Source organism: Drosophila navojoa, chromosome 2 (assembly GCF_054131105.1).
Source record: "Drosophila navojoa isolate 15081-1374.11 chromosome 2, UAZ_NAV_1.0, whole genome shotgun sequence".
Lineage (NCBI taxonomy): Eukaryota > Metazoa > Arthropoda > Insecta > Diptera > Drosophilidae > Drosophila > Drosophila navojoa.
This window is the reverse complement of record NC_142890.1, coordinates 11739594-12025786: the sequence shown is the minus strand read 5'-3', so window position 1 is coordinate 12025786 and position 286193 is coordinate 11739594. Positions and strand designations below refer to the sequence as shown.

Sequence of the window (286193 nt, the reverse complement as noted above, 5' to 3'; positions counted from 1 at the left end):
GTTGTTGCTGTTATTTACTTAATGTTTGTCTAGCTGCGATAGCTGTCCAATTTCAGTGTCTGTTGCCGGGCTGCAAAAAAGTTTTCGGTTAGAGCCCAAATAAAAGCTGCAGGCACAGCAATTCGGCTTTCGCCTCCTTGGCCAAGAGCGTCGACAACTAGCTACCCAAAATAGAAAAGCCAGTCGAGTTGCCTATTTCCTAAATTTTTTTTTCATTTCTTTTCATTTTGTTTTTTTTTTTTTTGGCTGTTTCCGGACTTTAGTTTTGACTGTCGAGCGTAGAAAAATGCCAAAAGGTTATTTGAACAGAGAATATATTGCCAAAAAAGATGAAGGAGGAGCAAGGAGCTCATTTCGACTGATGAGAACAGATCAACAGATCTGATAAGAATGAGATGATCTAATAATGAAGTATTAAGAAATATTTATTAAAATGTTTATAAATTGAAATTTAAATATATTCATAGTCTATACTCTATACCCTATATACAGCTATTTGTAGAGTAACTTCCAGTCGACTATGGGGCTCAAGCTTTATATTTCATTTTTTATACAGACTTCATCTTGTTGTTGTGAGCTACGTTTCGTGTTATTTATGGCTAGGTTTGGTTTGTTGCTGCTGTTGTTGTTGCTGCTATAGCTGGGCTACATTTGTGCGACAACAACAATGGCAACAACAACAGCAACCCCTGACAACGAACTGCAAGCAAATTGAACAGCAAATCAATAGAGAAAAAAATTTCCTTTTTGCCTTTTCATTTTGGTCTTTTTTTTTTTTCGTAGTTTTTTTGCCGGAGCTCGAGTTCTACTTTCAATGTTGACTCCTTTACAGCTACCGTGAATGTTTAACTAGTTTTCAATTTTTAGCAGCCACGTGACTGTTTGCTCTTTTCACTTGTTTTCGAGCTTGTTGCTGTTGTTGTTGCTGTTGCTGTTGTTGCTGGACTTTTTGGCAAAAATTTTGCTTCAAAATTGAAGCCAATTGCCACAAGCATTTGGTGAAAAACTTTATTAATTTACTTTTGATATTTCTCTATTTATTTTATTTAATATATTTATATTTTTTCTCTCTCTTTGTTGATATTTTTCTATTAAATTTATATTTATATTTTTTTATAAATTATTTTTTTACTTTATGTCATTTGGGATCCAGAAACTTCTGGATGCGTAGATAAATATGAAAATGCCGTTGCTGACAATTAAGGCAAATATATATCATATTTTTTATTTTCTACTCAAATACTTGTGGCCATCAATCACATCAAAGACATTAATCAAATAATTGTGCAAAATTCAATGCAGTGGGAAATGTCAGTCAATCATATAAAAGTTCTGTCGTTGATACAAACTGAAATTGAAGCTGAATTAAATTCTAATTATATGGCAATGCATTGACTCCGTGCATAACGGAAGTGTTGAAAACACTGTTCATTACACAATTTTAATTGTTGGCCACAAACAAACAAAAAAAAAACAAAAACTTTGTTTGTTTTTGTTTTGTCTGCGCTTTTTGTTTTTGTTTCAGTTGGCAAAGGCAACGGGAATGAGTGCAAGCCATGCGCACATGTTCTCTGCTGTGGGGCGTAACCAGGTGGGCGTCAGAAATTTGGTTTGCTTGCAGCGTGTTATCTTTAATTAGAGAGTTGGCTATCGGTGCTTGGAGCAGTCGCTAATCAACCAACAAACAATGCTCAACTTTCAGCAGTTAGAAAAACTTACTAATTAACCAAACTAAACAGTTCGACAATTTCACAACTTGGGGCGATTCGAGCAGATGCAATGGCGAATCTGCTGCAATATTGAGTAGGGTGCGTGTATGTCTATTGATTGATACACACACACACACACACACACACAGGAATACATATATGTATGTACATACTCAAGTGCATTTGTATTGGCTCAGTTGAGCGCATAACTCAGCTAAGGAGTGCCAGAGGACTACACGCCTAATTACACTCAATGCGAGATTTTTTTCAGTTGATGTGAGCCGCATGAATAGAAGTGAAGTATGAATAGGAGTAGGCAGGAAAGGGGCGTTGCAAAACTGACACCTCAAACACACACACAGAGAGAGAGGGAGAGAGAAAGAGAGAGAGAGAGAGAGAGAGGGAGAGAGAGGGAGAGAGAGGGAGACATACACACACATGCATCCGTCACGGATACGCAAAATTCTAAAGCCCTCAAGCGGCACTCGATGTTCAACTGAACGCGCTAATGGACAATCAACAACGGGCAAAGGCAAATGGCAAATTACCAGCTAAATGCAACGACTGCTCCATGTAACCCGTTAGCCAAATGGCCGCAGACAACGCAGCGCATGCTAATGCCGACTGGGACAAACGAGTCCATGTAGAGAGAAAAGCAAACTCAAAACCGAATAGAAGGGTCAAAATGTTGCCAGACTAAAATCATTTGCTCTTAAATTTTAACCATTGCTCGAGCAACAAATTAAATTTGTAAGAATTAAGAATTTCTTTAAAATGAAATGATGCAAAAATAATATAGTATATAAATGTAATTTATATAAACTATGTCAAGCTGAAAAGTATTCATCAAGGTTGAGCATTCAAGCCGGAGATTGCAACAATTTCTGATTGCTCTAAAATATTAAAGACAAAGTCTGAGCGAAATAAAAAAATATATTAATTATGTATTACTATACTTTTCTATCTATAATATTCAATATTATTTGGGAATTTAAATATTCGAAAATATTTACAAACTCTATTCAAGTTATTCTAGCTATATAATTAGTAGTATACTTGTTTTAATAATTTCATCTATAATATTCTATATTTTTTACACATCACAAATTATAATCCAGCTCAAAGCTTCTACAGCTGCACAGCAATGCTAATATACCCGTTTAGCTGATTGCTCGTGGAATGTGGTGCATGTGACAAACGTTTGTAAATGCAAGGCGGCCGGCTTATGGCTGACAACAATGCCGCTTAAAAATACAATAAATGCAATCAAAATAACAATAAAACATGCTACATTTGCCGCAAATGGCAGTCGGCGATGCCCTGGCCATAACAACTAGGCGACGCGCTGTAGTTGACGTCGCTGTCAGCGTCGACGTCGGCGCTGAAGCTGGCAGAAAGAAGGCAAGCACTGAGCTAAGCTGAGCAGAGCTGTTTAAACAAAAACCGGCACAGAGCTACGTGAAAGCGTGTGAGTGTATTAAAGTGAGCGTGTGTGTGTGTGTGTGTATGTGTGAGTGCAAGTGCAGAAATTATGACAATATGCAAACGAGTTTTGCAAGCAGCAGAACAAGCAAAAGGCGATGAAGATACTGAAATCGCAGACAAAGGCGAACGAAGAGGCGGCCGACTGGTAGACGCATGCAGACAGCCAGCCACGGTAGGCGGGTCGGACGGTACCGCACAGGAAGTGATGGTCTAGGCAGATGCGGAGGCTGCCGCTGCCACTGCCGCTGCCGCTGCCGCAGAGGCGTCTCCCAGCTTAAGCCTGCTGACATGCAAAGAGCATCAACAAAGGCTTGAAAGGAAACGAGAAAAATGGCAAAGGTAAGCCCAAAGCCCAAAGCCGATGAGGCTGAGGCCAATGCCGCTGCAGATGCTGATGCCGATGCTGATGCCGATGCTGAGGCTGAGGCTGATGTGTGTGTGGCGGGTTAACAGGAATGTAAACAGAGTTATTGCCGCACAAAAGCCACTGGGATCGAGCGAGTCGGTAATAACTGGCAGCAGGGGGCGACAGCAGGGCCGAGCTAAATACCAAGCTGTGTGCATGCAACAAACGGCAATTAACAAAGGTCGATGCCAAAAGAGGGCAACGCATGCAACAATGTTGACACGCAGGATTATTGATGAGCATTCTGGGGTGAAGGACTGAAGGTGGAATAAACGCCCGGCCCGCCTGTCAACTGCTTCATTAACTCTTTTTCAATCAAAGCAAATATTTGAATAGGTATGCCTTTGTATATCATTAAATGCAGCGAGGTATGAGATCGAGGTGCCGAATAATTCCAAGTTCAATATTGAAATTCTTAATACAAATTATATGCTTTCCCGCGAACGCCTTGGCCGAATATTTGTTAATGTAGGCATGCACCAAGGCTAGACGTCAAATGGAAGCATTTAGAATTATTTAATTGGTGGAGGTAAAGTTGATTTCTATTTGAAATATTTGATATATATTAAGGGGAGAGCGAAGGATGGGCTAAATGAAATATGTAAGAATTACTAAAGAGTGAGGAAGAGTGAGAGCAGCAGCTGGGAATACAGTAGGAGGTGAGTAAAAGTGAGATTGGCTTGAAGATGTGTGTGAAAGTACAGAGAGGGAGAGGCAGAGAGAAAGAGGAAAGCAGAGTGAAATGAATGAAAGAAGAAGATAGGGACAGAGAGAAATAGAGCTTGGAGCATTGGAGTTATGAAATAGGGAGATTAAGAGAGAGAGAGAGAGAGAGAGAGAGAGAGTGTGAGAAAAGAAAACTGAAATGAATACAAACAAAGAGGAAGATTAAGATAGAGACAGGGAGCCAGAGTTTGGTGTTAGAGTTATGAAATAGGAAGATTAAGAGAGAGAGAGCGAGAGAGAGAGAGCTATAGAGAGATAAAAAGAAAGAGGGAAGAAGACTGAAATGAATATAATGAAAGAGGAAGATTAAGATAGGTACAAAATGAGATAGAGCTTGGCATTGGAGTTATGAAATAGGCAGATTAAAAGAGAGAGAGAGAGAGAGAGAGAGAGAGATACAGAGTGAAGTAAATGTAATAATAAGAGAGCAAGATCAAAGAGAAACAGAGTGAAATAAAAATAATGAAATAGTGAAATTACTAGCTAGAGGGAGAGAGCAAGATCAACTATTACATTGACGTATTGCCAAATTAATAATATTATACATATTCCCAACGAGTCTCGTTTGTTTTGATGTGTTTAATAAAGTTTTATAACTATATTCGGCTCCTCTCTCTCTCTCTGCAAAGCATCTTACATAGTCAGTTTATGTGTCGTGCCTCACTGCTCTGCTCTCTCGTACGGCTGCTAATCACCAACAGCCCACGCAGTCGGTAAACTGTAAATCAAACCTGGGCTGCATTAGCTCAGCCCATGCAACTTGTTGCCGCAGGCCCCGCTGGGCAGACACAAATTATCTGCATTTTGAGTGGGTTTGACGACTTCAAGCCGCAGTTAGAGCAGATGCAGATGCAGATACAAATGCAGATACAAATGCAGATGCTGCTCCAGCCCAATGCTGCTAAGCAGCTCATCCAAAACCGAAAGGTGTGAGTTTTATGTGGAAACCGTTTTGTTAACAGCTGCCTGCCACAAAAATGAAAGAAAAAAAAAACACGAAGACCCAACGCGTGAATAGCAGCAACAAAATTACAATAAATTATATAAAGTGTTAAATGTATCTGTCTCTGTCCCTCTCTCTGCTGAGATACAGCAACAATAGAGCTGCCGTTGCTAGATGTAAAGAACTGTAGCTCCGTACGCATTTTGTCTGACAAAATGTTAACGTTGTGTGGAAAAAGATTTCGTTTGTTCTGAGCAGCTGGTGCGACCCTTTTCTAGTCTAGTTACATATGTATCTGAAGCTTTGGCTGCGACCCTCAAGATTTATGGCGCTTAATCAAGCAGCGAACCCAAAACCTATACCGATGCCCCAACTCCTACTCCTGCTCCCACTGCTGCTCCTACTCCTACTCCTATTCCTAGCATAACCAATTTGTAGTGACAACTATAAGCTGCAGCCAGAGCGCCATAAAAAAAAAAACAGCACTTCACATACTTATACATAAGATATATGTATTTGTGTCTCTCTAGAGCCGGCACATACATACATATACGTATATACATACATATGTGCTGCGAGTTGAAGGTGTCAGAAAGTTGACGCCATTTGGGTTTGTTAAACATAATAAATGTGAATTCTCAGCAGTCGGTTTATATATATATATATATATTTTTTTTTTTGTGTATATTCTTAAAGGTTCATGCGGGTTGTTCTGCTTCTTGATAAGACGGCGACCCTGCCATAGAGTTATATTCATTATTGTTATTGTTGTTAATATTGCTGTTGTTGTAGTGTTGACTTTAATTGACAACTGTTTGGCATTGGTCCAAGCACTGCCACCCGAGCTTATATACTCAGCCCCGTGCACAGTGGGCCGGAGTTGATGTTGATTCTAGGGCTGGCTGCCTGTTTACTTACGTGCTGTTTATTGTTGTTTTAAAATGTTTATTTAAGCATTTCACTTGCGTTTAAGTGCGCACACAAAATGCATTTGTGATGCTTAATATGTTTAACTATGTAAATGCAGCCGGTCGTGTTTACGCGATCTGAGTGGGGGCGTAGCTCCGACACTTGAGAGATGCTAAAACGTTTTACACCCAAAAAGGCCAAAATATAAATAAATATGAAGAGCAACTACAACAACAGTAACAACAACAATAGCATCACATAAGCGCCACACATGAGTGCCTCCAAGAGGTGTTAAGTGAGAGAACAGGGCGCGCGAGCAAAGCGAGCAAAGCGAATGCAAATGTTTAATTTCCAGCACAGAGCACTTTGCATAATACAATTTTCAACGGGGCTCGCATCAGTGTGCAGCTGCTCCAGAATGCAGCGATGGCTTGCATACGAAATGTAAACTAACTGGAATCAAAAGCGCTGCATACTTATGAATGAGTGGAATGGTAAGGGGTAGGGGGACGCGCGATACAACATACGACAATGTATGCAGCAAGTGGAGCATAGAAAAGGCAAGAGATGCGAGCGAAGAGAAGAAGAAGAAGAAGAAGCAGCATCAGTCAGGCAGGCAGGCAGGAGGCAGCGCTGTCGCTTTAAGCTGATTAAATTTGTAAGTTGACAAACTGGTCAGCGCAAGACGCGTAGTCGGCTTGGCAAAGGGACGCTGCCAGAGGGGTGGGTACGGGTGCAACAGCAGCAGGAGCAGGAGGAGCAGGAGCAGTGACACCAAACGCTGCGCATGCGTTCCATTCCGTCTGTTGCGGCTGCTGCAGCTGCTGCAGCTGCTGCCGGCCCAAAATGCAATTCCAATGAAATTGACGTGACAACCACGACGAAGATGAGTGTGACAAAAGCCACAGACCAAGGCCCAGTCTGGCGTGAACAACTCGCCGAGCCACAACACAGACCAAATCGAGTCGAGTCGAGTCCAGAGACAACTCCGAGCGCTAGACTCAGACGACAATTTAGACGCAGCTATGAGCGATGAGCGATGAGCCCATGAAATGAGAAACCAAAGAATACAATGTTCTCTAGGTCGACCATTAAGTGCTCTTTCCATGTGCAAGTACTTGGAATTGGTACAATTTCAATATACATATGATGAGGTTTATAATTTATTGATTACAATTCCATAAAAGCAATATATATATATTGTATGTCAGCCTTTATATGTTATGTGCATATTTATTTTGCCAGTATATCAGCTATTATGATAAGTTATATATTCACACCTGCGATAAGAAATATAGTAATATTAAGATACATAATATAACATACTAAATTCAATATTTGAAACGAATATTAAGATTAATATAGTACATCTGATTATCCATTGATCCGAATATCCCATTTTAACGACGCTCAAGGCATCGTCCTCATATCCCGAAGACGCTAAAAGCATATAAGTTTGCCCATATAAGTTTGTCTGGGCACTGGAATTTTCGTCGAACTAGACATATGGATGCTATAAGCGAAGTCGTTATAACTGGATTCTACTGTGTATTGTTTCTAAAATAGGTGTCAATATTGAGCTACATAGACATTGACTTACGTCTCATTGACTTGTAAGCATTTACTCCCCAGTCACACTGCTGCATATATCAGAAGTAAAGAACAAAACCTCTTCACCCAATTCGAGCTATATTTCATCTGTACCCAAAGATATTCAGAGTTAAAAGTCAACGATTATATTCCTATTAAATACATTTCATATATATGTATATCGCGATTTCAGTTTCCATCAATTTGGGCTCTAAATTGCTACAAGAAGAAGACATATTTAGACAACTTTCAACTGCACTTTGAAATCAATGAGGCCTTTGAGTGAGTGCCATTGCATAGCGAAAGACCAACCAAACCAGCCAACGGAGGCAACGAACATGTCAAAAGGTGTTGCATGCTCCGCACTTGAAATACTTGTCACATGTTGTTGTTGTCGCTGTTGTTGTTGGTAATTTGAATGGCGAACGTCCAACAGTGTGTGAACGCATCGACTGAACTGAGGCTGCTGCACACGTTGCATGGAGCGAGTGCGAAAGAAGAAAGGCGGCAGGCCATGCTGGCACACTGGCAGCAAGAGCGACTGCTGCAGAGGCGACAACTACAACAACAACAACGACAACAACTACAACGACAACGACTACTACAACAAGCTGAACAGCTAGCGCGACATGAACGGCGACACATTCGCATTTTGATTAGATTTAAGCAACGCTTTGGCGCTCCAATTGTGTGCAGAGGCCGCAGACAGCGATTGCTGCGACGGAGGACGCGGTGAGTCGGGACGTCGTGGACGAGCAAAGTGGGCAAAGTGTTAACGGTGGCCGCCACAGTCACAGTCACAGTCACAGTCAAGTCGCGGTCGTCGCCATCGTCATCGATGTTGTCTAACGACGTCGCATGTCTGACAATGCGTTGCGGCAAATGCGAATGTAAATGAAATGGGCTGCCAGGGCGCGCCCACTAAATGGAAAAACCCACAAAGCAAAGCGCAACTTAATTGCACGCTCCGGGGTGTGACATAGACAGGGCACTGCCTCTCTCCCTCTCTCTCTCTCTCTCTGATGGAGTCTTGGGCACATGCGAGTGAGCGGAGCCTTCTTCCATTGACAAACGGGCGACAATTTTGATTGAGTTTTGGCACGCAGAAGGATAGCCCAGCCTGGCTGGCTCTGCCCAGGTACTCGAACTGATGAATCAGACGGCCGCAACAAAGGCAGGTAATTTCCACCAGACAGGTTTCCTCTGCTCCTTTTTTTCGTGAGTTGTATTTATTTACCTGTGGCCAACATGCCATAAAAGCTTTCCACCCGAGCAGAGCTCCATTTGATGTGGGCCTCGCCCTAACTGTCCCATGAATTTGTCCACCTTTTTTTTTTTTTGGCAATTTATAGCCGCACTTGGAGCTGTCAGTTGGGTGTTTATTGACACCAGGACAGACGAGATAAGCAATCATAACTAGTTCATCACAGCTTAAATTTTGGTTAGCTTATTAAGCCAACTAACCGTGAAATGCTCAGCCGGCCGATTGATTATACAAATTTGTGGTAGTGGAACATTTAAAAAGGGACAATGGAAATAATATATGCGCATATAAATCTATACACGATTGTAAATTCTCTGACGTACGCCTCTCGTATTACACATCGGGCATAATTTATCAGCATTAAAGCGAAAAACCAGTTCGGCTCAACTGTCGCCCTGCCCTTTGGCTGTTGCTGCTGCTTCTTCTTTTGAATTCATCTTCAATCCGTGGCTCGTTAACAGCCTCAATTATATTGGTGCAGTGCACGCAGGCAGCCACCAAACCACTCAACCACTGCACCACGCACAGTGGCAACTGAAATGGGAAACGCGCGCTAACTGCCCCGCTTTGCGGCTCGATACGCTGCTCAAATCATTTTCATTTCTTTTCATTTTATTATTGAATTTTCTGGGAAAAAGATGTAAAAACCGTAATTCAATTATGAGCAAGCGTTAACATGTTCCCCAAAATGTTGTTTTTTCTTCGTTTTTTCGTTTTTGTTTTTATCGTTCCGTGTATTAAGTGTTTGTTGTTCGACAATGATCGATTGTGATTTGTACGAATGAAGTTCGAGTAATATCTGGACCTGGGAACGGGCTCCAGAATGAATTGCACGAAACACATGAAACTGATATGGACACAGTTAATGATTGATTTTGATTTTGATATTGATATTAGCTTTCCCTCTGCGCCAAAGCAGAGGCGACTGGCCGAGGCAATAGCCAGAGAGTTCTCCGGTTAGGCCCATAAATAGAGGCAGATTGTGTTACCAGATTGTAAAACTGACCGGGCGAGAGCCAATCTCCAGACTGTGTGACATTGATGGGGGTTTTGATTTTCATTTTCATTTCTCATTGATTGAAACATAAAAAAAAAAACTCAAGCCAGACAGATAGATAGACAGTAGACAAATAGACAGACAGCGTTGACTGTCTCGAGCCATAGAAGTCTTCGATATGTTGTTGTTGTTATTTTTCGTGTTTCTGTTGTTTTTGACTGTGGCCTAATGAGCCGTGCTGGGCTCGCTCGCAGCGGGGCGTATGAGTGATATTTTTGCGCTTTTATGGATTGTGCACATAAAATTGATGACATTTTCGACTTTTATGCATATTTTCAGTCAATTTGCATAAATAGTCAAAAATTGAAAATAATCGCTGAGGCCGTCACTCGAAAAATTATGCAGCATAAAAGGCTAAAAACATTATTCGGCCATAAAAGCAACAGCCCCAGAGCGGGGAGTGGCCGCAAAAGCGCTGTGCATTATTATTATTATTATTATTATTATATTTTGGCTGGCATATTCCAAATTCAAATGATGCAATAAAATTCACGTTAGCCGCGGCATTTCCACGCGAACCGCCAATGAAATGGCGCTTAACGTTTTAAACAGTTTTTCTTTTCTTTTTTCAGCTGATTTTCTGGCGATTAAACGCACAGATTGGCCGAACCGAAGCCAACACGAAAAACCAGATGATAAATTGCAAGAATTTCTATTTAAATCGTAATTGCTAATCCTACCTGAAAGCATAATCCACCCACTTGGCAACGCGCGAACTGACGCGCCAGCAATACATCATCTTTATCTGCTCGACCTGGGAGCCGCCCAACAGACAATGGCATGCGCCTCCAAGCGGAAGCCGACGGGATGCACAGCCAGCAGCTGGAGCGGCAGCAGGAGCTGAAGCGGGAGCAGGGGCAGGAGCAGGGGATTTTGGCCGAGCCGAGCAAATGAAAACAAAACCAGACTATTTGTCAACGCGAATGAAGCCATTTATTATCCATCATAAAACTTGTATTTATCGCTAAATGTGGGCGCAAGAGCGGGGAGCAGGAGGCGGCAAGGCCCGTTGGCTGCTGGCTGCCACGCGTTGCACTAACGCTCGCAAATCCCATGAGCGGCAACGGCAACAACAGAATGACGACAAATCCTGGCAGACGACGACTAGTTTTGTGTGTGTCAGTCAAACAAACAATGCGAAGGCAAAAATAAACGTTGGCCCGGCCAGCGGGCAGGGGCGGCAACAGCGGCTGTCTGTGGCTGTGGCTATGCCTCTGGCAGCGGGCAGGGGTTGTGCACAGAGCACGCAGTGTCAAGGCAATAAATCATAAAGCAGCCGCCGCTGCTGCTGCCTTTGCTGCTGCTGCTGCTGCTGTCGGCAGAGCTATAGCTGGAGCAGGCATTGGACGCTGTGTACGTGAGCATGGCATGAAATTGGAGCATGTGCGTCGTTTGAACGCCAATGTCGCTGCGCACGCTGAATTGTCGCTGAAAATCACGTAAAAGTATAAAAATGAAATCTGTTTACAGGCAATGCACGCCCAATGCTCACATTCGTACCGCGCCACGCCTGGCCACGCCCCTATTCCTGTTTCAGTTGCTGTTGCTGTTGCTGTTGCTGTTGCTGTTTCAGTTTCTGTTTTTCAGCTTTCAAGCAATTGGAACTGTATCGCTGGTGCTGATGCTGACGCTGACGCTTGTCAAATGCCGCAGTGGCCGCCCAAAACGAGCCGGCGACTCGAATAAATTTCTGTTTGGCGCTGAAATATTTACGCAGCAGCCAACGCGTTCAATTTCCAGGAACAGGCAATGAGACGCAACCGCAAGCAACAGCAGCGGAGAAAAAGAGGCAGAAAGAAAGAGAAAAAAAACGGCTAAAGCCGAAGCCAAAGCCAAAGCCAGGCCAGGCCGAACCTCATGTGCGAACTGGAAACCAAAAACCGTAAAAGAAATCCGCGCATATGTGGCTAATAAACTAACCAAACATCCCAGACAGTTGTAGATCCGGTCACAGCTGCACACACACACAGACACATGCACAACCGCAAGATATATATGTATGTGTATATGTATATACTTAGCTAAACACTGAGCCGGGGAGCTCTCTCACTTGACTGATGGACGAACAGAGAGAATTGTGCTAATTGCCACGTTCATTTGAGATAAATTCACAATGCAGCAGCTAGACAAGCGAGCCAATTAAAGCAGCTCAATAGTCTAATTTGCATGCCCTGTAAATCAAAAATGCCCCAGACAGGCTCGCCTCAACTTGAGGCCTGCAGACGATGGTCCACAATTCACTTGTAATCCTCAAACAAACTTCTTAGGATAATTTATTTCCCCACTAATGGCAAAGCCCAATTGATTTTCAATTACAAATATGATTAATCTAGAGAGCAAACAAGGCTGTACTAACTAGTTAGTTGCCTGATTGAATTAAATATCAAATGCAATATAAATTTCGTTTGCTTTCAATTCACAAAATTGTCAAAATGTTGGCTTTAATGATTTCGAAGCCGAATCAAAACATGATTTAGCTCAAATCCAATTAGAGAACATCTGCGAGTAGAGCATCTCCCATTTGCAAATTATTGCTGTTTTGGCCATGCAACGTGCGTCCGTCCCTTTGCTTGTTGCACGTTATTGAAATTTTAATTGAGTTCGCACCTGACTGACGCAGTAGCTCATCAAAAATTGACCTCTGGAATCGAAAAAAAAAAAAACGCATTCGGCAATTGGAGAGCAAATATGCGGCACATGCGACATAAGACTTGAATAAAATTCATGCAATTTTTCGGTGGTAATTCATTTAGTTTATTGCTGTCAATAAATTAATTCCATTTTCTCATTTGGCTGCATTTTCCAGCGGGCTTGTTCGGCAATCTGGCTGCCGCGTGGACTGTGTTATTTTTAATGGCATTTCTTTCTATATTCTTTTTTTTTCTCTCTCTCTCTCTCATCATGGCGCGGCATTCCGATGAGAAGCTGAAGCCGCAAATGCGTAAAACAAAACACAGCGCCACGGGCTGGCCGGGGAAGGAGACGGCAACAACTATGGGGCAGCGGGGGCGGAAGGGGGCAGAGGTGAGGGCTGTCTGGCAGGAAGGCGAATAAATAAATTTGTCAACAAATGCGGCATCCAGTGTCGCGTCGTGTGTGGGTGAGCCCCGAAGCTCGCGTGGATGGGACGACGGCACAAATAATGACGACAGTTGCGCATTAATTTCGTTTCACTAATTAATAATTTGCTGCTGTTATAATTTCAGTTGTTGTTGCTGCTGTTATGGCTGCTGCTGTCTGCTGTGAATGGGAATGGTTTATTGTCCTATTAGTTCGGCATTTAAATGGTAATCAAGGCGTGTTCTGTTGTTGTCCAGGTAAGCTCGAAGTCACGCAAAGTCACAAATGAAAGTCCAAACAACAAAAAGCACAAAGCCCAATTCAAAGCAACCGAGCGGAGCAAACAACTGGCCAAGTCACATAAACAAAATGCTCAGCATGTAGCTGAAAACAGGCAACAGCAACAGCAGCAGCAGCAGGAGGAGCAGCAGCAGCAGCAGGAGTATTTCTGGCTCTGGCCAAATTGAAAACGAAGAGGAAATCAATTGATATGTAGCGACAATCGATATGCCGAGGTGTGGTCTGCTCTGCTCAGCGGCGGCATGGCATGGCATGGCCCGTTAGCATTCGAATTGGTATTGCCATTGCTCGGTTGCCCAGCGCCGTCTGTGTGTGCCAATGGCCGAAAAACAGAACCGTCTGTGGCCTCAAACACGACCATGGGTATGCTGGTTGGCTTAGGGTGTGCACTGGTGGGGAGGGGTTGGGAGTCATTGTGGTAGGTGAGAGTTTGTCGTTCTGCTTTGGCACGCCCAGAAACCGCACCGCACAGCAACAAGGAGCATAAGCTGCCACCCCAAGCGGGCGGCGGCAACATATGCAGAGAGACGCACTGTAGCAGCCGTGAGACATATGAGTATATCCACTTGGTGTTATCCTGACAACGTGATTGAAATTTATGACTGGCAAAAATATACGCAGAGCAACAGCAATAGCAACAGCAACAGCAGCTGTGAAATATGAAAGGGAAAAAAAACAGACAGAGATAGAGATGTCCCCACCTCTCTCTCTATCGCTCTGTGAGCGCCGCAGCACGTGAGCTGAATGTGTCCAAGAGGAGAACATCTCTGGCTGTTCTGTGAGTTCAGTGAGAAATTGCACTGAATAAAAAGCACTTGTACGCATTAAAACCTAATTGGAAATTTCCATAGTTCATATACTATATACTCTAACAGTCTCTCTATGACTGTCTGTCTGTCTCTGTGCCTGTGTGTGAGTGCCCGTACTGCTCTCTGTGGCATGTTCTACATATTTTGGCTTTGCAAAGTGTCACACGCAGCCAAAGATGTCCGTTGAGCATCAAGCGCTGTCTAGTGATTGCCGTTGTTGTTGTTGTTGCTGCTAAAGTGGATTTTGCGTTTGGCTATGATAAATTGAGGGACAGTTGAGGGCAGCAGGAGCAGCAGCAGCAGCAGCAGCAGCAGCATCATCACCACCAACATCACCAGCAGAAGCGTATGGTCAGCATTAGAGTATGTTGGGAGCCAAACAGCCATATGAAGCACTCATCTAGCTACGGCATCCAAAGGCAGCGAAGAGCTGCAGCAGATGGCTGTTGAGTGTGTGCGTGTGTGGGTGTGTGTGCTGCTGCAGCTCACGACGGATTGGAGAGCAGCTTAGTATTGAATGAGAAGTGGTCAAATGTCATTCACAGTTGGAATAGAATTGCACTTGACTTTTCAAAAATATCGATAACCATGAATAACGAGCCAATAAACTGTGTGCATAACGAAGCAAATTAGCTTAAAATTTAAATGGATATCAAATATTTATGGAATATATAATAATATTTTAAATGGATATCAAATATTTATGGAATATATAATAATATATAATCTAGCATTAGAAATATTTCAATTTGATATCACAGCTCATTCATATACATATATATTTGATCAATCTCCTGCTTACATCTGTAGCACTTAGCCAGTAAACACTGTAGGCTATCGCCTCTTGCACTGCTCAATCTGTAATTTGATCAAATTCATCCAGATAAGCACCGACAAGTTCTATGTAATCGAATTAACTCAAGCATATTTCAATGTACGCCACTGCAATATCCTTGACACGAAGGAGCTTCAGGACAACTGCGCTGCATAGACAGACTGGAGCTGAGGCGGCGAGTATGAAGACCTTTGCCGCAGTCACTTGCAGAGATAAGCAAAGGGAGCCTCCATAAGCGAACCGCCTTCCGCTTGGCTTTGATTTATTGTTCTGCTGCGAAAAGGCTGTGCCGTGCTGCTGGCCTGGCACCGTTCGCCTGGCACGCGCTTATCAAAGCCGTCGGGAGTGCCGGGAGAGCGTCGAAAATTTATTTATTTGCAGTGACTTTGAAAAGAAACTTCGACCGTTGCGCTGCCTGACAGAAACTTTCGACCTGCGTGCGCATCGATTAGAAAACTTTCTGTCGTATCTTGTCGCCGAAAAACCCAAAGAGGAGTGTATGGGGGTCCTGAGCTCGAATTGGCCAAGTTGTTAAATAATTGCGCTGGGCATTTAGTTACCAACGGGGCAAGAGAGCCGGCACACGCTGCGTATGCGTCATATGCTAGTCGAAAGGAAGAAAGAAATTGCAGCTAGGAAGGCCGCTGCGGTCCATACGTGGCCCGGATTAGCCGCAAACTTTGCCAACAGCTTAGCGGCACTCGAGTGGATGAGTTAATTGTGCGAATGTCGAGACAAATTGCGTTAATGCGCCAAGCGCACAAAGGACACCAGCGACGTCGAACAAAAGGACGCAAAGAGCAAGCAAAGTTGTACATGTCCCGGCTAAATCCCATAAGCAAAGGTCAGAGCTGGGGCTGGGAGTGGGTGGCGGTGGGTGGGTGGGGACCGATTGCGCCGGCGATGGCAATGTGTGCGAGTGTCGCTAAAGTTTTTAAAAAGTATTTTAAGCAAAATTTATGCAAACCACAAAGCAAGCTGGCAGCCAAACAGAGCCACGCAGCCACGCAGCCACGCAGGCAGCCAGGCACTCAAAGGACATGGCTAATCCCCGAGTAATCAAAGTTTGGCAATGCCAAGCGAAACGAGCAGCGAAGCAAGCTGCAAGCTGAAAGCCAAATATACGAACAAAAGGCGCTAGCCCAGCAGCTCAGACAAATTGCACATAGACACAACACACACACACAAACACATGGGGAGAGACAGACAGACATGTGTGTGTGTGTGTGCTGAGTGAAGCTGGGAATGGGGCATCTGTCTATGCCCTCTGATGGGAACGAATGCAAAAAGAAAACACTTTTCCAATTAATGAAATCTCTAAACTGCCATAAATTTACCCAGACGCAAATAATTAAATTGTGTTGGTTATCACGCCTGCTGCACGCACACACACAGACTTGTTGACTTGCGTGTGTGTGTGTGTGTGGGTGAGTGACATGTCGAATCAATTGTGCATTAGCCATGCCCAGGCCACAGACCACAAATAAAAGCGTCTGCCGGCCAACGCTTAAGCCATCAAATCGACAAGTGTTCACACAGCGAGAGTTGCTCAGAGAGTTGCGAGAGTTAAGGAGATTAGATGTAAGCATTCTGTATTCATTATAATAAAAATATTTATTATTTATTTAAATATACTTCATATAATAATTTTATTATGTATATTAGTTTTCAAAAATAATAATATGAAAAAATCCAATTGAAATATATTTAAATAAATTATAAATATTTATAAATATATTATAAAAATATAAGAAATTGAATTATTATATAAAATATATTTAAATAATTAATATTAAATATTTGCATTGATTTGGCATGAAGTTTGCGGAATATTTGAATCTCAAGAGAGACGAAACTATGAACTTTTGATAACCATAAATTATGTAAATATTATATATATATATAAAAAAATCCCATGATTAGTAAATAATAATTATATGAGTATAGAAATTCTTTCAAAGTATCACGAAAGTCCTAAAGAGATTGAAAGAAGAGTTAATATATACAAATTTTTTGTATATATTATTTTTAATTTTATAAAAATATACGAGTACTGGAAATTAAATACTCTTTGAATACTTTATAATATATACCAATATTTGTAAGAATCAGATATTCAAAAGAAATACTATTTCAATATATTACATTATTTTCTCCTCTTATCCCACAATATTTGTCGGTAATTTATTGAGCTGCCCTCGCATTTGAGTGCAGCGCTAGTAATGCAATTAGAACGGTTGAACTCACCTGGTTGGCACTGACACTCGCCATTGGCCGCTGGGCTGCCTCCGAGGTTCGCTGCTGCCGCTGCTGCAGCCGCTTCGGCCGCCTGTCGGCGCTGCTGACGTCGCGTCAGCTGCAGGTGGGAGACGTCGCGACGCAGACGATGTAGCTCGCGGCGCACATGTAACACGAGGTGCGAAGATGTGCCATTCTCGCTGTTGCTGTTGCTATCGCTGTTGCTGCTGCTGCTGCTGCTGATGGGGCTGGAGAGGATTTGGGGCTGGTCGGCGGGCCAGTGCAGCAATTGCTGCTGCTCCAGGCGCAGCTCCAGCTCGACAATGCGTGCGTCCAGCTCCTGCAGGCGCTGCAGTCGCTGCTCGACACGCGTCTGCCGCACATTCGCATAGAGCGCAAAGCTGAACGCACACAGGCACAGCACATAGCTGGCGATGTGCAGCAAGGACATGAGCTGGACTGTATATCGCGGCCGTTCCTTGCCGTTGGCTACTCGAACTGTTGCAGATCGCTGCTGACAGGTGGCCGCTGGTGTTGCAAGGCGACTAGTTGGGCTTGTTGCAGCAGCTGTTGTTGCTGCCACTGCTGCTGCTGCTGTTGCTGCTGCTGCTGCTGCTGGCGTAGCGCTGTCAACAGCTGCATGGCCCAGCAACATCCGCTGCTGCTCCATATCGAGTGCTGTTGCTGCTGCTGTTGTTGATGTGGCTGTTGTTGCGATTGCTGTTGCTCTCACTGTTGCTGTTGCTGTCGTGCCTGCTGCGTTTGTGTCGTTGTGCACTGTTGGCATTGTCCTTGTCACGGAACTGGGACTGGAATTGGAATTAGAACTGATTGGGTGGCCGCCGGGCGGCGCTTTATGTTTGCGCATGCTGCGATTGAAGACTGTCTGTTCTCTGTTTTAAGCTAATGCTAGAGACGTTGCTGCTGCTGACTGAAATTGTTGTTGCTGCTGCTGCTGCTGCTGGTTGGACTGTGCTTAAGTGTGTTGGCGGCACTTGAAGTGTCCTTGTCGCATCACAAAAACACATGTGCTGCACTATGCCAGCTGCTCCTTTCCTTTCGGCTGTCGAGTGTTTGGCTATGTCCTTGCCGATGCTCTATTCCGTTGCGCTATTTGGGCAGCACATAGTGCCTGTAATGCCTCGACTGTTGTTGTTGTTGTTGTTGTTGTTGGTATTGGTATTGACGCTGTTGTTGCCACGGCATGCGAGCCGCATACAAAAGCTACGCGGCCATCGACTGTGTGGCTGCGTGGGTGGTCTCTGTGCGTCTCCTGCTTTCTTCACTTTTGGGCCACCAAACAACAACAGCAATACGAGAAAATAAAATGTCCTAAGCTGCTGCTGCAAAAAAAAGAAGAAGAAGAAAGTAGCTGCGTACTTTTGGGCGCTGCTGCCACTTGTGCCACTTGTCAAACTCTCGCCGTGGCTGCTTTTGTTTTTGTGTTGTCAATCGTCACAGCAGCTGCTTCTCCTGCTAGCTACTGGCTGGGCTCCTTGACAACTTTTCTGACAGCGCTCAGCGAGTTTGTGCTCTTCACGTTTTTCACTTCTCCTTGGGCTACCGCGCAGTTTTCACTTGTCCCACGAGCGCTCTTCACATTGCAACTTATTTAGTTCTTCAGCTCTCTGGGCACTGCAACAAACTGGAGAGCAAAGTGAAAAAGTCAGAAAATAGTGGGAAAGAAGAAGAAGCAGGGAAAAAAAACGGAAATTTGTCAGTGAAAAATGCGGGGCTGAAAAAGTTTACAAAAAAGTTGCCAGCAAATCGGCGCAGGCGTTTGCCGCATTGGCCATGCTTGAATTATGGCAACTGGACCCAGTCGACACATTTTCAATAATCAACCAGGCAGCGTCGCCAGGACGACATCCTAGCTGTGACGCGTCCTGGCGTTAACTTCGTTTTAAGTTCAGCCAGCCGTGTTTAGCGGCGAACAACTTGAGCCAGCTCAACTTGTGCCCAAACTTTTGCACAGCAACTGAAAAAACAACAAATACAAAAAAAAAGAGAAATACAAAAAGTACCCACAACATTGAGTGGGTGAAGTGGATGGGGGCACTAAAAGTATTTGACCCACAGAGTTGGCGTGTCAAAAACATTTGTAGCCTACGACTGTACAAAGTCTCCGGCGGACTGGGCTTGTCCGAGACGCTTTTTTAGCGGAACGCCAGTTGTACTCCCACCGAACAGACAGCAGGCAACAAACGGCATACGGCAGACGACGGACAATATAAAAACCATAAAACAGAATTATTGTCATGTTGGGAAATTTGAGAGCAGCCAAACTTGAATATGCTACGAATAAATAAGTTTTCAAGAATGAATCATTTATTCAAGCATCCGAGTGATGGTGTGAAAGACAGTTTTCTGAGCTACATTTTCCACTAATGGAAACAGAAAGTCTTGTTGAATATATATTTTTTATTTTATTTTTATTTAAGTGTTCATAAAAAAGAAAAAAAAGCAAGTATTGCATAAATGCGAATTTATTTTATTTCATTTTTATTTAATTATTTTCTGTATGTATAAAAACTCTTTAACGATTTTCACAATGTATCGCAGTTTTAGCTAATGAGGGGCTGCCTTAGATAAAGCATTTCTTAATTAATTAAGAAAAAAAGTTCTATTAAATATATTTATTTACAGTCGATTGCGTCTGATAATGCTATCTTCTCTGGCTTTGTATATCTTTTTATATACAAAAGGAAAAAAGGTTGAGTACCCAAAAAAAAAAAAAGAAAAAGTGCTGTTCAAGTATTATGTGCGCATCATAATGGATTATACAATACGTGCTTTGAATGTGTGTGTGTGTGTGTGTGTGTGCGTGTATATTGCGCAATCATGTGGCAACCACAACAAGAGCCAGCAGTAAGACAGAGGCTGAATCGCTCATAAAACTCAAAAACAATCGTATGAAAAGCGCACCACAGTACGCACCACAGCAACCACAATACAAAAATTGAGCATAAAAGTCAAAAGGCCAATTTCGATGAGCAGTGAGCCACAACAACAACAATGCGAGCAATAAGCAGCTTATGAAGCAAGCAGCGGGTGCAAGTCAATGGAATGTTTGGTACACCCTAATAAAACTAATTGAAAGTCTTGTGCGCTGTGGGGCCAATAATAATGCCAATAACAACGGACAGCAGCTACAACAACAACGCCAAGCTTTTAATTTAACAAATAAGAGCGAGCCAATCCAACAAAACAGACGGACAAATAGACAGACAGACAGACAGACAATTGGCCAGTGAAAAGTCAGCGAATTGACCCGAATGGGCATTGCTTTAGCGCTGACTCTGCAATCCCACGGAGGGACGGACATAGCAACTACGTGCATATATGTATGTGTTTGTGTATGTCTTTGTGGCCGCTGTCAGTTGGAGGTTAATGCTTTCTGATGCTAACTCAATATAAATAAATTGATTTCAAATTTCAACAGTTTGGCGCGCAGCTTTTGTCAATTACATGGATCTGAAGCAGCCCGGAGGGGCTTTGCCCCAAAAAGTATGCTATGAATTTTTGTGCGCTTAAATTCAATTATGTGTGTCGGTCATGAGTGAGCAAGCAAGCGAACAAGCGTGTGTGTGTGTGGGTGTGTGTGTGTGTGTAAGCAAACGCTGCTTAGCAAGCGCACACACACTCTAAAATTTATATATATAGAGACATCTCTGTGTGTGTGTGTGTGTTCAAGGGTAATGTGTGTCCAGATGGCAATTGAAAAATTTGATTTCGAATTGAAATGCAAATCAAGCAAAATAGAAAGGCATTAGTTGGACGAGGGCCACTGGACAAGCCAATCCTAGCACAAGAGTCCGGCTCAGCTAACTGGGCGCACAATGCTCAATAAAATGTGGCACGTGTGTGTGTGGGAGTGTGCGTATGTGTGAGAGTGTATCCACAAGCTGAAACCTAAATATAGCTAAGGGGCGTCAAGGGCTGTAAAAAGCTCAATTGCAATGCATTCAAAGGATTATTGTCCTTATTTATTTTGCTAAATTTATTCGTTACGCACAAATGCGCAAAACAATACACAAACACGCACACACACACACACACACAGACACCTAGACATTGCCTAGGCAATTGGCAAACTGAAGAAAATGAAAACATGAAAGGGAACACAGCAAAATCAAAGCAAATAAACAATAAAAATAATCGGGCCGTTAGCAACACATGCGCATTCTTCATCATCATCATCAACAGCAACAGCAACAACAACAGCAGCTGATGGCTCATAGAACAAGGAGCAGCGCCCAGGAGCAGCAGTTGACGCCTCAACAACCACCGGTCACATCACACACACACACACACACACACATACGCACATATATTGCCAGCATTATTGCTGCCACTACACACGAACAACAACAACAACAACAATCATCAACAACAGCCAACATCTTTGGGGCTGCTAAGTCGCCCCAGCCCTGGGGCCTTAGGTGCTGTTCGGGGTAATAAATAGTCGTCGTGTCATATGAAAAATGCAAGCAGTGTTTAAGTTTTTCTTGGCAGCCAGTTCCGGAAACATTGCCGCAGCCACAGCCACCTCCCCACCCACACCCTTGTGGATGTGCCATTTCCCAGCTCTATATATATTTCCACTCCACTTTTTGCTGCTTCATCGGCGAAATTGAAAAACGTTGGCCAAGCCAAAGTCGAAGAAGAGAAATGTAAATGCTTGACAAGCCAAAGGAAATCCAAACGAAGGCTTTGCCCTCATATCATTCACAGACCAGGTTGCTGAGGATGTGACAAGCAAATGCTATATCATTCAATCTACCATCAATTTCAATACCTGTACAGTGAGCACTGGAAATGTAAGCCAAATCACAGTTACATAAATAACAAGACATGTAAACAATTCTAAGATTTCGAGCTCGATGCTTTCCACGCATTTCAGGACAATGTAATAAAAACCCTAGCAAGCGTCTTAAATTTCCAGAAAAACAAATTTTTTGCAACTTTATCATTTTATGCGTAAATGATGTGATTCTGTGTCGTTCGCCCAAGCTCGGCTTTGGTAGCAGCAGCATGTCTCCCACACACACACACACGCACACAGACTGTGGCTGCTGTTGTTGTTTATGTTCTGGCCATTTCCTTATAATTTTTACAGCTTGTTTTGCTGCGGCTGCCGAAGCTGCTGTGTGTGCGTGTGTGTGTGTGTTTGCGGGACTTTACCAGTTTTTTTTTTATGTCTTGACTACATACACTAGTACAAACTATTAGTGCTATTCATTGTTGTAATCGCCTGTTGGGTCTTTGTAGTTTTATGTGCGCTGTTTTACAACACTGTCGCACGCCCACTCTCGAAACAACGGCATCCGGCACAACTTGCCCCTGGGAGAAATTACTTAATTTCGGAATTTCAATTTAGCACTTAAGACTCCAAAACATGGCGTTGCCGTCAAGGATTGGAAGTGGGCGTGGCATTCACACAGTAGCCCACCTACGTACATGCAGCAACAATGAAGAGTGTATGTGTGTGCGTGCGTGTGTGCGTGTGTAAGTCTGTGTAAAAATCCAACTTACACATGTTGTGACTTTTAAAAATTTCCGGAATTTTTGGCACGCAATGTTTGCTTTTGTTTACTGGCTACCAACTCGATGCTTCGATGCTCCAATGCTTCGATGCCTGTCATGCAGCCAGACGCAGCGTCTACTCCTCGACTCTTACCTTCCTCTGGCTCTGCTCTCCCTCCCTCCCTCCCTCTCTTTCTTTGCTCACTTCTCTCTATATATATATCTCTCTCTAGTGCACATATTGTACACTTTACAGCCAGCAGAGCGGCAAACTATGGCTAAGGGGTGAGCAGCACATTTCATGTGTTGCATTTGTTGCTGGTGCAAGGAATTGCAACTGCGACAACAGCAACAACAACAACAACAACAAATCCTAATACAAGTCTCAGTGTCAATGTCCATGCACTGACTGAGCATATTGGCAAGTCTGCTATCCAAGACAGCTGAATAGTTGATATCGTAACTAAAAAATGCACTTAATATTATATGAAAGACTCGAAGAGAATGGATATCATGGATACAGATAGAAACAGATTTCTCTGCATTGCAATGCCTTGGCAAAAGTTTTCTTGCTGCCAACAGAGTATTGCCTCGTCAGTCAGCCCACAATGGCAATGAGTTTTTTAATTCGAAATGCATTTAAAAAGAGGCAAAGCAAGAGAAATAAATTGAATTATTTTTAAGTAGTATAAGCTCCAAATAGAAAAAATCTACGAAACTAGTTATGAGGATTGGGATTTCTAGTTCTGAAGAAATAAAAAATATTAAGCAAAAAGAAGGCAACGTAATAAAAATAAATTGAATTATTATTAAATAGTACTTTGACATGATAAGAACTAACTAACTAATTCTGAAAATGGAGATTTTAAGTTCCAAAGAAATTATAGTAAATTAATGAATTATTATTAAGTAGTATACGTGGGCATGATAAGAAATCTAGGAAGTCAGATCTGAGGATTGGGATAAAAAAGCAAAAAGAAGGCAACGTAAAAAAAAAAATAAATTGAATTATTATTAAATAGTACTTTGGCATGATAAGAGCTTTACGAAACTAGTTCTGAAAATAGAGATTTTAAGTACCAAGGAAATGATAATAAAATAATAAATTATTATTAAGATATATAAGCTCCAAGTAAAAACATCTACGTAACTAACTCTGAGAATTTCAATTGCGAACAAATATAAGTTATATTCAACAAAAATGAGAGACGTAAGATTGGATAATAAAATTAATATTAAATTATATGAAATAACCATCAGACTAGCAATAATCATAAAATGTATTATCAGTGTTAGCCCTCGGCTAGAGACATTATGCTTAAAAAGCTTTTAAGGTATTAGGCGGCGCATTATAAAATCGTATAAAAATTAACGAGTTAATTCGAAAACGAAGAATAATTAACTGTATATACAGACACCCACACACGTACACATACACATACGTACATACATACACACCTGTTTGCACCCACACATATGCAAAGTTTTCGACAAGCAGGTAAAACTGTAATAAAAGCCGACACGAGCGTGTCAGAGCGAGAGGCAGACAAAGATGCAGAGAAACTAAAGAGACAGGAAGAGAGAGAGAGAGAGAGAGGGAGGGTGTAAGGGAGAGAAGGCATCGAGCTACTGTGTAAGAGTAACTATATACGTTCACGATTATCCTTACTGTTTGCTTGGCTGCCCTATTTGCACCTGGCACACATGACACACGCTCGTGCCTGGTGCAGCATTTAGTCAAAGGCGGCCACGCCTCCCACCAGCCGTGCGGTTAGCGAGTTTGTTAAACAGTGTAAAGTTACACGCAACTAAGCACTTAACTGCACAAAAGCTCACCCAGCCACGCGGCTGGGCGGTGGTTGGCGGTGGGTGGGTGAGCGTGGGTAAGGGCAAGACATTGGCATCGAGCACATACAAGCTGCAACCGCAGGCATCGCCGTCGTCGTCATCGTCGGCGAGACATGCAACCTTGCACTTGAAGTGGTCAGCCGGACGAAGGACGAATGGACGACTGGACGAACCACTGAGCAAAAGTCTCGTTGCGTGCGTTTTTATGAATGAGTCCGGCAGGCGCAACAAATGTTAATCCGCGACCCCGCCAAAAGGTCGCCCACCAGCTGCTTGGCTGCCCGACTGCCTGGCTGCCTGGCTAGCCGGGCGAAGCCGCAGGGCCAACCACCACCGAGTGAACGGCAACTCCCAGCGCTGGGTGGCCCAGGCAGTAGCTCGTTTTGTGATTAGGCGTAAATTGAAGCGCAGGCACAGGGCGGACATTGGCCAACTCTCTGTTCGCTCAATCCACTGTAGCTCGAGGTCTACCCGGCGTGTGCCCCCAGACTGGGGCCAGGCTGCGAAAGGGCAAGCTGTGTAAACAGATACAGCAGGACACGGGGCACAGGCGAGCTGAACACTGGACAAGAATGTGTGCGGCTCTGTCATGTGGCTTGTTTTGGTTAAGGCCTGCAATAGATGGGCCCATCAATTTTTCCTCTTTTTGTGCCATTTTTGCAGGCGCCCAAAGCGTTTAAGCTGAAACTGAAAAGCATTCGGGCTGCTATTTAAGGTTGAGCAAAGATGAAAGCATATTGGAAATTGATAAATAAGTCGATTCATTTATGTACACAGAAGATCAGCCAAATAAGACATTAATCTCCCAACCACAGGCAACTAAAAGCAAACTAAGCTAAACAGAAACACTTACCCACCAATAAACAAACTAAAACAGAACTTGTATCATTTAGTGTTTGTACACCTAAATTAACTCTATTTGCTTCTCTTGGAGATCTTTCATTTGCTAAAACTAAAAGTTTTGTGAGCGGAATTCTTTAGCCTTAGACTTTGATTATCTGCAGTATATGAATGAACAGAGTTTGGTTTGATTTTTTTATAGATTTAATCATGATAATCATGATTTAGTGCTTTCCATATATATACTAATGATAGAATTATAGTTATTTACAGAACTATATATAGGTTTATGTGTTATTGATGAGCTGACAATGAATTTTAGTTAAGCTAATATTCATGTTTCAAAATATTCGTGTTCGAAATATTATTAAAATTCTCATTGTTTTTATCCTAGCTGTTTATTTTTGTATATCCATTGAGAATGAGAATTCTGTGTGTATTGATTTTGTGTATGTGACAGATCCCATAGAGCTTACATATTCTAGATCAGCACGATTAACTGATTTATTCTAGACTTATATATCCCTTAGAATGACTATAACGATTTTGTAAATCCCTAAAACTGGAGACTTTTCATATTGTAATGTATTTTTCTGCTAATATACATACATATACTGTAAATATTCCCATTTATTCATTTAGTTTTCCTACAAATGATGATTTGCCACCTCTGATAATCAATCATAATTTAAAGAAATCTCAGACCGGTTTACTCTGATGAATATCCCGACTTGAAATATTATAGATTTTGTATACAGACTTACATAAAAGTTGTATAACATACAATAGAATAATTGTAATTGTAGATCTGCACAGGATGCAGAGTATCTCCTAGTTGGGAGCACTCGACTACAACATGCTAACATTGGAGCATAATCAATCACCAGCGCCTACATATGCTAATTGCCTAGCTTCAAATGATGAATCATAAAAATTTGTAATTGATTATTTTGCATGCATGCCGAATTCATAGAAAATATCGTTTTTCATGCTGAAAATGGAAATACTTTCCCATACATTTCATCAAAATAAACAAAAACATTCCGAATAATTTGTAATTTGAGTAAGAATATAATGGAAATTACAATCTAAATTCTGCTTTTATTTTTAAAGAGAGCCTCTTTAAAGCGAACATTGTGCGCAGATCAGGGTCGAGCTGAAACCGCCGTTAAGCCCCAGCGATAAGTCAACTACAATGGGCATGCAGGTATTCTGGAATCGGGTCTATTGTAGGCTTCACTAATCAGGGATACGCATCAATGCATACCATACCACCTTAACCTGGACGACCTGAGCAGAATGCCGCAGCAATGCATGCTGCCTGACCACTGGCTGGCTGCATTCATCGTGCCACAATCGAGCGGTGGGTCGCCGGTGGGGCTTAAGGCCTCTTCTGTCTGGCTTTAAATGGCAAATTTAAATGCGCTTTATACGTTTTTCCCGGTACGCCGGCCTCTGGGTAATTTGTGTGCGCCTTGCAACCTGTCGCTACCACAACTCACGGCCTGCAATTTTTCAGCAGCTGACAAGATGTCGTCTCTGGCTATGCTGGGCTGGAAGCTGTGTTGCCTGCCTGCCTGCCTGCCAGCCCGTCTGCCCGCCCCTCCGTCTGCCTTGCCTGTGTGGTGCTGCATAATTGCATTGTGGTTTGGGTATTATATGTGCTTTTTCAGTGTTTTTTTTTTTGTATTTTCCTCTCTACCCAGACACGATGTCTGCCTGGCTGCTGACTCACTTAAGACAGCGTCGCACGCTAAGCCGTTGGCTTGGGCTGATTTGCGGCTTTTAAGCCTTAAATGCATTCAGCTCATTTCATTTACAAAAGCCAAGCAAACCAGCAGCAGCTTTTATAGCTATTTCTGTCTCTCTCTCGCTCTCTTGCTCTTTAAGCCACACGCTCTCTCTCTCTGTTTCTCTCTCATTCTCTGTCTCAGTTTCTCGTTTATTATATAATTAAGTTAAAGTGAGCGGCGGCTGGCAATTTGCATGCAGCTCCCATCTCCCATCGCTGAGTCTCCAGCTCCAACCCCCATTTTTCGATTTGACAGCTCTGCACGCTAATTTCTTAATTTTCACCTTCCGCTTTTGCGGTGGCAACTAACTAGCGACAGCATCAGACGCAGAACCACACAGCCGCAGCTCCACAGCCGCAGCTCCGACCCGTATCCGTATCCGCACCCAGTCTAAAGTCTATACATAGCCGTGTGAAGCGCTACCCCTTTTTGTTGCCTGCCTGCCTGCCTGTCCGTCTGTCTATCTGTCCAAAAATCATTTCCGTAATTCTATGTCTATTATTATTATTATGACTTTTATTGTTATGCTCAACTGTTGGCTACCGCTGCTGCTCCCGCTGCTGCTGCTGCTGCTGCTGCTGCTGTTATCAACACCCGCAACCATGGCGCGACGACCCCAAACAGAACTTCAGGCTGAGGCATTAACTGTCCAGCGCCAACCTCCCCTTTCGCTGATTGGTGTTGCTGGTTCATTCGCGCGTTAAATGTGCTTGATAGGTTAGGGGTTAGGGGTTCGGGGTAGGGGCTAGGGCGGTAAATGAGACCCCCTCGATTCGATTGAAACTAGGAATGGTTCATGCCTTCGCTCTGCTCTTTGGCTCGATGGCCGTTTCGTGTTCAATTTAGCGTCATAATTTCGTTGATGGCATGGACTGTGCTCGTCTTTCAACCCACACCCCAAACAGCCGCTTGCCTCTGGCCCCAACACCCGAACGTCGCACCGCTCCACTTGCCCCTTGCCAGTTGCCACTTCGCCCTGTCACAGTTGCTGTCAAGTGTTTTGTTAAGTTCATCAAAATTGTCGCCGGCTGCTGCTGCTGCTGTTGCTGTGGCTGCTGGTGGTGCTGCCGCCTCCATTTAACGCAATTTTTAGTTGCGGCAGTCGCGTCTACTTGACTGTCATTCATGCGCCCATTTCATTCATTCATTCATTCACTCAGCCATTCAAGCAGTTCACGCCATTTACAGTTACAATTAATGTTTGTTTGCATGTCGCCCGCATCGCCCCACACACACACACACACACACACACAACATCAAAGCAGTCCCAAGGCAATTCAGCTAAGCCTCCTGCCCCTCCTCATCATGCTCTCTCACAACACTCTTATCAAAGCATCTAAAAGCTTGCATATTTCATAAGAGCCAAGTTCATAAAAAAAGAACGTCGAAACTGCGAATCCGACCAGCCTGGCCAATTGCCCCCGGGGAGCATAAAGGGTCGTTGTGTGGCAAAAAGCGCAACCTTTGCACCGAGCGCCAGGCACCGTCAAGCAACAAGCAACATTCAACATAAATAAATATTTCTTTTTTACGCCTTGCACCTAGCCACCGCCTCTGGGACAATCACCTGAGCCACCTGGATGCCTGGGATGCCGCTGGTCAACTGGGGCCTGTCATAAAGTATGTTAAATATTTGTTGAGCAAGGTGCGTGCTGTAATTTCAGAACACCGTCTCGGAGTTCATTAGATTTGTCGAATCAACTTGGTCCCGCAGCGGCTAAGGGTTAACAACTCTAGAAGAAGTAGAAACAGTTGACAGCTGGTCACACTGGTCACACAATGGCCAGATAGCGGAATACTGTTACCACACAGGGTATGCTGAGACGATTGAAAAGGTGATGCTTGCTTATGAAAATACATGAATAGCAGTATTTTTTCTAGTATTATCTTAGCAGTGAATAGTTGAATATGATGGGACATATATGGGTATGCAAAACAATATACCCGATAAGTCTAATTTGAAATATGTTGTAGAATATCAAAAACCTCCTTTAGCCTGGATCAAGTTTCCAGCTTGATACCATATAAGCTGCGGCTATTCTTTCCTAAATATTGTTTTTAATCTATCAAACTTAATACTAGATGTTGTTATTTATAACAAGCAGAAAACGAATACGATTTTTTAGCTAATCCGTATAAAATTTCTTCATTCCATTTATTCAAAAATTCTATCAAAATTTGTCTCTCATATACTTTACATTGCATTTTCTAGAAATCAAGCTGATTAATTATATAACATCTTCTGAATAAATAACTTGGAATATTTTGAGATTCAATCAAATTTTAATAAACCATAAAACAAATATAAGCAAGTGTATTGCATCTTCGACAATGCTAAGCTAACGGTTCCTACTTTTTTTTTTAAAGATCTCTCTTTTTTTGTACTTTGGCGGGCATTCGCCTAAAAGCGTGCAGGCATTTTTTCATTGTTGTTTCTTTTCTTTTTGTATGAATTTTATTCTTCTGTCGAGCTGCTTTTGATTTGATTTCGTTTATGTTGTGAGTTTTTGCCTTTTGTCATTCGCTCAACCACCACCACCCTAATTTGTTGTTGTTGTACACGTTTTGCATACAAAACTCACATTCACACAAACACATTCATACGTGTACTTCACATGTATAGAGGGGTAAACCAGCTCATTATGTACAAACATGTTCACACACACACACACGTACACTCACACATATGCTCACAGCATGTAAGAATGTTGATTTTATTGTATGTGTGTGTGTGTGTGTATGAGTGTTGAGTGCAACTCTTTTACATACTTTGTGCTTGCACCTTGGCGTTTCACTTTACTTCTTCGGCTGCTGTTGTTGCTTATTTTGTTGTTGTTATTGTTGTTGCTGCTGCTGCTGCCGCTGCTGATGCGACGAACGATTTATGCACTTAACATAATTTAATTTCCAAAAAAGTGCCGCAACCAACAATAATTTAAAGCTAGCACTTGGCACACAGACACTTCTTGCTTGTTGTTGCGGTTGTTGTTACAGCTTTGTTTTGTTTGGTTTTGCTTTCCTTTCTTTTTCTCTCTCTTCTTTTTGTATTTTTTTTTTTTTTCTTTTTTCTTCAGCTGCTGTAGCTGTTGCTGTTGTTTTTGTTGGGAGGCCTTTAATCAAAAAGCAACAGAAACGCTAAAATGAATACAAGTACCGCGCGCGGAGTAAACGGCTGGCACTAGTAGCTCCCAAATGCTTGGACGAATAGAGTGCTGCAGGCGAATTATTCGCGAGCCACTCACACACTTGCACTTACTCGCACAAACACACTGAAATAACTCGACGTTCGCTATGTTTTCTGTTTAGTTTTGACAATCGCTTCGCTTCCGCACCGTTTCAACACGTCCGCTCGCAATGCAAGTCGTCGCGCAACTGAAAACTGGAAATGAAACCAAGTTGTTGCTATTGCTGCTGCCGCTGCTGCTGTTGCTATTGCTCTTGCTGCTGCGACCGCTGCCAGCGTCGCACAGTGGCTCTCTGCGCATGTTGTGGCTGCGATAACCACATAGGCAATAGGAATATTTTTTGAATGCCTGAAATAATGAATTATTATTTGTGAATCTTTAGAATAAGAATTCAATGCGAACACGTAGAAGGGGATATATTTATATTATATATAATATATTTATTATTAATATAAGAAGAATAAGAAAAATATCTTTATAGGTAGAAGTTATCTTAAAAATATGAATGAAACAATAAATCACTCTCACAATATGATGAGCATCCCTTGAAATATTTTTACTTAAGCGATTCTAAAATATTTAAGCTAATTTAAATCTACGTTCGCAATAATACGATTTTGCCTCAATGTGCGTTTGTCGATGATGCTGCTGTTGCTATCGTGTTTATGTTCTCTTCTTGCCATCGCTGATGCTGCTGATTTGTACTGTTGTTCTCTGCAATGCAATCGCATTGGCAATCGCCATCGACGGAAGGTTTGATTTTTGTCTGCGGTCGCATTAAACTAAAGCACTGTGAAATTGAGCGCATAATGGGAAAGCCATAATTAAATTCAATTGAAATGGAATTAATGCAGATGTGGAATAGTAGCAGATAAAAAAAATTGTTTGCTCGAACTAATGGAATTTCACATTAAGAATAGTAGCTGCATTATTTTAATTAATCTAATTATGTCAATTTAGCCCTTGTTTGCAAAGCTTTACTGCGCATAAAAAAACGTAATAATTAAATTAACCAAGCAAAGCTCCTGTTAACCAACAAAAAAACATTCCATGAACATAATCTAGTCCTATTAATTAGCCAAAATAGTTTTTCTATAGCCAGGCCTGCAACACTGTTTCATTTGCCACGCGTTCCGCACGGCGCGCAACACACACGCACGCACGCTCTCTTAGCCGGCGCCGACTCTCTTAGGCGAAGCGCTCTCTTCGAACACAACGCACTAACGGTACTTTTGGATGCCAGCACACTGACAATTGGGCACTGCGTGCGTACAGGCGGCCGCCACACTGACACAAGCCCACTGCAATGGAGCCCTCTGAGGCGAAACACTTTCGTGCTCTTTGGGTGCCATACTCATTTCCGGTTTCCGTTGCTTTGTGTGCGTGCAAAATTTGAATTGCGTTGCGAACTTTGGCGTCCTGCGTCTCTATATTCAACGTCATTTCTTCGATGTCTTTCTATTTTCTGTTTTTTTTTTTTTTCCTTTTGCCTTTTTGCGTATTGCCATTTATGGAAAACACATTAATAGCTAAGGCTGTGGAGCAGTACGACCGAGCAGGCGGATGTTTGTAATTTCCATGAGCAATGTCAAGAGCGCGCCCATTGACGACGACTGCGAGATGAAGGGCCCCCAAAAATTGTGGGCGTGACTCGTTGCCCAAATCTAATTGTCTGCTTGCTGCTGAAAAACTCATTTTATTAGCTGCCAATTGCCGGCAATGAAGAGAACTTCCCTTGAAGCAGGCTAATCAACAGTTAGACACCAAAGAGTTGGGGGGAGACGAGCCGCGTCGCGTCGGGTGGAGCGAGCTTTGAAGGTGATAAGAAGCGCATTGATAAGATAAGCACAGCTGGCAGCATTAGAATTGAGGCGAGAGCTTTGGCTGTTATCGAAATTAGTCACTAGTTGGATCGCGCACTCGACGGACATGGACGATACGGACTTTTCGCTCAATTTCGGCAGCAAGAACAAGCACAAGAAAGACAAAGCGGATGCTACGAAAATCGTTAGCACGCCCACTTCAGAGGCGGATCTGAATCGAATCATCATCTCCAGACCCACGACTGAGGACACCTACGAGAATTGTCCACGCGCCGGCATAGCCCTGATCCTCAATCATAAGGATGTCAAGGGACATAAGCAGCGCGTGGGCACCGAACGAGATCGCGACGCGATACAAAAATCTCTACTCGGTTATGGGTTCGATGTGCGCACCTACAACGATCTAACCTTCGCCGAAATCAACGACTTGCTCAAAGAAGGTGAGTAATGCCGATTCTATTTATATTAATAAGTATGCGTATATTAATATATCATAATGACTTTTATCGGAAATTCCATTCTGTTGCAGTGGCACGCGAGGATCACAGTCAAAATGACTGTTTCGCTCTGGTCGTCATGTCGCACGGCGATGAGGGCAAGGTCTATGCCAAGGTATGTCTTACATTAGTCTGCTGAGAGATCTCTATTGTCATCTGATTTGCTTATAGGACATGGCGTATCCCGTTGAACGTCTGTGGAACCCTTTTCTGGGCGACAGCTGCAAGACCCTGGTGAACAAGCCGAAGCTCTTCTTCATACAAGCCTGTCGCGGCAGCAATGTGGAACGGGCCGTGGAGTTCTCCGGCATCGTGGTCATGACCAGGGAGCTGGCTCCAGCTGCAGCGCCCGCAGCGCAGCCCATCACCTACGCAATACCCAGCACGGCGGATATGCTGGCCTTCTACTCAACCTTCGAGAGTGAGTGAACCGATTAATATAATTAACATTCAATATCTGATTACTGGATTTCCTTTTCCAGGTTTCTACTCCTTCCGCAATGTTGAGGTGGGTTCCTGGTTCATCCAGAGCCTCTGTCAGGTGCTGGACTCGGCTGCCAGCAATGAGGCCAGCCAGCCGGAGGGCGTGGATCTGCTGCGGCTGCTGACCGCAGTCAATCGCAAGGTGGCCTACGAATATCAATCGAACACGAAGAACGAGGCGCTCAACCAGATGAAGGAAATGCCCAACTTTATGTCCACTTTAACCAAAACTTTTAATTTGCGCGTCAAACCGAAGGCGTCTAGTGCAACCAATTGAAATAGATAACGGAAATATTCCAGCTTATGTTACGCATATTAAACTAAAAAATAAAATTATTTAAATAAATGAGTATCTGTATCTGTATCTGTATCTGTATCTGTATCTGTATCTGTATCTGTATCTGTGTCTGTATCTGTATCTGTATCTGTATCTGTATCTGTATCTGTATCTGTATCTGTATCTGTATCTGTATCTGTATCTGTATCTGTATCTGTATCTGTATCTGTATCTGTATCTGTATCTGTGTCTGTATCTGTATCTGTATCTGTATCTGTATCTGTATCTGTATCTGTATCTGTATCTGTATCTGTATCTGTATCTGTATCTGTATCTGTATCTGTATCTGTATCTGTATCTGTATCTGTATTTGTATCTGTATTTGTATCTGTATTTGTATCTGTATCTGTATCTGTATCTGTATCTGTATCTGTATCTGTATCTGTATCTGTATCTGTATCTGTATCTGTATCTGTATCTGTATCTGTATCTGTATCTGTATCTGTATCTGTATCTGTATCTGTATCTGTATCTGTATCTGTATCTGTATCTGTATCTGTATCTGTATCTGTATCTGTATCTGTATCTGTATCTGTATCTGTATCTGTATCTGTATCTGTATCTGTATCTGTATCTGTATCTGTATCTGTATCTGTATCTGTATCTGTATCTGTATCTGTATCTGTATCTGTATCTGTATCTGTATCTGTATCTGTATCTGTATCTGTATCTGTATCTGTAAATGATTTTATATTCACATATCGAAACTCATTTAATTACGTTCATTATAGAGCATATTTAGTATATGTAACAGTATCTGTCCACCTATCGATCGCTCTGTCTTCATTGTTATTTTCTTTGACTATACAGTTTTTGTTGTCGCACTTATCTGGAATTGCGCTAATGCCGCTGGGACGCGATAACGTGTTGCGCGAGCAACGTTTATAGCTGTGGCTAGATTGTTAACAGTTAGCTTGTATGGGGATGGGGCGGAAAGAGCATTTATATAACCTGGCCTTACGCTTGCAACTGCCACGCGCCCTTTTCAGTTGCATTCAACATGCCGCGTTTGCCGCACTTCGGTGCGCTGTGCCTCCTGCTGCTGCTGCGCCTGTGGCAGGCGCTGGGTTTGGCGCCGCTCAGCTTTAGCTGGGGGCGTGGCGCCCGCTATCGCCGCCTGGTGACGGCCAGCGCCTGGCTGCACTGGCTCGGCCTGTTGGCGCTGTCGCCGCTGCTGCTGCGCCAGAGCCTGGCCCTGTACGAGGCGACCAACGTGAAGCACTCGACCCTGTTCAAGCACATCGCGCTGGCCACGATGGCCGGCGATGTGACCATATCGCTGGCTCTGCTGGGCGCCCACGTCTGGCAGCGCCATCGCCTGGCCCGGCTGCTGAACGGGCTGGCGCGCCTGCAGCGCCGGCACACGCTCAGCTGGCCGGCCTCGCTGCTGATGTGGGCCAAGCTGCTGCTGTCGCTGTACGAGCTGCTCTGCAACGTGCCCTTCCTGCAGCAGAACGCCGCACGGCTGCCCTGGCTGCAGCTGCTGGCGTACGGCATCCAGCTCTACGTGCAGCACATGAGCAGCGTCTTCGGCAACGGCGTCTTCGGTGCGCTGCTCCTCCTGCTGGGCTGCATGCAGCAGCTGGACTGGCAATGGCAGCAGCCGGATGCCGCGTGTCAGCAGCACCGACTCCTGCGACGCGAGCGACGTCTGTTGCGGGTCTGCGACGACTTCGTCGGCGTCCTGCAGCTGGGCATCTTCTTGCTCGTCATTGGCAACTTCATCAACATTCTGGCCAACATGTACGCCTACATGTCGTACTTTGTGGAGCGGCACGGCATTCCTCTGACCATATCGAACTATTGTGCGATTGTCGCCATTCAGCTCTACGCCCTCATCCTGGCCACTCAAATGTGTCAGGTGCAGCACAGGAAACTGCGCAGTCGTAGCCTGGAGCAGTGCTATGTGCCAGAGCAGTTGACCGAGGAGCAGGTGCGTCTCAGCTCCATTTTTAGTGAATTCCCCAGCTCAGCTCCAACTCCTTGCTGATGCTTGCAGGCTGCGCTGCCGACGCCGCTGCTGATGTGGCCCCTGGACAATCTGAAGTTCTCCATTTTGGGCCTCTTCAATTTGGACAACGCCTTTTGGCTGTTTCTCGTCTCGTACGCCGTTAATTTCATTGTCATCATTTTGCAGTTCACCGTCGAGAATATAAAGCGATAGAAAGCTTTCTGTTTGGTTCGCGCATTGGCTTAGCGATGACAGCCACCACTGCAGCTGGCGCCATCTATAGTTGATTGTTGCGTTTGTCTTTAATCTCATTTTTATCACTTCTTTTTTTTGCTATTTTGAATAGACGCATAAACTGGATAAGAAAGTGGCCAAAATTCATGAACCACCCAGCGTAGGAAAAGAAAAAAAACAAGTTGCTGCAAAATACGAAAAGACGACACCTGTCCAGCTTATGATACTCTTAATATTTATACTATTGATTGAATCGAACAAAATACAAAGTTTATGAATTTATGAAATAAATTATTTGCTTCAAATTTACATACTATCGATGAATGTAGATTACATAATGTAAACTATTGTGAACGGGATTTTGTGAACTTTAGTTGATCTACATATGTAAATGATTTTGTTTGATTAACTAATAGAGTTTCAGAATGGAGGAATATTTGAAGAGGAGGGATCTTATGCGGACTGTGTATATGATAAGTTAAGGAGATACATATAGCGAAATATGAGCATACAAATATAGGGAAAGAGACAGAGAATATACGAGAAGAAACCACTAAAATAGATAAAACGATTCTCAGAGAAAGAAGCATATATATAGAGAAAGAGTTTTCTGTGTGTGTAAGAGAATGAGAGAGAAAGAGAGATGGAACGTGAGAAACAGACAAATGTGATCTTCAATATAGAAAAAGAGATATAGAGATACTCGCAGAAAGAGATAGAACAAAGAAAACTGGAGAGGAGATGAGCGAGAAAGTGAGAGTAAAATAAGGTGAAGAGTGAATGGCTAATAGATGTGTGAATTACTCAAGAAATATAACAAACTTAATATTAAATTTGAGTTTTGGCAACTTTTTGCAGCTTTGAGCTATTGTAAAATTGTCAAGGTCAAGGTCATTATTTGTAATCATCTTCATTTAAACACTGCTATTATTGATTAGAAATATTAAACCAATACATGACCTCGAGCGACAAATCAACAAATTTATATAGGCATATATAAATAGCTATATAAATATACGTATGTATGTATTTTATTTGACCATAGCGCAATACACATTGTATTAACTCCTCTTCCATTCGTTGCTATGCAGCTGACAGATACTCTCTAATTTGAAACAGATTTCTTCAACTGTCGATTGTCATGTTATAAAAAACTTAATTGGTCAAAATTTCTCGAAAATACATTTAAATTTCATACAAGAGTCGTGCCATTCAAGCTCTTGAATATTCCATTTTATTTGATTAACTCTCTGCCTTTTCGCAGCTATGCAAATCTAAGACTTCGATCCACTTCACCCAGTAATAGTTCTAGTTACATAATACAAACATAATCCATGCCTCCTGCTGCAATCCATGGGCACTTAACAAAGCATATCGAATGTGGAGTTGGGTTGCATCATTCACGAATCATTCAAAGCGCAAAAAGCTTGTTTTTGGGGACTGAAGCAGCTCACAGATTGAATGGGGCAAAATCGTAATCCAATTTTGATGATATGCATAGTTGAATTAGCTTTAGACTTGGGTTGGACTGAAACGGTTTCCTGCTTTCACTTCGACAGCCGCACAGCAACTGCATGAGCTGCCCTCGCCATTAGCATATAGACATGTAGCATATATACGAAGTACTTTTTCCAGCTAACCGCAAGTACAGGAGCCTCTGCACGCGCCAATTTTCCAGGCCGCTGGGCGGACGACGCTTGCAGCCTGTCCCTCGGGCCCCATCCGTCCTGCCCTGCCCTGCCCTGTCGTGCCCCGCTTCACTGGCTGCCACATCGGCTCCACTCAGGTGTTATGCAAAGGCTATTAGCCACAAGTGCCGTTGGTGTTGTTGTTGTTGTTGTTGTTGTTGTTGTTATTGTTCGGTTTTGATCTAGAGATCAGCCTTTTGTTACTGTTGCTTTTGTTCGGCCCATTCGCTTTTGCATTCTGTGGAGCCCATCTCCAGCCACAGCCACAGCCACAGCAACAACAACAGCCCCATCTCCAGCTCCAGCTATGACCAGCACCGTTAAGACGCCTCTTCACTGGGCTCGACTCCAGCCTGAGCATCTGAGCTCTGCGGGGTGGCACACGCTTTAGCTTATCGCATTGTTGTGTTTGCCTCTCTTATCTGCGTCTGCTTCTTCTTCGTTTGATTTCTGATCTGCAGCAGCAGCAGCAGCAGCTGCGCTTGGTTGAAGCTCGACGCGCTAAACAACTGAGAATGGGGCGTGTTAATGGCCAACTCGGCTAACGTGAACGCTGGGCACAGTAGCTCATCAAGCGCACCTTGCGCACTTTATGGCCCATACCCTAGGTGAATTGCGCAAGCTGGGGTATATTGGTACTGTAAATAACGATTTCATCTGCCCTTTTACATCTATCTATATACAAATTTAATGATTATTAATTGTAAATTTAAATATCAATTAGTAATATCGATAAAAATCGCTTTTAGGCAAAGCTTTGTCTATCTCTTGAACAGAATTCTGAATTCAGTTAAATGTGCAATTCATCAGAGATTGGAATTTACATAAAAATCTGGCTAACTTAAGACTTAAGCACTAAGTCCTTCGACTTCAATGAAATATATATTGGTATATTTCACATTTTCTTTTTACTTTCGATAAATATCGATATATTAATTTATTCTTTTGAGTATAACTCCAAATGCAGTGAAGTCCTAGGCAATATAATTTATATATAACCTATTTAGTATACGTGCATTCAAGAAATATTTTCCTTTTCATATCTCTATACACCGTTTTTAAATCGAAAGAGAGTTTATTGGCTTGGTGCAGTATTCAGCTGTCAGTCTATAGAAACACAGAGTCCACAAATTTCACACATTTCTATCTCTCATGTCAGTTACATACTTAAATACCTTTACCTACAGGGTATCTTCTCGTCACGCACTCTCCGTTTAAGCATTCTGTTTGGCTTCCTCGTCTTCTGCTGGCATTGCCATTTCTTCTGCTTCTTCTTCTACTGCATGTTTATGTTAATAAGTTTGGCTGTTTATTGTTTTTATTATTACAAAGTCTATTGCCATTTTGCTGCTGTTGTTGTTGTTGTTGTTGTTGTTGTTATTGTTGTTGGCTTCTCTGTTGTTGGCTTTTGGGCTGGTCTTCCTTCTTTCATTTCTTTACATTTCCATTTCATTTCATTTCAATTCATTTCATTTCTTTTGAATTGTTTTCATTATAAGGCCATAAACAAAGCTTTAACGGTCTCTTTGTTTTAGCCAAATATCTGTCATATATGTATGTTATCTAAGTTTTAGCCATGAAGCAGGATAAACTGCGGCCTCTGCCGCCGTCGCTGCTGCTGCGGCTGCTGCATTCTTTTGACCCAGACTTTTTGTTGGGGCACATTTTCTTCATTTTCCTGCCAGTTGCTGCACTTGTTGCTCTTCTGCTGCTCGCTCTTCTTCTGCTTCTTCTTCTTGTTGTTGGAAAACTCGTCGCATCATATGCGCGCACAGAGCCAGCTAGTCTTAACTTGGCTTGCGGCTTGCGGCTGGGCCAGCTCGATTCAGTTGATCGCGAGGTGTTTGCGCTGTCGGTTGTGCGCGATGTAAGAGAGACCCCAACTCTGTGTGTGTGTGTGTGTTTCGCGCGCGTGTGTCTGTGTTTATTTCGGTTAAGCTGTATCCAAAGAAAACGCATTCAACAAAAATACAACAACAGCATTCATAGATAATCGCTGAGTGTGCCAAAAAGTATGGCTGGGCTGAGCCTAATTTATGCCGCCTGCCTGGGCGCCTGGATGATCAGCCTGTGCGTAGCTGCGGCCCAAACGGGATTAGAGCAAGGCAAGTGGTACTCGTTATGGCCTTGTTAGTGAGTGTGTGTGTGGCTATCTGTGTGTGTGTGTGTGTGCTTATTAGAGAGTTGTGCGTGTGGATTTGTCAATGCAGCTTCGACGTCTCCAAAGTCTATTGAAGTCTTTCAATCTGCGGCTCTTTCGTCTGCGGCTCTTTCGCTTTGTTGCATTGGCCAACTTGTTTGTCGCGCTGCACCGTTAAATAACCCCAATTTCAATTTGAACGCCGTAAATTTACATATGTCTGCGACGATAAGAGACTAGGAAGCGGGCGCTCAATCAATTGGTCAATTTGTTGGCCTGTTGATGCAACATGTGGCACAGTTGGGCCTTGCACTCACTGAGTGCAGCACAAAACTTGTTGTCCCATTTCCTAACCAGCTCCTGCGTCCACACACACTCACACTCTCACACACGCGCGCCCCATAAACAACAAAAAGTTTAGGTGGCCCAAAGTTGAAGTGAAGAACTGGAAACACTTAAAGAGTTGCCGCAATTTTCTAATTAAGTTTTCATTTGAGCGTCTCTTGGAATATATGTATATAAAACGCTAACCGCTTGAACTTAATGCTTAAGTATACCAACGGCTCACCCCACTTGACCCACCGCCCCACCAACGAGTTTCCTATGAGAAACACCGAGCGGCGCTGGTTAAATGTGAATTGCACTCGAATTAAACATCATTGACACGATGGAAGAGCGGGGCGCAGTGACAATCGAGCGAATGTGCCATAAACTGTGGATGATATTATGTTAAACTAGTTCGATCCGTAAACTAGGTAATATCGATCTCAAGTGTTACAAGGCTGGGCAAATTAAAACTGGAGCTCGTGCCATTATCGAATGGAACTAAGATAATACCATCTCATTGTGAGGCCACCACTCAATGTGATAAACGTTGACAATGCAGCGCTAAACACCGGGCCATAATGGATGCCTATCCCAGATGGATAGTGATGAATGCGAGACGATGCTGATGAAAAGCCGAAGACAAATCACAATTATTTGTTTAACTGAAACAAAAAAGTGCAAAGCCCATGATGAACTGTCCGTTTTACTTTTCGTTTTATCTTTGATAAGAATACCAAATGAAATTAATACCCATCACGAATTCGTGTCGAATGTTGTGTAAAGGCCAAGACAAATATTTATTTTTTGTCTGCCGAAACAATGAAAGGAAAAGTTTTTTATTGCATGATGCACATGCATTTTATGTGTTTTGATGTAACCGTTATCTGTATTAAAACTAAAACAAAAGCCAAAGAAGGCAAACAAAAAACAGTTTAAACATAATACAATTTGCTTTGCTTTTCCAATTCTATAAAATTGGAAAAGTTTGGAAAAAATCAATAGAGCCGTACGATATTAGTTTTTTTTTTTTATTTTTTTTTTTATTTTTGATCATTTAATTTTAAAAAACTGTCATTTGTTTCATTAGAAATTTTATATTATTTAAATTATTTATTTTTATCATTCATTTTATATAATTGTAAAATAAATTAAATATTTTCAAAGGACAATTGAGCTGTAGAACATATTGAATTATTTATATATAAATTAATTATTTATAGTGTTTTTATTTGTCTATTCCATTTATTTATTTCTTGACATATTTTACGATTATATTTATTGTAAGTTGAATATTTATAATAATTTTTAATTACGTATTTAAATGTGTTTACGGGGTTTATTTATTCATTTACATATTTCTTTATTTATATATACATTAATTCCTCTTAGCAATATTTAAAAAATTATTTATTTGTTTAATTTTTTTTGCCATATTCGTATTTATTATTTAAACATTTTTTTTTATTTATTTTTTTTTTTATACCCTGAACCCATTGAAAATGGGAAATCAGGGTATAATGGTTTTGTTAAAATGTATGTAACAGGCAGAAGGAGGCGTGGCAGACCCCACAAAGTATATATATTCTTGATCAGGGCGACGAGCTGAGTCGATTTAGCCCTGTCCGTCTGTCTGTCCGTCCGTCCGTCCGTCCGTCCGTCCGTCCGTCCGTCCGTCCGTCCGTCTGTCCGTATGTTTGAACGCGTCGATTTCAGAAGATACAAGAGCTAGAGACTTCAACTTTTTTTTAAAATGTCCGTATATATCACGCGGATATCGAGTTTATCACTAAAAAACGATAACTCATTCCGATACTTTTTTATCGATAAAAAACCTTATCGAAGATCAGTTTAAAAATTATATCTCCTACATCTTTCAAGCTAGAGTCTCCAAATTTAAAATGTATATTAAGACGCATGTCATACAATTTCGGTTTTTGTTAAAATTTACCCCCCACCCCCAAATCCACCCCCTCACCCTAATCTTTGTAAAAGTCGTATATCAAATACTAGAGACTTGTGCTTCGGTATACACATACATCTAAACAATATGAATACGTTCTGAAAGTTTCATTACGATCGTACGTCTAGAAATTAAATTATTCAACAAATAAGTTCTCCTAATATTGCCAACACTGCAGCGCAACCCAAGCGCAATCGCCTGTACATGTGAGTGTGTGTATATGCGTGTATTTGTTTGCATGAGTGCGTGTGTGGGTGCTAATTATTATTGAAATATCAGTTGCTTGTAGGGTTCAGGGGATCTCGTAGTCGAGCAGTCTGGACTAGAGCTTTCTTACTTGTTTAATTTATCATACTTATTGTCAAGCAAAGAACCTTGAGAGTATTCTTCATACTTTTACTGAATAAAGCTTGAGGCCTTAGGCTTATCACTCGTGTACCAAATTGTAACCCAGTTCTTTGAAAATTCAGGTTTATAGAAATCTAAAAATAATAAATCTAGACCGAGAAGGAAACATCATTAGCTGAGGATTTTTTCAGCAGCACTGCAAGCCCAAGAACATTTTCTTAATGATGTACAGCCACGTAACGACATCAGCTTTAATGAAGCTTAAGCTTACTTAACATTTGGATCTACCAAATAGGTTTACCTAACAGCAAATGCTTAACACGCAATTTGTTAACCTATTCAAGAAGTATAAATAAAATATATGCAATGAATATCGACTAAATATATGAGTGAAGTATAAGGACAAAAGGGAATACAACAAATAAATTTTGAGTAAATATTTGGAATATATAAAATATACATATAACTATGTATATAAAGAATATATCTCCTATGCTCCACTGTAATTAAAAAAAAAAAAACTCTGCCCTTCCACCTCTCGCATATTAGATGCGTAGCCAATAAATATTTCTCCCATATCCCAGAGTGCAGCAAATGCAAATTTCATTTTCTGAATCTTGGCTCCATTCGCATAAGACAATGAAATCGCCCCTTTGGCTTATACCAACTGCATTTCCGGCCCAATCACATCTTGTGGCACAATTGCAATGCTGCATTTCCATATTATATGCATTTATGTGTGTGCATATTTGTATGCGTTGGCATGTGTATATGGATGTGCGCCCTGGCTATAATCTGAGTTCACACCAAAACGAGCTAGAAACTGCAAGTAAATAGAAACTGCAGCTCAAATTGCAATGACTGCGAGCAACAGCAACAGCAACGACAACAACAACAACAATAACTTGAAGATATAAATATAAAAGTTGAGAATAAGAGACCGAAGTGGAAATACTCTTGTTGAGAGATCTTGGCTTTGATAGAAGAGACTGAATTTTGAGATAGTGTCACATATATGAGGAGAGCAGAATATCTGATGGGATATACTATTGCATATATATATGTGAAAATATAAGATTATATTCAAAGTTCTTCATAAAAGGCCAACAAAAGCTTCATTCTAGCTAAACAGTCACGATCTAAGAATTCCAAGTAATATGAATTATAAATATAACTTAGCTTTAAAAATGTATGAGATATAATTTTATAACTAATATTTCATAACATTTTTAATCGATATAAAAATAACAAAAATAGTTCTCGATTTTTGGAAATAAATCGATTTGATATAGGCATCCCTTTCAGTTTATTTTGATTATACATAAATATATACTGATAATATATAAATAATATATAAACTTGGTAGACATTCCCATCTAGGCGTTGCACATTTGATCAGTTATCTGAAATACTCTACAACAAGTTGGTATATGAAATGAAATAAGACTAACAATCAACAACTAAAGCCTACGAAAGACTACAAAGATTTCACTCCAGTAATAATAAGACAACAACAACTACAACAACAACAATAAGCAGCCTAGAGACAAACAGACAGAAAGACAACTGAAATTCGAGTTTCTCGCCGTGTACTAGATGTTCCGAAAAACACACACAAAAAAATGTCAGAAAGTCAGCCACTGAGGCAGTAAGCCAGTGGCAGAGCCCAACTGGAATCCGAGTGGCGCCGTCGCATCTTTTGTGTGGTTGCTTGTCACTCGTTGCACCGACTGCAGTGTTGCACTGCACTGGTTGGGGGCAAGTAAGATACTAGAGAGAAAAAAAACATTGTCTAATTATGTCATGAGGGTGGGAACTGAAACGCTGCTAGATGAGAGATGGCAACAGCAACAGCAACTGCAACAGCAACGGCGACAGTTGAATGCATGTGGAAAAGTGTTGCAACTGCTCATGAAAATCTCAGCTGTCTTCGGCTGTCGGTGGGCGGAACAGCGCCCAGCCACGCGACAAACGTAGAAAGTTTTTGGCCAGTTCCTCAAACAATTGGCCCAGCGATTCGTTTCGCACGTTTCCTCCGCGGAGATTTTCAATTGTTGCTTTACGAGATTTTTTCCGTTTTCGGTTCTCAGCGCGCAATTAGCATGCCAAATAAAAGAGAAACAACAATTTTGTGTTGATAATTTGTCAACGTTTTCGGGCGTACCTCAAACAGCACCTCTCTCACTCTCTCTACCTCAGCTTATCTCTCTTTATATCTATTCTTGTATTAATGATTTAATTTGTAAAACTTTTCCACTTTAGTGAGCTCGGGCAGTTGCGTTTTCCACGCGCTAGATGGCGTGGCAACGGAAAGTGAAGGTGTCCGCTTCATACGTCTGCGGGAGGACGCACAGGTGGGCAAGGAAATCCTACGGGTGCAAGCCTATCCACACTCCAGTGTGGCACTGAGGGGCGTCGATGCCAGCGCCGATCAGAAGTACTTCAATTTGACGGAATACAATTCAACGACTCTGGTTGTCAGTCTGGCCCGCTCCCTGGAGCGCCTGGTGGATCGGGATGTGCCCAAGAACTTGCTCAAGTTTCGCATACTCTGCGCTGGCAAGCATGAGAAACTGGAGGAGGTGCGTATAGCTTACTAGCCTTATCTATATACCCAGCTATCCTTCTATATACTGCTCCACAAAACCTGCTCCTCACTCTCGCATATACAGGGTAGCTACCTGTCCATCACGGTCTACATTGAGGATGTCAATGACAATGCGCCGGAGTTTCTGAATGTGCCTTATGTGGTTGACGTGGATGAGAACACGCCCGTGGACAGCATCATCTTCGAGGGCGTGCAGGCCTTCGATCGCGACAAACCAAACACGCCCAACTCGGAGGTCCACTTCAGCATGTCGACTGTTCCCGAGCAGCTGTCCGCCGATGGCCGGCCGTACTTTGCACTGAAAAGTCCCCACCGACCGCTGTTGATACTCAAGCGTGAGCTGGACTTTGACAATGGCATACGACAGTTCAAGTTGCCAATTTTCGTCTGGGATCGCGGCACACCCGCCAATCAGGCCAACACAACGATCACCATCAATGTGCGCGATGTGGACGATCTGCCGCCCAAGTTCACCGAGGGCGTCTATCGCACCAAGCTGAACGAGTTCTATCCCATGACAGGCATGCCCATACGCATACCCCTGTACTTTGCGCCGCCGATCATGGCCTTTGATCAGGACTCTCTGAATGCTACGCTCGTCTACGAGATCATTTCGGGCAATGAACGTCAGCTGTTTCGTGTGAATCCCCACAATGGAGTCATGTATCTGCAGAAGGAGATTGATCTGGAGGAGGAGAGTTTGCCGGGCAACACCTTTGTGGTGCAGCTGGAGGCTAGGCAGAAGGATAATCCTTTAAAGAAGGCGCTGGCACGGTAAATAAATCATTATATCTATTGAATATACCTTTATCCATAATTTCTGTCTTAGCATCGAGGTTGAGGTGCTTGATCTTAATGATAATGTGCCCGAGTTCGAGGCCGACTTCTATAACATTTCCATTGTGGAGAATTTGCCGACGGGCTTCAGCGTCTTACAGGTGAACGCCATTGATCGTGACCAGGGCGAAAACTCCGAGTTCGTCTATAATTTGGTCGAGAATGAAACCTCAGCTGGTGCATTTCGCATTGACTCTCGCACCGGCTGGATCACAGTGCGTGACGATCGTTTGCTCGATCGCGAGCAACGCAGATCCATTCAGCTGAAAGTTGAGGCCCTGGAACGCAATCCATCCTACCTGGACGACAAGCATCTGAAGAAACCCGGGCCCAGCTCGGTGCGAGTGGACATCACGTTGCTCGACAGCAACGACAACAATCCCAAGTTCGATCACGGTAATCTCTACGAGTTCAAGGTGCCCATCACGGCGCCCGTGGGCACCAAGATCGGGCGGGTGGCCGCGCATGATCCCGACGAGGGACCCAACGGCCAGCTGCTCTACGAGCTGCAGCGACCGAAGGGCAGCGGCTATATACCCTTTCGACTGGACAGCAAGAACGGCACCATCTATGTGGCTGGCCCGCTGCGGCGCGGTCGCATTGCTGTATTCGTGGAGGCCAGCGATCAGCCCACAAATCCCTCCGAGCGTCGATTCTCCTTGGCTGTGATTACCATCGAAGTCTATGCGACGATCGATGATCAGGCAATCGATTTTGTGGGTGCTCCCTATGAGTTCTGGGTGGGTGCCAATACGCCGCTGGGCACTTCGGTGGGTCAGGTGCGCACCACATTGATCTACGATGGCGAAGACGAGATCATGTACGATCTGCTGCATACCTACTCGGAGGGCGTGCCCTTTGCCATCGAGGAGCGATCGGGCATTATAACAGTCATACGAGAGCTGTCGGAATTCAAGAGGAACATCTACAACTTTGAGGCGGTGGCAAATTATGTGAGTAGGGCTAATAGAGTTTAGGATTTGCACATGAAATATATTGCAATTGCATTTACAGCTATTCGCCAACTCTTCGCAACCGCTAATCTCATCACGCAGCTCACTGCCTCTAACCACAGTCGCCTCAGCGGAGCTCAGTGACGAGGGCGTGCTGATAACGAACCTGACCATCCATGTGGTTAACAAGCCTGAGCCCGAGAAAGTGCCACTGCGACCCGTCATCGAGTGAGTAGTCAATCATCCCATTCCTCATCAGCATCTTTTCAATATCTCCCTTTTCTTCACCAAGGGAAATCAATATGAACATCATCAACTTTCATGTGGAGGAGAATCTGGTGGGCGGCATCATTGGTCAGCTGCTCTACAAGAACGCCCTGAACGTGGCCAACAATGAGCTGGGCACCTTCCGCGAGCTCTCCTCCGCCGCAACCAGCGGAAATTTAACCACGACGGGCAGCCGCTTTCGCAGTCGAAATCGCAGTCGCAGCTCCAAGTCGAAGCGACGATTGCCGCGTCGCCTGGCCGGGGACTCGAATCTGAAGCTGCGCTACATCATAGCCAACCAGCAGGAGGTGATCAACAAGATAACCATCACGGAGGATGGCACACTGCTGACCCTGACGGGCCTGGATCGCGAGCAGCAGGCCAGCTATGAGCTGACGGTCATTGTGGAGTACAGCACCGGCATGGTGAGTGGAGCGGGCATCTACCAGGTCAACATCAAGGTGGACGACGTCAACGACAATGCACCCAAGTTCAATGCGCTCACCTACGTCGGGCTAATCAACGAGAACTGCGCCGTCGGCACCGAGCTCTCCATGAACCAGGCCGTACAGATCCACGACGCCGACGAGGGCGTCAATGCCCAGTTCCGAGTGCTGCTGCAGGGCGACTACAGCGATCAGTTCTCCATAGAGTATGTCAATGGCAGCGCCGGAGGCAATGCCAGCCAGCACAAGCTCTCGGCCACCACGGGCGCCTTCAACATATTCAACCTGACCGACCAGTGGAACGAGGAGTTCAAGTACCAGGAGCTGCACAACTCCTTCATGCAGACGAACTTCAAGCTCAGCTCCGGCCCCTACTTTCGCATCAGTTACACTGGCAAGCGCGGCCTGGACAGGGAGAAGCAGCAGCTCTACAATCTGAAAATTATCGCCGCTGACACGGGAGGCCTCTCGGGCTATGCGCATCTGACGATTCTCGTGGCGGATGTCAACGATAATGGGCCGATGTTTGAGCGCATTTCCGTGTTCAAGGACTCACGCCTGGAGATACGCGAATACAATACGGACATGGAGATCTACTTTGTGGAGAGCTCGCAGGGCATGGCGATGCCACCAACAGGTGCCAACGGCATGATGCTGCCGCCACCCACCTATCATATACCCGGCTCGCCTAGGCTGCACTCGGAGCGCGAGAAGAGCAGCCCAGTTGCAGGAGGCGCAGGAGTCATAGCCCGCGCCAAGTCCCGCCGTCGCACGGCTCGCGCCCTTACGGTCAAGTGTCCACTGTTTGCCATCTACGAGGACACGCCCATCGGCACCAAGCTGCTGCAGCTGAGCGCCAGCGATGAGGACTTCGGTCGCAACGCCCAGCTGCACTACGAGATTAGCGGCGAGCAGGTGGAGCGTGCTCCGGGCATGCCACTGATTAAGATGCAAGCCGTGCGTCACTTTGCCATCGACAAGCTGAGCGGCGAGCTGACGGTCAACTATCCGCTGGCGGCCAACATAGAGATCTGGCTGAATCTGAGTGTCACCGACATAGACGGCCTGAAGGATACCACGTGCATGCGCTTCACGGTCATTGATGTGAACAACCACGTGCCGGCGTTCAAGAAGTCCTGGTACAGCTTCGATACGCCCGAGGGCGACTACAAGGACAGCGTGCTCGGCCAGGTGCTGGCCATCGACATGGACTACGGCGCAAATGCGAACATCACCTACTCACTGAGCGACCAGCACCTGCCGTTCACAGTGAAGCCCGCCTCGGGCGTGCTGAGGATCAACGGGCAGCTGGACCGGGAGCAGCGCGCCAAGTACAATTTCCAGGTGATCGCCAGCGACAATGCGGAGCCGATGCAGCGTCTGTCCAGCAGCGTGGACGTGGAGGTGAATGTGCTGGACATTAATGACAATCGGCCCGAGTTCATTGGCTACGACGACCAGGCCAGGGCGGTCAAGTACATAGCCGATGTGACCGATCGCACCCTGATGCTGCCCATCTACAAGGCGTACCTGGATCGCAGCACTCTGCCGGGCATGTTTGTGAAGCAGGTGAATGCCATCGACAAGGACTATGTGGGCAACGGCAATGGACTGGTGCTCTACTCCATATTGCATCAGGGGTTGCATGCGCCGGTCTTCCAGATCGACTCCCGCGACGGCACCATTACCACAGTCTCCAATATACGGGGCTACAATGATTACGAGCACCTCAATGTTTCTGTCATTGCCTCGGATCTGGGCAGCCCGGCTCTGTCGGCCACGGCCGTGGTGCTCATCAATCTGCAGGGCCAGGCAGTGACGGAGCCAACGCCGCCGCCCAAGCCAGAGATTCCAGTCAATGTGACCATCTTCCAGCATACATACTATGACGTCCAGCTGACCGAGAACAACGAGGCTCCAATTGAGGTGATGCGTCTCAATCTGACCGCCGGCCTGAATGCCGAAAACTATCGCTGGTCGCTCTGGCTGGAGGAGGGACTGGACGAGTCCGATGCCCATCCCCCCTTCGAGTATGATGCCAAGAATATGCTGCTGTACGCGCTCAAGTCCTTCGACCGGGAGCACATCGCGCGCTACCAGCTCCGGGTGCGAGCGGACCGCATCAGCCGGGAGCCGCGCAACTATGCCAAGGTGGCCTACCCGGTGGTCGACGAGCGGGTCGAGGGCCTCACGCCCAACGAGTGCCGCATTGTGGTGCGCATTGCGGACGAGAACGACAACTCGCCCAAGTTCCGGGGCAACGGGCAGCCAATCGTGGCTGTGCTGCCGCGCAGCGCCACCTTCGGCTATCACGTGACACGCGTCACTGCCACGGACCTCGACGAGGGCCTCAACGCAGAGATTCGCTATCGCCTGCTGAACGAGCCGACGCGACTCTTCGGCATCGACGAGCTCACGGGCAACATACGCCTGCTGGCCGATCTGCCGCAGGACGAGCGCATCTACGGCTTCGATGTGAAGGCCACCGATCGCATGGGCGCCGACGACGGGCACAGCGGCATCGTCAATGTCTTTGTCTACATCATAGACGAGGCCAAGCAGGTGCGCCTTGTGGTGGCCGGCATGCCCGTGGATGTGGAGCGGCGCATCGATAGTCTGATGGAGGCGCTCAGCTCGGCCATTGGCAAGGATGTGCGCGTGCGCCTACTCGAACCGAACTCGGCAGGCAGCGAAGTGGCGTAAGTAGCAGCACGTTTAAATCTACTATTAGATATTGTTAAGGTGTAGCCCTCAGGGCCTCTGGAGAGGGGCTTATAAGTAGTGCAACTTTGTGTATATCAGAGAGTTACATTCGTTGGCAGTGGTCATCTCACCTCATCATCTCATACCCACCCCACTCCAGTGACTTCTTCGTCTAGTTTTCTTGATAACACATATACTAATTATTATTTTCGTTACACCAGTTCAAACTCTCACTCTCTTATATTCTCACATGCTGAGAGTCAAAACCCTAAATTGATTTACAAAATGCACTTTCCATTCAAAGAAATTCCATCGAAATGTATTTGCTCAAATTTTCCTTCTAATCATTTGCTCTCTCTCTCTCTCTCAACATTTGTACAATGAAAGTCAAGATAATTAGATTATTAATATTATATAAAAAATCTAAAAAATTAATAAATAAATAAAACGACTACCAAGCAGTTTAACTACTTATATATAAAATTTTTATATAGGTTTATTGTGGAATGATAACCAAATAAATTAAATTATTTATATATAATTTTTTTTTAAATATATATAAATCGATTTTTAGAAACAATACCTAAATGAATAAAATTATTGTGATATAAAATTTTGCTTTTAAAAGTCTGACTACTTTTATATATATTTATTTATAGAATTTTTGTGCAATAATATATAGGTATTCCACTAATTATTATTTATTGTGATAGATAAAATTTTAAAAATATATATATAATTATTATATTATATAATTATTATTAGTCTAATTTATTAGCAACTCCCTCTCATGTCACATCCATCAATACTCAATAAGCAATCAATTTCTTACTCTTACTTCTACGCTCTTTCCATGCACCAGCACCAATGCCTATATCTATGCCGTTGACCCACACAGCAATGCCATTGTGGAAATGGAGCAGTTGCAGGAGTAAGTCATTAACCCGTGCCAGCCGATGCACAAACCATTAATGAGGCAATCTATCCAATCTGTCATCTAGATCGCTGGCCGGCCTGCAGCTGGACGCACTGCAGCTGCAGCAGCAGCATGTGGACAGCAGCAAGACGATGCCGCGCATCCTCGAATTGGCCGAGTTCGGGCAGGCGGCACGGCCCACGCACGCCTCCGCCGCCAGCCTGATGGGCGGACTGGAATTTCTCACCTTGGCGCTGCTGGCGCTGCTCAGCCTGGGCGCGCTCACAGCGGCCTGCTGCTACCTGTGCCTGCGCCAGAAACGGTAAACACAACTAAGCAGCAGAAAACCTGTAACTGTAACAGAAAGACTTGAATGCATTTGTGCTATACATACATACATACATATTTATATATACATCTACATACACATTTATATTGCTTTAGTTTAGTCTAAGGCCATCTAATAAATCTTTTTTAAGTGCTGATCAAATGGCTTCGTTGTTGTTGTTGTTGTTGCTTGCTGCTCGTTGGTTGTATGGGTTAAACCGGCTACTGCTGCAGCTCACCTGTCCGCTGGAATTCTAACTGTAAAAAAAAATCACATTACACAACAACAACAACAACAACAACAACGACAGCCTAAACAGCTGGTAATTAAGCTAAGCTTCATCAGAATCTGAATCGTTTGACAAGTGCCACTCGAATGCGAAACGCATTTGTGATTGTCGAAGTCGTTCCACAAATCTGAGCTTCTCATCTTGCTGTGCTTGCAGGCAGCTCTGGTCGCAGCGCGACTTTGCCGCCTCGGAGGCCGGACTCACGTATACCATCGCTGGCATCAACCAGACTCGCTCGCAGCAGCGACGCCAGCGGCAGCTGCGGCACACGCAGCGCTGCAACAAGGGCAGCGCCGTCGGCGTCGGCGTCGGCGGCGGCAGCAGTGGCAACGGCGGCCAGCCTCGTCCGACCAGCGCCTTCATGAACGAATCGCTGTGCTCCTCGGCGCAGACGCAGTCGACGGCAGCGGCCACCGAGAAACTGGAACAGCAGCTGCATCAGCATCACCAGCAGCAGGCGCTGGTCACACAGCAGCAGCATCATCAGTACCTGAACGAGTGAGTGCGAACAAGAGCAAGAAAAGAGATAAACAGAAAAACCAGTTTCCATTTCCATTCCCATTCCCATTCTTATTCAGGCAGCAGCAATGCCAGCGCGAATATATTGATGTGCCGCTGCCCAAGTCCATTGCCAAGGCAGCGGCGGCAGCAGCGGCCACTGGAGGCGATGGCGGTGCTCCGTTTGTGCTCAAGTACAACGCCTGCCAGCCGGTGAACAATCTGTGAGTTTGACCAGAGCGCTGTCTGATTCTTGCTTGAATTTCGTTTGATCTTTGCCAGCAACAACTATGAGACGTCGCTGTTCTCGCTGCACTCCACCGGGCAGGACTCGGGCGTGGAGTTCCTGAGCAGTCGGGAGCTGTACGAGACCTCGCCGGACTCCTTTCAGCGCGGCGCCAGCAATGGGGAGCTGCTCTGTCCCAGGCATGCCAAGGCGCACCTGGAGCTGCGCCAGCAGCCGCACACGGACAGCAGGTGGGTTGCATTCAGTTAACTATTTGGCAATTGTCTAAATCCGTTTATTGGCTTGCCCCATTCCAGCGATACCTACGAGGACTCGCTGAAGACGGATGAGCCCCTGGTTGCCCACAATTGCCGCAATAGCAACTGCGAGCATCGCGGCAATCCACACTCGCATACGCATCCGCATTCCCATCCGCATCCGCATCCGCATCAGCATCCACACTATCAGAATACCAAATTCGAGAAGCGCTCCTGCGTGCGCCACTCCTTCTCGGGCGTCAAGGACGATCTAGTGCAGCAGTCGCCGCAAATCTCGTTGCGTCCGCGTGGCCACGCCCTGCGCAACTCGATGAACGATCTGGAGCAGCGACTGCACAATCTGGAGCAGTCCTTCCGACGCCCGCTCGAGTTTAGCAAATCGAACTCCCTGTTCTAGCCCTTAGCTTAACCAAGTGCAATAATTTAGCGTGTAGCTCTCCTCCTCACAGTTAAGAGAACCAAGTGCAATAAACGAAGCTTTCTTTAATTGAATCATACTAGCTATTTCATTTCTGGAAGTATTTCTGGAACTCCAGGCAGCCGGCCCAGTTGGCGTGCCAGCCAGGTGTGTTCAGCTTCGCCAGCTCGTACCACCTGGCCACGTTGCCGTAACGCCTCAGGTCAAAGCCCGCCACATCGAAGGTCGAAACGCTGGCCAAAATCGAGATGTCGGCCAGAGTCAGCCAATCGCCGGCCACATAGCTCCGATCCGCCAGAAAGCCATCCAACAGCTCAAAGGCCGCCTCGATCTTCTTGTGCTGCTCCTCATTGGGCGCCTGCTGCTGGAAGATCTGCGGATAGTAGTAGTCCGCAAAGCTCTTGTACAACGTGCCCATGTCGAAGTACAGGCGCTGGTTAATCAACGCCCTCTGCTCAATGTTGGGGGGATAGAGCGGCGTACCCTTGCCATACCGCTCCGCCAGGTAGACCATGATGGCACGCGATTCCCACAGCGCAAAGCCATTATCCACCAGCGTGGGTATCGTGTGCTGTGGATTCACCTTCAGGAACTCCGGCTTGAATTGGTCCCCAGCGCGTGTATTGATAAAAATCAGCTTATCAAACTCAATGCCAATTGCCTTGGCCGTCATAATGACCGCCCGACACGGCGCAGATCCGGGTCGATAATACAAGTCCATTGCTATTGCTAGAGCTATTGCTAGAGCTATAATATAATACAATACCTATACGTATTCGTATTCATCAAGAGCTGTCACTAAATGCGCACAAACAAAGAAACAAAGGAAACCCAGTCAAGCGGCTCATCATTCATTTTCATGTTAATCACTTTCTTTGCCTAGATTACGTAACAGTATATCGAATAAAGTATTATAATTTTACCTTTTTCTATTTCTTTTTTTATCGGGCCTCCACTCCCCACACAGTTTTTCTAACAAAGAGCTTGAGGCAACTGAGCTGGGCTCAGTATTTAGGCATATATTTATAGCTATACCAATAGAGGTAGCGTATAATGGTATAGGTATAGGTCAGGTGATAATTGACGAAATTATTAATATATCCAAAGAGATAGCAGCTTAGCTAGGCAAAATAACAAAATTCAAGTTTAGTGACTCAGCAATTAGTGTCACATATTTCAACTAATTTCTTGTTGCCATGTTTTCAGCTCAAGCCCCACATTAAGGCAATTGGAGGTGTATCAATGTAAAGATAGATAATTCAGTATCTTATCGCGAAAGTGTATTCTCTGGTATCAGCACTTGCCCTCACAGTGCTCTAACAAATGAATAGTGATAAGATAGGGTCTGAAAAGTCGTTGACTTTTGTTTATTTCAGATACGAGGTTATATAATATTATGGCATTCATATCTTATTTTATATATACATATACTCTGGATTATCTGGCACTCTAATTATAGCTCCGACAAATACAATTTCTTGTAATACAAGCAGCCCTCCCAGTTTTCCTCCCAGCCGGGCACTTCTTTCTTGGCTGTTTCATACCACTTGGTTACATTGCTGTACTTGCTGAAATCATAGCCAGTCACCTCGAAGGTCGAAACGGTTGTTAGGAGCGGGAAATCGGCCACAGTGAGCTTATCGCCAGCTGCATACTTGAGGCCCTCCAACAATGTATTGAACGCGGCGAAAGCTGCTTCAATTTTTTTAAAATTTTCAGGATCAGCTGGCTTTTTGACATCCTCAAACAATTGAGGATAGTAGTAGTAGACATAGCTCTGGTACAATGTGCCCAGATCGAAGAACAAACGATGATTCACGACGGCCCTTTGTTTCGGATCTTTGGGGTACAAGGCGTCATCCTTGCCGTAGGCCTCCACCAGATATAACAGTATGGCACGCGATTCCCACAGCGCAAAGTCGCCATCAACTAATGTGGGAATCGTGTGCTGTGGGTTCAGCTTTAGAAAGTCGGGCTTCAAATGATCTCCTGCATCCAGATCCACTTGCTTCTTGTTCAGCTCTATGCCCAGAGCCTGCGCCAACATCAGAATGGAGCGACAGGGCGCCGAATATAGCATATAGTAAAAGTCCAACATATTTTCTCAAAAAAAAGAAATGTTATATGAAGTATTAAATTTATTTTATCTGATATTTCTCCAAAGAGAAAAAAGAATATTCGACATGAATTCACAGTATGAATAGTTCGACTGAATAACAGTTTAATACCAAATAGATCAAAAATAACCTGGACTACTAAGTTTTATATTTTGACTGCGGTTTTAATTTTAATCCGTTCCTTTTTCCAGTTGAGCAAATATTGCTTTTAAGAGTATTTAATGTAGGACATTCAATACGGGTTTGTTATACCCTGTTTTTAATTTACATTGTCCACTTTAAATTAATTCTTTATTTTTACTCACTCGTTATCGTACGTTTCCTGCCAACTGTACTTTTTGCAACTGAATTGAGATATTGTAAAGCCGCCCGCTATTTGATGAGTGCAGCAAAAGGAGAGCGAATTACAAAGAGAATTCGAGCGTGGACAAATATGAAAGCACACACAAGCTTACACACACACATATGTATGTATGTAGGCTTGCACACAAGCCAAGTCTGTGTGTGTAAGCAAGTGTAGAAATTGCAAGCAGGCGAGTCAAATTTAAATAGTCTACCCATAAAAATGATGCCCACACATACACATGTCACAGTATGCGACAAACGCAAGGTAAGAGTGTGTGCGAAAATCAATTGCTGGTGTTGCTACATACATACACACACCCATAAATAAATGCATACAAAACAAACAGTAAAATTTGAGTGAAGGCGGACAAAATTACAGCAACAACCTCACACTAACGCTCAAAAGAGAATGTGAAAAGCTCTTCAGTTCACTGAGAGCGCATTGAAGAATAACATAAAAAAAAGAGCCAAAAAAGTTGTATCTCTTAAATTGTACTCAATCAAAACGAATACTCTTTTATTTGAAGCAAAAATATCATTCGTACCGGTCTCGCTTGATGCAAAAAATTAGCGCACTACAATTGACGATATCAAATCGTTTTATGAGTTAGTTGTATGCATAAATTATGGATATAATAATACTCGACACGGAATGAAGCTTAATCGAAGAATTTACGGAACTCCAAGCAACCGGCCCAGTTCTCGTCCCAGCCGGGGGTCACCTTCTTGGCGTTCTCGTACCACTTGCTCACGTTCTCGTACTTGCTGATGTCGAATTTGGCCACGTCGAAGGTGGACACGGTGGCCAAAATGGCAATGTCGGCGACGGTGAGTGAGTCGCCAGCGACATAGGTCTGGCCCTCCAGGAAAGTGTTCAGGAAATCGAAGGCAGTCTCGATCTTCTTGAATAGCTCGGGATCGGCGGGTGCCTTGGCGAACAGCTGGGGATAGTAGTAGTTGGCAAAACTCTGGTACAGGGTGCCCATGTCGAAGTACAATCTCTGGTTGATCAGGGCGCGCTTCTTGGGGCACTTGGGATAGAGCGAATCGGTCTTGCCGTATTTCTCCACCAGGTAGACCAGAATGGCTCGCGATTCCCACAGTGCAAAGCCATTGTCCACCAGCGTGGGAATCGTGTGCTGCGGATTGATCTTCACGAATTCGGGCTTCAGTTGCTCGCCAGCCTGCAGATTCAGCAGCTTCTTGTTCAGCTCAACGCCAACAGCCTTAGCGGCCATGATGACGGAGCGGCAGGGAGCGGAGCCGGGCAAATAGTAGAAATCCATTTTGGTTTTCTATAATTAGAAGAGCACAGAGAACAAACGATCATTAGACGCGCTCCATTATTTCAGCAAAAGAACACAGCAAAAAAACATTCGAATGATAATTAAAAATCGCTCTATGTATGTATGCATATACATATACATATGTACATATGTATATAATCCTGTGATGTCATAGACATAACTTATAGTTATGTATGTATGTATTTCTTTTTCTCATTTAGTTTTTTTCCACACAATTCAAGTATTTTTTGTTGGCTCACAAAAACAAATTGACACACACTTTGATATATGAACATACATATGTACGTATTTAACTTGTATATTATGTACGTCCGTACATAGATATATACATAGGTCACCACTTACTTCTTGATTTGTAGAAAATTGCCGGCGCACTGTACAAAGTATCAAGCAACACTGCTGAGCGCTTTAGTAAACGACCGGCTTTTATAGACCCCCATCGGGAGTCACTCACCGGCCGCTATAAAACCAGAGAGCAACTTATCTATAGCTCGCGCGAGTATAGTGGACCTTCGGTTAACGAACAAATTTCGTTCCAGGTTTAAAAAAAAAATACAATTATTACACGTTTCAATTTGAAACAACACAATTTTTATGTTTTTCAATGGTTAATGGATATTATGGCTCTCTTATTTTTCTCTTCCTCTGATATTTTATGTGTGCGTTATACGATTTGTTTATTATCCGAGGGTCCACTGTATAGTATATGCACACACACAAGCATACTGCACACAGTTGCCATAAAAAGCGCTCGTTGATTTCGCGTGTTTGACGTTGTTTGTATACATGCATATAAAACTACTATCAAACGGCGGAATATGTAGCAGATATGTACACATATGTATGAATATATGTACATATGGATATCCGAATTATAACAAACGCAAGTAACTTGTACAGCATGCAACAAATTCCCTTCACTAGTGATGCCACAGAAAGCGTCAACTTTCTAATAAACTAAATCTGTGCTCTCAGCAGAGCAAAATTTTCGGTAATTTTTCTTTGCGAATTCAGACTTATTATTGCCTGACTCTTTTCACTGTGTAAATGTGAATGTGTGCGTATATACACTTGTTGCTGAAATGTACGTATGTATATATGTACGTAGTGTACTGTGGATATCTTTTATTTGTAAAGACTCGCATATAACACCAACAACTACCAATATTCTAATACTTGCATTCAAACAATTTTGTTTATGGCAATTTGTGTGAATTCTTTCCATCAACTTTTAGCCGGTATTTTATGTACATACATTTGTATGTATGTATATACCTATATATACATATATCGATTGGAAGGAAATCAAAAAAAGGATTGACCATTTTTGTGCTAGTCTAAATCATTTCTTAACTCTGAATCATTTACCAGATCTAAAAGTCCGCCAAGTTTCAAATCGAATAACAGTGCTCATTTTTATAATGTGACGTCACAACAGAGCTGTTAGTTAACATTAAAAGTAACGAAACTGCTCCTTGCATTACAGGGTTCTTCCCATTGAAATTCCCACGATTGAGTGAGCCTTTTGACAGTGGGAAGTTCCATGAAATGTGTCAATTCGCATTTTCTTGGAAGACATACATAAAGAGCCTCACGAAATATTTCAAGATCAAAACGACGCCATTTTATTAAACATTTGAAAATATGTTAACATAACATAACATACGCTGCCCCTAGCAGTCTTTTAAGGCTAATTCAATACAAACAATAATTGAGATTTTAACTTTTGCCGACTTTGTACCATCGTTTCAATATCCCCCCAATTATCCCTAAATATATGTTTATTCATAATATAAATATAACAGCTCTAATCTGAGTCAGAATCCGAGTCAGCTTCGCAGGTATTTGAAGCCTTTGCTGTGGGCGGATCATAGACATGCAGCTGCTTGCGCCAGATCTTCACCAATCCATCAAACGCCCGACGGCTGTACTTGCCAAATTTGTTTGGTGTCTTGGGATGTTCGCGAGTGCGCTCCTTCTTGGGCACCGTCTCCACATATCTTTCGTAGGCAGCTGTGTTTTTGCCATAGTCGATTTGCTTCTGACGGCGGGACAAAATGGCCGGATCTGCCTCTGTGTACGAGGATGAGGATGATGTTGATGAGGTGTAACTATTATGGCGCACACGCTTCTCTTCCTTGTGACCCTTGAAGTGATGCGTTTTGGCATGCTGATTAGCTTCATTAGTTGCGGACGAAGCGCTGCTATTTGGACTGTTGGAGCGACTATTGTCAGTGCTGAGTGTGGGCGGCGTTAGGGAGTGTCGACGCTTAAATGGCGTTTTTAATTTCTCTTCCTTGACTAGACGCTCAAACTTCTCCTCATTGCTGCCGTCGAGGAATTCCAGAGTCATTTCACGTTTTGATTGAGCAGCTGTGCTCCCGGCACTGCTGTTAAAAGATGACGAGGCCTGAAGGAGATACTAACTAATCAGCAAACTAGCTGGAGAGTATATAAGCATTATATATACCTCATCGCTTTGTCCCAGCTCGGCGCGAACCTCTTGGGCCCAACTGTTCAGCGGCTTCATGTCCATCGAAATCGATGAGCCGGATGAATTTAAGCTGCCTGCGCCTTTTATTGGTGTGGTTGAATCTACAGACATACGTTGGTCCTCGAACATCATTCTGTTGCTCTCGTATTTAGTTTTAGTTTTATTTACAATTATATGCGGTAAATAGGTGCGTCAGCGCAGCAAACTAGAATTTTGTGTTTTGCTTGCTTGTGCTATTTGTTCGCGCGTTTTTGTTGCTGCGATGCTAAATTGCGATTAACTTATATATCGATAGCTATCGATGACAATAGAATATAGGGCTGCCACTCATTGATAAGAATTTCATTACCAACACCGCACTATGTGTGACTTGCAGCACTCATACACACAAGCCAACATTATTCAACACTACACCGTTTGGTGATTTAGCGTTTTTTCGGCATAAAAGAAAAGTCTGTGTAACATTAAAAACTGCAATCCATTGGTAAGTACACACAAAAAATTACTTGTCTATATTGTAAACAGACAGTTTTTCGATTCAAATTATTCATATGTTACATACACTTTCGTAGAACATATTTATTATTGGGGACTAAAAACAACGCAAGCAAAAAATGAGCCTCACATCCGCCGCGGGGATAATATCCCTACTTGATGAACCGATGCCAGATCTCAAGGTGTTCGCCTTGAAGAAGCTGGACAACATTGTGGATGAGTTCTGGCCTGAAATATCCGAGTCGATTGAAAAGATCGAAATGCTGCACGAGGACAGGACCTTCCCGGAGAACAAGCTGGCTGGCATGGTTGCTTCCAAGGTATTCTATCATCTGGGCTCGTTTGAGGATGCGCTCACATATGCGCTGGGCGCTGGCGATCTGTTCGATGTGAATGCCCGCAACGAGTACACTGAGACAATCATTGCCAAGTGCATTGATTTCTATATTGCACAACGCATTGATTTCATTGAGAATCCAAAGGAGGCGAAGCCCGTGGATGAGCGCTTGGAGGGCATTGTCAATCGCATGATTCAGCGTTGTCTGGACGACAATCAATACCGCCAGGCTCTCGGCATTGCGCTGGAAACGCGTCGTATGGACATTTTCGAAGTGTCCATCATGAAATCGGACGATGTGCGCGGCATGCTGGCCTATGCCTACAATGTGACCATGTCGCTGTTGCAGAATCGGGGTTTCCGCAATCAGGTGCTGCGCTGCCTGGTCGGACTCTATCGAGACTTGGGCGTGCCGGACTATGTGAACATGTGCCAGTGTCTCATCTTCCTGGAAGATCCGCTAGCCGTTGCTGAAATGCTAGACAAGTTGACTGGCTCTCCGGTGGAGGCCAACAATCTGATGGCCTATCAAATTGCCTTCGATTTGTACGAGTCGGCAACCCAAGAGTTTCTGGGTAATGTACTCCAGGCACTGAGGGACACAGCTCCCATACCCACAGCGTTGCCCAGCACATTCAAACCCCAAGGCACAACAGCTGGAAATAGTGATACCACTGGCAAATCTGATGATGAGAAGGTTAAATCGCAAAGCGACGAGAGCATGGAGACCACTGACGATAAGGAAGGTAAGTTTCCATGCCAGACTTGCAATCGCTTCCCATTTATTTATAAATCTCCTTTTCTTGTTTCACAGGCGATGGCAAGATCGAACGCACCATTGACTCGCTGAACGACATGGAGAAGCTGCATCAGAAGAACATTGAGAAACTCATTTCCATCCTCTCCGGCGAAGTGTCTATTGACTTGCAACTACAGTTTCTCATACGCAGCAATCACGCCGATCTGCAGATATTGCGTGGCACCAAGGAGGCGGTGCGCGTCTCGATTTGCCACACAGCGACTGTCATTGCCAATGCTTTCATGCACAGCGGCACCACGTCGGATCAGTTCCTGCGCGACAATCTGGATTGGCTGGCGCGTGCCACGAACTGGGCGAAGCTAACAGCAACCGCCTCGTTGGGTGTCATTCATCGCGGACACGAGAAGGATTCGCTGGCACTGATGCAAAGCTATTTGCCCAAGGAGGCGGGTCCCAGCTCTGGCTACTCCGAGGGTGGCGCCTTATACGCCCTGGGTCTGATACATGCCAATCATGGCGCCAATATTATCGACTACCTGCTGCAGCAGCTGAAGGATGCCCAGAACGAGAATGTGCGCCATGGTGGCTGCCTTGGCTTAGGCCTGGCCGGTATGGGCACCCATCGCCAGGATCTGTACGAGCAGCTGAAATTCAATTTGTATCAGGACGATGCTGTAACCGGCGAGGCAGCTGGCATCGCTATGGGCATGGTTATGCTGGGCTCCAAAAATGCTCAGGCCATTGAGGATATGGTGTCCTATGCCCAGGAGACACAGCACGAAAAGATTCTGCGCGGCCTAGCCGTAGGCATCTCATTGACCATGTTTGCACGGCTTGAAGAGGCGGATGCCCTTGTCACCAGCCTCTCCACCGACAAAGATCCCGTCTTACGTCGCTCGGGAATGTACACCCTGGCTATGGCTTACAATGGCACGGGTAGTAACAAGGCTATCCGCAAGCTGCTTCACGTGGCCGTTTCTGATGTCAACGACGATGTGCGTCGCGCCGCTGTCACAGCAATTGGTTTCATCTTGTTCCGCACGCCGGAGCAGTGCCCGTCGGTGGTTAGTTTGTTGGCCGAATCATACAATCCTCATGTGCGTTATGGTGCAGCCATGGCACTGGGTATCGCTTGCGCTGGCACTGGGCTGCGCGAGGCAATTGCCTTGCTGGAGCCCATGGTTAAATTCGATCCTGTGAACTTTGTCCGTCAGGGTGCGCTCATTGCATCCGCTATGATCCTCATACAACACACAGACTTAAGTTGCCCCAAGAGCACCTTCTTCCGCCAGCTGTATGCTGAGGTCATCAGCAACAAGCACGAGGATGTTATGGCTAAATATGGTGCCATCCTAGCACAGGGTGAGTGAACGTCATATACATATAAAGTCGGCTGCATTTATAAATGACTGCTTTTTATCTCTGCTTGCAGGTATCATTGATGCTGGCGGTCGCAACGCCACGCTCTCGCTGCAATCTCGCACAGGACACACCAATCTGCAGGCTGTGGTAGGCATGCTGGCTTTCACCCAGTACTGGTACTGGTTCCCGCTGGCGCACACCCTGTCCCTTGCCTTTACACCCACCTGTGTAATTGGCCTGAATTCAGATCTGAAGATGCCCAAGATGGAGTACAAATCGGCGGCGAAGCCATCACTGTACGCCTACCCGGCTCCGCTGGAGGAAAAGAAGAGCGAGGAGCGCGAGAAGGTAGCCACAGCTGTCCTCTCGATTGCAGCCCGACAGAAACGCCGCGAGAATGCCGACAAGAAGGAGGACGAGAAAATGGATGTTGATGAGGACAGCAAGGAAAGCGCCGCTGCAGGCAGCAAAAAGGAAGATGAGAAATCGGAAACTGCAGTGAAGTCTGAAGACAAACCGGCGGAGGAGACCAAGCCCAAGAAGAAGGATGAAAAAGAGAAGAAGATTGATGAAAAGGATAAGGAAGCGAGCACTAGCGCGTCTGCTGACAAAGAAAAGGACAAGAAGGAAAAGAAGGAGCCCGAGCCCAATTTCGAAATTTTGCAGAACCCGGCACGTGCCCTGCGTCAACAACTGAAAGTCTTGAGTTTAGTCGATGGCCAGAGCTACGAGCCCATGAAAGATATCACGATCGGCGGCATCATCGTATTCCAGCACACGGGCAAGTCTGAAGAGCAGGAACTGGTCGAACCGGTCGCCGCATTTGGTCCAATGAACGATGATGAGAAGGAGCCCGAGCCACCAGAGCCATTCGAATACATTGAAGATTAAATGGGCATGTTGTTTGTCATCATCTAAGTAAATCATGTTTTGGTTTTTGAATATTGCATACAAATGTATTTTTCACCAAATTTACTATAAACAAAACAAAATGCAAAAAAAAGAAAATAATAAATAAATTACACAGAGAATTAATGCTAATCTATAATTACTCATAATAAATGTTCATCGCTTATGATGTAAAAAATTGGTTACTTCACTCATTCATTAAGAAGTTTATCTCATTTTTTATTGTCAACTAAAACATTTCTTTTGTTGTGAAATGAGAAAAACATTATCAGAATTATCTCAAACATCTCTGTTGTCAGCTGCCGATTCTACACGTTTTAATACTAAAGCTCACAACGGCCGCTATTTGATGTTTATTGATATAAACGAGCTTTTTTAAATTGTATGCCAAACCATTTCACAATGCCTGGAAATTGTTGGCGCTCAAATTTTTAAATTGTCGTTGATAAACAAATACGTTCTTCTCGCTCTATCTACAGTTCGGAGACCGTTTCATTCCGTCATACACACGCACACATATATAAACATGTTTGAGCGTGGTCGGTATGCGTGAGAGAGCGAGAGAAACCGATTTGAGTAAACTAAACAGGATTCATGTGTATCACGTCGAAGCGAAGTTACTCTTTCTTAAGTATTTTCATAATCGATTTATATATAATATAATTACAATAAACTTGTATTTTTATAATCGACTTATATATAATATAATTACAATAAACTTATGTTAATTTGATTTTAGCTTGAAATGTAATCGAAAGTAAATGAATAAATTTTGATTTACTTGTCAATTTAAATAGAATTTATATTTAATTTCATTCCACTCATAGAATGGTCGGAAAGTAACCTGTTTCGGCATATTTAAACGAATGGCCCGTGGCTCAATGCTTGTCGTGCGTTACGAATATAGAGAGAAACCACTGATACTCTCAGCATTGTCAACACCCGACTCGGGCAGCTGTTTACACCAACACACTCACTCACTCACATATTGTTGCTCTTTTTCTCTTTCTCTCATCTTGGCTGAGGTTTATTCAAAAGTTTTCTTGCTCTATCGTTTGCGTCAATCTCACCATTGCCATTTCAGAAGTCGGACCGAGAAGACGTGCATCGGTCCATTACAATTACACATTGGCTTCGCGTAATTGTTGTAAATTCTAATTAATTACAAACGGCAACAAATAATAAATTTAAAGTGCAATATTTGTGCGGTAAAAACCAACCCGATTGATTGTGTGTGTAGCAGTGTGTTTGCGTTTGCTTCTGCGTTTGCTTCTGCGTTTGCTTTGTTTGTTGCTAGGTCAATCACAGCAGCAAACGGCTAATTTTATATGAGAAGCGGACACAAAAGAATTGCTGCTGGCCTCGACCCTAGACAGTTTACAGCGGTTATGTTGTTGTTGCCGGCATAATTTTGTACATACATACATAAACATATGCATTACTGTTAAAGCACATAATTCGTACATACATACATAGTGCATTTCGTCAATATACGTACATACATACATACATATTGCTGTGACAGTGAGCGTGCATAAAATTTTAATAAAGCAGCCGCATACAAAGAGCAGAGAGCGATAGCTTGGTTTGCGTTTTACTTGTAATTGAGTGGCGTAACGGTGAACGCAAAAGTGATAAATTGTGCCTAAAATTAATAGAAAGCCATCCATATTATGAACCGCACCAGAAGGAAGGCTGTACGTCCAAAAAATCTCTACTCAAGTGCAAATATATTATCACGATGGACCTTTTGGTAAGTTACAAGTAGTTGTTCTTCCCCCTTTGCACTGTCCACAACACATAGACAAACATGTTAGTCATTAACGGTAAATTATACATATGTATATATGTATGTATATGGAAAATGTGCGGTGTTCACAGACTGTGGCCTCTCAGCCCGATAGCACGTGCTAGAATCTTTAATTGGCGCTGTACATGTACATATGCATGTACATATGAATGTACATATTTTGTATGTATAAACATATAGACGTTTTTATTCTAATGAACTGTTCTTTGCGACACTTGCATCGAGACAAACACAAATGTCCAAGACCTCGATGCTGGATACATTGTGAAATATGTACATACATATATGTATAGCTAAAGTTCATACATATACATATGCATGCATAAGTAGATTTTTTCTATGTAAACTATTTTTGTGCAGCAGTTGAGGATTGCCAATGCTAGTCCAACTTTCATAAATATACATACATATACATATATGTACATACATACATACATTTGTAAGTGTTTGGTTAATGGAAAATCATCACAATGCATTCATTATGTATTTTGTATGTGCATACGTACATATGTACATATGTATGTGTTTTTATATTTCTTACTAATATGCAGTGCTGTCAATCTAGCTTTTTTTTGGCAGGTAATATTGTAGTTAAATAAAAACCGTCAGAATTGGCTATAAATACGTAAAGTAAAAATAAATGGGCAACACTATTAATAAATAAGTCATAATAACAAAATATGTATGTCTGTACATATGTATAGTTTGCTTTAGATGTAATTTGAAATTTTTTAATGCTGCTTATTTATATTGTATTTATAGAGGTTATTCACCGTCCGATTATTGCTCTTTGACATTCGCCAGTTTTTTCGTCACACATATGTATTAAATTAATATAAGTAAAGAAAATGCCTATGGGGCGATAAGAGCCTTAGAATAATATACATAGTATATACATAATATATATAACAAAAATTCACACAATATGTATATTTGAGCAGCTCACAGTTGCGCATATGTTCATTTTGATTAGAATTACATTGGGACATTTTTATTAGAAAAGCATTGAATAAATATTATTGGCAAATCGAGTAGATTATCATATGAAATACAATGAATGTGCAGCAATTGCCAGACTATCAATCTTTTTACTTTCCATATCCACTTATCACATTTGTTTACTAATGATCATTATCGCTTCCGATTTTAGTATACATGGGTACAAAAATTGCTACTGTAAAGCATGTAGTATAAGTCTGCCTTATCGTATATGCAGTAAAAAAGTAATAATCTTATTTCAATATTTAATATAACTTAATGTGTACCCAGTACAATGTTTGGCTGTAGGATATTCATAAGTTGAAATGCAAAATAAAATACAATGGTCTCTATCTTATCGGTATAGTCACACAGACCACATGGGACGTTAGCAACCCCTTGAAGCTTAGTTAAGTATACACTAAATGGATGTAAGGCCTTCAAAATGCGAACAACAATTATTAATGAAACCCTAAAATGTAATTAGTAATTAGAGTATATTATATTCTTATCAAAGTACAGTGGGTGCTCGATATTGACAACATTACAAATGCGAATAGGCATAGATAGAGCATTAATTTTTTACTTGTAATACATAACAACATTTCTCTTTACAATCTAATATTATCGATTTTGTGATTTCAGGTGGATGCGCGATTTGTTCAAACGGGGTCTAGAAGGTCCACTCACAGACGAAGAGCTGTACCAACATAGAAAGACCTTAGACAGTGAACGCGTGACGAGCAGGTTCACTGAATTGTGGGAGGATGAGAAGAAGCGCAGCGATCCGAGCGTCGTACGCATGATATTTCGGGCATATGGCGCCATATTCGTGCCCTTGGGATTGCTCTTTTCCATACTGGAAACATGTTGCAAGTATGTACTGTGATTGGAGTTGTTGGAATGAGCTAATCCTTGATTATAATTTACAGATCCCTAATGCCTTTATTTCTGGGCGGTCTGGTTGGTTATTTTGCCACGGATCAGACAACGATAACCGAGTCAATGGCCTATTACTTTGCGTTCGGCATTGTGATCTGCATGCTGCTGCCCGTGCTGACATTCCACCCGTTCATCTTTTACATATTCCAAGTGGGCACCAAGCTGCGTCTGGCACTGTCCGGCCTCATTTACCGCAAGTGCCTGGAGGTGTCCAAGAGCAACAGAAATGATGGCCTACGGGCACGCGCCATTAATATATTGTCCAACGATCTGGGGCGCTTCGATGTGGCCCTCTGCTTTCTGCATGACACATGGAAAGGGCCAATGGAATCGTTGCTCATTGGCTATCTTATGTACCGCGAGATCGGCATTTCGGCTGTCATTGGCGTTTCCTTCATGCTCAGTTTTATACCGCTCCAAGCGTGGGCTGCCAAAAAGGCAGCCAACTTCCGGCAGATGACTGCAGAGCGGACAGACTTACGTGTGAGGCTAATGAACGAGATTATACAGGGCATACAGGTGATCAAGATGTATGCCTGGGAGAAGTCCTTTGCGCGCGTCATTGCCGAGGTGCGTCTGAAGGAAGTGAACGCCATTCGAGGAACTGCCTACATTCATGCCGCTCTCAGCTGCACCTCGATGATCTCTCCACTGTCTGTGTTCCTCGCCCTGTGCTCATATGTTTACCTGGGCGATGCACTCACTGCCAAGAAGGTCTACATGTTATCCTCCTACTTCAACATGCTCAACGATTCCATGGTGCACTTTTGGCCTCTATCCATCACGTTCATAGCGGAAGCACTGGTCTCGGCGCAACGCTGCAAGGAATTTCTGCTGGATGGCGACAAGGCCGAGGTGCCCATCAAACTGGAGTCGGATGCCAAGGGGCCCAAGAACAAGCGCAAGGTAACGCGAGAGGACAAACTGAAGAATGTGGAGGTAAATGGCACGCTGCTGATCAACGGTCAGCCGCAGATGACACAGACGCAGCACAGTCGGCTGCGCGACTATAGCCCAGATGCGCCACACAAGTGCGTGGTCTTGAAGAACGTTTCTGCTTCTTGGGACTCAAGTGATGGCCATGCCAACTGCGCCATCGATAACTTCAGTACGGACATTCAGGATCACACATTGACTGCTGTGGTTGGCCCGGTCGGCGCCGGCAAGTCGAGTCTCCTTCATGTGCTGCTCGGCGAAGTGGGCATTGATCAAGGCGAGGCATCGGTGCATGGCAAGATCTCATATGCTGCACAGGAGCCCTGGGTCTTTGAGGGCACAATACGCGATAACATTGTCTTTGTTGAGGACTACAATGAGCGGCGCTACAAGAAGGTGATCAAGGCGTGTGCCTTGGAACGGGATCTGGAGCTAATGCCAAAGGGTGATCTAACTGTGGTGGGTGAGCGCGGAGTCAGTCTCAGTGGTGGTCAGAAGGCGCGCGTGAGTCTAGCACGGGCTGTCTACCGCAAGGCTGATATCTATCTGCTGGACGATCCGCTGTCTGCCGTCGACACGCACGTCGGCAAGCACATCTTTGACAAGTGCATACGCGACTTTCTGTCCAACAAGATACGCATATTGGTCACACATCAGCTGCAGTATTTGTTCGATGTGGAGCACCTGCTGCTGATGTCCTCCGGCAAGGTTGTAGCGCAGGGCAGCTATCAGGAGCTGCAGCGTTCGCGCCAATTTCAGTTCCTGGAGCAGGCACGCTCTCACGATGAGAGCGGGATCGACACGGACAGCATTCATAGTCACATGTCGCGCAGTGATTCAGAGAAAAGCATGGAGCATCATAATACGTTGCTGCGGCCCGATGAAACCGTGGAGGAGATCAACCAGGAGCAGCAGTGTGTGGGCGCGGTGAAGTTCAGCGTGTACGCTTCGTACTTCAAGGCCCTAGAGAGCACATTTTTCTTCAGCTTGATTGTGGTGCTCTTCGTTTGCTCGAGGATCATGCTCACGGGTGTGGACTACTTCCTCTCCCGCTGGTGAGTTTGAAGAAACCTGAAAACAGTGAACTATTCATTAATCATATATTCCTTTCGTATAGGGTAATTTGGGAGGAAAAGATTGCTTTAAATGGCAGCTCACTTGCTGTGCCAGCAGCTGTCAATGGCACACTGGATGCCACCACAGAGGGTTCTGTTAATGATACAGTGATCAGTGCCGTACCGACAGCAACTGCGGACATTGAGAGTGACGTTCGCCAGGAGCTTGTCGTATTCTATGCCGTGATTCTGTCCGCCACATTAATTGTTTACCTGATGCGCACCTTTGGCTACTTTAGGATGTGTTTGCGCATTTCTCTGCGCCTGCACGATCGCCTCTTCCGTGGAATCACACGCGCCACTATGTACTTTTTTAATACGAACTCCTCTGGCCGCATTTTGAATCGTTTCTCCAAGGACATACGTACTGTGGATACGGATCTGCCGCACACGCTGTTGGATTGTCTGGCTGTAATTATTTGTTTATTATCAAATACGTTATTTATTGATGAACTAACGAGCCCTTCCATATTTGCAGTTTGCCATTGATGTCTCCGGCGTGCTGGTCATTGTAGCCATTGCAAATTATTGGCTGCTCGTGCCCGCTGCTGTGATTGTCGTCCTTCTAGGCTGCATACGTTACCTTTATGTGAACACGAGTCGCAGCGTCAAGCGACTGGAGGGCATATGTAAGTCCAGTAATTTCCTTTAGTTTAGCTAATGTGAAACATAAGACTTCGTTTCTTTTGCAGCTCGCAGTCCCATCTACTCGCTGACAAATCAAACGTTTCAAGGTCTAACCACGGTACGCGCTCTGCAGGCACAGAGCGCGCTGGAGAGCGAGTTTCACGAGTATCAGAATGCCAATACCTCCGCCTGGTTTCTCTTCCTCTCCTGCACACGCGCCTTTGCTTTGTGGTCGGACCTGTTGTGCATTGGCTATATAACAGCCGTCACATTTAGTTTTCTGCTGCTGCGCAACGAGTTTAACAGCGGAGATGTCGGGTTGGCGATATTGCACAGCACCACCATGACAGGCATGTGCCAGTGGGGTATGCGGCAAACTGCACAGCTGGAGAACGAGATGACCAGCGTGGAGCGTGTGCTAGAGTATACGGAACAGCCATTGGAGGCGCCATTGGAGACAGCTGAGAAATTCAAACCGAAGACCGAATGGCCTAGCAAAGGTCGTATTGAGTTCATTAACTTTAAGTTGCGCTATGCACCAAAGGAGGAGCCTGTGCTGCGGGATCTGAACTTTACCATTGAATCGCGAGAGAAGATTGGTATTGTGGGACGCACCGGTGCTGGCAAATCCTCCATTATACAGTCAATATTCCGCTTGGCCTGCAACGAGGGCATGATTCGCATAGATGATGTCGATATTGAGCATATAGGCTTGCATGATTTGCGCAGTCGTATCTCTATAATACCGCAGGATCCTGTGCTATTTTCTGGAACACTGCGCTACAATCTAGATCCGATGAATGAACGCACAGATGAAGAGATGTGGAAGGCTCTGGGCGATGTAGAGCTACGTTCCTATGTATCCACGCTCATTGGTGGTCTCAATTGTCGCATGTACGACGGTGGCTCCAATTTCAGCGTGGGTCAGCGGCAGCTTGTGTGCCTGGCACGAGCCATACTCCGTAACAACCGGATACTGATATTGGATGAGGCTACGGCCAATGTTGATCCAGAGTACGTGTTGAATTGAATTCTTTTCCCGTCCATTCTTGTAATTGTGTTCCATATGTATTTTGCAGAACCGACAAGCTGATTCAGCAAACGATCCGCTCCAAGTTTGCCAACTGTACAGTGCTGACGATTGCCCATCGACTGCACACGGTTATGGACTCGGACCGGGTCCTGGTCATGGATGCAGGCGAGGTGCGAGAGCTCGGCCATGCCTATGAGCTACTGCAACGGCCCGACGGCTATTTGCGTCAGTTAGTGAACAATACGGGTACATCGATGGCGAATGCGCTAATGCAGGCGGCGGAAGAGAGCTATAGCAAACGGCTATTGGATGGGCGAATATCTGCCGATGATCTGAATATCACGGCAGCGATGCACGAGCACAACGATTAGCGCAATAATAACTCACAAAGCAACAAAAGCGCGAAACTTATTTAAGATGTATAGCATTGGGAACTGAAAGTATTATGAGCGTACATCGAAATGTTGTACTTAACTTTAATTTCTGTATTGTACTTGTAATTGTCAAAGCCCCTACTCCGTATATAAGTGTGTACATAAATTTATGTATGTAAGCGTGATTATATTGTTAACTTGTTACTTAAATTTCGAATGAAGAATTTATGAATGCAACACTTTCGTTAGACATGTCTAATGTGCATGTATACATACCTCCGCTATGTCTTCACAAAACTATAAAAACTCGAAAGCAATTTGCACAAATCAAAATGCAACTTAAATCAAACTATATCTACTGCTATTTTTTTTATACATCTACTGTATACACCTAATCTAGATACTATATAGTCTAGTAATGACATTGTACTTATGTATGTATATATGTAAACAATAAAGTGCCTGAGAATGATTACACCAAACAATAAATTAAAATTCTATGCCTTAACTGCTATTAGCTGATATTTATATTAGTCATAAAACGGTCAATATATATCGCGGATCTGAAGCAAACAGATAAAAAAAAAAACTTATTAAAAAATTCTTGCTATTAAGCGGAAAGGGCTTTAATCAAAATTGTCAACACTTAAAAAGTGTAGTAAAATATGTTGGAAATATCTGGTTAAAGTGGACAGCTAAAGTTCAAGTGTACAGAGTACTCGACTGATAGATACCCTGTAAATAAAGTATATAAAAAAAGTTGAGGCTTCTTCATACGTGTATATATTATATTTTACTATGGAAAACTCTGTAAAGATAAGTACTTTTCATTTGGATATGCACAAAGATTAGCTATATCGATCTGTATTAAAATCAAATATATTTTTCCGTTCATTTTTCACACAGTTCTACGATTGCGTAATCACAATTTAAGAAATTTAAACCGTGTACAGGGTATTTGAAGTGTATATTACTCATAGCTAGGTGTATCCAGCTGTTAACCTAAACTATGGCACTCTGGCCATGTTTTCGTAACGCGCGTCGCGAGCTGTGGTTGCGACTGCAGTGCGACTGATGGTTCGCTGTCAGGCGGCATTAAGATAAAACTGCCACCAAGTGGTGCGATAGGGCAGCTCGGATCATTGATTTATACCGATGATTCGCGAACGTAGCGCAACATTCAGTTAAAAATCAAATGCCTTTCACACACGCCCTATCAGTTACGAGTGAAACGGCAAAGGCGACGGCCACACGCGCGAAAGGATCTGTGCGCTCTTTAATATGTATAGAAATATACTCGTGTGATATAAGTAATATATGTATATATTTTCTATATACATATACATAGATAGTGATTTAGTTGAAGCTTATGCCACACAATGTGCGCGACTAAGGAGCCACGCAAACCAAATCCAGTGCTGAAGGCCAATTTTCTATCCAAGTGGTTTTTTATGTGAGTGCGCGATCTCTGAATCTCTGTCGAATTGCCATGAACAAATGTTTATTTGATCATATATATTCAGCGATGTGTCAGACATTGCAAGATTGTATTACGTATACGCGCAGTGCCTCAAATTTCGTATGGACAACTTTTACAGAATCAAATCATGTTAGGCGCGATCAACTCCTGCTGCCTGCCGTCTGCTGCTGCCTGTCAAGTTGATAAGATAAAGATTGAAGTAAAGCAAATCGCTTACAGATTTATGACAGTGTCGTAACGCTTGCCTGTCAATTTGTATGCAGAACTTGCCGCAGTTTCTACGAAAATATTCTACACCATCATCGTAAAAGCCACGCCTTCGTTTTACTGATTATAACACATACATACATATAGTGTTCTTTAAGGAATATGAACTCCCATTTTAGAATGTTGGCTGGCTCCATTAAGCCGCATTCAACAGTTCCAGACAATTTAAAGTCTGACGACACCAAATTTGTCATCAGACTTGTTGTATGCCATATAAAGATTATGTTAACTAAATATATATTTGCAACAACTCCCTGGGTTTTCCTAAAATAGACGTCTGACCATCATAATGTGGTTAGCTTAAAGCATTCGCCACATTTGGTATGACACTGCACATATTCTGAAATTCTGATATTTCTTTCTTTCTCTCTCTCTCTCTCTCTCTCTCTCTCTATAAATATACATCCAAGAAATGTGTATTTAATTATTTATTATACTTGCGTAATCTAATAGATATTCCAGATACAGTTCATCATAAATATTCGTATATCTTATCTGCCATCTCAGGCAAAGTTTGTATTCATTCAAGAATGCATTCTCAAAAACAGTGGCATTAACGGATTATAGGGTATTTTCCAGTCGCGCTCTCGTGACTCGTGACATAACAGACAGCCCAACTCCATCCTTATCTGATATCTGCATTTTGTTTTTGTCAGCTGGTCACGTGAGATTCTGCGTAAGGGCCATGGCAAGTCGATCGATCCCAAGGACTTGTATGCGCACATTCCCAGTCTGGACAGCACGGCGGTGTCGCACTCTCTGCTGGGCTACTGGGAACGCGAGCTAAAGCGCCCGCAGCCGAATGTGCTGCACATGATCTTCAAGGCGTATGGCACGAGCTTTGTGCCCATCTGCATTCTCTACTCTCTGTTGGAGATATCATTGCAGTAAGTCGAAGCCCAATGGGATATACATACATATGTCGCCGTTCCTCACAGCTATCCTCGTTTAGCACCATGCAACCTCTGCTGCTGGGCAGGCTCGTGTCCTTCTTCTCGGAGGGCAACGACAACGAGTCCATGGAGTCGGCCTACTTGTACGCAACGGGCGTGGTCCTCTGCTCGCTCATCAAAGCTCTGTGCTATCATCCCTTCATGTTCTATTTGTTCGAGCTGGGCGCTCGCATACGCCTGGCCTGCGCCGGCCTCGTCTACCGGAAGTGCCTGCGCGTCTCCGTGGCGGCCGATAACAGCGGCATGAGCGGCTACGCTATCGCCATCATGGCCACCGACCTGCCCCAGTTCAATGAGACGTTCTACTACTTTCACGAGCTGTGGAAGGGCCCATTGGAGGGCCTGATCTTTGGCTACATCATCTACCAGGTGATTGGCTGGCCTGCCTTGGTGGGCATCGCCACCATCATACTCTTCATCCCGCTGCAGGTGTGGGCGGCCAAGGCGACGGCGCGCTTCAAGCGCCTCTCGGCGGAATACGGCGACGAGCGCGTCAAGCTGATGAACGAGATCATTTCAGCGATGCAGGTGATCAAAATGTACGCCTGGGAGAAGTCCTTCGGCAAGCTCATAGCGCGCGTGCGCAAAAAAGAGATGGGCGCCATCCGTGGCTCCATGTACGTCTATGCGGCGCTGCAGTGCACCGACATGATCTCGAAGCTCTCACTCTTTCTGTGCCTGGTCGCTTATGTCTTCACTGGCGACGTGGTCACCGCCCAGAAGGTGTTCATAGTGTCCAGCTATTATGACCATCTCAATCAGTCGCTGCTGCATGCGTGGCCCATGGCCATTAACTCCTGGGCGGAGACGCATGTCGTTGCCCGCCGACTGTTGGACTTTCTGCTGCAGCAGGAGGATCCCGCCGACGGTGGCGTAGCGAACTTCAACGATGTCGACGACGACCTGCAGCACGGCAACTACTTCGGACGCATGCACAATCCGCGAGCCATGCGCAAGAGCGTCACACTGCACGAGCTGACGGCCAGTTGGGATCCGCCCGGGCAGGAGAAGCGCCAGCGGCACATCGAGAACATTAGCTTTCAGGTGGAGGAGCAGCAGTTCGTTGGCATTGTGGGCACCGTCGGCTCCGGCAAGAGCACCCTGCTGGCCGCTCTGCTGGGCGAGCTGGACATCGTCAGCGGCAGCGTGGAGCTGAATGGAGTCATCAGCTATGCGCCGCAGGAGCCCTGGCTGAATCGCTGCAGCCTGCGCGAGAACATCATCTTCATGGAGCCGTACGACGATCAGCGGTACAAGGATGTGCTGCGGGTCTGCCTGCTGGACAAGGACATTGATCAGCTGCCGCATGGCGACGCCACCATTGTGGGTGAGTCTGGCGCCAGTCTGAGTGGCGGCCAGAAGGCCAGAGTTAGCCTGGCCCGAGCTGTTTATCGCAAAGCCGATATCTATCTGCTGGACGATCCGCTCTCTGCCGTGGACACGCATGTCGGCCGACTGCTCCTGCAGCATTGCCTAAACGAGTTCCTCAGCGACAAAATACGGATTCTGGTTACGCACTGTGTGTCCCTGTTGCGCAATGCCGATCACATGGTGCTCATGGAGAGCGGACGCGCCACCATTCAGGGTCGCTACGAGTCGCTCAAGAAGCTCATACACTTTCGCATGTCCGTGGTCAACGACAACGAGGTGGCCAGACTGCGCGCCGTTCGTGCCGATAGCATCTATGAGGAGGTGCCGCCACACGAGCAGCTCACCCAGCAGCAGCTCCAGCTGCAGCTGGACGAGCACGAGCAGCTCCACAAGGAGCAGCAGCACCAGGGCTCCGTCAAGCTCAGCTCCTACAAGCAATATTACGCCGTTCTCGGCCTCCCCTTCGTGGTCTGCCTCATATTCTTCCTCTTTCTGCTGGCGCGCGGCTTTGAGGCCACCATGGACATCTCTCTGTCCAAGTGGTATGTGTAAACTACGATTTGTAAGACAAGTTGAGTCATCATCTACCCAATTTACAGGGCCACCTGGGAGGAAACCCAGCCGGACGAAACGGAGCCAAAAATCGAACGGCGCGCGATTCGCATGCGCATGGTCATCCTCTATGCCGTGCTCATAGTGAGCACCCTGATTCTGTACATGGTGCGCACCTTTGGCTTCTTCATGATGTCCCTGCGCATCTCCCTGCGCCTTCACAACGCCCTCTTCAACGGCATCATACGCGCCAGCATGCAGTTCTTCACGCTGGCAACCTCGGGCCGCATACTCAATCGCTTCTCCAGCGACATTCTGTCCATTGACATCACCCTGCCGCAGGCCATGATGGACTCGTGGGAGTTCTTCGTCAATGGCCTGGCCGTGATTGTGGTCGTTAGCACTGCCAACTATTGGCTGCTGATTCCAGCCCTTATCATGATCAGTCTGCTCTACGTGGCCCGCCGTCTCTACATAGGCGCCAGCAGAAGCCTCAAGCGCATCGAGATTATTTGTGAGTGGAATCTACATTGATATCAAAGCGATTCTCTCTCTGACTGACTCTCCTCAATCACAGCTCGCAGCCCCATCTACTCCTACACGAACACCACCTTCAAGGGCCTCACCGCAATACGCGCTCTAAGCGCCACCAAGCGCCTGGAGAGCGGCTTCCACAACTATCAAAATGAGCACACCTCGGCTGTCTATCTGCACGCGAGCATCAATAGGGCATTTGCCTTCTGGACGGATCTCATCTGTGTGCTGTACATTCTGGTGGTTACGTTCAGCTTTCTGGTGATCAATCGCAGCTACTACAGCGGCGATGTGGGCCTGGCCATAACGCAATCCATGACCTTGGGCATCATTTGCCAGTGGGGCATGCGGCAGACAGTCGAGCTGGAGAACCAGATGACCAGCATAGAGCGTGTCCTGGAGTACGTGCAGATACCCCCAGAGCCCTCCTACGAGACTGAGCCAGCCGTCAATCTGCCCGCGAATTGGCCCAGTGCGGGCCAGCTGCACTTTAAGGATCTGCGATTGCGCTACAGTGAACACAGCCACTATGTGCTGAAGGGTCTTAGTTTCACCATACATCCCAAGGAGAAGGTGGGCATTGTGGGTCGCACAGGCGCTGGCAAATCCTCCGTGGTCCAGGCAATCTTTCGCCTGGCGCTCAACGAGGGCCTCATCGAGATCGATGGCTATGACATTGCCAGGCTGGGCCTGCAGGAGTTGCGCAGTCGCATCTCGATAATACCACAGGATCCGGTTCTCTTTTCGGGCACATTGCGCTACAACCTGGATCCGTTTGAGCATCAGCCGGACGAGGAACTGTGGCAGGCGCTAGACGCCGTCAAGCTAAAGACATTCGTATCGGCATTGAACGGCGGCCTCAGCTACAGACTGCACGACGGAGGCGCCAACTTCAGCATGGGCCAGCGCCAGCTAATCTGCCTGGCCCGCGCCATATTGCGGCACAACACAATACTCATCATGGACGAGGCCACGGCCAACGTGGATCCGATGTAAGTGTGCACCCCAATATGATTCATGGCCAAATTTTTAACCACTTATGTAGCTCATGAGCTCATCAAGTACAAGTACCTATTATCCATCATGAAGACAGCTAAATCGATTTGACAATTTCCGTCCGTAAAGTACAAAACCTAGACACAGATATGTGCCATAGATATTTGGAATTGTCTTATGTCATACGCGGAACAGGCCCATCATGACTCTTCCATATCTAATCCAGTTCTCTGATTATCACCAAAAACCGATTATCAGACTGAGCATAACTGAAAGACAATAGAATTAGTCATATCATGGGTGTGCATGCTTCTTTCGCATAGGTATTCCGGTATTCCTTCAAATTAGAACCTGAAATGCAGGGTAGCTCGTAGTCGGGCATTGCCGACCAAATCACTTTAACTATATTATTAATTCATCCCAATGCCACTTGCAGCACGGATCAGCTCATCCAGGAGGCCATACACACCAAGTTCGCCAACTGCACGGTGCTGACCATTGCACACCGCTTGCATACGGTCATGGACTCGGATCGTGTGCTGGTCATGGATCGCGGTCGGGTCGTGGAGCTGGGTCATCCGCACGAGCTGCTGCAGCAGCGCAATGGATATCTCTACCGGTTCGTGGAGAAGACGGGCGCTGGTAGTGCCAAGCATCTGCGGTACGTGGCCGAGCAGAGCTATCACAAGCGCGTGATCAGCAAACGTCAGCCGGCCGAGCAGCCGGAACTGGAGCCGGAGGGCAGGCTGAGCGTATTCCGGGGCACCACACTATAAAAGACTGTAGTTTATGTTTTGTTTTGTAAGTTATGGTAATATAGTTTTTATTATAGTGAACTGATCTTTAAATATAAATCTATATAATTTTGTATATGTATATATATATATATGTATATATATATGTGTATATATATGCACATTATATGTATAATATACGAAGTGGTTGTTGTAGCGTTTCAGCTTCTTAAAGTTGTTGAAAAAAAGCATTTGTAAGTATTTGGTTTTCATTAATTTCTTATCTTGTTCTTTAGAATGCCATGTATTTATTTACTTAACGATTAACTAGCGCGCTATAAACCTGGCTACTGTTTAGTATATTTTTTTTCTATTTTTTCAATACTATAACTACGCTCAACTCCTAGTTGTTCTTGTTGTTGTGTCTAGTATTACATGAGTCACATGAGAAATCTTGAATGTAGTTCTTGCCTGTTTTCATACTTTAGCATTCAATATATTTATTAATATTATTATTATTCTATTATTTTCCGTATGTGCATTTTTTTTATCTACTATTCTCTTCTATATAGATTTTTATTAGATTTACGAAATTTTGCTTGGTATATGTATAAAATTTGTTTTTGATTTTTGTTTAGTAAAGTGTAAATGAATTTATCGCATTACTTTTCTTTTTCACTAGACTTTTATAATAATTTTTTTTTTGTCATGTAGTTTTGTTGTGTATAAATATTAAAGTAAATAAAGCATATATATTTGATGTATATAATTTTTTAAAATATTTGTTTCTTATGATTTTGTTTGCTTATTTAAAATTCGCTTACTTAAAGTCTGCCTTCAACATTTTTGTAGTTTGATGTAAATAGAAAAATCAGTGTCTGGAGAATGTTCATAAATCTTATGTATATGTATATATAAGTATATATGTGTATATTTATATTTAGATTTTAGCTTTTCCTTATGTGTTGTCACAAAAACCAAGTTAAACCTTGAAATCCTTCCCCAAATTTCAAAGCTTAAGTTGTTTTTTCTTCTTCTTTGCTGATCTTGAATAATTTCTCTTTTCGTCTGTTTTCTAAACTTTTTGCTCTTGTGCTGTGTATGAATGTAAATAGGTATGTATACATAATATATATATATATTTTAGATGCCCTAGAAATAAGATTGTTTGTCTGCCGTTTAAGAAAAATTCGATGCAAGTTGAATAAAATTATCATTATTATTATTACTATGATTAGTATTACGTTTTGATCGTTATTGTTGTTAATTACTTGTTTTTAGCAAATATGTATTTGTTCAAGCATTTTTATTTAAGTTTTGTTGTGGTTTGAAATTTTAAGTATCCTGTTTAAGATTATGCGATATACTTTCGCTCTACTATATTGTACGTACCATTTTAGGCTTATTTCATTAGGTATTGGTAAAGTTAGTTAATTAAGGTATTTATTTAAACTTGTTTTTTTTTTCGTTTGTATGTTTTTATTTTATTTATTTTTTTTTTTTAAGTATAAACACATTTTGTATTCACTTTCTTATTCTCACAGTTAAGCTTCTTTGATTGAGCACAAAAGCAAATGAGAGTTTTTTGTTGAGGGGGGGCTTAGCGGAAAACCAAAAAACCTTAATATACTCAACATTCTATGTACTATATATGTATATGTATATATATATATTTAAATTTATTTGCGGTCAGCTTAATGTGAACTCAGCACGGGACGCTCTAAGAATCTTCCCCTATTCTTAGCTCGCCCCATGCTGACTTCTCAATCAACCATTCCAGAGGGTTCCAAAAAAGGACGAAATGAAAGTACGTTAAAATTGTTAAATTAGGGTGTTTTGCACTTATCTCACGTGTAAATCAAAATTCAGCACAAAATTTTACAGATGTGTTGCAGAGAACCGAAAGATTGTAAATTTAGCTGGAAGTCAATTTAGATTATTTTCATTAAGCAGCTACTCGTATATATAACTACTCGAACTACGGCACTTAAGTGTGCATTGGTGCTACCTTCTCGCTTCTCTCATTTCGCTTCTATTCCATCCTCGTTCATTCTTGAGTGTGTTTGTGTGTGTTCCCTAAACTTTAGTTCAGCCAGCGTTTAACAATATCTAGCTTAAAAATTATTTTCGAGTAAAACACTTGATAAAAGAATGTTAGTGGGAACTAAAACGTGCGTGCTTCATTAATTGAAACGCATATTTTGATTATAAAATATGGTCCCGAGGTTTTTAATATTTCTTGCCATTATTATTTCATTTCTGTTTTTGTTTTTGTTTCATTTCAATTTATTCTTAGCATTGGCTTACAGAATTTCAATATCCATATTTTGGGAGCTATAGCAGCAATTGGAATAGTGGCCGGAACTTGCGCTTTCTATATAGCAATATAGATATATAGAGCTGTATATATATGTATATTGTAACCGGTACCACTCTGCTTCTAGTTAGGTATAGATAAGATAAGGCGTTGTGCTTATGTACATTGTACATAATCGGCTTTGTATTTGGTTGTTTTTGTTCCGATTGTTGTTTTTGGCAATGATTTTCGCTTTTCCTATTTTGTGTAAGGATTATACCAACAACTCGATTTTGCTACAAAACCGTTGTTTGCATTTCTATGAAATTTCTTGTTGCTTGGGTGCTTAGGCAAAGGTTCTATTACAGCTATTGAACCCAAAGCTTTACATCTGCGTACAATATTTATATATAAATTAAGAAATTATTTAAATTGTATGATCTTAATTTTTCTTGTTTTTAAATATATTTTTTAAATTTTTATTTTTTTTATTTATTTATTTATTTTTTTTTTTTTTTGAAATAAAGAGTAGTATGAATTTGTTATGCAAGGTTTTTTTCGAACATTTTTTTCATGGTGTAGTCGCATATATCCAATACAATATATACATTGCTTGCTATGTAATAACTATGCATATATTGTATATATATGTATATAGATATACACATATGCTGTTTATGTCTATGTGAGTAATTAATTAGCATTTGTTTGTCGTGTGGTTCTGCAGGAGTTTGTAATACGCTTTGGAAAAAATTGTCCATTAATTGCAAAAAATGTTTTCATTAAAAAAGGGTTCTACACATGGCATTATGTTTGGGCCCGCAGGCGCCATATTATCGCGTGCATATTAAACGACGATGTGATTATATAATAATTTTATAAATACATATATATATGCTTTTGTCATAATATATATATATATCTAGCATTTACTGCATTACTTATGTCCGGGCTCAATAATTTCAACGGTCACGCTCTCGGCCACTGGATTTGTGGTTATGTTCGTTATCAGCGACTCCTCCTGAGGTGACTGCAGCTGCGAGTGATGCTGGCGATGCGAGGAGCCGTGCCGCTCATGATGTCCGCCGCCGGACACTTTGCCGGGCGCCACCGAATTGCTGCGGTTCGAACGTACCGAAACGGCTGACGCATTGCTGGCGCTGCCATGAGATTCCGAATGGGAGCCTGTGGGGGGAGCACGTAACGAATGTTTATTACATTTTTCAACTTAATACACAGAGCATGTGGTACGCATAAACGGATAGAGCTCAGCAACAACAATAACAACATTAACGGCAACAACAACGAGCTAAGCGATAACAAGGCTGGCATTCAGTTAACTCAAGTGGAGCCTGTTGACAGGATTACGTGAGTCAGCCGAGGAAATAGAAATGCATTCGAGCGAGCACTAGACTACACAGAAGCACGCTGGCCTACTTATGCACTCTACATAATAATGTGAGAATTTTTATGGCAAATAAATAGTAATGAGAAAAGTTATCTTCGGATTGCCGCAGATGACATACACTTGCAGAGGCGAATCGGACGGGTAACTGCTTAGAAATAGAGTTAATTGTATGATGAGGAATTTCCATTATATTTTCATACCATATAGAATTGTTTAGGGATAGATAATGTATAGTAATATGTCAAGGATTCGAGATTTAACAAAAGAAAGTAAACAAAGTTAACTACAACTACGAAACGGACTTTAGCAGCAGTCTTCTGGCTCATATAGCCCCTATTAAACATAAATTACTGTAGATTAATCTATCGACTCTACAAATGAACTTTAATCACATCTAGATTTATACCATATACCATTATATATTGATTAATTACAACGTCCTCTGCAAGCATAAAATTTATTTAATAGTTTTTTAGGCTTAGGCGAAAGCTGGCTAATTCATATAACTAGTTGGCCAAGCATGCTCAAAACGGAAATGGCGTGCATTAGAGACGGGAAACAGAAAGCGGAAACGGAAGTAGAAATAGAAGTCGAAATGAAACTGAAATGAAAATGAAAACAAAATACAGACGCTGCTAGGCTCTATACGATATGCAAATAATGTCATGTATATGGCAGAAGTAGATGGGTTCCGGTAGTGTTTCGTATGACAGTTTCGTATGATCAGTTAGATGTGTCGTTAGTGTACGAAGACTAAATAACTAAATCCGTAAATTTTAACATGAACTTGAACTTGAAGTTAAGCTTTAACTAGAATCTTAACATTAAGTGTGTGTGTGGTAGTTCTTCTGTTTTGTTATAGTCTAGAGAGAGTGTTTGGTGTCTTGGAGAGTGTCTGGTGGAACACATACATTGGGGCTAGTACAATATTTGTTACAGTTGGGAGCAGTTACTTAGCTTAGAGGTTAACGGCAACTCTCACTACGACTTAGCTTTAATGTTAGATTCTTACAACAGTTTGGTACGACAACAATACAGACAGCAACTACAATATACAGGACACTGGGCATAACACAGCTAAGGAACACATTCAACGAAACTGAGGCGACTGCATACCTCGTGGAACCGATTCGGGAACTGGAACTGGAACTGGTACTGGTACTGGTACTGACATACTGATATGGCTGCATTTCATTTGATATATGTTGTATGTATGGCCTATGACTAAAACTTATTGGCATCCGGATTGGCAGTCATGCCGCAGGCAGGTGCCGTGCCCGGCGACGACACATATGTGGTCGTAACGATGATGCTTGACGCTGGCGTCGGCGTCGGCGTCTGCGTCGCTGGGACAGTGGCTGTAGCTGAAGCTGCGGCTGTAGCTGAGGCTGTGGCTGTGGCTGTGGCTGTGGCTGTGGCTGGGGCAGCATACGTTGTCGCCGCTGATGTGGTGGTTGGCACGTAGGGCAAAAAATGGCTATGGACAACATTGTACTGGCTGGCGGCGCTCGGATGCTCCAGCAGACGGGAACAGTTGGAAACATCGCTGACACGGGAGTCGCTGGAGCGCGTGTTGCTCTTCGAGCGTATCATGCGACCTTTTACAGCGATTTGTTCGTGCGTACGTTTGTTTGTGTGTGGTTGCGTGTATATGTGGGTATGCATGTGAATGTGTTTGTTTGTATATGTATGTCAGTTGGTGTGGCAGAAGAGAGAGCAGGCGGCGAGCAAAGAAATTGTTTTATTGTTTGGCATCGCGACACAAAATTTAAATAACAACAATAAAGTTAAGCACTGAGAACAAAGGTAATTGGCAGCGGCTGCCTTTAGATAGCAATAGCGAGGCAACAACAATCAAGCTGCGAAACTTTACGGTTCTTAGAGCGTCAATCAATTTGATTGAGCCCCAAAGTAGTCAAACCGCACACTTGAACTTGTCGCAATTTTGTTTGGCACTGATTACGCTACGTTTCCACAGAGAAATTCATTCAAAATGCGATCCACTCAATTGGGTAAGACTCGATGGCTTTTTGGCTGATGAGTAAGCCCAAAGCTTTTTATATGAAAAGAAAACACGTTTGCTTTCTCTTTATATAACTACTTCAGTTGTCAAACAAATGCGCCGAGAGTTGTTCTATTTGAGTGTTTCATTTAACTCACTTTGTTCTCAACATATTTTCTGTTTTCATTTCATGTTTATTAAAGAAGCATACTTATCATAGAATAATGTCTATTATTTTCTCATTTAAAAACTCTAAAAATATTCTTGAATCAAAATATTCTTAGCATTTCATGAAATTATATTATGTAAACCAATTGGAATTTTGTAAACCAAAAAAATATTCTTTATTAATTTGAAACTTATCGAATTAAGATGCAAAATATAATATCTTTTATCTTCTAAAAAAGTTTTATTCAAATAAATAATTTTCAATTGTAATTTTTAAGATTTTTGTCTTAAGAAATCAAATTGTAAATAATATAAATTATATATGTCCTCATGGAAATTAGCATAAAAATCTTTTCTTTATTAGAGAGTCTTTGATTAATCAAAGTCTAAAGTATTTCCAAATTATTTTTGAATTATAGCAATAAATATTTATTAAATTCTGCCACTTGTCTTATTTCCGCTCAATATCTACCTTCCTATATATGATATCTTTATAAATGATTTCAAATCGCAAAGTCAACTAACTCAAGTTCAATTAGGATTATTGCCTTATAGATGAATTCGCAATGGTTTGTGGCTATAAATACATGCATTACATTTATTTACGTTTTATTTATAAATTATCAAATGTCAATCAAGAAAAGTGTTTAAGTACAGTCTTAAGATATCATTAAGGAACATTTTGCTTGCTTTTTTGCTATTAATATATATATTATATATTTTTTTTTTTGCTAAGTGCTTAACTTTTGCACACTCACGCAAAGGGATATTTCTGCTGTGATTTGTTTGGTTAGTTGTTGGGTTTTTCTTTTCTTTATTTTATTTCTTTTTTTTGGCGACTGACTGGCTGACTGATTGGTTGACTGATTGATTGATTGATTGATTGATTGCATTTATTCTTGCTGTGTGCAGAAAGTTCTGCAAGTTCTCAAACGGAAGAGCACAAATCAAACAAAAACGATTCAACAACAACAAAAACAACACACACAAACTAAATGAAGAAACCAAAGCCAAAATGCGCACTGGTTAAGTACTGGTTAAAAGAAGAATGGTGCCATCAATAGAAGCCGTAATTATGGAATACAAACCTGTCTTACCTAGCGACGGGTTGGGCGAGTGCGGGCGCAACGAGGCCATGCTCGGCTGCCGGGATGGAGCGCGCACCGACATGCGAGAGCCCCGCCTGTCCTGGCCATGGAGCAGCTTGTTGTCCCGCAGCAGGGAGACGTTCATCAGGCGCGGATTCGGCGTATTGAATATGGTCCGGTTCTCATGCCAGCGCGCCCTATAGCAAATTCATAAGGTTGAGTTAGTTGAGTGAAGCAGGAGAAATTGTGGATTGGGACATGTGCGAAAGCTGGGCGTGGCTCGATTGAACTAAAGTTAGCTCTATTTGCGTGTGTGTGGGTGCGCGTGTGTGTGTGTGGGTGCGCGTGTGTGTGTGTGTGTGGCACATTGACGTTGCTCTTGGCCACCCTTAATGCCAATTAATGCAAAAATTTTGTTCATCTAAGTGAAATTAATTGCTGATCAAATTATGTATCATTTGGCCGGTGGCCAGGGCAACGTCACAGGGTCAAGACCCAAATTGAGTTGAGTCGCATTGGGTACAGTCCTAATGAGGCTGACATCGCCCACCCATTGGCCCAATTAGATTATGTTTGTTGCTTGTGTTAAATGTTTGCATTGCAATTTACTCACTGGCTAAATAATCGCAGGACGACACAAATAATAATAAACATCAATGCCATTCCTACCAGCACGCCAATCATGGCCGGATCAATGTATGTCTCGGGTCCTCGCTTGTCCTGCCGTCCTGCAAAGAAGCACAACCGACAATGATATTAGTCTTGCGTCCTGGCTAAAACTGAATTCGCTATGTCACACAGACCTTTGCACTCAACGGAGCCATCCTTGCCCCAGATGGGCAACATCTCGAAGCGGCATATGCAGCGTCCATCACGGCACTCCGTCTGAAAGTAAATCGCCTCGCATTGCTCGTTGAAGAAACAGGACTCGTTGATGGCAGCCGCTGCAAGTGGAGTAGAGAGAGTGAAGCCTTGTAGCACAGCTGTCTGTGGCCATGATTCATTTCAGTTAACCACGCACACATACACACACACATAGATGCGATGTACAAACATAGCATATAAATATATTTGCTCTATTGTTCCACAGCTTGTTTAGAACTCTGCTTTATGGCTGGCTCGGAACGGAACAGCTGGACTCTGGACTGAGTAAATTCTCAGTGGCGTCAGTTTGATGACTGCCAGACAAATATTTTTATAGCCCACTAGAGGGAGTGGTCGGTAGTCGGTAGTCGGAGCACCCTCCACCTGTCTGACTTTTTATACGGCCATTGAAAATGTATTTGAATAATTTTAGCATGTGTGTAAATGCATAAACCGTGTCTGGGAATGTTTGAGGTCTGCACCAGGTCCTTGTAGCATATTTATAGCGGATGAACTAGGAAATGTTTACAAATAAACTCTATTTCCTCAACTAGAGAGCCGAAGAGGTGCTCTAGCATGGTTTTTACTAGGAATTTTGTTTTACATGGACATAAAATAGGAATAGAATAATACAGAAATAATTATGATAACAAATAATGATAATGATGATGATGATGACAATGATATTGTTAATGATAATGATAAAAGTATGCCAACTCTAATTAATAATGAATATCATATATATAATAACAATGTCAGAGCATATGCTAATGACAATGGCAATGATAATGATAATGAAAATGAAAATGACAAAGGAAGAGTAATATTGACAATCCAAACACTAATGACATTCATGATATATAATGACATTTGCAATAACAATAACAATGACAATGACAATGATAATGATAATGATAATGATAATAATAATGATAATGATAATTAGAATGGCAATAGCAAAGGAAATGCCAACGCCGGGGGGAAGGATAATGCTGACAGTGGCAATGATAATGAGAGCAATAATAATAATAATGAACTGTGATGCATTTCATCAGGTTAATATCTAAGCATGTTAACTCTATATATTCCTTATTGTGATTTCACAATGCTATCCGCAATTTCATTGGCGCGCCACCGTTCGACTCGATGACTCATTAGCCAGGCCTTAAATGTGTCAGTCAGAAATGCGAGCAATAATCGCACAAATTGATTTGAATTTATGGCTTTTAATGTGTTTACGTCCAGGGAACGTATACTATAATTATATCAGAGATGAGCAAAGTTCCCCAGGTTCATTATATGGCAGCGCGCTGCCAAGTTTTCTGTTTTTAATTTTCAATATTCAGCAGTTAGTAATCAACGTAAGGCTTTGGGGGATTTGTTTCGCTAGCTGGGCGATTCTTTTAATGAAAACTTGGCAGACTGACAAGCAAGGCCGGGCGCAACTGGCACAGCGAAGCAAGGGACATCACCCTTCACCCTCCATCCTTCCACCCACCGTCATTCGTCTTTCGCTTTGCGCTCTTCTTCGCTTACCCTTGCCACATTTGTCAATGTGATTGGTGACCTGCAGATCCTCGGTGCACTGGCAGGACTTCTTCTTGGGATCGCATATGGAGCCGGGAAAACCGCATTCCAATGTATTCTCGCACTTGTCACCAAACTTTTTCTGGCCACGGCTGGCATAATCTGTGAATATTCCAATATAAGCATATATATATATGTATATGTGTATGCATGTGTATGGGTTAGGGGCAGGCATGAGAACGGCAATCTTAACACATGTTTCTCGTCAAATCCCTAGCGACAAATTTATAATGAAACCGCAACAAACTTTCAATCCAAACAAATAAAATAAAAGAAGCACTCAAAGTCCGCTGAAAATGTGAAAAGTATTTGAATCCCGAGCGGCTTAGTGGCAGATTAAAATGTAAATTCATGTATAAATCTCAGAGCCAACGACTGTCAGTCAGCCAGCTAGGATATGTATATATGTATATGGACATACATACATACATATATACCACCAGCGTACACCTGAGCACGGCAGTGTGCCGAAATGTTTTTTTGGTTTCTGGCTACGCACTCAAGGGGCCGGAGTGCGGCTCAAGTGTAGGCACTTCAGCCTGTGCATGCCACATGCCACATGCCACTTGTCGGATGAGCATGAGGGGCGTATTCTTCATTAACTTTGAATGAAATGAAAACACAAACACACACACATACACGCCAGCAGCATGTAAAGTGAGTTGAGTTCTTCTCACATCTTAATTAAGCACTTGGGAGCAACTTTCGGCCGGAACTCGCGTCCAACAATATGAGGAAAAAATCTCAACGGCAACGAGGGGTTAAGCGCCAGCGCCAGCGTCAGCGTCAGCGTTAATGTTGCGGCATATGCCAAACGCGCACACCGTTTGCTCCACTAATTTGGTTGTTGATATCCAGCCATAATTACCCAGTATAACAGTATATACTCTGTTGCCTACGATGCTGCTGATGAGGCTGGTGGCGATGCTGAGGCCTAGCCCGGCGATAGCAGGCAACGGGAAAAAGGAAAAGGATGTGCGCCGACCTCGCATTTAAGCCAACGGAAGCGCAAAAGACAAAACAAAATGGCTGCGCCTTCGTAAGGTTGCGCCATTTTTATGCGGTAAATATGTGTGTGTTAGTGTGTGTGTTAGTGTGTGTGTGTGTGTGTGTGTGTGTGCTCATGCTTGGGCTGTGCATGCCTATTTGCCTGCGGTTTATTTTTAAATGCAGCGACTGCTATGAATAGCGCCCGGCCATGTGCAGCTAAAAAAGCAATGCTACCGCTACCACCGCCCCTACCGCTGCCCCTACCGCTGCTACTGCTGCTGCTGGTTCGGTTTTTGTGGCAAGCAGCCTTGCTGCAAGGCGAGGCAAATTTGCTGCTAGCACTGACAAAGTGTGCACTGACTAGCACACAGCCAAGCACCGCAACGCTTTTAATACCCTGCTCAAAGGGAGCTTACCAGACAAGACAGTTTTGTTTACCAAACGGCGTGCTGCTGCTGCTCGGGGCACGTTTCTTGGACTCATTTCTCACATAAGGACACCCTAGGCAGCCCCTACCCAAAGCAAAAACCTCATGTTCATAAGTGATTGCCAGTGTCGAAGCGCTGATGGTCAGTCATTTGGCATTTTCGCACAAAAGTCTGCGGATGCCCGATGCCCCCGGACGGCTGGCATTTATAATTAGAAACTTTTGCTTATTTCAAAAATGTTCTCACTCTCTGCCTCATCCTCTTTCTCTCCATCTCACTCCCCCCATCTCACTCTGTCTCTCGCCCTTTGGCATATAGAAGAAAAGCAATCTGCAGGGCAAACCTTTTTGCAGTCGGCGCAACAACAAAAAACCTCATCCAACCGAGATAGAAATGGAAATACTTTTTGTGCAAGTGACTCACACAGATAAAAAACCAGAGATGACAGCGTGTGGATTATAATAACAATAGATTTTGAGCCTGCCACTGAAGTGGGTGGGGTGTGTCAAGGGATATACAATAAAAGCAAAGGTCGGATTTAGATTAATTGAGCAAGTTCAACTCTATGAAATATCATTGTCGGCAGAAATTTGCACAAAATATTTGTCAATTGACAATTGTAAAGAGGATTTCCTTTGGTAGGAGGTAAGAAATAGAAATAAGGGGAGGTAGCAGGCCTCGATTGGAGTGGCATTCTGAGCTTCGACAAGCTTTTTAGTGTAGTTGATATATGGATATACTATTTAATATACTTAAATTACTGGATAGGTATTGAAAACTAAGAGCTGCTGATTTCCGAATATATTCTTTTAGTTTTAACTGAGAAAAACCTCAAAAAAATATCGAAATCCTCAGAATAAATATGAAAGAACAGTAGTTTTAATGGACGAAATTCCCAACATAACATCAAAATGATGTTATATGTATATATCACATATACTATATCCGATAAGCGGAAACTGGATATATAGATATGCCATCTTATCAGTGAAAACCCTTTATATAGATTGAATGAATCCAGACATTGTCCTACTACTAGTACTGAAAAGGGTTTGAACAGTTTCGCCAAACAAACAGAACTGAAAACTAAATGATACTCGATAGAACATCGCTAATATACTATTTGAATTCTATCAATTTTAGACTTATCAATACCGGACTCAATCAATTTTGGACTCATCCACTCAATTTTCGTTTGAAATTCGCAATTTGCATGCAAGTGCACTCAACACGTACCACGACCCAAAGCAGATGCTTCTAGGCACGGCACGCAATCACCTCCAGTGGCTCTGCGAAACGATAGGCACACACACACACACAGACACGTGAACATGGCTAAACAAGTAGTGTAACTATTTTTATGCTTGTAGACATGCGCTGGGTCGTGTCCCGTGTTGATTATGCAACAATGGAACGTGTGCAGCATGATGACGTCATTGTGGAGCATATTTGATTACGGCTTTGCCGCAAATGATATTTGCATGCATTGCGATAACGCCTGACCTGGCCCCTACGTATATGTATATGTATATGTATATGGCTGGGCAGCCAGCATGTGGTGTTGGCTTACCAAACTCGGGCGTTGTCGTCTCGGGTCCCACGCTGAAGCTATTAACGGCAAAGAAATTGTCACCGTCATCGGCCAGCGCCAGCGGCAATGGCGGCAGCAACAGCAGCGCCAAAACGGAAATCAGGCGCAGGACGTTGTTTGCGCTGTGGCACCCCATCCTAACCATGCGCTGGCCGCCACCGATCCAAGGCGCCATTAGCATTAACGAGTGCTCCACACGCATTTTTAGGGTGGCGGCAGTGGTTAGTAATGCTGCTCCTGCTGCTCCTGCTACTCCTGCCGTTGCTGCTGTCGCGCCCAAGTTGCTTAAGTGCAAGTTGACTTGCTTTGTTGTTGTTGCTGTTGTTGTTGTGCTTGGCGCCTGGGTGGGCGACAAGTGTTGAGCTTGTTGCTCCCAGCGACAACTGTTGCTGTTGTTGTTGTTGTTGTTGCTCTGATTGTTGTTACTGCTGTAGTTGTTGTTAACGTGCTTAGCTGTTGCTGGCGCTACAACTGCGACTGCGACTGTTGCTGCTGCTACTGCTACTGCTGCTGCTGCTGCTGTTGCTGCTGTTGCTGCTATTGCTGCTGCTGCTGCTTCGTCGTCTTCGTCAGCGCATTGCTGTTGCTGTAGCTCACATTTTACGCGCGTCTCGCGCCGATACTTGGCAACACCAATAAAGCGGCTCTGCAACGTGGCAGCACCGTGACGGGGCTCTAAAGCCCCATCTAATCTCATATTATTCGATCGTCGTCGTGCTCCTCATCCATGCTGCCCCCAAGTGATTGAATTTGAGCGCTCCTTGCTGCTCCGTGCGCTGCTTCACATGGAATGGCCCAGCTGCAATCGAGCGGAATCAAGAAATAAAAATCATTTTATGCTTTTTATCCATTGTCTGAATGAGGTGCAGGAGAGGTTTATTGGGATTGTGTATATATGTGTGAAAGTATTGAGCGTTCTATTGGAATATGTATATACATATGTGATACAAAAACTTATCAAGAAATATATCTAAGTAGTACATATAGCATCTGCTAGTACTTGAGCATTGATTAAAGTCCATTTGATGACTAAGACTTTAACTGATGGAGCTATAAACTTAGTTCTTTAGTTTTACGAGCTTTCATCAAGTCTACATAGACCTTGAATATTTCATTTTCCTGCTAGTTGCTGCCATTCCTTACACATTTCAATTTGCTAGTCGGGCACTCCCGCCGACATCTGTCTCCAGCTGCTTCCCTCTCTCTCTCTCCCTCTCCCACACTTACACACTTTCGTTAACTTAGTTTTCTTTCGCTTTTGTTTTGATTTCAGCTTGGAGTTCACAAAAGAAGAAGCAAAGCAAAAAGCAAGGCTAATCACTTAACTGCGTGTGAAATTACAAACCGACGTTGAAACAATTTCCGAAAGTGCCAGCAAATGGCCAGCTCAATGAAATTGAAACCAGCTACCAGCCACCAGCCAGCAGGCACCTGCCCAAACTGCCAATTCGGGCGGAGTTCGCCATTGCCGCAGGACACGAAATTAAATTGACTGACAGTAAATTGGGGAATCATTTGAGAGGTGCCACACAGCGGTGACCTGGCAGCAGCAGCAGCAGGACACTGCTAATTGGATTAAGGTCACACACACACACACACAAACATCTGGCATTACATATGCTCGCGTCCAGCTCAGTGTCTCTGCTCATAATTGTTTTAGGCCATGTTTTTAGCTTTTCGTTGTGTTGTTGGCTTTAAATGCATTTTAATTAAATTTTCGTTTCAATTATTCGATTTAATTGCTAGGCGGCAGTCCAGAGTGACTGGCTGTCCGCCTGAACATGATTCGGGCGATTTATGGCGTCGCGTTGTTTTCACAGAGCCCCCGACTCCCCCCCTGTCAAACCATAAATAAATCATGAATTTGAACATGCAACACGCATCTGGCTCGAATGTCCGTTGTCCGCTGCGATTATATGCTATGAATGTTGCAACATTTCTGCATGCCACATGCAACTGTGTGTTTGGGTGCATGTCCACTCAACATGTAGCTGTCCGAAATGAGGCGAAGAGCAGGCGACATTTGTCTGACAGTTGACGAGCATAAAGTGAGCCCAGAAAAGCGCTCGACTACATCATGCAAAGTCCCTGGCAATGCAGCACTAAGTCTTAGATTACTACATGACAATTATATACCTCATATCATTTATATGCTTCGAAAATCGATAAATATCGATTTTTACCAAATATTTGCAGAGGCCCAGTTAAAAGTGCATTGTCTACCCCAAGCTTCGGTGGGTGAGCACTTAAAGCCCATTTCTGCCCAAAATATTTGCTCGCATTAACTCTTCGCACATTTTGCATTACGAAATAAAGCCCTCTTGTCAAACTGGGAGCCCAAAGGGCTTTGAACCTCTGTCAGAATGGCTTTGTGCAACGCTTTTAATACAAATGTTGGCCGCCCGCATTCGGCTCTAAATTCCTAGCTAAACAGTGTAAATCCGCAACTAATTTATGCGACAGCCGCATCACATATAACGCATTTACGGCCTGCCGCGGCGGAGATGAGGCGGCATGGGCACCCACACATGGGAACTCATAAAACGCGACTCACGCAACCGAAAATGATGAGCCGGAAACGTGTTGCATGTTTGTGTACAAATTGTTTTCGGGTTTTCCATAAATTTATGTGACGACATTAAAGGCGAGCGTAATAAATAAATGTCAAGCGCGGCGTATACGCAATATTAATAATATTAGCCCCTGCAATAGGTCCAACGCTGATGAGACAATCGCTTGACGCATGAAAAGCATCCAGAGACAGCCAGCGCACAGCGAACGGAAATTACAACAGTAATAACACCGGATATTTAGACAAGGATATGGGTTTTGTCATACAGCCACGTGGCGTATGCGCAATGTGTACAAAGCGAACGGACAGAAGGAGAGAAATGTGGAATGAATGCTGCCCAAATTGTTGTCTGCCTTTGGGTACGAAATACCGTTCTAATTTTTTAATGCCAATTAAGACGGCCGGAGCATAAATGGCAGCACCTGCGAGCCAGGCCCAAACGTAATGCGGCAATGCGATCCAATAAATACTTATGGTCGGGCTATTGTTTTAGCATAAGCTCCAGCCAAGGCCACAGCCGAGTGGCCAATGGTGCCGAGCCATGCGTGCTTTCATCTTGGATATATATATAGACGTATACATATATATAATTATATATATGTGTGCGTGTGTGTGGGCATATAAAAATAAAACCCACATACCCATCCGAAGAGGCCAATTCAGAAATTCGTGCAATAAATTCTACAAACAATAGCGAAAGGCCCCACACTCGAGCAGCTGTGTGTGCACACATGTGAGACTGTATGTGTGTGTGTGTGTGCACACAAGCACAAGCAGTAGTTGCCTACAGGGCAGCAACAACAGTGCACTCGCATAGATAAACAATGAAATCCAAGCTAAGCGGCAGAATAAAAGACGCTGCACAGTGGTTCAGGAAGTGAACATGAAAGTATCCATTCAAGGACTCAGCAATGGGCGAGGATTTCATTAATCAATATAAGATAAACTGGCAGTACAAATTTTTTATTGTTAAGCATATAGATCTAGCAAATCAAGTTTGCGGGGTTCCAGAATCATGAAAATTCTGTTCATATTCACATACACACATATATATATTTATATAAGTATTTATGCATCGTAGTTATATGCACATGCCTCCGCAGTAAAGATGCTATTTTATGTATGTTATCCGAAAGTACTCTCTAGAGACATAATCACACCATTCAAATTTGATGCTAGTTTTATCTGATCAAGTGCCACAGTGGGCAGCAGGAAACGCACTTTGGCCGAATGCCAGAACCACCACACTCACACATGCAGCGCTTGTGTTAGTCCTATATTTTATTGATTGCTGATGTAAGTAATCTAGGCGCAGAATCTAGACTAACTAACACCAAAGACAAAACGTTTTGCCTAGCGAGCAGAACGCACCAGTTCATTCGCATATCTTAAGGACCTCCTCATTTAGGCAATACAATGGCCACCCAGTTCTTTCAAGTATGCGTGTGTGTGTGTGTGTGTGTGTGTCTTGACTGGCAGCCAAACAATGTGCACAAGATTTATACGCTGTGGAACAAATTGCTTGGCATTAGCCACTGGAAATGCGTCCCACGGAATGCAATAGACATGGCGCCAAATGGTGATGGATGCCCAGCGCTTGGCCCCCAAATGCAGCGCGGGCCGGCCAGCAGGCGCAGTCGATACAAATTATGGCCCCACTGGGGGCAGCCCCATTGCCAATAAGCCCATTAAATATGTATGCAAATTATCTCATAGAGATAAGTTTCTGACAGCACCAGAAATTTGGAGGCGACGCCATCGAGGTCGTCGCACTGAATGGATTCTAATGAATCTGAATGAATACGAACGTTGCCATGGACAAAGTTCAATTCGAAGAAAAAGCATTCAGCAAACTGTTGAATTGACAATTTGTATGCTCGTTCCATTAAAACGAACAAAAACTTTGGCAATTTTACTGGGAATTCAAAACGAATTGAGTTTGAGATAGATTTGGATATCGAGCGCTATGAACGCTTGCTTGAACTTTTGATGGCTTTCGGTCGTTAAACATGCGGCCTAAATGCCAAGTAATTTCAACTAATACTCATATATAATTGCAGCCCATATATATTATCGTATGCAATTATTAGACACTATCTGCTCTTCACATCCAACTGCAATTAATTTCATTTCGCTAATGATATCGCACACTAAAGTCCTAACTGCAATTAGAGCACGGGCGTTAGCTTTTAGTTTTATATTAACGAGTGCCATGAATATTTTATGTGGCAATAACTATGGTTGAATTATTTAATGAACACATAATAATTTATATAAACGTATTTGCATATCAAAATAAATCTATAAACATGAGCTTTAATAGTTGAACAATATCCACTTTAATTATTAATTATTAATTACTATTTCATAAACAAATTTAATTTTATAGCTTGTTCTATAGGTTGTTGTTGTAACTCTGGCTGCAACAGTTATTCAGAATTGATTTTTAATGCGCTATTCTTATTGTCTACATATTTTCTACAAATATTTGCAGTAATGAAATAAGAACTCTAGTACTTGAATAATATAGAAAATATTCCACATTATTAAATCTGCCAGAATAGTTTTAAAAATCTGTAATTTATTTTGCAGCACCTCTCAAAATATTAGTTTATTCCGAATTCCATTTTGCCTAATTGCAGGTACAATGACTATGAACTCTATATTAGTATAATATCTAGTTCAATATCAAGTATACGACACCGAAGCTCAGCGCATGTGTTGAATCAATATCCTAATTGTTCAATTACATAAATACCTAGTATACTATACGTCCATTTCTGATTTCATCTGTTGCATTCATCGTTACTTCGGCGAGCTGAAATAGCTAGGAATTCAAGCTGCTTATCGCCATTTTTCCACTCACAATGCCGGCCACACGAATATGACTAAGCCTTGATCGTGTATCGCGACGTGAGCTCTGATTCATTTGCATTGAATTACATTTTGGAATTAACCAACACAGCACCTTGGTCTATTTATTTACTTACTCCTTCGCAGTGAATGGGTTTTTTGTGTTGTGGCTAATTCACATAGCAATACAAAGGCCAACAACAAATGTGCATACATATGTATGTACGTATGTCTCTATATTAAAAGGCAATTATATATCGCATGTTCTTAATAGGACTTCCCCCAAGGCAGCGTTCAGCTGTGCCTACGATGAATCCATTTAGATTCGCATTTCGTGTTGCTTGACTGCTGAAAATTGGGGCGGCAGCAACAGTAGGGATATTTGGGCTTAGAAAGTTGCTAAGTGGAAATGCGAGGCATGCAATTAGCATGCTATATATAATGAATTATGATTGTTATACAAAACAATATCGCTGAGGTTATGTGGGCCACCTGTATGGGTAGGGGGGGGGTTATTTGCCACTGCTCCAGCGACTTGCCACAATTTGTGTCGTGAGCGGGTCCAATGTTGCGCTTTGTAAACTTTTCGGCAACCGTTGCCACGTGAAGGGCAATAAATAAAATGGCGAAAAAATGCGAATAAACAATAAAGTATTGCTGGCCTGGCATTGTCGCTGCCGTTGCCGTTGCCTTTGCCTTTGTCGTTGGCCCCCCACTCCGCCTGGCCAACTCAGCGAGCAAACAAACAAACAAACAGAAAGCAACAAACTGGCGACAATAACAACAAAAGCAGCTCAAGCGGATATGGCGTGAGTTCTACACGTTGTAGGCGTCGCTACAGCTAAGGGCTTCGGTTTGATTTTTTCCTCTTTGTGTATACCCTGTACGCACTACTACTGTGTAGGCAGGGTATGCTAGCCTGTTGCCTATATATGTTGCTGTAAATGCAATCAGATATAGTTAATTTGACAGATGAATATAATTTTTCTTGCAGACAAATATCATGAACACCTATCACTGTTACGCAGGTTACGCAGTTCTGTTAGTTTAATATTAAATAACAGCTTCATTTTTTCCATTAAAAGTTCCATACTTACGTAACAACACTGTTAAAAGACACGTAACGTAACGAGAGCGTTAACAGATCACTGTCAAGTTAACAGATCCCTTTACATAACATGATATTCAGCTGAGCTTGCCATCTCTACATTGTTAACACTGCCATACCTAGCTTTAACAGTCCTGTGGCAGAAAACTAACTTAAGTAGATGTCTCACTCTAGCGCATTAAATCAAATGAAGAGATCAATATTGAACTGTGATGAGACAAAAGAATAATAAGCTTTATTCGATATACAGAAAACAAATAAAGCAAAACTCTGTGCATTTTTCTCGCACAGCTTGGAAGTCATATATAAAACGAATTCATCCTATTTGTGGATATCTTTTTAAATTTGATTATAATACTAAATACTTGCTTTTTGAAACTACAGCTAATGAATGTTTTCAACAGTCATAACTCTGAGTTCATTCAGTAACTCCAAGTCCATTACTGCCTGCCCGTCTAGCCCCCACTCCCTGCATAATTTGGTTTTTCTATTTTTCAGCCTGGTGCACAGTAACAACGCAGCACACAAAAAGATTTGGTTTGGGGCGCCACCGAACAAAAGCCAAAACCAAAGCAAAGAAATTCCACATCACGAAACATAGCGTGGCAAGCAGCGGTTCCTATGGTTGGCTGGTTACGCGCGCCAAGCGTCGCCATTTTGCAGGCCCCATTGAAAAGTATCCATGTATCCAAGCTGACTCCAATTAGCCGTCGTTAAAAACGGCTCTCGAATGTGCGGAAAACTCCCAAAGATCTGCTGAATTGACAAAGAAGCCCAGAAAACAAAAGCTAAAAAGCAAAAGCAGAGCATATGCATGTCCATTGCCTAGCCGGCTTTATTTATTTCACTGTTGGTGTCGCCTCCGGCGCTGTTGAGCATTTCCGTTTCCGGCGTGCAACTGGGCAGCGGATGCTCAACGGATGCGCCACGGTTCCACATTTGATTGGTAAAATGGCATTCAATGTGCAACATTTAACATTTAACCTTTCGCCTGTCACACGCTGCATAAATAAGCCCATAACGGGCTCTGACTTGACATTACGCATACGCCCCGCTGTGCTGCAGTCGCATGGAATTTCAATTTATTACTTATGTCAATTTGTGGCGCCCAGAAATTGAGTTGCAAATACTATATACCAAAAAAAAAAAGAAGCAGATTATCGGTATTTGATGTGTGTGTGTGTGTGTGTGTCTGACTAGTGGCAAATGGAAACACTTGTATGCTACGCGTGTCTGGCTGTCAGGCTTGACAGGCCATTTAACTTCATTTTAAAAATTTGACACTTGTGACAAGAAGAAACGATGTCTACATGCATAAATAGTCAACTTTTGCTTGGCATTTGATTAGGCCTTACGATATCTAGCATGCGCTTTATACGGTTCTTTTTTTATTGGCAAAATGTAAGCATAATCGACAACGGAATTTGGCAAAGCGAATGGGATCCAAGCTCTTGGCAAGGGAGTTGAGCTATTGGGAATGAAATTGAGAAAAATTGCTGAGCTTTTGTCAGTCAAAGTTTTCGTTTGACTCTTTTTTTTAGCTCAAAGTCAAGTGGGTGAATGTTATTATTATAATGAATTCATGTTGACTTGATATGGTCAAGTTTTATCTACGCGAATCACAAGTTATCCCAAGGGGAATTACCAGTTGCATGGCCTTGAGCAAATTGACTATTGTCAGTGCTTTGAAGCTGGAACAAAGCTGTCTTAGAGGAAAATCTTTTGGATTGACTTTTGGTAAATTTAAGAGTTATTATCTAATTGAAATCAGGTTTGCCCTTAATTTGCATAAATTTTTTTCTTCACTCGAGCGGTGTGTTGCTTTGTAAATCTTGTGGAAATCGTAATAATAATTTTTGTCTTAATATTCCTTGTCTACCCACGATATAAAAGCATACTCTAGACCCAATAACTTGTCTGTTTTGTTGCCAAATTCAAGATAAATGTAGCTTAGACTACTTAACAATTCAGAAACACTCCATATCAATGTTAGTTAATGTTTAGCTGAGAAGTTAAATGAGCTAAGGATACCAACAAAATAGATTTAAATATTTCCATAATCAAACGAGTAACTTCGCTCGGTTTAATCTCCAAAGAAAATAATCAGTTTGCATAGCCCGAACCAATTGAAAGTGTAAAATCTGGGTTATTGTTGTATAATATCATTTTTAAATGCAAAACTGAATACAATTGTCATACACAAACAAGCACTCGCTTATTATTATTGTCAAGGCAACGCTTGCCTTTAATATTGAATTATACACTTGATGTAAATAATAAAGTTGTCTATATGTTTTACAGCCCATTGAACGGCAAGATAAGTTGTGTGAAACAATTGAAATCGAAGCACGTGTCACATCGATGCATTGAGACATGTTTATAGACGCATATCTAGTGTGGGCCGGGCATGCTGGGCCGATGAAGCCAGCTGGATTGATGTTGGGAATTAATGTGGCTTTAGATAACTGCTTGGGCACGTCGTTTGTCATGTGGCCGAATGGCAGTGCTTGTGGTCGAGAGTACTGTAAATCCGTTTCGGGCTCCGGCCATGTTGTGGGGCAATTTAAACTCAATTTACCCATAAAGAAACTGAATCCATGAAACTTGCTCGCTCGCTCGCTTCGCATTGGCAATTCAAAGGCCCATCCATGCGGCATTTATATTGCACTTTGCCAAACTGAATGACCTGGCTTTAAGGTCTGTGCACACATATACATATATATACATATATATGTATATGTATGAACGTTAGTTGGACACGTGTTCGTGTGGCTTTTTGTTGCAATGACTGTGAATGCGCTCGAAGCGCTCTACAATATTTACATCTACTGCGCGCTGGGCGTTGCCAGAGTGGGCGTGGCTAAGCTAACTGCATTCACACATTTGGCGTGCTCTATGAGCAATGCTAATGCATTTGCCCGCCAGCCCATGACAGCGCCCGTAACGCTTGCTTATATGTAGCTCCGCTCTTGGCATAGCCAATCCATGTAGAAACCCATTCAGTTGTTTCTGGTTACGCCGCACGCACTGGCAGGAAGCTAGGGACACATTGAATGGCTGCGGCTAAGCGACAACAGTTTGTCATTTTAATTGCGCATAAAACACCTCGTGGCACACACACACGCACACACACTTATAGAGAGACGCTCACACAGACACAATAGTTGGCTGGCGGCATCTGCATTAGCTGACCTAAAAACTGTGCTGACTATTTGTACATACTCTGCTTTAATATTCCACACGTGCAGCACACTCTCTCTACACACACACACGCACACACACACACATCAGTTACCAAAGCAAAGTTCAAGTGGTTTTTGTGTCATCAGACAAATGGGACGAGCGACAGGCTGGATTGACTTTAAGTTCCAGTTCCAGTTAGAGTCAGGCACACATACACACACACACACATGCAGCCACACACACACATAGTCACTTAGTGTTACCACAGAATGTGGCACACCCAACCGAGACAATTTACAGAATCAACATGGGCTAATTAATTACAGCTGTTGTGTAAACAGCATCTGGGAGGCCGCCTCAATGGAGGCGGGTCCAGCAAGCGTGGCTTTTTTTCTTTTATTTTCTGCCACATTTGCCATTAAGCATAACAAGAGCAGACAAACACCTGCATAGGTGGGCATCTTTGATGCTTTATTGTCAGCAATTAATCACTTGATAATTGTATAAAATTAAAGAAGTTTCTGCTAGAGAGCTGCAAGGGAAATAAAAGAGAGAGAGCGAGAGAGAGAAAGAGAGAGAGAGAGAGAGAGTGTGTGTTGAAAGATTGTTAATAGTAGCATATATGTATATAGCTTATTAAAATGAATCCAGAATATAACTATGATGGAAGAAATATTAATATATATTATATTATATTATATTATATTATATTATATTATATTATATTATATTATATTATATTATATTATATTATATTATATTATATTATATTATATTATATTATATTATATTATATTATATTATATTATATTATATTATATTATGATATATTATATTATATCTATCATTATATATATTGTACATTTACAAATTGCATAATAAAATAATCATATAGATATGATATAAGATAATATTGTATATGTATATACATATATTAACATTTTTTCCACCATCTTTCACTTTTATTTATTTATCAAGTAAGTTTCAAGTCAAGTTTCTTATATATGATATCAAAATGCAAAGATCTTGATTTTAGCCCGCTATATATTGTATGAGAAACCTGAAAAAAATCAGTCCAGAATTAAATATAATTTCCGCATCACGGTATCTGGTTATTTAATCAAGGAAATATTTTTTGGAATACAATTGAACAAACCCCCTTTTATCATTTACACATATATGTATAAAGAAAAGCCTCATCAATTGATGACAGAAGTGATGTAAATCGAATCTCTGACCTTTCGTTAAGCTAAAGTGAAATTTGTTTTCTAAGCTCGTTAACTTGTCAGCCATTTATATAAAAGATACAGCTCTCTTTAAATCTGTAGGACATATATATTTATCCAAAATTTATGCTGTAAGTGCAGCTTGAAACATTTGGGACTCGAAAGCGCTTCAAGAGAGCTTAGGCAAAGGATTGATGGACGAGGGCAAAGCAAAATTTTGTCGGCCGACGGCAGTTTATCCCGGCTGGGTCATAAAATTGCAATCATTATTATAGTCATGTACCAGGCAATGGGGCGTAACGGCAATCAACGCCAAGACGTTCAGTAAATAACCGCACAATTTCAATTTTCAACATAGAGGCGTATACACACACATACATGTATGAAGAGGCATAAGAGGATATATATTTAAATGCATATTTTAATAGTCATAAAAGAGCCTAAAATCCGTCCCCGGGGCCAACAGAGCGCCAAATGCCACTGGGCATACTTAAAGGTCTCAGATACAACACACACACACAAACACAAACACACTCTTACACAAACACACACAGAGAGAGAGAGCGAAACATACAGACATCTAGACAAGGCCAAGCACAACTGAAACAATGGCAACGAACAAGTAATATAAATTATAAACGCAAACTCTGCGACAAGGATATGGGCTGCCAGCAAGGCAGGCGACATGCGATTTGATGGCAAATAATTTGGCTAGGAAATCGAAAGCGAATGCTAAGCCATAGCATCCAGCGGGCTGACATATGCTGTTGCCCCTGGCTAAGGTCAAGGGTCAGACCTTTTTTTTTGGGGGGGGGCTTTGTTGATAATGTCAAAATTTACTGCAACACTTGGCAGCACCAACAACAACGGCAACAGCAACGGCAACAGCAACGGCAGCAGTGCCGCCGGCATTTACTGTTTGCTGAGCAAATTGTCAATAGTCTGGGCATTTTGGGCTGAAATTCGATTTGATATTGCCATTGATGACGTGTACGACGGCTGCAGATACTTGCAGCCCGATGGCCAAGTGGCATGTGGCAAGTGCAACTTCTGCAACTGCAGCAGCTGCCGCAATGTCTATCCCAAATCGATCCAAGCCCCGGGGCAAGTACGTATAACTTCACATGCCACACACACACACACACACACACATACACACTAATGAGTGAGTGTATGTGTGCTGAGGCCAGGCCTATGCCACGCGATGTGATTGTGAATGCGCAAATGTGACGACGCGACGTTGCCAAAGGCAGCTCCAGGCTGGCTGGCTAGGATGACGTAGTCCTCAGTAACAGAGTTTGGCTAAAGTGTGTTAGTGTGCCTTTTAGCCTGGGGTTGTTATTGCACAGCAACACCAACACACTAACGCGTACACACACACACACACACACACACTTTCAGGCGGCATTAAATGGCAATTTTTTTCCTGCTTTTGGGTTCGCCTGACGTTTCATGCTTTAAACGCGCCATTTACTACTGAGTGCGCTAAATTATTAAAAGCAAAATGCGGTATTACAGCACACACACACATACAAGCACACACACACTCGCTAACATACATACAAAGTTCATTAAATTCAATGTATGCAAAATGCGGCTGTTGCTGTTTGTCATTTTTGTACTGCCCCTAAAAGTATGCAACATAATCAGCAGCCAGGTGTGCAACTGTGTGTGTGTGTGTGCGCCAGTTGCCTTAAAGCTTATAGTATATCGCATATTCTCTTTACTTTGTATGTGTGTGTTTGCTGTTTTCTTTATGCGTCACGTGAGAATTCGCTTTATTATTATTTGAGTTCTGCTGGCTCCTATTTCTGTACCTTCGTGCACATCGCGTATACGCAGCGCAAGCAAGCACACATACATATTTACATACATACATACATACATGCATATATTTGCCTTTCATTCGCAAAAGGCATTGATTTTCAGTTTCATTCTCAGTTTCGTTTTCCGTTTGATTTCCTTCGAGCCCCGTCAACCACTGACATGTCCCAATATTTACTCAATATGCAGGCAGATATACATACATATATTTATATAGAGCTATATGTTTGACTGATTTGCGAGGCGTTGAGTTGATCTGATTGTTTGTGTTAGTCACACTTTATTGTAGTTATTGTTGTCGTTTGCATTCAGTTCATTTGTTTTTGTTATCTGTGTTTTTTTTTTCGATTTGTTGCCAAAAATCAACAGAACAAAGTTTTTCGCACGCTGTCGTTGAGCGGATTTCTGTGGCGCTTTTGTTTCTTTTTTAGCCTCTGGCTGACTTCACTCACTCAACACACACACACTGAGAGACTTACTCACACTCATGCAACACACAGACACAGACACACACACACACACATGCACTTGGAGTCGCGCGCGTAAAATATATAGTATGTAAAATTACAAATTGCTCACAATTTTCTCGTTCGCCTGGCTGCTGTTCTAGTTCTAGTCGTTCTTGTTGTTGTTGCTGTTATTATTGGTTGTTGTCTTTTATTTGATTTTGCTGTTGACTGGCGTTGTCTTCCGTTTGGCACAACCACGCGCTACAACGTCTAACTGCGTTCTGGCCAACTCGCACGAAATCCCACGTTCAAGTCCAAGTCGAATTGTTGAAAAAATTCGTTTCACCAGCGCGCTCACAGGACATGCGCTCTGCTGTCCTGCAGGTGACACACTTTTCCGCGCCAACGTCGATGAAGTGGATTTTTGAGCTACCGACCCCTACCAGCCCCCACCAGCCTCCCGTTAGCCCTAGCCCTGGCTGGCGTTCATAAAGTGCGCTGTTTTGTACTATTTACATCGACCATCGGTTAAAGGAACCGTTTGCCGTGCTTCTTACTCAATTTCGCATGCATTGGCGAAGGCCTGGGCCTGGCAGGATGGGGTCTGGGTCGACAGCAGCTGAGGATTGGCTGGCTGGCTGGCTGGCAGGGAGGCAGCTTGGTTTGCCTGTGTTTGCTAAACTTTGGGCGTGATGTGGCACAAATGTCATTTGCTATGCGCTCTACTGTACAGCTCTAGCTCCGGCTCTGGCTGGGCAGCGCCTGTTAACGCCTGGGAGCAAAAAGTTCGCATTTGCCGCATCTATAATACATGACTTACTGGGCGCCAGCACGAATTCGTATTTGATTAGTCCGGCTTGGGCATTCGGGTTAACTGACCCCTTGCAGACACCAACAAGCAACAGCAGCAGCGGCTAGTAAAAAGTTCAACAATTGCGCTTAAATATTTACCGAAAACATTTCCCAACTAGCACATTGCACTACAAGCAACTACAGTTAATTAATATAGCTGGCTAGCAGGCAAACTCTATTAGTCAGAGTCGCATTCAGATTCCGCCGGCATCTGTTTGCTCGACTCAAACTCATTTGGCAAACAGATATGCAAAGCTCGGCATATTACACGGCCGTTGCATTCATAAATGTTTATTCGCATTTGAATTTGTATCTCTAATTAACATCTACAAATGTGCAATCCTGTCCACAACTGCCAAATGATAAAACTTTTCAAAATTATATTTACCCGTAAATGGTTCAGCTTTCAGCAAGTTTTGCCTAGCCAAATACGGTTTCACAAATGGACAACATTTAGTTCATAGTTTTGTTTGTCAGATAAAGTTTTAATGTAATTGGAAGAGGACTTGAACCTGAACCTGTGGTGGTACTACTAGCAAAAGTAGCAATAATATTAATTGTAGTAGCTGTAGTGGTGCTAATAGTTTAAGTAGTTTAATAGTTGTTGCAGTAGTAACAGTAATTGTAGTGTTAATAATAACTGAAGTAGCTAAAGTAAGAGTAGTAGTAGTATCAGTAATTTTAGTAGTAATAGTAATAATAATAGTAGTGGTGATAAAAGTAGCAATTGTAATAATAATAGAATTTGTATAGTAGTAGCAATAGTAATAGCAGTAGTAATAGGAGTAGCGATTTTAGATGAAGTAGTAGTAATAATTATAGTAATGGTAGTAATAATAATAATAATAAAAGTAGTAGGCAGTAATAATTATAGTAGTAATGGTAGTAGTAATAATAGTAGTAATAGTAGTAGTAATAATTGTAGTAGCAATAGTAGTAGTAAGCAAAGTAGTAATGATAGCAGTAGTAAGCAAAGTAGTAATGATAGCAGTAGTAAGCAAAGTAGTAATAATGGTAGTAGTAATAGTAGTAATAAACATAGTAGTAATAATAGTAGTAGTAATAGCAGTAGTAAACATAGTAGTAATAATAGTGGTAGTAATAGTAGTAGTAAACATAGTAGTAATAATAGTGGTAGTAATAGTAGTAGTAAACATAGTAGTAATAATAGTAGTAGTAATAGTAGTAGTAAACATAGTAGTAATAATAGTGGTAGTAATAGTAGTAGTAAACATAGTAGTAATAATAGTGGTAGTAATAGTAGTAGTAAACATAGTAGTAATAATAGTGGTAGTAATAGTAGTAGTAAACATAGTAGTAATAATAGTGGTAGTAATAGAAGTAGTAAACATAGTAGTAAGAGTCATAGTAATAAGATTAGTAGTAATAGTAGTAAACATAGTAGTAAGAGTCATAGTAATAAGATTAGTAGTAATAGTAGTAAACATAGTAGTAAGAGTCATAGTAATAAGATTAGTAGTAATAATAGTAGTAGTAGGCGCTACAGTAGCAATAGTTATAGTCATAGTGGTAATAGTTCTAGTCATAGTAGTAGTAATGGTAATAATAGTAGTACAGCAACTAATCTTAATAGCCTTTCTTTTATTAGAGCATAGAGCGCAAGTGTTTCCCCATCTCTCTAATTCTCTATTTCTAGAGGATCCCAAACATCGCTGTGAAAATCGTGAGTTTCGCAACGCACCTTGAAGACTTTTCAGATTTCTTATCAATACATATATTAGTCTTTCTACACCTCCTCTAACTAGAGCCTTAGCTCAAAGTTAACTATGGAACCTAAGCTTTCTCTATGAAACATTCATTAAAGCATAACCTTTGACTATTGTATTCTAGAAATTATATCATATTTAGATTTTAGTCTCTAGCTAATTATTGATTAAAATTAATATTCGATGACGTTTTTGGGCAAAATGCGACAACAGGTTGTAAATTTTAAAGGAAACTAAATTCGCAAATATGTTGCCAATGCTGCAAAATGGAAATCAAAAGCTCAATGAAATCAACAACAACAGCAATAACAACAGCAGGGGCATGGGCAGGGGCCGGGGCAGGGGCAGGGGCAGCAGCAACGCCTGTCAATTAACACATTAAACGCGCAGCAGAAAAACGAAAATACGAAAAATACGCAAAACTGAGCCGAAAAGCAAACAAGGCCAACAACATCGACAGTGGGCAACGATTAGAAGCATAGAATTTCGTAATGGAGCACTTAGCGCCCCAAAACAAACCAAATAAACCCCCGACGAGCCATGTAGAGTCAGAGCGGTCTGGAGTCTGCACTAAAGCTTAGGAACTGCAGCACTGGAGCCGGCTGGCTGGCCGGCTGGCGGGAGAAGTTGTAAACGCTCGCTAGGTAGGTAGGAGGGAGCAGAAGTCGGGGAAGGCGGCTGCATCAAAGCACTAATGTTTGACCCAGTTTGAAGCGCTGCAGGAAAGGAACTGCGCATAACTATTTGGCGTTTTGATCATTAAAAACTGGTTGGCCCAAACAGAGGCAGCGACAAAGCCAGCGCGACGCCCATGCCAATAGCATGAGCTTTTTTTTTGTCGGACGCACAGCTCGAGGCTTTAAAAGCGCCAACGCCGCCGGTCAGCGCAAGAGTTTTAATATTTGATTAACGCGAAGCGCGCGCGACTAACGGAATAGCGGAACAGCATAGTCACACTCATAGTCATAGTCATGGCAAATCGGCATTGGAATTGCAATCGGGCACTGCTCCTGCTGCAGCTGATCGCCGGCATCTGGGCCTTTCCGGACGGTGCTCCAGCCGACACGTGCGTCAAGCAGCGCGCCAATCAGCCCAATCATGGCAAGGCGCGCACCCAACCGGCGCACACGAATCCGTTCGAGGTGGTCGCCAGCTCGCAGACCTACCATCCCGGCCAGGAAGTCTCTGTGGTCATCTATGCCCAGGAGCTGCATCAGTCCACCACGTTTCGTGGGTTCTTTCTGCAGGCGCGCGATGCCAACTCGAACGAATGGATTGGCGAATGGGTGCAGAGCGAGAACACCAAGACCATACCCGAGTGCTCGGCCATAACGCATTCGGATAACCGGGATAAGCTGGGCGCCAAGCTCATATGGAAGGCGCCCCAAAATAAGCGAGGCAACGTCTACTTCACGTAAGTAGAAAGGATCCGTTCGAAGCCGCCGATGATGTGGCTCTGGGCTAATGCTCAACTGAAGCTCTTTGGGCTCCATCGTCATCGTCGTCAGCATTGTCAACGACAGAGGGCCAGCTCATTAATCATACGCCGCATTGACCCACAAAGCGAATGCGCACATAATTGCCAGCAAAATGCCGGATAATCAAAGAAAAGGCCTTATGTAATTGATTTGTTCAAGCGAAGAGGCGAACGAAAAAAAATAGGAGAAAATGCTGCGAGTGAAGCCAAAGAGTTGCAACAAAAAGACGCTGACAATGACGTCGGCAAAATGTTGTTGATGTTTCTCACTCACATGCAACACACAATAGCAACACTCTGCTGCATGGCAAGTATGTGTGTGTGTGTGTGTGTGTGTGTGTGTGTGTGGGTGTGTGTGTGTGTGTGTAAGTGTGTATGTGGGTGGGTCAGCCATGACAGCTTATCATTTATCACTTGACATACGCATAATGTGGCAAATGATAAATAAATTATGTATATGTCAGCACTGGAAAGGCCTACGACTAACTTCTTATCTTTGATAAATTGTCGCAGAGGCCAAGAAAAATCTGTAGCACAGTGTTGGCATTCAGCTTCTGATCGTTGATTATTAATAGCAATAATCATGTAATTAACAAATTAATTAAAGTCAAACCATTCGCACTGCTGTAGCGCAGTGTTGGAAAGTCTTTTGAAAATCTCTGGCCAAAACTGTTTGTTGACTCATCTAGCTGTGACTATTTGTAGCGTGTGGCTTAATTGAAAACTTGTTTCACACATTACAACATATTCTCTCATATACGACTTCTCATTGCAGCGGCACTGTGCTGAAAGACTACGGCAATTTCTGGAGCGATATTGTGGGCAAGGTGCAAGCGCAACCGCTACCGCAATAGGCTGCAACAACTGGAATACAATTCTAGAATTGTACATTAAATGTTGCAATAAATCATAAACACTTAATATAGTACACAACGACAAAATACTTGCTTGTTTTTCCTTATTTTTATTATTTTTTTTAGTGCAAGCCTCATTAAAGACCAAAACGGGCCAAGCCCCTTGCCAAACAACACTAAATTATTGGCTTTACGTTTATGAATGACCACTCACTCACACACATTGACTACTTACTGCCTACACACACTCTCACACTCACACTTGCATGCACAGTCGTATCGCTTGCTCTCGCACACACACGCATACACACACAAACACTTAAGCAGGCACGAATAGGCACACGTTTAAATTTCCAGGCACGTTGCCTGCATCTTATTGGAATTTCGCTTTGCCATCGGCTTGTTGGAACTAAATTGGAAAACTGAAGCAGTTCACAGGCGTTCTAAATCAATGGATGAATGAATGATAAAGTAATTAGAGCAGTTGAGACTTGTGTGGCATAAATAAAATTTCAACCACTTCAAGTCTGAGAAAGTTATTATTTCCGGTAACGATATCATCGAATCAGTAAGATAAGAACTTAGAAGCACTCAGCTATAATCTCTGTGCATATGTACATACATTAGTATTTGTCAATATGTATATATGTAAATACATACATACACACGTACCCATGTAATTAGGCCTATTAACTAGAAGACCATGAAAAAGTTCAAAATATTATTTTCAATAGATCATTTAATTTACACATTCATATATTTTTATCATGAAATGTGCTGTTGTATAATCAGAAATTGAGATGCCTCGAATTAATAAATAATAAATTATTGTACTATCTAATTGCCATTGCAGCTTATTAAACAACAGGTTTGCTTGACTATATTGTCTACGATTATCAACCATATTAAAAATTATTAAAAATTTATAAATAAAAATAAATACAAAATTTGTATTTATTCTTTTACTAATTTACTAAATTCTTGTTATTCTTCCGATGTGTTCACCTTAGCGGAGCTTTGCTGTACTTGCATTTATGCTTTATTCTTGTTTACTGCTTGCATTTGCACTTGTTTACGTCTTTCCAATAAAGTGCATAGCAACAACATGACAATGGGGCGAATTGACGCTCAGCGCACATCGCGTGTTATTTTCGCTGTGGTTTGTCGACTTGTTTTGATCTGTCTTCGCATCTCTCTGAGCTTCAGTTTCGCCGTCGCTGCCGCTGCTTGACCAGTGGCGTAGCCAGCCAGTGTTTGTAAGCTTCAAGTTCCCATTGAGTCTGTGGAGAGCGCCTCTGGATCAACGTCCGTTTGTCTTTGTACACTCTTTGCATTATTATACACATATAGCCATACATACATACATGCGTGTGTAAGTTGTTGCGATTCTCTGTCTGGCGCTCGTATTACTTATCAGCAGTCGCTGCCGTCTGAGTCGATCGCTTCCATTGCCGCCCAGCCACAACACTTTCAGTTCAATTTGAACGACTTAACGACGAGGTTCGTGAATCGGAAATAGTATCAACGCCATCATGGTTATCAACTTTGCCGCCGGCCCAGCCAAGTTGCCCGAAGAGGTCAGCAGAAACAATTCAAATGCAACAATGAATAAAAGGTTCTAGGTTATAAACGAGTCCTCTCATTACTTTTCCCGCATAGGTGCTGAAAGAGGTGCAGACCAATCTGCTGAATTGCAATGGCAGCGGCATTTCGGTTATGGAAATGTCTCATCGCTCCAGCAACTATGCCAAGATCCAGGAGACGGCCATTGCCGATCTGCGTGAGCTGCTCAACATTCCACAGAACTATAAAGTGCTCCTGATGCAGGGCGGCGGAACGGGACAATTCGCAGCGTCTGCCCTGAATCTCATTGGCACCACCGGCACTGCGGATTACGTCATCACCGGTTCATGGTCGGCCAAGGCAGCCAAAGAGGCGGCACAGTATGGCAAAGTGAATGCGGTGCTGCCCAAGCTGGCCTCCTATACCACGGTGCCCAGGCAAAGCACTTGGAAGCTCGATCCGAATGCCGCTTATGTCTACTACTGCGACAACGAGACTGTGGAGGGCGTTGAGTTTGACTTTGTGCCAGAGGTGAAAGCGCCACTGGTGGTCGACATGTCCTCCAATTTTCTGTCTAGGCCTATCGATGTCAGCAAGTTTGGCATGATTTACGCCGGTGCCCAGAAGAACATTGGACCCGCCGGTGTCACAGTGATCATTGTACGCGAAGACCTGATAGGCAAACACTTGAAGGTCACACCGTCCATACTGAACTTTGAGCTGATGGACAAGAACAGCTCGCTGCTCAATACGCCGCCCACATTCGGGTAGGTCGTGCCTCCGAGGATTACTAAGGCTCTTAGTTAAAGATCTTCTTTTCTAGCATCTACGTCATGGGTCTCGTCTTCAAGTGGATCAAAGCCAACGGAGGCGTTGCAGGCATGTCGCAGCGTTCCAAGGCTAAGTCGCAGTTCATCTACAATATCATAGATCAATCGAATGGCTTCTACTACTGTCCCGTGGAGAGGCAAGTGCGGTCCCGGATGAATGTGCCCTTCCGCATTGGCAGCAGCACGGGCAACGAGCAATTGGAGAAGGAGTTCTTGGCCAAAGCCGAGGCCGAAGGCATGATACAGCTGAAGGGTCATCGGTCAGTGGGCGGCATACGTGCCTCTCTCTACAATGCGATTACGCTAGAGGAGACGCAGAAGCTGGCCAAGCTCATGCTGGAATTCTATGAGAACAATAAAAACTAAAAAGATTCTCATTTCGTGTTGTACTATTGTGTTATTATTATTATTATATTGGGAGTTCTAGCATCAGTCATGGATCACAGTCTTAACTTTATTTATACAAGAGATCGCTCAGCGAAAATCTGGTCCAGTTGCTCCTCCATTATCAGATTTGTACCGCGCAAGTTGTCCACTACACGTTTGGCCCATTCGAAGTACTGATCGCGGCGCGCCTGCAGTTGTTGAATAAATTTAAGTCAGCTCCAATTCCATTAAATACTCTCATAACTAACCTCTGTCCAACCACAAGGCGTGGTCTTGCGTAGATCCCTCAGATTGTCCAGCTTGTCGGCCAATTTGATGAGCTTGGCGCGCTTTGTTGTATTTCTGGCATTCACAATTTGCAGGCGCTTGCGTTCGTCCTTCTCCAGGCTCTTGTCATCGGTCACTTCCAGCACCAGACTGGACACATCGGTGCCGAACAGCTTCTCCACCTCTGAAATGGTTGTGTCTGTGTCTTCAACAACATCGTGCAATATAGCCGCTATAAGGACACCCTCATCCTTAATCCCAGCCTCTGCTAATATTGCGGCAACGTTTATGAGATGGTTAACATACGGCGTGGAGTCGGGATCCTTTCTGCGTTGTTTTCTATGTTTGTATGCCGCAAATTGCAGCGCTTTCAAAAAATCGACAGATGCCATTAAAATATTTTTATCTTTGTTTGTAATAAATCAGCTGCTGCAGCTTTGTTTTCGCCGAAATATTAATCGAGCCGGTATTGAAAATTCGCCGCATTTATACGATAGGTGGCAGCCTCACTGTTCTGCACAGCAACACTGCTACTGAATTCACCTGATATTTAAAAATAAATAATATAAATTTCTGTTTTAATAAATATCACCCCTGTCAGTTGAATTCTATGTTTTATATTATTTAATGCGGGAGACAGACCTTTGAATAACTAAATAGAGACTCAATAAACTTCTATCGATATATTGAAACGATGATTTTGTTGAATAACAGCTCTATCACGTTTATTCACATCACAATCAAAACGCTTTCAGCCCGCGCATTTCAATTATAACATTATAATTAAATTATAAAATGTTTGCTGTATCATAATGTTGTTACAATAATTATTATTTTGGACAATTATCCTCGGCAGCTTTCTTGGCTTTCTCTTGTATCTCAGGCAAATAGAATATCTTGCGAGACTTCAACGCAGACCACTTCAAGCGCTTGATGTAGTAGGTAATGCCAATCAGAAATGCTGATATGATGAACACCTTTATAACGAGAATCTTGCGAATGTCATACTCCGGCTCAGAAGTCCAACACAGAAATGTGGTCACATCCTTGGCAATTTGGCTGGCTGACGGGGCCACATCTTCGTCAGCATAGGTAACCGACTCATTGGATATCAACTGGCCCATGGCAATGGCGCCTCCGCTGAAGTACGGATTAAAGTAGAGGCCATCGCGCAGAGCAAATCCAGCCGGTGGGTCACAGTAGCCAGTCAATAGCGCGAACACATAATCCTCGCCACCCTTGCGTGCGGACACAATGTAGCTGAGATCCGGCGGATAAGCACCATTATTTGCAGCACGTCCAGCTTCTTCATTAGGATAGGGCAATGGAAAATAGTCGGACAGTTTGCCCGGACGATCGTAGTAGTTGCCTTCCTCGTCGGGTCCATCATGCACGGTAATACTCTCCGCCTCAGCCTTGGCCTCCGCCTCGGTCATGCACACGCCCACCAAATTGCGATAGGCAATATACTGCAGCGAATGGCAGGAGGAGCACACCTCCTTGTACACCTGATAGCCGCGACGCACGCTCTCCTTGTCGATGGCCGACAAGAAGCCCTTGTGCGGCCACAGCTGCTTGGCCGGATGCACACTATCGCTGGACGCGTCCACACTGACGTCCATGGCGTACATCAGAAGTCCGGTAGCCCCAGTTAGCGCCCCAAATGTCAACAGCTTCTGACGTGCTCCAGTCCATTTTCTGCCATCGATTGACGAAGCGCTGCGCTTTCCATACGCACCACTGAAGAAGTTCTTCGAGGATTTAAATAGCTTGGAGCCAAAATTTAACAATTTGCTAGCCATATCTAAGCGCATGCTGTTTTTCACTATTGACACTGACAAACTCGAGCAGTGCTGTAAATCAGTAACGACGAGTCGTAAGGCACATTTTACAACACTAGGCAACAGTGTTGTTAAAGCTGGGTAAGAATGATGAATCGAAATTACTAGATAATTCTGCATACTATCTTAATTATATATCTATTACTGTAGAGTTTAATGACCCCTTCGATGTGTGGCATTTTACAACACCGTTGAGAAACATATACCATCCGCAGCTACATACATACATACATAATTCACATTTGAAAGCCTAATATCTCAGTAGCCAGTGCTTATATTTTAATGTATAATTAATTGAATTTAGTCACAACTTTGCTTTCATTGTATTTTAGCATTTTCCAACACTGTTAATGATTGTATTCCCAGATGTTGCTGTAATTGTATTTTAATAGTTGTAGCTAGCTGACTTTTGCCGCTATTCACAGGCACAGTGAAGCTTAAACAAAATGCATATCTTAGATCTTTCTTCATAATGCATTTACACACTCACACACAGACACAGAGTGGACATACATACATACATATATCATATGTCAAATGGAGTTGACTTTCCGTAATTCTCTTGTGCTGCAGCGAAATGCATTTAAGCCCATTTCATTTGTTGTTAGCAGGCAACTCGTTCTGTTGCCCACTCCTCCTCCTCCGCCTCTACCTCCTACTCCTGCTTCTCCGTCTCCTTCGCCTTTAGCTCCCATCCACACGCTGATCTGGCAGGCACTTTCATTTGTTATCTGGTTGGGTAGATCTGTTCAAATCTGTAACAGCCCAACAAACAGAGCTGGCATACAATATTTCCTAGCCCATTCTTCACACTGTGTGACCACCAAATCGTCAAAGTCAGCCAGCCAGCTTTTACAACAACAACAACAATAACAACAACCGCGGCCAAGCGACGCAAACGGTTTTTGGTGAAAATTTGTACCTGATTTTATACTATTTTCCTTTTCTGTTACACTATTTTTTATTACGTATTATCATGTTTACCATATTTTTACACGCGCTTACACACACACGCACACCAGCACAGACTATGTTTGCGCGTGTGTGTGTGTGTGCTGCGTTCTGCTTCTGCGCAGCGATGCATAATTCCCACTTGGTAGGCAGCTCTGCTGCTGCCGTTGCTTTTGCTGCTGCTGTTGCTGTTGCTGCTGCTTCTGTTGTTTCTGCGGTGGTTGTTGCTGTTGCTGCTGCGCAATTAATAATTCTTTCGACTAGCGTGAAATTTTCATAAACAAGAAAGCAGCAACAGCAACAGCCCAACCACAGAAACTTTCCATGAAAATCTTTGGGACACCGCTTGCTTTTCTCGGCCAACCACGAAAATACATGGGCCGCCCAACAAAATGAGTTCACGATCTAATAAACTTTACTCAAATTACAAACGCTTTTTGTCTGTAAGAAAGATACATATGTATATAGCATTAGCATGACTCTATATGCATACACACACATGCACACATCCGTACAATATTCAACAATAAAAGGTTGCATGATTTATTTAGTTGCATATAGTACATATTCAGTGTATATTTGAATAAAACATGCAATAAAACAATAGTCACGACGCAGTAGCTCACCAAAAAAGGCAGTGCTGTAAAACGCCAAGACGAATCAGTATATTGGAAAGCAAGGCAAAATCGCATTCAGATTGGAAGGCATTCAAATCAACATTTACATATGTATGTACATATTTACATATAAAAATAGCTAAATGATAAACAGTTTTACTTTATAATGTAAGCATAACTGGCTTAAATCTTCTGTGCAACTACTTTTTGTGGATTTTTATACCCTGAACCCCTGAAAATTAGAATCCAGGGTATAATATTCATAAATTATAATACATTTTTTCCAAAATATTCTAAAAACAAAAATTTCAATAAACTAACAACGTGCATTTAACTTTCTTTCATATCTCCTTTAGTTGAATTTTATAGATGCACAAATGTTGTTAAGGGACTAGTAGAAACAATCTAAGAGCCACTGTACTATGTGCTTACTACGCCTACAGCAAGCAATATTTAAAAAAAAATCTAGTGCTGTAAAATGCCAAAGCACATTCATATTGGAAACCGAGCTCAAGCATTATTGATGTACATATGTACGTATGTACATATATATGTATTTATGCATGTGTATATGGACATATGTATGTATGTATGTGTACGCATAGATTATACAAAACAAAAAATTGCCAGCAATGTTTATATGTATTTAAACATTAACTGTGCGCATCTATGGCGCATGGTTTATATACAATAACAACAAAGGCAACAACAGCAGCAACTGGCATATGCATAATTTTGCAATAAATGTAAATATTACTGGTCCGCTTCCTTTGGGAGCCACAGCGCCAGGCAGTTTCCTGTTTAAAGATGCTGGGCCGCGTCTTCAGCGTTGGCTCCTTATCTGTATTTTTTTTTTCTACTTGCAGCAGCAGCAGCCTCGGCACGAAAGCCAGAAACAAGAATTATAGACCAAAAGCCAGTTGCAAGTAAGCTTCAGTTACACACACTCACACACATACATATGTATGGGCATAGGTGTCCGCGCAGGAAACGTTTGTATGTGTGCAACTAGAAAAAGTGAAGGCCCGGGCAAAGAATAGTCGCAGCAGCAGCAGCAGCATCAGCAATTTTTTTTCCTCTTTGCTTTTTTTCCAACAATTGTGATTTCAGTTGGCAGCGAGCAACGACAAAGACGACGACGATGACGACGATCGACAACAAACAAACAATGAATATCAATAAATTTTGTTGAAAAACATACAAACACGCACACATGCACACGTTGGGGTGCTGGTGTGTGTTTGCAGCATGCCTGATGCTGTGTCAGCGACTGCATCAAGATGCAACAGTTGCATACCCAAAGCTTCAGCAATTTACGAACGAGCACATGTACATGCACACCTACATACTTACGTATATGCATACGTACATACATATGTATGTACGTATTTCATTATCATAAAACGAGATCACATTTTATTTCATTAATGGCTGGCAGTGTTGCAAAACGCTGCATGCCAATTACAATGCTCGCTGCGTGCGTTACACGCGCTACTGTTGACGCGCTGTCAAGCGCACGCCTTTCACTGTTCCCACTAAGCACACGGCTCTCTCTCGCTCTCAATCGCCAAACTCTTCAATTGATGGCGTGCTCTTTATTCTCGCTAAATTTCCTGTGCAAAAAGCTAAGCTCCTATGCACACGCACACAGATATACATATGTATGTATACACATGCAAACATACATTCATATGTATACAATATCACGACTGTTTGTGGTTGTGTGCGTGTGTGCTTGTGTTTTATGCGGTTTGCCGTCGATTTTGTATAGTTTTGCCAGCATAGCCTTTAGCTTCATTATGACGTTGTAACTGTCTTTTCAATTTCTCGTTTTGCCCGATTCGCTGTGCCAATGATGCTTGGCCTCCTCTCTCTCTCTCTCTCTTACTCACACACACACACAACACACACACACACACTATCTAGCAGATACACAGCTAACCGCTTACAGTGCGCGCTGTGCTCAAAGCTGAGAGCTGTTAACTGAAAATTGCTGCGCTGCTTTGATGAAGCTGAAGATGGATCTGCCGTCCGTTTTCTGTCCGTTTGTCTGTTCCTTTTCTATAAACACACACACGCACACATACAGCAATTGAGTCATATCATGTGTATACAGTAATGAATCTTCATTAACGAACTACATTTGTACATATATTTCTTCAATAATTTGCTCTAGCCAATTCGAAAACAAAACTTTGTAAATTAAACTAAACATGATTTTAATTTACCTTATATACTATATATATTATATATAAATTTATATATTTTCAAAACACTTTATTTATTTTAAAATTTCTTTTCCTAGCTTCTGCAAATGCTTGTATCCACTCTAACGAGTCCATACTGTAACTTGTATCTAGCTAGCTTTGGCTTCTACATACATATATCTGTGTGTGTGTGCGTGTGTGTGTTTGCATCTTCGACGTCGTCACTTGATGAGTTTTGTTTTAATTCTGCTTCTTGACTTCAATTTCTTATAAAAATTGTATATGCACGTAATAGCTGAGTTATCTGTATCTGTATCTGCATCTCTGTGTATCTGTGTGCTGCAATATGGTTACTGCTGCTGATGTTGTGGTTGTTGTTGTGATTTGGTAAATCTCGCGTAGCCGATTGTAATTATTGTAATCGAGTCTCGAACCGATCCAATCCGATACGATCGCCGTCTGAGCCAGAATAGCATTTAGATGCCGAGGTTCAGGTCCAGTTCGCACACTGATTTGATTTTCATGTTGTTGCCTTTGTTGTTGTTCCATTTTAAGCTCCTTTCATTCTTTTTAGCTGTTTTGATCATTTTGTAATAGTTTTCGGAGCGCACTCCTCAAGTCATCTCCGACGGATGATCGTGTGTAGCTAAGGCTAAAACTGTAGCTAACTCTGAGCGCGCGCATTTCTCTTTGATGCTGTCGCCGCTGCAGTCGCTGTCGACGTCGCCGCTAACGTCGCGACGTGTCGTTGTCGTTGTGCTTTTTGCTTAAAGTTGATTGACTGTCTGTTCATTTAGCCGCCTGTCTGTCCGTGCGGCTGAATGGCTCGCTCCGTTTGTTGGCTTTAACTTGGGCTCGAACACACAGCGCAGCACAGCGACTGCGGCTTGTTGATTTGTCTTGCTGTTGCCGGTTGCCTGATGCCTGTTGCCCGTTCCTAGTTGCCCATTGCTAGTTGCCTATTGCCCAACTCCCCCTTAACCAACTTACCTCACCTGCCCGCCTCGCCTGTTGACTGTTGTTTCTTGTACATTTCGTTTAAGGCCATTATTGTTTTGAACATGTTCAAGTGCCATTCTCACGATTGTTTATAGTCTTTTAATTTCAAGCTCGAGTACAAGAAATAAACAGTGAAATTTAGCAGCAGTCGATTTTTGTTGTTCTTAAACTTAATGCTGCTCACTTCAGTTGAACTTCAAGTGGAACAGAGAACAGTCACACACACACACACGCACACACACACCTCGTCTATGCCTCCTAAATCTATGTCCAAACAGAGAAAGGCCGTTACGCATCGCTGCTCTCTTCACACTCTCGAGATGGCCAAAATGTTTGCCCAGTCCAAGCAGGCGTCAAAGCTGTTGCATTCTACAAAGGCAAATACAAATAGAAAAGGAAATTGGACACAGTTGTTGAGATTGAAGATTTTATATCAAGTATTGGCAAATATTTACTCGGTTTGCTACAACAAATTCTTTTATTCAAAACAAGATTGGATTTTTCCAGTTAAAAACTACAACAAAAAATATTAAAATATTAAATATAATTGAATCATAAATTTACCTGAATAAAAAAAATAGTAAAAATATTTTTCAAATTGAAAAGCAAAAATGAATCATGATAAAAATTTATTTAAATTTTAAGGGATATAAAAATATTAAATTAATAAAAATGAGTGAAATAACAAAAATAGAAATTAGGTAAAAAATATATAACAAATATAATAATAAATACAAAATTAATAAAAAAGTAATATAAACAATAATTATGAAAAAAATAATAAAATATTTATAATTCACAAAAATAATGTAAAGGAATTAAAAGCTTATATTATACTTAATTCTTTAAGCTATATAATGTATTCAAATACCTTTGTTGTAGTACTTAAGGTCTTAGGTGTCATACATCTTTAGCTTAGATAAACTAAACCCTACATATATAAAGCAAACAAAGTTCCGACTTTGTTTTCCGTTAAGCTCAACATACAGCAATAGCAGTTTACGATCATTTGATATCAAATTGTATATATACTCAATTTACAAGCTCAAAAGGTAAATGTTTATACGTCTACATTTTATGGAGGAGCTGGCAGACTAGTCAGAAATTTCTAAACAAATGAGTTTTATTTCACTTGAACAATTCGCTCCCACAGCTATGAGATCCATAGTTTACCATATAATTGCATTTAAATGATATGCAATGCATTCCTATTAATTCTCTATTTATTGGATGGCAAGCTTTGCGATAATAATAGTTGGGGAAAATCACCCAATAATTGTTTCATTTACGCAAATGGGCAACATTTGTGCGAGCATTTAGCCCCAATATATGCTTTTGCCGCTTATTAACCCTTCAAGCCATTTGAGGCACTAACAGCTGACATTGCTCTACTCCATCAATTGTCTGAACGTTAATTAACTGGTCTTGTCCGAGCCGTAGTCAATTGACATGCGCCTTGGCCAAGAATCAAATTTGACAGTCAAGTTGGCTGAGTTGGCCAAGTTTGGGTCGCAGCTCGCTTAAGATCTACGAAAATTTTCGCGCTGAAGAAGATGAAGAGGGAAAAAGAAAACTAAGCACTGACAATTGATGAAGACGACGACGACAACGGCAACAACAATTCGAGCCAAGTTTGCTGCAATTTAAATTAAAAGCGCAATTGAACTGGAAAATTCGTCTAAATTGTTTTCACAATTACACGAGCAGGAAGAGAGCCCGAACTATAGAGTCGTGGCCACAATCAAGTCCTGCACCATCGCAAACAAGTCAGGCAATATACATATATATATATATATATATATTTGTGTGTGTGTATATATAGCAGAGCATACAATGCATAAAAATTTCAAAACTAATGATCCCCGCACTGAGAAGCTGCTTTTTGTACACAATTTATGCATGTGAAAGAAAGATCTGCTTTAAAGCTGAGGGGATCAGGCCAAAGCTAGGCCAAAGAAATGCAGCGCTCGCTTTTTGTGGGAGTTCAGCTTACGTTCTTTTTTTTTTTTTTTTTTTGATTCTGCTTCTTCTATTTATTTTCGTATGCTTCTATTTTTTGTTAGCTGCGATAAGCATCGGAAAAGTTAGAAGTTTAGAAAGGCAACAACAGCAGCGGCAACAGCAGCAGCAGCAGCAGCATCCGCGCCAAAGCCAGTTCGGGGCAAGTACCAGAGCTACGCTTCTATCTATGTATCTGCAATACATAAATTGTATGTATCTATAGCTGGCCACATACATTGTACTCGTTGTACTCGCTCTCCATCTCTCTATCTGTCTCCCTCTTTCTCTCTCTCTCTGTCTCCTTCTCACTCGCTCGCTCTGCATCTATGTAATGAGCATGTAACTAAACTTCTGTGTAGCCAAAACTCCTACAACGCTGCAGAGACACAGCCAACAGTCGAAAGCAACACCAAAGACGAAGATGAAGTGGAAGAGGACGACGAAGACCAAGCCATGGCAAGACCTACTGCCAACTCCCTCAATACCCGTTTGCCACAACTTCAATTCAACTGTACTAGGCTCTTGGCTCTTGGCTCTTCGCTCTATCTGATGATGGCCGTTGAAGTTAAAGCTGTGGCTGAAGAGCGTCCGACCCGACCCGGCACATGGCTCAGCTCTCCATCTCCCTCTCTCTCTCTCTCTCTCACTCTCTTGCTCTTTGTCTCTCTGTACACTCTCCAGCGGAGTGTGGGCCCCATCTGTGGCCGAGGTACGCTCGATCGCTGCTTTTGGCCTGAAGTTTGCTTTAGCTTCTACTCGTAAACATGAGGTACGTTCTTTAGATACCCTGCCCATAGCGTACTTTACTTTTGTAATGAGATATGTGCGCAGCTTTGAAGATTCGCTTGTTTTTATAGATGAATCATACCTAACTATCCTAACTTGGTTAATATGAGGGCAGCTTGATCACATTTTGAATGAATATTTTTATTTTTATCCATGTTTACACAAATGTGGACCTTAGTAGGATCCCTTTATAGGGTAAATACTAGCTTAATATATAAGTGGGACAACTAAGTTTTATATTTATTAAACAATTTAAAAATCCAGCAATTCTTTTTGTTCCACATCTCAAGCTATAATAGTTCCCTATATAATTTTGAACTTCCTATAGATATCTACTCTTTAATAGAATTCGAATTAACTTTCCTTGACTGGTATTATCATACCTCATACAAATATTATTATACCAATTATTATTCATCCATTCATCTATTATCGGGCAGGGCATTCCGCATTCGTGGCAACTTCTGTAGTTCTTTTAGTTTTCTTGTGTTTTAGCTCAGCTTGACTTCATTTGTTTGGCTTTTTTGGGAGACAAAACTGGTTATTACTCTTTCCTTTTATATATTTTCCCCCGTTTGCCTGAACTTCGGTTTTTGGTTGCCGTTTTATTTTTTTGTATTATGTTTTTTTTTCTGTTTTTTTTTTCGGGTAGGTGAGCGGTTCGTGGTCTGTCCAAGTGTCAGGCGGCGGGCGGCTGGCGGCTGGCGGCTGGCATTTTGGCTCAGTGGCGTATGCAAAGGGGCAAATGGCCAACACATTATGGCCAACTTAAGCGGCAGCTGCCATGCTCCAACTATGGCTGTGCAGCAGCAGCAGCAGCAGCAGCATAAAATCAAATTCTTAGCTTGGCCCGCGTTGGCCAAGTTAGTACGTGTGTATGGCTTCTAAGTTTTGTGGGCAGCATCAGCAGCAGAGCCTGCAGCGCTTGGCAGCACGAAGAGAGCAGCAAGTAGGAAGTGGGCGCTCGGCCTAGGCTTGGCCCGCATCAACTAGCCAGGCCAAGAAAAGGCACAGCCGAGCCATAGCCATAGCCAAGCTGGCCCAGGCAACTTTTCGCCCGACTCCTTTGTTACATTTTGCGAGAGGTAAACGATCGTTAGAAAGGTTTTTATATGTGCCTCCACTTCGGCAGACGTCCACAGATTTGTGCGCATGTCGTTTTATTGAAGCTGAAGCTGAAGTTGAGGCTGGAGCTGGAGCTGAAGCTGTAACTATCTTACTATGGTCATGTTACCACTGCCTGTCGTTTAAGATGCTTTTGGGCCTTTTTTATATACCCTGTTATCATAGCAACTGGCTGGGAAGTAGGGGATATTGCTTGGAAGGCAGAGAAAAACTATATCTAAGTGAGCCAGAGGCAGGATGTCCGATATATATATTCTCTTAAAAAGAATTATATACATACAGTCATTGCTGATCTGCTAACCTGTACACATATATGTTCTCATTGATCCTCAGAGCTGCATATAGGGTTCAGGATTTCCTCTCTAGGAAATTTTCTTTATAGAACTCAACTACAGGGTATCGTTTAGTCTAATACTCTCCTATCAAGATCATATATTTTTTGTTCGGCTTCACTCATTCGTTGATTTTGTTTAGTTTTACTAGCTTTGTTTGCCTTAGCTTTGGCTGCAGTTGCATCCATTTTGGTGGCCCCGGACCTGGACTCAGATTCGGACTGGGACAGACTCGGGGCAGGAGTGCTCCTGCCTACTGCCCGCTGTTGGCTGTCCGCTGTCCGCTGGCCGCTGTAGCTTGAAATGCTGTTAACCTCGTTTGAACTTTGCCATTTGTTTTGAGCCATTAGATGGCTCGCATCTTTGCTATAGCTGTGGCAGCGCAATTTAAATATATATATATATGTATATTGCAAACAAAAGGAGTGTACGTAATGTAATTTAATGTGAGTGAGCCGCGGATACGTGCATTTCGACGGGCAGTCAGTCGGACGCGTTGGCAGTTGGGCAATGGCCAATGACATTTACAAGATACAAAATGCAATGGCAATTGTATTTCCAACAGCTGAGATTGCATTGGCATGGGTCAGGCGACGATTTTTCGATGGTTCCTCGGTTCGTTGGTTGTGCCTGGTTACACATACATATACATATACATATGTATGTATATACCTGTATATACAACCCACTCGCTCTGCACACACCTCGAATTTTTCGCAATGACAAGTAGCCAGTGCAGCGTGTGTGATTTTTTATCTGAACTGGGCTGGGCTGGGCTGATCCCGGGGCTACGACTGGGGCTGGGCTTGAACTAAACGAAGCAGCTCAGCTCAGCTTAGCTTAGCGCTCGTTTTATATATTACATTGGGTTAACGGATGAGGCCAAACTGTGGGAAGAACTGAGCTTTTGATTGGACCATAGATTGCTACCTTTTAAGGCGGTCAAAAAGCGATATCTTGTGTCCCTTTCCTTGCACATTTATCGATTACAAAATTCAAATTAATTCCCTGGCCAAACTCTAATTAGATGCATAATATAAACATATATGAAATAAATCTAAATTTTATTTATTTACATATTTATTTTAAAGAAAATATCCTCCGTTTCGCAACTTCATTAAGCGTACATGTATTCTCACCTGGAAAGACAATTGATTTACCGTTTTCCAATTAGCTCAGCATTCAGCATTCTCTGCATACGTGCTGATCAGAACTCTGCTGGAGCTTAACACAAATCTCTTGAACTAGCAGCGGCACCCACGCGAATGGACAATTAGGTGGGAGGTGTAAACAACAGTGCATATCAATTACAGGAAGCGGAAAATGAATTAAATATTTTAAGGCACAGTTGCCGATTTCTGCAATGTTTCATTGACAATGCAATGTTTCATTGAGCGGAGACGCAGAATTTGCGTTTCCAAACTGTGTCACCTTGATGGAAAATTATCGACCGCTAGGGCCCTGTAGCTGTTTTGTATAATGGATGCGGATTCGAAGGAGACGCAAAAAGAATACAACTACTGACTGCATGACTGACTGACAGTCAAGCAACAGCTGCGCGAGTGCGTTGACGTCACGAACCCTTGCTCAGACTCGCCCTACCTTTTGGTAAAGAATTGTCAAAAGAACAAGAAATAAAATCGCGTAGAGATAAATGCAAACACATACTAATTCACAATGTACAGCACATACATACATATGTAGATGTATGTATGTATTTATCCCAATACAAACACATGCATGTGGCTGTGACTGCTCTGTTTGTACGTACTGTAAAACCTTTCCCAAGCATTTCACTACAATTCTTTAACAAACCAACCCCGCTAACGATAGCTGGAAAGCAACAGCAGCAATAGCCGCGGCAGCAAGAACAACAACAGGAGCAGTTAAAAGGTGCGCGCGTCGACAAGCAAACGGCAGCGACGCTTCGTTGTCGAAGTCGACGTCAACGTCTTCACCAAGTCCAAGTTGAACGCGCTGTTGTAATTATTTTAATATAATTTTTTCACTGCGTCATCATTATTTTCTTTTGCTTTTGATATAATTCTTCTTTGTATCATTTGCACACGATTGCACACACACACACACACAGACATACAAGCGCAAACGCAAGCGCAACTCACTCAAATTCTACTATGTATGTATTTATGTGTTTGAGTATGTGTGTGGGCTGCCGCTCATTGACTATAAATGTGTGTGTGTGTATTAAGAGTTCAATTACCACCACGTTGGTGCTGCCAACTCTATCAAATTGCATTAAACAAAGAAAATAATAGTTATTAGTATTCTGATAAGTGTACCAAATATCTATGAATTTATACATATGGCAGATAATTTTTCATTTACATTATCAAAAATATTCCCAAAATCCTATCTTCATCAGATAGGATTTTATGCCGCATGCGTTGGCAGCACGCCTCTCGTTTATGTGTATTGGTGAGCTACGATCGTTCATTTGAAAAGCGACGCTCTTGCTCTATCGCGCTCTTTATTCTCTCCACACTCAGCGTACGTGTATACGTCTTGGCTCTGCTGCGAGCCACTGCTCTGCGCTATAGTGTACGTCTGTGGCTTAACTTCGAGTTAGTCTTATAAGAGCTTCGTTTGCGAGTGGTTGCCAGTTCTGGTGCATTATTCTACGTTTAAGTTGCGCAGTCGCCGTACGATTGCAATTTTGCTTTATAAACTTACACACCAGTTCAAGTAACTCATAAAGAAAATAAGGCAGTATTATATTCCTATATTATACCTTAATTTAAATCGCGTTTATTTCCCGTTCGCCGTGCGTGTTAATGTGAGTGCTCAATTTATGATTCGACGCTACCTATAGGAAAATAATAACTGTACACTGCCGAAATTTCGAACTAACCGCAAAAAATGTGGAAGCCTGTTGCATTAATTGCCGTTCGCAGCTGGCCGCCATGTTCGTCTGTCAATCCAATACAAAATCTAACAATCTGAGCATCAAACATTTCATGTACGATATTAAATTAAACTGAATATAATATATAAAATACAACCAATGCAAAAGTCGTGCTTGGAGGTACATACAAAATGAAATGTATGAGCATACGTAAATGTACATGTGTGTGGAGCGTTGCCTGTTTTTGCAGTTTTTTTCAAATTGCCGTTGATTACACGGCGAGTGACACACACACAGAGACATCCGACTCGACACTCTCACACATGCACACATAGGCATCATCATTTTTACCGAAATAATGAGCGGATGCACGAAGCGTTTACAGTTGGATCAGTCGGCTAGCCGTCTAATTATAAATGATTTAATTTCAATAACAATTTAATAAAACTGAATCTGCGAAATGAAATTGACAACAAGGGAGCACCGACAGCGGCGAATTGTGCTGCTGGCAAATATCATGGCTGAATAGTCAGTTGAATTTTTGCCCTCGTGCGTGCTTGTTTGTATGTGTTTGTGTATGCGTGTATGTAATTCGCCATACTTCTTCAAATCGTGGCAGCCATAAGAGACCACAAAACAACAAGAACAACATCGACGGCGAAGACAAGGCATACTCGAGAAATAAAAGCAGCGACGTCAGCGGCGACAGCAGCAGTAGCAGCCACAACAACAACAACAACAAGAAGAGGAAGAACGAAAAACAACTGCTGCTATCAACTTGAGCCATCAGCGCAGCCATCGTTACTCACAAATACATGCATACGGACAGCAGTGTTTGCTGTTGCTTTGCTGTGCGCGTGTGTAAGCTTTGCTTTTTGCATGTGTTGATCTCTGTGTTTGTGTGTATGAATGTGTAGGTATGTATACATACGTAGCACGTATATAAATGTGCGCTCTCAATATTTTTTCTGCTTGCAAATAAGCGGTTCTTTCGTGGCGTTGCCACACTATGACAAACTATTTTTTTTTTTAATTTCAAAAGTCAACGATCTTTTTGTTTAGGCGCGAACAAAATTTATTTACACATACACATTAAAAGCAAATGCATATGCATACGTGTGCGTAGCTCATTTGCTGATAAGAGCCGTAACGCCTAGGGCAAGCAGCAGAGCAGAGAACTGAGAAGTGATTCGGTTGTCGCTCTTATCAATACAAAAACTGGCAGCAGCGTGGTTTGTTATTGTTGTTCCACTTTATTCAGCACTATCGCTTAATAATTTAAATTAATAATGAAAGAAAAAATAAAAAAATCAAAATAAAACATGCCAGAGAGCTGAGTAAGTGGACGCCCCGAAAATGGTAAGACTATCTGAATGGAACAGTTCGGATCGGAAATACGTACTACTGTTTTTAGTGAGTGAGGGTCCAGTGTTTCACATTGTTTGCTTAAGTATTTGTGACTAGATCCACACTCATTAAAAACGGTAGTTCAATCTGCGTGAAATATTATAGAACGGAAGCGAGAAACTTAGTAGTTATACTAAACAAACCCCTGATAAATGCCAAGTCCAAAGCAATATTTAGCTCTAAAGGGCACACCCACTTCCGTTTTCTTAAAGTGTTTTTCCTCACGTTGCAGTCTTATAGATAGAGTCGATGCCATTTGTTGAATAGTGTATGACGAAGTCGTTTGCACCCGATCGTGACGTTTTTATTTTTATTTATTTTCCTTCTTTTTTTTGTGGGTTTCCGAACAAGGTAATTAGTCAACTCTACGCTCACGCACACGAATAAAGAAAGTCAACCGAACAGAACGAAATGAATTGTGTTCTAGCAGCTGTAGGAATAAATGTTAAAGAGGGCGACAGAGAGGGAGAGAGAGGCAAAGAAAGAGAGTGAAAGAAGGGTGAAAACAATGTTGATTTCTTTCCCAAGGGTTTTTCTGGGACTTAATTACACGCACTAAATTAACGCTAAAGTGTATGATTTCGTGAAAAATCAGCTCATATAAAAAATGCAACAAAGGCACTTTTATATTTCTCAGGGCAAATGGAAAATGCTCTAAAATTAAGTGTCGGTTCGTAAACGAAATTAAGAATATTTCAAGTGGTTCTGTGAAACTTGAGTGCTCAAAAGTGTTCCAAAGAAATTTCCATTAAACCAAGTACTAAGTACAAAATCTCATAGATATTTGAATAGATTACATTATTTTAAATGTTGTAATAGTGTCAAATCTTAAAATATAAATATCATATTTGCTTTTTCTTGTATTCATAAAATAAATGAGATTTTCTTCTCAAGTGGCAAAGAGTTCAACATACTTTAGTAGTGCCAGTCGATGCTAGGGCTCAGATTTCTGACGGACAGCGCCCTCCAATTTAGCTCTCTCGTCTCTCTTTCTTTCTTTCTTTCGTTCTCTCTCTCTCTATTACTTTAATTTTGCTACCGGAACAAATTGCTAAAATTTCTTGGAAGTTTGTTGTTTCCCTAATGTGTCGCATAGTTTCTAAACTAGAACTCGCTCTGGCTCTCCCTTTGTTTCTTTCGTATTCCATATATTTTAGTTGACAAATAAACAAATAGTGTCTGAGTAAACAGCAATTTCCGTAGAATTGTGTGGCCTGAAAACTTTTGTGCAGATCGGGCAGAAATTCAAACTGCAACGACGCCACGAATCTTAAACAATCGGACGATGGCTTTCAGAGCGGAGTAGGGCATGCGACATGAGGCGGGTGCAAAAATTATTGTATAAATCAGCAGAAATGGCAATGAGACGAATTCAGAAAGAGATCGGTGATAAGACACGACTGCTAAATACTTTACTAAAAACAAATAAAATAAAATTTAATTTAATCTTCTGTTTGAAATTTAAAGAATGTAGATGTAGATAAGAGATCAGATCTTCATGGCTTCGAATTCTCCTTTATCTGAAGAATATATCTCAGTATACATTTCCAAGCTCAATGTCTATCCCTAGGCAATAGCCAATGTACTCCAAATTACTTTGTGAAATAGGGTATCAAAATAATAAACCTTAATTCGAAGCTTCGAGCTTGATTCATTCATATCGCAGACACACACAGATACAAATGCAAATGTAAATACAATACGCTTGGGATCAAAAAGCAAGCGCCCGACAGAAGAAGTGGGCATGGGGAAGGAGAATTGGGGGAATTGGAGAGGGCTGACAGCCAATTGAGCTATGAAAACCGATCAAAACGAGCCCCAATTGAAATTGTGTTGCCAGGCACGAGCAAACTGAACGAAGTGATATCCGAAAAGTGACCGAAAAACCGAGCCAAGCCCATAAGACTAGGAAAATCACCGATCACCAGAGGCCCAGGAGAAGGTGAATGTTAAGGAGGAGCGGGAGGAGGCTCGCCAGTCAAATGCCACAGAAAGTCGTGCACTAGCAATAATCATTGCTTGCAGGATGGCATGGGATGGATCAAATGCATGAAGAGAGCGACCAAGTGAGAAGGAGAGAGAGAGAGAGAGGGAGGTCTCTGCTGCAGCTGCTGCCTGATATTTCTTTTTTTGCTCTTCTCTGACTCTATTTTGTCGGCGAACATGGATCTAGTGCACGGTTGTTCATGATTAAGTTCGTGACTAGATTTCATGCTCGTCTATTAAGTTGGGTCAATACACACAGCGAAAACATGGCCAAGAGGCCATTACAAAGAGAAGAGCCAGGAGCAGCTGCCATCGGGACACGTCAATTAGCCAAAACGCATTTACTTTTGCAATGTGCAACGACATTAAATACATGATTTGGTCTTAAGAAACATTTTATGGGAATACCATGAATCGATAAGAATAAACAAGCTACTAATTATATTAATAATGTTGAATGAAAGGAAAGACATTGTTGAACATTTAATATTGAATTAATTTAAGAAAGTGTTTGCCTAAAACTCAAATTATTCATATGTTAAATTTTGTGATTTGATATTTATACAAAACTTTTTTATATGTTCAATAGTAAATGAAAAGACATGTTTTCTTACCGATAACTTATCGACGGGGGAAAAAAAAAACAAGAACGGGGAAAAATAGCAATTAGCTTCCGTTTGGGCTGTGTCTGGGGCATCAATCAGTCGCACAGCACAATATTTGTATGTACGTAAGCGTATGTATGTATGTATGTAGGCATACTTCTAAATGATTATATTACATGATTGACCCGTGACCCACATAATATGGCAAGCAGAAGCGCGCACACTCACCCGCAGCTAAAAAAGAGAGAGAGGAGGATGGAAGGGAGTTATTGACCTTTTGGCACTGTCAGTTGCAGCCATTTGACCGTTGCAACAGCAGCAACGGCGACTGTAGAAGCCAATGCATGCTGGCTCACACGCCCCCTTACGCCCGCATCCCGCTGCTGCTGCTGCTGCTGCTGCTGGAGTAGCCTGATTTGTGAGACTTTTATCTGGTTTATGGCCAAGCGACACGCGATTGGATATCGATTTCAAATTCGAACTCGAATCCGAATTGTAACTGCCACCGCCCGTTGACAAATGCCTCTAGCTGCGCTAATATATGCGAGTCTAGTTGAAGCTGCTGCTTTTGTTGTTGTTGTAATTGTCAGCGTGTGAACGTATCGAGCGAGGGGGTTGCCGCAGTTGCGCCTGCGGGTGCGCGGTCTGTCGCAATCGCATGCGCCAAACGACAAAACCAAACAGAGAGAAAACACTAACGGTTTCTGTATATGTATATGCATATGTATACCTTTTGCATGTGGGTCCTACTGTCTGACATTTAATGTGAAGTAAAACAAATAACTTTTGAGATCATAAACTTGATCTTAGTATTGGAGCCCTCTGAATATAAACTGGTCTATATCAATACTTATACGCATATAAAATCGCACTTGTATTTCATAATAGCAATTAGTTTTTCCTTCTTTTCTGTCTGCTCTGCAAGGGCATTGAAACCAAAATAATTGTTCTTTGTTTTATTTTTATTCTTTTAGCCAGTGCTGCCAAGCGACGCAGCTAACAGTGCGTCTAACTGTAACACCTGCCGCATTTAAATTTCTCAAAGTATAATTTCAGTTGCCGCTCTCAAACGACGCCCGGAACACCTTTCAACCCTGATCGCTATTTCCTTCTTCACGCTACTGAAATGCCAACGCACTGGAAGGCCAATAAAAAAAGCAACGATTGTTGTGTTATTTACATATTTTCAAAATGAGAGTGCTGCTATTTGTAGGTACACGGACACACACACACACATAGACACGCACACTTTGAGAGTTTCAACCCCAGCGTGAAAGCCAAGCGCAGTGAATTGCAACGGCGCAAAATTCAACCTCGAACTTCGTATTTTCCGCTGCTCTACCTTCGTCTGGTTTTCCCATTTCCATTTCCTCCTTCCATCCGCAATCTAGCAGCAGCCGCGGCCACAATGAGCTGAGGCTGGCGGAGCCGTCAAACGTTGAAACTAATTGATATAATAGTTAAAATAACAAACTAACGAGAAAGAAGTTGGCTGTAACAGCAGCAGAAGCAACGGCGATGGCGACGACGACGGCAGCGAAGCCACAAACAAAGCGAACAAAAAGAGTTACCGAGAGCTGACTGCGTTGGCGAAGTGCAAAACCTTTCCAATTTGAAAATAGCTTTGTGCTGTGCTGTGTGCTCGTTCCCACAAACAATAACAGCAACAAGAACAACAGCAGCAGCAGCAGCAGCAACTACGACTGCCATAACCAGAAGGAGAACAACAAGCTCTATGTTTGCAATTGCAAGTAGAAAAGAGGCGAGGCGAGCAGAAGTAAGCGGTCGGTCGGTCGATCGCTGCCAGCAGCAAAGAAGATGACAATGCAGCGATTAAAGCAAAGCAGAACAACGCAGCTTGAACTCTGGTCAGCGACGTCTTTACTGGATATACTGTTCCAGCAGAATTGCAGACTACTGCAGTGGCCGTGGCAGCGACAGCGGCAGCTGGAAAAATGCTTGTTCCAATGCGTGGCATTTCCGTTTGCCCGCGAGGATGATGCTACAGCAATCACTTGTGCTATGTTTACAGAGCATTCGGCCGGACGAGCCAGAATAGTAATCAGATTTATTGAATCAAAATAAAATATGTATGCAATTTATTGAAGCGTTTTGTCTGTCTTAATACGTAAACTTAAGTGGTGCGTGCTAAGCGAGAGGAAGTATGTTGGGCATAAACATGTACATATTTGAACAGCCCAGAGACTGCTTTAATAGTCAAAAAATGCAGCTGCTGTAGATTGCAGATTTATAGATAAATATGTAAACAAATTAGTTTTTGCATTAGCCGTTGAAGAAATTCAAATAAGGCGATAGTTATCGATAAGTCAAAGAAGTGCTGTGAAGTAACGGCGTGTGATGCTTTTCAACACTGATGAACCGATTCGACCGATAACAGCATACTCGATTTGCTTACCGATTAAAAAACCTGAAACAAGTTTTGCGCGCCAATGTAATTAGAAATTAAAACTCCGTTTAATTAATTTATCAATTGAAACGCTGATTAGTTATTATTTATGGCTTGCGTTTAATTAATTTAATGTATAATTTTAAAAACACATGTATTTACGATAGGCATATATGCGTCTGCGTCTGCCTATGACCATTTTCATTCATGTTTACCTTGATTTGCGCTCGACTTCGACTACGACTTGAAAGTATGATGTCTTTTATGTGAATGCTTTGCTTTTGCTCTCACACGTAACATGCAACCAACGTAACGAAGGCGTTGCAGGCGGCCGCCATAAATTACCTGTGTAATTGCAGACAGATAAAACATAAACAACAGATTTATAAGAGTATTTGTATGAGTGCATGGCTCTGGCTATGTATTTACAACCAGACCATAAACAAACTGCGCACATTAATGCCAATTTGGTTTGGCCAAGTGATCATCCACCCACCCCCTTGCGAGCCATCTAACTAGTTCAGCTCGCGGTAATTAAAAGCCCTTAACGCTGACCATGAACTGATCTTGGCTGTAACTCGACGCGGGCTGCTGCTGCTCACCTTCGCCTTAACTTGCCACGCCCACTGAGTTTGCTGTAACTTTTCGCGCGTCTACGCAATGTGGGTTACGGTTACTGACCCACCTAACGGCGCTGGATTCGGCATCGTATTTGTGCCACTGTCAGTTTGTGTATTTGGTTTTATGCGTTTACCTCTCGCACACCAAATCCGTCGGCGCCGTCATCGCGGTCGCTGCTGGCCATTGTTATTATTGCTATTAACACGATTTTGAACAATTTATGCTTCATTTTTATGATACCCACTGCAAACGGTTAAGGGGTATATCGATGCTTAGCAATGGATCAATGGATACTGAATATGTTTGATTTCCCAGGATGCCCTTTGAAATGGTAAGAGCCTATCATTGATATGTTGTAGATGATATCTACTACTATTGCTTACAGGGTATCTCTGGCTCTGGCTTTCTCGACCACCGCAGTTTTGTTTTGGTTTCTTTTGTTGGGTACTTAGCGGCCAATGGCCAACTACCGCATTTCGCTGGCGCACCAGTTTCAATTTCTGATTGCCGCTCGACTCGGACGGATCGCACAAGTCCCGCGTCTGCGTCTGATTGAGCATAACAAGATGTGTGGAATCGTACAGATGCGTTTGGTGCTGCTCCTGGCCGTGCACTGCCAGGCGAACAGGGTTGTGGATGACATATGGAGTGCGTTCAGGGGCGTCACCAATGACAGCGTCTTGCTGGAGCACATAATACCGGAAATGTATGGACCGAGCATGCATCAAGCGAATCCAACCTTCACTTTCAAAATGCCCAACGGGCAGCGCAATGGCTTTGAGCTGTTGACAATGCAGCGCTCGGACTTTGCGGAACCAATCTTTCCCAATATCACAGCGATGCCTTCAGTAGCCGCAATCAAGTCCAATCTGGAGGAATGGCAGCAGCTGGGCTTGCCCGGCTGGACGGGTGAATTGCAGGAGCAGCAGACGTGGTTGGAGCAGATACACAAGTGGGTATCGGTTGGTATATGTAGAAGGAATCATTTAACCATCGAAGATTTTCCCACACAGGGAGCCAGCACAGCAACAGCTGAGCTACCCACAGTCTGAAATTTTGCTGAATCTGAAGACCCAAAAGCTGGATGGTCATGTGACGGATATACGTGTGATAACATCTAATCCGGCGGAGGCGCAGCTCGAGGATCTGCTGAATGGAGAGAATGTGTATATAGCGCGCGCCAACGATCCCTTTGGCTACTCCATGAAGTGGTCATTGAGTAATGAGACCGAACCGCCAAACGATCGAGGCAAACGGGATGTGGCCAAGCTCTACTCCATGATCAAGTGCTCCACGAACTGTGATCCGTTGATCTACAAGGGCTACGGCTGCTACTGCGGCTTTGGCGGCCATGGAGTGCCCAACGATGGCATCGATCGCTGTTGCCGCCTGCACGACAAGTGCTACGGCCAGAGCAACTGCATCTCCTACCTCGAGTACTTTGTGCCCTATGTGTGGAAATGCTACCGGGGCAAGCCCCTGTGCGCCATCGATCACGGCGAGTGGGGCGGCCCCGACTCCTGTGCGGCTCGCTTGTGTCAATGCGATCTGCGACTCTCGCGCTGCCTGCGCAAATTCTATTGCCCGAATCGACGAGCCGTTTGCCACTCATCGCGCTCCCGACGACTACAGAATTTGATATTCTTTAATTGACATATGATATGATATATATTCATTGATATAATGTAGAGTGTATAATAAGAATGAAATTCTCGGTTATTACTAGAGACAATATTAATATGTTATATACATATATATTGATAAAAATCTATATATGTAATCATATATTTTTTAAGCTACTTAACTATTTTTAAGACAAACTATTGTAAGCAAAAATTCCATCCAAATGAACAGATCCTATGTTAAAGATCCATGCATTTAAAGCTGTGAACTGTTGATCAATAAAGTTGTCTCTATAACTAACTTAATAAATATGCATATATCTGTTTATTTAGTCTTTATTCAAAATAAAGTTGGAATAGTGTTCACTTTGAGCATGCAGTTTTTCCATTGATTTATATAATATTTTTTCTATTGCTGCTTTAAAACTGAATTTTCGAAAAGTTTTTATAAAGTTACACTTCTTAAGCTACTACAGTCGTTCCAATTGTTATAGCATTACGATTGCTATTTGATAAATATCTGCTTTAGTGGTATTCAACCTTGAAACTGCATTGTTAGTCGATTCGATTCACATCTATTCATCATCTAGTTTTCCTAACAATCACTATTATGTTTATAAATAGTATATCTTATAAACTAAACATAACTTTAAATGTAGAAACACTATTTAAGATTTTAAAATTATTATAATCTTATGTCTATTATAAGAGCAGCAGCTATCGTGTGATTATGATTAAAAAGTTCTTTAGCAATTATTTCTCTGAATATTTTTATCTCTTAAGATAAATTGTTTTTTATTATTGTATTGATATATTATATCTATATGTCTTATATCATAATTGTAAGTTTAAGTGTATTATAAGAGCAGTGGCTATCGTGTGATTATACTTTAACAACTTTTTAAAACAATACAAAAATATTATATAAAGCAAACCAAATTTATTTTAATTGATAGTAATAATCATTGACTTACGATATCAATTGAAATAAAATTTATTTACTTTTTATAGTATTATTGTATTTGTATTTATATTATCCAAGCTAATAAGAATATGCATATCTATAGTTTTCTTTATGTATGTGTATCATTATTATTAAAAGTATTATAAGAGCAGCGGCTATCGTGTGATAATACTTCATCAGTATCTGTAAACTTGTTTTGTTCTTTTTTCTTCATATAATATTTTATGTATTGATTTGTATAAGTTAACAATTATATCATATTAACTATTATAAGACCAGCGGCTATTGTATGTTTGTAGTGTACAAGCTAGTTAATAAAAGTTGGCTATTATTATGTACGAAAGGCTTGATAAATATTTAATAGTTGCGGAATTATATATCTTCTATGTAAAATAGAGTGTGGCTTTACTTTGCTGCCATGGATTATACAGGTTTGATAGTATGTATGAGTTTCAGTTCTATTGACATGATTATGGAAAAATAATATTAATAATAATGAAATTAGTCTAATGATGCCTTTGGCTCTTGCGCGAACCACTGCGTGCTTTGTTGCCTGCTGGTGTACGCTCCTTCTCCTTCTCCTTTTCTTTTTCTTTCTCTTTCTCCTTCTCCACTTTGCTGCTGCTGCTGCTGGAGGAACTGTTGTCGGATTGCATGTGAGTGATAGACGCGAACTCCTTGAGCGAGCTGCATTCTTGCATGAACAGCAACGCCGTCTTGTGCTGCGCTGTGTGCGGCTTGTAGACCAGCAACAGATTCTGGCACATGAGCAGCACATCCCGCTGCAGTTCGTTAATGCTGCGTAGATGGCCGGAGTCGATGTTGCGTTTGATGGTGGGCAGATCCATGGGACGCAGGCACAGCTCGGCCTTCTTGTGGGGATGCTCGTCGTTAAAGGCGCGCCGAAAGGGCGCCGCATGCTTGCTCTCTTGCAGCGTGCTGTAAATGCTGAGGAAGAGCTTCTTGGAGGCGCCACGCGTCTCCCGACGATCGTCAGTGTGCTCACTGGACGCCGGTGAATTGGGTATGCTGTCTATGACAGGAGTTGAGGAGCAGCGACGCCGTGTACTGGATCTGGCTGTGGAATGGTCGCTGGCCGTTGTTGTATCATCATCCACCATGGGACTCTCCGAACGATCGCGATGCGGCAGCCTGCGCAACAATGGCGCACGTGCAGAAAGGGGCGCAGGAGCAGGTGTGCTGGATAACCCAAAGCCGCTGGGTGGCGTCTGCCGTGTGCCACTAGTCGGCTCTGGATCGGGCTTGGTTTCCGCATGTTGCTTTGTTGATTTCGTATTGCGGATGGGCTCATCCGCTTTGCTGCTGTCCGTCAGCGAGGAAGATTCCTCGTCCGTGTCATGCACTGAACTGGCAGCAGTGGGTGCAGGCGTCTTCAGCTCTGTACTGGCTTCGGCTGTTTGTTTGCATGTTTCCGAACTGCTTTCCTTGCTGGGTTCCTCTTTGGGCACTAAATTGAAATGATACAACAAATCTTAACTGGGAGTCTTTCCTCTTTTGAATTACACTTACCTTCGCTGCTGGCCTCTACTTGCTCAGCTTTCACTTCTGGCTCATCCGAAGCAGTAGCTTCTTCTGTTTTTTTGCTGGCTTCGGGTGTGTTGGCTTCAGTTGCTGCAGGAGATTTGCTAACTGCTGTTTCAACTGCCTCTGCTGTATCAGCCACCACAGGCGTGGGCACTTCCCGAGCATTCTCCTCGCTTGAGCTGCTGGCAATTGTTATTGTCTCGTTCAACTCCTCGGCGATTATTTCCGCATCATCTATGGCCATGTCTGGGGCTTCAACTGATGGCTGACTGCGCTCCTTGCTCTCCTGTGATACCACGGCTGCCAATGGTATATTATCGTTGGAGTCATCACTGGAGCCAATGACCACTTCCTGTGCTTTCGGCTGTGCCGGCGATTGACTGGACTTGCGATTGGCTGTTTCGTCATGCTTTAGCGATTCCAGTTTCTCCTCAAAGTCAATTGCCTCAGCTTTGACTGGCGCCTCAGCCGGTGAAACAACGTTGTCAACATTCTTTAATATCTCCTCATCAATAACGCTGACCATGTCGATGCCAATGTCGTCAATAATGTTCTTGCAAAAATCCTCGATGAGATGCTGCTCCGCGGGATCATCCGTGAAAATTGCCTCCAGATCTGCTGCAGCCTGTTTGTCACTGACGTTTGCCTCGGCATCTGTGGACTTTGTTGGCGATTCATTCGGTTTATTAGCAGTGGCTGCTGCTGCAGCTACTTTATTCTTCTCCAGCAGCATGGACAGCGTCGGCGCTGCCTGTGAGGGGCTGCGCTCGGTGATGGGCACCTCAGGTGGCGGCGGTCCGCTAATGGGTCGTGTCATAAATTCTGGATCGTTTGAGCTTTTCAATATGACTGCCGGCTGACTGGGCATGGCACTGGCGCCACTTGTCAGCAACGAAGTTATCGTTGGCGCCGTTGCCGTTGCACGAGCTACGCCTGTGCCCCCGGAGCTGCCTGTTGGAGATGTGGCGGTGTTGCTATTGCTGCCACCGGGCGATTTAAGTAGCGATGTTAGCAAGGGAGCAGGAGCTGCTTGCTGTTTATTACTGTTTCCAGCTGGGTTGGCGGCTAGAAGTAGATTTACATTAATATATGCAATACATTCAAAGAATCCTGATTCTTTGGAAACAAACCTGGAATATCCTCCACATCCATGTCCACAGAAGTTGTGTCGGCAGCTAGATTGGAGCGTCTTCCTGTTGCACTTTCTCGGTTACGCCAGTTGCCAGCAATATCCTTTTTCCGTTGCTCGCGCTCCCGCATTCGGTTCTCCAGCTTCATTTCATCGATGCGCTTTGTTTCCTGTTCCTTTTCTATTTCCTGCCACATCGTCTGCAGCTCCTCCTCAGTTATTTCATCAGATTGCAAGGCCTCAATTTCCCGTTGCACCTTTCTATACAGCTCCTGATCTCGGCGCATCTGAGTTTTGACTTCCAGCAGGCGCTCTTCAGTTAGCCGCCGCAGCAGGATCTCTGTGGGAGTCTCCACGACGACGGTAGCCGGAGAAGAGAAGCCGCTGCTTTCGTTGGTGCGTTTCTTGCGTTTTGTGGTCTCAACCGTCTCCAGAAGGTGGCCATACTGGACGGCACAGTTTTTCTGAGAATACCAATCCGCGGGTCGAGAATTTCCATTGCCACAAACTGTTTTAAGTGTGCGGCTAACTGTTATCCAATTCTGGTCGCCACTGCACGAAACTGCTGATGCCAGGCATAGTTGTTCGCGTTTGGTCCAAGTGTCAAGAGGAGCGCGGCTCATTTGTTAATATTATTTGATGTACAAAAGCCGCAAACAAATATTTCACAAGCGCTATGTACAGATAGAGATGAGCGCTAATAGAGATGGGAAATCTTGATGTAACTGTTACTAAGTAACTATATAAAAATAAGTTACATTAGGGCAGGAATTATGAAAATACGAGCAATACTACTTACAGACCTATAACACATTCAATCTAAATATAATTTATATTTATATATATATATTTTTTAGAATAATAATTGTTCTCGTTGAACTTAAAAGAATTTAATTAATGTCAGTATATATTTGGTATTTATCAGTATATTTCAGTGTTTTTTAGCTAGGGTCACTCAGCCCAGCACAACAACAATAAAAACAACCAGCTTACAGATTTTTTGTGTACTACAATTGTGTTTAATTTGTAAAGGCACAGAAAAATAAAGTCAAAATGCAATCATTATCGTATGCAGTGAAAACTAGTCTGCCAAATTATTTGTCCAGCTTGCCGGTGCCCGACAGCGTGGGCGGCTGGTTTAAACTATCATGTGAGTGCCACGCTTGTCTGAACATTGGAATTGCACTAAAGGGCGCTCTAGATAAGTTTGTCAAGTCTTAGACGATCTATAATGACATAGTTAAATAAGATCAATTTTAGTAAAGTGCAATGCCATTATCTAGCATGCACAAGCATGTTATGTGCATATTTTTAAAGCTTATCCCAGCGCTGCTCACCTGAGCCAACTTATTATGCAACATTTGGGTCAAAAAGCGCCATTGCTGAATTTGTTGTTTTTGTAAAAAAAACGAGAATTCTCACTGAAAAGCTCATAAACTTTTTATCTGCATCATAGATAAACAGCAGGCAATTATTGATAAGTTTAATGTGTGGAACATAATTTGACATGCATTGAATATTGCTTTCCATAGGGAAATCCATCAGCCCATCATCCGGTCAAAATTTGCTGCTCACAATTTGCCCTACTTAGAGTCTAATTAGCAATTTAGTATTTCTAAAATAGTATTTTATCTCTTGCAGTCAAAGATTGGCTAGCACTCATTCCGCCCACTGCCGTCGTAGTCGGCATTGGCTACATCTCGTATCAGGCTCTTTGTCCCGCCGCTCAGCGTAAATCCTGCTCTGGTCGTTGCAATGACAACATAAGGAAACATGAGGCGAAGGTCGTGGACATGATTGACATTGAAAACATTGCGGATAAGGCCGCTTTCTGTCGCTGCTGGAAGACTAAGAACGTGAGTATAGCTGACGTTACTATACGTTGCTTAATTAATGCCATTATCCTTATCCCTTTTAGTGGCCCTACTGTGATGGTAGCCACGGCGAGCACAATAAGAACACGGGCGACAATGTCGGACCAGTTGTGATCAAGCGAAAGTAATTTAATCTGGATACGCGATAGCAGCGTTTTTCTAGCATTTCCTTGCTGATATTCAAATGCAGGCAGTACGAACATTTCTGAAGTTTGCAATAACAAATTGTTTTAAATTCTATAGATTGTTTTCAACCTACCTTACCGTAAGCTAAAATTGAACGAATTAACTGAAAAGAAAGCCAATAAAGATTGCCTAAATGAATGTAATTCATACAAAAGATATTAAGTTAGCGTAGTTAATGAAGTCGTAGTAGAGCTCGATAAGTTGATTTTCATGTAGTGAAAGTGATCCAAATTGCAATAGTTGAAAATAGTTATCGGTGAAAGCTTCAATTCATGCTTTAAGATTTTAATATTGGATTTCTACTACCTTTAATTGAGAGATCTATCTATGCTGGCAGCTGATATATATCAGCTCTCCTTCAAACAATATTCCTTTGCATTAAGACTTCATTTGGATGTAGTAGAAAACGCGTATTTATTTTAATTCCCGTATATAAGTTATTACCTGGCTGATCTGTTTGACATTAAATTTTCTTTCTTTTTTGTGTTAAACGCAATTACAAAAACAATTCGTTTGCTAACAGAAATGCAGAGGGCTAAAACGATTTGAAATACAAAAGATTTGGCGTGCTGGGCAAACCAGGACATTATGTATATATATTTAGATGGTAATACAGCACGACGTTTGCGACTCACTTATATATCATTACTAATCAGTTGGAGCTTAGAAATATAAATAGGCATCGTGCTTGCTGCGTAGCGCTGCTGCTTGTTGAATCTCGATGAATTGTGTTTGCAACTTATTTGAAAATCTTGCCCTGGTTGAATTTACGACCATCCTTGTCGGTGCCGGACCATGAGAAGTACTGGGTAACAAGCTTCTTGGTCTCCTCGCTCTTGGGATCCAATTTCTTCCAGTCATAGACCTCGTAGTCGATCTGCCAGTCGGGCGACAGGGGGAAGGCCAGCTCCTGTCCGCGCCACACCCACACACCAGAGATGGAGCTGTTGTTGTCCTCGCCGAAAAGGCACACTGAGGCGAATGCCTGCTTGCGCATCTTGTCCAAGCGCTGGAACATGCCAGTGATCAGATTGCAAGACATGAACACCTTGGAGAGCTCCTCATTGTATTTGTATGAGCCGAACCAGATGGAATAGTTCTCGGGATCAAACTTCTCGAAGAAGTAAGGAATGGACTTTGACTCATCCTCGTTGGAATAGACGCGCTTGAAGTCATCAAAGTTGAAGGTACCCTTGGGTAGGGCATCGAAGGGATCCTTCGATTTGGGTTCAGCGGCCAAAGCCTCATCGGCAGCATCAAGCTCCTCAGGCTCTTCCTTCTTTGCCTCCTTCTTTTCCTTGGGCTTCTTCTCCTCCTTCTGTTTGGCTGGCTGCTGCTGCTTTGTACCGGTCTTAGCCTGGAATTCAGCATACTTCTTGGGATCGTAGACTAGTGCCTTCTCGCACAGTTTGAAATCCTTGACAACAGCCTGAACCTGTGGCTGGTTCAGAATGGTAACGAACCAACGGTTCAAATTGACATAATCACGGCGCACACTCGGCTCCAGAACGTACTGGTACAGATGCAACAGGCTGGCGAAGACAACGATGTCAGCCAGAGTGATACGCTCACCCACGAGGTAGGTAACATCCAACAGCTTCTTGTTCAGACGCTGCAGCACAACCTCGGCGTCCTGCTTGACATTCGCGTTCTTCTGCTGAGGCATAATGCCAAGCAGCGGGAACACCCATGCGCAGGAGACCGGCAAGATTTCGTTATCAGCAAACGAGGTCCATTGCAGCACCTCAGCCTGTGCAAAGGGGCACTTGCCACCGCGAAGCTGCTCATTGGCCAAAAAATAGGCAATGGCATTCGACTCGCTCAGGTATTTACCATCTGCGGTCTCAAATGCGGGCACCTAGAAAATAAATGTTTACGTTATATTTTTGCGCCGGTTTATTATAAAAATGTATGTAAGCTGTCAGCAGCTCACGTGTCAATAATCGCAAACTATTGAACTTCCAAGAAGCAAAACTTATGAGTTGGCAAAATTTCGCACATTCCATGCGAATAACCTTATTTGCTAGGCGATATTTTAGCTGCTGACGTTGCCGGCTTTTGAGCTCTTTGTCCCAAGCCCCAAGCGATAAGCAACACCAATATATGTATATAAATAACTGAAAAATCTAGACTCACCTTGCCGAAGGGGAACTTCTTTAGGAATTCCGCCGATTTGTTGGACTCGCCAAACTTGAAGTCCTCGGCCACTTTCACCTTTGCGCCAGAGTACTGGGCCGCGATGAGGGCCTTGTATGCGCGGAAGTTCTCGGGATAAGTGTAAAGTGTCTGCAAATAAACATATTGCAGATTAAATTTAATATTTATTGTGTGCGTCCATCTTTTTTGCACTTGTTGAGCAACAATTTGACAATTATTAATGCAGGATTGCACAATAATTTACAAATTAAACCGACGAAATTTTTACTTACTCCAGTCGACATCGTGATTTCTGCCGGAGAGAAAGAAGAAGACACAAGCAGTATTGTCATCGCCTGCTAGATGTCATGTTATGTGTGGAGTCTATTTCAGAGCTTTTACAGACGCTGTTAAATGAGGAGTGAACATTTTACGATAGGGAGCAAACTCTGTTGATTGTAACGAGTAACGAGCGGAGAGCACAACGAATGAACATCATCTGCCACCGAGAGCGGCCGTACGCTTACGGCGCATAAGTTTAACTAATTTCAGTGCCTCAAACCACTTGAAACTATAAATAAATTAAATGTTAATGTGTAAGTGCAGCACCGCTACAATGCCCTGAAGTGCAGCAGTGAAGAAAGATTTCCTAACCAGGTACAAAAAGAGTTGAACAGTCACACGATAACCGCCGCAGTGAAAAAAAGTGAAAATTAGAGTGTGTGTGGTGTCAGTTTAACGAGTGCGGGGAGCGTTGCATGCGTGCGTATGTGTGAGTGTGTGTGTATGATTCTTACGTTGCGCTACGTTACGTTGCAAGTGAAATTTCATGACATTTGGCAGCGGCAATTGAAATTGTTTATTTTACTCAAAGCAATGCTACCCAGAACATAGCAACTGCCCGCAAATGTTGTTCCCCAAATATGTGAGTCGCATTTATACATATATGTAAAACACATAAATACTTACGCGCACCCATACACCCATACACGATTGCAAAATGAATGTCACAGCATCCAGCAAAATTTGCAAATCTTGCTTCTATTATTATAACTGTTTACTTTGCATTTGTTGCGGATCCGTGTTGTAATTGTAGCTGTAGCTGTGTGTGTGTGTGTGTGTGCTCAACCCATCTTATTGGCGCTGTCTAAATGTGTAACCTTAGCATTATCATGCACTCTTTTCCCGTCACTTGTATTTGCAGCCTGTGCGACATGTGACCTTCATTCCAGCAACAAAATCAATAGCAATACATATAGTTAACGTTCACATTCATGTTCACGTTCACGTTCACTCCTTCTACATATCATTCGCATTAATATTTGTTTGTTCTTTGTTGCCCTCTGTCTACGCCCCCCTCGATGCTTGGCCCTGGCCTACCTCACCAAAGCTACGCTTCAACCCCGCTTACCCACCTGTCGCCGTAAATTTGTATCAGCAGCCGGCCATGATTTGTACTTTACATAATTAGCCCATTTGCTGGGCGCAATTATTTTCGAATTGGAAGTGTGCTTACCCTGGGCGGGTGTTCTTCATTGCATAAATAATAATTCGGGGTTTTGACATTTGGTACGAATAAGCTAAACGCCAAAAATTCGCTGTTATATGGCTACGTGCGTTTTAATAACGAGAATTTCTCAGATTCATAAAAGCCCCTTTGCTTGTCAATAGTTTTTCTGAAATGAATCATAAGCACCTGAACCTAAGATTAATTATTGATTATTATACAATTCCTTATCACCTTATCGGACAACAATTTTGAATTTGAGCTGACGAGTCACTCAATCAGCACATGCGAACAAAATTTAGTTCATAACAGCGATCGGTTTATCTTCATAATGGCATTGCCAGAAAGTTTCGCTTTAAAAAATACTGAAATCGTTTCATTTGATAAATTTCTCTTAGTTAAAGAGAGGGAAGGGACCAGTATCAGCTGGTAGACTCACAGGAAGGGTACGCACAAAACAGAAAACAGACAGTGTGACTGTCTTACATCAATTTCAAAATCATGTGCCTGTGAATGTCAGAAATGAAGTTCCATATAATTTTTATTTTCACTGATAAATTTACTTTTTGTGCATTTGTATCAATAATAATTATTAATATACGCGTAATTACATATGTATATACATACATGCATTCATTACAAGACTGATAACATTTTTAACAACATTTATACACTGCTTTTTCCCATTTTCGTAAAGTTATCTTATTTATACACTGAAACCTATCGTTTAGTGTGCTGTCATTTAATCATAATTAGAATGTAATAAATATAATAATGTAAATCTAATTTATGTTGTCATTTTTTGACAGGATAATGAAAGATGCTCGAATATGAAATATATGAGCTGAAAGAGGAACAAGTACGTCTTCCGCCAATCAGCAGCAACAACGCCACCACCAACAATAAAATCCCAAAAACCCGTCAGAACCCGTACATTTTATTGAAGTCCGAAACTTCACTGAAACCCAAAGCTTCCACAGCATCTGCAACAACTATTGAATCCGGTGAGTCGCCGCTGTCAGCACCAACGTGTTCGGTCATTTATCCAGAGGTACAAGAGTACATAGATCAGGTCGCACAGCCAAAGCAAGCAACCCAGAAAGATATCGAGGCTTTGCGCAAGCGTAAACGTACGCGACGTGTTTATGTGGCAGAGTTGTCGCGTTGTGCCAGTCTAAGATCACGGCAACCAACAGCAGTGAACCTACCAGCCATACCGGAGAAAGCGTCGAGTCCATCACCGACAGCACAGTCATCGCCTACGCCCACGGAGGCTGCCGAGTGTCATAAGTACATCAAGTTAGGTAAGCAGTTGGAGCTTTTGAATGTAGACAATTGCTAAAGATTCGATTCAATATTTGCAGAACATTTCAAACCTGAGTTTTGGAATCGCATTGAAGAGGAGCCAGAGCCGAAAGTAACTGGAAGAAAGCGACGCGGAGGTGGCGCAGGTCTCGGCGGTAGAAATCGCAAGCGTCGCACTAAGATCGAGATCGATTCTAATTTCTCAGCGGAGACAGCAGCGGCTATTGCTGCAGCTCAAATCGAGCTTGATTCGAGCAAACCGGCGTCTCGAGCTTTCCGCAAACGCAAGCGCAGCTCCAACATGTCGCTATACGACCGACGGTATCAAACATCCACAGACGAACAGCGGCGCGTGGCCAATGGCTATGCGCCTGGCGGCCCTGGTCTGCGCGCTGGCAATTCGTCCGTCACCGGAGACAACGACGCCACCGAGCTACAGAGCCATCAGTATTATGGCCCAGCCGGTGGCAGCAATTCGAGCGGCGCCAGCTCAATCCCTGGGAGTGGACTAAATGGCAGTGGTGGTACAGCATTGAATCATGTGCCCACTATGGGCACGCTGTGCAACATTGGCAACACTTGCTATCTGAATTCGGTGGTGTATACGCTGCGTTTTGCCCCGCATTTCTTGCACAATTTGCATCATCTGATTCAGGATTTGAATGTGGTGCAGCAGGCGATACAGCGTCAACAGAATGCCAAGTCCGCCTCGCTGGGCCGCAACGTAAGCGGCAGCGGTGGTGCTCATTTGGAGCACGCACGCAGCTGGAGCAGCAAAGATCTGGCCACAACGGACCCTTACAACAGCACCAGCAATGGCAGTGGCAGCAACGCCGCCAGCAGCGGCAGCAAGAAGTCAACACATCAGTCGGTCAGTGAGAAGTTGCACGATCTGTACAGCAGTCTGCATGGCAATGAGATGGCCGACTCCAGTGAGCCCTATCATGCGGACACCCTGTTGCATGCCATACAGGATGTCAATGCTACATTCGAGGGCAATCAGCAACAGGATGCCCACGAGTTTTTAATGTGTGTGCTGAATTGTATACGCGAAACGAATCAGTCGCTGATAAAGGCCATTGGCGAATGTCCGGAAGTGATTGCGAACGGGTGAGTTCTAAATGTTATAGGTTGACCATAATGTGACTAATTGACCGATTGCCTTTTCTTGTATGCAGCTACATTGCCAATCCTGATGATACGGATACGGTCGATTCCATGGAGCGCTCCGATGTGGGAAATCATGCGCTAATGAGCGCTTCCGGCAATGGCTCGATAGCAACTAGTCAAAATCAAAGTACCACAACAACAAAAACATCATTCTTTTCACGAAAATCAAAGAGAAAAGATGAAGTGAAATCCTCAAAGGCGACACGATTACAGTCACCGCTCAAGGATAATAGTCCAACCACAGCTGGCGGTGGCATAGGAACCACACATGTCGCCTCCAATAGTCTCTTTTATTTAAACACAGTCGATCTCAGCGGTGCTCCAGCTGCTTCAGCTGCTGCTGCTACTGGTGCCAATACCACAGCATCAGCTGCATCGACAGCACCCGCAAAATATTCCAGTGATGATGAAATCAATACGGCTAGTCTGCTCAAGGATAAAATGCGTCTGGAGGAACGCATCCGCGAGCTGAATATCAACTTTTTCAACTCTGATTTTGAAGGTATTGTGGTGCTGACCACCAAATGCCTGAGCTGTGAGACAATTACGCGTCAGAAGCAAGGCATGCTCGATATATCAGTACCTGTGCCGATTTCGGGCTATGATAATGCCGAATTGCAGGAGAAACCCAGCGCCTATATACAGGTTAGTACAGCAACTAGATTAGCTATAGAAAGAGTTGAATGGAACTCAAAAGCATTAAATGAGTAATCGTTAAGCGATTGGATTCATTGATGTATTGTTGATTTACTTTGGTTTTTGTTTTGCAGAACTCTTGCATTACGCGTGAATACTTTCGCGGCGATAACAAATACAGCTGCAATCAGTGTACGGGCTACACTGAGGCCATACGCTCCATATCGTATGAGGTGCTGCCCCGTCTACTGGTCATCCAACTGAATCGGTTCTCGGGCGGCATGGAGAAGGTCAGCACATATGTGCCCACAACATTTACGCTGCCCTGCTTCTGTGCCAAGTGCTGTGAGCTGAGTGATGCCAACAAGCTGCACGTTTACAAGTTGTACAGCGTCATAACGCATGTGGGCGCCACGTTAACAGTGGGTCATTATATAGCGTACACCTGCTTCTTGGACCTGGCCAGTGATTACGTCAATTGCCCCAAGGATCGACGCAATGCGACAAACAGCGCGCAGCAACAGCAGCCAGCGGCACCAGCAGCTGGCAATGAGAACGCGGCGCCGAGCAATAATGGGATTAGCAGCATTGCCAGCTTACCAGTGTCAGCGGCTGCCTCGGCTTTGGCCTCGTCGGGCACCAGTTTGATGAAGAAAATGAAATTTGGCCGCAACAAAGCATCGAGCAGCGGCGACATGAGCAAAAATGTGAAGCAAGTGAACGGATTCACCAGCAAGACCATCACCAATGGCATTGGCAAGCTCAGCATGAACACCACCTGCCAAGGCATCAACTGCTGCGCGATGCGCCTGTGCTGCAGCCAGCAGGCGAGCATGGCGGGCAGCACTACGGCCAGCAACAGCGACTTCAGCGAGGAATCCCTGCAGAATGGCAGCAACAGCAATCTCAGCTATGGCAGCAGCACCAACAGCTGTGCTTCGTATCCCACGGGCTATGGCAGCACGGGGCGTGGCGGAGTGAAAGCCAACTATGCGCAGGGCAACAGCAGCGAACCCATTTGGTATATGTGCGACGACGACAAGATCAAGGCGATGACCCAACGGGAGTTTGAGGAGCTGCTCTCGCCCACGCGAAAAATTACAATTACACCATATTTACTGTTCTATGCACGCTTCGATTTACAGCCGGCGACGCCACAGAAGCCGAGCTCATCATCCACACCGCCACCACCGCAGCCAACGTCAGCAGCGTCGGCGTCGTCCGCAGCAGCCGGAGCAGCAGTAGCTGTGCCGGCGCAGCAGCTACCGCAGAGCTCCTGGTCAAATGATAACCTGCAAAGTGGCTTGCACAAGATTTGAAAAGTTTTTGCGACGCTGCGCAAGGTCATCAAATGTAAAACAGATGTGCCTAAGAGTAGGACAAGCAGCTAAATGAAGAGCATTAGCAGCATTAGCAGCAGCAGCAGCAGCATTAAATAAGCAACTATACAAATAGAGCAGCTATTTAGGAACTTACATTCAAGTACATTATATATATAAATATATAGGAAACATATACAAATACGTCTCTTAGTTTAGGTCACACGAGTGTGGGCATAAGTTGAAGCAGAAGTCTGTTTGTTAAACAATTGTACACGTTTAAGCTCTATCGTTTATCTACATGCATAAAACAAGTAACAAAAAAAAACAGAAACTACATTTAATAACTCTTATATACGAAACAAATGTTTAAAACTAAATACCCTTATGACTGAAGCCAGCTAAGAAAAAAAAAAAAAAAAAAACAAAAAATTAAGAAAAAAGGAATGAAAAGAAAATGATATATATCTATTATAATTACCACGCCCAGCCAAAACCCTTGTTTCGGGCCTGGGCAACTGTTTAGGTTAGTTGTGGTCCAGTTATAGCCGTTGGCTAACAAATTCAATTAGTTTGACACATGGCATTTAGAATGTACTTTTGCGTTCAGTTCGGGAAACACATTTTACGTTAATACATCTCTATATACTATATACTATATATATATATATACATATACGCTATTTTGAGTTTAGCATACATTTTATTTTTATTTGCTATGAAAACACTAAAATTTAATTTTGTCTTGGAAATTCTTTTGTTAACATAACAATTAAAGCTGAAATCAAAGCGAAAATTGTAAACACGAATTTAACACGTTACGAACGCTATGCAAACACTTGTTTCGCGCCTCAGTGAAATGCTAATGATAAAACACACGCATCAAATCTTGATAAGCCGTTTGTAAATTAACATAAACAGATGCTCAATTCAATAAGTACTTTACCAATATAATAATACATCTTTTGAATATAGTTAATAAATCCGTTTTGTGCATAACTTCCATAAAGAAGAAATAGCCTTAAGGCGGCTTCAGCCTGAAAGCAGCTTCGACCACTTGTAATTCAAACCGTAGCTAAATATTTTGTTCTACATAAACATAAACACAAATACATATATACGTACATATTAATAAAAACGATTATCAATGCATCTGGACATAGTAATAGATATATTTCTATATATATATATATATATATATATATATATATATATATATATATATATATATATAAATATAAACATATTGGCCCAAGCATATATCAAGTGTTAAATAGTTGTTACAATTTAATGCAAGCCTTTCTTTTAGGCAAATTGAGAAGAACAACAACACCAACAGCAGCAGCAGCAGCAGAAGAAGAACAACAACACACAACCAAACACACACACGTTCACAAAAGTGCATAAAATTGAAAGTCAATCAGAGAATTGTTATAAATGTAATAAAAGTTTATACTCATGTTTTTCATAGGACAAACTAAAGCAAAATAAGGATAGCAACAACAACACAGGAACACACACAACTTCATGTATGTTAACACACACCAACACACTCACACATACACCTATGCTAATTATATTAAATAATAATAAAAATTAAATTTCATAATAAATACCGAATGCAATCTGTTCAGCTCTTTAGTTAAGGGTTTAGTTACGTCATTTCAGGAGCGCTGCTTTAGTGATATTAACATTTACAAAAACACAAATACATAACACACACACACACACACGGAACACACATACATATTTATTTAGCTTGTACTTGTATTTTGTAAGATCTAACAATTCCAATGAAACAATAATTGGAATAAAAAACAAAAATCCAAACCCCAACAAAATTAATTGAAGTTACCACAAAATTGTGTTGAAGGAGCGCTGTTTAATTCCAATTACTTTTATTATTACGATAATTATGGATTATGATTATGATTATTATTATTATGATTGAGTAGCATAATAAAACATGCTTAAATATACGAAATATACAACATACTCTATGTACATTGTATGTGATATCGGTGAGAATCTGATTGCCTCAATTCTTTAGGTCAAGAAGTCTGATAGAAATTATCTTTGGAGAGCGGATGGATTCTGGGTAGAGCTTATGGTCTTTATGTAGCTGTAGTAGTAACATGATAGGACGAGATCTCGCCAAGCGATTTAGCTAGTAAACTCGCATAAGGACCCAAGTAGTAGCGCAAGCGGTCTGAGTCGATTTAGCCCCGTTTGTCTATCTGTCCGTCCGTATGTGTGAACGTGTCTATCTCAGAAGGTCAATGACCTTGAGAGGTCATTGCCGTCTCAAGGTCATTGCCCTCTCAAGGTCAATGCCCCTATCTCTCTGTCGTCGGCCTATCTTTTTATCGAGAATAATCGATAAATTCATTTAGTTTTTTCAACTTTATTTGAATACTATTTGACCTAGAGACTTCAGATTCATCGTGTATATGTGTATACGAAGATTTTGGTTGCCACGCCCCCAATTTAAAAACCGTATTTCCGTATTTACCGTTACTAGAGACTTAATTTCTGAAAGTTTCATTTAGATAGTGCGTCTACAAAAGAAATTATTCAACAAATAAATTCTCATCATATTGCCCACACTGCAGCGCAGTCCAAGTGCAGTCGCAGCTTACTGAGCAGTTAATATCTAATAATCAGAAAACATTTTACTTAATAGAATAAAAACTCAACAATTGCTTTAACTTTAATGTTTAGCCTCAACAATCTGAAATGTTAAAGAACCCACAACATAATTAACCACTGATGTTTCTTGGTATTATATAATTATTTTAATATTGTTTATTGGAACATTTAAATTTGTGTCATGCTCGAGAGAGTTTTCAATTAGCTGATGAGGGCTTGCGCTCGACATAATTTATTTAACGTTATCCGTGGAATATAACACCTCTATTTCTTATAGTTTTCTTTTTCTTTTTAGTTCTTGTTTTATTCTATAGGTTTGTCAAGTAAACTCCTGATGGAGACCGAGACCTGGTCGTAGTTGCGTTGCTTCCACTGGACATTGGTGAGCATGGTCTCTAGGGTTTGCTGTATGGCCTGTTCCAGTCCCTTCAGCGAGCTTCTGTGCTCGGTGACGAAATTCCTGAAATCATCGAAATCGCTCTGCTGGAAGGTCTGCTCCGAGAAGGGCGGCAGCAGCCGCGCCATGTCCTTGACAATGGGACTGTAGCTGTGGCGGGAAAATAGTTCGTAAAACGAATAGATGTTGATTCGAGAGAATCGCTTACAATTTGTAGATGAAGTCCACGTTGTTCATGAAGTAATCTTTGGCCAAATGGAAGCCAATCTCATTGTATGCCACCGCCTGGAAGGCATACATCGAGTCCTGTTTGCGTATGCCCTGCTTCGGCTCAAAGGTGAGGGCCAAGTAGCGCTGCAGCAGCCACACCTCACGTGTGCAGCCCAACGACGACATTATCGTGCGCTTCTCGGCAGCCACGTTCGAGTTGTTGTAGCGCATCCACAGGAAATTCCAATCGTTATCGTCGCCATGCCGTATGGCGGTGCAGTAGACCGTTTGCCGCAAATTGATGGGCACCGGATTTTGTTTGTCCGGATCCGGCTCGCTACGCCACGCCTTAAAGTAGGTCACTGCCTTGGGCACACAATCGCCCACCTGATACAGACACGCCCAGGTGGCCACCATGGTCTTGAGCAGCACCTGGTCCTGCTGCTCAATGTTGGCGAAGGTGTCATTCAAGCCATTCAGATGCTCATAGACGGGCTCGATTAGCTTTTGCAGATAACGCTGTGAATAAATGTTGAAGGTGGATGTCATATAATGCGAATGGGGTTTTTTTTATACATCTCTACTCGTTCACGTAGTAAGAAGAGAATATATTGGGACTGAGAGACTTTAGATGTCTCTTATGGACTTTGGCATAACCTTAGAACTTTATATGATCCATTGGAGTTATGAAGGCTCATTATTTATAGTGGGAACATAGTAAATTTCTGTGATCTGGAGAAGCTAAAAACCTTTTATCTGGAATCTATGTAGCTCGATAGCTTTCAACGTGAACGAGTTTGATGCAGACGGTCTTGACCGACTGCTACAGTTTACTTAAATTTGTAACATGTAGAAAGAGACAGAGAGAGAGAGAGAGAGAGAGAGAGAGAGAAAGTCTTTAAGAGATTGAGAGCTTTGTTTTGATGTGGTCTAGAATGAACTTACGAAAAAATACAACTTTGACATTGGAAATTTAGTGTCGGGCCGCATAATGTTTGCAATTTAAATAAAAATTAGAATGAGAGCTCTAGATTACGTTGTGTGATGTGTAGTAGCAGGATAAGAGTGTATGTTCGTTCAGCCATGTCTTTAAATATACGCGGAACTCAACTGACCTTGAAGAACTCCAGATTGGGCGTTTGTCTGATGATAGACTTGAGGCGCTTCAAATTCTCAAAGGCCGACTTCCAGGGCAGATACTCGCGCTCGCGTCTCATATACTCCAGCAGCTCCATGGCGATGTCATAGTTCTGCTCGCCCGTCCAGGCCAGGTAGAATGCATCGTCAATCAGCTGGGCGCGATTGATCACATGGATGCTCTCAAAGTCGCCATTGGTGAGCGTGTCGATGAGCAGTTTCCAGTTGCGTTCGTCATAGTTGACCTTGTACAGCGTCGACATCTGGGTATTGAATATGACCCACTGATCCTTGCCGGGCAGTCCGGTAATCGTCTTGGGCAGCACTTCGCCGGAGCTGCCGCACTCCATCCAGGTCTTGGGCGCCGTATTGGCAAAGTCCCGCTCCCCCTGGGTTGTATAGCTGAGCGGCACCCACCAGCAGCCGCCTCGCTGTGCCCGTGAGATCTGAGTGTTGAGCAGATAACGCTCCTGGTTGAGCTTGGCAGTGCCAGCTGAATAGTCGCGCGTAATATTGATAATAGGATAGCTGTGAAGGGTTTACAAATTAGAGATTCGTCTGGGCAGTCAAAAATTTTGGTGTACTTCGGAGCACTCACCCCGTCTGCAGAGTCCACGAGTCCATAATGCGCTTAATGTCGTAGCTCTTGGGCAGCGCCTTGAATTTGTGAGCCGCCTCTGTAAGCGATTCCCAGAGATTATCCTGCTCGGCATTGCCGTAGGAGAACTTTTGCAAATAGTTTTGTATGCCCGAGCGGAAGGACTCGTCGCCCAAGAACATGTGCATCATGCGCAGCACTGTGGAGCCCTTCTGATATGAGATCTGATCGAAGCTCTCCTGGATCTCAGAAACCAGCTCGATGGGTCGCGATATGGGATGGCTAGTCTCCAGTGCGTCCTTCCTGAAGATGACCAGCAGATTACTGAGCGACTCCTGTGCCATGGAACGCCACTCGGGATTGATCTTGTCCACACCCAAGCTGGCCACATATGTGGCGAATCCCTCGTTCAGCCACAGATCCGTCCACCACTTCATCGTGACCAGATTGCCGAACCACTGGTGGGCCAACTCATGGGCAATGATCGAGGCAACGCGCTGCTTGTCCGCCAGCGACGAGTGCTGAGCCGAATAGAGCAGGGCGATCTCCCGGTACGTGACCAGACCCCAGTTCTCCATAGCGCCAGCACTGAAATCTGGTATGGCTATCTGATCGATCTTCGGCAGCGGAAACTTAATGCCAAACAGATCCTCGTAGTACTGCAGCACCTTGGGTCCCACCTCGGCCGCATAGTCGCACTGCTCGATGGCGTTCGGACGGGCCCAGGTGCGGAAGAGCGTGCTGTTCGGCAGCGTGGAGGGCTTGTGGGAGAAGTCATTGACCGAATAGGCCACCAAGTAGGTGGACATGGGCACCGACTCCTCGAACTCACACCAAATATAATCCGCAATTTCTTCGCTGCAAATTATACCGTAAAATTCTATATATAGTCTAACCGTCTGTCAACTGGCCAACCGGTCTTACTTGGGCTTTATCTCCTTCACGGGCATGTTGCTCAGTCCGTTGTAGCGCTTGTGGTAGCCAAGCGTCACCACAAAAGGCGCCTTGTAATCCGGCTCATCGAAGCAGGGGAAGGCCAAGCGCGCAGACGCCGGCTCGAATTGTGTTATGGACAGCCAGCTGAGCGAGAATTTGTAGATATCGTAAGAGAATATTTTTATCAAATTTCTTAAGAGCTTAGGCATAGCATTAATTTAGCTAAATAACTATGAGTCATAGTGGCAACGTCTCTGTCAGGTTTTTCGACGAAAATTTATGCAGAGCATCCAAGTTTATTTTGGTTCTGTAGAGTCCCATCCTATCTTCCTGCTTTTCTTCCGTCTGTCCAGCCTTCTGTCTGTCTGTTAGTCCCTCTGTCTGTCCACCCTTAAGACCCTCCACCTGACTATCCCTCTATACGCACGTCCGTTGTCCGGCGTGAAAATAACTCTATATTCCACAGCAACATTTCCGTGCCTCTTACCGCGACTTGTTCGTTACGGGATCAATGTAGGAGCTTCGGTAGTAGCCCTCCAGCTGGCGATTGAGGTCGGCGGCGAATGGTATGGACAGCTCGTAGACATCTCCGGCCACGAGCTCCTCGCAGGTGCGCATCACATAGAAATCGTGGACCGTATTCACTTCCGTGCCGGAGACGCAATTCTTTTTGTTGGCACTCGAAGTGTCGCGCAGTGTAATGAGCGACTCATCGATCGTCAGATTCTTCGCGTGCAACGTGATGTTGTTCGCATTCTCCAGCACCTTGAACAGGATTTTCACATCGCCCTCGAAGCGCAGGTTGTCCGGGTCCTCAAAGTGCGTCAAGACACGTAAATTGTACTTCTGGGGCCGCAGCGCCATGGGTAGCCGAAAATGGCTGTAGCTCGAGTCGGCCAGGGCCAAGCCCAGCACCGCCCAACTGGCCGCGAGCAGTAGAAGCAGCCGCATGTTAAACCTGTGGAGCAACGGCAACGGCAGCAGCAACAAGAGGGGGGTAAAACATTTATAAACAAACATCAATCAACGCGCTGTTAATGTGGAGCGGAATGGAGCAATTAACTAAATCACTTGCGGTATCGAAGCTCAAATCAATTTATAAAACAAGCCAAACGGAACGCAATCAACACCAGCTAACGCTTAACACCATACCCTTTGGGGGCAGGGCATATTGAGTGTTGCATGCGTTTGTAATAGGTTGTTCAATTGATCAACTTTATAGCAGGTATTTAGTTGTACTATAGTATATACTATGGGTAACTTCTTCCAAGTTATTAAGCATTTGCTTACAAATAATCCTCATCAACACTAGTATGTATATTGAATGCCTATATCAATATGTTATGTTTCTCAGACTTTCTCTCTCAAATCTTTTATATATTCATTTTCATTCCTGAGTTTATTTCATTATTTCGCTGCCTCTCTCCATCTCTCAATCTCTTTTTCCCTTTACATCTCTCTCAAGCTTTCTTTGCCTCTTTGCTGTATATATTTTCCTCTATTTTTCGCTCCTTTCCATTTTTCTATACTTATCGTTTTCTTTTCCCTCATCTTTTTCTTTCATTCTCCGCCTTCTTCCCTCTCATTCTCACACTCCCAAGTTTGGTATAAGCCAAGAGCGAAAACCTCGATGAAAAACCTTTTGAAATACATAAATACATAAAATTTCATGTTCTCATTCTAGAAATAAGCTTTTCTATGCTATATGTCTGCCTTGTATTAGACATAATTCCTATATCTGAAAGGGTATACAAACTTCGGCCAATTGGATCGTAAGTAAATCAATTATTTATATGTATTTAGTGTTAATTCAAATAAAAGAGCAACCTTTGTTCTAGTTCTGGTAATTCTCTAAAAGCTTCTTGTAATTCGCAATTAAATTAAGTGAAGCCGAAGGGCGCTTAAAATCTGATATGACTGTGCATTTAATTGTATTTCATTTTATATTATTTTACTTTATTTATTTAATTTTTTTGTTAATGCAAATTGTCTGGGTTGTTAGTGGTGTTCGGCAGCTTTGCCCATGCCGCACACGTATTAAGGTCTGGGCCAATGAAACTTGAATTATTTTTGTTTTTATTGAACATTTTGCTTTAGAGCCGTGTTTGCTGTTTTTGTTATTATTTTGTAGCAATTTTATGCTGAAGGTGTGCAAAATGTGAGGTGCTTCGCGTCAGGTGTTTGGCAAGGCGAATCGCGAGGCAGTTGCATCTGATTCGGAGCTGATTCTAAAGGCGGTAACGCCTAATGGATGTGACTTTTGTATCTGGCAGTGTAAGATCATTTAGAGAGCGTCTCTATTTCTCTCTTATTCCCTCACAAACACACACACACACACACACACACGAGAGTGTGAAAGAACCGTAACTGGATAAACCAGATGAGAACTTACAACTCGTTTTTTCTTTTCTCAATCAGAGTTGATGCTATCCATGTGTAGTGGTTTCTGTGCGTGTGTGTGGGTGTGTGTGTGTGTGGGTGTGTGTGGGTGTGTGTTTATTAAACGTATGCAAAAGCTGACTGTGGGTGCGGCCATTGAACTCCCATATTAACATATTCCCGACTATCTGCACCTACGTATGGAGGAGGAAGACGCGCTCAGCTTATGCATTGAGAACATGTCGAAAGTTGATTCGAAAGTCAAGAATTGACAGCATGATTGATGCATGGATGGGCCACTGCATGTACAAAACATTGAAAGCATTTCAATTCTGTGTGGCGTTTACCTTCGAATCAATTATAAATTCAACAGTCGACTGCTGTCGGGTATATGCGACGCGATTATACCTGCCCATGAAAATCACTTTAAGAAGCGGTCTAAAGAATATGCCATATTTTGTATGCAATCTTGAGCATAGCTAAGCAATAATGATCTATACTACATAGAAATATTTGCCCTTGCTTAAAGCTTAGCTTAGACAACCCAAATATTTCGCTAGATTATAATAGACTTATAGAGTTGCACTTCGACGATCTACTCGAAAATGTTGTTAGGTAGACTAAACAAACTCTGAAGCTATGAATTATATACATATATGTATATGTATTCTTTCAAGACTACTATGAAGTACTGTAACATAAACTTATAATATAAATAAATTATATATTGAAATTTGAGTTAATAACCAATACATAACTCTTTGAATAGATTTCTAGCAGTGACATTCCTTAATAAATTTAATATATTATTCTCACATGTATACATTTTGTATAACATTTAAGTAAACATGTTAGTAGAAAAACTATGGATCTTTATATTTTGACACCTTCAACTGAATAAGAAATTTTTAACCGTTTCTATCCGATTAAACCACTTCAAAAAATATTCGAGGCCATTACATATGTATACGAATTTACACAAAAGAGCTATAAACTGAATATGAACATAGCCGATATACCAAGAAAAAATCGTAACCGATATATAACCCTTTAAGCTGAAAGTCACATCCAAAAGATTTAGGTATTCAGCGGAATCACTTTCAGACTCAAGCTTTTCCTTAATTGAATTCGATAAATCGTAATAATAACCGATTCGGAAGTGCTTAGTAATGCCAGAGCGAATGTTAGTTAAATGATATTTATGCATTTATGCCGTTGAAATTGTCGTAAATGTTCAATTACATGAACTTGAAACAATCAAAGTTAGCTATTGAAATAGTATAACCGATTCAAATTGCATAACCGTTAACGCGTCGCAATTTAGTGCACTGATTTCAGCTACGATTCGAGCGCTTGGCATTGACATATCAATTGAACTTGTAGCACTTTGCCTACGAGACGCGAAATTGATTTGCACAGCTTCTGGCATATATACTACATATGTATATGTGAACTTTGTTTATAATAGATATCTATATAATAGGTATATATCGATATCTGTTCTTCTTTAATTGCACGGCGTTGCTGAGGCAAAAGACGAGTAGTTGAATAACACTTCTATGAATAGTTACTGCAAATGGTTTACGAGCGTTTCGAATTACACGTTATCTGTTTGTATTTTAATAATAATATTAATTACTTTCAGTTTTTAGTTTATTTTCGTTCGAATTTCGTTAAGCTTAAACAAGTTTTGTTGCTCTGTGATTTATTTATCTTTTAGCTTGAAGCGCACGGCTTGAGCTTGGAGTTATGCACATAACTGGGCTTTATTTAGCTATATATTTTAGTTGTATTAGATGTCTAACTTTCTATATAGTATATAACTGAACCAACTGCCGTACCGCTTGGAGCTTCTGTTAGCTAGACGTGAGTGCGAGCCGTTCGCTGGTCGGCGGCAATCTAAAGATTTTCATAGCACGGCGCTTTTATCTTATAGGCGCAAGGCAGTACGCATACACACGCACTAACACACACAGAGAGAAAGAGAGAGAGAGAGAGAGAGAGCATGACTGAGCGTCGCTTTTCGCAGTCGCAGCAACAGCAGGCGGCTTAAACGAAACAAATTCGTGCTTCGGCGTCGGCGCAGTTCAGGCTTTTGTGGTACCTTTATCAAAATTATACGCACACACACGCACACACACACACACACACAGCGCTCACAGCGGGCAGTCAGAACTTTGCTTGCAATATCTAATGGCAGGGCTTACGCAGCGTATGCGCGATTTCTGTGAATTTGAATGCAGACACACGCACACACACACACACACACACACACGCACACACTTGCCGACTCAGCTTGAAGATGCCACATGGTGGCATGTTGTTGACGCCAACGTGTTTTTGACCTTAATTGCGCTGATTAACCCGTTTTTCATTTTTTTTTTTTTTGCGTGTGGTTTGTTTTTTATTTTTTGCAACTCTTCAGGCCAAAGCCACTGTAACCACCAGGCAACAGTCGCCAGCCCCACTCGCACCACCCACAGCACAGATAAGCATGGACACGCACAGCATGCAACACATTTGGCATTTGGGCACCCCGCTAGCCGCCGCCAGTGTCTGATGCTCAGCTACACTGAGCGAAACTAGGGAGCCTTGAGCGCTATGATATACTGCTGATTGTCAATATAAAAATATATATTAAATATATGATTTATTTTCCAGCAGGAATTGAGGCCTTACCATTCCAAATTGTTAATGAAAACAACAAAATATTTAATTATTTTTCTGATTTATTACATTGTAATATTTAAACATATATTTTTACTTAAAAAATGTAATTAGAAATATTTATTATATACAAATTATTTATTATATATTATGCATATACAATTTGTAAAATTTTTTTTTAGCAATTCTTGAGTTAAATTATATATTTTTTATAGGTTTTTACAAATGAATATAATTTTGATTATTAAATATATTACTAATTTTCGATTATATAAAGGCTCATATGCTTATGACTAAGTTTACGAGAATTTTAGTTATAAACAAAATGATAAATACTAATTGCAAAATACATAATTTATGATTTACAGCCCAATTTATTTTTGCAAATGCGTTACAAAGTCAATAGATAAATTAAAATTGAACTATTTGAGGAACCACACCCATCTTTTGTGCGAGTGTATTTGTGCATTAGCCAGAGAGGAAAGGACTTAAGGCCCCAATGCAAGTGGCTGGCACATTCGGATTTGATTCCGAGTGCTTGTCGGGGGATAGGGAGAAGGGTTGGAGAGGGCATGCGAAACTGGGAAAGTGGAAATGTGGAAAAGTGGACCGTGCGTGGCAAACTAACTAAGTAGCACTTAAGCCTTGCGGTAATTGCCGCAAACACTAATTGCAACATTTGCGCTTATCTGCTGTCAAAGGGGATTAAGTTAATGGTTGGCACCCTCGAGCTGGCTTTAGCCGTGCCCACTAATTGTGGCACGCGCTTAAAAGCCCATTTAGAAATCAATTTGTATAGTTCTCTGTCTTAAATGTTCTTCAAATCGCCAAAATCAGCAAGAATATATATTATATACCAATTAACGCGACAACTTAATTGATTTAGCACAATTAATAAAAATGCAAAGCAAAACTATATATCAAACGTAAGTCGCGTTGAAAGAAACAATTTAATTTAGTTTTTGGCTAATTTTTTATATTTGAAGTCCAACGCATTTTAACGCCATCTACCGAACAGTGTCTTACAGCTGTTACGAATTTAATTTCCTGACGCAGCCAACTTCACACTTAATGTTACACGAACAGAGAAGTCAGCAACCACAATCAAAAACCTCACCAGTAAACAGCCCAAGCCAGCTTAACAGCGCTCTGTTAAGTAAGCAAAGACATGCACCAAAACATAGCCAACAAGCTGGCAGCGCTGGCCACTTGGCGCCAAAATGTTATTGTTAATTAAATTCTTCATCTTTACTTCTTCAGTAAATTAATAAAATGCATTTGGTTTTCAGTTCAGGGTTTTGTGTTTATATTTAAAATGTACATATCTTTTTCAATAATATTGCCTTTTTTGATGCAAAAATAAGCTTTGCTTAAAATAATCATTACATAATAAGGGGATGTTTGTTTTTGTTTTGTTTTTCATTTTGTTCGGTGTTGTTCATGGGTCGAGGGGGAGGGGTTAATTAAACGAATAAGCGTAAATTGTACCTAACACAAGTTTTCAACTTTCAACTCTTAAGCTTAACATAGCTAAAATATATAAATGTATGTGTGTGTATGTATGTATCTATGTATGTTTGTTTGTGTGTGTGTGTATCTTTAGCCTGTTTCTGCTTATAAACTAGTGTGGGGTATGGGGAGGGGATGTGGGCCGCTTAAATTTTTATGACATTAATTTTTCATTTTAGATTATAATGCACATTTTTTGTTACGTTACACAAATTCAAACTAAAGCTCTAAGTTAATTGAACTAAAATGTTAAAAATTTTCATATCTAAAAAAACAGGTAAACAAAAATCGATCAAAGAAAAGAACGAACTTAAGATTCAGCAGAAAGAACGTTAAAATCTTAAAATGTACATCAGCGTGTTTGTAGGGGATTCAGTGTATGTGTGTTTGTGTGTGTGTGTAGCTTTACAATTAAGTCTTAACTAAAATTAACAAATCAAAATCAACAAAATCAACTTAAAAGGTTTTCCTCTTTATAAATGAAATAAATACCCAACTCTCTCTATCTCTGTCTCTCTATATACAAATACGAGTCATTTTCTGCGGGCGTTGCCACCCAGTCGTAAAAAAGATGAAGAAGCAGCCGCATCTACAGCATGAGCCGCGAACGCGACTTCTTAAAGCGACCCGTTGCCGCGCCTCCAGCGCCTCCATCACCATTCCAGGACTTGGACTTGGCCCGGAAATGTCTGTAGGCCTCATTGTAGGCCGGCTCCAGCATTGGGCGATACGCGCTCGGCTGGCAGAGCTCCGACTGTGTTTCGTAGAACTCTTTGTAGCCGTTGTGCAGCAGATAGATCTCCGGATAGTGCAGGGCCGGATACGCATGAGTGTTGCGCTCCCGATCGAGATTACGCAGGAATCGCGACATTTTTGGGCCACGCTCCGACGAGAACTCACAGTGGAAGATGATGATGTTTCGCTTGTTGCCGGCGGCGGCATTTTGCTGCTGCTGCAGCTCAGTCTGTGCCGCGCTCAGGAACTCCTCAAGGATCTGCTCGTGTGTGTAGAGGTTCTTGGCGCCCCGAATATGCCCGCCATCATACTCGTACGGATAGCGGCAGTCGATGATGCGATAGCTGGCTACCTGGTGATCGAACTTGCCTTTCAGCAGTTGCGCCACTGTCTCGCTGGAGATCGATTTGAGATCCCGGTGACGTCCCTCCATCAGGGGCAGGGCGTACGCCTTGCTAAAGTCGCCAATTAGCTGCGGCTCATTGTGATTCTCGGAACGCGCCAAAGCGGACATGATTTCAGCATCATTGAGCGACATGCTTTTGCGCAGTGGGGGTGGGTGGGTTGATGTGGCTGTTGCTGTGGCAGTGGCAGCGGTGGGGCAGTTCTCCTTCTCGACGCAACGGTGACGCTTGCTCTGGATGGGTGAGCAGCTGGCCGATGCGGGCGGTTCGGGACGCTTGAAGCAATCCCGTGCAGTCTCTGACGTCTTTGGTTGCTGTTGTTGTTGTGATAATGCTAGCTGATTGCTATTCGTCTCTGTCATACTGAGGCAACGACGCACCGACGGACGTCGCATCATCATGGTGAGGGCCTCCGGAGATTTGGGCGGCACCTTGATTTGCCCGCTGATCAGCGAGTTAAGCCCGCTGGGCAGGGTGAGCGAGGAGGATGGGGTTGGTTGTTGGACGCCAGCATAGGATTCCATTTCGAACAGCTCCATGTACTCATCATCCATGGACGACTCCATGGAGCCCGACGAGGAGAGGCTGTTGAATATGCGAAAGCTGCGCGCAGGCGTAGCAGAGCTGCCAGCTGCCGATGCTGTGGTTGCACGTGCAGCTGCCACCGGCTGTTGCTGCTGCAAGAGCTTGGGCTGGCGGATAATTTGAAAACGCTGCGGCGAGCCCTCGGGTGAGAGCAGACCGAGCAACGCCGGGCTGACCGAGCGCTGCGACGGCGACGACAACGGCAGAGCGTCATCGTCGTAGAACGAAAGCTCCTCCTCAGCATCCATAGCCATGATGTTGTTCATGTTGTTGTTTGTGTTGGTGTTGTTGGTCAGCGCACGGCGAGCGCGGCGACTGCTGTTGTTTTTGTTGTTCATGTTGCTACAAGGGCAAGAGGAAGAGAGAGCGAGAGAGGGGGAGGATTAGTCAACTGAATTTCGTTTGCTTCCTGCTGCTGGTTGCGCTGCTGCCTAAACTGTGGCGGGTCATTAAACCCGCAGCTAAAAATATGCGGCGGCGGCGGCGACGGCGGCGGTGGTGGTGTAGAGGCAACAACAGCAAGCAAAAGAAGAAGAAGCGCAAAACAACTGCGAGGGGTTGTTGGGCTCATTTTCCATGCGTGTTGTTGTTGTCACTCTCTCAGTTTAATAAATAAGGAAATTTGAATTAGAACTTAAAAACGTCCCCGCCCCATTGTCTTTCATGCGGTACTCTGTGCGGAATTTCCCTTTTGCACTCGTTCCGCTCGGGCTGTTTGCGTCAGCGGTCAAATGCATCTGCACTTTTGACGACTTTTTGGGTCACGCAAGACAGCCGAAGCACAAGCAGACGAAGAATAACACAAGAAATCGTTATTAGCCGACTGCGGCATACTCTCTACACACTCTCTGTCAACTACAAACAGGTCGAAATGACAGCTTGAATTGCTTGCAAAATATACTCTTTTGCATTTTACGAACAGTGTATACAAATTGACAGAACAGAGCTGTTGTTCTTGTTGTTGGAGCTGCGCGAGCTTCGCGGAAGCCGGTTTAATGAATGAAAAAGCAACAGCAACAATAACAGCTGAGCGCCACAGCCGAAAAAAAAAAAAAAAACGTGTCGTTCGCTCGTGTGGAGCGTGCAAAAAATAATGAGAACAAAAAACATTTTTACTCTTACTTTTGTTCAACTGTATAAAGCAAAGCAGCGCAGTCGACGCCGGCGAATGCCTTGCGGCTGCTTCTCAGTGCCGTTGTTCACAGTTGCTTTCTGTATGCTTGTACATACTTGCATATGTGTGTGTGGGCTTTGTTACTGCTGTGGTTGTTGTTGGTTGGCACGATCTGTTCAAGTTCAAGCGCGGTGCTTTTGTTGTTAAAATTTACTTGCACTTTTCTTTTATTACATTATCTATGCTATCCTCATTCCCATGCGCTCTATGCTTCACATCTAATTCTTTAGTGATAATTACCTGATATTGCAATCCATGGCGCAATTGTTCTCTTCGGCAATTGATTCCCACAGCATTTTGATTTAGTTAATTTTTAGTTCTTAGAAGATACCGCAAATAATATTTGGCTATTTCGGTGAAAGAATTCCAGCTCGTGAAGGTTTTCCGATTCTCTTTTAGTGATCTTTTTCGAAAATTGCTAAAACACAATTCTCACACGTCTCTTTTGCTGGCACATTTACAGTTAGTTTGTTAGTTCGTTTCGTTTTCGTTAGTTGCGACTTTGCACTTAGTAGTCCTTCGTTGAATTTGTTGTTGCATTTGTAAAATGTATTTGTTAAAAACTAATATTGCATTTGTTGTTGCATATAGTATATGTGTTTATTTTTGGAGTTTTGCATCATTTTTAGTATTATTGTGTCCGTTTTAACATTATTGCATTTGTTTGTAGTTGCACGTACTTTGTGAGTTCTTTGTGTGCTGCGTTTTGTATTAATATTTTATATCCAAATCGTTTTAACACAAACACACACACAAATTTACTTCACTACCGTACGAATGGCAGAGAGAGGGAGAGCAGCTCGAGGCGCAGATGTTGACACGACGACGAACAGAAAACAAATGTAGTTCTCGAGCCGAGCGCAGCTGGTTTTAAAGAGCGGCGGCCGTCGATGCAACCCCCGCTGCCGACGTCGCTGCTCTTTTGTGCGAGCAGCAGCACGTATAACGGCAGGAGCAGGATCGAGAATTGAAGCAGCACAAAGAGAGAGAGAGTGCGAGAGCAGGAGCGATAATAGCAACAGGAGCGGGAGCAGCAACTACATACGTACGTGCATATGTATTGGACAATTTCCCATTTACCATATTCTTCTATTTTCAATACCAATCCCAAATAGCAATATGCAATGAGGCGAAATGGGATGGAAGACATCGGAAAATCTCTGCAGTTGGAGCGAGCGTTCGATCACTGGCCAATGCCAGTCCCAGTACCAGTGCCAGTGCAACAGGTAGCTCTTAGCAATTTCCCCTACCCAATGCGCGGCCGGAGCACTATTGAATACGAAAATTTTGGCGCGCGAGCTTTTATAGCGCGAAGCGCGTCGTCGCCAACGCTGAGCGCCAAACCGATAGCCGAATGGGCCCCGATTGGCGGCCGAGCAGCGATTCGTGTGGAGGCCGAAGCGAGAAAAAACACATGTGATTTACGTTGCTACCAAATGACTGGGACCAGAGCAAGAGCCTGGAGCCGGCGGGCTCCTCAGCCTGCGTCTTCAGGCAGCGTGCAAATCTTTAAGCAGAATTGAAGACACAGACGGCAAAGGCGACGACGACGGCGACGACGATGGCATCGACTGTGCGGCATCGATTGTGTCGTTCGCAGGTAATAATGTGAGATCCACGCATTCCGAGACGCCTGCCCGCCCTGTCGGCCCCCTTGACCCACGTTAGGCGTACATCAGCAGGTAGTCGTTGTGCCAGGTCCCAGTCATATGATCGACACTGTGCTCTTTGGGGGAGGAGGAGTGGGGCGTGGCTCTTTTGTGTTTTGCAGACGTAGACGCCAATGTCGTTAAATGAGCAGCGCTCAATGTGTGTGTATGTGTGCGTGTCTGTGTTTAAGTGTGTGTGGGCAGTTGCGGCAAAGTTAAAGCAAAAATCGAGTTACATATGCGAGTATGTCTGTATGTACATACATATGTATGTATGTATGTGTGTTTGTATGCAAGCCCTGCGGGAGTCGTGTCGTATAAGACAGAGGGGAAGCGGTGGGGCACCCATGGGTATAGCAGTGCCTACCAAGAGCCGCTTGTAAAGACTTGGCGAATTCCTCAACAGGCAAAATCTACCAGCACAGTGCAGTGTATAAAAGAAGAAACAACTAAATTGGACGGCGACCATAGGGCGACATCATTTATAAAACTATCATGCGAATCATATGGGTAAAGGTAAATGATTTGAGCTGGCGGTGCCAGCCGACGCGAAATGCGCTCAAAGCTAAATGAGCTACGGTTTCATTCTCTTGAATTGCTTTTGTGCTGTGCAGGAAGAGGATCATCTTTTTGAAAGAATAAACAACAAACTAAAAAGGACGCAAAAATCATAAAGTGGTTCCGAGCAAGTTAAAAAGCATATGGAAAAAACACTCAAAACTCATTCATAGTGTGACACAGTGTGCGGTGTGTGCTCATCAAAATAAAAGTCCATATGATAGAGCTTAAGCGAAATGTACTTACATACTTGCTTGATTATTTGCAATATATTTGTATTTTTAAATTTATGTAATGCATTTTATTTAAATATCATAGAGATATCAATTGTACTATTTACCATGCTCGTCTATAGTGCTCATTTGAATATCATAGATCACATACCACGGTGCGGCGACACAGACGAAGACGAACACAGAGCACAAAAAGGGCAAACTGAGAAATCAAAAAAATTTATGCAAAAAACTCGCACACTAACGCAGAACAACACTCGCACACAAATGCATTGAGTGATTTTGATTACGAGGAATGAATAGGCGGCGCACTAATACAAGCATCGAACACTATGAAATTGCAGTAACAACGTGAATGGGAATGGAACACAACAATAGCAGCGGGAGCAGCAAGAGCAAATAAACTTCCAAAAAAAAAGAGAAGTGGAACGAACAACGTGAAGAACTAAATTGTAAATCGAAATTCCAAGAAGTGCGGTCTGAGATTTGGTCGGAGGTTTGTTTTTTAAACGTCTGACGTCGACGGCGGCATTAAAAAAGTGTGCAAAAAGCGTTTGAGATACTTTTACGCGCGCGCGCGAAAGCTAACGAGTGCGAGGGGTGTACCGGGCTATGATTGTATGTACGTGTCACACATACATATGTACGTGTGAGTGTGTGGGTCTTTAGTGTGCGCGGCGTTTAGGACTTTTGCATACAAAAGAGGCGGAGAGAAGACGTGCAATTAGTGTGCAATAAAACGGAGATAGAAGAATTTGATGGATAGGTAAGTTATGACCATTTAATCCATTTGCATATTGCCAGCATTGGTGTGTCATTGTGTGTGCATATAAATTCCAGAGTATGTACGGTAAGAACTCTTTTGCGCGGATACTTAAGTTTGGGAAGGTATCATAAAAGAAGAAGAGAAATAAAAAAATATGAAAATTATAATGTTTGAATTATATTTTATTCAGATATTAATTAACAACGGATAATTATGTATAATTACATATATGTTATTTGCAGGCCCAATTATACCAATGTTTACGTTTAACAGAGATTTTACTGTATGTTGTGATTGAGCTCCACATTGGCATCCAAAAAGCTATTGCAAATTTGAATTGGAGATTGACAAAGGTGTTGACAGGCTTTTGGCATTGAAGGTATTTGAACTTTGCAGAGAATTTCGAGTGAAGCGAGGCCATGGGAGTCCCAAAAAGTAGGGGAAATCTGAGAATGTACATAAGAAGCAGCGTAACATAGAAAAATGCTGATCAGAAAGAATGTTCGTCTGTGGGCACATACACACACATACACGTACACACGTGCGCAGGACAAACAGTTAGAAAAGGATAGGTGCGCGGGGAATGACCCTCGGTCCCGTTTCAATTCCCATACACAATCCTGTTCCTTTCGGGGCTCTGTCTGTACATATGTTCAATCAGCTGATCGTGCGTAGCCCGAAGGACATGCACATAACAGAGTAGAGAATTAGTCCTGCTGTTCTGTGGTATGTGTGTGACACGAGCAGAAGGAGAGGCACGGGGAACGAGCACAACGCGCGCGCAAAATTCCTTAACACGAGCCCAACAACAACAACAGCAGCAGCTCTGTGTGTTGTGTGCTCAGAGCGTGCGTGTGTGTGTGCCAACGTAAGACGTAGCAGGGGGGGAGCAGAGATTTCTTGCAGTCGCCGATGTGCATTGGCCAGGCAGATCGACGAAAGAAGTAGGTGAAGAGCGCATGAGCGCTCGGAATAGGTGCACAAAGAGGAAACGCGTTTTGATTTTTGCGCCAAAATCGTTGCCGCTGTATATGTGTCAATGTGAGAGGCCTGTGCCAGTGTATGTGTGTGTGCAGGACTCGTCTGATGGGTAGAGTTGCCGTTTAAAAGGCACAAATGGCTAAATAATTTCAGTTAATAGCTTTTAGAGTACAACTTATTTGCCGACGTTGCGGGGACGCAGCTTAAAATTAATAAAAAATATACATACATACGTATGTAAATATAACAAAATATAATACTAGCTTTTTATCGAGAATATATTGGTTCGTGGGGATAGTGTTTAAAAGAAATTAATTAAAAATTCTATATGGATATCCTAATTAATACTTTCACAAATTTAGTTAAAAGCTTTCAAATTGCATTCTTCAAAATGCTAGAAGTAGTCGAATGCCAGCTATAATGGCAACTCTGCTTCAGAGAGCGGCGCAATCTGTGCGGGAATATGTATGCGTATTTATGTGCTGTAAATACATGTGTATTTGTGTAGCCGTCTGCGAGCCTGTTTATCTTTGAGCTCTGCTGCAGTCGCTGCTGTGATTTCTTGCAGTCTTTGTCGCTCCTCTGATTATGTGCAGTAGAGTCGTTGCTGTTGCTGTTGTTGTTTTTCTTGCTACTCGACGTTTGTCTTTTTGCCTCTTTGCCGCGCTTTGTTGTTGCTATTTTATGTTTCCTTCGCCGCCTCGCACTGTATTCGTTCCTTGTTCCTTTTTGCGCCTTGTCTACAAGCTGATTGTGAGAAATATTTTTCGTTACTTGACTTTCTGCTGTGCGTGTTCCTTCTGTCTGTCCACCGTCCACCGTCCACCGTCCGTCGCCCGTCGTTTACAGTCTTATGTCCTCTTACCCATTGGCGGCCACCGCCAGATCCCACAGTCACAATTCTCCTGCTTCCCACCCGTATCTCCACTGGTGTCCGCAGCTCCAGTTTCTTGCACACACTAATTGATTCTCTGCATAAATTTTATTTAAAGCTTTAATAAATGTCAAAATAAGCAATTCATTTCGATGTTAGAGAACGCATTCATTCACGAACACGCACACTCACACACACACACACACTCACACGGATCATTCACGATACATTCACCACATTCACATTCACATTCACATTCTCCAAATGAAGCTTTCACTGCGGCAATCAATTGCCGGGTTCAGAGTTTAAATGTGCTGCTGCTGTCGAAGAGCCGCCCGCCTGGCAGCCCAAGGCAATCAATTCGTATACAAACATATGTCTACATACGTATGTATGTAAGTTTCTATGTGTACATACATACATATATGAACTTACTCTGCATCCACAGATCGTCTGTCACGTCACGCGACAAGCCCTGCACATTCATTGTGGGAGGTGACAACGATTTCCATAGATTTGAAAGGATTTTATTTATGAATTGTTGAATTTCGGTTTAAATTGAAGCAATTAATTTGTCATTGATAATGGGGCACAATGTATTTAATGAACAACAAGAAATAACGGTTTTCTTTGTGGTTTTAAACGCTGTTTACATATTTTGATACTCACAGATATATATTTCTTCAATTTCCCATATTACACTTACTATTCACTATTCTAATAAACATATGACACTTTTAAATTTAGTTAAACTTTTTATTACCCAACCAGCACTTTCTATTTTTGCTCTTTATCAATTTCCTTTAGCAACACCTGAAATTTCATAGGCCTATGCATTGTGCAACGCCCGCAACAAGCTGGAACGGTTCAGTGCATGCAAAACTAGGGAATGGCATATTGTTATGATAACTTCTAACGGTCAACACTGATAAGCCGCAGTGCTGAAGCTTCCCCGCAGCAATATTTCTCGGATTGTTTGCACAGCTCTTGGCAAATAGTCATAGTACATATACATGCATATGTACATACACACATATACATTCGTATGTATATATGTATATAAGAGAGGGTCTATATATAGGAACTTTACGCATGTATTGGAGCGTGTGTGTAGAATGATATGAGGCTGCCTCAGGAAGTACTAATCAACATTGCTCGGCTCAGCAGCACAACAAAAGTTGGTATTGTATATGTGGGCAAATAGGCAACAACAACTTGAGAAAGGGGGCGGCGGAGTCGGCGAAGGCGGTGCGGGAATGTACATTATACCAGTGGGGAAGTAGGTTGTTGTTGTGGTTGTTGTTGCTATTTAATGAGCGAACAATGTTCTTGACACGATTAGATATTTTTTATATTCCCAATACCCTTGTTAAGGTTGTTTTTATTTAGTCTACGAATTTGTTACGCTCTGAATGATGCATATCAGTTAGGTATAAAATATATATGTATACATCTAGTCTGAAATTGAGAAAGCTAAAGTTGGTATTTTTCTTGGAATACACTGAATAACTATGATAAGGCTTGTTTCTAATTGTTGAAGAGCTTACGGTTAAAATTTTTGGAGTTTTTCTATATTCATTTTATTCTAGTCTAGTCTCTATTGTATATTTTCTTTAGATAACCCAATCAATTGTGCTTAGGATTGCACTCAGAATAAAAATATTATAATATAATATAATAATATAATAAAATTTTTCGAATTATGAAGTTATGAGAAAAACAGATATTTTAGAATCTGATGATTATCGTATTACTTGAAATAAATTTATATATTTTAGAGTATTCATGTTTCAGTTAGACTCTTGATTGTTTTGACAGTTATTCATTTTATGCATGGCGCGCGAATTTGGCGCGCATTTCGATTCCAATTATGATATGTGGGGGCATAAATGACACATTTGTCGAGGTTAGTGGGGCATTGACTAGGCAAAGGCAAAGGCACAGGCCCAGGCACAGGCCCCGGCACTGTCTTGATAAGACTGCTCTCGATTTGGCAGCCTGGCAGTTGGCTCATCTGTCTGCCAGATTTGGCTGCCCGCTGCGCATTCCACTTGAGTTTCCCAGGCACCCAAACACCCCCCACTGCTTGGTTAGTTTGCAATTGAAATCGATCAACAATTAGCTGATGTTTTGCTTGCAATTTTCTAAATCATTAGAATAGTAGCAGCTTGCTCAGCCTTTGTCTGCCTGGCTCAAGTGGTTCGCCATTCTCACAGGACAATTCGCCCTGTGGCCGGCACTCATTGCGCTGGTGTTTCAGCTTTTGTCTCAGCATTTCTCAGTTTTAGTTCTTTCTATGCTCTTATTTTTGCCAACAATTTGGGTCGCAACAAGTGCCGACATTGAAACAATCTCTTGGCATTATAAGCATTTCGGTTTCTGTTTCGATCTCGAGCAGGCAGTGCGAAATCTTCATTGTCACATGTTGCGCCGCATTTTGGTTCCCACACAGCATGCGATTCATATATATTTATGTTGTTTGCCTTTATTTTATTTCATTTTATTTGACTTGTCTTCTCAAGTGTTTCAGGCTGTGGCTAAAGACTTTTTACTTATTTGGATCAAGGCTCTGTTCTGCTTAAAATATCTTTGTGAATCCTTATATATGAATGATAAATAATAATAATAAATATGTGATAAATATAGAGCTCAGTCTTAATAAAGGGAATAATATACTGTCGGAAATATTAATGTTGAAGATATTAATGACTAAAATTTGTGGTTTGAAAAACTGTTTAAGATTTTATCGCATATGGAATCAAAGATATTTAATACTTATAAGGCAGATTTGTTGATCTTTGGACTATATTTTGTGTTCAACTGCTCTATCTATAATCCTGAAGCGTAAGAATCATTCGCAAAAAAACATTAAAAGTATCAGATTCAAGCAATTATTCTTAAGAATTGAACAATTTTTTTTTTTGCATAAATCATATCAAAATTATTTTACTATAATAAATTATATTATAATATATTTTTATATACTATTTATATATATTTGATGAAATTTGCATAAATCTTATCAAAATTATATATATTATTATAATAAATTATATCAAATTTATATATTTTATTATCAAAAATTTAACTCGAACTCATATGCAAATATATTAACAATTAGCTTAATGATAGTCCATAGTCCGATTTGTTTGGGTCGCCGTCATGATCAATGACTTCTGTCACGCTAATATGATATCCTTGATGGGTTTTCTCCGATTCAAACCCCTTCGCGCTTTGATACCCTCGGCCAGTGGTCAATGTTTATGTTTAGATTAATAACAGCCACGCGACTGACCCACGAACTGACCATTGGTCAGTTAATTTTTAGTAGAGCCTCAATAGATTCGCGCCCTAAGGGATCTATGCTAACATCTTGGACAACCACAATGGCTCTAAATATATTTATTTATATACATATATGGGCATGTAGCCAATCTATAGCTTCGGGATATGTGGAAATTAATCAGAGGGCTCAACCCTAGCGCCGCGGAATCCTTTCTCTGGCCCTAACGCTGTGAGACACTGTGTACACAGCATGTAATTAATTGATTAACATTCTTAAGGATAGCATTTCTTTTGGATTGATGTGCCGATCTTATCGTGTTACATTCGCGCAGCCTTTCAACACATTTGGGACGCAACCCTTTTGTTAGACTTGAGCTATCCGCCTGACCAGATCCGGGATAACAATGGGCATGGCTATATATGTATATGTGTATGTTTGTCTCTCTGTCCGTGGCGGGGCATTTCATTCATGCATCTCTGGAGATGATTTGTTTCGCGTTGATCCTAATCTTGAGTATACCCTGGATTGGCCTATATGGAGTAAACAAGGGTATATTGAAGTTATTCATAAAATAGAGGCAAAGACCTTATTTATTATTAATTAGATGCTAAGTTGATCTCTGGTCTATTTCTGCTCCTTTCAGAGAAGTATTAAAGTAAGTCTGTGTAGAGAAATTGAGAGACTTTTTGGGCAAGCACTCAAGTTACATCCTTAGCTAGCTGTAGAGGGTATTTGTGGGTCTATCACGATCAACTTGGGGCCTTCGTAATTATTCATCTTACGCGCATCTTTGCCAACGCGCAGTTTGCTTCTTAGAACTCGGACTTGAGAACAACGCAGTTTAATCACTGAAATCAGTCAAATCAGTTGTCCGAGCGCAACCACAGACTGGAGAGGGGGCTTTACTGTTTGAGGCGCCTGGTCCAGCAATTTCTCAATGTCTAAGTGAATTACACAGCACATTAGATGGCATCGATGTGGCTGATGTTGCATAATCCCAACGATCGCCCAGCTGCCAAGTTTTGCACCCCTCGGCAAGGTAAGCAAATTTTTCCATTTGTCCTATACCCATCCCAGTCCTATTCCCATTCCCATTGCTATACCCATTCCCATTCCCAGGCGGGATGGGTCGCTTACCTTGAGCGAGGGGCCCAGTCGGGCAGAGCAATTGCATTGTTTTACTAACAACATCAAAGTTATGACAAGATTTTGTCTATCACAGTTCAAGCTGTGCCCGTTCCTCATCTCCTTCTCCTTCTTCTTCTTTATGTCTTGAGATTTAGTTTTCGGTTTTTTTTGGGAGGGTTGAAAGGATGATCGTAGGACATCTCGTGTGGCCAACTGACAGACTGACTGACAACCGACTGCACAGTTCGCCTTGTGCTCGAAATGCATTACGATTGAATTTCAAATTTAATCGCATATACAAATTTTATTTATGTGACATGGGTGCATTCCGTACCGTGGGATGGAACTTTGCTCGCTCTCTGTCTATCCTGTGACAATTCACCGATCACAAATGGTCCATGTCAATCCCTAATGCTTTCACTTGGTTTCAATTGGCAGGCAGGGAGAAAGTCATAAGACCAGCTAAAGGATGGGAAGTTAGGAGAAAGTTAAGAGGTCATCTTATAAGATTTATGTTTTATTTAATTTAAGAAAATAATCTCTTTTAAGATTAATTTTTGTATTTACTTTTATTTATTTAATACTTATATAAACATATATAATTTGCATTTAATATACGATTTATTCTAGATTATTGCAAATTTTAATATTTAATATTATATTATAATAATATTAAAAAAATATATTATTCTATTGAATATTAAATTAAACTATTTTCAGAATTTCATAATGATTATCTGTTTAAGTCTTTCATAATTTTGATAAATCTAAATTGATCTATTACAAAAAATTTTTGTAATTCGAAGACGAGTTTGAAATTTCGAAAAATATTGAGTACCGACCTCAAGTAAAGCAATTTACTCGGTTTATTCTTTCCAGTTCCTTTTTTTTCATATTTCGAACATCTTTATAATCATATGCCAGGCTAACGTATGCCTACTACGAACTCATTAAGAGATTAACAATATCTTAACTAGAATATCTAGCAATTTTGCTTTTGCTGCTGTTCTTCTGCCCACTGCTAAATGGCTTGCAATTGCACATTCAACACATTGTGGCTCAGACAAAGGCACATGTCAGATACAGATACAGATACATACTATGCATATACATATATGTTCGTATGAGTAGTTGGATTTCAGACAGAAGAACAAGTACAACTCAATATGCCGATCCATCATCTGGTACTCAACGCTGGCCATATGTGTGTAATATTAATCTGCAAAAATTTATATACATGAGAATTTCATTCTCTTCTCTTCTTTATATATATATATACTTATTTTTTGGCACATGAACAAATGAAGTCATTGTCAGCAGTTGTCAACGCTGGCACGCCCCGGCAGCGTGTGTATTGTGGGCGTTGTGGCGATAGGAAATACGAAAAATCTTTAAAACTAATTCCCAAATTACCGGTAAAAATGCCTAAAACAAAGTGCCAAACAATCAGAGAGGAAAAAGTTGTAGAAATTTGATGGCCTCCACTGGCTTGGCTCAAAGGAGTGTACACTGATCCAACCCATAATTAACTATTCAAACAATAGGCAGGCGTGCATACAAAAGGATCGATAATCACACACACACACACAGACACACACACACATGCATACACCTACAATATACCACTTGATGTTTCGAGTCACGTTTGCTGACACAAATCCTTCTTAGGAAAGGCAATATTTCCTAGTCATCGCCACGATCTACACGGGCACACACATCCTCATCATCAGGAGGCTTGGAGAATCGGCTGCGAGGCGAGCCATATTGACAGGCCATAGCCCCGTGCATACCAAAGCAGATTGCGCAGATTTCCAAAATGTTAGAAACCAAACGGCAACAACAACAACAACAACAACAACAACAACAACAACAACAACAACAACAATTATGAATACGTGAGCTGATCTACCTATTGTTCGACTGTTTTGGCTGCAACCTGTTCTGTGCATCGTGTAAGGTGTTGCTCGCCTGGCCTTCTTTTCCCTTCTTCTTTTTTTGCTTCTCTTGATCACACCTACGTATATACATATATAGGTGTATATACGTTTATGTGCATATGTATGTGGCCATTCCTACTGTTCGCTTGCTGAGCATCAGTCCACTGTCTTGACAGCGAATGGCTCTGGCTCATAATTCACTCACTGCACAGGTTTGAATTTCTCTAAAAATAACTTCATTTTGCATGCCATTTCATTTATTTTTATTGCTTTTAAAAAATTTATTGTTTACTTAAGTTTGCATACTTTGTTAAGCTACAAAAGTGTGTGTGGCATATGTGGGTAGTTGCATCTAGTCTTAGACAAGAATTGTGTTGAGGGTATGCCTTGCTAAAATGATTCCTTTTACATATGCATGATCATATTTGTTAAATATCTATTATATAGTAACTCTCCTTCGTAGTTTAAGCCAATCTTAATTTATAAAATAAACAATCTATTGACTTTTACTTTTGTAGAAAGGAAATATGAATATTAATTTTTATTAAATTAAATGAGATTTATTTTTATATTTTTTTTTAGGTTTCTTCCTTCGAGCCTAGGATGTCCTAGGAGCATGAGTTGCTCCCTAGGAGTTAAATACTCATGTCAACACATTCAGTTTCTAAGAATTTCAGCTCTAACGTACAGAAGGTGTTGATTGTTTTCTATCTTTTGTTCTACTCTATCGAATTGATCTTAACTAAGAATATCAAGATTTTATTTTGTAGTAAAAAGGTAATTTTGTAAAAATGTGGGAACGAAACTAAAAATAATTGATAAATTTAGATTTATTAAGAGAAAATATGATGAAGGACTTTCTACAAATTATGCTTATCTGAGCAAAGAAACATATTATTAATCATACCCTGGAAGACTTTTCTATTTAAATATACGATATATACTGTATAAAGACGTAATCTTCTTCCAATATCATATAATAACTCAAAGAAACGCAACGTCTGCTATTTAATAGCCGCCTCAGTCATATGCAAATCCACCTAACGCCCCAAATATGTAGCACTCGTCCTGGTCGCATTCATTTGGCACGTGTGCCGGATACACTTCTCGGCAGCTCTGCCACACAATGGGGCAGGGTGAGCGTGTTAGGAAAACGTGCCTACTACACGGCGCCCGCATCGGATGCATTTGAAATATTTATCCAAAAATTGTTAATACACAGCGCTACAAAAGGACCTTTCAAATTGAAAGGATGCGATTGTATTTGCATTAACATTGGCATTGTTATGCCGGCATCAGGATATCAAACCAGCGTTGGTAGAGGGTGTGACAGTGTGTGTGTGAGTGAGTGTTTGCTGTGTGTGTGTGTGTGTGTGTGTTGGCAGATCCTTTTACAATCAGAAATACGCGAAAGTGTGGCGCATGCGCACGTGCGCTTAGATCCTGCGCACTCGTACAAGGGTGGCTCATGGCAGCGCCCCTCTATCGCTAATGAAAACAAGTGGACGCCATTTCCGCAAATGGTTTAATTGCCAGCCAGCTTGATGATCCTTGTGTTGTTGTTGCTGCCGCTGCTGGTGGTGCGGCGATGGTGGTGTATGCGCCCTCAGCTTAGCTAGCAGGCGAGTACAGTGCGCAACCAGCATAGTCCTGGCTAGCAGGACATAAGCGCCTGTGTGAATCTAACGGCTGCAAGGACAGCCGCCAGAGAGGGTGGTGCTGCTGCTGGTGTTGTCGTTTCTGCTTGATACCCTGTAGTATTTGGCAGTGATTGAGGGGGGGTATTATAGGCATGGGTATAAACAGGGAAACGTTTTACTCTGTAAAGAAAAAGTTTACTTGGGCATATTTATATATAACTGTCTATGATGTCTGACTCTTTAAAGTACAATTATAGTTACATATATTATATCTCTATTCGATATAGCTCAGATTTCTCTTAAAGTAGTGGCCCTACAATCTCCTTCAAGGCTTAGATTATGCCTTCAGCCTGAGTCTCTCGGAGCAAGCTTTCTGCAGCTTTTTACAGGGCAACCGCTAGTCGCACTCACCCACTCGCCTAGATGAGTGCGACTTGTTTGGTCTGGCCTGTTGGTGGTAGCTGAGTATCGGGCTGGTGGTGCACCATTATACTTTTGGGGTGGTTCAACCCCCAGGATGTGGCACGGGCCCCTGTAAAGTTGTAACAGGCAGGTGTTGGCTCATGCTGGTGTTGAATTTGATTTTCATTTTCATTTCGTGCTGATGATACCCTCTATTGGGGTGATGATGCTGCTGCGGCTGCTTTTACTGCTGCTCGAGCAGACAGACATGCGTGCAGCTGCCTGCTCAGCCGCGTACAGTCAATGACCCGTTAGCTTAATCAAGGCACAAGTCCTTGATTACATGGCTGACATAAATCATAAGCAGCGGGCCGCCCGCCTGGCAGCTGCACAAAAGCTCAATGCCCAAAACAAACTCGATGCGCAGCTGAGCAGAAATAGAGCAGCCGATGACGACAATAGTCAAATTTGTGCAATAGCACGGCAAGCGGCCCGACCGCAAGCCCAGTCAAACATCTTTGTGGCACACACCGGGCTCGGCACGGGTCCTTTGCTGAAAATCTTCATAAATTACTGGACATTAAATGTCCAAGAGCTGCTGCCGCTGTCGCTGCTGTCGCTGCAGCAATCATTGCGCAATGTGTGCAAAAACTACATCAAGAAATCAACAATGCGTGGCAAAACAGGACCAAATCGGAGCCACACCGGGCCCCGTAGCTGCATCTTGCAATGCGCTGACAATGCTGCTGCTGCTGCTGCTGCTGCTCAATGCTGCTGCTCAATGTTTTAATGCCATTATTCTTCCGGCGCATAGCCATTGTGGCACTTACAACGCTGCAGCGACTCCCTTTTCTTCTTCCTTCTTCCGTTGTCGCTGTCCTGGTCGTTGTCCTGCGCAATCATTGTAATCGATTTTGCACAATTTCCAATGCCAATGCTCAAGACGTTGCGCCGACGCCGTGTCTTAGGGGTTGCCGTTGCCGCCGCCACTGCCACCTGGTTTACACACACACACACACACACACACACACATGCATATGTAAGTGTATGCATTTCATCCCCCTTGGCTTGCCACACAGCTGATCATACGTGGCTCTATGTAGCTCGTGCCAAAGCGCGCGCGGGGTTCGTCTTTAAGGAATACGAAAAATTGTAACAGCAAATAATAATAATGGGCTTCTCTTTAGGCTAGGTCTGGGCTCTAAGCAGCCGGCGCTTGCCGTTGCCCGCCACCGTTGCCGTCTCTCTGACTCTCGACACCTTCAACTATTTCTCGCTTGGCACAAGCCAAAAAGAAAATACATATATATACATGTAAGTATGTATGTATGTGCAGCATAGCCAAACCATCTGTCCCATATTTTGTGCCGTCTTAATGTGACACATTTGTAAGACTCGAACAGCTCTCGACTGTTTATCGCTGACTAACAAATTTGGTAAGTGCTTAGGGAGCAGCTCTAAAGGGTTGCCCCAATGTGTTTTGTTTTGCTTACCAATACTAAGTGCAGTCGGTAGTGTTGGCTAATTAACCGAGCTCAACTTAGGGGTTGCCAATGAGCTCCCCATTTGCCGGCATTCCCTACACACTCTCCCCACTTCTTGATTGAACTCAAAAATGGACTTTTATTCCAATTGATATTTAGCTCCATTTCATAAACAGTTAATTGCCACAAGGTGAAAATGCTGAGGCTCATAACTTTGCTTGCATTTCGTATGTAAATGAAACTTCAACTCTAGATATCTATAAATATTGATGGTCAACCGGCAGTTGGTTTTCAGAGTTGTTTTTTCGAGAAACAAAATTATGTAAAGCAACGTGGTTCAAAATATATGAATATGACATGAATATGTATGCATGGTAAATACATACTGTTACATACAATCTTATAAAATCAAGCTGAGGGTCATTAAAGGTTTGTTTTTGTACTCAGAAATTAAGGGATTATAGAATTTTATAATAGACTTTTAGCTGAATTCTTGAATTTGAATTAATTTTGAGAGGTCTTCTTTCTAAGCTTATATCATATATCCTCATTGGAAAGTTCAAACACTCCTCTATAAGTAGAGTAAGCTTCTTATTTCCAATCGTATTCGCTCCTAGTTGATTCTCTATCGAAATTTCGACTAGCTTAAAAACTTAAAATTTATTTATCAAGTAAAGTCTTTAATAATTCTAGATAATACCTATATAAACTCATACATCTACCCCTTTGCCGATTTCTAGGAATTACACCATTTGTGGCACATGCCATTTCAGTTCAACGAACTGCTTGCTTTCCCTATTAATGTTGCTTAACTTTTTTATCATGTGCCTAACCTAAGACAGTAGTAAGATATCTATGTGTCCCATATACTATATGCATTGGATATGATAATGTGACATTTTTCTATACATGTGCATGCAGACAGACACACACACACACGCACCTCCCCTTCTAACGGAACTCTCAACAGCCGTATTAATAACATTGGGGTCATTGTCATGACAGTTCTTCCGTTTATTTATATAGACGTCTTGCCGTCTGAAAGAAACCCCCTATGAATAATGCACTCCATGTTGCATGTTGTTGTTGGTGTTTTTGGTGTGGCAGCCATGCGGTGGCATTAGTTGCTCGATCGGGTGGTGCTGTTGGTGGTGCTGCTGCCTAACACTAGTACATGTACGATCGCTCAAGCATATATATATGTATATATATGTAGTCAAAACTTGAACCCTCCTGGGCAGCCAGCCAGTCAGCCCAGCCCAGCCATCCAGTCAGCCCAGCAGCTGCTCAGACGGCGGCTCGGCTCAGACTTGGAGAGTTTTTCCTGCTCCTTGCCACGTTTCATTAAATTTTTGCTTCATTTCAAATGCGATTGCATGCAACTGTGTGTGTGTGCGTCTGTATGTGTGTGTGTGTGCCAAGGAGGCAGGATTACTTATGGGCGATCGAGGTGGCATATGCGTTTTCTTGGCGCGAGCTATGCGGCAATTGATGCACAAGGAAACAAAACCGGAGGCAAGGACGAGAAGCAAGAAAGCAGGCAAAGCGAGAACAAACGCACACAAAAACAGGGAGTATAATGAGAAGTTTCGGCTCTGGGTAGCAACTAAAATTGGGGTGACGATGACGTGCTCAGGAAGGTGGTGCCAGGAGCAGTACGAGTGCCGAAGCAGTCGCAGCAGCAGCCGCAGCCGGTGGTGCTTTTAAGTGTAGAAATGCGCGCAAATGCAAAAATCTCAGAAAACGAAAAAAAAAAAAAAAACACAACAACTAAAGTTGAGCATCTAGAAAAGTGAAAAGCAATCAAAAAACTGCAAGAATTGCTCAAGGTGTGTATGTGTGTGTGTGTTTATGCAAAAAAGTGCACACATACATGTATATCGCCTCACACACAGACACTCACACACACACACACAAGACGCTATCAATAAATTTCAGGACTTCGGGCGCGTTTCCTTGGGGGCAGCAACCTCAGCGCTGCATGTCTCAAGACGAGGCTCTGTTGCAAGCAGCGGCAGCTGCTGCATTTCGTCTGCTGCAAATTGTTGCTGCCCGAAAATTATGAAGCTGCAAGCAGCGCCGGCTGCTCTGTCATTGATAATCTAACATAGAGTGCTGCCGCACTTGGGGTTGACTTTCCCCTTGATTGGGTTGACTTTACCATTCCTCTCAGTTCCTTTCGTTTCCTATTCTCTTGTCTTAGTTTCCTAGACGAAGATTTCCATTTGCCGTGGGCGTTTTTGTGCACATATTTTGACATGTCACGCCCCGTCCGATGCCGTTCGACCATCAATAGCTGCTAATTATTTTGGCATTGTGCTCGTGGGGTTTCGCAAGCTGCCAGGACATGGACAGGACATTGTCCAGATAATTTGTCTTTGGAGCAGACGGCACGCGGCTGAATGGTAGATCAATTAAGGTCCAGGCGCGAATCTATGTATACCTTGTAGTCCACTACTTTTATTCTATATTAGTTTTTAGTTTAGTTGTCTAAGTGGCAGTTGCTATGAGGAGAGGTCTGAGATCACCTATAAGACGGCTGACATTGGGAGGAACCTAAATAGAAAGTCTCAGTTATGTTTAATTTGAAAGAAATTGAATGAGACTTCTTGGGTAGATTCCAAGACCTATAATTGAGAGAGAACTATCAAATAGGGAGAGACATTTTATAGAGAGATCTATAATAAGCATAGGTAGATCTGCCGATAGAGAAAGATCTTGAAAAGCCAAATGTCAAATTTCAGTTTCTAGTCTGATTTGTAATAGATTTATAATATAGAGAGATCTATAAAATAGATCTATAGAGTTTATAATAAGCAGGAACTTATAATAGAGAAATACCTGCTTGTATAGAAACAACTTGAAGAGTGCAAAGTAAAATTTCAGTTTCTAGTCGGATAATCGCTTTATATACCCCAGTTCCATGCTCTATTGTACTTGCTATGATTGTGACAATAGAAGCCCTGCAGGTTAATAGATTTATTAACTTTACATAAATGACTTTATGTGCAGCCCCTAATAAGCTAGAGAAAGGCCGCCCGCTAACATTGCAACACCATGGCGGGGCAAACAAAGAACTTGCCTAATCAAAAACTTCGGTCGCTTGTCAGAGCCTATTAGGAACTTTCGCCAGACACAATTCGAATGGGAAATGCAAATCAGCGTAAAACTTCAAACCAATTAACTGCTACCAAGTAAGCAACTTAAAACGCCTTAAGGTCCTTTTAGCGCTCAACGTGGGCCAATTTGAATGTGAATGGTGAATGGAATGGAAAGTAGAGTAGAGAGAGAGCAGGGGCAGCTTTCACAACGGGTTGCTCCCGAAACTTTTGAGTAGCATCTAAAATTCATGGCACACGCGGCATTCAGCGCCAACGAAACGGAAAATGCAGGCTGAATGGTGAAAACTGTGATGGAAAATGCAAATGGGCTTTGCGAAAACTCGATAGATCGCTCGGTGCTCGTTTGGAATAACCCTTTAGCTCATTAGTGAACTTATTGATCTACGGCAGGAGGCAATCAAATTCACATTTCGCAACATTAACATGACAATGCGGCTCGGATCTCAAGTCCTGACTGAGGTCGATTGAGGCAGCGAAGCGTTGCTAACTGTTGCGGCGCAGTTGCAAATCGATCGATCGATGCGGTCCATTCAAGGATCTTAAACCCTATCGACCCTCCTATCAATGCCCAGGAGTCGAGCTGCCACAGCTGAGGCACAGCTGAAATTTCGCAATGAGCGCGCGCGCTAAAAAATGCAATTAAATCTTTGGCTTTACCCCCCTTTCGCATTTTCCTTCGCTTTTTTTTCTTACTTCCTATAGCCGGTTCCAAATGTACTTATTCATGCATTTCTGCATGTGTGTGTGTGTGTGTATGTGCCTGGAGGAAGAGATTTGTAGCAAACGTCTTTGGCATTTGACATACCCTAGTCTTGGCCAGACTTTATTCCTCTACCCTTTTGTCTGGCACTCAGGGTGTGGCACAAGGTTGATTAAGGTAGCGTAAGGTAGGGCTCTACGGTAAGGTAGGGTTTCCTTCAGGTTCGCCTTGCCACTGTGCTGCTGTGCAATGTGTCATGGGGTTTGTGTTTGTGTTTTTTCGCAATTGATTTGCGGAGAAAGCATCGATTGTTGGGTAATTGTGCAAAAATTGGAAAAAGTCACAGGAGATGCCAGCGAATGTCAAAATGGGCGTGGCACTCCATCTTTGTGTGCAGTGCGCAGAAAAAAAAAAGAGATGGAGTTGGAGTTGATTCACATGTGAAATCCATTTGAATGCGAGTGCAAGTTCGTATATAGTTTATAGATTATAAACTAGTACATGGCTAAAGTCTGAGAGGTAAACTATAGCGAAAGTTTTGGAAGAGAATATGATAATGTTGAAAAAAAGGTAAATGCAATCTGCTAAGAAGAGATTGTACCATTGACTACAAAAATCCGTTCAGTTATGATTTGGCTAACTTTCTACATTTGTATTGAACAATTTTTAAAATTTGTTGTTAAAAAGTTCTTAAAAGGTTCTATAACCATGTGAAGACTGCCAAATGCCTTGCTTGTATTTCAAGAAATTTCCGTATAAAACTAAATAGCCTAGGAGGTAAACGAATTACAGAAAGTTTCCTTCATAAAATACAGCCCATTTACATATATTTCAGATAAGATACGAAAATATGTAATAAATAGTGATGGGAAATAGTGATTTTGATTGGGGATCTTAAAATTACCCTCCTATGTTGAGTCACCTGCCCTATATCGTACCTACAATACTTACTAAGAGTATCACCCTCGTGCCTAGCCTATAATTCACTTCAGAATTCGTCACACGATCGCTCAAACTTGTAGACGAAACCCCTGCTCTAATTTGGGTTTCTATCAGTGCGCTTCGCATAGGAACGCTCCCATGCCCAGAACCGGAACCCTTCGGAATCCCACGAAAAAAGTGAAATTGTAACACTCTCCCTCTTGATAAGGACGCGCATGCGCCCAAAAAGCTGCACAGCTGCTGCTACAGTTTCTCTAGCTCAGCTAGCTATTTATTTAATTACCAAATATTTATTGAACATGCATTACGGTCGGTTAATGTCGCGTCCCATTTCCCAGGCTGTGATCCTTGCAAGGGGTTCCGAAATGCGTCACAAATTTTGCAATTTGCTAGATGCTGCTGCTGCTGCTGCTGCTGCAGTAGCTCCTGCCAACAACAGCAACAAGAGTCGGTCTCATTTCGCATACCTTTCACGTAATGCCAAACCCGCCATAACTCAACCTCAGTCTGCGTCTCAGCCTCAGCCTTTGCCTAAGATTAGGTGAGCCCACAGCGAGCTCTTTGAAGATCTTCGATTGGGGTGCATTTTTCGCATCGATTTCCCATCGATTGGCGCACCCTTCGCTAGGAATTTGCCTTCATTAGCTACTTTTCTTTTTCTGTACTTTCTTCTTGTTGTGAGGCGCAGACAATTTTCATATGCATTTCTCGAACTTTGCAGGGTTTTTCGCATAGCTTGGCAAATAATTTATTGCGTTTCCTTTAATTTCATTTGGCGATTTGTCTGCCTCGCAATTTACAATTTGAATTTAAGGCGCTTGTTTTGCTTTGAATACGATTTTTAATGAGTGTGTGTTTGGGGTTGTTCGAGGGCTTGACGTGGGATTGAGCATACATAAGACCCTATTGTCTCAATCACTAAATATGCAAGTAGAGTGACATTTTCTAAGAATTCATATCGAGGTTCAGTTAAAGAGTGTTCAGAATGTCTGTATGTACCGTAAGTTAGATTTACATATATATTTAAATTATAATGAAAATTCAAGACTGTCTTGGCTACAATGTGTGCATATTTTAACTGTGTTACTATGAAAAGTAGGACTACAAAATTTAGGCAAAAAATATTTATTAAATAAAATATATTAATGAAAGAAAATAAATGACCCCTATTGACTATTTAAAGAAATTAATCTCAGTAATAATTTAATTTCATAATTAATTTTTATAATTTTTCTCTTTTTAATACATTTTCTTATACTTATAGTATACCTATTGGAACCCAGGAACCAAAAGACGTATTACTTTCTATTTTGCTAAGCTAATAGAAATCTAAAAAAATTCAAGAAATGTAAGAATTTGATAAAATATTTATGATTATATATATTTAATATATGCCATTTATTTTTTACAAAATTCTTATATATGAAACCGTTTTTTTTTTAAATAAGCCCAGCAATTTATTTTTACTACGCATTAGACCTAAAATTTATTTAAAGCCAAAAAAATGTCTTAAATTGAGTGTTATAAGCTGTTTTTTTTTTTCTCAACTCCTCTAAATTTCCTCAGGCATTTTACAAACGCATTCAAATTCAAATAAATTACAAAAAAATGTTCTCATTTCCTGCCGAAGAAGACTTCTTGCTGTATAACACGCTTTTGCCATCCAAATAAAGCATTTTGTTAAGCTAATTTTTATCCCATTGCGAACAAAACACTTTTTGCCTCTTGTTGTTTTTTTTTCTTGTCTGTCATTTCTCCTGTAAAGAAAGTCTAGCTCTAGGCATTGCCATTGATAGTCCCATTCAAAAAAAAAGCAGTCAAAATTATGTTATAAATTATAAGAAAATAGGGTAAATTCATGTTGAAAATTTCAAGTGTTTTGTAATAAAGCGCAAAAGACTGAAAAAATGAGTCTACAGCCCAACAACCCCAAGAGATCTTCACCAAGAAAGAATAAATAAATAAAAAAATTACAATGAATGTCAAGAAATGCAGAGATGAAGAATGAAATAAGTTTGCTTCATTATTTGCTTGTTTTTTCAGTGTGTTTTGTTGTTGTTTTTTCTGCTTTTTTTTTGTTATTGTGTATGCAACGTCATGAGCATGATACCCAAAAAAAAAAAACCTAACCCAACCCAATTCAATCCCATCCAAACCAAACCCAAACCAAACTACAAATTGCGAATGCAACGAAGCGGCTGCAATCCTTAAGAATGTATGAAAGCTAGCAAAGAGTTGAGCATTGAGTTTGCTCTTAGAGCAGCACACACACACATGTATATGTAGAACCATACACACTCACAACCTGGCACCGCCAGTCACTCACCCAGGCAGGCAGGCAGGCACCACCCCTTGACAGCGACACCCTGAGCCCAGTGCCTCTGCCTGTGCCTGTGCCTTGACATGATCTTCTTGGTACTCCTTGCCAGAAATAGCACCATCTAGAGCCAGCCCGGCGCTGTGCATTGAGTAGCTAAGTAAACCCAAAGATTTCACACGCCGTTGCAAAAGGCGTCAGTGTTTTTTTTTTTCACTCCTGCTGCCCCTCGCTGTCACCCCTCGGATTTTTTTTTTTTTCAATTTTTCTTTTTTTTTTCCGCGCTGGGCTGGGTGCATTTTTTACTTGACGCCTTGGCACAAAGCTGCATAATAATTATGCTCGAGATTCCCTTATCGGGCGCTACATAGAGGCGTAGAGTGCGAAAAATCGAGCTGGAAAAATCTCATTTGAATATGCGTCTTTGGGAAAACCAAAAAATTAATGAATATTTTCGAATACTTTATGAGGCATGCTTAACGCGCTCAACGCGGCCCAGCTGATTGGCAGCACTTAAAATTTGCATACAGAAACTAGTTTGAGTGCACTGATGAGAAAGAGAGAGAGTGTTTACATTGAGAAGACGCTCTGTCTGGCTGCACGAATAGATCGAGTGATATATGGGTTTGTCTGCATACCCAGAGTTGAGCTTCGCCGATTAACCCTAATGATGCGATATGGAATGAAACAAAATTCCTTAGCAACTTTTATTTTAATAGTGAAATTGTTGAGAGATAGCATAGGAAAGTGTGCATAATATCCTATCCATTTTTCGCTCATATAGAATAGATAGATGCTTAACTCTGTGCAAAACTTTTCATATATCTTAGCTATTATCTTCTATATTCATATTATATATTATTACTATCTACATCAACTCTGGGTATACTAAGTAAGTAAGTAATGTCTTAAGTCTATGCACTCGTGGTCTAAGACTGGAGACTCTTAACTCAAAATTTTCATTTATGGTAGATAGACAACCAAGTCTATTCTCCTCCAAAGAACTTCATCCGCTTAAACCTACATATGCACTATAAATTTGCTCAAATTAAAACCACTTTAAGTGTTTCATAAAAAGGAAACAAATTTCCAAATTTCCTCTGTGTGTAGTTTTTCTTCCTTGTGCTCCACTCCTGGAGTTTGGCCACCTGTGCCGACACTTCAGTTGCCTGAGACGTCATTAGAAACACATGTAGTTGCGGCACTTGCTCTCATGGGAAAGTGCGCAGCTCTAATTCAGATAGACAAAGCCTAGCGCTGATTAATCATCGGAAATGCTTGTCGCTATATTACGTGCCGCTAACCCATTTACAGCAGCTCGTAAATAATGTTTTTGCCTACCCTTAACAAAGAAAGAAGAAGAAACGGAATCAATAGAGAGAGGGACAGAGAGGGACTCTAATAAAAATAAAAGCGAGGGAGGCTGGGGCAACAAAACAATTAGAATGCCAAAACATCAAGCTCGGCGATCTGAAGTGCTCATAGAGCTATCGGATTTCTCAAGTGCTTATATACATAGATCTTTATATGTTGCATATCTGTGTGTGTGTGTGTCTGTCTGTGTGGCACAAAAGTTTTGCTGCTCCCCCCTTTGACAAGTTGATCAGAGAGTCTGGGGGTAAGCTTCGCTCAATGCGCAATTCGTATTGAAAGACCGTTATAGACTATATTTCCATTCTGGGGCGGTTCGTTGTACTCTTTGCGTGGCCTCATTTCGAGCTATGCTCTATGATTTCTTCAGCCTGTCCGCTAGGCGTCATAAATTGAAATTGAAATTTATGCTGGAGCATTTAATAGATTACTTCTCTTAAATATATATATACACACATATATTTGAATTTGTTGAGTTTTTCTTTAATGATTTAGTGTAATTAGCTCGCAGGCTATGCGACGCTGCGTGCCAGGCGCCTGGAGCATCTTACATAAGTACAAACATACTATACATACATATACATATATATTTATATGCAGATATATGTATGTATAAAGAACTGTATTCAAAATGTTTTCATGAGTGCTGCGCGCGTTTTGTGATTAAGATCTTTGAGTAGACTCATATTGTGCTGGGCTAGGCGGCCAGAGGCGGGCGTAACAAAGCAGGGAGCAGCACCATAAAGTGGGCTGCCTGTGAGATCATCAACAGCATTTTGTGTTTTTTGGGCAGTTGGCTGTGAGTGTCTGTGTGTGTGTGTGTGTGTGTGTGTGTGTGTGTGCGTAGCCAAGGGTTTGGCTAATTGATACATCAGCTATGCATGAGAAACATACATTAAAGACATGCTCCTTAGCTCAACAGAATGAAGCATATACAATTTTTATGGTGGTAGCCGTACGCTGGGGGTCAGTGTAAAAATACCATACTCTTATGTTTTGGAATTGATATTGAACTTGATTGGGAGTGAGGGAGTTCTTATTGAAGATATGCTGAAGAAGAGTGGAAATTTGTTGTAGAAAAAAATATACTTTACATGATCTGTATCCCTAATAGGCTTTAGCTGGTAGTAGTAGTAGTAGAGCTAGTGGAGTTATAATAGAATAGAATATATAGAAACCATTAAGCTCATACATAGCAATCCATAGCTGATGCTGAAGAAACCTTTGGGTTTGAGGAATCCAAGAACGCTATCTACAGAAACTCTGTTATAGAAGAATGCATCACTATAAGACTCGCACTAGAAACTCTATACCCACTAAAGCATCTCGCAATATTTTTAAAGAAAACGACGAGAGCAGCTGTTAAAACTTTTCCACAGCAATTTTCAATTAAATTTTCGCTGTCGTAAACTTGCAGTAGCTGCCACAAAAAAAAAAGTGAAGAAGATGAGGAAAAATCGTAAATATTTCTCATTTGCCGTGGCTCACACGCTCGTCATTGTTTGAAGCTCTGACAAAACCGTCAAACCGTTATCCCCGCTAAGCCAACAATCTATATTTGTTTCAGTTTTATAGTTTTCCTGTATCAGTGTGTGTGTGTGTTTTTTTTGTGCCCAAAATCCAGCCCCTTTTTGAGACACCACAATGGAAGCATCCCGCCTTTTACATCAAGTTGAGACAACTTCCTAGATGCTTTGAAAGCTGCAGCGACCTTTGATCCTGTTTCTGTTTCAATATTATTATATTTCTCTCTCTGTATTTTTTCTGGGCTGGCCAACGTTTGACATGCGCATGTAAATGCGTGCGTAATACCCATAAAGCAGCTTAAGACACTTTTCCTTTTCAATGCTTTTCCACTTTTCCGCATTTCCGGGACAAAACACTTAAAAAAGCGCATGAAATTTTCTTCAACGGCGAACGGCGAACGCCGAGCGTGGAACGCTAATGATCAAGGGGGTTGGGCCACGAGAGATGTCCCACACGGGCAGAACGGGGTTACGTCTAATTTACATGACGTCTGCCCCTTTTCGAATGCTGCTAGGACGAAACTGGACCACAACGAGTCCCGCACTCGATTGGCAACATTTGCCGCGGGCTGGGGTTGCTCGTGGAAGCTGGATAAAGGCGCTGGCAGCGCCCAAGGATCTGAGCATCTTTGCGCATCTGTCCGCGAACGGGTCATGGTCATAGATGCGGCTAATGAGCGTGCACAAAGGATGCAATGGCCGGGCAGGACACTCGCCATTAGCCCAGACAATGCAATCAAATAGCCATGAAGAAAGCTGCGAAGCCCTTTCACAATCATTTGCGTCATTTGCATCATTTGCATTTGAAATCAGCTCAGCTCAGCATCATCATAAGCCTTAGCCCGGGTTAAGCCGCTTCTTTGGTTTGTGTGTGTGTGTGTGTGTGTGTAGTGGACCGCGGCTCGAGATCTTGTTGTGCCCCTTTGTGGACACTTACTTTGGACATTTTTATTTTCATTTGTGATTTAGTTGGTGCGCGGCTTAGGCCCTCGGCAAACCGAACGACTGCGGCAACTTGACCTATTTTGCCAACTTTCGGGTAGAGCTATAAACGTCAGTGTTGTCTCTAAAGTTTAATAATTTATGAGAATCGCGCTCTACACATCTACGTCTCACGTGCATGTATATTTGTATAGCTGCCTTTTCCTTTTCAAGTGTGTGCAGCGGTCGTTGACTGTAATTACGGGAAAAATTAGTTTGATTTTGATTTCAAGTTTTTGGGCATTTGTTTTCGGAAGTGTTTTGAGCACGCGCCACAGCCGGAAGTGGTTCTTCGTCATCCTGAAGAAGATGCATTCATTTTCTAGTCTATTTTTAGAGGATGCATGTATGTATGTGCGGGGGTGTACTGTTGTTGTTACTTGCAGCGGTTTGTCAGCGCCTGTGGTTGCTTCTTTCGTTTCCATTTTTTGTTGCTGTTTCGGGAAATTGGGGAGCTCGAGTTGGTGGACCCATCAACAGTCACTTATTTCGAGCCAAGTGACTGACAGCTGCCGCTGAGCCGTGAAGTACATTGTAATGCGGCTCATTTTTGTTAAATTTCATTTAGAGAAATGCGTGCGGCACTCTCTTCAAGAATGAAAGATATAACGGAGCAGGGAGTACTGGCCTGGAGGGCCGATGGCACTCTGGCCGGAATAAGCTCAACTGCATGCATTTTGGCCGTTTGGGCGCATTTCGAACTCAATTAGCGCTCATTAGCAAATAACTTTGCAGAGCAAAAGAGCTGAACCATAAAAAAATCTCACTCAAAAAGCATGCCAAATGAATGGAGTCTGTGACTCGAAGTTCAGAGTAGCTGAGCCCAGCCTAACACACACACGCAAGTGGCAGCTGTTGGGGGGAGCGGAGGCGTGCGGCGGGGTAAACGGAAATGAACATTGACAACGACAATTGCTTGTTATTTGCAATGCGAAATTCCAGTGCTTCAACAGCAGAGCCAAAGCCTTGGAGTCGACTGTCCCGCCGAGATGGACCCCTGGGTCCGAGGGTGCCGGGCGCGTAATTATAATTATGAGCGAAGCGGGGCAGCAGCATCATTACTGCCATCCGAGACTCGATTCGGAGCTCATCATTGCCATGATTATCGGCTGGAGAACGACATCATCAACAGCAGCAGCAGCAGCAGCAGCAAGAGTTGGAGCAGCGGCGCGAATTGGTGCGAAACGCACTTTGACTTGGGACAGCAAAAAGCTTTTTGCTTCACTAACCGACAGCCCAGGCGACTGAGAGAGTGTGAATGAGAGGGTGTCGTAGTGTGTGCAAGCGAGCTGCTTTGCCCATGGATTGGCATCATGCGATCCACAGCTACTCAGACCCACACACAGCTGTGCGTCCAGCTCAGAATCATTGCATGCTTGCCGCTAAACAAGAACGAACTTGCATGGATGCCTGAAACCGGCTGTATTGGTTGTTGTGTGTGTGGGTGTGTGTGTAATGTTATATGCGTGTATGGTATATGTTTTTAAACTGAGAAAAATGAAGATTTAGAGTAGAGTAATACATTTATGTTTCATTGCGAATCAATCCGATCCTTTAGAATTAGTAATCCAATTAGTTGTCATCCAGTCAATCACCTAGCCATTGAATTCATTCAGACCTTTCACTAGAGTCCGTCTAACAGATATCCAGCAAACCATAAATCAATCAATCAATCAGGTTTTGCTTCAGTTAGTTGATTAGTCAACAAGCCTACTAATCAGTTGATCAGTAAATCTTGGGGGTTTGTCAATCAATCTGTCAATCACATAATTAGCTATTCAATTAGCTAAACAGTGAAACTAAAGCTAAAGCTTAAAAGTCAATCCTTTAACAATCCCTGACTCGAGCCGCCATTTATAAATCAATATTTCAATTAATAAATCAATGCTTCAATCTGTAAGTAAATTCTTCATTCATCAGTTAGACCTTTCGCCTGTAAGTCGAGCCACCCAATCAATCGGCCAGGCTTTCAATTATCCAGTTTGTAAGTTATGGTCAATCGCTCAGTCAATCAACAAATTATTTAATCATTCAATTTTTAAATCAATCGCTTAGCCAGTCAGTCAGTCAATCATCACAGTCCAGTATTCGAGTATTAATCAATCAGCGCTTTAGTGAGCAATTAAAGCAACTATCATTCAATCAGTCAGTTAGTGATTGAATCACTTATTCAATCAGTGGCCGCCTCTTAGTCGATGCGCACATACCCCTATAGAAATTATAACGAACTTTACTGGGTATATCCAAAGTTGGATGCTGAATGCTGAAAGTCTCGTTATTATTTTTGCTGCCTTTGTTTGTAATGCAATTTTCAAAGCGCGAGAATTACAGCGAAACAAAACAATGAAAATCGCCTGGGACGACTTTGTCGTCGTCTTCATCGAGATCTGAGGGAAGTTCGTGTTTGCAATGAGACTGCGTCTTGACTTGGCACTGGCGTCTTCTGCCCCTCAGCGGGCGCCTGCTCTCTGGCTGTTGCTGCTCCTCCTGCTGCTCAGTCTCTTCACCCTCCTCCTCCTCCTGCTGGCTGCCTTTGTTGGTTTGTGGAGCTGAAGTCGAAGTCGAAGTAGAAGTCGAAGTCGAAGTCGAAGCCCAAGCCGGACTCTCCAGTCCGTGTTGGAGTTTCTGTGAGGCTGTGCGAAGACTTCAATTTCAATTTAAATGAAAACAAACTGTGGGCACTTTGTATTTATGTATTTTGCGGCGTTCATTCAGCTTGTTTGCATCTGTAATGCTTCGTGACTTTCGAGTGTACTTAAAGATACAGATGGATGGACATGGGCTGTATGTACTTGGCGACGTGTGCGATGCAGTTACATATCCACACACGCACACATACACAAATAGATATATATATGGCTGTGTATTCAGTTCTGTGAGAGAGAGATTGCAGATATGCATGTCATATGGTGTTATATACTGATATGCTAGGCTCTAAACGATCTCACGACCTTTCCAGACAGTGTTAATTGGATATTATGATAGCCATTAAACATATATACAAGATAGAATTGCTGATATATGTTAGACTGTAGATTAACATTCTAGGAGTAACATAACATAAAATAAATGGATATTCCCTAGATAGATATTCCCTTAAATTAAAAGAGATAGACTGGGATATATGAAGACAAATAGACAATAAACAAGAAATATTATAAAATTTTAAAAATCATTTAAATAAAATATATTTTTTGTAAATCGAACTTTCATCAACTTTTTCAACTTCAGAAAGTATCTAAACTATTTATTCTTAACAATTGAATTTCTGCAATATCTGAAATTTCTCAGAAATCAGTTAGAAATAGTAGAGTAAACAAGTTCGTTTATTGCCTGGCGATAACATATCCATTGCTATTCTCAAGGCCTACAAAGAGTTCCCGTTACTCGACTTATCAGCACCCACACATATGTATGTATGAGCACACTCACATGTATGGCAGGAGGCCACCCAGGCAATGCATGGCTATTTGGCTCTAACAGCACATCTCCGTGGTCAGCAAAACATTCAGCTCCAAACTTCACGCTTCATACAAAAATAAACAGAACTGTGAATGAATTCGAAGACTGTGAATCGAACGCGTCGAAACGGAAACACGTCGCTTACAGCAGTGTAGGAGGGCCAGGGGTCGCGGGCAGGCAAGGGGGCCTAGTTCATAGAGTGTGAATAACAACGAAGAAATATGTCTAATTTTGCACGCCTTCCAGTTAAACAATTGTTGTTGTTGTTGCGTCTAAGTGCGTTCCGCGAAGGCGCTGGAATTTACCCCAAGCTGTGACAGCATCCAAAGTCCCAGTTCTCCAACAGTCCCGCCGCCTGGCCGCATCCAGACCGAAACCAGCTGACAAACGGAAACGTGCAGCGCCGTCAGTCATATGTGGCAAGTTATTTTGAATATGCAAAAAATATGGAAAATAAAACAAATCGACAACAAACATATTCACACACACACACACACACATACGCACGCACACATCCAGTCAGCCGAGCAGAAGCTGAAGATTGCTCCATTATGGAATCGTCGCCAACTTTGTGTTGTTGTTGTTGTTGCTGCTGTTTGTTGTTGCTGTTACTTTGTTGTAGAACATGCCAAGGCAAAAAGAGCGCCAAAAGCGGAATGAAATGGAATGAAATGGAACGGGGCAAAGGGGCTACATGGGCCGAATGGAGCCAAGGGCTCAACGTTCAGGCAGACGACGGCAAAGCCAACAAGTCGAGCAAAGCAGCAGAGGCAGAGGTAGAACAAGGAGAAGGAGAAGGAAAAGGAGAAGGAGAAAGAGAAGGAGATGCAAAGCATATTTAAAGATCATAAAATAACATTAACTGAGCCATAGAGTCGGCGCTGAGCGAGCGAGAGAGTGGGTGTTAGACAGAGAAAGAGTGAGAGTGAGAGTGAGAGTGAGAGAGAGAGAGAGAGAGAGAGAGAGAGAGAGAGAGAGAGAGAGAGAGAGAGAGCGAGCGAGCTATATAGTGATCTTCACAGACGAGTGTGAAATTGTCAAGTTGTTTAAAGTTTACGCAGCATAATTAAATATTTGCCAATCGGCGTTTATAGATGTTGCCAGCCTCTCAGCTGGGCTCAGTCTTTGTCAGCTCTCGGATTTGCGTATCTTTGTTTTTTATCTCTTCTCTAATATTACGCTGTAGTGTAGCAACAAACGGCGTTTGCTTTTGCCGTGGGAATATTCTAAGCGCTTGCCTAAGTTATTCAGTTTTTGTAGCATGATTAATACCCTAGCAGAACGGATGAAAGTTTTGGCGCGCCGTGCTTAAAGTTGGTTCCAAAATATATCATAATCTTACCTTATATTTTTCTTGAATATGATTTGATAATCTTTAGATTTCAGATTGTATGGGAAGTATCTATTGAAGTGGAGAACAGACCAATTTGGGGTTTTTAAATATGAAATTTTGATGTTAAAATAATTTCTGATCATGTGACTTCTATATGGCTATTAAATTGTTTGCCATTTAGGAAGAATATTAAAACTTCGGTCTAGTGTAGATTACTTTTATACCTTTTATATTAATTGTCTTTAAGCCCTAGCAGATGCCAACTGGCATCCCGACCCAGTTCATAACCAGATGATGATGTTTATTTGTGTTGACAACAATATTGGCAGCGTTTCGACAAGGGTTTGCCCATTGGACCCCCGCGATCAAGAGACAGACTTGGCAACATTTGTTAGAGTTGCCAAATTCACACACACACACACACACACACACACACCCATACACTCATACACCACGCACGCACAGATGCACATATAGACGCTTGCTCTCTCAGCTGTAGAACGAGTTGTATTCTCCAATGACCGTTACGAAATAGAAGGCAGTTTCTCCACATGTCTACACAAGTGAATGCATGCGTGTGTGTGTGTGGATGCTGTGAGCCCACATAAAACAAAATGTCTCCAGAGCGCTGCTCTAGGCTTTTGTAGAGTTGATTGAACCTTAGATGCGGACCAGGGGCAAATGGGGCTGCATCTATATACTCTCTGTAGCTGTAGCTGCATCCGCAGACTCTGAGCTTATATTAATATCGTTGTCGCGCATCTGTGTGGGGGCTGCAGCTCCAACACACAAACATACTACACACACACACACATACACATACATACATACAGACATACATGCAGGCCCACTGCAGTTGCTGTGCATTAACTAAATGCATTGACCTTTCGGCTTGTGCGCCTCGCTTGGTGGCAGAAATACGAGTTTTCCGTGTATCTATCCCCCTATGGAACTAAGTGCACGACTCTGTATTGGTGTATATGTGTGTATGCGACTGTGCGAGTGTGTGTATGGGGAGCTGCTCTTAAACTTGTCCTGCATCTTTTCTATGCATCGTTCCGATCTTTGCGTTGGCGTACAACCATTTGATTTGCTCCCTTTATTTTTAGCTGAGCGTTTAGTGTTAAATGATGCTGATGCTGACGCTGATGCTATGGGGGAGTGTTTACTGTAGTCTACTCCAGTGGTGGGGGCTTACAAGAATTGAAATTCATTTTGTTATTTATACACTACAAAACAATCAAACTTATCTTATCTGGTAGGTTATAGGTGACTTGTGCTATGTTTTTATGAGAGGCACTAGATACGATTTGTTGTATAACATTTGATGGAAAGTCCACAGCTTATATGTGATATGGTATTCAAGGATTTGCTTCTGAACTTCACTTGTGAATTCTTAAGAAAATCAATGAGTTATCGAGAGGCTTTGATGAATGTAAAGCTATATGCAATATATATAAATTCCAGATAAAAATATTTACTATAAATATGTTACATGCAAATAATATTATATATACATACTCTATATAGTATATATACACTATATATACAATTCATTCATACACTGATTAATTTCGAAGGCGGGTTTCCGATTGAAAATCCCATCATAAATAACTCAGAGGCGGCTCGGAAGTGGCGCGAACGTTGGACGCATATTAAACATGAGTTAAGGCCCGGGCGCGGACTTGGACTCGGGCCTGTTATTATTCCCACGGGATCTGCCTGGCGCAGGCACATTTGAAAGGAAATCAGAACCAAAACCCTGTTGATATCAGCCCGGCCAACTGTTCGCTATCAAATGGGCAGGCATTTGTTTAAGTGCGAAAAAAAAAACGCTTGCCGATAAGCAAAGCGTTAAACAAAGATTAAAAGAGAGTGAGGGAGAGAGGGAGAGGTAGATGGAGAGAGTGAGAGTGCTCCCAGAACATTTCACTCCTCTTACACGTTTTCTACAGTGTTCTCTCGAACAAAGCGCTCGCTGTGCCGCATCTTTCATATTTGTTAATCACATAATTTGTTTGGTTTTTGCGGCAGGCCAGGCAACAGGTACAACTGCGGGGACCACCGACCACCGACCACTAATTGGCCGAGTGCAAAAAGAAGGAAATCTCTTTATTGGTGGCTAAGGATATGTGAATGCGAATACAAGATAGATAGATGCATGCATCTGTATTAAAGCAGGAAACAAGTGAATGCACAAAGGATGCTCGATCGTTTTACGGGTAGCTTGTCTATTCTTAGTTTCCCTATTTGGCACAATGGTCAAGGATCTACGCTGCTCGCGCTGAGCTGTGCACCGGCACGGCCAACGGCTGACGGACAGCCCAACAGCCATCAATGGGCATCAGATACGTATCTCTATCTACATTGTTGCCAATTTGCTGCAGGCTGACCGCAAATAATCAGACAGGAAGCTGTGCGTACATAGCTAGTTAATATACATGTGTGTGTGTGTGTGTGTGTGTGTGTGGGCTTTCTTTTCTGATTGCCAAACAATTTCATTAGCACACGCATACAGATACATTCGTATCTGCCAGATACTTGTGTGCGTGTGCTCGTATATTCAAGTGGCTTTTAATGCCTCTATCTTGGCGCCCAATTAATTTTGTCCAATAAAATGAAAATTATATGCATAAAGGGTATATATAAATACACACACATACATATATTTATGGTGTGCTTGTGTGTGTGTTGCACGAAGGGCGTGCAAAGCGCAGGGCCAGAAAAAGATTTGCAGAAATTTTGGCGCCAAAATGCAAGTTGATAAACCAGTTGCGTTGCATATTTTTGCCCCTACAGAAATCTGTGCGCCTTTTTTTTTTTGCCCACTGCGAGTTTGTGTGCGAGTGTGTGTGTGTGTGTGTGTGTGAGTGAGTGTATGTCGCTTATCGTCAGATAGTCAGACGGCGTTCTACATCTACATTTATAGCACTCGACACAGACACACACACACACACACACACACACACACCCTGGCACACACAGACACTTGTGCACACAACTTTATGAGTTTCAATTCTAAAAAGAAATAATGGAAACCTTCGAGAATTTGAAGCAGCGACTGAAGAAGGCGACGCATAATTTGTAATAAAGCTCGAGGACTAATGTGTTCTTCTTCTTCTTCTTCGTATGCTTCTCTGATTTTGTTGTTGCTCATGTGGAGATCCTCGTTTTTACCTTGTGGCCATTGAGGCCAAGTCAAACCAAGTCTCGGCCCATAAAAATCACTGAGCCAGCCGGCATGAACGAAAAATTTGAGACTTTAAACTTTTCACTTAATGAATCTAAGCGGGACGAGGTGTGCATTGTTGCTCGGTGTATGTGTGTGTGTGTGAGTGTAGCTGTGTGTGTAGATTGAATGTGATCGTTGTCGTCTTCGTCGTCGCGCATTGAACGTGGCAGGTAGTAAAGTTGTGCAACATTTTTTCCCAGGAACTTTTTTTCTTCTACTCTGTGCTGCTAAGCAAGAGACAGAGAGAGAGGGAGTATATACCATATAGGATTAGGATTGCAGTCTGGTTTGGTTCGTAATTTGAAAGTACTACGAATTGGGCTAGAGCTATTGAATTTTGTTGCTGCTCTGTTCAAGAGTCGAGAATTCCTCAAATTCATGATTTAATTCAGTTTGAATGAATAAAGTTCTATGAGTCCTAATGGGTTATAATATAGTAAAGAATTCCCTAATAGAATTTCATGATGCAATAAGTTCGCTTTAAACAAAAAGTGTGTACTTTATAAATAGTAATTATCATCGAATAGTAAGAGAATGTTATGTAAATATACCTTAAGCCATTCCATATATACTCATTTCTCATATAACTTTTCTCCAGCTTCAATACACTACAGGGTAGTATATAGTCTGTCACTTTTGCTGCTCTTTTCCCACTTGTTGTTCGATATGGTTATTGTTGTTGTTGTCCCGAAACTCCTTATTGAAGCATATATGTATATTGTGAACTGGTGCCACAGCATTCCATGGGACATCCACCGAAAGCCGAGAGACCAAAGCGATCCTCAAATGCACGCCACCGCCAGCGCGGACGTATCAAAGACCTAAGCCATTGATCAATGGTATTTGTTGTTGTTGTTGTTGTTGTTGTACTTGTTGTTTTTGTCTGCAGTGTCTGGTTAGAACTGCAAGTTACCTGGCCAAAGCCCATTTAACGTGCCAGACACATTTTCGGCGAAATGTTTTTAACAGGCCAACAGCACACACACACGTACACACACACACACATATACAACAAGTGCTGAGGACTGCAATCTGGACACTAAGCGAAAGCTAAGAACTGCGTCCAGGCCATGCCCCAGACACAGTCGAGGCAGAGGCAATGAGGAGGCACTGCCCAAAAGGAATTTGCAGTGCAAACTCTGCGTGATTAGAGAGCTAAATTGAGCGCTTCGCCTTTTTTGTATTGGTTTGTGCGAGATTTTCGATATGCGAATGCCCTGCCCCACCGTAGGCTGCTCTGGCTCTCGCTCTGGCTCTGGCTCTGGCTCTCAGTGCCCCTGTCAACGGTCTACGGTCTACGGTCTCCCACTCGTGATCGCATAAGAATGGGAAGTTCATATTTGTTATCGTGCTTTGCCACGATCGTTATGTGTGTGGTGCCTTGTCTCGGCTGATTGTGTGAGTGTGTGTGTGTGTGTGTTTGTGGAGACCGCCAAAGCGCAGAGCCGAGCTAAGTTTTTGTTGTTGTTATTTTATATTTTGGTTGCTGTGTGACGCAATTTTGGCGCGAAACTTGGCGTCTCTTTTGGGCTTTTTGGTGTGTGCCAATGGGGCACGCTTTCTGAAGATTATAAATGTGTTGGTGTGGGTGTGCGTGGGTGTCGGTGTGTGGGTGTGTGAGTGCTGTTCATTAAACTCAAATGAAAAGCTTATACGTGAGTATAGTTGAAGCTAATCAGATGATCTCTGGGAAGAGGAACTCAAGAAGGAATCTAGCTGACTTTATCGATAATAGATCAGTGCTCAAAACTATTGCTATTACTAAGCAAATACTCCAAGGTTACAGAATAATATAAATATGACAACGAACTATGGACAATTCAACTGAAGTGAAATGTTATGCAGGGGTTTTGTAAGATCAATAATATGATAGATGGTTTACAGCTCCATGTGAAGCCTTAGAAATACTTTCGACTGAAGTTTTTCAGTAAGCATAAATGGAATCCACCAAATATACAATATTCATTAGTTTCCTTCGATGAGCCCAAGACGCGCATACACCTGTACAGGAACTAGTCGAAAAAAAATGCTTCCGTTTCCTCCAAATTGGACTTTCTTTCCGCTGTATAGGTCCGGAAAGGAAGTGTCCTGCCAGAAGCTGAGCAATGTTCGCTAACCTCACAATTTGTTAAACTTCTCAGTCCTAAGTAAATAATGCAACCACATCCTCAGAGTCAAAAGGCAGTTCGTGAGTTCAAAATTGGAGCCGTTAAGCAAAGTTCGAACTGTCACCGTCGATTGACCGCAAAAACCCAAAGAAGTAGAAACCGTATTGACATGTCTTGTGTAATTCAATACGCTTGAAGAGCCTGCGAATGGTCGAGGAGTTGTCCATGCTCTCGGCTTACGTTACATAATCGAAGGGGCAGGGCGGAACGCGGGACAGTTAAGTCCAGAACGTTGCGAACTTCATATTTACACAAGTGTCGTCTTAGCGGGAAACACTTTATAGAGCTGTCGCACAGTAGGCGTGGCACCTGTGTGAGTGTGTGTGGCTAACTGTTAATAGAGTTGCGCAAAACCTAGATTTGGTTTCCTGGAAATATCTTAGCTAAGCGCCTCTCGGACGTGTATTTTTAGCGAAATAATTTGGTGCGGTGACAGTTTTAAGGGAGAGCGCCTTAGAGATAAACTCCTGTGACATGCGATACCTAAGGGAAAGTGGCCTACGGACTCGGGTCCTATCTATGTGCATAAATCTAAGCGCAGCACTTGAATGGACACTTGAACGTACAATTTTCTCATCATTGGCAATGCGAGCCGCTGGTCAATTAATGAGCCAGAGCAATGTGGAGGAGTAGTTTGGATAGGATGGTATAGGCGAGGCGAGGCTAGGCTAGGCCAGGATAGGATAGGATCGTCCAGTCGACAAATATCCTGTTGTGCACGCTCATTTTGCCGTTGACACTCCAAATAAAGTGCAACAACGGCTCAGAAAGGATACTACTTTTTACGGCTAGTTATAGATATCCCTTGTTGTAGAGACAGGTTTGACATTTGTGGACAATCTGCAGCCGCCACGTCCTGTGGTGCCCGTCCTGGCAGGCCAGCTCAAGCAAAGCAAACAACAAGTGAAACACAGACACTGAGTCAGCTGAGCGGTGCTGGGAAAATTTTTGTGCAATCAGCTGTTGGTCGAGAAAAATCGATGTGGGAAAAATCTGGGACCCCTCTAACGGATCTTGTGGACAGAGCTGATCTCTAAGAGTGTATCTAAACCTGTTTGACTTTTGTTGTATTGCACAGGCTTTGGATTTATTGAGCTACCCGTTGAGTTGTTCAAAGAGGAGTATATTGGTTTTGTGGAAGAGGGCATAAACGGTACTAAGGACTATAGATATATAGAGTTTTGTAGAGCTATAAACATATAGAATATATTTGAAATGAAATAATGTTGGATGCTGAGAGCTGATAAATGAGAAATTGGAAATTTCGAGATTTTATAAAGATAAATGTTATAAAAATTATTATAATAAAAAAAACTTGATCTGAAATATATTAAAAAGTTCAGCTCGTTAAATATTAAAGTTAAATAAAAAGTAAATCGTATATACTACTCTATAGATCTTTGTTCATATTGTTATAGATTTGTTTATGAATTGTAAAATAATATTTGGTGTTTCCTGTGAGCATATGAGTCCTGGGCGAGTATTCAGCAGTCGGCTCTTACCTGCTTACCTCGACCAACGGTGGGCTGCCTTCACTCGTTGTTGGTGTTAGTCTGAGCTGCTTTTTGTTAGCGACTCTTGGCCGTTGCAACAATGGCACAGCAAATCATCAAGTGTTGCTGCCGTTCGTTCGTTCGTTGATGATGTTGGAGAAAATGAAATGAATGTGTGTATATATATATATATATTGGAAGAATCGGTAGGCCCTAACGTTGCAGCATCATTTATCAGCTGCACGAGCGAGTGGCAAGTGGGCGAGTGGCTAGGCTGACGGCACATACCTGCCGTGTGCTGATCTCACGCTAGCCGAACAATAAAGTCAAGCATAGGCTGACGATAGACACATCCCCGGCAGACTATAAAAAATAGAAATAACAAAATGCTGGACCCTAATTGTGTCAGCTATTCAGTTGGGTGTTACAATTGCAGAATTATTGTCCTGGGAAACGGCTCCACCTACGTTTCGTAGGACCACCGCAGCTCGAACCCGTTGCCACAAATAACTTTATGCCACATACATGGGATATACACAGCCGCACACGCACACACACACACAGTTACACACGAACATACAGGCAGGCGGCACACCCGCTCAATAAGCGAAACATTATGCAAATAGCTAACAGATGAGGGCCGCGAGGCGTGGCAGGGCGGGTTGAGCAAACGGCTCAACAAATTTCAGCATAAGGCAGTGGCTGCTTGCTAGCAGCGACGGCGACGGCGACGGCGACGGCGGCGGCGACTGCGACGCTTGGTGCATAAGAAAATTTTGTCCGTTACAGAATCTGGCGCGCAATTGTGTGTGCGAGTGTGTGTGTGTGTGTGTGTGTGTGAGAGAGTGTGTGTTTGGTGTGTGTCTGTGTTTGCTTGTGTGTGTGTTTATGTTTGATAAAATGCGATATGGGCACATTCTCATGCCTCGACGCTCAATAAACCCCCCTGCCTGCCGCTGGCTGGTGCAGTGCGCCACACTGAGCATAGAGAGAGAGAGAGATAGAGAGACAGCTAGAGAGGCAGAGATCGCGAGCGAAAGGGAGCGGGCTAAGCGCAGGGCATAGAGTAAGAGTGAGAGTGCGAACGTGAGCCGTGCTCAACCCGTCGTCGTCGTCGTTGGCAGAGGCAGAGACAGAGACAGAGGCAGACGAGGCGCAACATAAACGAGCATAACGTATTTTTGCTGTCGGTGTGGCACGAACACCAAGTCACTCAGACACACACACACACACACATACTCGCGCCGCATGCCTCATGCCTCATGCCCCTGGCCATATAGAGTGTCAACTTTTAGTCTCTCGATGTTGAGGCAATAAAAACAGAAATAATTGAAAAACTCCGACAGACCGAATGCCGAACTATGCCCAAAAATATCTTAAAGATTAGATGCGTATGCCATATGAAAGGGGTCGCGCTGACTGACTGATTGGCTGCCTCAATGGGGGCAACCGAATTCTTATGATTAATGTGCTGGCAAAATTGAAAATATATTCTTGTACCCAAAATGAAAAAAAAAATGTGGAAAGAAGAACGAAAGAGAAACCCCCCCAAACGGAAATGAGGAAGTCGTCGTATGGTTTATGTTGTGCTAAAAGAGTTGGGGTGTGATGCTCGGCTCCTGCTTAAATGGGGTCTGGCTGTTGAGCCAACATACGATCACAGATCACAAGCCTCGAGATTAGTTCTGAGTGGAGTGGAGTCGACCCGACTCGAGTCACGGCGCATTCAGACTTAGGGGGAGTACACTAGCAGCCATGCCAAAAAGGAAGTGGAGTTCTGGCTAATGTATTCGTGGAAATACGCTTCATTGTGCCACGATCGTAATTGTTGACGAATGGAATTGTTGTTGATGAGAAGCATGCATGCCAGTTGTCTATAGGCAAAGACTGTTTGAGCGCCAAGGCTTGTTTGGGGGAGTTCGAATGGCGCGTAATCTGGTTTAGTTTTAGTTCGAGAAGTTTAGATCTTAAGATCTTGAAGAAAATTGTAGTTTATTACGTGATTCCTGTGGAGGAGATATCATACGTCGATATGGGACTTGTTTAATTTGTTGTATAGAATCTAAGTTGTATGTTACTTGTTACTATATTATTTATTATTTAAGATCTTATTATTATTTAAGATCTCCTAATATATATTAACTAAGAAAGATTCATTAAAACTATTTCGCAAGTTCTACTATCTATCCCATAATTTTCGTATGTATCCTCATAGATCAGCTAGCTTATTGGTCATCTTATATCTTCAATACCGATCTTATCACATTGCCCTCGAAAGTATGCTGCACATTTCTTAAAATCAGTGCAAATATCTTTGATCAATCAGAAAATGACTAATTTTTGCATCTTCTATTGCTATTGTTGCATAATTTGAGACCAATTGATGCAACAATGTTGGCTTTGTTTGAGCACACATTAGGCATGAGATAGATTCCTGGAATTCCTAGCCCATAGGCCAGGCCCATCAATTTCCAATCTAAACCAATGCACGTGCGAATAATTCGGTAAATTGTCTGGTCGATGCAGTCAAGCTGAAGAATTACCTGCTGGCATTGGTCATAAACGATGCTGTCACTTGTCCCAACCCACATAACACACACACGCACACGTCTACATAGGCAGACACCCGGGGAGTGTGTGAAGATTTTTCGTAAAGTCACCTTAATGGCAAAACCTGTGCAAAGAAAGAGTGAGAAAGAGACAGCGAGAGAGAAAAAGTAAATTGTATACAATAATAATAATAGTAATAATAATAAAACACATAGTCGAGAGACAAGGCAAGGCGAGACGAGGCGAGGCGAGAGAAGAAAGAGTATTTGTTAAAGTAAACACGCCAGGATATCAAGTGTACACATGCCAGACGACACAGTCTTGCAAGTTGCAACTGCTATGCCCATATACATAGTACATATATCTCCTCTGTAAGGCAACCTGCGAGCGAGTGGGATAGATGCATGCGAAAGATCTCCAGTTTCTGCACTTGCTGAGTGCAAGAAGACGGGAAAAGAAAAATTGCTTGTGCGACCATTAGATAGCCCCTAGCCGTAGCCTCGGCCCTAGCCCCTGGTCCTGGTCCCATTTGAAAGAGAGTATCGTGGGAATGGGCATTGTGAAATTGTCTGCGCTTTGTCAACGGTTCAAGTGTCGCCAGCGACTTTTGTTGTTGCCAGTGTTTTCGTAGACAAATGTTTCCAATTTTCTGATATTTTTTGTATATACAGAGACGCACACAGATATATTCATCTACCCACTGTGCCACAAGGAAAGTGGTACGCGTTTACCATGCGTCCAAAAAAAGAAAACCTCAGCCAAGTTGAGATCCTCGCCAAACCTGCGCACTAGACTCAAGTGGTCAGCGCTGGGAACGCTGCGTAGATGTTCAGTTCCTTTGTTCCTTGGCACTCTAATTTGTGCGGCGGACACTTGAGCCAGTGAAAGGTTCAGCCCAGAGTGAAAGAGTAGCCCACTGTGAGAAATCTAGAGAGTGCGCAGCTGCAGTTGGCGTGCGTGGGAGTCACTTTGGCCAAAGGGCAAATCGTGGGCATGACGCAATAAATAATATCACATATAGTCCAAAGGTGACTACAGTGTTTCTCACGAGGCGTCCAAGCAAGGTGTCGCCTGACTTGTTTCTCGGTTTCTAATTGCTCATTGTGTTGTATGGCGAGATTTGTCGTCTTAGGTAAGCAAAAGTTTGAAGGAAATCCAAGACTCTAAATGAGATCGTAGAAGATCAGTCAGTTTTGCTTTATTCTATATGTTCTCTTTGCTTGATTCCAGAATCTACTATAGAAAAATATACATTCTTATATATATTTTTCTGTAGATCGCAACTCTCTTAACACCTAACTGATATGCCACTATGTACACTTTTCAGATAAAGATAAAATATAGATAGAGAACTACCTGGCTATACCTGACTCTACGTTACCAAAGTCACGTTCAATCTATTACACTTTGCACTCTAACCTGTTGCAGGTCCTACAATCATTGAGAATATATTTACGACTATTTACATCCTCGTAAGTTCAGCAAACCCGAAATATACGATCATAAATCATCAATGGAAATCGCATCGCACAAATATGATTGCATGAATGAAGAAGAGAGACGGGACCTGAGGCCGGGCCGACTTGCTGCATGCAACAATGTTGCTAAGACTGGACAAACATTTGAAAGTTTGTTGCACCGCTGTTTGCACAGATAAAGGAAAATGAAACAGCATTTCACTTGGTGGCCCGTTGATAAGGCGGGGAGCACGGTCGATAGGGCATCATATCGTTGTCACAGATAAAACGCAGGGAAAAAACGAAAGAAGAAAATATCAAAAATATAAAATTTTTAGTGAAAAAAAAAAAAAACAAAAACAAAACAAAATAAAGAATGTGCTTAGCAAGAAATCAGCATTAGGGCTGTGCTGATAAAAAGTGTTGAACATTGTGTTGGGCAAACAAAGAGAGGAACAAAAATGAAACCAGCGGGCGTAGATACTGAATGCACAGATACAGATACAGATACATGCAGATATATGTAGATACACGAGCTGCAGATACAGATACAAACGCTGTGTTTGCATGCAGAAGTGCGCAAACATATTTCAACTTATTTAAAAGCGCGTAAAAAGTCGATAAATGTCATTTATCTGTTTGACCAGAGTCAATAGATATATATGTATGTATGTATGTATGTCTGCGTATATCGAAGGAAACTGCCAAGAATTGCATGGGTGCAGCTGAGGTAGGGCTGAAGCGGAGCGGAGTCTTTGGCATGTGCTGCGGGCTGGCGAGAATCGAACATTAGCGCCAGCTGCAATTATGTGACGTCACAAAGTTATCGCTACGCTTGCTGCTGCTGCTGCTGTGGCTGTTGTTGTATGTGTTGTATACGCCCCCCTCTAGAGGCCCGCATTCAAAAATACATAGATACAAGCACACTAATACACACACACACACATATTGCTCTGATAAGGCGCATTTTTATGAATGAAAAAATATTTTTTATTGCTTTTTTGTATGTTTAACGGGCATTTTAACAGCTTTAAAGGCTTTGTTGCTTTTGCTGCCGCTGCCGCTGTTGTTGTTGTAGTTGTTGTTGCTGTTGCTGCTGCTGCTGTTGCTTATCAATGAACATTTCGCGCATTTCGCTTGTAATTTCAAAGCTGGCGGCAAGCTGCAGTCGATTCTTTTGAAGAAAGCAATCGACTTTGACCTTGAAAGCGATTCATATATATGCATGAATATATATGTATGTATATATAATCTTAACATATATATACATATGTATATTCATAGCCATTGACAAATTATATGTGTGTCATACGTGTTCTTTCACATGACTCGTATGCATGCGCATTCCTCTTCTTCCTCTCGTTTTTTATACCCTGAACCCATTGAAAATGGGAAATCAGGGTATAATGTTTTTGTGTAAAAGTATGTAACAGGCAGAAGGAATCATCGCAGACCCCACAAAGTATATATATTCTTGATCAGCACGATGAGCTGAGTCGATATAGCCCTGTCCGTCTGTCCGTCCGTCCGTCCGTCCGTCCGTCCGTCCGTCCGTCCGTCCGTCCGTCCGTCCGTCCGTATGAACGCCGAGATCTCAGAAGATATAAGAGCTAGAGAGCTGAAATTTTTTGTGCATACTCGTGTATACCATACGCAGTACGAGTTTGCTTTATTTTTTCGATAACTCATCCGATAACTTTTTTATCGAGAATAATCGAAAAATTGATTTTGTTTTTCGAGCCTCATTGGAATACTATTAGACATAGAGACTTCAGATTTACTGTGTATATATATATGATGAATACAAACATTTTGTAATCAACAGATTTTGGATACCACGCCCCCTCCGCCCCCAATTTGCAAAAAACGTATTTCAAGTACTAGAGACTTGTGCTTTAGAATGTACACACATCTTGACCATATGATTACGCTCTGAAAATTTCATTAAGATTGCATGTCTACAAAAAAAGTTATTTATCAAATAAATTCTCATACTATTGCCCACACTGCAGCGCAGCCCAAGCGCAGTCGCTGCTTACTGCGCAGTTAGCAGAGCGCGGGCGCGTGAGGGTGGATGCATGTGTATGTATGTGTGCGTGCATAAAAGAAGTGTAGAATGATAAGAATATCAGCTTGGAGGGTTCAGGGTATCTCCTAGTCGAGCAGTCTCGACTAGAGTCTTCTTACTTGTTTTTTTTTTTTTTGGGTGTATATCATATTTGATCTTACTGCGGAAATGCTCGCGACGTGCTTCCAGTAGAAGCGCAAACCGTCTGCCGATTCGCTACAATTTCAGTCATGAATACATGTATGCATGTATGTATGTGCATAAATATATATTTATATATTTGAGTATGTACATTTATTTGATTTTATTTACTCTTTTCAATATTTACTAAGCACGGCGCGTGCTTGGGTTTTGAATGAGGCAAATTATGCCTAAATATTGTCGAGTGTAGTTCTATATAAATACATATATTTCTTTACACATATGTATGTACATGTATGAATATGTATAGGTCTGTATATGTCTATGAATAAAGACCTAGTCATCGTATAGAGTGGTATGCCGCATACTCGGTTTCATGGTGTTATCTAATAATAATGCCCTATATGAGCTTACGGTAAGGCTTAAGCGAGATATGAATTGGATTTGAGTTATTAGCAATTAAGATTAGGAATTTGTAAAAGAATTTACATATATGTAGTTGTATATAGTGATTTTAAAAATGTCAACATGGAACTAAATATATTATTAATAAAAAAAAATCAATAATAATATTATATGTACATTTAAAAAATATTTACTTTCAATCAAGAGTGCGTAAAGCTCTTTATAATTAAAATAAGATATAAATAAATATGCTATATCAGTTAAGAAATATATTAAATAATGTAAAATTAAGTCTTGAATTTGAATAAAATATATTTACTTTATATATTTTTCTTTAAATGCCCCTATACTCTTCTCTATAAAATGTCTCTCCTTAAGATCTGTTTACTCTTTTTAAAAAATAAATATTTTTAGTTTTCTGCTATCAGTAAGGAGTTGAGTGAACGCAATTGCTTGTGCAAACTTGCGTAGAATACAAATATACATATGTATGTATATTGAAGTTCTATTTGCCGACGAGCGAACATTGATTTTGTGTGTTTCGATGTTTTTGCATATTTTGATATCGCACAGTATAACACAGCTGCATTTCTCAAACACTGGAATTGATAATAAATAAAAAATGAGTAGGAAATTCTTAGAAATGTGTCGGCGTTCTATAAATACTTGAAGGCACATTCCGGCATACCTTTTATCGTCCTAGGCATGATCTCACGCATATCTCGCTCCCGCTCTCTCTCTCTCTCTCTCTCTCTCTCTCTCTCTCTCTCTCTGTCGGTGGAAATGGTTTCTCTGATTTGTGTCTCAGTGGTTAGGGGCACTCCTTTTTCCATTCAAAAACTAAACCGAAAATAAAATCATTCATTGAATGGTTTCTTCTTCCTAGAAGTGCTGGCCACTTAGTTTCCACCGCCTCAGTCAGTGTCACCATCACTGAGCGCGAATCGGCCTCCGTTGCGTAGAGTGCACAGTGCACGGTGCACAGTGTCTCGCGGCCACTTCAAACTCGGACAAAAGTTGCCCGAACAATAGTTATGGTAACCCCGAAAAATTATGCTCGAACAAAAGTGTTAAATGTAACATTGGTAAGATTTCTGTTTGGAAAATATGAATTACAAGGTGTCCAAGAAGGGCATTCATAGCTCTGCCCTGGCTCAAGCCTCCGCTGTGCCGCGCTGTCGATGTCCTCGAGACTGAAGAGTTACCTGCCGCGCCCTGCACGCCTTTCAATTATGTAAGCGGTGCCGTCTCTATGGTCGTCATTGTCACAGGTTGCCCCTAACTCGGTTCTATAATTATTTTTTTGGTCTACTGTAAAAAATCAACGTTGTTTTTTTTTCGAGTAGGTGTTAAACAAACGGCAGCTCGCACTGCAACTGTGCAAAATTCTCAACAAGCTGGCAATATTCAAAGATGAAAGGCATTTCTCAATGGACTTGCGGCACAAAGGCATCCTGGGAGCTTCCCGAGAAGGGGGTATATTGTTAAGCAAGTATCAAGTACGCTGCTGCTTGGCCTCGATAAATGGGGATTATCTATGGACTCTTCGGAAAAAATTTGCCTGGGTTTTTGCAAGCCTTGAAAAGGCTATAAAATTTTGTATATTCTTATACTAATCTTTAGTTTTCCGATCTTACTTTGAGTGCTTACATCAAATTTTTATATATCATGTGTTTTTATAGGACAAAATATGCTTGGTATATTAAATATAAAGATAGATTATAGCTTAAGAAAGTATTAGATATATTTATTTATTATATATGACATTCCTTTGGTTCTCCATCTCTTTCCCTCTATGATCTCAGCTTTATATACGATAATAAATAATTTGATCAATAGATTGAATCGCATTCATAAAATAGTTCTCATTCTTGATTCCAAGGTACAAATTTAATCTATAGAATGTATATTCTCATAAGTTAAAGAAAAAACCTCTATTTTGATCTTTGCCAAGTGAAACAAAAATCCGAAAATATTTATAACTTACGACCATCATAGAGCGTATCTCAATAGCTCCTCTCTTCTTACAATCTCCTATATATGAAATTGCATTCAGTGCGACGCAGTTCACCTGTGCTTGACTCGAACAAAGGGCATTTAAAAACCAATTCCATACAATTAATAACAATAAAATGACGCTAAAATTGCAACAACACAACGCCCCTCCCACACGAGATGCCGTCTTAATAGACAACAACAAAAGGACATAAAGGATCGCATTGTTTATGCCGCATTCACTTGCTCTAGAATGAAGGCGACTGTATTCAAAGTAACGCGTATATCTCATTGAAAACTGTCACATACAGACTCCAGACTAGGGATATGTTGGGAGAGAATTGGCAACAATGGGCGAGCGCACTCGACTCCTCCTCGGCTGCACGTGTGTCAAACAATTGCAATTGTGTCATGTAGTACACGAAACGAGGTCCTGCTGTAGCGTCCTGCTCGCCTTTGGCACTGACCGCTGTCCGGCCTTTAAAGGAATCAGCGATGTGTGTACGTTGCCAGAACGTGATTTCCTTGTCTTACAAGAAGAATCCCTTCTTCTGCTTCTTCGTTTTATTTCTCTTATTTTTTGTTGGTAGTTTTTAACTGAAAAGTTGGCGCATTGTTTGGCCAGTTCATTATTGGGCCACTCGCCTCAGTTTAGTTGTTTTTTGGACGGGTTTAAGCTATTGTTCGCCGGGCAGCGCTTGTCCCGGCACGTACGCGGCATTGCTCGGTTAGCCATGACTACGTTTGCCGCCAAAAAAAAGAGAAAGAGAAAGAGATACAGAGAAAAACTTTGCCTTCGGCTATAAGCTTTGGCTGCGGTCGACTGCCTTTTTCAATTGCTTCGAGCCAGACCATTAAACTAATTTATCACCAATATATAGCGCAAGATCTAAGACGGGACAAGGGCGGCGAACCCTTTGGTTTGTGGGAAACCAGCCTAGGACTCCTAGACCTGACTGTGCGCGAGTGTGCGAGTGTGTGTGTGTGTGTGTGTGTGTGTGTGTGTGTGTGTGTCTATTTACCATAATGAAAACATTTTCAAATATTTTATGCAAAGTTGTTGCAGCCTTGACATGACCTTAGCTCAACCTCAGTCGCGCTACCCCGCGGTGCCTTTGCCAAGGATGCGCAAGATATCCTGTATGGGAATTGCAGGATACAGCATATTTATTGTACGTACGTATTTATGCATATGGCATATGCCAAATACCGGTTCGTAATTTAGCCAGCTGAACTAGTTTCCCCCCTCAGTGTGCTCTTTGCTGTGCTTTGGGCCCTCTGTCATTATGTAGATTTCGTGTTAGGTAAGTGTCATTCGTTATTATTGCCCCATCTTTCAAATGAGAACTGCCAAATGCTGTTGTTGTCGCTGTTGTAGTAGTAGTTAGTGCCCTAGCTGACGCTCTCGCCCTCAGCTGACTGGCTGGCTGGCTGGCTGGCTGGCTAGCTCATCAACTATAGATTTTCTCACACAGGATGTCTGCGCTGGCCATAAAAACCTCGGAAAGCACAATGCGAGCAAACCATCCGATAAAGATCCAAACGAAATGTAACAAAAGCAACAAATTGTGTTGTGAAAAATCAAAGGCAATAGCCAAAAATATATATGTATATATATATGCAGTCCATTTGCCAAGCATCCTTGTTGTTGCTTGTTTGCACTGACTTGTTTGACTGTCTAAGCCGCAGGTACAAGAAATGATTAACTTCAATGCCGTTGAAGATTCCACACCGCAATTAGGACTCGGCCCAATAAAAAGCAAACTAGTGCAAGCAACCCCAGGCCAGTAGAGAGGCAGCGATTCGAACCCTGTTAATGGCACAGAATTGCGTCGTCACAGGTTCAACTAAAGATCAACCGATCACAAGATCCTGCGCTGAATCAAACCCAAATGCACTTAGCCATTACGAGTTTCCCTCTCATGAGTGTGTGTGTGTGGGGGGAAGGCAGCATTATATTTTAACATCAAACAAATAAAGGTCAAAATACAAACTATCCGACTTCGGTAAAAAGTGGAATGGAGAAAAAAAAAGTTAGTGGTAAAAACGCAGCTCAGCTGAGAAGGCAGCCACAAAAGGAGCGCGTGATCTGTTGCAAGATTTCTGTGTAAATGGCATAAAAAAATGAAATGAAATGAAAAAAATGAAGCAGATCCGAGTCGAGCTGCAGCGCAGGCGACAAGCCGTGGGAGCCGGCATAGTTGCTGCTGCCGTTAATGGCGCAGTTCTGGCCAAGACGACCTCGTCCTCGTCTCGTCTCGTCTGTAGGACAATTAACACAACAACAATTTGGAGTCACATCCTTGGGAATGTCGAGCAGGGCCTACTTTTTTATGAATTGTTCATAATTTTCTCTCTCTCAGTCGCAGTCTGAGTCTCTGCTTTTTGTGGACAAAAGGCTGGCTCAAAGGCAAGCCGACGCAATCACAATCAGCTGATTTGTAGAGCAGCAGCGCGAAGGGGGGGATTAATTATGTTGACAGGTTGCTGCAATTGAAGTGCGTTCTGGTTTAGTTCTAGGCTTAATGAATGGACAAGTTAACACTTGTCAATACACTGACAGAAAATAGAAGCAATATAGAATCAAGACTAAAAAGGAATAAAAATTGGTATTTTCCGAAAGTTTTATTACATTTTTAGTTACATGGATTAATAACTAAATATAATAATCAAATATTAGATATTATATATATGAAAAAAATTCCCTATATTTTTGTTATCTTTTCTCATTGTGTAGTAATTCGTATTAACTTGACATTGTGTCCTCTGGTTTAGGGTTTGACGTTTCCAGGTAATTATTGCATAGCTGGGAAATTGGTTTACAAAGGCCGCCAGAGCCTGGCTATTGATGGGGCACGTACACAATTAAATGGGCAGGGGCTGGGAAAAGTCAAGCATTGCATAAAATTGATTTCGTCTTGTTGAGAGTAAATATTTTGTTCGCATAGGAAATGATTTGCAAATAAAATATGAAAAGAAAACTGATTTTGCAAACACAAATATTTTCGCTAGAAATTTATAAATATTTCCGCCATAAAATGAAATCAAGTCCAATGCGATTCCCCAGCGAGCGCCGAGCATGCATTTGTGAATGAAAAGTGTTTGGTAACTGTGCAACAAAATGTGGCTGAATGGGCCGCAATGGCTCAAAGCAAGGCCCAGCTGGCGACGGTTGCGATTTGTATGTCGCCTCAGGTGACAAATTGCAAGGCTTGGCCAACAGGTTGCACTAACTGTTAACCAAGGCCTGCCTTTTCAGCTTCTACATGCCATTTATTTCAGTTTCAGTTTGTTGTTGTTGCTTCTTCTTCTTGTGCTTCTTCTTCTGTTGGCCGCACAGGCACGCAGTTGCCGTGAATGACGCGGCAGGTTTTGTGACCCGGGCAAAATGTGTCATTTCGCACCTCCATAAAATGCAGTCGCTGTCGGCCATTCTGGCTGAGGTGTTGTGTAATGCCTCGTCTGGGCTAACCAATTGTCCAGCCCCCTCGACGACCTTCGCCCGGCCAGGCCTTGTCTAATGTGCGATTTCCTTGGCAGAGCTGCATTTGCATGCCTCGCATTTTCACACATGTTCGAAAAGCCAAGATAAAGGGTCAAGGCAATTGCCACAGGAGTTGCGCCTCATAAAGGATTCGCTCTTCCAAATATTTACATAGCACAACGGTTTTTGGCGCGCAAAAATCAGTGCTGCAACGTGTGCAACGTGTTGCATGCCACTTCCTGTGTGCGTGTCTCGGCACTGCACTCGCTGCCATTATTGGGCAGATCCTTCCTGTCGGCATGTCACGTGTTCTTCAGGTGCCACCCACGTTATGCAACCCAGAACAATAACAATAAAAACAACATCGAACACGAAAAAAAAGAAAGCCGAAAGAAAAAAACACTTGGCCTAATAAAGTTGTAGGCGAGGCCGCAAATTCCTTCTCACGCCTGCACTCCTCATGGCTGTGGGTTTTGTTTTCACAATTTTCTTATTTAACAATAAGCAGGGTATAAAAAAGTGAAGTATGCACGACTAATGGGTGCCCTATGCTTGTGTGTAATGCAGCAAATAGAGGTTTGGCAATGTTCTTCATTAGATTCATAGATGTGAAATTGGCAGGATACAAATTCTCTAGATATTTAATACATATAAACTATTTTTTTATACAGAATATATTTTATATAGTTTACGATTAAATGTGAGCACTAAATAATAAATAAAAAATAAATATACCTCAAAATAAATATACCATCACTCTATATAATTCAACATTTCCGTTCATCAGCTCAACATTTACAGGGTATAGAACTAGCGCGGCTATTTCGCTTTTATAGCCCATACACATATTGTGTGCGTATTTCATTCATAACCTGAGCTCATTCAGCGAACGGAATTCATTGGAAGCGCTGTTCTCTTGGAATGTATGTACGTATAGACTATGTGAATGCTTTCATTGTGCGCCAACAATGCGTCCGAGGCAGGATAATAAGGACACAACTAGCAAAATCTATACAAGCACTTGATGCGGCACAATGCGCCAGGCAAATTTAAAGGACATTCGACCAGCAAATTCTCACGTTCATTTCGCTCGCTCTCGCTCCCTCTCGCTTCCTCTCGCTCTGTATCTTTCTCAGTTTCTGCCTCATTTGGGTGCATGTCTGATATATATATATATATGTATTTTTTTTGCGGCATTTCTCATTGGTTTTTTAATGTTGGCTAAGGCCCGGCTTAAACCTCAAGTGACCGAGGGCTTGATGAGCTCACATTTGCGAAAAGGAGAAGCGGATGCGCCGCCACTCGGGTGTTCCTTCATCAACGACATCATCATCTGACGATCATCCGGATATAGTTCAATAAGGTTTTTTTTTTCCTTTTCGCAACCGTCAGTCGGTGTTTCTCTTCTTTTTTATTTTGTGCAATTTTCATGGAATTTTCAACACATAATCGAGAGATAATGCTGTTGATTATCTCAGGAATTTCTATTCAACTTTTTTCCGTTGTTATCCTTGTTACTCCTGTTGGGTAAAGTGGCGCTGTCGTTGTCCTTCGCCGATGTGGCTTCCGTTTCATATTTCCTTCAAGCGCTGTGTGCGGCCGGACAAAACTGACAATCTTCGCCTCTGAGTCCGGTTTCAATTTTTGGGTCATGTGAATTGCGGCAGTTTGCTTGGAGTTTTGTCTTTCAGCAATTTGACGGTTAGTGGAGCAAAAAGTCGTTAGATCACATTTGGTAAACACTGTGAGAAAGTGCGAAATGCGAAACGGGATTCCACGGGGTTGTAGTTGGTATTGTAACTTGTTTTGTATTATGGAATTTGTGAATTTGATCAATAATGATGTAGATAATGAAGTTCCATGTTGCTAGGCAAAGAAAGGAAGGAAAAAGTATATAATACTAGAGAAAATAGGTATTTCTTAATTCTCAATTGGACATAGTTGGGTCTGTGCCTCGCGCTTTAAACATATCCATATGAAAAACCCTGAAATATTCACTTTTGTGTCTCTCAAAAGCATTGCATATAACGGTGTTAGTCCGGCAAAAGATTTGATCATCATTTATTTGAATATAATCTCAAGTTTGTTGACATTCCGAAGCTTCACAACTTTTCGTTGACAAAAGAAGAAATGTAATTAGATTTCATATCAGTGTAGGCACTTTTGCTGTCAAACTTCTGTCTTTATTCCCAGCAACAACCCCAAGCAGGAGGAACTGGAGAAAAATCAACCCGCATGACAATTCGCAGTCTCTGGCTAAAGTCTGGTCAGAAGTTTTGTAGTTATGCATATAAAGCTATGTAAATTATGAAGCCGATAAGCATGTTTTAGTATTACCAGATGAATGAGATAGCATGAGGGAGACTGCAAGAGAGAAAAACAGATTCTGCGACTGTGTCTCATTGCGTGTCACTGTTGATGAAGATGAATGATGTAATAATTCCATCATAAAAATGCTTGCTCAGCCAACAATTCAGAGGTAAACTAAACTGACAGGCTGTCCAGCCCCGTGTGCCAAAGGGTTGTAACGCCCCCCTTCACCACTCTCCCTCTCTCTCTCTCACTCAATGCACTGCTTTAGGGCTGTAGCTTTCCTTGTAGGAAACTTAAAGCTATGCTAGATGTGGACTTCTAGCCAGCAGCTGCTCAACGGCTGCTGCTGCTGCCGCTGATTTACAACAAGTTTTTACATTTGCCACAGTGCAACTGCGGTACATTTTCTCGGTTTCAGAGAACTGGTTTCGGTCAAATCTAAAAGCCGAGATCCATTTACATTTATCGTACTTAGGGACGTACACTTTTCTTTTATTTTAATTTAATTTTTTTCCAAATGCCAGCTTTGCCACTGATTTTGATTGCCTTCGAATTTGAGTAGAACTTAGAGAGGAGCGAAGGAAAATCCATTAACACGCTCAGTCAAGCAAAATCCATCATAAAGGTAAATCTTTGTTTACCTTGACCCTGCTGCCTCCAAATACACGCACACAAACACACACACACACACACACACTGATACATACACAGACAGTCATGCATAAACATGCTGTCCGGTATCGATTCGTGCATCCTTTTGCTTGGATACTTGTTTTTATGTCTTCTTCTTGCTGTCATGTGTTGCCCTCGGCTCACCTTTCGATTTTTTTACAACTTTGTTTTCAACATCGATGCATTTTTAATACCCTAGAGCGATTGTAAATGCTGAATGGGTCAAATGGGCTGCGGATGATATTGGTGATTTATTTGGTTATATGTGATAAGAATAAGGAATATATATATTCAATATATGTTTGATTGGTTTAGGGTTGACTGATAGTCCTTACGACCAAAAATGACATCAATGATGATACTTTTGAATATACGAAATATGTATAGGTTCGATTTACGATTCGATATTATATAATTTAAGATCGAAAAGTACCTATTCATATGAAGTTAAAACTCAATGATCACTTGTATCTCATAATATCTATATTTTACATAATAACTGGTCCCAGGAGAAACTCAACTTGAAAGAGTTACATCACCCACTCTGAATGTCATTCTACTCTCTCTATTTATCTGCTCATCTCTCTCTGTTTCTCCCTCACTGTTAAGACTCAATTCCAAAAAGGTAATGGGCAACTGCTAGTCGTGCACTATTAATAAAGTAACTCTCGTTTGTTTTGATTGTGTGTTTCTTTGCTGTTGTTGTTGTAAAGTCAAATTGTCGAATTGTAAAGATCAGTCACCTTTAGCTGCCTAGGCCGATCGCCGCCGTATCCCATAGATACATAAACATTTACATTGCTGTTGCTAGTGTTGTTGTTGTTACTCCCTTTGTTATTGCTGTTGCTGTTGCTGTTGCTGCGACTGCCCATTGGCTCGTACCCCTTTATTATGCCAGGCATGTCGCGGTGCTCCGCCGTTTGTACTCGTATCCGTTCGCCTCATCTACTAGTATTTTTACTGTGTAATCACGCTTAAGCCGTGCCTCAGTCGCAGCTGCAGTCAGCGTCGCTGTCGACGCTCGCTCTATGCTCTAGCTGCACGCTTATTTATTTGTTTGCTGGCTCCAAACTGGTACTGGGCATCCATTGGTCTAGCTCTTGGGTCTTCGTCTTGGGTATCAGCCAGCAAAAGTACAGTCCTCAGTCCTCAGTCCTCGTTCAGTTCTGTTTTTCCTGATTTTTCTCCAAGTTGTTGCATCGAAAAGGGGCAACCCTTTGTGTGTGTGTGTGTGTGGTACGTGTGGCTTGCGATGCAGCCAACTGGTTTGTCTAGTACAAGTATCTCCACCTCATTTTATTGCCTTTGTCCCCTTCTGCCTCCCCACACACCGTCTTCTCTTTGCCGCAGTGCTTCTTCTATTTCTTAGAATGCTGTTTTCCTTCTTGTCGTATCTGGCGTCGATCAAGCCTCTCGCAAGTTTATTTACCTCGCCACAGGTTTGTTTACTTTCATTGTCCAAGGAGTCACAGCAGAAGAAAAGAAGAAGAAACCATCAGAAAATATAATAAGAAAAACATTTCATAAGCCGATTTGCTGTCGCATAGACGGAAGGAAGTTCTACGATGCGATGATGCGTTGAAAATAATAAACAGTTCGTATGGTCAATGAAAAGTCAATATAGGAAGTAAGGCTTAATTGTGGAACTATTTGAAATGCAGGTAGTGAAATTGTTAATTCATCTATTTTAATATGCTAATGCAAGCAGAATGAAATATTTATGGAAAATTATACGAAATGAGATATAGTAAACGTAAGCAGAATGAAATATTTATGGAAAGCTATACGAAAGGAGATGTAGTAAACGTTTAAGTAAGGTTGTGTTAGACCTAGGCCATGGGAAATAGAAAAAAAGATCAATTAGGATGTGAAAATATTAAGCAGAATTATATAATATTATTATCGAATCAAATCTAATCATGTAATTAAAATAAATAAGGTTGAAATATTAAAAAGAAAATTGATATTGTATAGCAAAGCTAGTACCAATCCATCTGATATACGGCTTATAGAGAATTTCAAAAATATAATAAGCAATTAAAATATCATAGCAGCTGCCGTCAAAGATGTAATAACTATATTTGCAGATAGTCTAGCCCATCCTCAAATTAGAAACTCAACTGTCTCGGCCCACACAAAAAAGTCTAAAACGTAGTAATTTAGCTGTTGCATTTTATGGCTAATTGATTTTAATCTGACCGCCACGACGGTGGCCAAAAATCAGCACACAAATCCGTATACATTACGGAAAAGGGCACAGCCTCTCCAGAGAAATGGAGATATATCGCGATAAGGCCAAGACATTTTGCGCATCATCATTATCGGAAGGGCTCTTCTATCTATATATACATGTAACTGCCGAACTGCTCGGAACAAATAATAATTATTGCAAACTCAGATTAGTTTCGCCCGAATAAAAGTCGACCCAAAAAACATCAATGGATGGAAAAAACTAAGTAAACTTCTATCTCTCTCTCTCTTTGTCTCTCACTCTGACTACCTCTCCTCTGCATGGTAGCTATCTGTCGTCTTGTATCTTTGGCTTTGATATATGCTTCAGTGCATCGGACTGTCAACAAAGGAACCTGCCGGGATTTCTAACGGTCATCAGTCAGCTGACTGCTTGAGATACATTTGTATCTGTAACTGTGCGTCCACTTGAGGTGCAGTCGAGCGCAAGATAGCATCAGCTCGAATTTGTTTTTAGAATTCCATGTGTATTAGTTATCTAGGGTAGCACACGCATACAGTCACACACCCACACACACACATAGGCACACAGGACTAGAAAGGATACTATTTTTGGCGCTCTTTTTTTTTCCCGGGTTGTTTATAGTAAATTCTACTGTGAAAGGATATTTGTGCGGCCTTTGGTAAAAGGATTTTCGTTCGGAACTGTTCATTTTGCGCGCCACAACCAAAGCCAATAACTCTATGTGTGTGTATGTGTGTGTGTGTGTAGAGTTGTGTGTGGTGCGCATTTCGTAGTTGGTATCTTAAACTCACAATCATGACCGCTGGCCGGCTCAAAGGTCGGCTTAAGACTTTCAAGAATTGCCATGGCATGTGGGTGTACGTGGTGCTGAAACAATATTACACACAGCCACACCCACACACACACACACACACACAAACATTCGCATACATACTCTGACAATGCTTGCTTTATATTCATTAAGGATGTGCAACAAAACAATATGCAAGTTAGTTATTCCTCGCTAAACAAAAGCCCTAAAACTATGCAGAGCTCTAGCAATATTTTCAAGTTAAAGTAGGCTTATCCTTGCAGCGTTTCTCATCTTTCTTACTCGATTCCTTTCTTCGGCTCAAGCCATTGTTAATTGATTAACCGAACTGCAACTTTGGCTGTTCAGTTAGCCGGCACAGCTGCCTCGATAATACATATCTGCATATTAGATCTGGGTAACTAGAACCCAGTACTGAACCTGACCACACAAGTCCTCTGGCCGCTGACCTGTGCCTTGTGTCCATTCATTTGGAAGCCTAAATGTGCGAAATGCTTTTGTGCACATATGAGATGATCTCGTTTTTGTTGAGCGAAAGAGTAGAGCTCACACATGTGCGTCTGCATAGATACAATATAGATAGATCTAGCATCTGCACTTATTTTTTGCTCTTCTATTTGGTTTCCCATTGATCCATGCCATTGAGCAATATGTCGTCAAACAGTTTGCCGCCCTAAGCCTTCAGCTATGCAAATTATGCACAAATTGTTCAACTTCCTGGAAAACAGATCAAGTTCGTTCAATATATGTATGTAAACACATTTTTTTTTTGCACAAGTGTTACAGATTCATGCGCAGTGCGTACTGAACGGAAGTTTTTATGTTTTTCCCTGGAAATGCCGCCTTGGCTCTTAACAGTAGCTGACTTACGTAATGTTTGTATTAGAGGTTTTTGATTTCAGTTTTATTGTTTTTCTTTTTGTTTTTGGGTTTTTTTGTACTTGTTTCTTCTTCTTGAGCTACGCGCGGCCTATTTGTAGCGTTGTCTAATGGCTTTTCACACTCGTCTGCTAAAATGCAAAGAGCCGAACTCTGCATAGCTTAAGTCTGAATTGAATGTAAATGATTTTCGTCTTATTTACATGTAGAGTTAGGATCTGAATGCCTTTTGTATAAGCAATAGTTTTATATTGTCTTAGCATTGGAGGTGTTCTTAAAAGGAATTCAGAAGATTTTCAACTAACCTTGTTTGATATATGAGTTAGTGAATACACTGGAAGAGAGTCCTTTTGATGAGTTTTAATTATTTTTAACACTGTTCAAGGGTACTTGAAATGGTGGGAATAGAGATGGATAGAGCTTGATGATTTTGACTTAAGTAACATCAGTTCTAAATCGGGTCTAACATATATCTTAGATTATATATTCAACTCGAGAATTTTATATATATTACAAGATGTTATTTAACTATAAATTTCTAATACAAGTTACAGAATATATTCTTTGTACACTTCAAAGTTCCGTTCTCCATTATAGGGCTGACCACAAATAGGTTTCGAGCAAAGAAATCGGCACATTTGAGCACATTGTTAAATTCTGTGTGTTGCCCACAAACAGTACTTCAAAGGATCTTAGCCTATCTGTTGCAAAGGAATTCGCAAACTCATGTGAGCATGCTAATTGCCATTTGCAGAGTCTCAAAAAAATGAGTTGTAAATGAGCAAAAAAGTCTGTGCAAAGGGCGGCAAGTCGAGAGAGCCGTAGGGCGTCCGGTCCACTAGGAGGTTCCACAAATCATTGCCCAGTTGCCAAGGCTGTGCAGATCGTTTTGCAAGTATGCAAAAACTAGAGAATCCCATCATTAATTACCCTTTTTGGGCAGCAGTCGGGACTTGAAACAGACCGACACGTGCATTGTAATGATCATATCATCGGGAAGAAAGAGAAGGGTCCTGCGGAACTTATGAGCATAGCGGTAACTAATCGATTTTTGTTTTGGCATTGGAGCAGTAGCAATACTCGTAGATTGTGCGTATTACAAATCTGTAGATCAAAATCAAATATTTTATGCACACGCCTCGAAAGGAACCACAACCAACGAGCCGTGAAATTTGTTGGATATCCCAGTGCTAATGCATAAATCCAATAGTTATGAAAAAGCAATTATGTGGAGAGATGAATACGTATCCCTACGGATGAGTGAGGCAACTGGTTGAATGACCTCCAAAGTGATTGACCGCTTGGCCGTGAGAAACTTGAATGCAACCCTTCATTAGATCGGTTTTGAAGAGGTTACATAAAAATTAGATGATTGCATTTTATATTGGGTCTGTCATTAAGAGTGACTGTTTGTATTGCTCTAGAGATCGGCGGGAGGACCCTTCGCTCAAGTTTTGTTATGGAGCGCCTTGCTCAGCAATTTTCCGTTAAAAAATCAAAACATATAATTTTCCCCTTGGTGAGACAACCTACACTGCGACAGAGACGGAACGAGTAGAGGTATATAATGGAAGAGAACAGGTAAAGACGAATCTGGGCACAGAGGAAAATCCAATACATACAGGTACATAGGCGATGCAGGGGTAGGCCGTACAATAGAACCTGTTTGCAGGGGAAAAGTCCAACTGGAATTTAGACCCATAAGAAAACGAGTCGAGATTTCCTGCAGAGAAATGGAAAATAAACAAGTTGCGAAGGCGAAGGCGAAGGTGAAGGTGAAGAAGGCGAGAGCGCAGAGCACACAATACATGGAAATTGATAAATGGCTAGACAAACAGGTTGAGGCACAGGTACAATCCGTGCACATGGAGCGGGTGCGGCTGCGGGGGCGGGGGCCTAACTCTCTGACGGTAGCCCTTAAGCCACAACTGAAGCGCGGCCTGCACGTGGACGCTGTTAAGGATCGGTCTGTGATGCTGATTGTGATGAAGCCTTTTCATGTCTATGCACACTTGGAGACGTCGCTGTAACGACTTCTCTTGTATGCACTATTCGAATGAATACAGAAAAGGAATAAAAAACGAGTTAAGAGTGCCTGCGGTTTAATGGGGGTTTGGCTTTTTCACAGATTACCAAATTATGTGCCCATTCTTTGGCCCCGAACAATGGAAAACTAAAAGGAAAATGTGTGATGTGGCTCCAATAGTGCGCAGTGCCTTGGAAAATCAATGCCCCCAAATGCGTTTATCGAAAGTCAGACGGCAGACAAAGAGTTTTACGGTATTAGGGGTAAGCCTATGAAAAGTGATTCTAACTTTTGATACCAAATGAACATTAGAAATGCATGAAAGGCTGGTCAACTGATGGACTTTGAAATTTAATGAATAATTTGAGTACCTGATGCATATACTTAATGGAAATTAAGAACTGATCTGATATGAGGGAATGAGAGCTAGCCTATGTCAACTAACTTTATTTACTTATGTGTAGTTAAGTCAAGATGCAGGATATAGTAAGACAACAGAAACTACGACAGTATGTATTAAATATATATCATTTGAATAATACAAGCTTCAGGTATTGTATACTATATAGATATTCTTCTAGAGTATGTCAAAAAGTACAGAATTAAAGCCGTACACATAATCCAACATGAATTTTGATTATATGTATATCAATAGACCACACATCTAATCACATCAATACAAAATGTACTGAAAAATCAGAGACTCAAGAAATTCGTATGCCTGCAGGGTATCTGCTAGACCAACACTTGCCTACATCACTCAGTATTTGCTTTGGCCACAATTGAAAAGGATTTCAGCTAACATAAACTGAGGATTGCAACACATGTTGTCTGCTTTTGGCTTTGGATTATATGAGCTGCAATTTAGCAGTCGACATAAACAAGAGAGAAAACCCTAAAGATCGATCCTTTGGCAGCCAAAATGATGTTTGAATAAAAAAACAAAAAATAATTCAGTTGCTGTCGCTGTTCGTGTCGCGACTGCAGCCAAACAATAACAAGTTGCTAATGAACGGGCAGCGAATGTAGTCAGGGAATAGACTCGTCGGCGTTATTTGAGATTTTATCAAAACAAAACGACAGTGAGGACAACAACTGGTAGCATCGATTGCCCTGCACTTGGTCCTGAAGGTCCTTGTTTATGACAATGTTTTTATTATTGGGCGCTGCGCTAGTTTGGTGCACCAAATGTCCTGTAATTCGAGACTTGAGGTTCGAGGTACGAGAGATGCGCGGCACGATCTCTTGAAGTGGTCAACCCGTCAGGGGCATAATCATCGATCGATATATTTTGTTGACCATATGTCCTCGTTTGATTTACATAGCTCGAACCTGAGCCCAAAAACTCAACCAGAACATGCTTTGCATGTGGTATTGATTGAGCAATTCAAGTGTAGCCGCAGTCCCCTTCTCTCTCACTCTTTCGTTTCCTCTCTTTCTCTGTGTGTGTGTGTGTGTGCAGTGATTTGGAAGCTGTCAGCAAGGTTGCTCCAATTTCATGGGCGATTTGCCCAAGTGCATTCTAATTAATAATGGTTCGACTGAAACTCGTTAGCCACTAAATTTGACAACAACAGCTGTTGTCCAGTTCGCTTAAATTTCATTAAGGTCGTTTTTATTGGACCATTAACGGTTCTTTATTCATGTTTGTTTCTTAATCTCAATTCCAGGTATCACATGTGCTTGACGAGAGGAATGTGTGTCCAGTTGAGCAGCAAAGTCAAGCGAAGAAGGCAATGAAGGCAAAAACGAGGTGAGTTAGTTTTTGATATTATAAATTTTAAGAAATATTACAAATTTGTATTTAAGTGGTATATAGTCTATATCTATATCCAAAAGTTATGCTAAAAGTTAAACCGTTATATTGTAATCCTATATATGAGGTCTGTCGAAACTGTAAATTGCCTTTTTGGGCTCACATTTCGGGAATTCGCAGAGCCCTCATGCATGCTCGAAAATTGAATTGCGAAACTTTCGGGGAATCGTTTGCCTTGAGGGACCACAAATTTGGCGTATCCCATTGCACGCCAGCATTAGCTAATGTTGTCTGCGGCAAGGCCCATTAATGCGCTCTCTGGAGAGCCGGGCAGCCTTGAAAAGATCATTAGCCGGAATAAGATCGTAAAAAGACATGACACGCGAAAAAAAAGGGCAAGTGCCGCCCCTTGACCAGCACTCGGACAGCCATGAAATTGCGAGCGAGCCGCTCGAGTCGATTGCAGATCGGAGATCACAAATCGAAAGACCTCCCGGGAAATCGATGCATTATACGAAATTGCCAAACAATTGCAAAAGACAAAAGATGAGGCCACAGTTTTATAGGCACATCCAAGCATTCAGCAAGGCAAATAGTGCGCAATCATGGCGACCCAGCCGAAAATATATATCATAAATGTACACACACGGAGTCGGGCACAAAGACAGGTTGAAGTTGCGGTTAGGTGTTTGAGGTTTTGCCGCGCATCGAAGGGACTTTTTTGTTGTGTGGTCATACGGAATTCCAGGAAGCTAAGTACAAATGAGTTGGCGGCCAGGATTGAGCGAAAATATTGTGAGAAATAACAAAAGTAATCAAATATGTATATGAAACAATTGAGAATCAACCGAGAGTCCTTCGGCCGGGCATATATTATTTTTTCATTCTATTATTTGGTCAGACAATGCACTGAAGTCTGTTTGTGCTGCCGGCGAGACCTTTGCCTCTTCAAGTGTTTAGCGGCGTGAAGGAGTTACAAAACGATTATGATTTTGCCACCACACAAGTCGAGGACGCAGCTATCCGTTCATATATCTAGGCATACATACATATGCATATACATATACATATATGTATGTGTGTAGGTATCGCTTGTAGGTGCCTCGCGCAGTTTTATGCAAAGTTCTGACGTGTCAAATTGTCAGCATGCGCTCCTTTGAGCCGGGCAAGCGATTTCGCACGGTTAGGCTCAGTGCGCCTGGCCCACGCAGCGTGCTCCTTCCTGCGCAGCGCTGTTGTGTCCTGGCGCAGCCCAGACATTCGTCCGCTCATTAAGCGTTGTCCGGGCTGGCGCCTATCCCGTGGCGCGTCTGCCTTTCAGTTTGGTGGCTTTGGCAATTAACTGCAGCGCTTTGTTCAGCGCGCGAGCGTACGTTCGCTCAGTATATGCAGGACACGCAGGACACGCACTGTGACACTCTGCTGCGCACTCGGCGTATTTTTCACTCCTTTGCAGCAAATCTAATCGCAAAACGTTTCGTGCTGCTTAATTGCGCAGCTCAGCCAAAAAAAAAAAATGAAAATGGAAAAAGTAAGAGAAAGGTGCACTTGACCCAAGCAGGACACGTAGGACATGCAGTTCATCCAGCATATGGTGTGGAATTGAGCCCAGCTCCAGTTTGGCCAGGACATGTGCTGGACAAACGGCTCCCGTCTGGCACGCCCACTCGAGCCTCGGGCGTCGCATAATAGACAATAAATATTTTATTGATTTTCGGTCAATAAATCGGCAACAGGACGAAAGTTGGCATCGCTGGTCCCATTTTGCGGGCAGCCCAAAAGGACCTGCGGCAGGTACTGCTCGCTCGTCGGCCGTCCGTGCACTTGAACTAATTGACAAACTGAAAGGTGAGAGATTGCATTTGGGCGATAAGACAAACTGATTTTGTTTTCCTCTTTAGCTCGGCATTTTTTGCCATTGTCCTTTGGAAATTTATTGCCCTTTGTGCCTTTTGTGCGCCGAGTTTCCCACTGCTCGAACCAAAACAAAGTGCCAGCCTGACAGCCTACCGACAAGGACTATTAATTTGATTTTATGTGCACTTGCCGTACGCTTCAGTTTTTATTACAGATCAATATTTTTGCGCTCGTCCTGTTAAATGGCAACGGCCCCTACTTCGTGGGAAGCCACACAGCGCGATCCCACGGCAGGGCCAAGGGACTCGCTCGCCCTTCAAACTCGGCTCATCATTTATAATTTTGTCTTGACGCCAGCGCTGGGCAATTGCCAAAGCGTTCGACCTACATAAATTGCATCGGGTGGCAACGCTTCTGTCCCCCCCTCTCTCTCTCTCGCTCTGGCTGCTCTGCAACTTCAGCTCGTGTCATTCGATAGCTTGGCCAACTTTTAATGTGCACATGTTGCACTTTATGGCCCTCGAGCATAATCGTACTTGGGTTACATTGCGGCTGCTACGTGCCTCACGGCCTGAATCCTGCCAAGTGCTCATTGATGTGAGCTTCCTGCGCTACAAAATGCATTTAATGTGGGAATATTGTGCTGAACATGAGTTTAATATTCATACCGATGGCTGTGTGTGGAGTGAACGACGTTTCGGTAAAATTTTACTTATATACCAAATACTTTGCTAGACTTTTCTCAGGACTATTTAAACTAGTTGGAGATATTCATAGTGAATTTATTCTATTCTCTACTTAAGCTATTCCCATTTTAGGTTAGTCCAAAAAACTTGTTCTACATCTGGCCTAAACGTATTTCGAATTTCGCATGCATATGGCATTTTTATTATAAACTAAACTATTAACTGCTTCTGAGAGCTGTTTCAAGTGGGCCATTCCACACCCCACACACTGCAGCACTTTGAGTACTGAAATCGCCCGCCCATGGTGCAGAATGTGAAATTTCCCGCCAGCTAAAAAGAAGGAAACGCAAAACAAAACAAATGCAAACTAAAGAGGCCATATATGAAGTGGCCAGAGCACATGGCTAGGGCCAAGGGCCAGGCACCTCGGCTGCTCTGTAGTTCGGCAGGCACAGTGCCACCCAAGCAAAACCCGACGCCTGTTTCCTAAATTAATAATTGCAAAATTTCGCGCTAAATGAACAGTACAAGAGTCAGCCAGCAGGCAGGATCGAGCAGGATCGGGCAGGAGCAGTATGTGCACCACATGCACACATGCGCAGCATATTTCGCTCGAGCCACAAACCAGGCTATATGTATTTATATATATATATGGTTCAAGTCGGCACCAAAAGTCAGTTGGTCACATTTTGTTGTAATTACCGGGTTGGGTAGGCGTACAAAGGGCAGCGCGGCGTGAAGCTTCCATACATGTACTCGCACACACTCTCTCCCAACGAGGCGCTAAGCAAACAACAAGAATGTGTCTGCCAGGATAACAAAACAACTCAGCTACACACACACACACACACACACACGCCATGCAGTTGCTTGCGTGCGTGACCGTTACAAACGATCGAACCGCTTGCTATGACTCAGCGGTGCTATATGAAGCATTATCGGGCGATATAGCGCCCGAATCGTGGGCGCGCGCGTCAGTTGGTCTGCGCAAAGCTAACCCTTAAATGCCAGTCGGCTGCAATTCGCCCGCCCTCGCCAGACCGCCAGATCGCCATATCGGGCTAAAAGCCACCCTGTTCTAGTTAAAACAAGAAGGAGGCGTTTGACGTTTAAAGGCTGCAAGACTTTACGTTACCCTGTTCTGAATTGAAGTTCTATGTTGTATGATTGTGTTTATATGTGTTAGCAAATTAAAAAATAAATAAAATTAAATAATAATTAAATGAATAGATAAATATATGTATTTTGATTCGTATATCAGTTTCTTGCCCGAATTTATATATATCCATAATATATATCTATCGTTATTACATATAGACTCGAAAAGATCAAATTTTCATTACAATGTTTCTAGAATTTTTCTTAAAAGAAATTTTTAATAATTTTTAATAAATTAATATATAATAATTTTTAGTAAATTAATATATAATAATTTTAAATATATTATTTAATAATTTTAAATAAATTATTATTAACTAAGGTCTAATTTTAATATTTCTAGCTTTTAATTTCAATAGAGAATCTTAAATATCTATCGATAATTATTATTATTATTATTATTATTATTCCTAAGAAAATCATATTTCATATTTCAATATTTCCAGATTCATTTTTAGTCTTTTCTAAATAAATTCATAGTATATAATTTTATATTATTATTATTATTATTATTATTATTATTATTATTATTATTATTATTATTATTATTATTATTATTATTATTATTATTATTATTATTATTATTATTATTATTATTATTATTATTATTATTCCTAAGAAAATCATATTTCATATTTCAATATTTCCAGCTTCATTTTTAGCCTTTTCTAAGTAAATTAATTATATATAATATTCTGCACATTCAATTTATTTCGATTCAAATTAATGTATGCACATATATTTATTTATTTGTCAAGTGAATATCATATAAATTATTGTTAAAATTGATCTGCATTTACAAGCTGAAGATCAATTAAGAATTTGCCTAATTGACTCTATGACATCTTCCTCTATTATGAAAACTTTCCAACTGCTCTCTATCCCATGCTCATAATACAGGGTATTACAGCCTGAACAAACAGCTAATGTCGCGCCCACATGACTAAAACTAAACCACCTTTTGGGCGCAGTTAAAATGGCTGTTGTTGTTGTTGTTGCTGTTATCCTTGGTATATTCATGTTTAATTGTTATGCTGATGTGTTGGCACGAGCCATGCGCATATGTCGCTCGGGGTCCTGGCTCGACACCAGCTCCTTGGGCCAATGTCATTGACTGCTGCACGTTTTGGCGCCCAATTTGTAATGCTGCTGCTGCTGCTGCTGGAAAAACTCACAAGGGTTGCGCCTGCGCTGTGCTGGTCAAATGTCGCTAGGGAAAACTGTTAGTTCTGCCACCACCACCACCACCAACACTAGGCTGCAGCAGCAGCAGCAGCAGCAACGCCACCACCACCACCGCCATCAGCGAACCGCGACCAAATTATGCTGAAGTTGACGCAGCGCTTGACTGACTTCGCCTTCAACTTCAACGGCGACTTCAACTTCGACTTCTGCCTCGACTTCAGCCTCGGCTGCCACCGCTCGCAAACAGCACGCGCTCAGGAACCACTTCCTCAGCGCAGCATTTCCTCAACTCGCTCGCCCAAATAGTAATGAGTCGGCGGTGTCAGGTGCATGCATGTAACATTCCGAATGACCCGACCACGACCCCAAGTCCAAAACAGAATGAACAGAAAATAAACAACCAAGAAGGTCGCAAGCGAGTGTGAACGACTGCAGCTATACTTGTTCGATAAGTTTAATATGATTGAAGGTCGAATATATAGAAATTAGATCCTTGGATTATTCTATTCCATTTAGGATTGTTCTCTATTAGTTATCTGATATAGATATATAGATATCTCTGTATAAGAAACTGGCTTCATTTTTACCTTGAGAGATTAGTTTTTGGTCTGTACTATAATATCTATTATTTTATTTAATCGATCTCCATTATACATCTATCTTAGATTTCATGCTAGTCTAATCATAAAATTTCTGGGCTACACTACTGTAAATAGCCCAAACTTTCATCGTTCTAACAACCTATAAGAGTGCACAAAACCCATATGCTCTACCTATTCACACAACGAGCGAGGATAAGAACTTACCCTAGAAATGAATTTTCTTTTGCTCGCGTAATTACAGCGACCAAGTTGGAAGTTTTTCATTCCTTCGAGCGGTGCTCATTAGACCAAAGCATTTTCATGGCTCATAGCTGAGTGTGTGTGTGCGTGTGCGTGTGCGTGTGTGATAACAACTCGCGCACGAGCTACGATGGGACTGTGTTTGTGTCCTTATGCCTAGCCCATTTCGTTGTAATAATTTGAAATTTTGATCAGGTGTTCCTTTTAGTTTGTTTTTTTGTGGCTTTCTTTGGTGTGCTGCTTCTTTCTTATTTTCTGCTGCCGCACAATTGTCGCATTTGCTTGGCAGCCTGGGCGGGTTCAAAGGGGAACTATGAGCGTTAAGAATCGCCGAACCGTATAACACATCAGACCTGGCCCAGTGCATGTGGGCAGCAAAAGCGCGCGGCTTTTTCAGTTCCCCTTGTCGCGATCGAGCCACTTGGCACCTGAACCGTGTCAAGCGGATTTCTATACACAAGAGAGAGAGAGAGAGAGAGAGAGAGAGAGAGAGAGAGAGAGAGAGAGAGAGATACAGGCAGAGCGAGTGAGAGAGAGGGAGACCCTTGAACTGTTTCTATTACGACATTATTTTGTATGGCCAACTGTGAAGTTTGATTTGCCCGCAAAACCTTACAAACAGGTGTGTGCTGCAGCCATGAATGCAAAATGGTAGCCAAACAACAAATAGCCAAATATGAACTGGCCTGGCTTATTTACTCAAGCAATGAAATGGTAAATAAGAAAACGAGTTCTAGTAAATTCCTTGCACTTTTCTGAGCCACTAAATGCTGTTGGCACTTATTTTACTTTGGCAATGGAAATGACTTAATGGATTCTTATCTGAGATGTTTGCAATGGTGTTTTATCAGATTAGGTTTTGATATATTATTTTAATAAATATACAGGCTTACAGAAATTTCAAATCAACCTATCGGAACCACTCACATTGGAAATGAAGAATTTTAGGAAGGAATAATTTACATAGATACATAGATCATCAAGGTAAAAATACCTTATAAATGAGCTGGGTGTATTCAGACTTAGCATACGAATTGCGCAGTTTGGTAACCTATCGAACCAGTTCACTCTCATAGTCCCAAAACTCCATTTTATTACTTCAGAGTACAATCCTACATACTTATTATAGAGTTACGCCAACTCGCTTCAATACTCTTGCCGTAGGAAGCTCTACAAGTGTACTTGTACTCACTTGCCTACGTCTTGAGTCAGTTATGACATTCTCTTGATTTCCTGTTGGCTGTCACAGAACTCTCGCAGCCTCGTTTCTGGCTCGCCCACTCGCTGGCTGTAGGCAGCTGGCGCTCCTAGTTACAGTCTTGCCTGGCTGCACGCCAACTCTCTGAGCTGTGCGGATTATTGAGCAATTGTCGGACTCGCCTTTGAGTTACATTTATGGTTAAATTTATGGAGAATACATTGCGAGAGCTAATGATGCCACAGATCAAAGCCAATTTCGGATGAGGGAGAAGCTCTGAGCAGCCCACGTAAGAGTCACGCAAGAGCTGAGGATAAGGATGAGACTGTGGTATTAAAGGTTCAAGTTGAGGTTGAGCTTTGGTTGGAGCTCGAGTTTGAGTTTGTGCGTGAGTCGTGCCGTGCCCAGTTTCTTGCACGTGCATTGTTTGTATACACTTTAACAAATACTTGGTCGAATGTCAAACAATTGCAAAAATTCTTATATTGAGAATAGATTTGTATTAAAATGGTTCGAGATCTTAGCCATTCTAGAAGCTTATATAAAGCATGAAAAAGGCCGCACAGAGATATTATTAAAGTATAATTGGAAAAATAATTTGAATGCAAAAAAATTTCTCAAGTGTAAATATTCTTAATCAATTTTTGACTGGGACCCCTGCTAAAGCGTGGAGCACACGTACAACATAATGATACTTCTGTTGATAATGCGAAACACTGCAGAAAATTGCCAAAAGAATTACCAAAAATTAAAGAAAAAACTTAGCACAAGGAGAAGAATAAATTGGAAAGAGAAGAAAACAAAGGGAAAGAATATTTCGAGCATGCAAATCGCTTATGAAGCGCCTCAATTTTCCGCTGGTTTCTTAGTCTATAAGGCTGAGACTGAAACTGATCCGCTTAACCAGATGCGACTTTTCAGACAAAAGACTTGATTCACTGTCCGGAAAGTGCATTAAAAAAACGAGAGAAGAAGAAAAGCGCTGACCACTAGGTGAGGTTAACAAAAGGCAGCGTCTCAAGTGCCGCTAAATATTCAAAAGGTTAACCGTACCGGACACCGGGGGCAAGGCATAAAGTAAACAAGGCGTAGACAATGAACTGGACACTGGTCGAGTCGCTGCACTGCGATCTGAGAATCTAACGATCCAGGGATTCTAATGCAATTAAAAATTCTTTTTATATCTGTTTTTTATATCTCGTGCATTATAAGTCAAATGCGAATCAGGTCGAGTGTTTGTTTAGTTGCGGTCAGTTGGCTCTGGTCAAAGGGATCGGTATCTCTCTCTCTCTCTCACTCTATCTCTTGCTGTGGATCCGGTTACTTATGTAACTCTTTGCGTAAGCGATCCTCGGGGTCAAGCCGGCAGGGGAGGAAATCGTGTTAGGCCATCGAAATTGTTGAAATTAAGCGTTAAATGGAAAAACAAAAGCTTAATCTTTAAGAACAAGGCAATCAAAAGCCAAACTAAAAAGCCGCGCACAAAGCAATTTTAATTAGGGTCACTTACATATGTGCAATAAGGGTTGCATTTGATAGCCGGCTAGCCATGGTTGTTGTTGCTGCAGTTGTTGGGTTTAGGGTGGAGCTGCGCAAGCGGTCAACGGCGCATTTCGAAACTAGTTTGTAGCTTTTTAACTAAGCATACCCTGTAGAGATAGGCAAATGCTATAAAAGGGCAATAATGACTGAGTGGAACTGTGTATAGATATGACTGCATTACTAAATTGTCTTATATATAGTCAACATCTATAGTCTATTCGATATAGCCCTATCATTTTTTATGCTCTACTTTAATCAACTTTAGTCTCTTTTTCAGTAGAGATGACAGGGACCTCAAAGACCATAATGTACTGACCCACCCTAGGAAAACTCCATTTGAAAATTTCGTTATAAATACATATGTAAATCTTAAACAGGGTATTCTCAAGTCAACCACTTCTCAAGTGTATTTTTTCTGGTTTATTCTGTGCACTTTTGACGCTGCTCGCGTAATGAGGATAAACGATTTACAATAAAAATCATAATGTTTTTACACCACCCAATTGCGGGTTTTGTTTGGCATTTGGCAACTGGCCAAGGATATTAATGATCTGCACATTGTTCTCATCCTTGGCCAGGCAACGCAGGGGATGCGGGGATACTATTTTAGCTGAAATTTATAAATTCGTCATTCCTGTTGAACATTTTTGAAAATAATTATTAAATCAAATTGATATCAATTAATGGTTTCAACAAGCGGCAAGATAGTGCATACTCGTTACATACATACATAGATTTTAGAAGCACTGCCTATAGTTTGAGGGCAATTGCTAACAGCTATTCTATAGCAGTGGGTGTGAAGCTTGACTAAAACGTTAATGTTCTATGAAGTATGTTGATTCGCCTAATTTAATGTCCTGTCAAACTTTCGATGTTTTTCGCTTCGTCCAGCTCTTTGTCGTTAATTTCGTTGTGCTCATTGTGATATTTCGTTAGATGTGGAGCATTAAAGAGCTGGTGGTAAAACACTGTCGTGGTTGATAAATTCGCTACATGACTAAGTCTCCATTTCATTCAGTTAGTTGAGACATCAACCTGGGTTTTATACAATAAGCTTTTGTCCGCTATTAGTAAGTTCATACAATAAGCTTTTGTCAGCGAGCAAAAATGTGATGTTCAGCTTCTGACTGAGACTCCAAATTTCCGTTGAAATTCAAATTCAGTTTAGTTTAAGAACATCCATATGCTATTTTAGCTAAACAGTTTTGCAAGTCTTGATTGAATGTTTCTTGAATCTTAAAGTATATGTTGCGGTATTATTAAAATAATTAGATTAGTGATTAATTGATAAGGAACAAAGTTTAGCTTAAGCCCAAGTTGATTAGAGAATTATATTACATTGGTACAATTTTATTTGATGTTTTTCCTTTTTTACTAGTTGTACAAGTGGAAAATAAGTCAACAAAATTGCTTATAATTGTTTTTTGTGCTAAAATTAAAAAAAAAAAGAATGTATTTTGATTCATATACTTTAGTGGAATTTAAGACTCCTTTGTAAAAGTAAAAGTTTAAAGTAAATAGAAACTCATCATTATTTTCCATCTGGTATGTATAAATCCCTTACTTTAGTCTCTTGTTTATGGCAAGTGTTTAAATTCAGGAAACTTGAAGAATTAGCTGAGCGAATAAAATTGAAGCATTAGCCGAGCAAATGAAATTGAACTGACATTTATAGACAGTAAAGTATCATTAGAGTATTCCATTCAATCAAGCTTTTGCTGCTGCGAAGTGTGTGGGTTAATTGAGTTTGAAGCGAAAGGACATTCATTGGGCAGGTTCAGATATGCAAATTTGTTTATGAATCGAACGGCATTTGCATTGACATCAGATCCTTCGAGCACTCAATTTCATGTCCGGGCGCCAAAATCCAATTCATTCGAGTGAAAAATGGTTATTGCAAAACATGGAAAGTGTGGGTGGGGGCTGGATTGATGGAAGGCGGGGATCATAAGACGATTATCGTGTCACGAAATCAATGAAAATAATATTGAAGTCAAATAAATTGTGTGCACTGAGAGCTATTAGAGCTGCATAGCTGAAAACCAATTTATTTATATGATTTTTTATCTCCAATCTATAATCTGTAATCTTTATGATGAAATCGAGACGCAATTAATGGGCTGCTCGTGTCTGCTGGTAGTTTCCCAAATTCACGATTTAATTGCATGGAATTCGCTAAGAGCTGTTGGTAGACGGTTTGGGGTCTCTAGAGCCAAATTGCAACCCTTGCGAGCGAGCAACCGACCCCAAAAGTTGTCAACTCTGGCGAGGAGGGGACTGCAATAACATTACATATGGCCTGGTACTTTTGCTTACGCATCGATTGGCCCGGAGACGGAACCGGGAGCGGGCACATCAGTCGAAGCTGCTGCAATAAGTCCGACTGCCGGCTCCCAAAGGGGGGACTTGACCCCACTACTGCAACTACCCCTCGAGTTGAACAAATTCTACTCAAAGCGCTCACTCGGAAGCCCGCCGTTTATGAAATCTTTTGATGGCCTCTATTCTGTGCTGGGCGGGGCAGTCCGGGGCTGCCAAGGGCAGGGGTAGTCTGCGTGTGCTTATTGTCTGCTTGAAGGGTTCAAAGTTGTTTTTGACAACAGCAGAAAAAAAAGAAATGTATTTTTATTAAAATTATAATGCTTACGCATAGCAAAAAGTAAATGTGGTTTGCCTACCCGCTGGACACCACCCGTCAGACGCACTGTGGCTGCAATCACATGACGTCGCCGCCCTTCTGCTGGTCCACTAACTCTTTTTCGAAAGGGTATTCCAGCTTTCTCATGTAATATGCCTTAAAGCTGAAATAATGCAAAACTCAGTTTTGGTTTATTTGAAGAAGTATAATACAGAGTGAAATAGAAAAAATAATCTGCAAAAATATCGAAAAGAGTATTTAGTATTCCGTAAGTTAAAGCTGAAGTTTTCTTTATTTTCTGTCTGTCTATGAATAACGAGCAGCTGAACGCATTTCCCGCTCTTAAGTTTTGTTGTTTTTGCTCCGTTATTTGGCCATGTTTTTTTAATATGCAACGGGAGCAGTTCTAGCCGCAGTCAGCACAAAAATGTTAATCCTTTTAAGTGCGTCGATATCGCTCCAGACATCAGTTAACCCCTCAGCCCACGCAACGCATTTAATCTTTTGTGACCGAAAAGGTCGACGGGTTGATTCCAGACGCAATTCGAATCGCAGCACATCTGTTGGCGGGCATAAATCTAATTTGAATAGAAAGTATTTGCCAATTTCCATACATGTATGCACATGTGTGTGTGTGCATTAGCTTTGGGGCTGTCATAACAATTTCATTAACAATCGTGCCTTTCAGGCCCAGGCCAAAGTCAGAGAGCCGCAGGGAGAGTCTAGCCTGCCATGTTTATGGGCGCAGGAAATTGAATTAAATCTAGCGAAAGGCGACAAAGATATTTATATTTGTTTAGGACTTGCAACAACTTTGCAACGGCAAAGTTAAAATGTCTAAAGTTAAAGGCTTACATAGCAAAATAAACATAGAGTTTGGAAAACTTCAGAAATTAGTCAAAGTTTTCATATGGAAGTCAGTGAATCAGAAAATATTTCAATCGTGATAAATTTATGTATGTATTATTAAACATTTCCTGTTTAATATGCTTTGATTCACTTGAAATAGAAATCCTGAAAAAAGCTGTAGGATAGAAATTCATATTTCTATTTCTTTAAGCCTTACTAATTACCAACAACTTAGCATTAACGTTAACTTTACTTTTAAGCCATCAATATGATAATCTCTATCTTTGTTGTGTATTAAGCCTATGCGAGATATAGAAATGTTAGTATGAAAACTTTCTTCTTATTTTTCTTCATATTTTCATTAATAAACACGCTTCAGAGAGTAGAAAATTATATATAAAATTCTAGTTTTCTTTAGAAAATATAAGAAAAATAATGAATGTGTAATCAAAAGAAAATTTGGGACATATCATAGATAATATATAATATAAAGAGAAATCCTGGTGGAGAGGTGGTTTTATCTGTTCCCAACAGTTTTCCAACTAAATTTCTAGATTAAATGCAAAAGACGGATATTTAGTTCATAACTTCAATTTAATTTATGATGCAAATATATATTATATATCATGAAATATGCTAATACATATTACATTAATATTATTATATACGACCGTATTGCTATTGTGTCTAATTTCCATATTAGTTCAAAGCTAGTTTAGCCTACGAACCTCAGTCTATAAATAGAAAACGTGTTCATTATCAAAACTGACTAAGTTTATGCCCATATATAAATGGCAATAGGCTGTGGGCCAAGGCTCTAATCCGCAATCGAGTGTTTCATTTCCTGCAAGCACTCAATAATTTATTTGACCAATTGGCGAGCTTTGTGCCAAATGGTTGGAGTCCATCACATTTTAATAATCTAGATATCCAAATGTTTTGCCCCCTTCATTTTGTGGGTAAATGTCTAAAAACCGCAAAATATGCGACGCTGTCTGCGCTGCGGTGGTTGTCGCTGCACGCACCACCAAGCATAAATCCAATTGGAAGCCGATTTGCTGTGGGGGCGGCGGCTGCTGCCCACAAAAATGTTCAATCAGCATTTACAAGGGCTTGACATTTAAATTAACACTGGACTGGACCAGGCCAAACATTAGGTGGTGGAAAAAAGGATATGCAGGATTTTGGTGGACTGTATGCAAACGTCAGTTGGTTAGTCCTTCCGGGTTGCTGCTGGCCGTCGGTTGTTGTTGTTGTTGTTAGCGTTGCTCGTGTAGTAAATACTTATTTATTGATATAAATGTATCCAGTTGGTTTTGATATTCAGTTTTATTTTCGCTGTAAATTTTCATTATTATAAATGAAAAAGGAAATTTATTTTAACTCTGAGTATAACTAGCGTATTCATAAAATTTCGTTTAAATTACATAATATTAAACTAGATATTTTCCCTTTGCTCTCTCTCTCTCTCTCTCTTCTTGCTTCCCTCTCTCTCATGTTATATTTGCATTTGGAGTTTCTTTTCGACTGCATTCTTATTGGTTTCATTTATCTTTGATTCCCTCATTTGTCTAGTTATAGTTTGTTGTTGTTGTTGTTGTTTTAGTGTGTGTTTTACATAGAAAAGTGAGAACAGAACATGACATGTGAGACAGTATTGGGGAATAGGGTATAGTATATATGGAGAGTATACAAACAGAAATACAATGAATAATACAGAACGTGCCGTACGTATAAGATGACTAAACCAAACCACATTAAAACTAGTTCATTTAATTAACAGCTGCTTGCGAACTGTGGAGTTATCAACAACAGTTTTAGTTGGTATTTGAGGTCTACCTATTCTCTGTGTTCGTGGGTGTTTGTACGCGTTCTCAGTGGATATGAGTCGACTGCTAATTTAAAACTAAAACAGGCTGTGTTGTTTTTGTTTGATGATGTTGTTGTTGTTTGTTGTTGTTGCTACTGTCATTGCTGTTGTTGCAGTTGCTGTTTTTGGAATTAGTTTAAGTTTTCAAGTAAATATTGTAAATCCGAGACGTTTTGGATTGTGCCACGACCTCTAATCCTTGCGCACGGTACGCTTGCGCGTAGATTTCGTGGTGTTTTCCTATAAAGAAAGTGAATGACCATTAGTTAATCTTCAGACACTCTTCTAATTGAAGTTCAAAAACATTTCAATATCTTTTTCATAGCTACCTCAGTCTGTGTGGGCTCTTCATCTTTCTGGTTGAGCTGCTCTTTATTATCTAAATCAGACTTTTGATTCTTTTTGGGACTGCCACCAGCCGCCAGCGCTGGTGCCGCATCAGCATCCTCTTCGCCCTCGTTCTCATCAGCAGCGATATCCTGCTCATCGTCGGGCTGTGGCTCATCCGTCTTTTTAGCCTGAGCAGCAGCAGCATTGGCCGCCGAATCCTATTGGGTTGCAAGCGATTGACATTAGGAATCAACGCCAAAATTGAATTCAGTTAAGTTAGGCTTTGGGCTAGCTACATTACCTGACTCTTAGCTTTGCCAAATCTACAGTAGATGCCGATGACAATCACTGAGATGAATACGACCAGGCCAATGGCCCAGGCCGTGGGATAGGCCTTGGTTAGCTCAACTACCTTGTTGACCAATGAGTCCTACAAAATGAGATGAGCAAATAGCAATAAGGGTGCAAAGTGCAAAGGCGATGGCAATAGGCGGGTGTATGTGTGTGTGTGTGTGTGTGTGTAGCTCTATATATTATACATCTAATATATTCGAAACGTGACCTCTTTGGATCGTCGATACAAATAGAAGACATAACAGCTGGCGGGTATCAGCAGATATAGAAAGTATAATGCCCACCAGCCGGGCTTATAGTTCATATGCCGCATCAGTCGATGCCACAGGGTTTTCTTTTAGAATTGAGCATTAGGAAATTAGTATTCTATATTTTTCTGTTCTTTATGTTAGTCTTTTTGTGAGTGGGCGTGGCAGTCAACTTACCGATTCCCGGTCAATGTAGCGACGCTTGATGTCAAAGCTACTGGCGGCAAACTCACGAGCCACATCCACGTCGTCCGTTATGATAAGGTTATCAAACAGTATCTCATTGGACATCGACCACAACTCCAGGCCAACAGCGCTCTGAAAGAGTAAATATATAGTAGCGAGCTCTGATTTCACAGCCATTCCAACTGCTTACAATAGGCGTCATTTTGAATGGCATCAGATCCTCGAAGAAGTCGGGATTGGGTATCTTGCGTGGCGCCCATTTGCCCTGGTAGTTGGGATTCTCGATCATGGGTGCGCGCCATTTGCCCTTGTACTCCGGGTTTGGAATTAGAGGTGCCTTCCATTTGCCGCAGCCTGGTGCCTTTTCACAAGCAGGATTATCTACGAGCGGTGCCTCCCATTCGCCATCGATTTCTGTGTCCCAATCATCGGGCTTAGTGGCAGTTGGATCGGGAATCATGTCGGGCTCATCATCCAGCCAGCCATTCGGCTTGGTGGCGCTGGTATCGGGTATCTGTGGCAATGCATCGTCATTCCAATCATCGGGTTTTTGTGCCGTTGGATCAGGTATTTTCTCGCGCTCATCCCAGTCAGCTGGCTTCTGGTCAGTGGGATCGTCGATCTCTGCCGGCGGATTGACTGGCGGCTTGAAGTCGGTCAGAAGAGAGCCCTCGTTAATGATCTTGTGATCGACGCGTATCTCAAAGGTGTTGTCCGGTCGCACAACCAGCTGATACAAATGTGGCAGCTTGTCCTTGAAGGGCTCCTCCAAACGATTCCTAAAATAAATCAAAAGAGCGAAAAGAAAATGTGCGATTAAGTAAAAAGTAAATATAGTAAAATATGAAATTAATAAATATTGAAATAGGCAAGACTTAATTATCATAAACATTAGCGATGCCTCCTGCAACAATTTGGAATCAAGAGCGACAAACTTGTAGAGCCCTTTGCCCGACTAAAACAAGTGAATGAACTGAATCAGCGGCAGCTGTTGCACATGGGGTTAATCTATGTAAATAAATAAGTATATAAATGTCCATAGATGCGCGGGCTAATCTGCACAGCATACAAAATAAAGTAGCAAACGGTGGTTGCTACTTGTGTGTGTGTGTGTGTGTGATTGACTCGCATATGTGGGTCCACTTACTTTGGTTTGTTACAGTGCTTCTCGGTTATGGTACCGTTAATTGGATTTACGTGACGGAATATGAAGTGCATTTTCACATCGTTTCCACACTTGTCCGGTCCAAACATGATGGTGTAGGGTGTTTTGTCATTGAACTAAACAAAAACAGAGTACAGAAAACAGAAACAAAAAACAAACATTAAGTAAACATAAATATCGGAGCGAATTCATATTTAAATTGGGTCGGCGACTAACCTTGGTAAGATCTTCGGTTTCCTTGCCTGACGACAGCAACTTTAGGTACGAGCCACCACACTCTTGTCCCTCCTGTGGAATACGAAATTGAAATTGGGTCGATTAGCTTATGCTATGAGGCTATTAATTGGATTAGTCAATCCATAAGCAGCGATGGCTGATGCAATCCACCGCGTCTTTGCAATGGCCAATTGGTTGGCTGCCTGTTTAGTTGGTTATTGACCCACCTGCATTGTGACCTCATATTGCACCACCAGCGGTTTGTTCGACTTGAAGTCGAACGGTTTGTTAAGTGGTGCCGAAATGGCGGCGTGCTTGGCCTTTGACTTGAGCACCAGGCCCTTATCCTTGGGCCAAACAATGCGCAGTGGCGACTCCCAGTTCCAGATGCCATCGTATTTGGCTATTTCCTCGGCAATATCGTCTTTCTTGGCCTGTGATTTCACCCAGCGTTTGCGCGAGGCGTCAACATCATCGAAATGATCGGCAAAGTGGAACTTCTTGGGTTCGATCACTGGACTCTCATAGACCATCTCCTCGCCAGAGACATTTATTGGCTCCTCCTGTAGAAATGAGATAGATTTATAGGAATCGTTGTAAATGGGAGGGGATACGTTGAGCCTTATGATCATTTTTTAACTTATTTAATATTCAGTTTCCCATGCTTTACATGTGCTAATCAGAAATGGGCGTGCACCACAAGTCAGCAAAGTAAGCAACTAGATCAATCACCAGTGAATTAGTAAGGTAGCACAGTTGGAGATAAGCAAGAATATACACATATTAATAGGTCTAGAAGTTTTCCGTTCCAAACTCTGTGAACTTTAGCTCCTCAATACAGAGACACGTGTGAAGTGAGATTCGCCCATTGATGCTCACAGAGATAAAATTACTATGCCCATATAGCCTTTTCTAAGCATTTCGCATGGGTGTACAGGGTACAAAAGGTGAAAAAAAAAAACCACGCGGTTGACACACTTAATGTTTTATCGTAACAGAGCGAGTCAGAGAGAGTGAAACATAGAGACCGATTCTGAGACAGTGTGGCGAAAGGGGGGTCTTGCGTAAGTTTGTTGGCTTAGTTTATATATGTAAGTACATATATGAATTTGTCACTGTTTTTAAATGTGCATGTTTGTATGTCTGCAAGTGCAAGTCGAAATATAGCGCGGGTCAGCGCTTTATACGGCGGTCACGCTTTTTCTCGCATACACTATTAACCCCTATAATGCTCCATGTGTCATAAAACAGAACAGAATATAACAACAACAGCAACAACAACAACAACAAGAACAGCAGCAGCAGATACTGTTGTTGCTACTGACGTGTACTTTTGTGCGCCGGTGGCAACCGGCCACCAAAACATATACACACACACGCATGTTTTTATGCATATATGTATGCGTCTGTTGATGTATGTATGCTTCCACGATATTTTTTTGGCTGGTCTCACCTGAACATCTTCCACTACCCCGTCATCGTCGAAGTCATCGATCTCAGGCTCTGCGGCGCCGGCTGATGAGGCAACGGATAGTAGACAGCAAGCGGCGGCTATCAGCAGCAACGCCCGCGTTGTGCGGCGGCCCCGGCTAAAATTTTGCTGCTGCATTTTTCTTGCTTTTCAACCACCTCCTCTTCACGATGGTGAGAGCGTGTGTGTGTGTCTGTATGAATGTAGTGTGTTTGTGTGCTCTGGGTTAGCGGTTTTAGCACTCGTTAATCGCTTTGTGACTGCTTGCGTTGCTTTTCAGCGTTTGCTACGTACTGCCGGGCGCTGTGGGGCAAAACGAAAAATGAAATCTAACGCGGCCAACTAATTTGTAATTAAGTTAAATTAAATTATACATTTTCACTGCGCCTACTGTGCTGTTGCTGCTGCTCGCAGTTTTGCTTCTTCATTCACTTTTAGCTCAGCTGCAACTCTGATTACAGTTTGTGCCTAAAAAATACCTAAAAGCGAGTGCGTTTTTTTAAGTGTTGTGCAGTGCGCATGTTTGCCATATTGATGACGTCACATATGTTGAGCTCGCGTTTGTTTTGTGGCGGAGTATTTAAATTGAAATGTTAGAAACCATTTAATGAAAAAATCGAATAACTAAGGCATCTCTTTTAATTAAAATACTGAATGTACCTTTATTTGTTTGAATAGATGTAACGAGTTACATAAATTCGATATGAAATTAATCCATAAGTATAGAATTTGAAATATTAACATGTAAAATCTGTAACAAGGTTAAAAAATAGGTAAATAATAAAATTAAAAACAATGTATTGTTTTTTTTTTTTTTGTTTACAAATAAATTACATTTTTCAAATTGATTCTTTTTAATTATAGAAAAGTAAGCGAACTTTAACTAAATTAAGAAATAAATGAAAATAAATATATTTTAAAACCCACAATGTGATCAATTGTTTCCTTTTATTTAACTATTGAATAACTAATCAAAAACATGAAGGACAATTATATTCGCATATTTTTTTGCAATTATCTTAAAAGCTTGCCAGCTCCATTAATGTTTTATGGTAAATGCGGGGCAAAACAAAACTCTTTTATATATAAATATATGCATAGGACGCACATAAAATGTTGCGCATTTGAGCATAAAATTATAATAAAAATTGCAGGCTTATATTTGGAACGAGCTGGCGGCAACTGCTGGATGCAGCCCCGGCCCACCCACAACGCTCTTAGCTGGGGCTACTTTTAACCATTCAATTTATCTACTCTGGCATCGGTGCAACTGACTGTTGCAGTTGCAAACAAAAAAGCTTTCTGTTTAATGGAATATTTAACACAATTTAAAAAGTTTCTAAAGACAAACAATGGCTCAGACACTCGCTGGCACAATCAGCCAGAACTTTTTTCCAGCTCTCTATGCTGCACACACACTTACACACATAAACAGACACACACACACACACACACACACACACTCACACAAACAAACACACTCGTTAGTTGTTTATGGAAATTGTGTAATGACAGTTAATGACGGTGCTACATCTAGATATGCATAGACAACATGCTGGGCCGCGCTGAGCCGAGTCTACCTTCTCTCCCGCATGCTACACGGCAGTGCATAATTAGTTTGGAGCGACAGTGTTAGTAAGTGTTTTATTAGCTCAAGCAACAAGCAGAGCAGCACGCCTACAAACACTTGTGCTCGATTTTCGCTACTGTTGTTGCTCTTCTTCTTCTTCTTGCAAAAGGGCTGCATAATAACAGTTTCACACAATGAAATGCTCGTATACATATGTACCTGCATATGTATGTACAAATGATAAGTGTGCTATATAAGGTGTAATGCCAGGCTTAGCATTTGCTTAGCTTAGAATATGTATTTTAAAATTATGTTAATTAGTTTTTTTTTTTTTCACTTTATAAACATCTATTGCTCTTTCTTTTCCTTTATTTAACTCATTACCTCTCACTACGGCTCGCTATGCTTCTCTATAAAAACATACCGGATTTTCTCTTTTTAATGATCTCTCTCACTGTCATTCTCTCTTTCTCTCTGCATTTTTATTTTCTCTACTTCTCTCTCTATGACTGTCCATCTCTCTTTTTACCTTCTTTTAATACTATCTCTCTCTCTCTCTTTATCTGCCTCCATTTCTCCCACTCTTTCACTTTCCCTCTGTCTTACTATAACCTTAAGATCGTTGAGAGAAAATGAATCCTCTATTTAGGCGCCCTCAAGAGATTTTAAGGTTATGTTGCTGTGTAAACATGAAACACTTGAAAAATGCACTTAACACCATAAACATAAGTACACAACACACAAATAGACACCCACACACACACACACACACACATAGTCACGCAGAAGCTCATCAGCGAGCTTAATGCGCAGGAGCAGCAGCGGCACGGCAGGGATGTCGACATTAATTTTGATGGGGCATGGCGCAAAAGTTTTGTTTTAAGCCTTTGGACAACGTCTCTGTGTGTACACAATAATAAGAAATAAAGCACAAACATTTTCACCTGCGGGGCAGGTGTGTATGAGTGTGTGGGTGTGTGGCGAGTATCAAAAAACATATGAAGGAAGCGTCGTTACAAGCGGACGAGCTCAACTTAGTGTGTACTTAACTTCCGTTACATGAACGCCATGCTACACTCAGACTCGCACACACATAGTTCATTCACACGCATGGCCAGCTGCATATGTGTACGTGTGTGAGTGTGGTGTTTGTTTGTTTATGCCAAAAGTGTTGTAAAGTGCGGCGCTTTGTCGGCAGGAAACGCTGAAAATTTATTACCGGACAATTTTGCCAGGGCATAAAAAAGCGAGAGACAAGTGCGACAGGGGTGAAGGTGGGGCACACTCAAACACACACACACACACCTACACAGTAGCATTCATATGCATATGCATAGTTTGCTGGGCAGCGCAAATGTATGCAAACATGCCTAAAAAAAAAAAAAAAAAAAACAAAATACACGAAGAGTAGCAAAAATTTGGAGCAGGCAGCCTAAGCAGGCGGAGGCGGGCATTAAAAATTCAAAATGCCCGACGAGCAGCGGACAAGGGCCTGGGCTGCCATTAACAGCATACTAGCTGAGACACACACACACACACACACACACTCACTCATATACACAATATGTATGCATGTATGTATATTTGTTCGGCGGCCTCTTAAGCGCCTGCCTCTGTGAGACTGTGTGTGTGTGTGTGTGTTTGTGTGTTTGTGTTTGTGTGTGTGTGTGTGTGTTTGTGTGTCGGCGCCTTTGCTTTGCTTTGCTCACCTTTCAACAGCTCGTTTTCGCACCTTTCAAATGAGTCCTGCTCTGTGTGTGTGTGTGTGTGGGTGTACGCTCAAGAATTTGCAGCGCCGTTAAAACTGAATTGATTTGTTATTCATGTTTGCTGACTTATGGCCAACACTTTGGGCGTTGCGCCTACCATTCAACGTAACCAGGACCTGGCCTCGGCGCCAGCTATCCTTTTTTATTTCGTCCTTTATTTCTCACTTTTTGCTCTTATTTTCTTTTTTTTTTTTTTTTATTTCGGGGCTTGCTTTCTTTTTATTTTCTTATTTTGCAAACGTGAATAGTGAAAATTTAATGCACGCAGCGCGCGCGCATTCACCTGGAATGACGCTGTGGTTGTGTGTGTGAGTGTGTGTGTGTGGGTGTGTGTGTTTGGCTTATACTTGAAAGAGGCGCACGGTTCGTTCAAGTTGCTCTTTGGCTTTTATTTTTATTAAATTGCCGCAAGGGGAACATTTAGCGCATGTTTTAATAAAAAATTAAAAACAAAATAAACAAATATAAATAAAACTGAGCGAAATGCGCGCGTAGCGACCCATGAATTGCCAATGCCTGGCGAAGGGCTGAAGGGGGTGGGGATAGGGGTGCGCGTAGCGTAGGTGGACCAGGCTGGCGGGTTGGGTCTGCCGCGCTTAAGTGGCCAAAAGTGAAAAGGATTGAAGGGGGCTCAGATCGGGAGGCTTGGACGCGAATTGCGGCAAGTGGAGGCAGCAGCTGCGGCAGCTGCGGCAGCTGCAACGATAATGCTAGTTTTGAGGACGCGTGCATAAATTAAACATTTTTTTGTTTTCCTTTTTTATAAATATTTTATTTTATTAAGCCATTAAGAGTTAAGCACTATATAAACATAAAATCACTGCCGTTAGGTTAACTCATTTAGTTAAGTGGTAGACTCAAAAAAAAGTAGGTTGACTATAGTATTTATAAAGCATTTCAAATGTTTATATATATATGAAAGTTATAGAGTGGCAGAGAAGTACTATTTATCTTACATATCTATATATGAATATCTACAATTTAAAGACATTTTCATATTGAAAATTAAATTTTTATATGTAAATCTTTCGAATTGTGGCTCTTCAGATATTAAATATGTATCAAGATATTAAATATCACGATAATTATATTTCTTACGTAACCGTTAAATCGTTTCGCTTCAGTCTACATTTTATCGAATTCTCGAAATAATTGTTATCATAACTTAAGCTTCCTTCTAAAAAGCAGCACAAAGCTCCCTTTTCTAGGGTATCCACGCTTAGCGTTGTCTTCTTCTTTTACTCCCTTCGTTTACCTCTAGCTATTGTCTTGTATTAATCTTGACTCCAGTTGTACTGCAAAAGCAAATTGTGAAATTTGATTTGGGTTGCGATCCTTTCTTGTGCACCTTGTGCCACCTAGTGATTATCAGGCCACAAAAATCTGCCGCATTAGCTGCCCCATTTCGGGGGGGGCATTTCATTCATTTTCGGCTGGGTGCGAGAGGGGCTGGCAAACTTTTAATCACCTTGGCTGACAAGTCAAGACAAATAATTGCGCCGGCAGTCACATCTTTTGTGTGCTCGGGCGTAAAACGAGCACAGCCACGCCCACGTGGCTCGCCCACACTGACGGGCAGAGCACGCTCGGCATAGGAAAAACATTTGCAGGCCGGCATAATAAATCAAGGCATAGAAAAATATTTAAATTTAAATGTTTGAAAAGCAGACGGAAACCGGAACTGGCTGCGGCGGCAGTCACTTTCATTATTGAAAATATAAATCACATTCATTTGGCCAGCACAAACAACAACAACAACAACAACAACAGCAGCAATCAGATACCCTTTGAGAGCTGCAAGTGAAATTGGCTAAAGGTGAGGCAGGAGATGGCACAGCAGCAGCAGCAGCAGCAGCAGCAGCAGCAGGAGTCGGAGTTGTGGGCGGACCCGGCTGGTCGGGTTTGTTTTTGTTTGTACTCTGCGGCTGGGTCTGCGGCGGGCTCTCATTTTTACGATAAAAACAAACAAATTCATAGCTAATAAAATTGCTAATAAATAAACGAGAATGGCGTAAGCGAAAAAAGGGACACGAGCCAAAACAAAGCAGCCGCAAAGCAAAACAGAGCAAAGCAGAAAAAAAGAAAAAAAAAAAAAAAACAATACATCACACAGAGAAAAAAGTTGGATATAATGAAAAAGTCGGTGACGCCAACCTGGCCACATTGACCAACAGCCGGCGGCCATTTTGGGGCTAACGGTGCATTAACCAGGTGTGGGTGGACACATTCATGATGGGCGTGGCGCTCGCGTGCCTCAACTGCCGACAATTGCCACCAATTCCGTGTGCCCTGTCCATTCTACGTTTTTGCTCTTTATTTATTGTATTCGGTTGCGGATTTTACTTTAAATTTTTTTGTTTAATAAAATATGGAGTGGTGAACCGGAGAGATACTCAGTAATATACATATATGTATATATAATGATGATATGATTGTAAATCCAGATTGCAATGATTTATGATTTTTTTTTTTTTTTGGTTTTTTATTAGTTTATTATTAATTTAGTGCTGTTTTTATTATTATTAGATAATATTGTTCACACATTTTAGTCGGAGCTGTCCAGAGATACCTCTAGCCACATTATATCATATCGTTTCATACTTATATACATAATAATTGTTTTGTAGAACTTAGATAATATCTACATTATGAAATATTTGAAAACTGATTACCTTTAGATAAGTGTAAGTGTGAAGCGAGGCAAAGCTTAAATGAAATTAGATTCCGTTGAAAAAATTGCTTAGCTAAGAGGTATTAAGTTTACATATATGGACAATAAAGGGAATGACCGTATACTAGTTTTTTTTGCCTAGGATCCAATGGTCGACAATGTATTAGCTAATAAAGGTGATTGTATGCATAGATATCTTTTGATCTAACAATAAGAAAAGTAGACCAAAAGGTAAATCCCTTAGAGAAACATGAAAATAGAAGATACAAATTTTATTTGAAATAAACTAAGTGAAGTTTCCAGACATTACATTTTAGTATATTATTAAGTGTACAACTTTACCTACTCTAAATTCACTCCTCGAGTAGAGTATTCAACATAAGCTATGCAAAGTTTTCCAGAGTATGTACAAAGTGCACGAGTTGTTTTTAGATATTATCTGCAGTTCATTTTTAATATTGTTTTTGTTATTGGTTTCGTTTGGGATATTCGATTCGTTGTGTGGAGCAATTTTAATCAAATGATTGCTGGCGTCGACTTGTCGACGCGCTACGAAATCTAGAAATCCAATTACATTTTGATGAAAAGCGGCTAGGTAAATGGTCAAGTGGCGTAGTGGAGTACGATGGGGAACGGTAGGGGGCGGGCAGCATTTGGTTTTATGTAAATCAGTTGGAAAACTGTATTCAGGTTTATTAGCCCTTTGCAGCTGACCGCAGGTGCTGGACCATAAAAAGTGTTTGGCCAAGCAAAATGAACGCCGAAAAGCGGCGAGGAAGATAGATCGGAGCGTTGAGAAGTTGAAACGTGGGTCATCATTTCATGTCTCAGCTCATAAATCTATGGCGCATAAAAAATCGCTGAGGGCGCCAAAAACTGGCCGGAGTTTTCCGCTTAAGTGCAGGACCCAACGGAGCCGACAACCGGACCCATAGAGGCCATGATATGTCTGCAATTGGGTTTTCACTTCTTTATTCTTTTAAGGTTCTCCTCTACCAGTTTTTTTTTGTTTTTTGGAGATATTTTCTTTTATTCTGTTGTGTTAAATGAGAGGAAGTTGGTTTTACGCTTACTATTTGCATTTTTATGGAAGGCCGCGTGGAAATTGAGCCATTTAATGAGCTTTGAAGTTGCTCCAGCTCCAGCTTGGCCAAGAGAGAGATACGGAATTGGATATGCTACGATTTAATGCGCATATAAAGATTGTACCACAGATTCGAGTTGAGCATTTTGATGGCCCATCCACTCCGGCCAGCGGCAACTGTAGCGGTCCACTTTGGGCTGAGCAGACCGTAACGCGCTGCTCTCACTTAACGCGAAGGACGAACAGAAATATTGCACAATTTAATGGGAAATTAATAAACCAAAAACAGCTGCTAAGCCATAAACCAAACTAACTGAGCTGCTATGGCGCCAAGGCGGCTGAAACCTTCTAATCTTGGCCCCCAAATGCGACCTAAATAAACAAAAACAAACAAACAAGCCCACCTCCCCCCCCCCCCCCCCCCACACACACACACGCACACCCACACACCGAGTCAGAGAGAATGGGAAGGGGTAGAGATAGGCAGAGAAGCAGAGAGACAGATGACACTCAGAGATAAAGCTAAAGATACGGCTCGAAAATATACAGATAGAAATCCAAGGTCGCGTACCCGCTGATAAACTCGTGTTGGGGCCAACACAACCGCAAAGGAGACTCAGACGCAAAGGCAAAAACAAACCAAAGACAAAACATGCTGCACACAGTCAAAGGACTAAACCAAGCAAATAATCCTTTGGCTTAAATAACAACAACAAGAAATGGCAAAAGCTGGCATATAGCAGAAAAAAATGAGCTGGACTTGTGTGTAATGAATATGGAATACCCTAGAAATACCCTAGGCCATGCCTCTACATCATTCATATCAGTCTATTGTCTATGCTTGTCTATTAAATTATTATAATTGATTTGAATACGTTATCTCTTTTTATAGTCTGATCTTCAAGTAGAGAACATTGACCAATTCTCTGTCTGATTTATCATACCCTACGCAAAGTTAGGAAAAAACCTAAACGACAGAATGTTTGACAAAACATGGCTTCGCTTGCTGGATGCGGCTGTTGGAGGGCGTGGCTAAAATTGCGGCAAGTCGCTCAGTTGCGGCAAACTTTGAACTCTTCTGCCGCTTTTTTCCTTCACATGGCGTATACTTGTTTTCCTTATTTGGTTTGTTGGTGCGATTTTAAAGGATGCGTGCCAAGGCAGTTGGGTACACGGCCGCCGCATTGTCCTTTTGCTTATCGCGATGCACGTGACGAACGACGGGGCGTGGCACGCAGCCGGCCCCAATGGCAGTTGGCGGCATTCTGAACTTTCTCAGCGTCTTTGTGATTTTGATTTCGCCTCATCATTCACTCTCACTCTTTGACTCTCGCCTGTGGCCGTTTTAGCTTTTATTTTCGTTTCAGTTTTGTGTTTTTGTTTTTTGCTTTTTGTTTTTGTTCTGTGTCTTGTTGCGTATCCTTTGGCATTAATTTGGCAAAGTGTTGTCCTTGTTGGCGGCTTGCGATCTCACCCGGCGATAAGCGAGCTAATTTCGTGTAATGAAATAAATTAAAATCCGTCCTTGTGAAAATAAACAAATTGGCTTGCTAATGCGACATTGCGTATACGCCGAGCTGTGCCAGTGAAAGGACAAACGAGACATTTCAATCGAAAATGGCGCTTGAATCGCATTGACTGGCGACAAAAAGGATTTGCAACAATTTACAAAATGAAATCAAAGCGCTCACCAGAAATTGCTGCTCGAATCCCATTTGAATAGCATTGGATAAGAGATTTAAATATTCAAAGCATTCGTTACGACAGCTTTAAGTTTTAAGGCCAACAAGAGGAACTCAAATAAAACACACACACAGACACACGCAGAAGGAGATCCATGCACAGAAGCACACGCACACACACTTACACACGCACTTCTTAGTGTTGTATATGCGCTTATATGCAAACAATTTGTTCATATTGAATTTGGCCTTGGCTGTCGCATGTTTTATATCGTACATTCTCCATATTGGCTTGGCAACATGCACTGAGCGAAATTACGTGCAAGGCAATAAAGTAATAGGAGTATGTCTAAGGATATTATATATCAGCTGCTAGCTCACGGCTAAGAGCTTTAGTCGACAGCTTAGAGAATCTAATTTAAACCTTAATATTAAGAGGATATGCCTGGTAAAAGAATCTCATTTATAGAATTTAATTTATGTAAAATATATTTAAATATTTGAATTTGACTTTTATTATAGTTAATATATGACAAATTATATTAAAATTAAAATTTGATTATAATTTTGCTATTTATAGATTTCGACCATATCGCAGCTTCAGTTAATTCTCGGTCCTCCTGCTTCGCTCAGTGTATTTACTGCAGGCCATTCACTGCGCTCCGCTTTAGCATTTGCTAATTCGATGCCAAACTATAAATTTGTTAGCTTTGCCACATATGAAAGCGTTTATTTCAATATGTGGGCGTTTTGCTATTCAAAACTTTGCCCCTTCTACGTAGGTCTGTGTGTGTGTGTGCGTGTGTGTGCGTGTGTGTCCATGTTTGTTTAGGCTAAAGCTTAGCATATGGCAACTGACATGAACGGACGGACCAGCTGTGTGTGTGTGTGTGTGTGTGTGTGTGTCCGTCCTGGGGCCAATCTGTGTACGTGGCTCTTGGCCCGCTTTGAATCTCATCTGTGACACTCGTTAAACTTGTCGCCATTTAGTTAAATCAACTAAACCAAATTCAACTGTGGACACACACACACACACACACACACAGAGCCACTTACACGCACGCTGGGCTCTGCTGCCCTTTGCTGGTCATGTAGGCTCACGTACATTGGACCGGATGCAGAGCGGAAGTCGTGCATATCTCAAAAGCCCACTCTGCAGGACACCGCACCGTACCGATTCGGTCCGCCCGCCACTCGCCTCGCACCGCCTCTGGTCACACTTGAACTAACGTGACTTTACATAGCGCTCATTTTTATCAGCATAATTTAGTTGCGTGGGCAGCATTCCACTGTGCGGCACGCGGTTGCATCAGCTGTGGGCCACGCCCACATTTGAAGCTTTAATTAAGCTACTGCCGGGCACTTGAATTATTCAAGTGGAGCACGCAAAACCGAATAAAAATAAATAAAAAACATATATTTATTTCTATATACATATGTATGTATGTATGTGTGTATGCGAAATCATAATAATTCTCTTTCTTTCTCTAATTCACATCCGCTCTGTGGGCGTTTGCTTGTGCTTAGCGGCTGCACCACCCGACGCGCAATCAGCATTCCGTAAGGTTTTATTTTTGAAGTAGTTAATCATTTTTTTTTTTTTTTTTTTTGTTTTTGCCATAACGCTAAGGTAGTTGGCTAAAAAGTGCAGCAAAGTACGGCCATCGCCTATGGCCAAGTGCAGTTGGCCAAGAGAGAGTGCATAATTCACAAAGATTACAGGTGGCGACGGTGGTGCGCGGTGGTTGGGCCTGCACTTGAACCCTGTTGCGCCGCTGGCTCATAAAAGTTAACGTGCCGCAAAAGTTGGTTAATCAATTTAGTCTTGGGTGTTGATAATGGCCATCATCTTGCTGGCTCCGCAGCGCCGTTGTCCCGACTTGGCCCCAGGTCTCGCGCGACTCCAGTCCTATCTATTGCTATGCTGTCATCCGTACGCAGAATAGCTGCAATAACAATTGCTTTGCAGCATACGCAACAATGCAGAATTCAAGCTGCCAGCCATTTTGCTTCTTCCGCCAAAGGCTAGAGATGAGCGATAGTTCGTGTTTGCTTGAGGAACTGAAATCGGGATAATGCAAACATCAGTTGATTACAATGAGGCTTTGTTTGAATGATTCAAATATGAATATGCTTCATTTTAAAAATAGTGTAAGGATTTTTTGAAAATGTTTCCTGTATTTGTTTGCCATTTGCTCCCACTTTGTTTCATAGCAAACCTTTTGGTATTTGTTAAACTAGAAGCTTACAGCTTCTTCTCCATCAGTTTTGCCAGAGAGCCAGTAAAACATAGATGATCAACATGATACTACTCATTTGAGATGTTCATTTCTTACATAGATAGGCAGCATGATGGTTACGAGATTAGAGCTCACTAAATAACCTCCTCTTCGAAATACATTACAAACATAGTTATGTACAAAAAGATCATTTTAATCGCATCGCTTTCTCAATTTTCTTACTCTCAACATAAATGGAGATTTGTAATCTATGTTCCCATATTCTTTGTATGATTATTTTATCCTAACATCAATTTATGTTTATTTCTGGTTACTTTTTCTGATTCCCTGCAAATCTCAAGTATTCCATAACTCACTCGTGTTCGACCTCGTGCTTATTCTTTTTAAATCACGCACTCAACTCTCGTGATGGATGCTGCTGTTGCTGCTGCTGTTGCTCGACGGTCGCTTTTATGGCTCAGACAAACTCTGGCCACGCCTTATTTAATACTTTTGCCCGTGGCCAAATCTTTGCAACTGGCTCTGGCTCAGGCTCCGGCAGCAGCTCCGGCCGTGACTTTGACTTCGGCACGTTGGCTCGTTTTTGGTCTGGCTTTATAGCCAGGTTTTGCAGCCGCAACGACAACGTCAACGTTGGTTTTGGCCAACTTGCGCTCAAAGCCAAAACTGCGCGGCTCAGCCGCTTTTCGCGTAATTAAAAAGTGCGGCGAGCGTTTTACTCAGCCCCAGCCGTAGCCGTAGCCGCTGCCCCTGCCCCTGCTAGTTGCCTGCGCCCAGTGGTCTGCCCCAGCTGGGCATTCGCTTCACTTCACAGCTTTGTTGGCTGCTGTGGGGCTTGGCTGGCCGAGTCCGCCACACACCCGCACACCCGCACACCCCCCGGCGTCTGCTGTGCTCCGATTTTGCTGCGCTTTGAGTTTTAGACCGAGCATAAGAGGTTTCAACTCATCTGATTTAAACGTGCTACGTCTACACCCCCCTCCCTCCCGCGTTTCACCCTTCGTTCTCGCTTGACGCGTAATTTGCGTTGAGTACGAGGCGAAAAAAATGCATATTTCAAATTAATTAACGCTAATGAAAATGTTTAAAACTTGCAAGTTGCAGTTGTAGTCAAAAAGAAACGGCAGTTGGGCACACGACTGCCCTCTCTCTCGCTCTCTTTCTCTCTCTCTCTCTCTCTCTCTCTCTCTCTCTCTCCTGGCATTTCATGGGCTCTCTGTTTGCCTTGCTGTTTGCCGACTCACTTCTAGTTTTTGTGGAAACTTTTAGAAAACTCAACTAAATCAGCAAATTCGCCAGCACCATGAGAAGATAATTTGCAATCCTTTGCATTCGTTCGATACCCTGTAAAGCAAGGGTTTAACAGAGAGAGATAACTGATTAAAATAGATCGATTATGTAGATACGATAATCAAATGAAGTCTGCAGTTATTTGTGTGAGCTCGCATTAATTGTGCATCTTTCTAGGATATCTGCTTGTCGGCCCTCGCCGTATTGGAGCACACCTATTTGCTTTTTAGTCGTTGTCTCTGTCACACACATTGGCGTTGATTTCCGCTTTTCGCTGGGCCTTCCTTTGCCCGCCGCACAAACAAAGGCGCCAGCTGCCAAACTTATTTGCCTTGCACAAACTGTTGCACAAACGCCGCACAATGTAATTTCAATCAATTTTATGGCACATTTATTTGCCAAGCACCTGAGCCGAGGCGAGCCGCCTGCCCCCGGCGCACCTGGCCGGGCCGCCTTTTGGCCCACTGCGATCTGCTGACTGGCCCTGTAAATTACTTGGCCAAGTGCATTTTCATTGCATTGCATAGAAAATTTCATAATAAATTATGAGAAACTTGTTTCACTTCCATTGTTTGCGATGCGCAACAAAAGCAGCTTTGCGCCCATCTTTTCCATCTCAGGGCATTTCGCTCTTGTGTTTTCCCACAACTCACCCCAATTGGTATTATGCATTGGAGCAAAACTTCCTATTGAATTTATAACATGACTATGTTGTATTTTACATATATACAGGCTGACATGCATACATGCGTACCAGGGCTGCATGCGCACAATGTCAAATGCATAACTTTTGCAGATTGAATTATGAAACATATATGAATAACAGTTTCTTATCAGAGTGGCAGAAGTTAAGAAAACGGATATATTTCTGTTGATATCAGATATGGAAACACTTCAGAAATTGGATACTGATCTAAAGCGAGTTTTGCAATGCATATGGCCACATAAAAGAAGGCGAGAAAGTATTTATGGATTCTTTTCAATAAAGATCAAAATTTGCTTTGATTTAGATTTTATGTTGGCTTGGTTGATGAATAAAAATAATATTAAAAATTTAATTCTTGAAAATATTTGCTTGAAAATGAGTCTGCAGCCATGAACATATTATATCTACGACAATCTATCGAGTATGTGCATATCCTTAGCAGCTCTGGTAAACAAAAGGCGTTCATTGGCGACTGTTCACAATAATTGAGTTTCATCTGGCTCTATTGAGCAATATTTGCAAATATGTAGTTTCATTGAAAGGTCCAAAAATGTAATTAAATGCAGATGCTGTATTCAATGAGTTCGAGTTTTGGCCTTTGCTTTCTTTTGATATGTGATTGACATTTAATAAATGGACTTGTATGGGCACAGGAGCCTCTTTAACGTTAGTCAAGTTATTCAAAATATATATTATCATATCAAAATAAAATATTTTTTGAAAAACATAAATATTTATACCTATATGTTTTTTTTTATGACTTGTGTAACTTTAATAAAGCAGAACCCATTTTTTCTCAACATGCTCTATATTTTTGGCTCTCCGGATCATCATCCATGCATTAATGTTTATTAAGTTAACTATAGTTACAAAATATATAAATATTTGCATTTTAGTTCCATTTGCTATTCGCTTTCAATTCATTGGAAGTTGTCAACGGATGTGCTGAGTGTAAAAGGCTGTTCCAGAATCGTATTGATGGCCCGAGGCAGTTGTCTCAGTGAGCCAACAGTTATTGATATAGTATTTGGGTAAGCCTTTCGCATCGGCCTGTCCTGCTGTCTCTGGACATAACTTTTGGTACTGCAAATTCAAAACTATGACAAATAGCTGCAAGCGAGAGGCACAAATGGCACACACATCGGGCGCCCGCAAGTGCCGAGTGCTGCTGCCCTCAAAGGACATGGCCAAGGATGTGAGTGCGGAGACAGAAATGCTGGATGCTGGATGCTGAAGCCAACATATGTGCGCTATGCGGCGACATTGCCGCCTTTCACTTGTCATGTTGCATGGCCAGTTTGCAGTCTGTTGCAAGCAACTCCCCACCTGCCCTTGGCCATTGTTGCCGCCGACTGCGACTCCTGCTGCTCCTGCTGCTCCTGCTGCTGTTGTTTACTGCAGCATTTGACGTCTGTGGTGACATTTGAAGTGGCGCCCTTGGTGCAAGCGGCCAAATAAATGCCAGCAGCCACCGACGTTGGTCCTTTCTGCTTTATGGCCGTGCTGCTTGCCACTTGATTGTTGCCTGGGCACGACATTTAAATGGCTCAGCCAAATGCATAATCATGTAATTGTGCTGCAGCTGCACCTGCGCTGGTCGCCGCCTTTGCCTCAATTCCCAGTGGCAGCGGCAGGCATTACGCATACGCCGCGCTGGCCGGGATTTTAGCAACGTGCCTTATTTTTTGCCTCTTTTTGGCTGGCTTGTGTCCCATTTGATTTAATGCGGCGCTTAGTAACCGACAATTGTGCACAACACTTTGTTGGCATTCTTTTTGCCCTCGCCTGACACTTAACTGTGAAAAATTGTGAATTATTATGGCAGCACTTGGACGCCAGCCCCCCCCGTAAGTCCCCTAAGCCCCCCTCAGCGCCATCAACGTAGCCCTCACCAGTTTATGGCTGCGATTTGTTACGCACCATTGGGCTTGGTAGCCCACAAAAGCTGCGTCAACAATACAACAAGAGAAGCGGCAGCATAAATAGCAGCGGCGGCGGCAGCAGCAGCAGCAGGCAGCTGCAGGACAAACAGGACTTTGCAGGCTCTGGCCAAGCAGAGCGCTACGCTGGCAGTGGGCCCAGGTAAACAAATAATTCAAAGTCATTTGTGTGACTTGAGCTGCGTAGGTGGGCAAGCTGTTCAGCTCAGCTCGGCTCAGCTCGACTCCGGTGCTGAGGTGCTGCGCCTGCGACAGTCAAGTGTTGAGGGAAAAAAAGAGGAAGCAAATGTCAGAGCTCTACACGCTGCTATGTAGGTGATTATGACACTAAAGAGGGGCACGATCTGTCTTTGCCTTTGGCTTGTGTGGCAGCAAAAGGTGTCAAGCACACTTTACGCATTCGCTTAGCGCGACAGCATGTCTTGAGCATACCCCGTGAGTGTGCTGCCGAAGGGGTATTACGAAAAGCAAATGCCTGAGATTAAAACATAAAATCTGGTCATAAAGGGTATTATATAGTCGAGCCTGTAAAGTGCAAGCAATTTCTACACTTAGTTTTCCGTTGCTGCAAAGAGTGTGTGGTTTTTTGCTTTATGCCAAGCTTAAAGGATTTGTTAGGTTAGTTAGAGAAAAAAATATGACAAGTACCTGAGGATTGGATTCCCAAAGCAGAGTTTAAGTTCGGAAGGGGACTTTTTCGTTGACAGCGCTGACAGGAAACAGGAAATAATTTAATTAGGACTTGAGACTTAAAGCTTATTAAAAAGTTAATGTTTTCTTTAGATAACAATAAATAAATAAACAAATTTATATTTACGGCAGCTACATACAGAGTTTTTTTTTGCTACTTGCGCAAAGTTTTCATTTGGAAATTAAATATATCTTAAAGCACTTAAGGCTTAGCTCGACTACATTAGAATTTGGCAAACGTATCCTGTTCCGTAAACTTCTAACCCAAAAACATTCTTTGCTCTTGCATTTTGCACCTTTGCTCATGAAATGTGTTTACCTAAGTGAACGGCAGCGAGAGCTCGAGTGAAGGCGAAAGAGAAAGGGAAAGAGAAAGAGGAAACGAGTTAAAGTCACCTACGTCTTGGCATCCATTTGCTCTGCCTAGGCGCCGGCTGGGCCAAGATGTTGGCTTTGGCAAACAAAAAATCTCATTAATCCATTAAGTAAATGCGAAGCAAAAAAAAAAAAAAGCAGAAAAAAAGTTCAAAGCGCCTGTTCGCTGTTGCAGAATCTCAGCTACAACTGTGCAAGTGAGCGAGTGTGCGTGTGCTCGTGTGAGAGAGTGTGCAAGTGTGCATATACTGTTTGGCGACACTGTAAAAGAAATCCTTTTGGGAGCACTAATGAGTTTGACATTGTTTTCTACTAACAAGGCAGCAAAGTTAGGGCAGGCCCAAAGCAGCCGCCAGGTGGGCCAAGCAGCCAACCAGCCAGCCGGCTAGCCCCCTGCACCACCTCCGCCTGACGACATTTGCCTTGGCATCCTTTGGCAGTTCTATTACGATTTCAACAGATGCCAGCCGGCTGCTGTCCCAGACCTAATCTTAAGCTTTAATGCTTTTTTCTGCTTTTATTTTTGAATTTCTGACTTTTCTTTTGGCATTAATTGAAAACCGTTTCTTAATAGCAAGCACTTGGGGATTTACAAAAAAAAAAAAATCATGATCAATCAGTGAGACGTGCTTTAAATGTGGGCTTGAGCTGAAAGCGAAAAAGCTAATTCCTAAATCTAGTTATTTTTAGGAGTATATATCTGGGATTATAATATTAATTTGATTTTAATTTAATATACAAAATTAAAAAAGGCAATGTATAAAGTATTTTAATCGGATATGAATTAAAGAAATCAGTGTTTAATTTTTACAGCTAACAGATTTATAGCTAAAGACTTATAGCAGGGTTATATTAGATATAGGATTATAGGTCTTATAGTATTTAAACCAGTTACTTTACAGAGATCAGTGGAATTCGTTAGATTTCTTCCAAGTTTGGCTTAGACCGAAGTCAATTAGAAGTTCAAGTTGCAGAACTTTTAATAATTTCTTGAGAAACTACAAAAATTTCTTAATGCTTCGGACCTCGAGCATAACTAATTAACTAATGCATAAATGCCTTGGCAAGTGAAGGGAAGGAAGACAAGCTAGTTTCTATTTAGGGTCCAGTTGAATGCTGAAGTGCCTAAAGCCGATTTCTCAGTATGCTTTATATATTTAAAAAAACAGTGTAAAGAGTGCATATATGTATGTAGGTAGGGCAGGCCTGACTGTTTGGCTGGTTGGCTGTTTCCTGCGTGCATATATGTATTTTTGGCATGACTAATGTTTCCCTTTTGACTCATTTGGTTATGCACACACACATACATACATATAGCTGCTGTTAGTGCTGCTGAATTCAGAATTGCCATTACACACATACGCTTGGAATCTGAAACTACGTTTCATGTGTGTGTGTGTGTGTGTGTTTGTGTTACTTTACACACACATTTACACAGGCTCCATGTGCACCGAATTTGAGGGAATATGTGGCAGGCGGCGATTGTAAATTACGCCCTAATGCGCCCATTTGTATGCTACAACAATTGCCGCTTATTGAATATTTAGCAAGGAGCGCTACTACCTGACAGTGAGCGTTGGCGACTTCTTATCTCTTTTGCTTTCGGTTGCAAATGAACTCATTTGGGATTTCGTATGCGTGTTTTAGACTGCTCAAAAATAAGTATGAAAGAAGAAGAAGAAGAGGTAGAAAAACTGTGAGCTTCACAAAAAACGAAAAGCCAAACTTTTTTGCACTTTAAATAATTAAACCAGCGCATAGGCAGCGCAGACGACGGAAGACGAGAGCGGGTTGCATTCAACGGCCACGCCCATTCAAAGGCAAATGTCAGATGTCAGGCGTCTAGGCGTCGCATTCGTAATCTTCTAGCATTGATAGGCCAACATCAACGGTTGACTGACAGGCCAACTGCCCGGGGCCAGACGGGGCCAAATATCCGATAAGAGCTAAACAAGCAAATGGAATTCAAAGAGTGCCCAGGGCAAGCACGGAACAAACCTTAACAAGACCGTGGCTACAGATGGTTGAGAAATCGTAAAGAATATCTTTAAAAAATTAATTTTTATAGTGAAATGGTAAAGGTTTTCTTTTAATTTCCATTTGATGGAAATGTATTTTATATGAAAAGATAAATTAAAATTACTAGGAATAGAAATAAATGACGCGACCTTCGCATATTTCATTGGAAATAAGGACTACTTTTTATGCTACCTTAAAAGTGTAAACTATTTTCATAAATATATAACTCAAGCAGAGGACGGTATTCTGCTTGGCTGAGCTGTTAAAGATGTCAGACTGAACCGAGTCAAGATTATATTTTAAAAGAGAGAGAGAGAAATAGAGATGCTCCTCCTTTATATAGTAAACCAATTGGTATATATTCTTGTGAAATTCATTTAACAATGTCAAGCAATTTAGACTTTTAATACAGTGCTTGGGCAGAATAGAAATCCGAGCGCTGAGAAGCGCTGTCACTGCGTCTCATAACTCGGCTTTGGCTTTATTCTCTGGGGCTGTGTCGCTGCTCTGATTTCCTATGTGAATTCGGTTAGCTCGAAACCACTGTGCAGCAGTCTTTGGAAATGTCATTTTAAAATGCCTTTCAATTCGGTCCAAGCACCCACACAGCTCCAGCTAGAGCATGCATGGGGAGGAGGAGCTACAGCTAGAGGTGGAGCTGGTGGAGGAGCTGGAGCTGGAGCTGGCGCTGTCGCTGGCATGGCACTGGTTGCCTTTTGGTGGCGTTGGCAATGACGCAATCGATACTTCATTAAGATATCGTGTTTTTGTGCCTAGACGCTTTCCGTTTACGTTTCCTTGATTACTTTACATAGTTGTTCCTCTGGTTTACTTGGCTCAATTGCTTTCGCTTTGCCTGTCTTATCTGCATTTTGGCCTACACTTCAAGGCTGACTGGCTGGCTGCCTGTTGGCTGCCCGGGTTGGCTCTTTGTCTTTTACACTTGGCAAATAAATCGCAAAATCCTATCACAGACACGGAGGGAGCAAGAGAGAGAGAGAGAGGGAGCGTGTCGTGGAACGGTGCCTTCCTCTCAAAAACATTATTTGCCGCCGGATGTATGCACGAAGGCGTCAGCGTCATGTGGCTCGGCTCCATTGGGCAATTGGGGAAGCCGCCGAGGCTTATTTAATCGTGGGGTCGAGCTCCAGATGAGTCCGAGCGACCATTTCTCGTGTTTATCACACGAACACAATCAAATTAGCGCACATCGAGTACAAATAACTAAAGATAGCCAAGCAAATATCCACAGCACCAGCTGTCAGCAGGCTGGGTGCGGAGGACAACCTGAGTGGGCGGGGCATATGCAAAGGCCACACTTGGTATTTGGAGCAGCTAAGAAGCCGTGTGGCCCAACGCAACGCATTGTTGTCGGTTGCATGCCTCAATACACTTACCCGAAAGGCGGTACGAATTATGCCAGGCAATGTTTTATAAGTAGATGACGGTGTTAAGCGTGGCTACGATTGCTACTAGAAAGGATTTTCTGCAATGCCCATTAAACACATTTTCAATTTAATTTCTATTTATTTAAAAATATTTGTATGTATATATATTATATGAGTATATACATGTACAGTCGAATCTCGATAATTTGTACCCCGCTAAATCAAAAATCCAAATAAATCGATAAAAATGACATCCTGTTGGAATAAAATTGCTATCGATAATTTGAATTTCTGTGTAAACTTACCCCCTCGACATTTCACATTGTCGGAACTCGACTGTGTAATAATACATATTAATAGAAAAGCAAACCTATGGATAGAGCATTATAATAAATTACCACAACACCACATTGAGGGGAATATATACAATATTCCCATAAAAATGGTGGATAACGTATTCTTATTCCAAATTATTTCGATGCTCAATGATTGCCACTCTATAGAAATATCATTGGCATAAGCACACTCTCCATATATGTATGTATATATGTATGTTGAAAGTATATTTAATCTTCGACACCGCGCAGATAGCACTCTTCTTCGTGCTGAGCTCAGTCGCTGCAGATGGCCTGCCTGCTGTGCGTGTGTCAACCAAATGAAGTTGCCCAGAAGAGGGGGGAGGCGACTGCGCTTCTCTGGGATCTGTGGTGCGCCTGTAACAATTGCACTTTGTACTTTGTTTTGGCATCGCTGCTGTCACAGTGTCAGGACTTCTGTTGTGCAGTGTCAACGGGTGCTGTAAGAAACTTTGTTCATATCACCACATAAGGCAGGCAGCTCAGAGTGCAAACATGCACACAGGCACGCACACACACACACACACACACACAAAACACACTCGCACACTTGTGTTGCACGCTGCCACAATGTTGCAAGTGTCGTGCTGGCTGTTGTCATATCTACGGCCACATGCGCGCCTTGCGCACCCGTTTAATCAACATTACTTGTGCTTAAATCAATTACAACTAATTACATTTTATGGCCCGTTGAAGGCAACTTTGTGGCAGCCGCGCGACTGCTTGCGATCCGCTTGCCACTCGTATGCCGCGTGCCGCATGCCGCATGCCGCATGCAGCTCAGTAATTCGCCAAAAGAATGCCAACAAAATATCCTTTGAGTCCGCGCAACTTGAGCTCAAAAGGCGTTAATATCCACTGACATTGCAACGTGGCCCAAAGGCAGGTGCACTGCCGGCAGAGCTTTGTCTCATTTGCAGCGCCGCGACAAAGTGCGAAAATTAGATGACAAATGAATGGAGACATTCCCTGTGCCCGCTAACATGGATTAGACCCGACTCGGGTAGTGTTTGTGGCGCTAGGCTTGATAAATGGTGCTTGTTTCGCCTCTTTGTATGACTTGAAAACAGCGAAAAGGCAATCAGTCCTGGGAGTTCCACTTTAAAGAGTATTTGCTGAATGCCACAAATGACATAGAGAGGAGAAGGACTTGAAAATTCAATGAAAATAAAATTATTTTATATGAAAATTATGTTTTTTTGTTAATATTTTTGATTATTTAAGAATAGTTTAATAATTATATAGAGTTAAATTAAACATTTTTAGATCACATTCAAATTGTTTATGAGCAGTGTAAACTGTCGTACATGCTATAAATATTTTTCTATATTTTTTGTTATCAAATATACATTTATGTATATTTTGCTTGTCTTAGCTCTTCTCTAGCTTGTTGTTGTATAATTCTACAGTATTGGCTGATAAGATATATAACTAGATTCATTTGTTCGTCTAGTCGCAGCCTTTAGCTGAGACGAAATCTTTTTTCAATATTAAGTAAAAGCTTCAATGAAGCGATTCGGTAAGTGTCTTGGGCATCTTTTTCTGTGGCAAAGTCTGCTGGCAAGTATTGTTAGGCTAGGAGTACTGTACTTTGTACTGTCTGGCTATTAAGTCTCCAAGAAACTTACGTTGAAGTTTATCCTTAGTCTGAGGATTGTAGACCGTGTTATAAATTTCTATATTTATTCTTGCATATATTGTATATTCTATTTTAAATTGAGAGCTAAAGTAATTAAAACATTTTCCAGGCTATATTCATAGAGGTATAATTGCACCCATAGACCTACTTTTTTCTTTGGTCTCTAGTTTCCTTACGTCTTTATTAATTATAATACAGAAATATATAATATTGTCATTTAGCTGCTTTCCGCCCTCAAATCCCTAGCATTTATCTATATATGCACTTATGTAAACCTCCAATCTCTCCCTTGCTAAGGAGTAAATTGTGTAATTTGAATACGCCACAAAGAGTGGAATTGGATCGTTGCCCTGGCATTTAGCTTTGGTCACATAATAACAGTCTTTACCCTAGGCCAAACAACAAAATTCATAAGCTCTATGGCCAGAGTGGAGCTAATCACAAAGCTTCAGCTGCGTAACAGACAGACTGCGATATTTTGAGTAGCTCATAAATATGCATTTGCTTTTTGCCTTTTATGCTTAGGATTTTCACATATTAATTTTTAATATTGCACCGCCGACAGGTAGCCAACACAGTCAACCGGCCAACACAGTCAACCGTCCAACTAGCCAACTAGCCAGTCCGTGAAGTGGACAAAAAGCGCGCTGGCTAATTAGCTTGCTGGCTTGCTTGCTTGCTCGCTCGCTCGCTCAATGGCCAATAGCCACGCAAATCAGCGACATGGCCGGCCGAGTGCCTGCTGCTGGCCCGGTCTAAACACCACGTTTAAAGCCAAAAAATAAACAACAATTTAGTGCAGATTAGCAGTGGAGTCCTTTTGTTTGTGCCATTGTTTCAGGTGCTATACGGCAGGAGGCTAAACTGCCGGAGGGTGGGAGGGGGGTTGGCTTTGACTGGACTGGTGACATTTAGGCTTAAATGCGCCGGCCTGCTTACATGGACATAGACAAGGCCAGTGTTTGGCTAATTGCTACACTGTGAGAAATTTGAGCAACTTGAGAGAATATTTTGAATATACCTGGCAAAGAGTTTCTTAATAGTGGAATGTTTTTCATTTATTTAATGTAAAATATAATTAATAACAAGTGCGCTCTGTCATTGCGCCAACAATCGCTTTTCAGCGTACAGGAATTCCCCCTTTAACGCTCAGTGTAGTGCGCTTCGCGCGCGCTTATAACAATGGCGACTCGACGTGCACAGGCAAACTTCCGCTTCCGCCGCTGACTGGCAAGTGGGCGTGAGTGTGGATAGGCGGTTGGACTAAGGTTTAGAGAGCCCATAGGGCCGAGAGGGGCGCCTGGAGGGCGCTCTTTGCTGGCAAACTAATTAGATTCGTGCGCCTCATTTGGCCACTTTTGATTTGTGTTTGTGTGCCAAGCAAGCAGTTGGCAAAAAACTTTTGGCCCACAGAATCTTTATTATCTCACAGCTGTTTCGATCGAGAGTCAGCCAAGTCAGCGGTGAGGGGGGAGGTGGGGGGTCGATGTGGGCCACGCGTATTTGGTTCAAGTTCGTCCAGCTCAGATTTTCCATCAGATGAAATGCAGCAAAAGCTGACGAAGAAAACTGCGCCAAAAATAAACAGAAAATAAGAAAAAATAGGAAAAATAAAGCTAAAATGCTGGCAAAAATTGCGACATGTGGCGGGCAAAAAAGAAAAAAAAAAAAAAACAGAAAAAGAAAAACTTACGCCAAGCCGCAAAAACAAAAAACTTTTTCAAAAAGTAAACGAAAGCGCAGCAGCAGCAGCAGCAACAACAACAACAACAATAAAAGCAACAATGACAAAAATTATGCGAAATTTAATTTGACTTTTCTCATTGTTTTTTTCCTCTTCTTCTTCTTTGCTTGTTGTTATTTTCGCTTAGTTTTTTTTGCAGCATTTTTCTTTTTAGTTTTCACTGCGGTTCACTTAGCAACTGTTGTTCCAGTTTGTTGTTGTTGTTGTCGTTGTGCTGCTGCACTGCCAGCTGGCAAATGCTGGCAACTGCTGCGCTGCATAAGGATACCCCCAGCTCGTAATTTGCCAGCTTGGCTTGTACATATTTCATATTATTTAGTTGGAAACTGTTGTGGGCCCAGCGTAGAGCAAAAAGCGAAAAGGAAAACATTTGCAATCGGGTGTAAAGGATTGTGCGATACACTGTTAAGGGGTCAGATTAAGTTTGGAAATAAATATACATGTAGAATTCAACTAAAGTTATGAAAGTGAAGCATTCGGAGAGTCAACTGAATTCATTTAGAGTCAAAGTCAGTCAGACTTGACATTGAAACCAATATACCTGCTTTTTCCCATGTAAGCAGTGTATTAATATAAGAGTTTAAAACAAAGCAAGCTGGCAAAGAAATATGATTATCTCATATGGCAGGAGTACTGCAGTGCCAGCAGGACATGTGCCGGCCACAAATGAGGCCCGGTCAGAAATGCGACGCTAAACGGCAATTGCCGTTCCATCCGAGCACTAGGCAGAAGTGCCCTTGTCTCTCTCCCCCTCTCGCCCTCTCTCTTTCTCGTCCGCTCTCTGTGAGTGTTACATCATGTCTAACATTGTTGCTGAAGCTGAGTCTTGGGGCGTATTAAGTTTATGTGCATTACATTCCACGAAATGTCTTAAGAGGCTGCCACTAGGCAGTTTAAGCTGAGTGTATGTAAGCATAGGCCTTCATTACATGTAGTAAATGTTGATGATGTGTAAAGTATGCAAAGGACTCGAAACTAATTGATCGGAGGTATGAAGAATGTGAGATATAGAAATTACCTGCATAGTTTTGCAGATAAATATATATAATATATATAATAAATAATATATATATATATATAATTGTTTACGTTGATATTTCTTGTTATACATATATCCTGAGCCCATTGAAAATTATTTGTAAATTTAAGAATAAGATATTTTGGTTTTTATTATACCCTGAACCCATTGAAAATGGGAAATCAGGGTATAATGGTTTTGTTGAAATGTATGTAACAGGCAGAAGGAGGCGTGGCAGACCCCACAAAGTATATATATTCTTGATCAGCACGACGAGCTGAATCGATTTGGCCCTGTCCGTCTGTCTGTCTGTCCGTCCGTCCGTCCGTCCGTCCGTCCGTCCGTCTGTCCGTATGTATGAACGCGTCGATCTCAGAAGATATAAGAGCTAGAGACCTCAACTTTTTTTTAAAATGTCCGTATATATCGCGCGCATATCGAGTTTATCACTAAAAAACGATAACTCATTCCGATACTTTTTTATCGATAAAAAACCTTATCGAAGATCACTTAAAAAATTATGTCTCCTACATCTTTCAAGCTAGAGTCTCCAAATTTAAAATGTATATAAAGATGTATTTTATACAATTTCGGTTTTTGTTAAAATTTACCCCCCACCCCCAAATTCACCCCCTCACCATCATCTTTGTAGAAGTCGTATATCAAATACTAGAGACTTGAGCTTCGGTATACACATACATTTATACATCATGATTACGTTCTGAAAGTTTCATTACGATCGTACGTCTAGAAATTAAATTATTCCACAAATAAGTTCTCATAATATCGCCAACACTGCAGCGCAACCCAAGCTCAATGTATATACGTGTGTGTGTGTGTGCGTGTGTTTGTTTGTATGCGTGTGTGTGTGTGTGTGTGTGTGCGTGTGTATGTGCGAATTATTATTGAAATATCAGTTGCTCGAAGGGTTCAGGGGATCTCGTAGTCGAGCAGCCTCGACTAGAGCTTTCTTACTTGTTTTTATTTATTTATTTATTTATTTTTTATATTTAATATACACCATTATAACTTAAATTTATTTATATAAAATAAGCTCTACTGGGGCATTCGGCTTATATTAATTTAGCTAAAGCAATAAACTAAATAAAATAAATATAAATATATTTGCACAAAATTATATATATTTTGCTGAATTTTAATGATAAATTATTTCCTATTTAATATTCAACAAATTATTATTTATTAAATATGAATTAAATTGAAGTGAATATATTTAATAAAATTTAAAAATCAATTGGCATATATATTTTATTATAAACCTTCACTCATATTCAAATTGAATTATACATAAATGAAAATATATACTAACATTTAAGTATATTTACACATTATATAATATACATAAATATACAGACATTTAAGTGCCTCGTAAATGATTGGCCGAGTGGAAATGTAAAGTGCTCAGCGCTGTTGGTGTGAACTCAGTTGGCATCAAATATGCAATTGGTAATTGGCTCTTGATTTTAGCTGATATCGAACTTGAATATATACATATGTACATATATATGTACATTAAAGTTTTATATCTAAATGGATGCAATAAGCTAATAAACTGTGTATTGTTGTTGTTTTTCTCTCTTTTTGTTTGTTTTGTCCTTAGATTGGACTGTGGCAAATGACTAATTTATGCGCACGTTTCAGCTGTGGCTGCTGCTGTTGCATACAAAGATTGGGCCAAGCTGCCACCTGGGCGGCTCATGTGGCATATGTGGCATGTGTGGCATGTGTGGCATGTGGCATGGTGTATGCAATATGCATAATGTGCGCCCTTTGATTTGCCTTTGCGAGCATATTTATTTATATTTTATTTCAGCTAGCTTTGCTTGCCCCTCCCCCACCTTTGGTACTCCTTCCGTTGGCTATTCGAGTTTCTGCTCTGCATTTTTTATTTATTTTCGGTGTGGGTGCAAAGGGGTTCAAGTGTGTGTGCGTGTGTGTGTGTGTGTGTGGCGAGTGCTGGCTAAACACTTTCGCATTTTGCCATGTGCTTAGCTTACACAAAGCGCACAAAACTCAACTCAAGCACAAACACAGATACACACCTAATCACGCTTGGCTGTGCGCTAGAAGCTGTTATTCTATATATACATATATGTATTTATATATATATATTTCTTTTTTTTTAGGTTGTGGTGGGGGGCGGCCGTCTTGCCAAAAACTATAAAAACTGAAAACAGAAAACAAGCAGCGTCAGCGTCAACTAAAGCGCTTAATATTAAAAACAAAACCACAACAGCAGCAGAAGAACGAAAACAACAACAACAACAACAAAAGGAAGAGCTCTAGACCATGGCACAAGAGCGAAAAAAAAAATTAAATATATATATGTGTGTGTGTGTGGGTGTGTGTATGCATGTATGTGCATGCTTTTAGCTGATACAAACAGCATTTGGCTAGTAAGCTGCATTGCAGTAACTTCGCCCCGCCAATCGCCCCTGCACCTGCTTCATGTATTTCTAATTTTTAACCTCTCTCTCCCCGTCAACTCCCCTCGCCTCTATCGCTTCCCTTTCTTCCATCTCTCTGCTCTCTGCCTGTCCCTCTGCCTCTGTGTTTGCTATTTTCGTTTGGTTTTTATTTTGCAGCTCATATGCTTGTGACGTTTAAGCTGCTCTAGCGCTCTCCCCCTCTCCCTTTCTCTCTCTTTCTCTCTCTCTGTACCTCTACCCTCTACTCGCTTCCATTTACTCTGGCTTTTCTTTTCGCTTTTCGCTTTTCATTTTTCTGTTTAGTGTATTTAACATTTTTCTTAAATGATACTCAGCACAAGTGGCATTTGTTTGTCTCTTCCTGTGTTGACTGTTGCTACCCTTCCCCTTCCCGCCCCGTTTTCGGTCTGTCGTTAAGTGCGGCTGCTAGTTGCGGTAACAGTTGTCAAAGTGACCTCAAAGTGGCAAACCATACAGCAGCAACAACAACAACAACAACTACTACTGCTACTATTACTGCTACAACATAAGCTGCAGCTAAAAAAAATTGTTTTCAATAGAGAAATCTGGACATAAGAGCAGCGCCACTTGGGAATTAAATTTCGATCTTATATCTAGAATGTCAGCTCTGCTAATGATTAATTATTTTTTATATAAAAATTCTATAATTTATTGATATTAGCTTAAGACCAATAAAATGATATCTAGTTGCAATATATTCCAATTAATCATAAGCTTTTATTACTCCTTTGATAGAGTATTTTTTAAGCCACGTATATATATATATATATATGTAATTCTATGCACTTTTTCTCTTGAGCTTAACTCGACCTGTTTGACCAAGGCAGAAAGAGATCAAGCGTAAAATAGAGAGCGAGAGAGAGAGAGAGAGAGAGAGAGAGTGAGAGTGAGAGCGAACGAGATGTTTGTTGCTGCATGTTGTTTGCCTGCTTGTTTTTTTTTTAGTCACTGTAATGAGCTTCAAACTTGACCCGCTCAGCGTCAAATTATGTTTGACATGTATGCAAATTACATGCCATATACTTGTTCTTATTTTTAAACAAGAATTTAATTAGTTTATTCTACGTACGTGTGTGTATGTTTGTGTGTGTGCGTGTGTGTATAGGTGTGGTTGTTGTTCGACAAGTTGTGTGCCACTTTAACAGCAACATAAACTGCCGAATTTAAAAAAAACTGCTCAAGGGAAGTTTGGCAAATATGCAGATAGAAACATATACATGCATATACAAATATGTATTTATATGAATTTAAAAATAAACACATGCATATATAGTCCTATATTCATATAGGAACCTCGTCAGACTAGCTAAGCCTGCATTCTACATATATGACTTTATAGCAACGTCCAACCTAATTAGTCATCTCTCTCTCACTCATCAGCAACAGGCACTACGCTTACGCCTACCTATGTATATTGCTCTTTTCTTATCATGGCGTGAGAATATGAGAATAATCCACAAGAGACGCGCCTAGTCAAGATGTAAACTCCCTCCTCTAATACATCCTCTATAACTCGGTACATAATTCTCTCTCAGTCTCACTCCAATACTGCTGTAATAGTAGGAGATTCTACAGTGAGACTCTGCTGTTGGCTGCACAATATAAAACCATATTATAATAGTGATACGCCACTTGTATGTATTATACATGATATACATAAAAATTCATAAATATGTATACAAATATACAAACAAATACAAACTTACAGCAGAAATATCATATATCTAATATTAGATAATTACTAAGAGTATTGATTTCTTCATTTAGTATTTGAGTTGGACATGTATGGGCTTCTCTATTACATCTACTATATATAAAACATGCGAATTGCTACGCACACGCAAATCAAGACTTCTCGAAAGTGCGTCGGGTAGCTAATTAAATAAAACTGCAATGCAACGCACCTGTCCAAATGTGCAGTTGACTGCATTGCTTATGAAGTGTTGCCTCAGCTGTGTGTGTGTGTGTTGTGCCTTGAGCACGCACTGACAGCGCAGCTATGTCAATTTCCAGTGCTGTTGCAACATCGGACATCAAGTGCGCAGTGACAGGCAGCGACTCATTTGATTTACTTTTCATTTCCGGCTGGCAAGCGGCGTTGCCAGACTGTCAGACTGCCAACGATGCCTGGCTAGCCAGGCAGACGGAAAAGCCAGCCAGAATGTGAACAGCACCTTGGGCACACACGCATCACACCCTGGCTGGCATCTATATACGATACGACGTGTAGCTGCTACACAACTCGTGTGTGTTGTCGCGCCGTGTCCTGCTCGTCCTGCTCGTCCTGCCGCACTACACGTTGAGCGTTATGCAATTATAACTTTTGTCATTAGCAACTTAAAATGCAAATTGCTGCAATGAAGCGTTCTTCCTCTTCTTCAGCTCGTTTTTCGACTGCACACACACACACACACAGGCTCGCACATCGGTTAGCCAGAGGGTTCTTTGGGCGTGTGCGTGAGCGTGAGCGTGGCCGTTAGATAGCTGCCTCAGTTGACGTCGTTTAAAGCGTAATACCCCAAAGTTGAGCGCCATTGACTCTTAAACGTTATCTAAGTAGCTAACCTCAAGGCGGGCAACGGTATCATGGCTATCATAGCCTGCCACATGTGGCACATGTCGTGGCGTCTAAGCAAAAAAGTCAACACCTTACATAGTTGGCCAGCCAATTAGTGCTCGTCGCCAGTTAATTTGCTTGCATTTCGCTCTGTCGACCGCTCCATAAACTTGGCCAACATGCAATGCCGGCCACAAAGTTGCTATTGCCAAAATGCCACAAAAAATGGTCAGTAAATCAATATAACGAAGCTGAGATGCCCTTCTTGAATAAGTTAATAATTAGGTTAAAGTTATTCAATATTTAGTTGAAGCATGAGAAGTGTAAGAATTTTCGTTAATTTTTCTTGAGCTAACATAAAGTAGATATATAAAATACTTGTTAAATTAAAATTCTGATGAATGCTCTTAATACTATTAGAATAGACTCTACTACATACTACACTCTATATATATTAAATTTCTATGAAAATTATCTGACCTATAGGAGGAAAATTCACACCTGCCTAAGCTGCATTAAATATAATGAAATATTAACAATGCTTCAGTAAAATTCTCATTAGCTTGTTACATATCGCACAGCAAAGTTATAGTGCCCCATTCGGGCACATTAAAAAGCGCAGCACTAAATAGAGTGCAGTTACTGGAGAACCATTCTCCAGCCCCTGGCTCCTAGCAGCCGGCATCCCCAGAGTCGCGTTTATTTCCCTGACCATGTCACGTCCAAGAAATTAAATAGTTAAGTATTCTTTTTTATGAAATGCAATTTTCAGGTGCGCGGTTTGCAGTTAAAGCGCCACAGTGTAGAGCTTTTTTATTTCTTTATTTTATGTTTTTTATTTTTCATTTTTCCTTCTTTTTTTTCCTTTTTTTTTTTGGTGCAGCGAACACAACGCTAGTTAAATCATTAAGATTTCAGATACGAGTATTGCGATGGCGGATATGTATGCGGATGTGGATGCGGATGTGGGGGTGTGGATGCGGTTATGGATGTGAGGTTTTTATTCAGTTTTTCATTATTTATAGGTACAGTTCCGAGATATGTTTGGTAATAAAAACTCTATATTAGCTTTTGCAATATTTGCTTTTGATATAAATGTGGATTAGCTTTGCATATTAATGTTTAGATATTAACTAAAGTGTGGAGTGTTAATCGAGTCATACTTTGTACCACAAACCAAGTGAATTTCCAATTAGTTCGAGCTACTCATAGGCATATGAATGAGGTTAATTTACACCTGTGAGTCTTCGGCCTGAATTTGCAATTAATCATAGACAAAGTCGTCTGGCTGTTGCCGTAGCCAGTGGCTGTCATCCGAAAAACGCTTATGATGCTATAAATCGATATGCCCTTGGAAACGAATTTCAGTCGACGGCACTGCTAATGTGGCAAATTAATTCAATTTATTTAGCACCTGATGCAATCAAGCAATTCTCTTCAATTGAATTGATTTGGCCAGTGTAATTGCTGTCGCCTCCTCCGAACCGAATGCGCTCGATAATGTGGGACACATGTTGAGCGGGCGGGCGAGGCCAGTGGTGGCTGGCTGTTGCTCAGCTGATTAAATTGTTGTTGAAAAGTTCAAGTGGCTGTCAGTACAATGTAAGCTACTAAAATTTCATAGCCTCGCCACGCATTGAACTTGGCCATAAAATGGCGTTAACGTGTGTAGTTGAAGTGCGCACTTGCCCGCTAAGAGATCAACGATAATGACGGACTTGCCCACCCCTACTGCCCCACCTACTGGTTAACGGCTAACAGTTAACGTCTAAGCCTTGTAAGCTGACGGATATCCTGAATCGCTCTCGTTCCGCCTCGCCCCTCGATGAATTATAGCTCGTTGCGGATATATACGCATACGGCACGTGTCTGCGCTGTCTAATTGGCAAAAGCGAATGAATCTATATGGCCCCCGCTCTCTCGTTCTCCCTCTCTCGCTCTCTGACTGCCTCCCTCTTACTCTATTTGGCAGGCAACCAGAATCAACCCGCTGACCGCTGTTGCGCCCCCCAATTCTAATGCTTGAGCATTTTCAATTAGACGCTGCGCGTTTTCGATTTGCGTATTATTTATGGCCTCAGCTCAAACGTGCGCATTATTCATAAGCTGAAAGCCAGCTTAATGGTCATGGCCTTAATGTTGCAAAAGTAACTGGGTTGGGGGAAATGGCTGCTGTACTAGTTGTAGTTGTTGTTGTTGCTGCCACGTGGTGGTTGGCTTGCAATGGCGTTTGGTTATGCTTATTAAGTGCATCGTAATCTCAAAGATTGCGGCCAGTTTCTCAGAATTTTTCGCTTTTAATTAGCCCGCTCTTAGAGTCTGCGAATTATAATGTCTTTATAATTAATTTCTTTATAAGAATTTCTATAGGTTTAAGAGAATCATTAAAATTTAGTTAATGAAATTTCTTAAAGTAAATTTCTTACTGGGAGCTTGACTACAAATTTTCTCTCTCAGCACGGCCATAAACTAGCTTGGCTTGGCGTGGCTTGGCGTGGCTTGCCTTTGGCTGTGACGCGTGCACCTTGCGGTTGCAATATGCCACTCGAGCACTAGCTGCAACATACTGTGCGACACTTGCCATCGCCCTGGCGCTGATAAACGTTTGTCTTTGCCAGCGACACCGACCAAGGCGCAAATATGTATTCGCATCGCCCAGCTCAGACATATGACGTTGAAATTGCTCGCAAAGCCGCAAATGTCTGTGTCGCCTAGCCCGCACCATCAGCCATGTCTCGCGACGATGAACTCCTCAGCTGCCCCGCACTCGCACCCCCAGCCATGCCCACCCATGCCCAACAGCCCATCAACCCTTCAAGCACTTAAGGCAACCGCATAACCAACCCAAGACGAGGAATTGAAACTGCCTCACGTCGACTCCGAGACCCGTCGCGTTGAATGCAATCTGCGGTGGTTTGTCTTTGTCTTTCGCTGATCTCAGGTTAGATGAAAGTGCCCGAATGCGACGGGTTATGATGACGCCCAGGGGGCGGAGGATAGTCGGATGTAGCAGTCGGCAATCGCTAGCCGCAGGCACTGTACGCTGTACGCTGTTGCTGGCGAGTAATTGTAGTAAGTGATTGAGTGGTCAATGCATGTTAACTAGTTGCTATCAAATTCCCCATTAAATATCCATGTAAATTAAAATCAATTCAAACTAATGATAGTTTGGATTATTAGCAAATGAGCGAAAGCTGAAGAGTAAATGTAGTTCTAAGAATCTAAGTTAATTTTGTTTATTTTATTCTTTAAGTGTTCTATAAGATGAAATCCTCAAACGAAAAAAGATTAAGTGCTCAATAGCGCTTCTTGAAAACTTTGAACATTCGTATGATTTCGCTCTCTACAGTAAAAAATACTTTTAAACTTTCGGGCTTCGCAGTCTCGTTTCATTTCCGCAGCATTTCTCAGATTTGAGCAGATTTGAACGGCACTGCAGCTGCGCAGTTGGTGGCGGCGCTCTCTTAAATGTTAACGCTCTGTTAGCTTAACAGCGAGATCCGTTAGCATGTTCCGCATGCCAAAACGTTTCGCAGTAAATAATCTGGTGCACTAGGTGAATGCCTTGCGTGGGCTTTTGCATTGTCGGAAGCATAAATACTTTCGGGGGGCATTTGGGGATGGGGCCTCGGCCTCCTTTTGCGTGTCCTGGCATCGTTTGCAGCTCGCTCGAGTCGAGCCTTTGGGGGTTAGTGGCCAAAAAATGTGTTTTTGGCCTGGCACTTGATAAAAACCTGTTGAAAGTGTGCCGAGTGCAGCCTTGATTTATTAGTTTTCGGGGGCCGACGAAGAATATTTTAATTAAAATCTCTCATCTTGCGATCGACACAGACAGCCGTGCCGCCCCGTTCCGTCTCTGCTCCGCCCCTCTGCTGTCGTACTGTCGTGGTCGCCCGGAGGTAATATTGTAAGAGGCGAGCCGAAATATTGGCAGCAAATGCAGACACCTAATAAAAGTTTTGCGACAAGCAGCAAACTCAAGTGTAACGAAAACAAAAACAATAATTTTCGAGTTTATTTGAAGACGAGCCAGAGCCAGAGCCAGAGTCCTACCTGTGTCCTGGCCCAGTCAGTGGGAGTCAGTCAGTGGGACATTTGCAGTTTTCCTCCATTTGCAGTCCTTGTTGCTTTAGCTGTTGGAAAACTATTTGCCATCTCGACAATTTCTTGCACGTGCTGAGCATGGCAATGGCAAGTGTTTTTTTTTTCTATCTCTTAACCTCCCTGGGTGTGGCAGGAGGCGGCGCTGCAGTGGCCTGTGTCAGGTACAATATTTCAATAAAATACATTTACGCAACAGTAAAGCAGGTGGACGCAAACTTTCAATGATTTCATATTTGTCAATTCATTCAAATATCAAATACACTTTTGCCATTTTGCCAGTTTTCCCATTTTCTCGTTTTCCCATTTCGCCACTTGGCATTCTCGTCTGGCGGCCTTTTGCACTTTCAGCTCAGCTCGCTGCACAATTTTGGCAACAGCAATTAATAACAATTAATGGAGGCGCCGCGAAACCCCAACTAATTGTGTCTAATATATATGTAAAGATGGAAAACGCATGTGTTAGTCCCTGTGTGTGTGTGTGTGTGGCATGTCTGCCAGCCAACTACTTCTTGCACATTGTCGAATAATTTATGCCACAAGCGTAATTAAATTAATTAGGATTAACTTTGGCGGCGCACGCATTAAACTAGCTTTGATTAGCTTATGCTTCCACACATGCCGAAATCCATATATTTATGTCTAACTGCATGAGTGTGTGTGTGTGTGTGTGTGTGTGCGTGTGTGTGTGTGCGTGTGTGTGGCAGCTGTTTAATCTAAACGCTAGCTTTTGTCTGGGCCGCCTCGCTAATCATAAAGATGGCATAAGCGATGAGCTTGCCGCTCAAATTTATCGCAGCCTTCGCAGCTTTAACTCATAACTGTTTTCTTCCAGCCCTTGGGCATACACATGTACATACATGTATGTATGTATATGTGCTTTAATCTATATTGAAAGTGTTTTATTTAACATGTTGTCTGATCCCTTTTACAACATTTTCTTTCATACATATACACATTTGTATATTTTTTTATCATACATAGTTTTTTTCTTCATTTAATTGAGGTTTTATTTGGGCTTCAATAGGCAATGTAAATAAATGAATCAATTTAATTTTCATATCACTTCATTTAATACTTTATTGTATATTATATTTGAATGTTCTTGATTTTTGTATTGCATTTTGCATTATTATTATTTTATATTGTGACTCATTAAAAGCTTTTTTTTAACATATTTTTTTTAAGCTTATTTTTGTATACATTTTTTACTTTTTGCATTTTGAAAATCATTAAAGATTTTGTAATATAATTATTTCAATTTTTTTTAATGTTTTTTTTTTTTTTAAATTTTTATTTTTAATATATAAAAATATATATATTTTTAAATTTTACTTAATCAGTCTTTTATTACTGATTGACGAAGGGATACTCTTAAGGACTCATAATATGATACAGCTGATTTCAATCATCTTCACATATATCTGTATTAATTAACTTTTTATATTAATGGTAATATTTATATTGATATTAATATAAAAACTAATGGCAATGCTACTAGTGACTCAATGCGAATGCTCTCAGAGCTGTTCCTCGGTATTTCCACTCGAGTCTAAGTATTTCCATAAATTTGCAAATATGATTTAGTGGAGCCCCAGTCGAGCATCTCTCACAGCTATAAGACAGAGTGTCTCCCGCTTCCCCTCCTCTCGCTGTGTGTGTGTGTTCCTCTGATATATTGAGTTGAGCTAAGAATTTTTATTATACTCGCTCTCTCATCAGCGATTGAGTTAATTATCATTTGAATTGTGTGCTGGCCGGACGGACAATTGTTATTTGTTGCGCGGCGTCGAATGTGGCCAACGTCAAGATGTCCTTTTGTGGCTGCCCAGTGGCTGTCCTCTCTCTAATTTATGTTGCGAATAAATGTGTCGCAAATCATTATGCGGAACATTTTTCTACTTGCTTTTGTCATTGTTTTTTTGTCCTTGTTCTTGTTTTCTTGCAGTGTATGCGCAGAGTGTTGGGAACTTTATTTAATGGCTTGGAAATGGAAAAAATAAACAAAAAGCAACAACAAACAAAACAAGAAGAGCAGAGAAAACAGCCGCAAACCAAGACGGAAACAATGCCAGAGTCAGAGCCACAGTCATTGGAACTGGAGTTGAATTGGGAGCAGCAAGTGGAGCAGGTTCCACAATGATGGCCCATTGGGGCTGCTGTTGAACGGACCATCTAAATATAGACACAAATCACAAAAAACTCAGAAAGCGAAAGACGCAAGCTAGAGCTATTGTTCCCCTAGTTCTTGGTGCCTGTTGTTGTTGTTGTTGCTGTTATTGTGGTGGCTGGAAAAGGAGCATATTAAATCAAAAAGTGGTGCAACTGCGTCGCCTTGCTCGTGCAGCAAAAGTTGAGTGAAACCAAGGCACAGACATCGACCCAGGCACAGGCACAGGCACTGATAAGGATTAAAGGCAACGCGTCGATGGCAAGGACGATGCTGAGAACGTGAACGACGCGAACGTTTAACGCCTGCAGGATATTTATGATCATGAATTTTCTTATTGTACTCAGCTCTAGGCGCGGAGCTCGTGCCCTGTGCTCCAACTCTGGCCGAGCTTCAGCTTCAGCAACGGTTTCAGTTTCAGTTTAAGAAGTGCCGACTCCGCTTGTAAGCGATTTATTAAAATGTGCAGCAACACGAAAACTGAAAGGCGGCCAAAGGACAGCTGTCTGTGGCACGAGCATGGCATGAGCTCCGCACCACGCTCCACGCTCCACACTCCACAGTCAGCGTGCCGCCGCGTATGAAATGTGCGCCCATTTATTTATACACATCGCTGCGCCGCGCCCACCAATCGACAGAAATGAGTTATAAAACTTCAATAATCTCGGCGAAATGTTTATTTATGTTTAGCACGAGAGCCAGCTGAGCCAATTGGCGTGGCGTGGGCTCGTGGTGGGGGTGCGCCAAGCTCAAGGGTCTGGGTATGCAAAGGAGCGGGAAGACAAAGAAAGAGAAAAAGAGGGAGAGAGAGAGAGAGAGAGAGAGAGTGGAAGAGAACGCCTGGGGCCTGCCATTACAATATTTGCATCATGTAGGAGGCGATGTTGGGGCGCTGTACGGCGTGTGGGTGCTTGTGGGTGGTGCAAGGAGCACTTACAGCGAATCAATAACAAAATAAATCGTTTTACAACCGCAGGACATTGTATTGTGTTACACAAAAGATTGGCAATGCCACGCCAATGGCCCCACACAATCCTCCTCAGAGCCAAAGCGAAAGCGAAAGAAACGACAGCAGCAACAACAACAACAACAACAACGAGAACAACAACAACATCAAGAACACACAGCACAAGTACAGCAAACAATACCAGGCACTTGGCACAGCGAAAACAAGCAATGAAAGGATATTATAGTAAAAGTATTTACAAGATGAAAACGAACAAAGGCGAACGAATAGCACCTGGCCAGGACGCGCCAGGACGCGCTGCACCCAGGGCACAGGTAAGGCGAAAATATATAAAGTGAAAGGAAGTAGAAAGTATAAATCGTTGCAATCAATTTTTGCTATGCGGTACGAATTGCCCAAGCAGCTACCTCCTCCTGCTGCTGCTGCTTCTTCTGCTGCTGCTGTTGGTGTTGGTGCTGCTCGTGTTGCATCCGCAGAGCTTGGTTGCTGCGTTGCTGCAAGCCGATACGCCAGGTGAGCTGCCTGGGCGCTGCCTGTCGTGTGCAGAGCTTCGATCTGGGTTACCTACATAGCTCTTAAAGCGAGCTTGGTGTCTCCTCCTTTGATATCCTTCAGCTGATTGAATTGCAGCCAAAGGAGGGTATATCGATTGTGCAGATGGATGGGCAGCGTTTGTTAACTAACACTGAGAAGCAATCTCTTATGGCTTGGAATAGATTGATGTGCCACACTTGCTTACAGGGTAACCTAAAGTCGAGCAGTTGCCTTTCCAGAGAATCACTCTAGTTTACGATTTGTTTTTGGCACAAGTCTCTCTATTAGTGGGTGTGGCCTGTAAATGAAGCATCAGTTGAGTTCAGTTCAGCTCTCCCTCTCTCTCTCTCTCTCTAGCTTTTTCCCTCCCTCTGTCTTGCTCTGGTCATGCGATGCTTTATGGATTGGTGCACATTTAATATGCATTGCAGAGCGAATGGAAATGACTGCACTTGGAAAGTTCTTTGCGGTTGCAGCTCGTTAATTTAATGCTCATTATGTTTTGTTATTGTTCAACACTGGCTATGAACAGTACTAGATCTATCTCACTCAGTTAAGCATAGTCCACATATACGAAATTGCAGAGCAGCAAAGTGAGTCCATTTAGAGCCTATGCCCAATTATGAATTTATATACAGATGCCTCTTGGCTAATGGCCTTGCACGTTCCGTTATCTCTAAGCAATGCTACATATCTTTATTAATTGCTGCCAATTGGAATCTATTGCAGCTCAATCAGTGCGCGTATATTGACACCGTTATTGTTGATAAACGCCTTAAGTGCATAACCGATAGACCAAATTGATTGCGAACCTTGAAATCGAGCTGAAGATGCAGGGTGGAGGAGTAGGCAGATATGAAAATAAGTTCCCCATTAGCACTGAGAGTGGGGAGAGCTGCCTTAAGAATGTTAAAGTTTATTCAAGAACTCGATTATGCTCAGTAAGTTCTGTTTTATTACGATTGATGAATTGTATATGAAGTGGTAAGCTCTGAAAATTATATATGAGTAACTCCCGCCAAGGCTATCGCGACTGTTCTTGGACTAGACAAAATGCAGCTGACGTATGTGATAATCGCCAAAGTAGTCCTGAAATATCTGCAATGGATTGCCCTTGCGGCAGCCGTTCTCGCAATTGCAGCCGAAGATGTTGCACGGACCCTTGCCGCAGTAGGTGCCCCGCACGGCGGTGCCGTCATCGCAAATAGACATCGTGCATATGCCATTCTGCGACTGCTTGGCGTCGTATAGCCGGCAGTCATCTTCCCGATCGATCAACTGAAAGGCGATAGCTCTGGAGGGGCAGCAGACGCCGTCGGTGGGACGAAGCTGCTGCAGCAGTGTGCCCAGCCCCAGCCACAACAGGAGCCATTGGGGCAACGGGCTGAGGAACAACATGTTCTATTAAATTATTGAAAAATTTGCGAAGTAGTGTAAAGTGATTGTGTGTAGCTGCAATCGAAGGCAGATCTGAATTTATTTATTTATTTTTGTTATTCTCTGCTGTAACATTTTGAGTGGAAAATCGAATGTCGCTTAGATTGTGCACATCAAATATACATGCATATCTAATATTAAAGCATTTAATGGAAATGGAACTGTTAATAATCTTCCAGCCATTCCTCATTCCTCCTCTAAGCAGCTGCAGCCACCATAACCGATTAGGCCACGGAGCGCCGTCAAGCATATTATGGTAAGGTTACGTATACGCCGCATGGGCTTGCACTCGTGCTCAAAATGAAATTTATATGCAGGATAGAACAGGCAGAGAGATAGAGCAAGTGCGAGAGGGAAAGGGAGAGAGTGTGTGTGCGTGTGAGTGTGAGCGACACACTGTCGCTGTATTGGGCAAGTAAATATTTTATAATTTAATCAACATAAAAGCAACAATGGAGCCTGCACGACTGTCAGGAGGCGACGCGGCACTACGATACGCCTCTGTGGTTAAGCGTGGGGAGTGGCACAATAAAATTGGTAAAAGAAACGGGAAATGCCAAAAACGAATGTCAAATACGTTGCGCGATAATGTTTAATGATAAGCAGGCGAACGGGACGGGACGAGGCGAGGCGAGGCGGGGCGAGGCGAGTCGAGGCCAACTTGAAATACAGTCGGCAATAGTCAAAGATGTTTATCGTGCGACGAGTGTGCGACAATAAAAGCGAAGACAGCAGCCATGTGGCGAAGTATGGAGAGCGGGCGGTGGGGCGGCTGCCACTGACAAATGGACCATGGCTGACATGAAGGCAATCTGCCGGGGGTAGCGAGTGGGGAACGTGAGATCCCGTTGTGTCATCCAAACAATGGACAAGTTTATATTTGCATTTATTTCTATTAGGCGCACATTTGTCAAAAGCTGTTTATGTGCCTCGGGCCAAGATGAGATCTTGATCTGTTAGCCAACTCGTCGGGCCGACTTTAAGGATGTGCTTTAAGTAACTTACAGCCTGTGCCGCTGCCTCTGCCTCTGCCTTTGCAATAAAATATTTATTCGGTATTGTCGTGCACTTTTATTTGACATCATAAACAAAAGCCACGAAAGTGTAAACACAACTTGGCTCAACATGCGTTCGCATTTGGCAGGAGGTTGTTTGCACTCGTTTCTACTCTTTTTGTTGCTGTTGCTGTTGGTGTTGCTGTTGCCGTGTTGTTGACTTATTTAAGCCATAAAGTGCTCGCGCGCACACACGCACACTCGAATATTGACACGAGCACGTGTGGGTGTGCCAAATTTAACGCCCCCGTACGCACGTTCATAGACGGAGACAATAGCAATGGCAAAAAGCAAACAACTTCAACGCCAACCGCCAACAAATACTATAAAAACGTTGCAAAAGTAATACGACTTTTGAATACTCTTTGGGTGGCAGCTGATGTATGACTATAATTGGGGATTGATGGACTAGCAGGGCTCTGATGCATTGGAATGTGTATGTCAATTGTGGAGATTTAATTTTGTTAGAATAAAAGTTGTAGATTAGTAAAAGAAACTATTTTCGAGTATTTTAAAGTGGATCCAGAAGTCACTCTCCAGACATAGGGATTGCTTGATATTTAACTTCACATAAGTCAAATGGCTCTTGACGTCTTTATCCACATTCTTAAGCTGCAGTGCATAGCTGCCTCGCCAGAGTCTAGTCTCTCAAAGTATTTTGTTGCACACAAATTCTCGAATTCTGTCGTCAATTTTAATCTTTTTGAGGTCCAAATTTAAATTAAAAATAGTGCGAATATATAGTATATTGAGAAGTAGTTTAAGAAAGTAAGTCTTATAGTTCTCTATTTAATACGTCCTCAGTTTATAAATCTGAGGAAGCAGGTTTGTTACCTTGTCATCCCGTCTTCCCGTTTTTCATCATAGCCTCATAATTTTCAAGGACTGTAAATTGTTTTCCATTTGATTGGTCTCAAATATCTATTTATTTTAGCAAACCAATTTTATTTGATTCTCCATAAAACCAAACTAATGCAAGTGAAAGCCCAACTTTATATAAATATTGCCAACTAATTTATGGCTTATTTATTCCGGAACAAATCTTGCTACAAATTTACTATGCCCGTTTGCTTGGCCATTAAAAAAATACCGGCAGCAGTTCAAAATCGCATAAATTTTTGGTTATACAGACTCAAGTATGTGTGAGCGTGTGAGTGTGTGCTTGCCTGTGTGTGTGTGTGTGTGTATGTGATTGGGTTGTGTTGTTAGGTTTTGGCATTGCTCTTGACGTGTTTTGGATTTCATACTCCTGGGTTTGGTTGGGTTTCCTTTTGCTTTTCCCTTTTCGGTTTTCGGTTTTCGTTATTTCGTATACTTTGTGCTCTTGTTGTTGTTGTTGCGTTGCCAATAGATTCGTTGACCCCGTTGCCTACTTCTGGGCGAGCGTCTCTCTCTCTCTCTTTCTTGGCCAAGAGCCCGAGGCGCCACAAGTGGTCGCAGCATCGCTGCTATTTGGCATTCTGTGAATTTTCGTAGCGGATAATATTCATATCGTATACAAATTGGTGTGGAGCCAATGTTGACCAACTTGTGTGGCAGCTCATTATGCATCTCTGGAGGCGTGCGCATGGGGCGTGTCCCCGGCTTATATATATGTGTGTGCGCATGGCCATAGAGTATATCCACAACAATTTGTATTTATGTCCTTCTTATGCATTTTATGGCGTTGCTCAAGCAAAGGCTGCTCCTCAACCCATGCACACATGCCGCACGCAATCGCCCAGAGGCCGCCCCGCAGCGTATCGCTGCCTCACACCCCACCTCCATCTCCATCTCCAGCAGCAGTTTTTGTTTACGCTTAACGCTGATGCTGCTGCGGCTGCTACGGCTGCTGCGGCTGCTGTTGGCGCCCCTTGGACGGGCCACCTTCGTCGCTTACGTGCCACGCATATAAATTATTGTATCTCGGGCGTATTAAAAATGTACGAGTGCTCATCTTGTTATCCTGTTGTGTAAGCGGATTATGTCGGGCATAAATGTCATGCGTTGTGCGGCTGCTGAAACCACGGCACAGCCAAAGGCTCCTATCTTCTGTATCCGCCTCTTCTCGCACCGACGACGACCTTGCCGTGCCATGCCGTAACTTCTTGTCCTTTGCGCTCTCTCCTCTCTCTCTCTCTCTCTCTCTTTCCCTCTCTCTCGTTCCTTCCGCTCACTTTTTATACTCTAGTCTGAAGACAGGTTAACTGGGCTATTAGCAAATTTACCAAATATGAATTTATATGAGCCAAGTTTTCCCAAATTCAATTAATGCTTGAATATTGAATTCGTTGAATTGAATTTTGTTGCCAGTTTATAGGGCTGTCAGAGATATCCCATATATTAAATGTGGAGGAAATTGGTTAATATAGTTAGTTGATTATTCAATGACATTTATATAAAACGGAGAGAGTAAGATTAAATAAAATCTAGTTATATACTTGAAAGCTCTACCTTACTTCAGTGAGGGCATTCGTTATTCGGCTGCTGCATTCGCACATTGGCTCAATCGTATTTTTCCTTCGCTTTTGTGTGCCGCAGCGATTTGTGTGGAGCTGTTTTTCTGCCATTTCGTATTAAGCATTACGCAGCGTCATGCACGTGTCCTGCGTTCGCCACGCCCCACACGCCCCGCACACACCCCGCTCCACTGGCCATTGACAGCATTTTGATTTTACTTTTATTGAAATTTAAAACCGTCGCTCGCCGGCGACAATCGATGGCCGCCAATAGCACACAATTTGCACATAACTTGCGCTTAAAATCGTTAACCGATTTCGATGGGTGCCCGAGACAGAGAGAGAGAGAGAGAGAGAGTGAGAGAGAGTGGAGTGCGGGGTGGGGGCAGGCAATGGGACCACTGCAGTGCAGTCGTTAATGCCAGCTTCCGATTTCATTTCAGCATTTTGGGTCGAGTTTTGCGCGAATGCATGCAAATATTACTGAGTGGATTTTTCAGCGAGTCGAATGTTTGCATTAGCCCCGAAAATGTTATTGGATGCAGAGAATTGCAAACGTGGCAGCTGCAGCCGCTTATCGCGGCGGCCAATGTGGCAGCTGCTTTGTGGCCGGCACCAATATGAGTTAAAAGTAATGTCATTTGCTGATAGCCAAAGCCAAGTGGCCAGAGTAATCTCTTTATATCAATGTGAGCCCAAATAGAAACCAAATTACAATTGAAGTTTTGCATTGGTATACATAAATGGTTGGCCTATGGGAATACAATATCCAAGAGATAGATGAAGATAGCAGCAATAGGTGGGGAAATCAACTAATTATCGTGACTGCCAACAGGATGTCTTCCACTCAGTCACCTCACAAATATTCAATTAACGCACAGCTAACGAGAATATTATAATGCCAAATCGATAATTAGTTAGCATGCTTATATAAAAATAATTGGATCGAAATATTGTTTAATTGGCAATGCTGCGATAATTTCACATCAAATTGAAATGATGCTGATGCCTGCGCTTGTGGGTGTGGCATGGCTTCGTGGTTTGCTGATTGTGCCACATCAGATGTCGCACAAGTTGGCTGCACTTGTGATGAGCTCCCTGGGCTTGGCAAGATTTATGCGGCTGGCTGGCAGCGTAATAAGCGTCTTGCAAATGTGGCAAATGCGATGATCTAGCCAGATGCTGCAGCATTTTGCGGCAAGCCTTGCCAGTCCGGTTGGCCGGGCAATCTGTCAGTTGGCATCGCTCTGCCCCATTGCTAATGGAGAGTCGGGCCTGTTATGAGCTTACCGATATGGCCAAACACAAAGCCTTAACTGCCACACACAAGCACACACACACAAGCACACACACACACACACACACACATGTACACTTGGAGAAAATTATGATAATTCAATTGAATTTTCGACTATGACTGGCTAAGAGCTGGGATGCGTTAGGGGTTCAATATATAATTGGGCTTCAATTTGAAAGACTTTTTATATTACCTTTTACACTTTACATTTTTATCATGCAGAATAAGTGTCTTTTCTGAATATTCATTAGGAATTTTTAGGAATTTTTTAAAATATTTTTTATTGATATTATTTTCATAAACAATTCAATCTTCAAAGATTCTATACAACCTGAAGCTTGCCCAATTGTACAATGGCTGCTCTTCAATGCATTTCCCTTGCTTCTATTATTATCTATTGTATTTTCTGTCAGTGTACACATATGTATACATGTGGCCACAATAAAATTCTGAGCTACTTGGCAGCAATAGAGTTTTGTGTGTTTTTGAAGCGCCTTTGAAATTGACGCTTTTGTCTATGCGCGCTCCTCTCTTTCTCTCTCTCCCACTCCCACTCTTTCTCTCTCTCTATCACTCTGTTATCAGTCAGTGTCTGTCTTTGTCTCTCCATCACATACAAATTATTTGCAGCTTATCAGCGCGTTGCTGTTGTCCATTTTTATGGGCATTTGCTTTTGTTTTGGTTGCTTTTAGTTACTTAGCCGGGGTTCAGCAGTAGCAATGGAGAGTGCGGGGCTGGGAACTCGAAGGACTACGCAGCTTAGAGAACGTTCACTCTGGCAGTGTGTGTGTGTGCACAGTATTTGTGGTCACTCAACAAACATACACACACACACAGTATACATATATACATATATATATATATACTGAACACTTATCGCTGGCTGCGAGGAAGGACATCACTTGAAAATTGCCTAAGCAGTTGGAGTCCAAGCATTTTTTTTTGTTCTCTTTGGTTGTCAATGTGAAGTGCGCGTTTTTTCTTTTCATTTTGTTGTTTTGCTTTATTTTGTTTTGTTTTACGATGCTCGGCATAGATTTCGTTGTTGTTTCTGTTATTGTTTTCGCTTGGTTGTTCTGTTTCGTCTTTGTGCGTCGAATAAAATGTGAATAAGAACATAAGCAAGAGGCCACAAATTCTGGCCGCAACGCTTTCTGCAACATGTCTCGTGGCCAGCAGTTGCCGCACAGAGAAAGCCAAGAGACTATTGAAAAGGCCATCAGCCGTTAACCACAAACATGTTGTCCGAATTTCAAATGGCACAGAACATGATACAGACACACGATACAGATGATATGTCTAATAGCCAGCCAGAGAAACCGCACTGTCCAGTCGGCCAAGCAAGAAAGTAATTCCACAAATATTTCTTTCCATTGTTTTAAGTTTTTTCACTGGATTATTTATTTACAATATTGGATATTGATATAAACTTAAACTTACATCGGCAAATTAGGGCAATCAGCATAGTGAGCTGTACGCATTTTTCTGAAATGTTATTCAATTAGGCATAATATGTGAGCGAGCAACATGAGCAGAGCTTTGTGGCGCCACGCACAACTTTCAGCGTGCACCGCATGAAGTGAGCGGCCAGTTAAGCAGTTGATTTTGCGGTTGCGGTGTCACTGATTGAATCTATAGACCCGTCAACAGGCCATCCCCTCCCCCCCGCATCCAGAGATCGGCGACGCCCAACGCAAAACCAACTCAACCGGAGTCGAATCGGTCGCCATCAATAAATTGTAAGCTGATTGGCTCAGTGTCCTTGTGGATATATACATATATATGTATATGTGTACATATATTGGAACAAT

The 286193-nt window shown here is 42.1% G+C and overlaps 25 protein-coding genes and 2 long non-coding RNA genes across 48 annotated transcripts in view; 13 read left to right on the top strand and 14 right to left on the bottom strand.

Annotated features, from left to right (window-relative positions):
• LOC108660041 (collagen alpha chain CG42342) overlaps positions 1-30730 on the bottom strand; it is a 77266-nt gene extending 46536 nt beyond the window's left edge. For 10 of the 13 annotated variants that reach the window (XM_089256630.1, XM_089256637.1, XM_089256640.1 and 7 more), the window contains exons 1-2: positions 30108-30730; positions 17341-18976 (exon numbers count right to left, since the gene is read on the bottom strand). In XM_089256630.1, coding sequence (XP_089112756.1) covers positions 17341-18199 — 859 coding nt within the window. In that variant the 5' untranslated portion in view covers positions 18200-18976; positions 30108-30730. The remainder of the gene's footprint in view (positions 1-17340; positions 18977-30107) is intronic. The other 3 variants (XM_089256631.1, XM_089256632.1, XM_089256633.1) reach the window with 3 other exon arrangements.
• A 1694-nt stretch (positions 30731-32424) lies between these two features.
• Decay (Death executioner caspase related to Apopain/Yama) lies at positions 32425-33690 on the top strand. Its single transcript, XM_030389519.2, has 4 exons — positions 32425-32786; positions 32876-32958; positions 33015-33264; positions 33326-33690. Exons 1-4 carry the CDS (start codon positions 32453-32455, stop codon positions 33601-33603), a joined length of 945 nt encoding a protein of 314 aa, XP_030245379.1. The 5' UTR covers positions 32425-32452; the 3' UTR covers positions 33604-33690.
• An 892-nt stretch (positions 33691-34582) lies between these two features.
• Gr89a (Gustatory receptor 89a) lies at positions 34583-36144 on the top strand. The gene is made up of 2 exons (XM_018110301.3): positions 34583-35596; positions 35663-36144. Exons 1-2 carry the CDS (start codon positions 34664-34666, stop codon positions 35825-35827), a joined length of 1098 nt encoding a protein of 365 aa, XP_017965790.1. The 5' UTR covers positions 34583-34663; the 3' UTR covers positions 35828-36144.
• An 8419-nt stretch (positions 36145-44563) lies between these two features.
• On the top strand, positions 44564-53152 carry Cad89D (cadherin 89D; the record flags this gene model as incomplete). The annotated part of the gene is made up of 11 exons (XM_030388393.2): positions 44564-44893; positions 44984-45693; positions 45749-46709; positions 46771-46937; positions 47002-50121; positions 50988-51056; positions 51127-51363; positions 51815-52156; positions 52237-52380; positions 52439-52633; positions 52700-53152. Coding segments are annotated over 11 exons (6633 nt in total), but the record flags the coding sequence as incomplete, so codon positions are not given.
• Positions 53124-54242, bottom strand: LOC108659281 (glutathione S-transferase 1-1). Its single transcript, XM_018112128.3, has 2 exons — positions 54002-54242; positions 53124-53876 (listed from the first exon to the last, which is right to left on the bottom strand). The coding sequence occupies exon 2, from the start codon at positions 53797-53799 to the stop codon at positions 53167-53169; it is 633 nt and encodes a 210-aa protein (XP_017967617.1). The 5' UTR covers positions 53800-53876; positions 54002-54242; the 3' UTR covers positions 53124-53166.
• Positions 54243-54406: 164 nt separating this feature from the next.
• On the bottom strand, positions 54407-55877 carry LOC108659280 (glutathione S-transferase 1-1). Its single transcript, XM_018112126.3, has 2 exons — positions 55501-55877; positions 54407-55181 (listed from the first exon to the last, which is right to left on the bottom strand). Exon 2 carries the CDS (start codon positions 55174-55176, stop codon positions 54532-54534), a length of 645 nt encoding a protein of 214 aa, XP_017967615.1. The 5' UTR covers positions 55177-55181; positions 55501-55877; the 3' UTR covers positions 54407-54531.
• A 143-nt stretch (positions 55878-56020) lies between these two features.
• LOC115564434 (glutathione S-transferase D1) lies at positions 56021-57325 on the bottom strand. Its single transcript, XM_030388733.2, has 2 exons — positions 57193-57325; positions 56021-56835 (listed from the first exon to the last, which is right to left on the bottom strand). The coding sequence occupies exon 2, from the start codon at positions 56824-56826 to the stop codon at positions 56200-56202; it is 627 nt and encodes a 208-aa protein (XP_030244593.1). The 5' UTR covers positions 56827-56835; positions 57193-57325; the 3' UTR covers positions 56021-56199.
• Positions 57326-58448: 1123 nt separating this feature from the next.
• On the bottom strand, positions 58449-59618 carry Slbp (Stem-loop binding protein). Its single transcript, XM_018112125.3, has 2 exons — positions 59318-59618; positions 58449-59257 (listed from the first exon to the last, which is right to left on the bottom strand). The coding sequence occupies exons 1-2, from the start codon at positions 59471-59473 to the stop codon at positions 58655-58657; spliced, it is 759 nt and encodes a 252-aa protein (XP_017967614.1). The 5' UTR covers positions 59474-59618; the 3' UTR covers positions 58449-58654.
• A 56-nt stretch (positions 59619-59674) lies between these two features.
• On the top strand, positions 59675-63315 carry Rpn2 (Regulatory particle non-ATPase 2). Its single transcript, XM_018112123.3, has 4 exons — positions 59675-59825; positions 59914-60919; positions 60988-62295; positions 62366-63315. Exons 2-4 carry the CDS (start codon positions 59956-59958, stop codon positions 63184-63186), a joined length of 3093 nt encoding a protein of 1030 aa, XP_017967612.1. The 5' UTR covers positions 59675-59825; positions 59914-59955; the 3' UTR covers positions 63187-63315.
• A 945-nt stretch (positions 63316-64260) lies between these two features.
• On the top strand, positions 64261-71514 carry rdog (red dog mine). The gene is made up of 7 exons (XM_018112121.3): positions 64261-64957; positions 66638-66868; positions 66925-68925; positions 68988-69396; positions 69464-69614; positions 69678-70626; positions 70692-71514. The coding sequence occupies exons 1-7, from the start codon at positions 64878-64880 to the stop codon at positions 71014-71016; spliced, it is 4146 nt and encodes a 1381-aa protein (XP_017967610.1). The 5' UTR covers positions 64261-64877; the 3' UTR covers positions 71017-71514.
• A 735-nt stretch (positions 71515-72249) lies between these two features.
• Positions 72250-78422, top strand: LOC108659276 (putative multidrug resistance-associated protein lethal(2)03659). The gene is made up of 6 exons (XM_018112122.3): positions 72250-72472; positions 73423-73653; positions 73719-75632; positions 75690-76156; positions 76220-77168; positions 77609-78422. Exons 1-6 carry the CDS (start codon positions 72399-72401, stop codon positions 77946-77948), a joined length of 3975 nt encoding a protein of 1324 aa, XP_017967611.1. The 5' UTR covers positions 72250-72398; the 3' UTR covers positions 77949-78422.
• jus (EB domain-containing julius seizure protein) lies at positions 78264-103837 on the bottom strand. 5 transcript variants are annotated; one of them, XR_016196655.1, is made up of 8 exons: positions 103674-103837; positions 90308-91127; positions 87269-87421; positions 85672-85812; positions 85482-85596; positions 84878-85065; positions 82727-83208; positions 78264-81387 (listed from the first exon to the last, which is right to left on the bottom strand). XR_016196655.1 is itself a non-coding variant. In XM_089259143.1 (7 exons), the coding sequence occupies exons 2-7, from the start codon at positions 91023-91025 to the stop codon at positions 81140-81142; spliced, it is 1572 nt and encodes a 523-aa protein (XP_089115269.1). In that variant the 5' UTR covers positions 91026-91127; positions 103674-103836; the 3' UTR covers positions 78264-81139. The 5 variants fall into 5 exon arrangements, 3 of the variants coding, with proteins under 3 accessions (XP_089115269.1, XP_089115306.1, XP_089115332.1); XR_016196653.1 differs by having other exon boundaries at positions 84869-85065; positions 103674-103836; XM_089259143.1 differs by lacking the exon at positions 82727-83208 and having other exon boundaries at positions 84869-85065; positions 103674-103836.
• A 2632-nt stretch (positions 103838-106469) lies between these two features.
• Positions 106470-109210, top strand: LOC108660351 (putative defense protein 3). Its single transcript, XM_018113720.3, has 2 exons — positions 106470-107536; positions 108375-109210. Exons 1-2 carry the CDS (start codon positions 107094-107096, stop codon positions 108451-108453), a joined length of 522 nt encoding a protein of 173 aa, XP_017969209.1. The 5' UTR covers positions 106470-107093; the 3' UTR covers positions 108454-109210.
• Positions 109211-109730: 520 nt separating this feature from the next.
• Positions 109731-111227, top strand: LOC108659278 (phosphoserine aminotransferase). The gene is made up of 3 exons (XM_018112124.3): positions 109731-110030; positions 110113-110783; positions 110840-111227. The coding sequence occupies exons 1-3, from the start codon at positions 109986-109988 to the stop codon at positions 111210-111212; spliced, it is 1089 nt and encodes a 362-aa protein (XP_017967613.1). The 5' UTR covers positions 109731-109985; the 3' UTR covers positions 111213-111227.
• Positions 111228-111244: 17 nt separating this feature from the next.
• On the bottom strand, positions 111245-111973 carry Mesh1 (Metazoan SpoT homolog-1). The gene is made up of 2 exons (XM_018112130.3): positions 111482-111973; positions 111245-111421 (listed from the first exon to the last, which is right to left on the bottom strand). Exons 1-2 carry the CDS (start codon positions 111890-111892, stop codon positions 111305-111307), a joined length of 528 nt encoding a protein of 175 aa, XP_017967619.1. The 5' UTR covers positions 111893-111973; the 3' UTR covers positions 111245-111304.
• Positions 111974-112198: 225 nt separating this feature from the next.
• On the bottom strand, positions 112199-113385 carry Cyt-c1L (Cytochrome c1-like). Its single transcript, XM_018100712.3, has one exon. The coding sequence runs from the start codon at positions 113312-113314 to the stop codon at positions 112331-112333; it is 984 nt and encodes a 327-aa protein (XP_017956201.1). The 5' UTR covers positions 113315-113385; the 3' UTR covers positions 112199-112330.
• Positions 113386-124752: 11367 nt separating this feature from the next.
• LOC108659369 (uncharacterized) lies at positions 124753-131322 on the top strand. The gene is made up of 2 exons (XR_016197348.1): positions 124753-126139; positions 130195-131322. It is a non-coding gene; the product is annotated as an uncharacterized LOC108659369 (long non-coding RNA).
• Positions 131323-132628: 1306 nt separating this feature from the next.
• Positions 132629-133921, top strand: LOC108659365 (uncharacterized). Its single transcript, XM_018112233.3, has 2 exons — positions 132629-133200; positions 133262-133921. The coding sequence occupies exons 1-2, from the start codon at positions 132707-132709 to the stop codon at positions 133899-133901; spliced, it is 1134 nt and encodes a 377-aa protein (XP_017967722.1). The 5' UTR covers positions 132629-132706; the 3' UTR covers positions 133902-133921.
• Positions 133922-134846: 925 nt separating this feature from the next.
• Positions 134847-138230, bottom strand: Brd8 (Bromodomain containing 8). The gene is made up of 3 exons (XM_018112230.3): positions 137510-138230; positions 136365-137444; positions 134847-136302 (listed from the first exon to the last, which is right to left on the bottom strand). The coding sequence occupies exons 1-3, from the start codon at positions 138129-138131 to the stop codon at positions 135341-135343; spliced, it is 2664 nt and encodes an 887-aa protein (XP_017967719.1). The 5' UTR covers positions 138132-138230; the 3' UTR covers positions 134847-135340.
• Positions 138231-138453: 223 nt separating this feature from the next.
• On the top strand, positions 138454-139724 carry Cisd2 (CDGSH iron sulfur domain 2). The gene is made up of 3 exons (XM_018112234.3): positions 138454-138658; positions 139150-139364; positions 139427-139724. The coding sequence occupies exons 1-3, from the start codon at positions 138562-138564 to the stop codon at positions 139508-139510; spliced, it is 396 nt and encodes a 131-aa protein (XP_017967723.1). The 5' UTR covers positions 138454-138561; the 3' UTR covers positions 139511-139724.
• Positions 139725-140063: 339 nt separating this feature from the next.
• Positions 140064-142155, bottom strand: eEF1gamma (elongation factor 1-gamma). Its single transcript, XM_018112232.3, has 3 exons — positions 141998-142155; positions 141705-141854; positions 140064-141426 (listed from the first exon to the last, which is right to left on the bottom strand). Exons 1-3 carry the CDS (start codon positions 142055-142057, stop codon positions 140308-140310), a joined length of 1329 nt encoding a protein of 442 aa, XP_017967721.1. The 5' UTR covers positions 142058-142155; the 3' UTR covers positions 140064-140307.
• Positions 142156-142183: 28 nt separating this feature from the next.
• Positions 142184-148254, top strand: Usp1 (ubiquitin specific protease 1). Of its 3 annotated transcripts, none has more exons than XM_089256587.1 (5): positions 142184-142300; positions 144021-144515; positions 144576-145626; positions 145695-146331; positions 146457-148254. In XM_089256587.1, exons 2-5 carry the CDS (start codon positions 144032-144034, stop codon positions 147639-147641), a joined length of 3357 nt encoding a protein of 1118 aa, XP_089112713.1. In that variant the 5' UTR covers positions 142184-142300; positions 144021-144031; the 3' UTR covers positions 147642-148254. The 3 variants fall into 3 exon arrangements, with proteins under 3 accessions (XP_089112713.1, XP_017967715.1, XP_089112712.1); XM_018112226.3 differs by having other exon boundaries at positions 142186-142361; XM_089256586.1 differs by having other exon boundaries at positions 142192-142629.
• A 2159-nt stretch (positions 148255-150413) lies between these two features.
• LOC108659361 (aminopeptidase N) lies at positions 150414-157900 on the bottom strand. The gene is made up of 7 exons (XM_018112229.3): positions 157789-157900; positions 154056-154526; positions 153557-153712; positions 152633-153490; positions 152013-152562; positions 150896-151416; positions 150414-150837 (listed from the first exon to the last, which is right to left on the bottom strand). The coding sequence occupies exons 2-7, from the start codon at positions 154517-154519 to the stop codon at positions 150594-150596; spliced, it is 2793 nt and encodes a 930-aa protein (XP_017967718.1). The 5' UTR covers positions 154520-154526; positions 157789-157900; the 3' UTR covers positions 150414-150593.
• Positions 157901-160014: 2114 nt separating this feature from the next.
• Positions 160015-163867, bottom strand: stg (string). The gene is made up of 2 exons (XM_018112231.3): positions 163262-163867; positions 160015-162189 (listed from the first exon to the last, which is right to left on the bottom strand). The coding sequence occupies exons 1-2, from the start codon at positions 163315-163317 to the stop codon at positions 160713-160715; spliced, it is 1533 nt and encodes a 510-aa protein (XP_017967720.1). The 5' UTR covers positions 163318-163867; the 3' UTR covers positions 160015-160712.
• A 382-nt stretch (positions 163868-164249) lies between these two features.
• LOC115564078 (uncharacterized) lies at positions 164250-277983 on the top strand. 2 transcript variants are annotated; one of them, XR_016196464.1, is made up of 4 exons: positions 164477-166227; positions 166470-166606; positions 223293-223375; positions 276432-277983. It is a non-coding gene; the product is annotated as an uncharacterized LOC115564078 (long non-coding RNA). The 2 variants fall into 2 exon arrangements; XR_016196465.1 differs by lacking the exons at positions 223293-223375; positions 276432-277983 and having other exon boundaries at positions 164250-164621; positions 165547-166227; positions 166470-167412.
• On the bottom strand, positions 236644-241703 carry Cnx99A (Calnexin 99A). Of its 3 annotated transcripts, none has more exons than XM_089258273.1 (10): positions 241548-241703; positions 241156-241476; positions 239930-240265; positions 239703-239774; positions 239469-239602; positions 238512-239100; positions 238313-238453; positions 238096-238221; positions 237533-237751; positions 236644-237443 (listed from the first exon to the last, which is right to left on the bottom strand). In XM_089258273.1, the coding sequence occupies exons 2-10, from the start codon at positions 241309-241311 to the stop codon at positions 237396-237398; spliced, it is 1821 nt and encodes a 606-aa protein (XP_089114399.1). In that variant the 5' UTR covers positions 241312-241476; positions 241548-241703; the 3' UTR covers positions 236644-237395. The 3 variants fall into 3 exon arrangements, with proteins under 3 accessions (XP_089114399.1, XP_017968958.1, XP_089114396.1); XM_018113469.3 differs by lacking the exon at positions 238096-238221 and adding an exon at positions 237835-237963 and having other exon boundaries at positions 241548-241702; XM_089258270.1 differs by lacking the exon at positions 238096-238221 and adding an exon at positions 237835-237963 and having other exon boundaries at positions 241565-241582.
• A 1181-nt stretch (positions 277984-279164) lies between the features above and the next one.
• On the bottom strand, positions 279165-279677 carry Diedel (diedel). The gene has a single exon (XM_018111830.3). It carries the CDS (start codon positions 279550-279552, stop codon positions 279199-279201), a length of 354 nt encoding a protein of 117 aa, XP_017967319.1. The 5' UTR covers positions 279553-279677; the 3' UTR covers positions 279165-279198.
• Positions 279678-286193: the final 6516 nt, after the last annotated feature.

Coding starts and splice junctions, on each gene's coding strand:
- Slbp (XM_018112125.3), bottom strand. CDS start 59,473: ATGATGTTCGAGGACCAACGTATGTCTGTAGATTCAACCACACCAATA. Junction 59,258..59,317: donor AGCTGGGACAAAGCGATGAG/GTATATATAATG, acceptor TATCTCCTTCAG/GCCTCGTCATCTTTTAACAG.
- LOC108659281 (XM_018112128.3), bottom strand. CDS start 53,799: ATGGACTTGTATTATCGACCCGGATCTGCGCCGTGTCGGGCGGTCATT.
- jus (XM_089259143.1), bottom strand. CDS start 91,025: ATGAGATTAGATGGGGCTTTAGAGCCCCGTCACGGTGCTGCCACGTTG. Junction 85,813..87,268: donor CATTGACAAATGTGGCAAGG/GTAAGCGAAGAA, acceptor CTCCACTTGCAG/CGGCTGCCATCAACGAGTCC. Junction 85,066..85,481: donor GTCCTGCGATTATTTAGCCA/GTGAGTAAATTG, acceptor AATTTGCTATAG/GGCGCGCTGGCATGAGAACC.
- Mesh1 (XM_018112130.3), bottom strand. CDS start 111,892: ATGGCATCTGTCGATTTTTTGAAAGCGCTGCAATTTGCGGCATACAAA. Junction 111,422..111,481: donor CGCCTTGTGGTTGGACAGAG/GTTAGTTATGAG, acceptor CAACAACTGCAG/GCGCGCCGCGATCAGTACTT.
- Rpn2 (XM_018112123.3), top strand. CDS start 59,956: ATGAGCCTCACATCCGCCGCGGGGATAATATCCCTACTTGATGAACCG. Junction 60,920..60,987: donor GACCACTGACGATAAGGAAG/GTAAGTTTCCAT, acceptor CTTGTTTCACAG/GCGATGGCAAGATCGAACGC. Junction 62,296..62,365: donor TGGTGCCATCCTAGCACAGG/GTGAGTGAACGT, acceptor CTCTGCTTGCAG/GTATCATTGATGCTGGCGGT.
- LOC108660351 (XM_018113720.3), top strand. CDS start 107,094: ATGGCAAATCGGCATTGGAATTGCAATCGGGCACTGCTCCTGCTGCAG. Junction 107,537..108,374: donor CGAGGCAACGTCTACTTCAC/GTAAGTAGAAAG, acceptor TTCTCATTGCAG/CGGCACTGTGCTGAAAGACT.
- Cnx99A (XM_018113469.3), bottom strand. CDS start 241,311: ATGCAGCAGCAAAATTTTAGCCGGGGCCGCCGCACAACGCGGGCGTTG. Junction 239,101..239,468: donor AAGCACTGTAACAAACCAAA/GTAAGTGGACCC, acceptor GATTTATTTTAG/GAATCGTTTGGAGGAGCCCT. Junction 238,454..238,511: donor CATTCAAAATGACGCCTATT/GTAAGCAGTTGG, acceptor TTACTCTTTCAG/AGCGCTGTTGGCCTGGAGTT.
- LOC108659276 (XM_018112122.3), top strand. CDS start 72,399: ATGTGCGCGACTAAGGAGCCACGCAAACCAAATCCAGTGCTGAAGGCC. Junction 76,157..76,219: donor CAAGCGCATCGAGATTATTT/GTGAGTGGAATC, acceptor CCTCAATCACAG/CTCGCAGCCCCATCTACTCC. Junction 77,169..77,608: donor ACGGCCAACGTGGATCCGAT/GTAAGTGTGCAC, acceptor TGCCACTTGCAG/CACGGATCAGCTCATCCAGG.
- LOC108659365 (XM_018112233.3), top strand. CDS start 132,707: ATGGCCAACTACCGCATTTCGCTGGCGCACCAGTTTCAATTTCTGATT. Junction 133,201..133,261: donor TGGTTGGAGCAGATACACAA/GTGGGTATCGGT, acceptor TTTCCCACACAG/GGAGCCAGCACAGCAACAGC.
- stg (XM_018112231.3), bottom strand. CDS start 163,317: ATGCTGTGGGAATCAATTGCCGAAGAGAACAATTGCGCCATGGATTGC. Junction 162,190..163,261: donor GCCATGGATTGCAATATCAG/GTAATTATCACT, acceptor TTGCCCTTGTAG/CAACATGAACAACAAAAACA.
- Gr89a (XM_018110301.3), top strand. CDS start 34,664: ATGCCGCGTTTGCCGCACTTCGGTGCGCTGTGCCTCCTGCTGCTGCTG. Junction 35,597..35,662: donor AGCAGTTGACCGAGGAGCAG/GTGCGTCTCAGC, acceptor TGATGCTTGCAG/GCTGCGCTGCCGACGCCGCT.
- LOC108659280 (XM_018112126.3), bottom strand. CDS start 55,176: ATGTTGGACTTTTACTATATGCTATATTCGGCGCCCTGTCGCTCCATT.
- LOC108659361 (XM_018112229.3), bottom strand. CDS start 154,519: ATGCGGCTGCTTCTACTGCTCGCGGCCAGTTGGGCGGTGCTGGGCTTG. Junction 153,713..154,055: donor CCCGTAACGAACAAGTCGCG/GTAAGAGGCACG, acceptor ATTCTCGCTCAG/CTGGCTGTCCATAACACAAT. Junction 151,417..152,012: donor CCAATCTGGAGTTCTTCAAG/GTCAGTTGAGTT, acceptor ATTTATTCACAG/CGTTATCTGCAAAAGCTAAT.
- Cyt-c1L (XM_018100712.3), bottom strand. CDS start 113,314: ATGCGCTTAGATATGGCTAGCAAATTGTTAAATTTTGGCTCCAAGCTA.
- Diedel (XM_018111830.3), bottom strand. CDS start 279,552: ATGTTGTTCCTCAGCCCGTTGCCCCAATGGCTCCTGTTGTGGCTGGGG.
- LOC108659278 (XM_018112124.3), top strand. CDS start 109,986: ATGGTTATCAACTTTGCCGCCGGCCCAGCCAAGTTGCCCGAAGAG. Junction 110,031..110,112: donor CAGCCAAGTTGCCCGAAGAG/GTCAGCAGAAAC, acceptor TTTCCCGCATAG/GTGCTGAAAGAGGTGCAGAC. Junction 110,784..110,839: donor AATACGCCGCCCACATTCGG/GTAGGTCGTGCC, acceptor CTTCTTTTCTAG/CATCTACGTCATGGGTCTCG.
- Brd8 (XM_018112230.3), bottom strand. CDS start 138,131: ATGAGCCGCGCTCCTCTTGACACTTGGACCAAACGCGAACAACTATGC. Junction 137,445..137,509: donor GGATGTGGAGGATATTCCAG/GTTTGTTTCCAA, acceptor ATCTACTTCTAG/CCGCCAACCCAGCTGGAAAC. Junction 136,303..136,364: donor AGTAGAGGCCAGCAGCGAAG/GTAAGTGTAATT, acceptor ATTTCAATTTAG/TGCCCAAAGAGGAACCCAGC.
- Usp1 (XM_089256587.1), top strand. CDS start 144,032: ATGCTCGAATATGAAATATATGAGCTGAAAGAGGAACAAGTACGTCTT. Junction 144,516..144,575: donor TCATAAGTACATCAAGTTAG/GTAAGCAGTTGG, acceptor CAATATTTGCAG/AACATTTCAAACCTGAGTTT. Junction 145,627..145,694: donor CCGGAAGTGATTGCGAACGG/GTGAGTTCTAAA, acceptor TCTTGTATGCAG/CTACATTGCCAATCCTGATG.
- LOC115564434 (XM_030388733.2), bottom strand. CDS start 56,826: ATGGATTTCTACTATTTGCCCGGCTCCGCTCCCTGCCGCTCCGTCATC.
- rdog (XM_018112121.3), top strand. CDS start 64,878: ATGAACCGCACCAGAAGGAAGGCTGTACGTCCAAAAAATCTCTACTCA. Junction 69,397..69,463: donor CGCTGTTGGATTGTCTGGCT/GTAATTATTTGT, acceptor CCATATTTGCAG/TTTGCCATTGATGTCTCCGG. Junction 70,627..70,691: donor ACGGCCAATGTTGATCCAGA/GTACGTGTTGAA, acceptor TGTATTTTGCAG/AACCGACAAGCTGATTCAGC.
- Decay (XM_030389519.2), top strand. CDS start 32,453: ATGGACGATACGGACTTTTCGCTCAATTTCGGCAGCAAGAACAAGCAC. Junction 32,787..32,875: donor CAACGACTTGCTCAAAGAAG/GTGAGTAATGCC, acceptor ATTCTGTTGCAG/TGGCACGCGAGGATCACAGT. Junction 32,959..33,014: donor AGGGCAAGGTCTATGCCAAG/GTATGTCTTACA, acceptor ATTTGCTTATAG/GACATGGCGTATCCCGTTGA.
- Cisd2 (XM_018112234.3), top strand. CDS start 138,562: ATGCAATCATTATCGTATGCAGTGAAAACTAGTCTGCCAAATTATTTG. Junction 138,659..139,149: donor CGGCTGGTTTAAACTATCAT/GTGAGTGCCACG, acceptor TATCTCTTGCAG/TCAAAGATTGGCTAGCACTC. Junction 139,365..139,426: donor GCTGCTGGAAGACTAAGAAC/GTGAGTATAGCT, acceptor TATCCCTTTTAG/TGGCCCTACTGTGATGGTAG.
- eEF1gamma (XM_018112232.3), bottom strand. CDS start 142,057: ATGACAATACTGCTTGTGTCTTCTTCTTTCTCTCCGGCAGAAATCACG. Junction 141,855..141,997: donor AAATCACGATGTCGACTGGA/GTAAGTAAAAAT, acceptor GTTTATTTGCAG/ACACTTTACACTTATCCCGA. Junction 141,427..141,704: donor AGAAGTTCCCCTTCGGCAAG/GTGAGTCTAGAT, acceptor TTTATTTTCTAG/GTGCCCGCATTTGAGACCGC.